This window comes from Oncorhynchus keta, chromosome 7 (genome assembly GCF_023373465.1).
Source record: "Oncorhynchus keta strain PuntledgeMale-10-30-2019 chromosome 7, Oket_V2, whole genome shotgun sequence".
Lineage (NCBI taxonomy): Eukaryota > Metazoa > Chordata > Actinopteri > Salmoniformes > Salmonidae > Oncorhynchus > Oncorhynchus keta.
Window position 1 is genome coordinate 44306782 of NC_068427.1, and position 211959 is coordinate 44518740.

At 44.2% G+C, this 211959-nt stretch overlaps 3 protein-coding genes and 4 long non-coding RNA genes across 80 annotated transcripts in view; 5 read left to right on the forward strand and 2 right to left on the reverse strand.

Annotated features, from left to right (window-relative positions):
- Positions 1-24633, forward strand: part of LOC118386390 (uncharacterized) — an 84782-nt gene extending 60149 nt beyond the window's left edge. Inside the window, exons 3-14 of one of the 50 annotated variants that reach the window (XR_008140137.1) lie at positions 9622-9722; positions 11295-11384; positions 15087-15207; positions 15400-15539; positions 16342-16544; positions 16818-16927; positions 17025-17166; positions 17290-19174; positions 19369-21552; positions 21607-21633; positions 21688-21741; positions 21850-24633. This is a non-coding gene — a long non-coding RNA (uncharacterized LOC118386390). Of the gene's footprint in view, positions 1-9621; positions 9723-11294; positions 11385-15086; positions 15208-15399; positions 15540-16341; positions 16545-16817; positions 16928-17024; positions 17167-17289; positions 19175-19368 lie in introns of all 50 variants that reach the window. The other 49 variants (XR_008140145.1, XR_008140150.1, XR_008140152.1 and 46 more) reach the window with 49 other exon arrangements.
- A 3812-nt stretch (positions 24634-28445) lies between these two features.
- LOC118372482 (aryl hydrocarbon receptor-like) lies at positions 28446-97062 on the forward strand. Of its 2 annotated transcripts, XM_052522954.1 has the most exons (12): positions 28446-29109; positions 30697-30884; positions 50757-50857; positions 76259-76348; positions 78526-78652; positions 80340-80470; positions 81076-81278; positions 81468-81577; positions 86114-86255; positions 89159-91217; positions 91304-91535; positions 94318-97062. In XM_052522954.1, the coding sequence occupies exons 1-11, from the start codon at positions 29069-29071 to the stop codon at positions 91505-91507; spliced, it is 3396 nt and encodes a 1131-aa protein (XP_052378914.1). In that variant the 5' UTR covers positions 28446-29068; the 3' UTR covers positions 91508-91535; positions 94318-97062. The 2 variants fall into 2 exon arrangements, with proteins under 2 accessions (XP_052378914.1, XP_052378913.1); XM_052522953.1 differs by having other exon boundaries at positions 89159-91535.
- Positions 58735-68976, forward strand: LOC127931171 (uncharacterized). Its single transcript, XR_008140157.1, has 4 exons — positions 58735-58776; positions 61187-61320; positions 64114-64247; positions 68464-68976. It is a non-coding gene; the product is annotated as an uncharacterized LOC127931171 (long non-coding RNA).
- A 12012-nt stretch (positions 97063-109074) lies between the features above and the next one.
- Positions 109075-150962, reverse strand: LOC118372485 (1-acyl-sn-glycerol-3-phosphate acyltransferase gamma-like). 19 transcript variants are annotated; one of them, XM_052522956.1, is made up of 13 exons: positions 150771-150961; positions 135652-135738; positions 135492-135505; positions 134784-134909; positions 134326-134388; positions 126314-126542; positions 125678-125847; positions 125315-125476; positions 122518-122671; positions 122043-122145; positions 114375-114450; positions 113991-114189; positions 109075-113731 (listed from the first exon to the last, which is right to left on the reverse strand). In XM_052522956.1, exons 6-13 carry the CDS (start codon positions 126489-126491, stop codon positions 113640-113642), a joined length of 1134 nt encoding a protein of 377 aa, XP_052378916.1. In that variant the 5' UTR covers positions 126492-126542; positions 134326-134388; positions 134784-134909; positions 135492-135505; positions 135652-135738; positions 150771-150961; the 3' UTR covers positions 109075-113639. The 19 variants fall into 19 exon arrangements, 7 of the variants coding, with proteins under 7 accessions (XP_052378916.1, XP_035614296.1, XP_052378917.1 ...); XM_035758403.2 differs by having other exon boundaries at positions 134326-134909; XR_008140170.1 differs by having other exon boundaries at positions 109075-111197; positions 111868-113731; positions 134326-135738.
- On the forward strand, positions 117242-118596 carry LOC127931172 (uncharacterized). Its single transcript, XR_008140171.1, has 3 exons — positions 117242-117485; positions 117670-117714; positions 118277-118596. It is a non-coding gene; the product is annotated as an uncharacterized LOC127931172 (long non-coding RNA).
- On the forward strand, positions 127820-130351 carry LOC127931173 (uncharacterized). Of its 4 annotated transcripts, none has more exons than XR_008140172.1 (3): positions 127820-127844; positions 129124-129167; positions 130158-130351. It is a non-coding gene; the product is annotated as an uncharacterized LOC127931173 (long non-coding RNA). The 4 variants fall into 4 exon arrangements; XR_008140174.1 differs by lacking the exon at positions 129124-129167 and adding an exon at positions 130070-130113; XR_008140175.1 differs by lacking the exon at positions 127820-127844 and adding an exon at positions 129055-129079.
- A 6661-nt stretch (positions 150963-157623) lies between the features above and the next one.
- LOC118372484 (pyridoxal kinase-like) lies at positions 157624-186665 on the reverse strand. Of its 3 annotated transcripts, none has more exons than XM_052522959.1 (11): positions 186193-186665; positions 185446-185500; positions 168776-168880; positions 166919-167002; positions 166762-166796; positions 166557-166642; positions 164870-164915; positions 164673-164784; positions 164450-164586; positions 163349-163415; positions 157624-158299 (listed from the first exon to the last, which is right to left on the reverse strand). In XM_052522959.1, exons 1-11 carry the CDS (start codon positions 186271-186273, stop codon positions 158286-158288), a joined length of 822 nt encoding a protein of 273 aa, XP_052378919.1. In that variant the 5' UTR covers positions 186274-186665; the 3' UTR covers positions 157624-158285. The 3 variants fall into 3 exon arrangements, with proteins under 3 accessions (XP_052378919.1, XP_035614291.1, XP_052378918.1); XM_035758398.2 differs by lacking the exon at positions 157624-158299 and adding an exon at positions 160317-161589 and having other exon boundaries at positions 186193-186663; XM_052522958.1 differs by lacking the exon at positions 157624-158299 and adding an exon at positions 161596-162853.
- Between the last annotated feature and the right edge of the window lie 25294 nt (positions 186666-211959).

A 211959-nucleotide genomic window follows, 5' to 3' on the forward strand; every position in this document is an offset into this window, starting at 1 on the left:
TAGATTTTGGAATGTCTGTGTGACAGGTTGGGGGTGGTTTTTGCTGTTGGGATGTTTATAATGGGATACAGGTATTCGAGTAAGGAGAAAGAAAAATGTGTTTTGTTGAATTTTCTGTTTGCTCAGGCAAAGTTAGCTATTTGGCTAACAAGGAGGAACAGGGTCAAAGGTGGGGGATAACAGACCCTTTACTACTGTTTAATGGGATGGTCTCTGCGCGCCTTAGGGTTGAGTTTGAGTTCTATAAAATGATCAAATGTGTGGAGATGTTTGAGGAGATATAGTGTGTTGGGGGGGGCTGTCTGTATTGCTGGGGAAGATGTTTTGGATATACGGTTGTAGGAGTATGGTACATGTATGCAGTATAGGATATAATTTTATTTATTTTTTAATTTTATTTTAGGAGTGGGAGGGGGGGGTGATTTTTAAATGAATTAAGAATGTTTCAATAAAGAAAGACCAAAAGTCAAAAGTCTCTCTCTCTCTCTCTCATCTCCATAAATGCCAGTAGTCGAGCCTGGTAAAGACTGTCTCTCTCTCTTTCTTCTCCATAAATGCCAGTAGTCGAGCCTGGTAAAGACTGTCTCTCTCTCTCTCTTTCTTCTCCATAAATGCCAGTAGTCGAGCCTGGTAAAGACTGTCTCTCTCTCTCTCTTTCTTCTCCATAAATGCCAGGCGCTGTGCAGTAATAAAATACTTACACACTCCCTGCTGCTTCTCGCCCGAGGCGTTATGTGTACCATTAGCAACATAAGCAGTGTGATCTCAGCCTTCCTTTTACAACTGGGGCTGTGCCAAAACCCTTCTTTTCTAATCCCTTCAATGGATGTGGTTGTCTAAACAGGCTTTGTAGCTCTTCGGCGATGACACACAGTGTTCCAGGTACAGACCAGTGGCATCACTCCCATTTCACATCACCTGTCAATCAACCTCATTGGTTGTGTAAATGAAGAGTGATTACAGTTTCAAGAGGGGTACATTCTGTCTGAATAATCCCCTAGAATGTTAGTCAATGTGTACCCACAGATAAACACTGCTACAGTCTGACTCCTCAAATAATGATGTGAAAAAGATGGCATAGAATGTCATAGACAGCTTTCATAAAAGCGATCTGAGACATTTGTCTATAAAAGTTTTAATTCTACACAATTAAAAAATACATTTAAGGTTTATTTGTCAAATATTTGACTTGGATTATACGATACTACCCAATATCCACAGGTACAATAGCTTTTGATTTTCCCATTGCTAGAAGTGCTTCCAACATTTCACACCAATACAAAGCTTTTCCTTTCAGGATTAAATGTAAAACTGCAGCCAGATTAGTGATCTTGTCATGAAACCCTTCATGTATTTTCTAACCATATGAATGGCATATTTGGGCTGTTTAGTTCTCGTTCTTCTGAAAGTCTGTCCAGGTAGGGTAGGGTACGGTAGGGTAAGGTAGGGTAGGGAAAGGTAGGGTAAGGTAAGGTGGGGTAAGGTAGGGAAGGGTAAGGTAGGGAAGGTATGGTAGGGGGGGAAGGTAGGGTAGGGTAAGGTAGGGCGGGGTAAGGTAGGGTAAGGTTGGGTAGAGTAGGGCAAGGTAGGGTAAGGTAGGGTAAGGTGGGGTAGGGTAAGGTAGGGTGAGGTAGGGTAGGTAGGGAAGGGTAGGGTAAGGTGGGGTAAGGTAAGGTAGGGTAGAGTAGGGTGAGGTAAGGTAGGGTGGGGTGGGGTAAGGTAGGGTAGGGTAAGGTAAGGTTGGGTAGGGTAGGGTAAGGTAGGGTAAGATAAGGTAAGGTAGGGTAAGGTAGGGTAAGGTAAGGTAGGGTAAGGTAAGGTAAGGTAGGGTAAGGTAGGGCAAGGGAAGGTAAGGTAGGGTAAGGTAGGGCAAGGTAGGGTAAGGGAAGGTAAGGTAATGTAGGGTAAGGTAAGGTAAGGTAGGGTAAGGTAGGGTAAGGGAAGGTAGGGTAGGGTAAGGTAAGGTAAGGTAAGGTAGGGTAGGGTAAGGTAAGGTAAGGTAGGGTAAGGTAAGGTAGGGTAAAGTAAGGTAAGGTAGGGTAAGGTAGGGCAAGGTAGGGTAAGGGAAGGTAAGGTAGGGTAAGGTAAGGTAGGGTAAGGAAAGGTAAGGTAGGGCAAGGTAGGGTAAGGAAAGGTAAGGTAGGGCAAGGTAGGGTAAGGGAAGGTAAGGTAAGGTAGGGTAAGGTAAGGTACGGTAGGGCAAGGTAGGGTAGGGTAGGGTAAGGTAAGGTAGGGTAGGGTAGGTAAGGTAAGGTAGGGTAGGGTAAGTTAGGGTAGGGTAAGGTAAGGTAGGGTAAGGTAAGGTAGGGTAGGGTAAGGTAAGGTAAGGTAAGGTAGGGTAGGGTAAGGTAGGGTAAGGTAGGGTAAGGTAGGGTAGGGTAAGGTAAGGTAAGGTAAGGTAGGGTAAGGTAGGGTAAGGTAGGGTAGGGTAAGGTAAAGTAGGGTAAGGTAAGGTAGGGTAAGGTAGGGTAGGGTAAACCCAGGGAATGTTCATCCGAGAGCCTAAAAGCCATTTGCCGCATACAGTCAGTCAACACCCATCATACCATTCTCATTGTCATGTAAATAAATACACATACTATATTTTTTTAACGCATATTTAACCCCTTTCAAACACTGATATACAGTTTAATGTGTTAGTATTTTTCCTGTTGGGAATCTGCTGCTTTGTTTTTGTGAACGATTCTTCTCTGAGAAGAAAGCCCGGTTCGACTGGTTGTGTTTCATGTTGTCTAAAGAAGAACCCTTTCACACAGAGAGAGTATCCACAACTGTCATCATTATAACTGCTAGCCTCTATGTAAACATGCCCTATCTGTTTGGCGATCTTGGGAATACCCTCTCTACAGTTTATTACTGTATGTTCTCTTTCATTTTAATTGCGTAGAATAAAAGTCGTTTGTAGAGGGTTACATGTTTTGCCAGAAGCAAGTCAACATATCTGTGAAGCCCCAGAAATATGAGGAGTTGTTTTGTAGCAACAGCAGGTGCTTCACAGTTCCATTTATTTAATGGAAAAGGATTTTCATAGAAATCAACTAGAGTTTTACAGTGATGAATTATGCTCTGATCTGATATGGAGTATTAAACTCTTCAGTCTGGCCTTGTCTTTCTTATGGGATGCTATACCTATAATGTCCACAAGCATGCTGCAATAAAATCGTGAGCGCTTTTGTCTTGCATCAATATTACACAGTTCATAAAGCCTGTTACAAAATATTCATAATTAATAATGTAAAGAGAGGCATTCTCCTTAAAGCTGGTGCCCATCTGTTTTTCAGTGAAAACCTGGCGAGTTGACTTGTTCAACCTTTTGATCAAGGTATTTTTAACAAGGAGTTAAAGACTGAACATAAATAGCCCATGTTTTTGGTACGAACTGGCAGCCAATATTGTAATTTAGAGGAGAGCAGAAAAAGTAGATTTAGTCAGTGGCAAGGCTTCAATGGGATAGGAACAGGGACTGGCACAGGAATGGGACAGGGAAGGGACGGGGACTGGCACAGGAATGGGACAGGGACTGGCACAGGAATGGGACAGGGATGGGACGGGGACTGGCACAGGGATGGGACAGGGATGGGACGGGGACTGGCACAGGGATGGGATGGGAACAGGGACTGGCACAGGAATGGGACAGGGAAGGGATGGGACGGGGATGGGACGGGGACTGGCACAGGGATGGGAACAGGGACTGGCACAGGGATCAGACGGGGACAGGGATCCGACAGGGACAGGGGTGGCACAGGGATGGGGATGGGACAGGGATAGGATAGGCACAGGGATCCGATGGGGACAGGGATGGGACAGGGATAGGAATGGGATAGGCACAGGGATCAGACGGGGACAGGGATAGGACAGGGACAGGGACAGGGATAGGGATGGGAATGGGAAGACATGAAGAAATACACTGCAGCGACAGAAGAGCAATACGAGACAGGAATTATTGCGTCCTGTAGAATCACGTAAAGCCTCGTTTTAGAGACCAACTCTGTGTTTCTGTCCAGTAGAGGACAGGACATAGATAGGGGTGTGTGGTGGCTCAATGAGTAATGACAGAGTAGAGAATTGCAAAAAGAGAAGGACATGAGAGAGAGAGAGATGATTGGCTGATGAGTGAAGCAGGCATGACAGGGGGAAGGAACCGGTAGAATAGTTGAGCGGAGTTTCTTTTAAATGTTTTATTTCACCTTTATTTAACCAGGTAGGCTAGTTGAGAACAAGTTCTCATTTACAACTGCGACCTGGCCAAGATAAAGCATAGCAGTGTGAACAGACAACACAGAGTTACACATGGAGTAAACAATTAACAAGTCAATAACACAGTAGAAAAAAAGGGGAGTCTATATACAATGTGTGCAAAAGGCATGAGGTAGGCGAATAATTACAATTTTGCAGATTAGCACTGGAGTGATATATGATCAGATGGTAATGTACAGGTAGAGATATTGGTGTGCAAAAGAGCAGAAAAGTAAATAAATAAAAACAGTATAAAAACAGTATGGGAATGAGGTAGGTGAAAATGGGTGGGCTATTTACCAATAGACTATGTACAGCAGCAGCGATCGGTTAGCTGCTCAGATAGCTGATGTTTGAAGTTGGTGAGGGAGATAAAAGTCTCCAACTTCAGCGATTTTTGCAATTCGTTCCAGTCACAGGCAGCAGAGTACTGGAACGAAAGGCGGCCAAATGAGGTGTTGGCTTTAGGGATGATCAGTGAGATACACCTGCTGGAGCGCGTGCTACGGGTGGGTGTTGCCATCGTGACCAGTGAACTGAGATAAGGCGGAGCTTTACCTAGCATGGACTTGTAGATGACCTGAGCCAGTGGGTCTGGCGACGAATATGTAGCGAGGGCCAGCCGACTAGAGCATACAAGTCGCAGTGGTGGGTGGTATAAGGTGCTTTAGTGACAAAACGGATGGCACTGTGATAGACTGCATCCAGTTTGCTGAGTAGAGTGTTGGAAGCCATTTTGTAGATGACATCGCCGAAGTCGAGGATCGGTAGGATAGTCAGTTTTTACTAGGTAAGCTTGGCGGCGTGAGTGAAGGAGGCTTTGTTGTGGAATAGAAAGCCGATTCTTGATTTGATTTTCGATTGGAGATGTTTGATATGAGTCTGGAAGGAGAGTTTGCAGTCGAGCCAGACACCTAGGTACTTATAGATGTCCACATATTCAAGGTCGGAACCATCCAGGGTGGTGATGCTAGTCGGGCATGCGGGTGCAGGCAGCGATCGGTTGAAAAGCATGCATTTGGTTTTACTAGCGTTTAAGAGCAGTTGGAGGCCACGGAAGGAGTGTTGTATGGCATTGAAGCTCGTTTGAGGTTAGATAGCACAGTGTCCAATGACGGGCCGAAAGTATATAGAATGGTGTCGTCTGCGTAGAGGTGGATCAGGGAATCGCCCGCAGCAAGAGCAACATCATTGATATATACAGAGAAAAGAGTCGGCCCCAGAATTGAACCCTGTGGCACCCCCATAGAGACTGCCAGAGGACCGGACAGCATGCCCTCCGATTTGACACACTGAACTCTGTCTGCAAAGTAATTGGTGAACCAGGCAAGGCAGTGATCCGAAAAACCGAGGCTACTGAGTCTGCCGATAAGAATATGGTGATCGACAGAGTCGAAGGCCTTGGCAAGGTCGATGAAGACGGCTGCACAGTACTGTCTTTTATCGATGGCGGTTATGATATCGTTTAATACCTTGAGTGTGGCTGAGGTGCACCCGTGACCGGCTCGGAAACCAGATTGCACAGCGGAGAAGGTACGGTGGGATTCGAGATGGTCAGTGACCTGTTTGTTGACTTGGCTTTCGAAGACCTTAGATAGGCAGGGCAGGATGGATATAGGTCTGTAACAGTTTGGGTCCAGGGTGTCTCCCCTTTGAAGAGGGGGATGACTGCGGCAGCTTTCCAATCCTCAGACGATATGAAAGAGAGGTTGAACAGGCTGGTAATAGGGGTTGCGACAATGGCGGCGGATAGTTTCAGAAATAGAGGGTCCAGATTGTCAAGCCCAGCTGATTTGTACGGGTCCAGGTTTTGCAGCTCTTTCAGAACATCTGCTATCTGGATTTGGGTAAAGGAGAACCTGGAGAGGCTTGGGCGAGGAGCTGTGGGGGGTGGCGGAGCTGTTGGCCGAGGTTGGAGTAGCCAGGCGGAAGGCATGGCCAGCCGTTGAGAAATGCTTGTTGAAGTTCTCGATAATCATGGATTTATCGGTGGTGACCGTGTTACCTAGCCTCAGTGCAGTGGGCAGCTGGGAGGAGGTGCTCTTGTTCTCCATGAACTTCACAGTGTCCCAGAACTTTTTGGAGTTGGAGCTACAGAATGCAAACTTCTGCCTGAAGTAGCTGGCCTTAGCTTTCCTGACTGACTGCGTGTATTGGTTCCTGACTTCCCTGAACAGTTGCATATCGCGGGGACTGTTCGATGCCATTGCAGTCCGCCACAGGATATTTTTGTGCTGGTCGAGGGCAGTCAGGTCTGGAGTGAACCAAGGGCTGTACCTGTTCTTGGTTCTGCATTTTTTGAACGGAGCATGCTTCGGGTGGCCGTGTTTACGGCTTTGGGGTGGTACCTGGTAGGTTCATTGATCATTTGTGTGAGATTGAGGGCATCAAGCTTAGATTGTAGGATGGCTGTGGTGTTAAGCATGTTCCAGTTTAGGTCGTCTAGCAGCACGAGCTCTGAAGATAGATGGGGGGCAATTAGTTCACATATGTTGTCCAAAGCACAGCTGGGGGCAGAGGGTGGTCTATAGCAGGCGGCAACGGTGAAAGACTTGTTTTTAGAGAGGTGGATTTTTAAGAGTAGAAGTACAAATTGTTTGGGTACAGACCTCTGTAGGGCAGAACTCTGCAGGCTATATTTGCAAGATTGTAACACCATCCCCTTTGGCCGTTCTATCTTGTCTGAAAATGTTGTAGTAAGGGAAGGAGATTTCATAATTTTTGGTGGTCTTCCTAAACCAGGATTCAGACACGGCTAGAACATCCGGGTTGGCAGAGTGTGCTAAAGCAGTGAATAAAACAAACTTAGGGAGGAGGCTTCTAATGTTAACATGCATGAAACCAAGTCTAATACGGTTACAGACGTCATCAAAAGAGAGCGCCCGGGGAATAGGAGTGGAGCTAGGCACTGCAGGGCCTGGATTCACCTCTACATCACCAGAGGAACAGAGGAGGAGTAGGATAAGGGTACGGCTAAAAGCTATGAGAATTGGTTGTCTCGGACGTCCGGAACAGAGAGTAAAAGGAGGTTTCTGGGGGCGCTAAAATAGCATCAAGGTATAATGTTCAGATAAAGTTATGGTAGGATGTGAATACAGTGGAGGTAAACCTAGGCATTGAGTGATGATGATAAAGATATTGTCTCTAGAAACATCATTGAAACCAGGTGATGTCATCGCATGTGTGGGTGGTGGAACTGAAAGGTTGGATAAGGTATAATGAGCAGGGCTAGAGGCTCTACAGTGAAATAAGCCAATAAACACTAACCAGAACAGCAATGGACAAGGCATATTGACATTAAGGAGAGGCATGCTTAGTCGAGTGATCATAAGGGTCCAGTGAGTAGTGAGGTGTGTTGGGGTAACGGCTATTCAGACAGCTAGCCGGGCCACCGGTAGCAAGCTAGCATAGGATGGAGGTCTGTTTTTAGCCCCTCGTGCGTTTCCGTCGGTAGATTAGTGGGGTTCCGTGTGGTAGAGGGGATCAATCCAATTGGCAAAATAGATATAGTTATACTGACCCAAGAAAAAATTGTCCGATAGACCTATTCAGATAGCAGCCGATAAGACAGCAAACGATGGGCGTTCAGGTAACGTCACGACGGAGGGGCCAGTTGGATAACTCCCTCAGGCATATAACGTTGGTAGTCCAGTTGTGAAGGCCCGGTGGGGCTCCGCGTCGGCAGTAAAACGGGTCCGGATAGGTGATTGTAGCCCAGGAGTGGCTGATGGAACTCTTCAGCTGGATAGCTCCTGAATAATTGATGTTTGCTCCGGGATCGACGTAAGCCAATAGTCACACGGATAGCAGCTAGCTAGCTGCGAGATCCGGGTGTAAATGTACAGAGCTTGCGGTTGAAATCCGGAGATATGGAGAGAAAAATAGGTCCGGTATGTTCTGGTCTGAGTCGTGTTGTACAAAACTAGCGATAGCTTTTCGAGGTAAAGGATAGCTGATGACCACAAACCGTGGTTAGCTGAATACTAACGTTAGCCAGTAAACTGGCTAGCTTCTGGCTAGCTTCTGGTTAGCTTCTGGCTAGCTTCTGGTTAGCTTCTGGCTAGCTTCTGGCTAGCTTCTGGTTAGCTTCTGGCTAGCTTCTGGCTAGCTTCTATTGTGGGTTTCAGATTTATTACGACCAGGTCCACCCACCACAACCAATCAACACCCCCAAGTCAACCATGCCCACACCCCATTTAGGCCTCCTCAGATCAGTCCTATGCCCCTCCTGCCCACCCATGTCCCCTACTCCCGCAAAGAGTGCCTCAACATGAAAGTTACACATACTCCCAGGCCGTGAGCGGGCAAACAGGCCCTACTCTTACACCAGCCCAAGCTAATGGAATATACCAGATGCTCATCAGGCTCTGCTCACACTTACTGGCATGAGGCCAAACCACCCAACCACCAATATTGGACACTTTATGAAACACAAAGCCTTCACTATCTCATCCTGGAATATCCAAAGCCTGAAGTAATCTGCCTTTGGCCTAAAGAGCAGGAACCTGGACTTCATCAAATAAATCAGAAATACAGACATTGTCATCCTACACGAAACATGGTATAGAAGAGACGGACCCACCGGTTGCCCTCTAGGTTGCAGAGAGCTGGTAGTCCCATCCACAAAAACGACCAGGTGTGAAACAAGGAAGGGACTCAGCGGGTATGCTAATTTCGTATGGTATAGAGCAGACCTAACTCACTCTATTAAATTAATCAAAACAGGAACATTTTACATTTATCTTGAAATTCAAAAGGAAGTGATCTAAACAGAAAAATGTCCTCCTGTGTGCTACCTACAGTGGGGAGAACAAGTATTTGATACCCTGCCAATTTTGCAGGTTTTCCTACTTACAAAGCATGTAGAGGTCTGTAATTTTTATTGTAGGTACACTTCAACTGTGAGAGACGGAATCCAAAACAAAAATCCAGAAAATCTAATTGTATGATTTTTAAGTAATTAATTAGCATTTTATTGCATGACATAAGTATTTAACACATCAGAAAAGCATAACTTAATATTTGGTACAGAAACCTTTGTTTGCAATTACAGAGATCATACGTTTCCTGTAGTTCTTGACCAGGTTTTCACACACTGCAAGTAGGGATTTTGGCCCACTCCTCCATACAGACCTTCTCCAGATCCTTCAGGTTTCGGGGCTGTCGCTGGGCAATACGGACTTTCAGCTCCCTCCAAAGATGTTCTATTGGGTTCATGTCTGGTGACTGGCTAGGCCACTAGATGGGAACATCAACTCAGAAGAGTTGGCTGAGGGCAGATGAAAGTTCCAAATATCCAGACCCCAGAAACCCCAGATTCCTGTGTGCATTGCTTTCAGGATAGCGTGCTGATGTGAGCTTGTTGTTCTCCCTCTCTGTCTGCAGCAACCATGAAGAAAAGCAGTGTCCTGTTTCCTGGGAGGGATGGCCTGAACATGAATGGGATGACCGCCCCAACCTTCTCCGAGGGGGACCTACTTCTCCAGGTACAACATGGCACAGTACAGTACAGTACAGTACAGTACAGTACAGTACAGTACAGTACAGTACAGTACAGTCAGACAGACAGACAGACAGACAGACAGACAGACAGACAGACAGCAGTTTGGGATGGGCCCATAGTGTCTAAATGTCTTGATTGACTGACAGACATTTCAGCACCCAGAACCAAATCTTCTGTGGGCGCTGGCCAGTTTTGAATGTTAAAAGTCATGAGAGACTACTGGCTGGCAGACAAGAAGGTAAAGACCCAGACATTGTTCATGCGTTTGTTAATCCAGGTGGATTGAGTTATAATCCAGGACCATCCATTTAGCAGGAAGTTTTGACAGGTGAAATAGGTTGTCCTGGTACTTCATGCCAAAGCTTGGTCACGGTTTACTACGCTTAACAAAGCGAACACTCCCCCAGTGCTCTAGCACGCTGTTTGCTCATTCTCAGATGTCAGGTACATTTTCACACCAAGCGATGACTGGCATGTTTGGGATTCCTCTCTCAAGATGGAGGCTGGTGTAATCATCAGTCAATGTGTAGGGAACTGTGATAGACAGTAAACAGGTTGCCAGATTATAATATCCCCTTTGTAAGGACCAATGCCGGAGTTTGAAGCAGGTACGAGAAGTTGAACATTTTAATGAGGAACAGCGTCAGCAAGGACATATGACAGGGGACAGGGGACAGAGCGGGGAACCAGACAGATATAGGGGAGGTAATGAGAGAGGTGATTGAGTCCAATAATCATTGATGTGCGTGATGGGGAGAAGGCAGGTGTGTGTAATGATGATGGCAGGAGGGCACAATGCCTGGTGCCCTCATGTGCCGGGGAGCTGGAGCAGGCATGACAGTAAACAGTTACCAGGTTATACCAGGTATAATAGCCCCATAGTAAACAGGGTGCCAGATTATAATTGTTTTATTTTATTTTTTATCTTTAACTAGGCAAGTCAGTTAAGAACAAATTCAAATTCTTATTTTCAATGACGGCCTAGGAACAGTGGGTTAACTGCCTGTTCAGGGGCAGAACGACAGATTTGTACCTTTTCAGCTCGGGGGTTTGAACTTGCAACCTTCCGGTTACTAGTCCAACGCTCTAACCACTAGGCTACCCTGCCGCCCCAATACCCCCATAGTATACAGGTTGCCAGATTGTAATAACCCCATAGTGAACAGGTTGCCAGATTACAATACCCATGTAGTAAACAGGTTGCCAGATTATAATACCCCCAAAGTAATCAGGTTGCCAGATTATAATACCCCCAAAGTAATCAGGTTGCCAAATTATAATACCCCCAAAGTAATCAGGTTGCCAGATTATAATACCCCCAAAGTAATCAGGTTGCCAGATTATAATACCCCCATAGTAATCAGGTTGCCAGATTATAAAACCCCCATAGGAAACAGGTTGCCAGATGATAATACCCCCAGATGAACAAAATGTCATGTTTAATGCAACCCTGTGATTCATGCGTTCGTTTTTGAAGCTCGTCTGGAGCAGTGAAATGAAATGTTATATAGTGAGAGTGTGCATTACTGTATTAACACTGTATCTGGTCTTGCAGGCTCTGAATGGCTTTGTGCTGGTGGTCACAGCTGAGGGACATGTGTTCTATTCCTCTCCTACTATCCAAGACTACCTGGGTTTCCATCAGGTAACTACAATATCGTCTGTAACATAACTGTAACTACGTTTACATTTGACATTTTAGTCATGTAGCAGACACTCTTATCCAGAGCGATTTATAGTAGTGAGTGCATACGCCAGGGTTGTGGGAATCGAACCCACAACCATGCTCTACCAACTCCAACACCATGCTCTACCAACTCCAACACCATGCTCTACCAACACCAACACCATGCTCTACCAACTCCAACACCATGCTCTACCAACTCCAACACCATGCTCTACCAAATCCAACACCATGCTCTACCAACTCCAACACCATGCTCTACCAACACCAACACCATGCTCTACCAACTCCAACACCATGCTCTACCAACTCCAACACCATGCTCTACCAACTCCAACACCATGCTCTACCAAATCCAACACCATGCTCTACCAACTCCAACACCATGCTCTACCAACACCAACACCATGCTCTACCAACTCCAACACCATGCTCTACCAACTCCAACACCATGCTCTACCAACTCCAACACCATGCTCTACCAACTCCAACACCATGCTCTACCAACACCAACACCATGCTCTACCAACTCCAACACCATGCTCTACCAACTCCAACACCATGCTCTACCAACTCCAACACCATGCTCTACCAACTCCAACACCATGCTCTACCAACTCCAACACCATGCTCTACCAACACCAACACCATGCTCTACCAACTCCAACACCATGCTCTACCAACTCCAACACCATGCTCTACCAACTCCAACACCATGCTCTACCAACACCAACACCATGCTCTACCAACTCCAACACCATGCTCTACCAACACCATGCTCTACCAACTCCAACACCATGCTCTACCAACTGAGCCACAAGGGACATCACATCACATCTGTAACACAACTGTAACAACATCACATATGTAACATAACACAACATCACATCACATATGTAACATACAGTGGTTTGCAAAAGTATTCACCCCCTTGGCATTTTTCCTATTTTGTTGCCTTGTACCCTGGAATTAAAATCAATTTTTGGGGGTTTTGTATCATTTGATTTACACAACATGCCTACCACTTTGAAGATGCAAAACATGTTTTTTGGTGAAACAAACAAGAAATAAGACAAAGAAACAGAACTTGTGATGGCCACTCCAATACTTTGACTTTGTTGTCCTAAAGCCGTTTTGCCACAACTTTGGAAGTATGCTTGAGGTCATTGTCCATTTGGAAGACCCATTTGCGACCAAGCTTTAACTTCCTGACTGATGTCTTGAGCTGTTGCTTCAATATATCCACAAGTTTCCTTCCTCATGAAGACATCTATTTTGTGAAGTGCAACAGTCACTCCTGCAGCAAAGCCCCCCCAGAACATGATGCTGCCAGTCCCGTGCCTCACGGTTGGGTGTTCTTCGGCTTGCAAGCCTCCCCCTTTTTCCTCCAAACAAAACGATAGTCATTATAGCCAAACAGTTATTTTTGTTTCATCAGAACAAAGGACATTTCTCCAAAAAGTACGATCTTTGTCCCCATGTGCAGTTGCAAACCATAGTCTGGCTTTTTCCGTGCGGTTTTGGATTAGTGGCTTCTTCCTTGCTGAGTGGCCTTTCAGGTTATGTCGACATAGTACTCGTTTTACTGTGGATATTGATACTTTTGTACCTGTTTCCTCCAGCATCTTTGCAAGGTCCTTCGCGTCTCCTTCCTGAGCGGTAGGAAGGCTGCGTGGTCCCATGGTGTTTATACTTGTATACTATTGTTTGTACAGATGAATTTGGTACCTTCAGGCGTTTGGAAATTGCTCCCAAGGATGAACCAGACTTGTGGAAGTCTACAAAAAAATTTCTGAGGTCTTGGCTGATTTCTTTTGATTTTCCCATGATATCAAGCAAAGAGGCACTGAATTTTAAGGTAGGCCTTTAAATACATCCACAGGTACACCTCCAATTGACTCAAATAATGTCAATTAGCCTAATCTTCTAAAGCATTACATAATTTTCTGGAATTTTACAAGCTGTTTAAAGGCACAGTCAACTTAGTGTATGTAAACTTCTGACCCACTGGAATTGTGATACAGTGAGTTAGTTATAAGTGAAATAATCTGTCTGTAAACAATTGTTGAAAAAATTACTTGTGTGATGCACAAAGTAGATGTCCTAACCGACTTTCCAAAACTATCGTTTGTTAAGAACAATACATTTGTGGAGTGGTTGAATAACGAGTTAAGTGTATGTAAACTTGTAAACTTCCGACTTCAACTGTACACTGAGATCATGTGACAGATCATGTGACACTTAGATTGCACACATTGACTTTATTTAACTAATTATATGACTTCTAAAGGTAATTGGTTGCACCAGATCTTATTTAGGGGCTTCATAGCAAAGGGGGTGAATACATATACACTCACCACTTTTCACTTTTTATTTTATTTTACATTCTTTGAAACAAGTAATTTTTTTCATTTCACTTCACCAATTTAGAGTATTTTGTGTATGTCCATTACATAAAACCCAAATAAAAATATATTTTAATTCCAGGTTGTAATGCAACAAAATAGGAAAAATGCCAAGGGGGGTGAATTCTTTTGCAAGGCACTGTAGCATCACATCACATCTGTAACATAACACAACGTCACATCTGTAACATCACAACTGTAACATAACACAACATCACATCTGTAACATAACACAACATCACACAACATCACATCTGTAACATAACACAACATCACATCTGTGAGTTGAAAACAGCAGGTCTGGGACAGGTAGCACGTCCGGTGAACAGGTCAGGGTTCCATAGACGCAGGCAGAATAGTTTAAACTGGAGCAGCAGCACGGCCAGGTGGACTGGGGACAGCAAGGAGTCATCATGCCAGGTAGACGCCATATAGTTCTGGGTTGTCCCCTTCATTACAGTTATACACTATAGGGTATTTTCAGTGCTAACAGGTAACTATGTGTCTTTCATACCCTGCTTTGTAGTTTACTTTGACCCTTTATGAGTTGTCACTCATGGACTGTCTCCACGGGGTCATCAGCACAACAGACACACCCAGAGCTTACTGTGTTTCCCACTTAGGCCATAAATCACAAGGCAAACAGTGTTTATAGTTGTTAGGGTTATGGTTCGCTCAAAGCCTTTCACATTCGTTTCTCAGTAGAAATGCATTGTTTCAGTTCATTCAGTTTGACCGAGGCAAAACGTATGAGTGCCGTCTGACTGATGGGCTATGTGGCAATGTGATGTTACTCTGTCGGGTTTCAACTTCCAAGAGTCCGCTTTGGCTTTGACCACAAACCTCATAGTTCCTTTTGTTCTGAGAGAAACTTCTAAGTAACAAGTGAATCACATGAAACCAGGAACAAACAGTGTCCAGGGCCCACTTCAGACTTGTGGCTTCAGGGTTTGTTTGCTTAGTTACACACACATGCTTTTGTAAGACTTCATAAGCTCCGGTCCATTACATTGTCGTTATAGTTTTTCAGGGGTGGGCAACACAGTTGCAAGTCCTACTAAAGTCATATTCGTTGTCCTATTAGTTGTCCATTCCAGTGGAGACTACAAGTGAAGTACCCATGTCATTAAGAAGCCCTGATACGGCTTGTAGACACCACTATTATCATGCCTCTACAATAACAATGGAGGCTACAGCCATAGTCATGAACTCGATTTAACTTTGGTTGACTTTGCCCTGTCTCTTTGTCTGTCTGTAGTCAGACGTGGTCCACCAGAGTGTGTTTGAGCTGATCCACACAGACGACAGAGCCACGTTCAGACGACAGCTTCACTTTGCCCTCAACCCCAACCCCTTTGACCCAGAGCAGGGAGGAGATGGTGAGTGACCTGGAGGGAATGGGTTGTGGACAGTTTGGGTCATTTTTTTCAGTGGATTTTAGTGGAAGTCATCGATTCATGTCAATGGGAGCATGCTCGAGCTAGGTGTGTTTATTTCAATTTATGATTTGGGCCATGTTTTTTGATGATAAGCTCTCATTTTACGATCTTTCACCACATTTCTATGTTCAGGCATGGCGAGCAGCAGTGACATCACCAGGAACATCGTGACCTATAACCCTGAGCAGCTCCCACCAGAGAACTCCTCCTTCCTGGAGAGGAACTTTGTGTGCCGCTTCCGCTGCCTCCTGGACAACTCCTCTGGCTTCCTGGTGAGTCTCTCAGCTTCCTGGTGAGTCTCTCAGCTTCCTGGTGAGTCTCTCAGCTTCCTGGTGAGTCTCTCAGCATCCTGGTGAGTCTCTCAGCATCCTGGTGAGTCTCTCAGCTTCCTGGTGAGTCTCTCAGCTTCCTGGTGACTCTCTCAGCTTCCTGGTGAGTCTCTCAGCTTCCTGGTGAGTCTCTCAGCTTCCTGGTGAGTCTCTCAGCATCCTGGTGAGTCTCTCAGCTTCCTGGTGAGTCTCTCAGCTTCCTGGTGAGTCTCTCAGCATCCTGGTGAGTCTCTCAGCTTCCTGGTGAGTCTCTCAGCATCCTGGTGAGTCTCTCAGCTTCCTGGTGAGTCTCTCAGCTTCCTGGTGAGTCTCTCAGCTTCCTGGTTAGTCTCTCAGCTTCCTGGTGAGTCTCTCAGCTTCCTGGTTAGTCTATCAGCTTCCTGGTGAGTCTCTCAGCTTCCTGGTGAGTCTCTCAGCTTCCTGGTGAGTCTCTCAGCTTCCTGGTGAGTCTCTCATCTATAGGGCTGTATAGAAAACATCCACTTTGTATTGTCACCAGAAAGTACTTCATACACTGTATTGTCTCAAAAGAACACACAGCAGCACTGTTGATTAATTTGACAGTACGATGTGAGTGGTGGATCTTGGCAAAGTTTGGCAAAACATTTTATACAATCAGTCACTAGGCACGTTTCAGATCAATCACTTGCTAAGTTTGAGATTAACCACTATCACTAGCTACATTTCAGATCAATCACTAGCTAAGTTTAAGAGTCTAACATACCTTTGTTCTCCTCATATCCAGGCTCTGAACTTCCAGGGGCGTTTGAAGTTCCTCCATTGCCAGAGCATGCTGGGGGATGACGGGACGCACAGCCAGCCCAGGTTGGGCCTGTTCACCATCGCCACCCCTGTCCACACCCCGTCCATATTGGAGATCAGAAACAAGACGATCTTCTTCCAGACCAAACACAAGCTTGACTTCACCCCCACGGGTGTCGATGCCAGGTGACTCTAAAGGCCTGAAACTAATTCTCATTGGGTCCAAAAAAAAGAGTGAGGCTTACATTTAGGAAGGAAATATGCTACCATTTAATCTAAGTGCCTTGATCAAATGTAAGACTTGATTAAAATGGAACTGTTTTTAAAATGTCACTATTTCACTTTTCTATTCAACATGTTATGTTTGAGGGATGACTTCACAAGTGAACATGATGTGTAATGTGCTGTACTTTCCACTAACGCTAACATGGTGTGGCCTGCCCTGTTGTCTCTCTACAGGGGGAAGGTTGTCCTGGGATACTCAGAGATTGAGTTGTGTATGAGAGGCTCTGGGTATCAGTTCATCCACGCAGCTGATATGATGTACTGTGCAGATAGCCATGTCAGAAGTATGTTTACAATGGGTTCATAATAACTCTCTAGCAATTATTTGTTTGATCATTATCTTTGTATGATTATCTAATAATATGAATATTTTCCCCTCAGTGATTAAGACAGGAGAGAGTGGTCTGACCACGTTCAGACTGCTGCAGAAGACTGGGTGCTGGGTCTGGGTCCAGGCCAATGCCAGGCTTGTCTACAAAGGAGGAAGGCCCGACTTCATCATCGCACGCCAGAGAGCTTTACTGTGAGTAATTAATATCTGAAAGTACAATCTGTCTGCATCATCATTGACTGTCATTTAATTGCGTCTCAAAATATATGATTGTATCATTCATTCATATGATTTTCTCTCTCTGTATCCCTTTAGTAATTCTGAGGGAGAGGAGAATCTACGCCAGAGGAAGATGCTACTGCCCTTCAGCTTCACCACCGGGGAGGCCCTGCTGTACGAGACCGGCCCCACCCTGGATGCCACGGAGTTCCAAAACAACCCCCCAAAAATCTGCAAGGTGGAGTCTCTGGACCCCCAGTCTCTACTGGGCTCTTTACTAAAGCAGGACAAATCCGTCTACACCCAGCCCCAGGAGCCTCAGCTACCCATAGACCAGGTATTCATGGACAGCCGAGCGCTCACCAACGTGGCCTGTAACTCCTGGCAGAGTAGCATGGAGCCCCAGGGGCCCGACGGGGTTGATGATGGTGATAGCCCCAGGGAGGTCAAGCACGAGGGGGCGTTGGTAGCCATGATCGATGCCCTGGAGAGGATGGCGCAGGATGGGGACCTGTGTGCGGCTCTGCAGGGGATGGACGTGGGTACGGCGGAGCTGATGGAGTGGGAGAGCACCCTCCTCAGGCTGAGCCAGAACTCCAATGGGACCGGGAGCGGGGACACCTCCCTAGAGCTGGATGACATCATGACCAACGACATCTTCTCTTACGTGGAGGAAGCCTTGTTCAAGGAGAGCAGCGAGGGGAGCGGTAACCAGCCCAACTGCTCCACCATGGTCAACAACGACCCTAAACTTTTCACAGGGGTGCTCGACAACAACAACCAGGGTGGACCATTTCCAGGAGTGGTCAGCCCTACTACAGGTGCCGGACAGTGCAAGCCCGGGTTGCTTGACAAATTCGGCTTTGTCCAAAATGGCTCCCCAGTGAACGATCTAAATGGTATCAGCCACAGTCAGGTAACAGGCAACAGAGTAGTTGGTTTGGCAGGACAGAACCAGGGTGGACAGAACCAGTGTGGACAGAACCAGGGTGGACAGAACCAGGCAGGACCACAGCAGGTGTTCAAGAGCACCCAGAGGCTCTCCCACTTCGGCCCCCAGATTCCTCAGACGGGCCTGAATATCCCCATCCTGCAGCAGCTACAGCTCAACGACATCTTCACCTCCTCTCTGGAGCTCCCCGAGCTCAGTAACCCACATAGCTCAGGCCAGAATGAGTCTGTCACGTTAAGCACTAGCATGGCTGGATCCTGTGCTCAGGCACCAAACAACCACATGGGAAGCCCTCAGATCATCACTGGCCAGGTCCAATCTAACCAGCCACCTCCACAGGGTTTCCCTCATAATGGCTTGCCAGCTGCAATGGCACCAAACGAACCAGAGGAGATCTCTGTTCCACAGTCCAACCATCTACCACCTATTCTGGTGGATGCTTGGGCATCTTTGATTCCCAGTAATGGCTTTGTTTCACCCCAGATTGCCTGCAGTGCACCATTTCAGTCACTAAAAACCCAGAAAGTGCAGCAGTGGCCCCAGAACCAGCAGCATCAGCTACCACCATCCGCCAGCACAATGGAAAATGGACACCAATTCATCCCAGACTGTCACAGTCAAGCCACAGAGACCCAAAGATTCCCTCTCACAGGCCTTTGGCCACAGAACACCAACGGATTGTACCACCAACCCCAGCAGGGGCGATTGGCCAACGGCCAGCCTGCTCCATCCGGCAGCTGTATGTTTGAGAACGTCTCACCCCCCCTCCCCAACAGAAACAGCCACGTGGATGGCACCATTCTGCCTCCCCCCTTGTCTGCATGCCAGAGGAAGATGGTGGACCCCCAGGACCAGAGCTACTTGCAGTGGGGCCCCAGTGAGCCGGTGGTGGACACGTCAGCCATCATCCAGGACAACACCGGAATCAGCTTCCCGGCTCGCCCGCTTGTGGCCAACATCACCACCCCTGAGAGCCTACTGGCCATGCAGCAGTACCTTTCTGGACGCAACAGAGTCGGACAGACACAGGTAACTATGTTCCCTCTCTCTGTTGTGGATGGAGCACTGACTTTTTCCTTACCACATAACCTGGTTCTACTGGTCAAGTCACGTGGTTAGGAAAACTCAGGGCCCTAACTAATTATGAAGTAATTTATTGATATTATTAATTGTTACTTTATGAAACAAGCCAGGCTCTATTTGTCATACTTTTCCCCCAACAGATCCCAAGCCTCTGTGTAGTAGACAGCAATGGAACATTCTCCTCATCCCCACTTGTCAATGGAACATTCTCCTCATCCCCACTTGTCAATGGAACATTCTCCTCATCCCCACTTGTCAATGGAACATTCTCCTCATCCCCACTTGTCAATGGAACATTCTCCTCAGCCCCACTTGTCAATGGAACCATGTGCTTTACAGACCACAACCAAACCAACTATTGCGACTTCTAAACACGAGTCACATGTTACTCTGTAAACATTATGGACAAAAAGAGGAGGAAGCCATTCATGGATCTGTTCATCCATCCGTACACATTCAAAGACAACACACTGCCGTAAGAGCTGCCTCAGGGAGGGTGTCGTGATGACAAGCCATCCCCTAGTCAGACACACCATTCATCTCCCCATATCAGTGTTTACAGGAAATACAAGGACTCTTTTGATTAAGCACTTGTCACTTCTGTCAGCAATGGAACAAAAAGCAGCAACTTTACATGGAACTGGTTTTATTTCTTTTTTTGTTGTTGTCTTCTGTTTTGTTTGTTGTTGCCTTGTCTTTGGTTTTATTACTGTGGAAAAACAGTATCTGTCACAACTTCAATGATATGAATGAAGTTTGAATCCTCACTGGTGAATTTGGCTTGTGTTATAATGGCTTTTTAGGGTCATGCCCAATTCCCCAAATGATTTATATATATTAATGGAGCAGGCCATATTCATTTCTTGTTACGTTTGTTTCTTCTTACATTATAGTTGGATGGTGACAGGACACCATTCAAGTTTTCACTCGTGGAGAAACATACAAAAAAACTGATATTGTACTCAGAGATTAAAAATAAAGGCACAACATCCTCAATTTATATATGGAGTGTAGGGTTGCAAAATTCTGTGAACTTTAGATACATTTCCTAATTTGTACAAAATCCCAGTTGGAGAATTCCTTGAATCAGGAATCAGGGAAAAAGCAGGAAATCCAGAATCCTCCAACCAGGGAATGTATTAAATGTTCCTGTCATTTTTCAACCCTAATGAAGTGTAAATACAGAAATGGCCTCTATATTATTATAAAGATATGAATGTTTTTATTGTGTGAGTGTGTTATGGCTGTGATGAATATGACTGTGTGTACATGGGGTGTGTTCCTGTTTGTGTTTGCTTGTTCTGAAGAATGAATGAAGCAGTGTACAAATAGAATTTCTGAGGAAAAAGCAACGTATTTCATTGAAATGTCTGCATTGGTTGCAGAGTAGGCTATAAAAAAACAAATTATGTGCTTTCAGATTGTACTCCTTGTAATGCTATTGGTATCCAAATTTCATTACAATTTAACAATAGTCTGATATAGTACGTTGATAATGCTATATCAATAGTATTCAATCCATTTATAGTTGTTTCTTTGTTTTATCTAAACTTCACTGAGCCATATGCTAACTTGTGGTAATTTGTTTACTTTAGTTTTTTGTTCATAATATCATCTGCGGAGGAAGGTGTAGTGCATGTTAAGGAGACTCAGGAGACATACAGTTGCTAGTGAATAGTCGACACACCACTTGCACAGTCTTCACATTTTGCTACATTAAAATCTGAAAAGGGATTTTTTTCCTACCGATCTAAACAATCTACTCCACATTTTCAAAGTGAAAGAAAAATGTATAAAAAAGAAATACGAAACAAAGATGTTTTGATTGCGTATGTCTTCGCATCCGAGGGGTTGATTGAAGACCCCTTTTTGTTGTCATTTTTCTCTCCCCAATTTCGTGGTATCCAATGTGTAGTTAGAATCTTGTCTCATTGCTGCAACTCCCCTATGGACTCGGGAGAGGTAAAGGTTGACAGCCATGCGTCCTCCAAAACATGACCCTGCCAGGCCGCACTGCTTCTTGACACACTGCTCGCTTAACCCGGAAGCCAGCCGCACCAATGTGTCGGAGGAAACACCGTACAACTGACGACCGATGTCACAAGGAGGTCAGTAGAGCACGATGAGACAAGGAGGTCAGTAGGGCACGATGAGACAAGGAGGTCAGTAGGGCACGATGAGACAAGGAGGTCAGTAGAGCACGATGAGACAAGGAGGTCAGTAGAGCACGATGAGACAAGGAGGTCAGTAGAGCACGATGAGACAAGGAGGTCAGTAGAGCACGATGAGACAAGGAGGTCAGTAGAGCACGATGAGACAAGGAGGTCAGTAGGGCACGATGAGACAAGGAGGTCAGTAGGGCACGATGAGACAAGGAGGTCAGTAGAGCACGATGAGACAAGGAGGTCAGTAGAGCACGATGAGACAAGGAGGTCAGTAGGGCACGATGAGACAAGGAGGTCAGTAGAGCACGATGAGACAAGGAGGTCAGTAGAGCACGATGAGACAAGGAGGTCAGTAGAGCACGATGTCACAAGGAGGTCAGTAGAGCACGATGTCACAAGGAGGTCAGTAGAGCACGATGTCACAAGGAGGTCAGTAGAGCACGATGTCACAAGGAGGTCAGTAGAGCACGATGAGACAAGGAGGTCAGTAGAGCACGATGTCACAAGGAGGTCAGTAGAGCACGATGAGACAAGGAAATCCCAGCCGGCCAAACCTTCCCCGAACCCGGACGACACTGGACCAAACCCTCCCCTAATCCGGATGACGCTAGGCAAATTGTGCGCTGCTTCATGGGTCTCCCGGTCACGGCTGGCTGTGGCACAGCCTGGGATCAAAAACCGAGGCTGTAGTGACGCTTCAGCACTGCAATGCTGTTCCTTAGACCACTCCACCACTTGGAAGTCTCCGGTGGAAGCACCTTTGATAGTCATTACAGCTGTGAATTATTTTGATTAAGATTATTATTTAGAGAAACATATTTTCATTGTTTATGTCAAAATTGCTTAAGGTCAGTAAATTTGTTCAGGAGTCATTGATCGGCAGCCATATTCAAACCTTGTCTCTGATTGTCAAGCAAATTTAAGTCAAGGCTAAGAAACACTCAAGAACACTCAACACCTATTGGTAAGCCATTCTGGTGTCTATGGCATTAACATTTTTGTAACTGTGCCGCTGAAAATAAAACTCTATTCCAGGGTTTTCCTCAACTTTTTACCTAGGCTTTGCTCTTTTCATGTTTCTTTTGATCCTGACAAACTCCTCAGTCCCTACTAGTGACAGGCATACCCATAACATGATGCTTCCACCACAATACTTGAAAATACAGACGATTTATATTGGATTTGACAAAAGCCTGTAGTTTTTTCTATTTAGGCCAAAAAGTGATTTATTTGTCGTGTTGTTTTGCAGTATTACTTTAGAGCCTCTTGTTGCAACCAGAACAGGCTTCCTTCTCTTCACCTTATCATACAGGCCAGTAATGTGGAGTGAATGTAATGTTGTTGATTTTCAAGTATTGTGGTGGCAGCATCATGTTATGGGTATGCTTGTGGCAGTGGCTGGGGAGTTTGTCAGGATCAAAATGAATATAAAAGGAGCAAAGCCCAGGTAAAAAACTAGAGGAAAACCAGCATCAGTCTTCTGAATAACTAACCCTGAGATAGATTTTTACATTTCTGCTGGACAATTTCACAAAGTCAAATGCCAAAGACACACCAGTATGCCTTTCCAATAGGTGTTGAGTGGTCCTGAATGGTCCAGTCACAGTCCTGACTTAAACCTGCTCAAATCAGAAACAATATTTGAATATTGCTGTGCATCAATGATTCCCAACTTAATGTACTGTGCTTGAGCAATTTTGACAAAAACAATGGATATGCAGTATGTTGCCCTAAGAGTAGTAGAATCTTATTCAAAATGATTCACAGCTTTAATGGCTGGCAAAGGTGCTTCCACCAATGATCAACTCTGTGGTGTGAAGACATACGCAATCAAGACATTTTTATTTTATTTGTAATTAATTAGGAACATTTTCTATATATATTTTTTTCAATTTGAAAACGTGGCGTAGGTTGTGTACATGAATAGGAAAAAAATGTGTAATGCAATTTTTAGATAACATTTTAATGTGAAGGAGTGTGCAGACTTTCACTATGCACTGTAGGTCCTAGAAGTCTAGTGTAGTAACCATGGTTACTATAGACATGGGACTGGAAGTAGAACTTCCCACGAGTCCACATGTTGATCAGCATATTCGACAAATGGCACTTCCCATTTAGTCCCATGTCAGTTGATGATTGACAGTAACATGGCAGGTCCTCCCGTTGTTAAGGCCCCCGGACACTGAAGTCTCCCGGCATCACTCTGACTCCTCCCTCAAAGGCATCTGAGGCTAAATCAATATGGCTGCCCACCTTTTATTTCCCTTGACCCATTTCCTCATTCTGCTCATATGAAAAGACAAGGCAGGTTTCCGCCATATTCCCCTATATGGCGGAAACTAAACCCGGCCAACTAGAGGGCTTCTCCTACCAAACTGTTCTCACTGACAGGTCTCTCAGCTCAATAAGGCAGAGGAAGTTACACATAGCAAAGGGAGCTGTTATATGTATTGGGTGTATTCACATTTAGCTTTGCTTTTCAATTATATTTAGCAACTTTTCTCATGCTTTTTGCTTCACCGAGCTGATTTATAATATATAATATATATATATATAGCTGATATATAATAATATAATTTTCAAAGCGCCTGCCTTGAAATGTTGATAAAGTTCCTTGTATCAAAGTTGATATGAAAGAAAGGGAAGGGTATACATTATATATCACCTCTAGGGTTGCAAAACTCCAGGAACTTTCAATACATTTCCTGGTTTTCCAGAAATCGTGGTTGGAGAATTCCAGATTTCCTGCTTATTCCTTCCTGATTCCGGGAATCCTCCAACTGTGGAATTCAGGGAAAAACATGGGAATTTATTGAAAGTTCCCAGAATTTTGCCACCCTAATCCACCCCCTGCTATATATCTATTCGTTAAACTTACTCTTCAACGGTCTCCGACATCAGGCAGTTGCAGAGTTCAGCATCAATATATTATGAATATTTCCATTTTTGCATTTGTTTGTCGTATGTTTTGGTTATTTCATGTTGTTATTATGTCTCGTGGCCTTACAACATCTGTTAGACATTTGTTCTCCTTGGAAATATTTGTCTCCACATAAATATTTAATTTAGTGTAGTTCACTTGTATTTAGGCAAGTATAGCATATGCATTGTATTGATATTTACCACCTTGTGTTTGTTACCTTATATTCTCAATTGTAAAATTAATTCTCATATAAAAAAAAATTATAATAACTTACTAATGTGTTACTTGGTCATTATTAAAGTGCAATACTTCTGTTGGACACTGGAGGGCACATATTTTTTTACTGCTGACTGAATAATATAATCTCAATTACCTATGTAAACAAATATCACCCCACACTGCCCATCCAAAACCCCTCTTTATGGATCTGCGTGAGTTGAATTTACAGCGAAAGGACTTCTATCATCAATCAGTGAATTAGTGCAGGTATGGTTTTATAATGAAGGGATAAGGGCTTCTGTGCTGTGGCAGAGACATAAGAAACAGAGATAGCCGGTTTTGATGAGATTTCCATGGCACTGCAGCCACAGGTTGGCACACAGCCAATGTCAATAAAATGGGCTATAAAATGTAATTTAGAGAGAGTTTATTTCACTTTTGTTTAATATCTACATCACTTGCTTTGGCAATTTTAACACGTTTCCCATGCCAATAAAGCCATTGAATTGAATTGAATTGAGAGAGAGGGTATTGCTACTTTTGATACATAAGCATGTTTTAGCAATTACATTTACTTTTGATACTTCAGCATATTTAAAACCAAATACGTGTAGACTTTAACTCAAGTAGTATTTTACTGGGTGACTTTCACTTTTACTTGAATAACTTTCTATTAACGTACCTATACTTTTACTCAAGTATGACAATTGGGTACTTTTTCCACCACAGGATATAGGCCCTGCTCCCTCCCAGCACCGGATATAGGCCCTGCTTCCTCCCAGCTCAGGATATAGGCCCTGCTCCCTCCCAGCACAGGATATAGGCCCTGCTCCCTCCCAGCACAGGATATAGGCCCTGCTCCCTCCCAGCACCGGATATAGGCCCTGCTCCCTCCCAGCACCGGATATAGGCCCTGCTCCCTCCCAGCATAGGATATAGGCCCTGCTCCCTCCCAGCATAGGATATAGGCCCTGCTCCCTCCCAGCACAGGATATAGAGCCCTATGGGCTCAACAGTCACACGACTTCATGTATGCATTATCATAGTTGTATACATTTCCCTTTGTCTACTGTGTGAGAGCATTCACTTGAGCCTACCTGTATATGTTTTGTATATATTGTGAGAGTCAACTGACTTTCAGCAGTAACAGTGTTTTAAAAGGGCCTATTCGGACACAGTTCCTGGCAAATTATTACAAACGTGTACAATAGAAAAACAGAAAAGTAATCACTTGGGCTGTGCCGTGGCGGAGATCTTTGTGGGCTATACTCAGCCTTGTCTCAGGATGGTAAGTTGGTGGTTGAAGATATCCCTCTAGTGGTGTGGGGGCTGTGCTTTGGCAAAGTGGGTGGGGTTATATCCTTCCTGTTTGGCCCTGTCCGGGGGTGTCCTCGGATGGGGCCACAGTGTCTCCTGTCCCCTCCTGTCTCAGCCTCCAGTATTTATGCTGCAGTAGTTTGTGTCGGGGGGCTAGGGTCAGTTTGTTATATCTGGAGTACTTCTCCTGTCCTAATTCGGTGTCCTGTGTGAATCTAAGTGTGCGTTCTCTAATTCTCTCCTTCTTTCTTTCTCTCTCTCGGAGGACCTGAGCCCTAGGACCATGCCCCAGGACTACCTGACATGATGACTCCTTGCTGTCCCCAGTCCACCTGGCCATGCTGCTGCTCCAGTTTCAACTGACCTGAGCCCTAGGACCATGCCCCAGGACTACCTGACATGATGACTCCTTGCTGTCCCCAGTCCACCTGGCCATGCTGCTGCTCCAGTTTCAACTGTTCTGCCTTACTATTATTTGACCATGCTGGTCATTTATGAACATTTGCACATCTTGGCCATGTTCTGTTATAATCTCCACCCGGCACAGCCAGAAGAGGACGGGCCACCCCACATATGCTCTCTTTAATTCTCTCTTTCTTTCTTTCTCTCTCTCGGAGGACCTGAGCCCTAGGACCGTGCCCCAGGACTACCTGACATGATGACTCCTTGCTGTCCCCGGTCCACTTGACTGTGCTGCTGCTCCAGTTTCAACTGTTCTGCCTTGTTATTATTCGACCATGCTGGTCATTTATGAACATTTGAACATCTTGGCCATGTTCTGTTATAATCTCCACCCGGCACAGCCAGAAGAGGACTGGCCACCCCACATAGCCTGGTTCCTCTCTAGGTTTCTTCCTAGGTTTTGGCCTTTCTAGGGAGTTTTTCCTAGCCACCGTGCTTCTACACCTGCATTGCTTGCTGTTTGGGGTTTTAGGCTGGGTTTCTGTACAGCACTTTGAGATATCAGCTGATGTACGAAGGGCTATATAAATAAATTTGATTTGATTTAGATGAATCATGAATATGTGTAACGGTTTAATTAAACTGTTAAATTCCTGCATAAAACAGATATTATGCCACCTCCTGGTAGATTCATGTGTTTACATTGTCTAATACATTCAGTGGTAAAGGTATGGGATTTTGGATAATCCGCAGTAGATTTATGGAGAAAAGCTTTGGGTGAGTTGAAAATGGAATGGTCCCAGGATAGAAATGTATAAAGTGGACATTACATCATAAAATCCACATTTTACATTGTGCATTATCCGTTTATGTTATTAGTAACTACCGTTGTTGGTTTAACGTCTGGGTAGCCACTTTTTATGTGTTGTTTGCCGAATCTCAGTTTTTCATGTGGGTTTTATGTTAGCTAAAATTCTCTCTTTGAAGTTGGTAACAGTTAGCTAACTGAAAAATGCATCTTCTTTAGAAGTGCTATTTATGTCCCGTCGAGTACTGATCATTCATCCCATACTGTGTGTGTCCCATCATTGCAGGTAATTTATGACAAATGTATAAAGTATATGTTTTTTTTAATCTCATGAGCACAAACCAGCGCATTAGCCTGGTTTTGTTAGTTTAGGAAAATATGCGGTGCGTTGTAGATGTATTATATTTATTTGCCACAAGAGTGTGACATTGAGTAATGTTTTAGGTTAATTCGATATATTTTGAATCCTAAAATGGGTGATAGTTTATTCTGATGTTGTAAATATGAGATTACACATGGAAACAATTGTATTTTTATTACTAGTAAATTATTAATTATTAGAAATGGTTAAATCGACTATACGATCACAATGACTTGATAGACATTTTTATGGTTTTTTTTGTTAGTATATTATACACCAGAATTATGGAAAATTGCTGTGGGAGTGCTATTTATATCCTGTCGACTACTGATCATTTATCCATACTGTGTGTGTCCCATGATTGCAGCTTTGGAAATAATATATATGCAAAGAGGTAGGCCTATGTTTAGGTTTTGTCATGTATCAGCAGGTCTGTATCAATTTCCGTAGCCTATTCTAATTGTATTTGTCACATGCGCGGAATACAACGGGTGTAGTAGACTTTACAGTGAAACGCTTACTTAAAAACCCCTTAACCAACAACGCTTAAAGAAATTAAGAAAAATAGGTGTAAAGTAAAAAAATGAAAATTAAAGTAACAAATAATTAAACAGCAGCAGTAAAATAACAATAGCATTGTGTACAAGTAGGTAGAGTTAAAGTGACTATGCGTAGATAATAAACAGAGAATAGCTGCAGCGTTAAAGAGGGGTCTGGGTAGCCCTCCTAATCAAATGTAGGCTATAGAGCAAACGTGTATGGCCGAAAAAACGATTAAAAAGCCATTTCAACACCAGGGTATGCTAAACCATTAATATAGAACAGAATGGTTTCATTATTTAAAATTCTAACCTCTGACCCACATACAGCAGAGGACAGCAAGGCTCAACAAAAACCGCTCTCATTTCCACTCTGATTGGACGAAACGGGCCGCTCGGGAACGCGCAAACATTGCCGCGCTCCCATGTGTTTCCAGGAGATTTTCGTTTCCCCGTTGACCTCTAGTGCGCGTGCCCGCCCAAATCTGGACTCAAGCAGGGAGATGCGCGTGGCCGAATTTGACGAGATAATTGGGAATAGAGGACGTTAAGCATAGGACTAATACAGTAGATACAATAATTGTCCAAACGTTTGTCACATTATTGTCAGGGTAAAATATGAAAAAATAGCCTGGGAAGAATTGGAAAGGTGCAAACTACCATGGAAGGGGACTGCGGTTTGCAAAGCGCACCGGCACTACACATCTAGATCACCATTCCGCTAGACGATGAGATTAATTACGTGGGTTTTATATTGGGTTGAAGCATTGTTTTGCAGACTAATTTAGCATCTCGATGGACTGTAAACAGTATTGCAAATTGTATGCATTTCAACGGATGATATTCTGAGTACGCAACAATGCCATTAATTTATATAAATTATATTTCTTAACCCATCTCTGGATCTGCGCACAGTTGAAGGATAAAATATAAACTAAAAGTGCGACTATTTTTTGTTTTTGTCGTTGTCCTCTCGCTAATGTGTTTACGTGTTTCATCTGATGGATTAGTTTAACTGTCGACTGTAGCCTATGTAGCTCGAAGGGAACTGTATCCTTCACCAATATTTTGGGGGAGATTCATCGGACTTGCAATACAGCCAAATCATGTATGCTGGACGTAAAAGGAGAAAACCAGTCCAGAGAGCGTAAGTACACTTTATTTATATGAATTGAAAGGCCTTTTCGCAAACAGAAATAGCCAAATGTTCAAAGCCCTGCATCCATACCAGCTCGCCCCTTTTAGCGCTCAATCACTCATCTTATATTTGTGCAAATTTAAATAGCATATTTCACCTGAATTAAATTGATAATCTCGATGACACACGATAGGACACATATTCAGGTGGGCCACCTCCAGTCGTCAGGGGCCTGTTTGGTATCACACTTGCCCCAGCCAGGCTAATACACCTGACTTTCAAAAATCAACTAATCATGATATGCAGTTTAGTATGCAATTAGTTTAATCAGCCATGTTAGCTAGGGATGGAGAAAAAGTGTGACACCACTCCGGCCCAGGAGCCCCGGAGGACTTCATCTGTGGATGAACTAGTTCATTCGCGCCCTGTTTGACAGGCAGAAAGGCCTCGACCGGGCACTCGCATTGTAAAACAGTTTATTTGACTATAAGACTATTAATTTGTGAAATAATATATATATATTATTTCACAAATTAATAGTATATATATTATATAGGCTACCTTAAATCAATAGTACAACTATTGTGTGATCGTGTTTTAAAAAATGATTCCGCAGTAAGCTAAAAGTTGCGTGCGCTCCAAAGTTGCACTTTGTCGTCAAAAATAGTTGCTGCGTTTGTTATTTCGTTATCACGCGAAGCCATAATTTACTGTTAACGTCGTTGCATTATTTTTATTCAATTTAAACCAACGTAAACATTTGTATTTTGAAGTCATGTTTATACATCCAATTGGTTGATAATGCAATTCTACCACATAGCCGCAAATATGCTGCGCCATTTTAGGTTAGTCAACACGCCCTTTTATTGACTGTGTAACATTAAACAAATGGCTGGAATGTCCAATGTTAGGTGGGTCGCAGGTGCATAAGGCTAACACTTTCAGATATTTGAGAGCAATCACCTTGCACCTGCTGAAAGGACACTGGAAGGATGTAAATCCATTCAAATTTTCACAACAAATGGCTTTGAAGTATTATTATGTAATAATTATAGTATTATTATTATTATTACATTTTCATTTTTAGCCTGTGTATTATTATTTTGAAATAAGCCTATTTTATAATTTACTAATTCACTAGTAAAAATGTACCTAACATGTGTTTACATAAATACATCTTTGTCAGTGGAGAATGTGTATGTTTATGACATAATGCCAGAAGTGCATTCAGTGCTCTGGGGCATTTATTGACATGATTTGTTAACTCATGAGTGGATTGTTGAAGGAGTTCTATAAATTATGACTCAAAACATATTTACAATTTAAAATAAAATAAAAACATGGTGTTATTCACATGACGCAAATCAGGTTTTAAATTTAGCATTTATCTTTTGGCTGTTTTAATCATTTCAATTTTACTCTACTCGTTGAAGTATTTTATTAATGATTAATTTACCTATATTACAGGTATCATTACAAATTATACTTTTGTATTAATAATGCTAATAATGAATGAGAACTATAATCAACCCGAAGACCTTTGAGTTTTATGTAAAAATGTCAAGTTAAAAATAATGATTTCTTCTCTCCTTGCAGCGTAAAACCGCCACATTCAGAAGGGGCCAAGTCGAACCCCTCGAAGCGCCACCGGGACCGTCTGAATGGAGAGCTGGAGAGGCTGGCCAGCCTCCTCCCCTTCCCTGAGGAGGTCACCACCAGCCTGGACAAACTCTCCATCCTCCGCCTTAGTGTCAGCTACCTCCGGGCCAAGAACTTCTTCACCGGTAAGAAGTGGTCCACAAAGAACCCTATTATTGCTCTGGAACTATTGCTTGAATAGGGCCCTTAGTTTGAGGTCCTCAATAGAGTGCTTCCTGAAATGTTGTGCTTCCTGTGTAGACATAAGGTCCTTGTTTTGTAAACAGAGGTCCAATGATCCCTCACTGTGTACAGCACAAGAGTGTGTTAGCATAGCACACGGCCACTACAGTATGTAGCTGAAGCCTATCCTAAAAATATGCTCTACTTAAAGAGCATCAGAGCAGGGAGCTATCAAAGCAGCTAGCTTGATCCCCTTCTAGCATCCCTGTGCTGACTTGTCTGTACAGTTAGTAGATGGAACAGAGCAGTATGGTAGTTGCTATGCATAGTAATGGGAAGCACTGTGAGGAGCCACTGGGACTTTATAAGCCAAGCTTCCATCCCTAGAACTCTTATGAAGATGTCAAAACAGTAGAGAACCTGGGTATTTCATGGCCTGTATTTCCTGACACCTTCAAAGTACATTTAATCAGCTGTGAAAGCCAGCCTCACTCAACCAGACTGCTTCACTCAGCCAGCCAGCCAACTTCACTCAGCCAGCCAGCCTCAGTCAGCCAGACCATTATTTCATCCTGGAGAAGAAGGGGCCTCAATTTTTCATAGAGGCTGTGACTCTGCATTCATTTGTAGTTAAGGATGGAAGAGAAAGCAAGGGCTCAGTTAAAAACAGAGGGGTGTGTGTTTGGGAACAACATAATTGCATGCAAAGAGGACGGATTTGTATTTTTTCTCTCCTATGTTGTGGGGAAAAGACGCTATTTTAGGCAGTGCTCTTTAAAAGAGAATGCTGCAATGCGGGCGATGGATACTCTCGAAGCATTAATAATTAAGAGAAACCCCAGAGTTTAAAGAATTTATGAAATGGAGGGAGGACAGTGTTTGTTTAAAACTGTGGCTTCTTGAAATGGCTGTTTGGGGTGTGACAACTGTATCTCAATCCGGGGCCTGTGATACCAGTGTGTTGGGGGGGAGATATTGCAAATGCGTGGCTTTTTTTGGTGTGAAGAGAGAGGACATGTACAAATACTCTGTGGGGAGGAATGGAGACGCTGGAAAGGGGTGGGGGGAGAATCCAGTCTTTAGTTCTATGGGACTAAATAGTCTGTAGCTTTAATCATTTGAAAAAGCCATATTATTTGTATTATATATATATAATATAATAAAATATTATATATATATATATATATATATATACACTTTGTTTTTCCCTTTGAACCTTGATTAAATGTAGTAATTTCTTGGGTCGTCGAAGGGTTGATTCGTCTCTGAAATTGTGTGACTTTGCTTGATTGGATGCACGATTGGCACTATGAATATAACTGATTGTTGTGTTATGGGTCTAACAAATCTCGTCACCCTGTCAAAATACATTGTTTATATTGTATTGCAACGTCACAGGTCAAAGTGTCCTGCCAAGCCCTCGTGTCCTTGTTGTGTTACTGCATTAGCCTAGTTCCTTCCCTGACTGCACAAACAGTGAGTAATTAACAGGCCTCACGTTCAGGAAGGACATGATGAGAGAGTGAGCCTTAACCTGCAGCCTTATCAACACCCCTATCAGCCCATCATGTATGCCTGCCTGCCTGTCTGACTGCCTGAGGGCGGGCCCATGGCCTCCGTCTCTGTGTCTCCCATCATCATTTGTTGTATGTAAACAGAGCTGCTGCTCAGTGCGCTGGGATTAGGCCCTGGTACAGTGTTGGACGGGTGATTTATGAAGAGGTGGCTCAGCTCTGCCTAACCGCCCAGGTCTCTGTCTCTATGGTGGCTAGTAGGCCATTTAGCCACCACCATCATTACCCAACCACTTGATGTTAATTAGCTGAGTTTGCCTACCGAATGCTGTGTAGTGTTGGTTTAACAACCACAGTGAACTAGCATTGTGCTCTGGTAGGGACACTATGTTCTGTATTTTTGAAGAATACCTCAGATGCCCTCTATTGTAATATGTCTCTTTATTTATCTGGGTGTGTTGTACCATAGGCCAGTGTTGTTGCTGTGTGTGGAATTAAATGTCTTGTACAAGTTGAACAAAGCCTATCAGAGCCTGTTTAATCCGTCTGACAATATTATCCATCCCAGCTGCCTCCTCTTCAGGCCTACTGGCATCCGTCCTCTGCCAACCTGAAGGAATGAGAGCAGGAGTGCCTAAAACCTAAAGCACAGTAAATACCAGATAATTGTACAGTATGCATAGGCATTTCTCCCCGATAGGCAAAGCCACATTAAACAGTATTTGGTTTGTTCCATGCTAATGCCTCAGACAAGGACATCACTCAATGTTCTGGTCCAAATGTCCTGGGTGCTTAAGGAGGAGATTCTATCCTGCACCATGCCCCCTGTACTTAGCCGGTTACATGTACAACAATTCACTCTCAGGATTATCAGTAACCCGGTAACCCGGGAATGAGCACGATACAACCACCAGGATCTCATCACAGGGAATCATGGGAGGCTATAACATTCTGGTCTCTGATGGGAGGCAGCTACCCACTGGGCACAGACATCAATTCAATGTCTATTCCACATTGGTTCAACGTAATTTCATTGAAATGATGTGGAAACAACGTTGATTCAACCATGTGTGTGTCCAGTGGGTAGGCTGTACTGTGTCCAACAAGGCACCCTATTCCCTATGTAGTGCACTACTTTTGACCAGAGCCCTATGGGCCTTGTAGTGGACTATGTGGGGAATAGGGTGCCATTTGGGATGCTACCTGTGTGAGCTCTGTGACCCTGGGGTCCATGTGACACACCATGGTGGCCTCACGCGCTAATGTTGGGTGCGGGAACGTTGCAAAATAAATGTTGTTAAATTATTTCAGCCATTCGCTCGTCTGCGTCAACGAGCGTCTGCGTAGCCAGGCGCTAAAATATAACTGGGTTCTGTTTGAGCCGTTCTGCAAGTCCTCTATTGGATATCAGGAAGATACAGACTCACGTGGATACTTGAAAGACTGACGAGGTGAGAATAATTAAAGATAACTGACTAGGTTTCTCTTTTTATCTGTGGATTAATCTTCGGAGTAGATCAACACAACATTTTGTATGACTCTGGGTCAACATTCTACAAAGAACCAGATTAAAAAAAGGACCATATGCATGTCAAGTAAAAGAACAACCCAATGTTCATCTCCTAGCAACAGCAAGCTAGCAACAGCAAGCTAGCTAAATGTGTGTTTCGACCTGCTCCCAAATTAGTATAGTTGTTTCACAGTTGGTTTTGATAGTTTAACCTGCGTGTGATGATCGCGTCTGATGGGGATAGACAAAATCAACATGCGTGCGTGCGTGACCAGTGTGGTCAGTGTGTTCGCTAATCAGGATTTTGTTTGAATGTCAGTGTCCACAGAATGTGTTTCTGTGTAATGTGTCACTTCTGTTGATGGCATTGTCTTGTGCTAGATATTTACTGCAGAGTAATGTAACGCTCAATGAGTGAATGGGTGTGGAGTCAGGCGCAGAGAGCAAAGGATGCAGGAAAAAACACGTTTTAATGTCCAAAATCAAAGGAACAAAATAGTATTTACCCAACACAGGCGTAACTATAAAAACAATATAGTACCCTTAGGTAAAATACCAGGACAGCGAGAAAACCCAACAAAACACTAACATCTCTCACAGATACAGAAGAACAAGCCCGCACAAACAGAAGCGAGCTAAACGGACTTAAATAACACCACCCTAACAACCAAACAATGAACAGGTGAAACCAATTAGACAAAACCAAACGAACACGGAACAAAGGATCGGTGGCAGCTAGTAGACCGGCGACGACGACCACCGGGTGCCACCCGAACAAAAAGGGGAGCCACCTTCGGTAATAATCGTGGCACGTAAACGCTTTACTCTCATACTGTCATAGTTTTGCTGGTGGCTTTGGAACTTTTCTTTTCAGTGAGGTCAAATCTCTATTCGAGCTGGAAACTTTGCGTCTGTGTTTTATTGTCATGGATAATTCACCCTGGAGAATCAATGATATGCTTATTAGTCAGCTATTGTGCAATCTTTTCCCCCTGTGTGTGTGTGTGTGTGTGTGTGTGTGTGTGTGTGTGTGTGTGTGTGTGTGTGTGTGTGTGTGTGTGTGTGTGTGTGTGTGTGTGTGTGTGTGTGTGTGTGTGTGTGTGTGTAATGTACTTAAACAAAATTACTTTAAAGTACTAAAGATTTTTGGGTTTCTGTACTTTACTTCAATAGATTCCTAAGGAAAATAATGTACTTTTTACTCTGACACCCAAAACTACTGGTAGATTTTAATGCTTAGCAGGACAGGAAAATGGTCCATTTATCAAGAGATGGTCATCCCTACTGTCTCTGATCTGGCGGACTCACTGAACACACATGTTTTGTTTGTAAATGATATTGGAATGTGCTCTTGGCTATCCATAAATTAATAAAATGAGAAAATGGTGCCCGTCTGGTTTGCTTAATGTAAGGAATTTGAAATGATTTCTACTTTTGATACTTAAGTATATTTAAAACCAAATACTTTTAGACTTTTATTCTAGTATTATTTTACTGGGTGACTTTTACTTGAGTCATTTGCTATTAAAATCAAAATTTTACAAAAAAATTACAATTGCATACTTTTTCCACGTGTGTGGGGGAGAGAATCATTGTGACACACAGTAACATAAAAACACACTATGGCTTTCCACAGCTGCTGTAAGAATGCAGCGATAAGAAGTGTGTATATATCTGTTCTGAAAGAAGCCCTCTAAGAGCTCTGGCTCTGGTCTCTAATGTTGCCAGTGTTTCCTCTGTTAAGGGGCCACTCCCTCTGTGATGGAGGTCCCCACACTAACAACCACAGACAAGCTCCAAATGTGTTTCCCTCTGGCTGGCAGGCAGTCAGATTATAAACATAGAACAAATCCAATGCACTCATAATATTTTGTGCAATGTAAAAGTGTAAGCCCTTCATTTAGATGGGACAATAAGAAGGCTGAACTGTATAGAAGGCTGATTAACTCTGTTGACATTACACAACCACCCCGTGTATCAACCCCCAGCATTAGAAACCACCCTCCACATTTTGTATGACACTATTTAACGACACAATGCCCTACATTTGCTTCCACCACAGTTTTGTTCATTCCGTCATTCAATTCTTTTCTTTTTTTTTCCGCTTCATTTTTACAAAGAGGTTTAGGGGCCCCCTGGGAGCGAGGAATGGCCCTTCCAATGTGAGTTCTTCTGTTGTAAAGACGGAAGGGTGAAAGGTGCCACCTTTATGTTGAATTTATTATGGATTTATTATGGATAAATGAATAAACAATATCCCCATTTTAAATAGAATTGTGTCTAGATAAACTTATACTCTGTATGTTTAAATAGACAATATGAGTTCATAGGAAGAAATTGTGTGACAGGAGAAAGGAGTAATAAAACCATTCCAACTGGGCAGGAACAAATGGGTTGTGGACTGTGTAAACACATAAGGTCGTTAATCTATGGTTGACCCAACCTGAAACTTAGCTCTGGGGTTTTTAGATTAAGTAGTGAGTGCATTCCTACGGTTTCTGTTAATTAAACCTGTCAGTTCAGTGGTGATCGATAATGTTGAGGGGTCAAAAGTTATCTGGGAGTGTGTTAGTAAGTTAGAATGAACTCTTCACCTTACTTTTGTCCTGTCGAGAGGGGGCGGGGGGTTCGTTTAAGACAGTGAAATGACGTCATGATCTGTATTTAAACTGATGCATTTGTTTTGAGTGGGAGCGCGCTCCGAGAATAAATTCTATTACCTATTATTTAAAGACTGGTCTGCGTCTATTTTATGCAAACAAGAAATCTTGCAAATTCTCATAAAATAGACGAAGGGCTTTCAATTGATGAAAGCACATCGGCATAATTAAATTATACTAACACTTTATCACCATGTTTCTCCTGTGAGGTGGAAAATGCCAATAACTAAGCTAATAAGAGCGCTCCTGGGATTCCTGGAAGAGCTGTCTTTACCAGCAACCAACCAGGAAGCCCTCTTCCTTTTCTTCCTACCGCTTGCTCTCTGTTGCGCAACTTCCTGGTCCATAGCTAGCTAATGACCCGGTCCCTTTTTAAATGGAGTCATGTGCCTTTTGCTGTGAAGCTAAGTAATATCAAATGTTATTGGTCACATACACGTGATTAGCAGATGTTATTGCAGGTGTAGCGAAATGCTTGTGCTTCTAGCTCCGACAGTGCAGTAATATCTAACAAGTAATATCTAACAAATTACACAACATATACCCAATACACATAAATCTAATTAGGAATGAATTAAGACTATGTACATATAGATGAGCGATGTCAGAGCGGAATGGACTAAGATACAGTATATACATATGAAATGAGTAATGCAAGATTTGTAAACCTTAAGTGACTAAGATACCGTAGAATAGTATTAAATACAGGATATACATATGAGATGAGTAATGCCAGATATGTAAACATAATTAAAGTGACTAGTGTTCCATTCCTTAAAGTGGCCAGTGATTTCTAGTCTATGCCTATAGGCAGCAGCCTCTGATGTGCTAGTGATGGCTATTTAACAGTCTGATGGCCTTGAGATATAATCTGTTTTTCAGTCTCTCAGTCCCAGCTTTGATGCACCTGTACTGACCTCGCCTTCTGGAAGATAGTGGGGTGAACAGGCAGTGGCTCGGGTGGTTGATGTCCTTGATGATCTTTTTGGCCTTCCTGTGACATCGGTTGCTGTAGGTGTCCTGGAGGGCGGGTAGTTTGCTCCCGGTAATGCGTTGGGCAGACCACACCACCCTCTGGAGAGCCTTATGTGCAGTGTAGTCATTTGACATCATGGCCAACATTCATAAATCTAAAATGGAATGTGCAATTTACACATCTCAACACTTAGCTGTTTCTTATCAAAATCTGCTTAAAAGAGACTGTGTTGGGTATGCAGGTTCAGGATAACCGATGCAATCCAATTACAATATCATAGGGATATGTATGGTTGTTGTGATTGAGGGTATGATTGCACTTTGACCTTTGGCCTATAATTGCTGTATATATAGATTTGAGATTAGAATGAATAATCTCTGTGAATTCTGAAAGGGTTCTGTTTGCTCTGGAGGGTTGTTCGCCAGCTTGTTCAAACTAATACTGGATTAGCAAGTTACTTCTGCTCCATGCATCGCTTCTCAATCACTACTTTTAAAATGTTGTTTCATTATCTCAACTTTCAACACAGAGAAAAGGCGGGGGGGTTTAGTAAGAATATCTTGAGGGTCTCTCTTGAACGGCCGCAATTCTTTTCTTTTTTTCTTATTGAGGTCATTCCTGTGTTCACCACAGCGAAAGGTTCTGATTGATGTCAAAGGCCTTACTCCTTAATATCCTCTCAGTTCTATAAATAAAACTATTCACCTCTGGTTCAACATAGTAGTGTGAAGGAAAGAGATGTCAAGTACTATTGAGTAGGATAGGTTTGAATCCTGGTCTGTTGCTTAGTGGATCACGCCGGAAAATAATGTCATGTGTTCAGTTCTCCCTCTTTTTGGAGCAAAAATACAGGAGTTTACATTCAGTATGTAGATAGGGGCGGCAGGGAGCCTAGTGCTTAGAGCGTTGGGCCAGTAACCAAAAGGTTGCTGGATCGAATCCCCGAGCTGACAAGGTAAAAATCTGTCGTTCTGCCCCTGAGCAAGGCAGTTAACCCACTGTTCCCCGGGCGCCGAAGACTTGGATGCCGATTATGGCAGCCCCCCTCACCTCTTTGATTCAGAAGGGTTGGGATGAATGCAGAAGACACATTTCAGTTGAATGCATTCAGTTGTACAACTGACTAGGTATCCCCCTTTTCCCCTTCCCTAGATAGGTAAGCCATGAGAAAACAATAAATGGATGGCTGAGAGGATATAAAAATACATGTCCATGTAGGTGGCCCATTCTATCCAAAGACAAGCTTAGAGTGGCTTTAGTATAGAAATAGACACAGGCAGCAATACTAATGGACATGTAGAACTAGGAGGACGTTATGCGACTCTCCATGGATCAGGACAGAGATCCAGATCATAGCCATATCCTCCAATGGGATAGCCGTGTTGTATGCATTCTCATTGAAAAGAGTAGTTCGTAGAATTCTATGCTGCTGTATGTAAACAGTTGAAATGAGTTCAATATGGATTAGGTCAGCGCTTTTGCTTCACGTGTTGCTATAGGCTACATCTGTACTGAAATGTTTTTGATTTAAAATCAAATCAAATGTTATTTGTCACATGCGCAGAATACAACAGGTGTAGTTGAGTTTACAGTGAAATGCTTACTTACAAGCCCTTAACCAACAATGCAGTTTTAAGAAAATGGAGTTAAGAAAATATTTACTAAATAAACGAAAGTAAACATTGAAAATAAGTAACACAATAAAATAAAAAACAAGGCTATATACAGGGAGTACCAGTACTGAGTCAATGTGCGGGGGTACAGGTTCGTTTTTGGTAATTTGTACATGTAGGTAGGGGTAAAGTGACTATGCATAGATAATAAACTATGCATAGTAAATTGTAATGCAAATAGTCTGTTTAGCCATTTGATTTGTTGTTCAGCAGTCTTATGGCTTGGGTTGTAAACTGCCTGTTATTCAGGCCGAGAAGCTAGGATATGCATAGATTGGTAGATTTGTGTAGAAAACACTCTATAGTTTCTAAAACTGTTAAAATAATGTCTGTGAGTATAACAGAACTGATATGGCAGGCGAAAACCTAAGGAAAATCCATCCAGGAAGTGCCATTATTTTTAAATGGTTGTTTTTCCATTGAAAGCCTATACACCCTATAAAGGGATATGACCCAGATTGCATTCCCTATGGCTTCCACTAGATTTGAACAGTCTTTAGACATTGTTTCAGGCTTTTATTCTGAAAAATGAGGGAGAATGACCACTTTGAATGAGTGGACAATGGAAAGTCCCAGAGCTGTTTGGTGCACACGACCAAGAGCGCTCCTTTAGTTGTTTTTCCTTTATATTGACAACGCTTTTGTCCGGTTTAAATATTATTGATTATTTAGACAAAAAACATCCTGACGATTGATTATAAACATCGTTTCACATGTTTCTACGAACTTTACTGGTACTATTTGGATTTCTCGTCTGCCTGTTGTGACCGCCTTTGAGCCAATGGATTACTGAACAAAACGCACCAACAAAACGTAGGTTTTTGGACATAAAGCGGGACTTTATCGAACAAAACAAACATTTATTTTGTAACATGGAGTCTTGTCAGTGCAACCATATGAAGATCATCAAAGGTAAGTGATTTGTTTTATTGCTATTTCTGACTTTCGTGACTCATCTACTTGGCTGGAAAATGTTTATATGGTTTTGTGTGCTGGGCGTTGTCCCCAGATAATCGCATGGTTTGCTTTCGCCGTAAAGCCTTTTTGAAATCTGACACAGCACCTGGATTAACAAGAAGTTAAGCTTTATTTTGAAGTATTAAACTTGTGATTTTATGAAAGTTAAATATTTATAATACTGTAATTTGAATTTGGCGCTCTGCAATTTCACCGGATGTTGTCGAGGTGTCCCACTAGCCTTTCCCAAACAGGTTTTAAGAATACATTTTCTTTCCCACAAATTAACATTTAAAAGGCACACCTGTTAATTTCAATGCATTCTCATGAGAGAATGCCAAGAGTGTGCAAAGCTGTCATCAAGGCAAAGGGTGTTTTTTTGAAGAATCTAAAATATCAAATATATTTAGATTTGTTTAACACTTTTTTGCTTACTACCTGATTCCATATGTGTTAGTTCATAGTTCTGATGTCTTCACTATTTAGAAAATAGTACAAAAAAAATAAATACACTTTTGACTGGTACTGTATATCATGCATATCCCGTATATACGACGTCCCTATCATCCACTTGTAAATAGCTCATAAAAAAATTGTCAAACACTTGCTAAATATTGTTGGTGTTTTGAAATGGGTTCCTACGGTTTTGCTGCAAGCAAGCCTGCCTCTCTGTCGGACAAATCCCAAACAACATAGCTGGATCAGGTCATGAGCTGTTCTCCCACAGAAAGTGTCTGTAAGCAATGTGATGCCTCCATGCGGATGGCTTGGATCGCTCCCAATATGGCTTCTACCCATCAGTCCAGAGAGGGGATGGGGGAGGGCATGTTTGATGCCCATAGTTGGAGCTCGTCTCTCAGTCCCAAGTACCTCAGCAGTATAGAACCATATTTCTACCTCGCTGCTCTCACCACGACTTCAACCCCCCCCCCCCTTCTCCTACCACACAAGTTAGAGTCCATTGCCCTTTCACATGCTGTCAGATTTTCAGGGTCACTGCTTATTTGTCAGGTTTGCTTCATCAAATTCTCAGCCTGCCTCAGCCTCACACATGAGGAGAGGGTGGCGATAGAAGGCCGGTTCTGTCTAGTATTGCTGTAGCCTATAGGCTTTAAAAATTAGAACTTCCCCAGAGACAGTTTTATAAAAGAAGGCTGCAGGGTTGTGCAGTTTGGCTCAGCAGCGGTTTACCGTTCCAAAGGAGCATTTCTATTCAGTGGTAGTGTTGTAAGTGCTGCATCATTATCGCTAGTTCCTCCGAAGCACATTGGTGGAGCCATAAGTCTGACAGCCAATCAATAATTCATATTCTGATTTAAGCTTAAAATAATGTATTTTGACTTAAGTGAAATGTTCCATTTATTTGGGGCGGCAGGTTTGCCTAGTGGTTAGAGCGTTGGACTAGTAACCGAAAGGTTGCAAGTTCGAATCCCCGAGCTGACAAGGTCGTTCTGTCGTTCTGCCCCTGAACAGGCAGTTAACCCACTGTTCCTAGGCAGTCATTGAAAATAAGAATTTGTTCTTAACTGACTTGCCCAGTTAAATAAAGGTAAAATTAAAAATGAATTCATAAGGCAAGGAAATATCTAGTGGTAGGACGAGGCAGTGGTAGGAATGGATAGTGGTAGGACTGTGTAATGGTAGGATGAGGCAGTGGCAGGACTGGGTAGAGGTAGGACGAGGCAGTGGTAGGAATGGATAGTGGTAGGACAAGGCAGTGGCAGGACTGGGTAGTGGTAGGACGAGGAAGTGGTAGGAATGGATAGTGGTAGGACAAGGCAGTGGTAGGACTGTGTAGTGGTAGGACGAGGCAGTGGTAGGACTGGGTAGTGGTAGGACGAGGCAGTGGTAGGACTGGGTAGTGGTAGGATGAGGCAGTGGTAGGACTGGGTAGTGGTAGGACGAGGCAGTGGTAGGAATGGATAGTGGTAGGACGAGGCAGTGGCAGGACTGGGTAGAGGTAGGACGAGGAAGTGGTAGGACTGGGTAGTGGTAGGATGAGGCAGTGGTAGGACTGGGTAGTGGTAGGACGAGGCAGTGGTAGGACTGGGTAGTGGTAGGACGAGGCAGTGGTAGGACTGGGTAGTGGTAGGATGAGGCAGTGGTAGGACTGGGTAGTGGTAGGACGAGGCAGTGGTAGGAATGGATAGTGGTAGGACGAGGCAGTGGCAGGACTGGGTAGAGGTAGGACGAGGAAGTGGTAGGACGAGGCAGCGGTAGGACGGGGCAGTGGTAGGACGTGGCAGCCTGTGAAATATGAAGCATGTATTTTTATGTTTTCATTGCTTGTTTCCTTGTCTTATCAATAAATAGAACATTTCACTTATGTCTAAATACACTTAACTGAGCATAATGGAGAAATAATGTATTTGGCCAAGCTGAGCTGTTAAATTCAGCTTCAGCTAAATTCATGCCCTCAGGTATTGCTGGAGCACTATACAAATGTCAATCTATTGAGTTGATCTATAATTTCTTACAGTTCATCAGTGACAACAAAGCCCAGGCAACACCAGTAGGGCTTCAGTAATCAGTTTGGAGGCGTACCTTTTTCCTCATGGATGCGTTGGATGGACCACGTGACCGACCAGTACCAGAAAGCGCAGTGACCTACGACAATGGGATCAATAACAACAAAGCTTACCCTAGCAGACTGGCTGGCAAAATATCGCTCAGGCCAAAGGACACGACACTGACCTGGGGTAATACCACTGGCCACATACTGAGACGCTCCATTACGCAATGGATGTCAACAGACCATGAAAGGCTACTATTGCTCAAGGTCTGAATATCAATGTATGGTTACGTATTATGGAAGGAGATGCTTTCTACTTTCTGCAAGCAAGTTTGTAGCGTTGATGTGACAGTGGACTTAGACTATTTGTCTTTAGGGTAAATGGATGCTCGTTTGAGTTGGTACAGTAACGCAACAAAATCTAGGGCGTGGACATTGGCCAGAACTACTGAGACGAGATATACTGTCGCTGACATATTTTAAACTCACAAATACTCACAGTCCCGATAATATGTCTGATGTGATATGTCAAACCCCTGATAGAGAGATTGGTATGGGAATTAGGTCAGGGTGTCCACTCAACGCCCTCCACCCAAGCTGTTCAATTATAGCTGTCCTGACCTGTTCATCTGTAGCTGTCCTGACCTGTTCAACTATAGCTGTCCTGACCTGTTCAACTATAGCTGTCCTGACCTGTTCAACTATAGCTGTCCTGACCTGTTCAACTATAGCTGTCCTGACCTGTTCATCTGTAGCTGTCCTGACCTGTTCATCTGTAGCTGTCCTGACCTGTTCAACTATAGCTGTCCTGACCTGTTCATCTATAGCTGTCCTGACCTGTTCACCTGTAGCTGTCCTGACCTGTTCAACTATAGCTGTCCTGACCTGTTCATCTGTAGCTGTCCTGACCTGTTCATCTATAGCTGTCCTGACCTGTTCATCTGTAGCTGTCCTGACCTGTTCAACTACAGCTGTCCTGACCTGTTCATCTATAGCTGTCCTGACCTGTTCACCTGTAGCTGTCCTGACCTGTTCATCTGTAGCTGTCTAGACCTGTTCATCTATAGCTGTCCTGACCTGTTCAACTATAGCTGTCCTGACCTGTTCATCTGTAGCTGTCCTGACCTGTTCAACTATAGCTGTCCTGACCTGTTCATCTATAGCTGTCCTGACCTGTTCAACTATAGCTGTCCTGACCTGTTCATCTGTAGCTGTCCTGACCTGTTCAACTATAGCTGTCCTGACCTGTTCATCTGTAGCTGTCTAGACCTGTTCATCTATAGCTGTCCTGACCTGTTCATCTATAGCTGTCCTGACCTGTTCAACTATAGCTGTCCTGACCTGTTCATCTGTAGCTGTCCTGACCTGTTCAACTATAGCTGTCCTGACCTGTTCATCTATAGCTGTCCTGACCTGTTCATCTGTAGCTGTCTAGACCTGTTCATCTATAGCTGTCCTGACCTGTTCATCTATAGCTGTCCTGACCTGTTCAACTATAGCTGTCCTGACCTGTTCATCTGTAGCTGTCCTGACCTGTTCAACTATAGCTGTCCTGACCTGTTCATCTATAGCTGTCCTGACCTGTTCAACTATAGCTGTCCTGACCTGTTCATCTGTAGCTGTCCTGACCTGTTCAACTATAGCTGTCCTGACCTGTTCATCTGTAGCTGTCTAGACCTGTTCATCTATAGCTGTCCTGACCTGTTCATCTATAGCTGTCCTGACCTGTTCAACTATAGCTGTCCTGACCTGTTCATCTGTAGCTGTCCTGACCTGTTCAACTATAGCTGTCCTGACCTGTTCATCTGTAGCTGTCCTGACCTGTTCAACTATAGCTGTCCTGACCTGTTCATCTGTAGCTGTCTAGACCTGTTCATCTATAGCTGTCCTGACCTGTTCATCTATAGCTGTCCTGACCTGTTCAACTATAGCTGTCCTGACCTGTTCATCTGTAGCTGTCCTGACCTGTTCAACTATAGCTGTCCTGACCTGTTCATCTGTAGCTGTCCTGACCTGTTCATCTGTAGCTGTCCTGACCTGTTCATCTGTAGCTGTCCTGACCTGTTCATCTGTAGCTGTCCTGACCTGTTCATCTGTAGCTGTCCTGACCTGTTCATCTGTAGCTGTCCTGACCTGTTCAACTATAGCTGTCCTGACCTGTTCAACTATAGCTGTCCTGACCTGTTCATCTGTAGCTGTCCTGACCTGTTCATCTGTAGCTGTCCTGACTTGTTCATCTGTAGCTGTACTTTAAATGAAAAGGAAACTCTGCATAATACTTGCTCCGATGCAATTATGTATTTTCCAACGTTTCGACAGCAAGTTGTCTTCATCAGAGTTTCAATACACTGCAGGTCACCAGTATAGATTTTGATAGGTGTTCATAATCATGGCCGGCTATGGCCTGATATCATTGGTCAATATACAGATAATATAGAGAACAAAATGCACGAATGGATATACAATGATCACAGATGGCCTACAATTTCATCATAAATAGCCTAGTATACACATTGATTTAGAAAAGATAACAGAAATGGTTTCAGATTAAACTCAACATTCAGACTATAGGGAGCGAATGTCTTTAAATTAAACATCCATGCGGTCTCTTGTTTTAGCAATACATTGTTACGGTCACCCCCTGTCCTCGGGAGGTGGACGTGTTCGATGCCAATATAGCGAAGGGGCGATATAAGGTGGATCGCTTCGGGAAAAAAAAGTGGGCAGCATCTTTGTATGTCAAGTTTTTACACCTAAAGGTGCTACGGTGCTCAGAGAATCTGACTTTTCGTTTTACCTTACTGTAGCCGCAACCACACACCCAGCAGTCTAAAATGTACTCAGTGTCTCAGCTCTCTGCATAAGCTCTCTGCATGGTTCTTCAGTTTAATGTGACCGTGCAGTTGAGACAAGTGTTTGGCGAGCTATTGCAATGGATCATATTGCGCTTAATGCTTTTTCTGCCCCTCCAGATCGGTTCTGGAACCACTAAGCTGCTGGAGCCAATGAGGATAGATGAACCGAGAGAGAGTGTGGGTGAGGGGAAGTGGCAAGGAGGAGCACGGGAGTGGGAAGAAGGGAGAGAGGGATTAGCCTGGCGAGCAGTGAAGTGCAAAGGAGTTGTCACCTCATTTCACTCTGATGCAGCGTTAATGCGAACCTGTCTCTCTCTGTGTGTTGCTTCTCCTGCAATGCTGTTTTCTGTCTCTCAGTCTCTCTCTGTTTATTTCTCACTCTCTCTCTCTCTTGTGTGTGTGTGTTTTCTCTGAATTCTGCTACAGTATTCACAATAAATTAGGTGTCAGTGTGTTTGTTGAATATCATTGCGTGTCGAAGATGTTTCAATTTGCATTTAATGTCACTCCCCGCTTTTGGACGACTTAGAATTTTCCAAAGACTTTTGTTGTGTGCTGCAACTGAAAGACTACTTTTAGAACAGTTACAGATCAGTGACTGAATATGTTTGTAACACCACATAAAGGGTGTTACAACTTGCAGACTTGTTTTCGAGTTGCTGTGCGTTTTGTTACCAACCTATTTTGCTACCTGACAACTTTACGGTTTTTACTTTTTTTAATTACCGTTTATATATATATATATTTTTTTTTTCCTCAACTTTTTCACTCCGGACGCTTTATCTGGACACGATTCGTCAGGACCTCCAACAGCCGAAGCTAAGTAGTAACATTAACATGATGCCTTCTAATTGCAGTCACTGTACTCGCCTTACGGCGAGGATAGCTGTGCTACAAACCCAGCTTCAGACGCAATCGTTAGGCAAGGTTAATTTCAGTGTAGGAAAGGACGAAACAGCGTCTGTGCCACCATATATATGCCATTTAGCAGACGCTTTTATCCAAAGCGACTTACCACCAGTAAGTACAGATAGTAGTATAAATCCACCGGCACAGTCCCCGCAGCCGGACAACTTTCTCACGGTTTCTGGAAGGAAATGCTGTAGGAACGCTCAACCGGTGTCGCTCATTCAGCCGACAGAAACTTTCAACCCTTTTTCCCCATTAAGCAGCGAGTCGGGAGTCAGAGGCCAAGTCTTCTCTGGTCTCTACTCCTCTCGTTCCTGGGTCTGAGACGCCGAAGCTTCCCACCAAATTGAAAACTCTAGTCATTGGCGACTCCATAACCCGCAGTGTTAGACTTAAAACTAATCATCCAGCGATCATAGACTGTTTACCAGGGGGCAGGGCTACCGACGTTAAGGCTAATCTGAAGATGGTGCTGGCTAAAGCTAAAACTTATAGAGATATTGTTATCCACGTCGGCACCAACAATGTTAGGATGAAACAGTCAGAGATCACCAAGCGCAACATAGCTTCTGCGTGTAAATCAGCTAGAAAGATGTGTCGGCATCAAGTAATTGTCTCTGGCCCCCTCCCAGTTAGGGGGAGTGATGAGCTCTACAGCAGTCTCTCAACTCAATTGCTGGTTGAAAACTGTTTTCTGCCCCTCCCAAAAGATAGAATTTGTAGATAATTGGCCCTCTTTCTGGGACTCACCCACAAACAGGACCAAGCCTGACCGGCTGAGGAGTGACGGACTCCATCCTAGCTGGAGGGGTGCTCTCATCTTATCTTCCAACATAGAGCCCTGTCTAACTGTCTAGCTCCACAATGAAATAGGGTGCAGGCCAGGCAGCAGGCTGTTCGCCAGCCTGCCAGCATAGTGGAGTCTGCCACTAGCACAGTCAGTGTAGTCAGCTCAGCTATCACCATTGAGACCGTGTCTGTGCCTCGACCTAGGTTGGGCAAAACTAAACATGGCGGTGTTCGCCTTAGCAATCTCACTAGGATAAAGACCAACTCCATTCCTGTCATTATTTAAAGATACCTCACATCTCAAAATAGGGCTACTTAATGTTAGATCCCTTACTTCAAAGACAATTATAGTCAATGAACTAATCACTGATCATAATCTTGATGTGATTGGCCTGACTGAAACATGGCTTAAGCCTGATGAATTTTCTGTGTTAAATGAGGCCTCACCTCCTGGCTACACTAGTGACCATATCCCCCGTGCAACCCGCAAAGGCGGAGGTGTTGCTAACATTTACGATAGCAAATGTCAATTTACAACAAAAAAAATGACGTTTTCGTCTTTTGAGCTTCTGGTCATGAAATCTATGCAGCCTACTCAATCACTTTTTATATCTACTGTTTACAGGCCTCCTGGGCCATATACAGTGTTCCTCACTGAGTTCCCTGAATTCCTATCAGACCTTGTAGTCAGCAGATAATATTCTAATCTTTGGTGACTTTAATATTCACATGGAAAAGTCCACAGACCCACTCCAAAAGGCTTTCGGAGCCATCATCGACTCAGTGGGTTTTGTCCAACATGTCTCTGGACCCACTCACTGTCACAGTCATACGCTGGACCTAGTTTTGTCCCATGGAATAAATGTTGTGGATCTTAATGTTTTTCCTCATAATCCTGGACTATCGGACCACTATTTTATTACGTTTGCAATTGCAACAAATAATCTGCTCAGACCCCAACCAAGGAACATCAAAAGTCGTGCTATAAATTCACAGACAACACAAAGATTCCTTGATGTCCTTCCAGATTCCCTCTGTCTACCCAAGGACGCCAGAGGACAAAAATCAGTTAACCACCTAACTGAGGAACTCAATTTAACCTTGCGCAATACCCTAGATGCAGTTGCACCCCTAAAAACTAAAAACATTTCTCATACGAAACTAGCTCCCTGGTACACAGAAAATACCCAAGCTCTGAAGCAAGCTTCCAGAAAATTGGAACAGAAATGGCGCCACACCAAACTGGAAGTCTTCCGACTAGCTTGGAAAGACAGTACCGTGCTGTACCGAAGAGCCCTTACTGCTGCTCGATCATCCTATTTTTCTAACTTAATTGAGGAAAATAAGAACTATCCGAAATTCCTTTTTGATACTGTCGCAAAGCTAACTAAAAAGCAGCATTCCCCAAGAGAGGATGACTTTCACTTTAGCAGTGATAAATTCATGAACTTCTTTGAGGAAAAGATTATGATTATTAAAAAGCAAATTACGGACTCCTCTTTAAATCTGCATATTCCTTCAAAGCTCAGTTGTCCTGATTCTGCACAACTCTCCCAGGACCTAGGATCAAGAGAGACGCTCAAGTGTTTTAGTACTATATCTCTTCACACAATGATGAAAATAATCATGGCCTCTAAACCTTCAAGCTGCATACTGGACCCTATTCCAACTAAACTACTGAAAGAGCTGCTTCCTGTGCTTGGCCCTCCTATGTTGAACATAATAAACGGCTCTCTATCCACCGGATGTGTACCAAACTCACTAAAAGTGGCAGTAATAAAGCCTCTCTTGAAAAAGCCAAACCTTGACCCAGAAAATATAAAGAACTATCGGCCTATATCTAATCTTCCATTCCTCTCAAAAATTTTAGAAAAGGCTGTTGCGCAGCAACTTACTGCCTTCCTGAAGACAAACAATGTATACGAAATGCTTCAGTCTGGTTTTAGACCCCATCATAGCACTGAGATGGCACTTGTGAAGGTGGTAAATTACATTTTAATGGCATCGGACCGAGGCTCTGCATCTGTCCTAATGCTCCTAGACCTTAGTGCTGCTTTTGATACCATCGATCACCACATTCTTTTGGAGAGATTGGAAACCCAAATTGATCTACACGGACAGTTTCAACTGACCTGAGCCCTAGGACCAAGCCCCAGGACTACCTGACATGATGACTCCTTGCTGTCCCCAGTCCACCTGGCCGTGCTGCTGCTCCAGTTTCAACTGTTCTGCCTTATTATTATTCGACCATGCTGGTCATTTATGAACATTTTAACATCTTGGCCATGTTCTGTTATAATCTCCACCCAGCACAGCCAGAAGAGGACTGGCCACCCCACATATGCTCTCTCTAATTCTTTCTTTCTCTCTCTCGGAGGACTTGAGCCCTAGGACCATGCCCCAGGACTACCTGACATGATGACTCCTTGCTGTCCCCAGTCCACCTGACCATGCTGCTGCTCCAGTTTCAACTGTTCTGCCTTATTATTATTGGAACATGCTGGTCATTTATGAACATTTGAACATCTTGGCCATGTTCTGTTATAATCTCCACCCGGCACAGCCAGAAGAGGACTGGCCACCTCTCATAGCCTGGTTCCTCTCTAGGTTTCTTCCTAGGTTTTGGCCTTTCTAGGGAGTTTTTCCTAGCCACCGTGCTTCTACACCTGCATTGCTTGCTGTTTGGGGTTTTAGGCTGGGTTTCTGTACAGCACTTTGAGATATCAGCTGATGTACGAAGGGCTATATAAATACATTTGATTTGATTTGATTTGAAACCTAGTCATGCAACTGAATGCATTCAACTGAAATTAGCCTTGAGGTGAAAGACCACGTAGGAGTATACCATGAGTCTTGAGGTGACAGACCCCACGTAGGGGCATACCATAAGTCTTGAGGTGACAGACCACGTAGGGGCATTACCATTAGTCTTGAGGTGACAGACCACGTAGGGGCATACCATGAGTCTTGAGGTGAAAGACCACGTAGGAGCATACCGTGAGTCTTGAGGTGACAGACCACAAAACATATGGGTGAAACATCACACTGTGAAGAATAGGCGATAAGCTCCATGCATCCTGTTATAGGAGGTCCCATCTCGCAGAACAGAGTCTGTTTTAGAACGCTGAGCATGATGACCTCACATTCTTATTTTAGACCATGACCTTGCTGACGTGTTGGTTCCCAAGCCATTATGACGTAACCAGGTTAGGCAAAGATAAAAGGCCTGGATGTGGATCGGAATTTTTAAGATGCTATTTGATGAAACTTTAATGAGCTGCAATCCTGTCCTGCATACAGTGCACTGAACATAAAGCTTTCTGACATTCACAGCAGTGCTTTGTAAACATTATTACAAGACTAAAGCGTCTGTCTCTCTATCCCTCCCTCCCCTCTTTCCTCTCCTCTCTCTCTTCCTCACTCTTGCCTCTCTCTCCCTCCCTCTTCTCTTTTTCTCTCTCTGTGTCTCTCTGTCTGCAGTTGCCCTGAAGAACTGTACTTGCAGTGGTGGCAGCGCTGACAACAGCAAAGCCACAGGATTGGAGGACAGTTGGCTGCCCGAAGGAGAACTGTTGCTGAAGGTCAGTGCTAAAAGGCATGTGGAATCTTTAAAGATAAAAACAACTGTCTTTGCTTTTGGTAATTAATTACAAGGCTTACTATCCAGTGATGAAGTGTTGGATATACCCCATAACTCACTGGCCTCACGTTCCAAAAATGTAACAGCTTGTTTGTATCTCCGGTTATAAATTCCCATAATACACCGCAATACTCCCATCATTTTGTCATACATTATCATTTCATTTAGTTTACGATTCTATCACAATTTCTAGGGGGCTATTTTCATTTTGTTTCTCTGTATGTGTGATTGAGTGGAGAGTGATCTAGTTGGCTGCCAGATCTCTTTTGGATAAGCCAGAGTCATTGATTTTCCAGTCCAGTTCCCCTGTTGTATGTGCAGCACAGTGGAATTCCAGAGCAGAACAGAGGAAACAGTCTGCCAGACATCCCTGCCCTATGAGCGAAGTTTCATTGTTATGATAAACCTACATCTCTCCAATGTGTTAGTAATGAAGCATGAAAGCTTATTCCGGGGAACAGCCACGGGACATTTTAAAAGACAGGGAGGCGGGACTAAAAGGCGAGGTTATGGGAAGAAGCGGAGAAGGGGAGCGGTGAAGATTTCTCTCTTTGTGGTTCGACATCAGAGACTTAGTAGTGAATTGTAGAGGAGCTGTGAGGTCATCCATTATTTACATCAGGAGAGAAGGGGGAAAATAGAGTTCACCTCTCACTGTCATTGTTGAAAATAGACTCAGACCACCTCTTATACTCAAAGTAGTCCCACAGAAGCCTGACACCCTCCACCATGTAGGAAAGTAGCCTGACACCCTCCACCGTGTGGGAAAGTAGCCTGACACCCTCCACCATGTGGAAAAGTAGCCTGACCCCCTCCGCCATGTGGGAAAGTAGCCTGACACCCTCCACCGTGTGGGAAAGTAGCCTGACACCCTCCACCGTGTGGGAAAGTAGCCTGACACCCTCCACCGTGTGGGAAAGTAGCCTGACACCCTCCACCGTGTGGGAAAGTAGCCTGACACGCTCCTCCATGTGGGAAAGTAGCCTGACACCCTCCACCATGTGGGAAAGTAGCCTGACACCCTCCACCGTGTGGGAAAGTAGCCTGACACCCTCCACCATGTGGGAAAGTAGCCTGACACGCTCCACAATGTGGGAAAGTAGCCTGACACCCTCCACAATGTGGGAAAGTAGCCTGACACCCTCCACAATGTGGGAAAGTAGCCTGACACCCTCCACAATGTGGGAAAGTAGCCTGACACCCTCCACAATGTGGGAAAGTAACCTGACACCCTCCACAATGTGGGAAAGTAGCCTGACACCCTCCACCGTGTGGGAAAGTAGCCTGACACCCTCCACCATGTGGGAAAGTAGCCTGACACCCTCCACCATGTGGGAAAGTAACCTGACACCCTCCACCATGTGGGAAAGTAGCCTGACACCCTCCACCATGTGGGAAAGTAGCCTGACACCCTCCACCATGTGGGAAAGTAGCCTGACACCCTCCACCATGTGGGAAAGTAGCCTGACACCCTCCACCGTGTGGGAAAGTAGCCTGACACCCTCCACCGTGTGGGAAAGTAGCCTGACACCCTCCACCATGTGGAAAAGTAGCCTGACCCCCTCCACCATGTGGGAAAGTAGCCTGACACCCTCCACCGTGTGGGAAAGTAGCCTGACGCGCTCCTCCATGTGGGAAAGTAGCCTGACACGCTCCTCCATGTGGGAAAGTAGCCTGACACCCTCCACAATGTGGGAAAGTAGCCTGACACCCTCCACCATGTGGGAAAGTAGCCTGACACCTTCCACCATGTGGGAAAGTAGCCTGACACCCTCCACCATGTGGGAAAGTAGTTCTGCAGAATGCAGACAGATCCTGTAGGTTTTGGTACTGTACCAGCATGCAAAAATGCAAAGCGATTGGGATTCTGGTCTCTTTTCTGTTCAACCAGGAAGTCTATAACCTAGTTTGCACACATTGTGGTTCTATGATTTCAAGAGTTCAACTGGGGCTTGTTACATTTATTTCACTTCAACAATGTGTAGTTGCTGAATGCCTGGTACATTAGACCCTGGAAGTTGGCTATTTACTTACAAGATGGTGTACAAACCATCCAAGCTGACATGGTAATGTTTATGTTTCACTGGACTGCTTACACACAGAGAGGATGTGCTGTAGATAATTGGGGTGAATCATTGATTATTAGTAAAAGAGCAACATGACGTGCCTTAGTCATGGTTCAGCCCTTGGGAAGACTGGGGCTACTTTCTGTGGATGCACCCATTGCACTGTGTGTGTGTGTGTGTGATGGATGAACATGCTAATGTCTGTTTTGTTTGAGTATGGTAGATGTGGTTGTATGCCTGTTTGTGCATTTGTTTACAAAATGTTCCTGTGTACGAGGGAGTGGGAGTGTGTTTAGTGGGGTGGAAACATGGGACCAGCTGTTCCTGTTTGGGATAAAACAAATGAGTGACTAATCCATCTATCTTTTATTCCTGACATTATTTGTTTATCTCTCCAGTTCAGAACAAACCCTTCTTGCATGTAGCACACTGACAACCCCTCATCCACTCCAGGGTGCAGAGTCCACCAATATCCCTGTAGGACACCTCACAACCACTACCATCACATGTTGCTTAAGTAATCAAAAAATGTCTCGTTAAGCTAAATTCGGTAAATATAAAACATATCTAAGTCTGTTTGAGATGCATGTTGGAACAGAACCCGGAGATTTTTGAAAAACTCAGGAAGAACCAGACAAGGCACTAGGATAAAGGGACTAAGGGGGCAGTTGAAATCGGTTCTTGCATTGGAAATGTACTGAATTCTGCTCATTTCACAATAAACATAAAGTTCAAATGCCCAGACTCTGAGACCATTGGTTAAGTGTTTTTTAAGTGACAGGATAGAGCGAAATCTGCAGCAGCACAATGGACTGCGGCCTACACACCACACGCCGTTTTGGTAATGAATATGGGCTACAGGATAGATAGGCACTTTGTAATATGTGAATTACCCTATGTGAATACAGCCGTACACACAGCTGTCTTACCAAAATAATGCAAACTAAATGGTGAAAGTAATAGCCTAGTTATTTTTATTTTATTTATTTCACCTTTATTTAACCAGGTAGGCAAGTTGAGAACAAGTTCTCATTTACAATTGCGACCTGGCCAAGATAAAGCAAAGCAGTTCGACAGATACAATGACACAGAGTTACACATGGAGTAAAACAAACATACAGTCAATAATACAGTATAAACAAGTCTATATACAATGTGAGCAAATTAGGTGAGAAGGGAGGTAAAGGCAAAAAAGGCCATGGTGGCAAAGTAAATACAATATAGCAAGTAAAACACTGGAATGGTAGTTTTGCAATGGAAGAATGTGCAAAGTAGAAATAAAAATAATGGGGTGCAAAGGAGCAAAATAAATAAATTAATTAAATACAGTTGGGAAAGAGGTAGTTGTTTGGGCTAAATTATAGGTGGGCTATGTACAGGTGCAGTAATCTGTAAGATGCTCTGACAGTTGGTGCTTAAAGCTAGTGAGGGAGATAAGTGTTTCCAGTTTCATGCATTGAAACAAACATAGTGAGTAGCAGTTTGGCTTAGAATACTGACACAACTGTGATGCAAACAAATGAATGAGAACAGAATGAAGCAGCGGTACTAAGTAGAAGGCCTAGTAAATAACACATCAGATTTAAGACATGACAATCTACATTTAGGCTAGTTCCATTATTAACAGTAAACAAAAGATGGAAGGAGATCCAGATAACCAGAACATAGCCTACAGTGAGATGTAGCCTGCTACAGTGAGATGCAGTCTACTACAGTGAGATGCAGCCTACAGTCTACTACAGTGAGATGCAGTCTACTACAGTGAGATGCAGCCTACAGTCTACTACAGTGAGATGCAGCCTACTACTGTGAGATGCAGCCTACAGCCTGCAACCGTGAGATGCAGTCTACTACAGTGAGATGCAGCCCACAGTCTACTACAGTGAGATGCAGCCCACAGTCTACTACAGTGAGATGCAGCCTACAGCCTGCAACAGTGAGATGCAGTCTACTACAGCGAGATGCAGCCTACTACAGTGAGATGCAGCCTACTACAGTGAGATGCAGTCTACTACAGTGAGATGCAGTCTACTACAGTGAGATGCAGTCTACTACAGTGAGATGCAGCCTACAGTCTACTACAGTGAGATGCAGCTTACAGTATACTACAGTGAGATGCAGCCTACGACAGTGAGATGCAGTCTACGACAGTGTGATGCAGCCTACAGTCTACTACAGTGAGATGCAGCCTACAGTCTACTACAGTGAGATGCAGCCTACAGGCTGCAACAGTGAGATGCAGTCTACTACAGCGAGATGCAGCCTACTACAGTGAGATGCAGCCCACAGTCTACTACAGTGAGATGCAGCCTACAGCCTGCAACAGTGAGATGCAGTCTACTACAGCGAAATGCAGCCTACTACAGTGAGATGCAGCCTACTACAGTGAGATGCAGTCTACTACAGTGAGATGCAGCCTACAGTCTACTACAGTGAGATGCAGCCTACTACTGTGAGATGCAGCCTACAGCCTGCAACCGTGAGATGCAGTCTACTACAGTGAGATGCAGCCCACAGTCTACTACAGTGAGATGCAGCCCACAGTCTACTACAGTGAGATGCAGCCTACAGCCTGCAACAGTGAGATGCAGTCTACTACAGCGAGATGCAGCCTACTACAGTGAGATGCAGCCTACTACAGTGAGATGCAGTCTACTACAGTGAGATGCAGTCTACTACAGTGAGATGCAGCCTACAGTCTACTACAGTGAGATGCAGCTTACAGTATACTACAGTGAGATGCAGCCTACGACAGTGAGATGCAGTCTACGACAGTGTGATGCAGCCTACAGTCTACTACAGTGAGATGCAGCCTACAGTCTACTACAGTGAGATGCAGCCTACAGGCTGCAACAGTGAGATGCAGTCTACTACAGCGAGATGCAGCCTACTACAGTGAGATGCAGCCCACAGTCTACTACAGTGAGATGCAGCCTACAGCCTGCAACAGTGAGATGCAGTCTACTACAGCGAAATGCAGCCTACTACAGTGAGATGCAGCCTACTACAGTGAGATGCAGCCTACTACAGTGAGATGCAGCCTACAGTCTACTACAGTGAGATGCAGCTTACAGTATACTACAGTGAGATGCAGCCTACGACAGTGAGATGCAGTCTACGACAGTGTGATGCAGCCTGCAGTCTACTACAGTGAGATGCAGCCTACAGTCTACTACAGTGAGATGCAGCCTACTACAGTGAGATGCAGTCTACTACAGTGAGATGCAGTCTACTACAGCGAGATGCAGTCTACGACAGTGAGATGCAGCCTACAGTCTACTACAGTGAGATGCAGCCTACAGCCTGCAACAGTGAGATGCAGTCTACTACAGCGAGATGCAGCCTACTACAGTGAGATGCAGCCTACAGCCTACTGCAGTGAGATGCAGCCTACTACAGTGAGATGCAGCTTACAGTATACTACAGTGTGATGCAGCATACAGCTTACTGCTGTGAGATGCAGTCTACTACAGTGAGATACAGCCTACTACAGTGAGATGCAGCCTACTACAGTGAGATGCAGCCTACTACAGTGAGATGCAGCCTACTACAGTGAGGTACACCTGTCACTCAATCCCCCTTTACCCCGTTGTGGAACTGGATCTGCTAAGAAAGGAAGGACTATGCCTAATGGAAGGACTAAGCCTAATGGAAAGACTAAGCCTAATGGAAAGACTAAGCCTAATGGAAAGACTAAGCCTAATGGAAAGACTAAGCCTAATGGAAAGACTAAGCCCAATGGAAAGACTATGCCTAATGGAAGGACTATGCCTAATGGAAGGACTAAGCCTAATGGAAGGACTATGCGTAATGGAAGGACTAAGCCTAATGGAAAGACTATGCGTAATGGAAGGACTAAGCCTAATGGAAAGACAAAGCCTAATGTGAGATGCAGCCTACTACAGTGAGATGCAGCCCACAGTCTACTACAGTGAGATGCAGTCTACTACAGTGAGATGCAGTCTACTTCAGTGAAATGCAGTCTACTTCAGTGAGATACAGCCTACTACAGTGAGATGCAGCCTTCAGCCTACTACAGTGAGATACAGCCTACTACAGCGAGATGCAGCCTACTACAGTGAGATGCAGCCTACTACAGTGAGATGCAGCCTACTACAGTGAGATGCAGCCTACTACAGTGAGATGCAGCCTACTACAGTGAGATGCAGCCTACTACAGTGAGATACAGCCTACTACAGTGAGATACAGCCTACAGTGAGATGCAGCCTACTACAGTGAGATGTAGTCTACTACAGTGAGATGCAGTCTACTACAGTGAGATGCAGTCTACTACAGTGAGATGCAGTCTACTACAGTGAGATGCAGCCTACTACAGTGAGATGCAGCCTACTACAGTGAGATGCAGCCTACTACAGTGAGATACAGCCTACTACAGTGAGATGCAGCCTTCAGCCTACTACAGTGATACAGGCTACTACAGTGAGATGCAGCCTACTACAGTGAGATGCAGCCTACTACAGTGAGATACAGCCTACTACAGTGAGATGCAGCCTACTACAGTGAGATGCAGCCTACTACAGTGAGGTACAGCCTACTACAGTGAGGTACAGCCTACTACAGTGAGATATAGCCTACTACAGTGAGATGCAGCCTACTACAGTGAGATGCAGCCTTCAGCCTACTACAGTGAGATACAGCCTACTACAGTGAGATACAGCCTACTACAGTGAGATGCAGCCTACTACAGTGAGATGCAGCCTTCAGCCTACTACAGTGAGGTACAGCCTACTACAGTGAGATACAGCCTACTACAGTGAGATGCAGCCTACTACAGTGAGATGCAGCCTACTACAGTGAGATGCAGCCTACAGGCTGCAACAGTGAGATGCAGTCTACTACAGCGAGATGCAGTCTACGACAGTGAAATGCAGCCTACTACAGTGAGATGCAGCCTACAGTCTACTACAGTGAGATGCAGCCTACAGCCTGCAACAGTGAGATGTAGTCTACTTCAGCGAGATGCAGCCTACTACAGTGAGATGCAGCCTACAGCCTACTGCAGTGAGATGCAGCCTACTACAGTGAGATGCAGCCTACTACAGTGAGATGCAGTCTACTACAGTGAGATGCAGCCTACAGTCTACTACAGTGAGATGCAGCCTACAGGCTGCAACAGTGAGATGCAGTCTACTACAGCGAGATGCAGTCTACGACAGTGAGATGCAGCCTACGACAGTGAGATGCAGCCTACTACAGTGAGATGCAGCCTACAGTCTACTACAGTGAGATGCAGCCTACAGCCTGCAACAGTGAGATGCAGCCTACTACAGTGAGATACAGCCTACTACAGCGAGATGCAGCCTACTACAGTGAGATGCAGCCTACTACAGTGAGATGCAGCCTACTACAGTGAGATGCAGTCTACTACAGTGAGATGCAGTCTACTACAGTGAGATGCAGTCTACTACAGTGAGATGCAGTCTACTACAGTGAGATGCAGCCTACTACAGTGAGATGAAGCCTACTACAGTGAGATGCAGCCTTCAGCCTACTACAGTGATACAGCCTACTACAGTGAGATGCAGCCTACTACAGTGAGAAGCAGCCTACTACAGTGAGATGCAGCCTACTACAGTGAGATACAGCCTACTACAGTGAGATGCAGCCTACTACAGTGAGATGCAGCCTACTACAGTGAGGTACAGCCTACTACAGTGAGATATAGCCTACTACAGTGAGATACAGCCTACTACAGTGAGATGCAGCCTTCAGCCTACTACAGTGAGATACACCCTACTACAGTGAGATGCAGCCTTCAGCCTACTACAGTAAGGTACAGCCTACTACAGTGAGGTACAGCCTACTACAATGAGATACAGCCTACTACAGTGAGATACAGCCTACTACAGTGAGATATAGCCTACTACAGTGAGATACAGCCTACTACAGTGAGATGCAGCCTTCAGCCTACTACAGTGAGATACAGCCTACTACAGTGAGATGCAGCATTCAGCCTACTACAGTAAGGTACAGCCTACTACAGTGAGGTACAGCCTACTACAGTGAGATACAGCCTACTACAGTGAGATACAGCCTACTGCAGTGAGATACAGCCTACTACAGTGAGATGCAGCCTACTACAGTGAGATGCAGCCTACTACAGTGAGATGCAGCCTACTACAGTGAGATGCAGTCTACTACAGTGAGATGCAGTCTACTACAGTGAGATGCAGCCTACAGTCTACTACAGTGAGATGCAGCCTACAGGCTGCAACAGTGAGATGCAGTCTACTACAGCGAGATGCAGTATACGACAGTGAGATGCAGCCTACTACAGTGAGATGCAGCCTACAGCCTGCAACAGTGAGATGCAGTCTACTACAGCGAGATGCAGCCTACTACAGTGAGATGCAGCCTACAGCCTACTGCAGTGAGATGCAGCCTACTACAGTGAGATGCAGTCTACTACAGTGAGATGCAGCCTACAGTCTACTACAGTGTGATGCAGCTTACAGTATACTACAGTGAGATGCAGCCTACTGCAGTGAGATGCAGCCTACTACAGCGAGATGCAGTCTACTACAGTGAGATGCAGCCTACAGTCTACTACAGTGAGATGCAGCTTACAGTGAGATGCAGTCTACTACAGTGAGATGCAGCCTACAGTCTACTACAGTGAGATGCAGCTTACAGTATACTACAGTGAGATGCAGCCTACTACAGTGAGATGCAGCCTACTTCAGTGAGATACAGCCTACTACAGTGAGATACAGCCTACTACAGTGAGATGCAGCCTTCAGCCTACTACAGTGATACAGCCTACTACAGTGAGATGCAGCCTACTACAGTGAGATGCAGCCTACTACAGTGAGGTACAGCCTACTACAGTGAGGTGCAGCCTTCAGCCTACGACAGTGATACAGCCTACTACAGTGAGATGCAGCCTACTACAGTGAGATGCAGCCTTCAGCCTACTACAGTGATACAGCCTACTACAGTGAGATGCAGCCTACTACAGTGAGATGCAGCCTACTACAGTGAGATGCAGCCTACTACAGTGAGGTACAGCCTACTACAGTGAGGTACAGCCTACTACAGTGAGGTACAGCCTACTACAGTGAGATGCAGCCTTCAGCCTACTACAGTGAGATGCAGCCTACTACAGTGAGATGCAGCCTACTACAGTGAGATACAGCCTACTACAGTGAGATACAGCCTACTACAGTGAGATGCAGCCTTCAGCCTACTACAGTGAGATACAGCCTACTACAGTGAGGTACAGCCTACTACAATGAGATACAGCCTACTACAGTGAGATACAGCCTACTACAGTGAGATATAGCCTACTACAGTGAGATACAGCCTACTACAGTGAGATACAGCCTACTACAGTGAGATGCAGCCTTCAGCCTACTACAGTGAGATACAGCCTACTACAGTGAGATACAGCCTACTACAGTGAGATGCAGCATTCAGCCTACTACAGTAAGGTACAGCCTACTACAGTGAGGTACAGCCTACTACAGTGAGATACAGCCTACTACAGTGAGATACAGCCTACTGCAGTGAGATACAGCCTACTACAGTGAGATGCAGCCTACTACAGTGAGATGCAGCCTACTACAGTGAGATGCAGCCTACTACAGTGAGATGCAGTCTACTACAGTGAGATGCAGTCTACTACAGTGAGATGCAGCCTACAGTCTACTACAGTGAGATGCAGCCTACAGGCTGCAACAGTGAGATGCAGTCTACTACAGCGAGATGCAGTCTACGACAGTGAGATGCAGCCTACGACAGTGAGATGCAGCCTACTACAGTGAGATGCAGCCTACAGTCTACTACAGTGAGATGCAGCCTACAGCCTGCAACAGTGAGATGCAGCCTACTACAGTGAGATACAGCCTACTACAGCGAGATGCAGCCTACTACAGTGAGATGCAGCCTACTACAGTGAGATGCAGCCTACTACAGTGAGATGCAGTCTACTACAGTGAGATGCAGTCTACTACAGTGAGATGCAGTCTACTACAGTGAGATGCAGTCTACTACAGTGAGATGCAGCCTACTACAGTGAGATGAAGCCTACTACAGTGAGATGCAGCCTTCAGCCTACTACAGTGATACAGCCTACTACAGTGAGATGCAGCCTACTACAGTGAGATGCAGCCTACTACAGTGAGATACAGCCTACTACAGTGAGATGCAGCCTACTACAGTGAGATGCAGCCTACTACAGTGAGGTACAGCCTACTACAGTGAGATATAGCCTACTACAGTGAGATACAGCCTACTACAGTGAGATGCAGCCTTCAGCCTACTACAGTGAGATACACCCTACTACAGTGAGATGCAGCCTTCAGCCTACTACAGTAAGGTACAGCCTACTACAGTGAGGTACAGCCTACTACAATGAGATACAGCCTACTACAGTGAGATACAGCCTACTACAGTGAGATATAGCCTACTACAGTGAGATACAGCCTACTACAGTGAGATGCAGCCTTCAGCCTACTACAGTGAGATACAGCCTACTACAGTGAGATACAGCCTACTACAGTGAGATGCAGCATTCAGCCTACTACAGTAAGGTACAGCCTACTACAGTGAGGTACAGCCTACTACAGTGAGATACAGCCTACTACAGTGAGATACAGCCTACTGCAGTGAGATACAGCCTACTACAGTGAGATGCAGCCTACTACAGTGAGATGCAGCCTACTACAGTGAGATGCAGCCTACTACAGTGAGATGCAGTCTACTACAGTGAGATGCAGTCTACTACAGTGAGATGCAGCCTACAGTCTACTACAGTGAGATGCAGCCTACAGGCTGCAACAGTGAGATGCAGTCTACTACAGCGAGATGCAGTATACGACAGTGAGATGCAGCCTACTACAGTGAGATGCAGCCTACAGCCTGCAACAGTGAGATGCAGTCTACTACAGCGCGATGCAGCCTACTACAGTGAGATGCAGCCTACAGCCTACTGCAGTGAGATGCAGCCTACTACAGTGAAATGCAGTCTACTACAGTGAGATGCAGCCTACAGTCTACTACAGTGTGATGCAGCTTACAGTATACTACAGTGAGATGCAGCCTACTGCAGTGAGATGCAGCCTACTACAGCGAGATGCAGTCTACTACAGTGAGATGCAGCCTACAGTCTACTACAGTGAGATGCAGCTTACAGTGAGATGCAGTCTACTACAGTGAGATGCAGCCTACAGTCTACTACAGTGAGATGCAGCTTACAGTATACTACAGTAAGATGCAGCCTACTACAGTGAGATGCAGCCTACTTCAGTGAGATACAGCCTACTACAGTGAGATACAGCCTACTACAGTGAGATGCAGCCTTCAGCCTACTACAGTGATACAGCCTACTACAGTGAGATGCAGCCTACTACAGTGAGATGCAGCCTACTACAGTGAGGTACAGCCTACTACAGTGAGGTACAGCCTACTACAGTGAGATGCAGCCTACTGCAGTGAGATGCAGCCTACTACAGCGAGATGCAGTCTACTACAGTGAGATGCAGCCTACAGTCTACTACAGTGAGATGCAGCTTACAGTGAGATGCAGTCTACTACAGTGAGATGCAGCCTACAGTCTACTACAGTGAGATGCAGCTTACAGTATACTACAGTAAGATGCAGCCTACTACAGTGAGATGCAGCCTACTTCAGTGAGATACAGCCTACTACAGTGAGATACAGCCTACTACAGTGAGATGCAGCCTTCAGCCTACTACAGTGATACAGCCTACTACAGTGAGATGCAGCCTACTACAGTGAGATGCAGCCTACTACAGTGAGGTACAGCCTACTATAGTGAGGTACAGCCTACTACAGTGAGATGCAGCCTTCAGCCTACGACAGTGATACAGCCTACTACAGTGAGATGCAGCCTACTACAGTGATATGCAGCCTTCAGCCTACTACAGTGATACAGCCTACTACAGTGAGATGCAGCCTACTACAGTGAGATGCAGCCTACTACAGTGAGATGCAGCCTACTACAGTGAGGTACAGCCTACTACAGTGAGGTACAGCCTACTACAGTGAGATGCAGCCTTCAGCCTACTACAGTGAGATGCAGCCTACTACAGTGAGATGCAGCCTACTACAGTGAGATACAGCCTACTACAGTGAGATACAGCCTACTACAGTGAGATGCAGCCTTCAGCCTACTACAGTGAGATACAGCCTACTACAGTGAGGTACAGCCTACTACAATGAGATACAGCCTACTACAGTGAGATACAGCCTACTACAGTGAGATATAGCCTACTACAGTGAGATACAGCCTACTACAGTGAGATGCAGCCTTCAGCCTACTACAGTGAGATACAGCCTACTACAGTGAGATACAGCCTACTACAGTGAGATGCAGCATTCAGCCTACTACAGTAAGGTACAGCCTACTACAGTGAGGTACAGCCTACTACAGTGAGATACAGCCTACTACAGTGAGATACAGCCTACTGCAGTGAGATACAGCCTACTACAGTGAGATGCAGCCTACTACAGTGAGATGCAGCCTACTACAGTGAGATGCAGCCTACTACAGTGAGATGCAGTCTACTACAGTGAGATGCAGTCTACTACAGTGAGATGCAGCCTACAGTCTACTAAAGTGAGATGCAGCCTACAGGCTGCAACAGTGAGATGCAGTCTACTACAGCGAGATGCAGTCTACGACAGTGAGATGCAGCCTACGACAGTGAGATGCAGCCTACTACAGTGAGATGCAGCCTACAGTCTACTACAGTGAGATGCAGCCTACAGCCTGCAACAGTGAGATGCAGCCTACTACAGTGAGATACAGCCTACTACAGCGAGATGCAGCCTACTACAGTGAGATGCAGCCTACTACAGTGAGATGCAGCCTACTACAGTGAGATGCAGTCTACTACAGTGAGATGCAGTCTACTACAGTGAGATGCAGTCTACTACAGTGAGATGCAGTCTACTACAGTGAGATGCAGCCTACTACAGTGAGATGAAGCCTACTACAGTGAGATGCAGCCTTCAGCCTACTACAGTGATACAGCCTACTACAGTGAGATGCAGCCTACTACAGTGAGATGCAGCCTACTACAGTGAGATACAGCCTACTACAGTGAGATGCAGCCTACTACAGTGAGATGCAGCCTACTACAGTGAGGTACAGCCTACTACAGTGAGATATAGCCTACTACAGTGAGATACAGCCTACTACAGTGAGATGCAGCCTTCAGCCTACTACAGTGAGATACACCCTACTACAGTGAGATGCAGCCTTCAGCCTACTACAGTAAGGTACAGCCTACTACAGTGAGGTACAGCCTACTACAATGAGATACAGCCTACTACAGTGAGATACAGCCTACTACAGTGAGATATAGCCTACTACAGTGAGATACAGCCTACTACAGTGAGATGCAGCCTTCAGCCTACTACAGTGAGATACAGCCTACTACAGTGAGATACAGCCTACTACAGTGAGATGCAGCATTCAGCCTACTACAGTAAGGTACAGCCTACTACAGTGAGGTACAGCCTACTACAGTGAGATACAGCCTACTACAGTGAGATACAGCCTACTGCAGTGAGATACAGCCTACTACAGTGAGATGCAGCCTACTACAGTGAGATGCAGCCTACTACAGTGAGATGCAGCCTACTACAGTGAGATGCAGTCTACTACAGTGAGATGCAGCCTACAGTCTACTACAGTGAGATGCAGCCTACAGGCTGCAACAGTGAGATGCAGTCTACTACAGCGAGATGCAGTATACGACAGTGAGATGCAGCCTACTACAGTGAGATGCAGCCTACAGCCTGCAACAGTGAGATGCAGTCTACTACAGCGAGATGCAGCCTACTACAGTGAGATGCAGCCTACAGCCTACTGCAGTGAGATGCAGCCTACTACAGTGAGATGCAGTCTACTACAGTGAGATGCAGCCTACAGTCTACTACAGTGTGATGCAGCTTACAGTATACTACAGTGAGATGCAGCCTACTGCAGTGAGATGCAGCCTACTACAGCGAGATGCAGTCTACTACAGTGAGATGCAGCCTACAGTCTACTACAGTGAGATGCAGCTTACAGTGAGATGCAGTCTACTACAGTGAGATGCAGCCTACAGTCTACTACAGTGAGATGCAGCTTACAGTATACTACAGTAAGATGCAGCCTACTACAGTGAGATGCAGCCTACTTCAGTGAGATACAGCCTACTACAGTGAGATACAGCCTACTACAGTGAGATGCAGCCTTCAGCCTACTACAGTGATACAGCCTACTACAGTGAGATGCAGCCTACTACAGTGAGATGCAGCCTACTACAGTGAGGTACAGCCTACTACAGTGAGGTACAGCCTACTACAGTGAGATGCAGCCTTCAGCCTACGACAGTGATACAGCCTACTACAGTGAGATGCAGCCTACTACAGTGAGATGCAGCCTTCAGCCTACTACAGTGATACAGCCTACTACAGTGAGATGCAGCCTACTACAGTGAGATGCAGCCTACTACAGTGAGATGCAGCCTACTACAGTGAGGTACAGCCTACTACAGTGAGGTACAGCCTACTACAGTGAGATGCAGCCTTCAGCCTACTACAGTGAGATGCAGCCTACTACAGTGAGATGCAGCCTACTACAGTGAGATACAGCCTACTACAGTGAGATACAGCCTACTACAGTGAGATGCAGCCTTCAGCCTACTACAGTGAGATACAGCCTACTACAGTGAGGTACAGCCTACTACAATGAGATACAGCCTACTACAGTGAGATACAGCCTACTACAGTGAGATATAGCCTACTACAGTGAGATACAGCCTACTACAGTGAGATGCAGCCTTCAGCCTACTACAGTGAGATACAGCCTACTACAGTGAGATACAGCCTACTACAGTGAGATGCAGCATTCAGCCTACTACAGTAAGGTACAGCCTACTACAGTGAGGTACAGCCTACTACAGTGAGATACAGCCTACTGCAGTGAGATACAGCCTACTGCAGTGAGATACAGCCTACTACAGTGAGATGCAGCCTACTACAGTGAGATGCAGCCTACTACAGTGAGATGCAGCCTACTACAGTGAGATGCAGTCTACTACAGTGAGATGCAGTCTACTACAGTGAGATGCAGCCTACAGTCTACTACAGTGAGATGCAGCCTACAGGCTGCAACAGTGAGATGCAGTCTACTACAGCGAGATGCAGTATACGACAGTGAGATGCAGCCTACTACAGTGAGATGCAGCCTACAGCCTGCAACAGTGAGATGCAGTCTACTACAGCGCGATGCAGCCTACTACAGTGAGATGCAGCCTACAGCCTACTGCAGTGAGATGCAGCCTACTACAGTGAAATGCAGTCTACTACAGTGAGATGCAGCCTACAGTCTACTACAGTGTGATGCAGCTTACAGTATACTACAGTGAGATGCAGCCTACTGCAGTGAGATGCAGCCTACTACAGCGAGATGCAGTCTACTACAGTGAGATGCAGCCTACAGTCTACTACAGTGAGATGCAGCTTACAGTGAGATGCAGTCTACTACAGTGAGATGCAGCCTACAGTCTACTACAGTGAGATGCAGCTTACAGTATACTACAGTAAGATGCAGCCTACTACAGTGAGATGCAGCCTACTTCAGTGAGATACAGCCTACTACAGTGAGATACAGCCTACTACAGTGAGATGCAGCCTTCAGCCTACTACAGTGATACAGCCTACTACAGTGAGATGCAGCCTACTACAGTGAGATGCAGCCTACTACAGTGAGGTACAGCCTACTACAGTGAGGTACAGCCTACTACAGTGAGATGCAGCCTACTGCAGTGAGATGCAGCCTACTACAGCGAGATGCAGTCTACTACAGTGAGATGCAGCCTACAGTCTACTACAGTGAGATGCAGCTTACAGTGAGATGCAGTCTACTACAGTGAGATGCAGCCTACAGTCTACTACAGTGAGATGCAGCTTACAGTATACTACAGTAAGATGCAGCCTACTACAGTGAGATGCAGCCTACTTCAGTGAGATACAGCCTACTACAGTGAGATACAGCCTACTACAGTGAGATGCAGCCTTCAGCCTACTACAGTGATACAGCCTACTACAGTGAGATGCAGCCTACTACAGTGAGATGCAGCCTACTACAGTGAGGTACAGCCTACTATAGTGAGGTACAGCCTACTACAGTGAGATGCAGCCTTCAGCCTACGACAGTGATACAGCCTACTACAGTGAGATGCAGCCTACTACAGTGATATGCAGCCTTCAGCCTACTACAGTGATACAGCCTACTACAGTGAGATGCAGCCTACTACAGTGAGATGCAGCCTACTACAGTGAGATGCAGCCTACTACAGTGAGGTACAGCCTACTACAGTGAGGTACAGCCTACTACAGTGAGATGCAGCCTTCAGCCTACTACAGTGAGATGCAGCCTACTACAGTGAGATGCAGCCTACTACAGTGAGATACAGCCTACTACAGTGAGATACAGCCTACTACAGTGAGATGCAGCCTTCAGCCTACTACAGTGAGATACAGCCTACTACAGTGAGGTACAGCCTACTACAATGAGATACAGCCTACTACAGTGAGATACAGCCTACTACAGTGAGATATAGCCTACTACAGTGAGATACAGCCTACTACAGTGAGATGCAGCCTTCAGCCTACTACAGTGAGATACAGCCTACTACAGTGAGATACAGCCTACTACAGTGAGATGCAGCATTCAGCCTACTACAGTAAGGTACAGCCTACTACAGTGAGGTACAGCCTACTACAGTGAGATACAGCCTACTACAGTGAGATACAGCCTACTGCAGTGAGATACAGCCTACTACAGTGAGATGCAGCCTACTACAGTGAGATGCAGCCTACTACAGTGAGATGCAGCCTACTACAGTGAGATGCAGTCTACTACAGTGAGATGCAGTCTACTACAGTGAGATGCAGCCTACAGTCTACTAAAGTGAGATGCAGCCTACAGGCTGCAACAGTGAGATGCAGTCTACTACAGCGAGATGCAGTCTACGACAGTGAGATGCAGCCTACGACAGTGAGATGCAGCCTACTACAGTGAGATGCAGCCTACAGTCTACTACAGTGAGATGCAGCCTACAGCCTGCAACAGTGAGATGCAGCCTACTACAGTGAGATACAGCCTACTACAGCGAGATGCAGCCTACTACAGTGAGATGCAGCCTACTACAGTGAGATGCAGCCTACTACAGTGAGATGCAGTCTACTACAGTGAGATGCAGTCTACTACAGTGAGATGCAGTCTACTACAGTGAGATGCAGTCTACTACAGTGAGATGCAGCCTACTACAGTGAGATGAAGCCTACTACAGTGAGATGCAGCCTTCAGCCTACTACAGTGATACAGCCTACTACAGTGAGATGCAGCCTACTACAGTGAGATGCAGCCTACTACAGTGAGATACAGCCTACTACAGTGAGATGCAGCCTACTACAGTGAGATGCAGCCTACTACAGTGAGGTACAGCCTACTACAGTGAGATATAGCCTACTACAGTGAGATACAGCCTACTACAGTGAGATGCAGCCTTCAGCCTACTACAGTGAGATACACCCTACTACAGTGAGATGCAGCCTTCAGCCTACTACAGTAAGGTACAGCCTACTACAGTGAGGTACAGCCTACTACAATGAGATACAGCCTACTACAGTGAGATACAGCCTACTACAGTGAGATATAGCCTACTACAGTGAGATACAGCCTACTACAGTGAGATGCAGCCTTCAGCCTACTACAGTGAGATACAGCCTACTACAGTGAGATACAGCCTACTACAGTGAGATGCAGCATTCAGCCTACTACAGTAAGGTACAGCCTACTACAGTGAGGTACAGCCTACTACAGTGAGATACAGCCTACTACAGTGAGATACAGCCTACTGCAGTGAGATACAGCCTACTACAGTGAGATGCAGCCTACTACAGTGAGATGCAGCCTACTACAGTGAGATGCAGTCTACTACAGTGAGATGCAGTCTACTACAGTGAGATGCAGCCTACAGTCTACTACAGTGAGATGCAGCCTACAGGCTGCAACAGTGAGATGCAGTCTACTACAGCGAGATGCAGTCTACGACAGTGAGATGCAGCCTACTACAGTGAGATGCAGCCTACAGCCTGCAACAGTGAGATGCAGTCTACTACAGCGAGATGCAGCCTACTACAGTGAGATGCAGCCTACAGCCTACTGCAGTGAGATGCAGCCTACTACAGTGAGATGCAGTCTACTACAGTGAGATGCAGCCTACAGTCTACTACAGTGTGATGCAGCTTACAGTATACTACAGTGAGATGCAGCCTACTGCAGTGAGATGCAGCCTACTACAGCGAGATGCAGTCTACTACAGTGAGATGCAGCCTACAGTCTACTACAGTGAGATGCAGCTTACAGTGAGATGCAGTCTACTACAGTGAGATGCAGCCTACAGTCTACTACAGTGAGATGCAGCTGACAGTATACTACAGTAAGATGCAGCCTACTACAGTGAGATGCAGCCTACTTCAGTGAGATACAGCCTACTACAGTGAGATACAGCCTACTACAGTGAGATGCAGCCTTCAGCCTACTACAGTGATACAGCCTACTACAGTGAGATGCAGCCTACTACAGTGAGATGCAGCCTACTACAGTGAGGTACAGCCTACTACAGTGAGGTACAGCCTACTACAGTGAGATGCAGCCTTCAGCCTACGACAGTGATACAGCCTACTACAGTGAGATGCAGCCTACTACAGTGAGATGCAGCCTTCAGCCTACTACAGTGATACAGCCTACTACAGTGAGATGCAGCCTACTACAGTGAGATGCAGCCTACTACAGTGAGATGCAGCCTACTACAGTGAGGTACAGCCTACTACAGTGAGGTACAGCCTACTACAGTGAGATGCAGCCTTCAGCCTACTACAGTGAGATGCAGCCTACTACAGTGAGATGCAGCCTACTACAGTGAGATACAGCCTACTACAGTGAGATACAGCCTACTACAGTGAGATGCAGCCTTCAGCCTACTACAGTGAGATACAGCCTACTACAGTGAGGTACAGCCTACTACAATGAGATACAGCCTACTACAGTGAGATACAGCCTACTACAGTGAGATATAGCCTACTACAGTGAGATACAGCCTACTACAGTGAGATGCAGCCTTCAGCCTACTACAGTGAGATACAGCCTACTACAGTGAGATACAGCCTACTACAGTGAGATGCAGCATTCAGCCTACTACAGTAAGGTACAGCCTACTACAGTGAGGTACAGCCTACTACAGTGAGATACAGCCTACTGCAGTGAGATACAGCCTACTGCAGTGAGATACAGCCTACTACAGTGAGATGCAGCCTACTACAGTGAGATGCAGCCTACTACAGTGAGATGCAGCCTACTACAGTGAGATGCAGTCTACTACAGTGAGATGCAGTCTACTACAGTGAGATGCAGCCTACAGTCTACTACAGTGAGATGCAGCCTACAGGCTGCAACAGTGAGATGCAGTCTACTACAGCGAGATGCAGTATACGACAGTGAGATGCAGCCTACTACAGTGAGATGCAGCCTACAGCCTGCAACAGTGAGATGCAGTCTACTACAGCGAGATGCAGCCTACTACAGCGAGATGCAGCCTACTACAGTGAGATGCAGCCTACAGCCTACTGCAGTGAGATGCAGCCTACTACAGTGAGATGCAGTCTACTACAGTGAGATGCAGCCTACAGTCTACTACAGTGTGATGCAGCTTACAGTATACTACAGTGAGATGCAGCCTACTGCAGTGAGATGCAGCCTACTACAGCGAGATGCAGTCTACTACAGTGAGATGCAGCCTACAGTCTACTACAGTGAGATGCAGCTTACAGTGAGATGCAGTCTACTACAGTGAGATGCAGCTTACAGTATACTACAGTAAGATGCAGCCTACTACAGTGAGATGCAGCCTACTTCAGTGAGATACAGCCTACTACAGTGAGATACAGCCTACTACAGTGAGATGCAGCCTTCAGCCTACTACAGTGATACAGCCTACTACAGTGAGATGCAGCCTACTACAGTGAGATGCAGCTTACTACAGTGAGATACAGCCTACTACAGTGAGATGCAGCCTACTACAGTGAGGTACAGCCTACTACAGTGAGATGCAGCCTTCAGCCTACGACAGTGATACAGCCTACTACAGTGAGATGCAGCCTACTACAGTGAGATGCAGCCTACTACAGTGAGATACAGCCTACTACAGTGAGATACAGCCTACTACAGTGAGATGCAGCCTTCAGCCTACTACAGTGATACAGCCTACTACAGTGAGATGCAGCCTACTACAGTGAGATGCAGCCTTCAGCCTACTACAGTGATACAGCCTACTACAGTGAGATGCAGCCTACTACAGTGAGATGCAGCCTACTACAGTGAGATGCAGCCTACTACAGTGAGATGCAGCCTACTACAGTGAGGTACAGCCTACTACAGTGAGGTACAGCCTACTACAGTGAGATGCAGCCTTCAGCCTACTACAGTGAGATGCAGCCTACTACAGTGAGATGCAGCCTACTACAGTGAGATACAGCCTACTACAGTGAGATACAGCCTACTACAGTGAGATGCAGCCTTCAGCCTACTACAGTGATACAGCCTACTACAGTGAGATGCAGCCTACTACAGTGAGATGCAGCCTACTTCAGTGAGATACAGCCTACTACAGTGAGATACAGCCTACTACAGTGAGATGCAGCCTTCAGCCTACTACAGTGATACAGCCTACTACAGTGAGATGCAGCCTACTACAGTGAGATATAGCCTACTACAGTGAGATGCAGCCTTCAGCCTACTACAGTGAGATACAGCCTACTACAGTGAGATGCAGCCTACTACAGTGAGATGCAGCCTTCAGCCTACTACAGTGAGGTACAGCCTACTACAGTGAGATACAGCCTACTACAGTGAGATACAGCCTACTACAGTGAGATGCAGCCTACTACAGTGAGATGCAGCCTACAGGCTGCAACAGTGAGATGCAGTCTACTACAGCGAGATGCAGTCTACGACAGTGAGATGCAGCCTACTACAGTGAGATGCAGCCTACAGTCTACTACAGTGAGATGCAGCCTACAGCCTGCAACAGTGAGATGCAGTCTACTACAGCGAGATGCAGCCTACTACAGTGAGATGCAGCCTACAGCCTACTGCAGTGAGATGCAGCCTACTACAGTGAGATGCAGTCTACTACAGTGAGATGCAGCCTACAGTCTACTACAGTGAGATGCAGCCTACAGGCTGCAACAGTGAGATGCAGTCTACTACAGCGAGATGCAGTCTACGACAGTGAGATGCAGCCTACTACAGTGAGATGCAGCCTACAGCCTGCAACAGTGAGATGCAGTCTACTACAGCGAGATGCAGCCTACTACAGTGAGATGCAGCCTACAGCCTACTGCAGTGAGATGCAGCCTACTACAGTGAGATGCAGTCTACTACAGTGAGATGCAGCCTACAGTCTACTACAGTGAGATGCAGCTTACAGTATACTACAGTGAGATGCAGCCTACTGCAGTGAGATGCAGTCTACTACAGTGAGATACAGCCTACTACAGTGAGATGCAGCCTACTACAGTGAGATGCAGCCTACTACAGTGAGATGCAGCCTACTACAGTGAGGTACACCTGTCACTCAATCCCCCTTTACTCCGTTGTGGAACTGGATCTGCTAAGAAAGGAAGGACTATGCCTAATGGAAGGACTAAGCCTAATGGAAAGACTAAGCCTAATGGAAAGACTATGCCTAATGGAAAGACTAAGCCCAATGGAAAGACTATGCCTAATGGAAGAACTATGCCTAATGGAAGGACTAAGCCTAATGGAAGGACTATGCGTAATGGAAGGACTAAGCCTAATGGAAAGACTATGCGTAATGGAAGGACTAAGCCTAATGGAAAGACAAAGCCTAATGTGAGATGCAGCCTACTACAGTGAGATGCAGCCCACCGTCTACTACAGTGAGATGCAGTCTACTACAGTGAGATGCAGTCTACTACAGTGAGATGCAGTCTACTTCAGTGAGATGCAGTCTACTTCAGTGAGATGCAGTCTACTTCAGTGAGATGCAGTCTACTTCAGTGAGATGCAGTCTACTACAGTGAGATACAGCCTACTACAGTGAGATACAGCCTACTACAGTGAGATGCAGCCTTCAGCCTACTACAGTGAGATGCAGCCTACTACAGTGAGATGGAGCCTACTACAGTGAGATACAGCCTACTACAGTGAGATGCAGCCAACTACAGTGAGATGCAGTCTACTACAGTGAGATGCCGCCAACTACAGTGAGATGCAGCCTACTTCAGTGAGATGCAGGCTACTTCAGTGAGATACAGCCTACTACAGTGAGATGCAGCCTTCAGCCTACTACAGTGATACAGCCTACTACAGTGAGATGCAGCCTACTACAGTGAGATGCAGCCTACTACAGTGAGATGCAGCCTACTACAGTGAGATGCAGCCTACTACAGTGAGATGCAGCCTACTACAGTGAGGTACAGCCTACTACAGTGAGGTACAGCCTACTACAGTGAGGTACAGCCTACTACAGTGAGATATAGCCTACTACAGTGAGATACAGCCTACTACAGTGAGATGCAGCCTTCAGCCTACTACAGTGAGATACAGCCTACTACAGTGAGATACAGCCTACTACAGTGAGATGCAGTCTACTACAGTGAGATGCAGCCTACTACAGTGAGGTACAGCCTACTACAGTGAGATACAGCCTACTACAGTGAGATGCAGCCTACTACAGTGAGATGCAGCCTACTACAGTGATATACAGCCTACTACAGTGATGTACAGCCTACTACAGTGAGGTACAGCCTACTACAGTGAGGTATAGCCTACTACAGTGAGATACAGCCTACTACAGTGAGGTTCAGCCTACGACAGTGAGGTACAGCCTACTACAGTGAGGTGCAGCCTACTACAGTGAGATACAGCCTATTACAGTGAGGTACAGCCTACTACAGTGAGATACAGCCTACTACAGTGAGATGCAGCCTTCAGCCTACTACAGTGAGGTACAGCCTACTACAGTGAGATACAGCCTACTACAGTGAGATACAGCCTACTACAGTGAGATACAACCTACTACAGTGAGATACAGCCTACTACAGTGAGGTACAGCCTACTACAGTGAGATACAGCCTACTTCAGTGAGATGCAGCCTTCAGCCTACTACAGTGAGGTACAGCCTACTACAGTGAGATACAGCCTACTACAGTGAGATACAGCCTACTACAGTGAGATACAGTCTACTACAGTGATATGCAGCCTACTACAGTGAGATGCAGCCTACTACAGTGAGATGCAGCCTACTACAGTGAGATACAGCCTACTACAGTGAGATACAGCCTACTACAGTGATATACAGCCTACTACAGTGAGGTACAGCCTACTACAGTGAGGTACAGCCTACTACAGTGAGAAGCAGCCTACTACAGTGAGGTACAGCCTACTACAGTGAGATACAGCCTATTACAGTGAGGTGCAGCCTACTACAGTGAGATGCAGCCTACTACAGTGAGATGCAACCTACTACAGTGAGATGCAGCCTACTACAGTGAGATGCAGCCTTCAGCCTACTACAGTGAGGTACAGCCTACTACAGTGAGATACAGCCTACTACAGTGAGATACAGCCTACTACAGTGAGATACAGCCTACTACAGTGAGATACAGCCTACTACAGTGAGATACAGCCTACTACAGTGAGATACAGCCTACTACAGTGAGGTGCAGCCTACTACAGTGAGATACAGCCTATTACAGTGAGGTACAGCCTACTACAGTGAGATACAGCCTACTACAGTGAGATGCAGCCTTCAGCCTACTACAGTGAGGTACAGCCTACTACAGTGAGATACAGCCTACTACAGTGAGATACAGCCTACTACAGTGAGATACAGCCTACTACAGTGAGGTACAGCCTACTACAGTGAGATACAGCCTACTTCAGTGAGATGCAGCCTTCAGCCTACTACAGTGAGGTACAGCCTACTACAGTGAGATACAGCCTACTACAGTGAGATACAGCCTACTACAGTGAGATACAGCCTACTACAGTGATATGCAGCCTACTACAGTGAGATGCAGCCTACTACAGTGAGATACAGCCTACTACAGTGAGATACAGCCTACTACAGTGATATACAGCCTACTACAGTGAGGTACAGCCTACTACAGTGAGGTACAGCCTACTACAGTGAGAAGCAGCCTACTACAGTGAGGTACAGCCTACTACAGTGAGGTGCAGCCTACTACAGTGAGATACAGCCTATTACAGTGAGGTGCAGCCTACTACAGTGAGATGCAGCCTACTACAGTGAGATGCAGCCTACTACAGTGAGATGCAACCTACTACAGTGAGATGCAGCCTACTACAGTGAGATGCAGCCTTCAGCCTACTACAGTGAGGTACAGCCTACTACAGTGAGATACAGCCTACTACAGTGAGATACAGCCTACTACAGTAAGATACAGCCTACTACAGTGAGATACAGCCTACTACAGTGAGATACAGCCTACTAGTGTATTTTTCCCCCTGCTTTATTTTGAGAGGGAGTCATGCTGAGACCAAGGTCTCTTTTACCGTTGAGCCCTGGATACACATCAGTATACACATCAATATACACATCAGTATACACATCAATATACACATCAATATACACATCAGTATACACATCAGTATACACATCAATATACACATCAATATACACATCGATATACACATCCGTATACACATCAATATACACATCAATATACACATCCGTATACACATCAATATACACATCAATATATACATCAGTATACACATATCAGTATACACATCAGTACACATCAATATACACATCAATACACACATCAGTACACATCAATATATACATCAGTACACATCAATATATACATCAGTACACATCAGTATACACATCACTATACACATCAATATACACATCAGTACACATCAATATACACATCAGTACACATCAATATACATCAATATACACATCAGTACACGAAAAGCAAAACACAATCATAGAAAACAAACACATTCTTCAGTAAAAAGGTCCTCAGTCTGCCATTTGAATTGCCATAGGGGCGCCACCATCCAATTTTAGAGAGCAAACAAACTAAAAGCTGCTTTTTCCTGACTCTGTGTTATCAGTGAGTTGCATTGTGTTGTATAACAATCTTTTGTTATCTTGTGCATGTTTGACATACAGGCTCTGAATGGCTTCGTCCTGGTGGTCACTAATGATGGGACCATTTTCTACTCCTCTCACACCATTCAGGATTACCTGGGCTTCCACCAGGTACCGTACAGATTGTCCCTCCGCCCTTTCCGTACCCCCAGTGAAGGTTCTATTCCTAAAGCATGACCAGGGTGTTCTGTGCCTCAGCTCATTCATAATAGACAAGCAGGCATCTGGTGAGGCAGCTGGATCGTCTCTGGGTTCCTGGCTGACTAATAGCATTAATTCTACTGCTGGGTCAGCCTGGTGCAGCATTCACATGCATGTTTGCAAACATTAAAGCATAATCCTCCATCGACACATGGTCATCTCTGCTTGAGGTTTTTATCATTAATTGCATGCAATACAAACATAGAATGATCCCCTGTAGAGACAGATGCCTATAGATGCTATGGCATCAAATAATTGGTTAGATTTGATCTCAATGAGACTAATCTGAATCAACCTGATTTAAATTAAAATAATATTCATTGGAGTTATGGTTGGGTTTGAGGGTTGCGTGCGGTGTCTGCTGCGAACTGTCAGGGCCGTTGTCTGGGCCCTACCTGCTTGGTGAGGAGTCTGATTCTGCTCAGCAGGTCCACAGAGAGAGACTGGGTGAGACCAGTCTATTAATAGCTTGGCCTTTAGTGGAAAGAGACCACCAGCCGTGGTAGTGGGCAGTGGGCAGCAGCCCTGACCAGCACCACAGCATCACAGACCCTGCAAAGATGGATGGGAATATGGCGGGGGATGGGGGAGATAGTGAAGAGGCACAAAGGATTGAAGCACTTCTCACACATTATGCAGTCTGCTGTATGACATTCAGGCTCTGGAGAAGTTCAGCACACACTGAGACACTGGTAATTCAACACACTCTTGGAGAGATATCACAGACTACTTCAGCATAGCGATGTTCCCATAACGTCACTCCTTCAGTATAGCGATGTTCCCATAACGTCATTCCTTCAGTATAGCGATGTTCCTGTAACGTCACTCCTTCAGTATAGCGATGTTCCCATAACGTCACTCCTTCAGTATAGCGATGTTCCCATAACGTCACTCCTTCAGTATAGCGATGTTCCCATAACGTCACACCTTCAGTATAGCGATGTTCCCATAACGTCACTCCTTCAGTATAGCGATGTTCCCATAACGTCACTCCTTCAGTACAGCGATGTTCCCAAAACGTCACTCCTTCAGTATAGCGATGTTCCCATAACGTCAATCCTTCAGTATAGCGATGTTCCCATAACGTCACTCCTTCAGCATAGCGATGTTCCCATAATGTCACTCCTTCAGTAAACAGTGCATTCAGAGTATTCAGACCCCTTGACTTTTTCCACATTTTGTTTCGTTTTTTGGACATTTTTGCGAATTTATTAAAAGACAAACCAATGTGATCATTTACATAAGTAATCAGACCCTTTACTCAGTCCCTTGTTGAAATAACTTTGGCAGCGATTAAAGCCTTGAGTCTTCTTGGGTATGACGCTACAAGCTTGGCACACCTGCATTTGGGGAGTTTCCCCCCATTCTTCTTCTTTGCAGATGCTCGCAAGCTCTTGTCAGATTGGATTGGATTGGGGGGGGGGTCTCTGTCTTCAGGTCTCTCCAGAGATGTTCAATTGCGTTCAAGTCCGGGCTCTGGCTGGGCCACCCAAGGACATTCAGAGACTTGTTCTGAACCTTCGCCCCAGTTTGAGGTCCCGCTTTGGAGCAGGTTTTTGCATTTACCACAGGTGGACTCCATTCAAGTTGTAGAAACATCTCAAGGATGATCAATGGAAACAGGATGCACCTGAGCTCAATTTTGAGTCTCATACAAAGGGTCTGAATACCTCTGTAAATAAGGTATTTTTGTTTTATTTATGTTTTCTAAAAACCTGTTTTCCCTTTGTCATTATGCGGTATTGTGTGTAGTAGATTGATGAGTATTTTTTTAATCCATTTCAGAATAAGGCTGTAACATTTAAAAAATGTGGAAAAAGTGAAGGGGCCTGAATACTTTCCGAATGCACTGTAGCAGTATAGTGTCTGAAGTTCCCATTATGTAAATTACATAAGGATCTATCGTTTAGACATTGTGTGTGTCTGTGTTGTGCATGCTTCCCATCTTTATTTTAACTGCCTCCATGTGATGGATATGTCTCTATAATCCCTCCTTCCTTTCGTACCCCCTCGCTCTCCCTACACCCTCTCTCTCCCCTCTTCCTCGCTCTCCCCCCCCCCTCTTCCTCTCCCTCTCTTTCCTTCAGACTGATATTATGCATCAGAGTGTGTATGAGTTGGTCCACACTGAGGACCAGCAGGAGCTGAGGAGGAACCTCCACTGGGCCCTCAACCCACCTGCCATCATGGACACACTGGGAAAGTCCTCCTCAGGTGACTTCCTACCTCCGTGTTAGACCCTGAAACACCACCTCCGTGTTAGACCCTGAAACACCACCTCCGTGTTAGACCCTGAAACACCACCTCCGTGTTAGACCCTGAAACACCACCTCCGTGTTAGACCCTGAAACACCACCTCCGTGTTAGACCCTGAAACACCACCTCCGTGTTAGACCCTGAAACACCGCCTCCGTGTTAGACCCTGAAACACCACCTCCGTGTTAGACCCTGAAACACCACCTCCGTGTTAGACCCTGAAACACCACCTCCGTGTTAGACCCTGAAACACCACCTCCGTGTTAGACCCTGAAACACCACCTCCGTGTTAGACCCTGAATCGCCACCTTCGCGTTAGACCCGGAAACACCACCTCTGCGTTAGACCCTGAAACACCACCTTTGCGTTAGACCCTGAATCGCCACCTTCGCGTTAGATCCGGAAACACCACCTTCGTGTTAGACCCTGAATCGCCACCTTCGCGTTAGACCCTGAAACACCACCTCCGTGTTAGACCCTGAAACACCACCTCCGTGATAGACCCTGAAACACCACCTCTCTGTTAGACCCTGAAACACCACCTCTGTTAGACCCTGAAACACCACCTCTCTGTTAGACCCTGAAAAACCACCTCCGTGTTAGACCCTGAAACACCACCTCTCTGTTAGACCCTGAAACACCACCTCTGTTAGACCCTGAAACACCACCTCTCTGTTAGACCCTGAAAAACCACCTCCGTGTTAGACCCTGAAACACCACCTCTCTGTTAGACCCTGAAACACCACCTCTCTGTTAGACCCTGAAATACCACCTCTGTTAGACCCTGAAATACCACCTCTGTCAATGAAAAACCATTAAGAGATTCAATCATAGAAATTAATGCAGATCTTTCAATAGCATTTCCTATAAATACCCTCTGCATAATGCATTCCAAATGCAGTTATAACACCTTATGAAGTATGCATTACATAAGTATATAATTACTCATTATTATGCATTATATAAAACATCTATAATTAATAAATGCTCATAAACATTCAAGAAAGGCTCGGGCCTCTGCACTGACTTAAACTCTCCACTAGTGGGTGGTGTTGCACATTTGTTCTTCCCCTGCAAGAGAGGAAGCCGTCACATGTCGAGCTAAGACGACATTAGCCTCTGGTGCTAATTACAGAAGTGTATTTTCAACAGAGCCAGGAGACCACGCCCATTGAGGACAGGGCACACAGTCAGGTCAAAACAGAATACAGAGAAGAACAGAAGCAGAACAGTTAGCATTTAGAATGTGCTGAGGGATATTGAATAAGGCTTTGTTTAAAGTGTCATGACACATCTCTCAGCAGACACCCAAGCCAGACACCTCACGTCAGCTTTTCTTTCAAGCCCAAACATTCATGTCAACACACAGTCAACAATATTGTTATTCATTTAGCTTTTTGTGTTGATGAATTCCTGTACTATCATAAAAATAATTATTATTTCATGAGATTACATAATCAGGTTGTCACTGATTACCCGTTTGTATGACCATCTTAGAGAAGTTGCACACATTGTGTTCTGTTTCTACATGACTGACCTGTATGCTGTAAGCTTGAGGATCGTTTCCAAATATAGTACAATAGGTGGTTAGATGATTTTGATGATAAAAGCCTGGTCTGAACATGTCATATCTTCTGATCCATAGATGTGGAGCCGGAGAGCAGCACCACTGTGACCTATAACCCTGAGCAGCTCCCACCAGAGAACTCCTCCTTCCTGGAGAGGAACTTCGTGTGCCGCTTCCGCTGCCTCCTGGACAACTCCTCTGGCTTCCTGGTGAGTCTCTCAGCTTCCTGGTGACTCTCTCAGCTTCCTGGTGAGTCTCTCAGCTTCCTGGTGAGTCTCTCAGCTTCCTGGTGAGTCTCTCAGCTTCCTGGTGAGTCTCTCAGCATCCTGGTGAGTCTCTCAGCATCCTGGTGAGTCTCTCAGCTTCCTGGTTAGTCTCTCAGCTTCCTGGTTAGTCTCTCAGCTTCCTGGTTAGTCTCTCAGCTTCCTGGTGAGTCTCTCAGCATCCTGGTGACTCTCTCAGCTTCCTGGTGAGTCTCTCAGCTTCCTGGTGAGTCTCTCAGCTTCCTGGTGAGTCTCTCAGCTTCCTGGTGACTCTCTCAGCTTCCTGGTAGGTGTTATTGACACCTCACCCCGACCGAATGCCTACAACCTCCCAATAGTGTTGGTCTATTAGTATTTTAAGCTCACTCAGAGGAAAGCTCACACATTGACATAGGGTGATGTGATATACACGTTGAAATACAATTTTGATGGATGTAAATCAGATTGTTGTTGGATAGACTTTGGACAGATATTCAAACACATGGACAATCGAAGACGAAAAGATACATGTCTAAGGCTAAATGTTTGCGTTTCCCCCCTCCCCCTGCCAGGCCCTGAGTCTGCAGGGCAGGCTGAAGTTCCTGCGTGGTCAGAACCAGCGGCAGGAAAACAGGGTCAAGGCGCCGCCCCAGCTGGCCCTGTTTGCCATCGCTACGCCTCTCCAGCCCCCCTCCATCCTGGAGATCAGGACCAAGAACATGACCTTCAGAACCAAACACAAGCTGGACTTCACCCCCATGGCCTGCGACGCAAAGTACGCTCACTTTGACTTCCTTGTTATTATGATAATGTTGTGGTGACAGTTGCAATCATCAAAATAAATAGACTACTATTACAATAGTATTGAATAGACTGTCATTTGTCAGTCATACTGCTATTGTTATGTAGTACTGGTTATTATGTGATGTCAAATGATTGTTTATTGACATCATCCCTTTTGCAGGGGGAAAATTGTGCTTGGGTATACTGAAGCTGAACTTCGGGTGCGAGGCTCTGGGTATCAGTTTATCCATGCGGCGGATATGTTGTACTGCGCTGAGAACCATGTCCGAAGTAAGCCTCATCTCCATTATGTCTACCTAAAAATACAAAGATGGGAGTTTTTATTTTGGATTGGGTTGAATTGGTTCTGTCCTCAAAACATTGGTGAGGCCGGGTCTGACCAGGTCAAAGATGGTGGTCACAGAGTTCGGACAGCTTTCCCAAGTAATCCCAGTGGATTACGGCGCAGATTGAGCAAAGCCGCAGAGCTGCTAGAGGATAGGATAGGCCACAGATACACTACATGATCAGCAGCAATAATCCATATACACTACAACAAATAGTATGTGGACACCTGCTCGTCGAATATCTCATTCCAAAATCATGGGCATTAATATGGAGTTGGTCCCCCTTTTGCTGCGATAACAATCTCCACTCTTCTGGGAAGGCTTTCCACTAGATGTTGGAACATTGCTACAGGGACTTGCATCCATTCAACCACAAGCGTTTGTGAGGTCGGGCACTGATGTTGGGCGTTTAGGCCTGGCTCGCAGTCGGCGTTCCAATTCATCCCAAAGGTGTTCGATGGGGTTATCATGCTGTAACAGGAAAGCGCCTTTCCCAAACTGTTGCCACAAAGTTGGATGCACAGAATCATCTAGAATGTCATTGTATGCTACAGAGTTAAGGAGCCTGAACCATGAAAACAGCCTCGCACCATTATTCCTCCTCCACCAAACTTTACAGTTGGCACTATGCATTGGGGCAGGTAGCGTTCTCCTGACATCCGCCAAACCCAGATTCTTCCGTCAGACTGCCAGATGGTGAAGCGTGATTCATCACTCCAGAGAACGCGTTTCTACTGCGCCAGAGTCCAATGGCAGTGAGCTTTACACCACTCTAGCCGATTCTTGGCATGGCTCATGGTGATCTTAGGCTTGTGTGCGGCTGCTCGGCCACAGAAACCCATTTCATGAAGCTCCCGACGAACAGTTCTTGTGCTGACGTTGCTTCCAGAGGCAGTTTGAAACTTGGTAGTGAGTGTTGCAACCGAGGACAGATTATTATTTTACGCGCTTCGTGCTTCGTCACTCCGCTGTCCCGTTCTGTTATCTTGTGTATTTGTATTTATTATGGATCCCCATTCGCTGCTTCCTGAGGACCAAACACATTAAAGCACTTACATTACATATAATACAAAATATAAAAACAGTACATCATATAAAATTATTACACCACTACTTATCTACAATACAAAATGGAAAATACTGTCATACTACAATATTACAATGTATGCGTGTGTGTGTACCTTTGTGTGTGTCTCTTCACAGTCAACGTTGTTCCACAAGGTGTATTTTAACCTGTTTTTTTATTTTTTTTATCTGATCCTACTGCTGCATCAGTTACTTGATGTGGAATAGAGTTCCATGTAGTCATGGCTCTATGTAGTACTGTGCGCCTCCCATGGTCCGTTCTGGACTTGGGGACTGTGAAGTGACCTCTGGTGGCATGTCTTGTGGGGTATGCATGGGTGTCCGAGCTGTGTGCTTGTATTTCAAACAGACAGCTCAGTACATTCAGCTTGTCAACACCTCTTACAAAAACAAGTCATGAGGAAGTCAATCTCTCTTCCACTTTGAGCCATGAGAGACTGACATGCATGTCATTAATGTTAACTCTCCGTGTACTTGTAAGGCCCAGCCGTGCTGCCCTGTTCTGAGCCAACTGCAACTTTCCCGAGTCCCTCTTTGTGGCACCTGACCACATGACTGAACAGTAGACCAGGTGCGACAAAACCAGGGCCTGTAGGACCTGCCTTGATGATAGTGTTGTTAAGAATGCAGAGCAGCGCTTTATTATGGACAGACTTCTCCCCATCTTAGCTTCTCCCCACTTTTGGGCTCCCTAATGGTGCAGAGGACTAAGGCACTGCATCTCAGTGCTGGAGGCGTCCCTACAGACACCCTGGTTCAAAGGAGAGTCAACCAGTTATTAAATCCAAGGGTTTGCGTAATTTTCCCACCCTGCACTGTGAATGTTTACACGATGTGTTCAATAAAGACATGAAAACGTATAATTGTTTGTGTGTTATTAGTTTAAGCAGACTGTGTCTATTGTTGTGAATTAGATGAAGATCAGATCCAATTGTATGACCAATTTATGCAGAAACCCAGGTAATTCCAAAGGGTCCAAATACCTTTTTCTTGCAGTAACACATACATTTTTCCAGTAGCAGATTATGATCAATAATGTCAAAAGCTGCACTGAAGTCCAACAAAGCAGCCCCAACAATATTTTTTATCATCAACTTCTCTCAGCCAATCATCAGCCATTTGTGTAAGTGCTGTGCTTGTTGAATGTCCTTCCCTATAAGCATGCTGAAAGTCTGTTGTCAATTGGTTTACTGTAAAATAGCATTTTATCTGGTCAAATGTTTTCCAAAAGTTTACTAAGGGTTGGTAACAGGCTGGTTGGTCGGCTATTTGAGTCAGTTAAGGGGGCTTGGTTAGCGGAAGGACTTTTGATTTCCTTTAGGCCTGAGGGCACACACTTTCTAGTAGGCTTAAATCGAAGATATGACAAATAGGAGTGGCAATATCGTCCACCATCATCCTCAGTAATTTTCCATCCAGATTGTCAGACCCCGGTGGCTTGTCATTGTTGATAGACAACAATTTTTCACCTCTTCCACACTCACTTAACAGAATTCAAAAGTACAGTGCTTGTCTTTCATAATTTGGTCAGATATACTTGGATGTGTGGTGTCAGCTTTTGTTGCTGGCATGTCATGCCTAACTTATCTTGCCAATGAAAAAGTAATTAAAGTGGTTGGCAAAATCAGTGGTGTTTTGTGATGAACGAGCCACCTGATTCAATCAATGATGGAGCCGAGTTTGCCGTTTTCCCAAAATGTTATTTAAGGTGCTCCAAAGCTTTTTACTATCATTCTTTATGTAATTTATTTTTGTTTCATAGTGTAGTTTCTTTCTATTTAGTTTAGTCACATAATTTGTCAAGTGCCGCATCTGGTTGCTCCTAATTACACACCACAGACCAACACATTTGATTTACATAATCAACATAAGAATCACTACAAAGCTTATTATATGACCTCTCCCAGAAAATATACCTCTCTGTTGATATCACATACATTATCAAGCATTTCACACATGTTATCCATGTGTGGTCTAGCACTTGGTGGTCTATAGCAGCTTCCCACAAGAACAGGCTTTAGGTGAGGCCGAGTAACCTGTAGCCATATTACTTCAACAGTATTTAACATTAGATCATCTCTAAGCTTTACAGGAATATGGTTCTGAATATAGACTGCAACACCTCCCCCGTTGGCAATTCTGTCTTTTCTGTAGATGTTATAACCATGTGTTGCTACCACTGTATCATCAAAGGTATTATCTAAGTGAGTTTCAGAGATAGTCAGAATATGGATGTAATCTGTTACAAATAAGTTAACTTCACAAACCTTGCTTCTTAGGCTGCATATGTTAATATGGGTTATTTTTAGCACTTTTATGTGTTGCTTGATTTCTTTTTAATGGTTTACTGAGAAGCTTATCAGAAGTAGACTTGTTCATTTTATTTATATTGGAGCTGATAGTGCACAGTGAGCTGCAAACGGAACTTCCTACTACAGCAACCGCCTCAGTGCTAACAGTGTAACTCTGATTCATAGGCACATGATTCATGCCTTCAATAGCTGTAGGATAAACAAGTATTCAGGGCAATTAGGAGGACATACATTAAGTTACTTACATTGTGTCTGCCAACGCCCCTGGGATAATGTACATTTGCTGCAGCATTATGACGACTCATTGTCACAATGGTAGGGATTAACTGAGCTGGTCTTGGGTCATTGATAAGTCATTGTCTCAACACAGCCTTGAAATATGTGGACAGAGTCCAGCAACCAAGATGATTTGGATGGACTCCGTCATTCCCGTCTTCTGTTTCCAGAAGGTGTCAAATGTATCTATAAAAGTGATTCCAACAGAGCTACAGTAATCTTTTAGCCAGATGTATGGCCTACTGCTTCGCGGCTGAGCCGTTGTTGCTCTTAGACATTTCCACTTCAAAATAACAGCACTTACAGTTGACCGGGGCTGCTCTAGCAGGGCAGAAATTTGACGAACTGACTTGTTGGAAAGGTGGCATCCTATGACGGTGCCACGTTGAAAGTCACTGAGCTCTTCAGGAAGGCCATTCTGTGTGCTCGAGTTTTGTACATCTGTCAGCAACGGGTGTGGCTGAAACAGCCGAATCCACTCATTTGAAGGGATGATTACATACTTTTGAATATATAGTGCAGTTACCAACACAATATTACAGGGTACATCTAGTTACCCCCTCTGCCTTATTTGCTTATTTGCTCTAGATTCTAGATTTCTAGCTACCATTGCCTTATACTCCCTGCCAGAGTACAGAGTAAATATAACAGGCAATGGTACCTAGCTAGGTATCTTCAGAGTTGAACCATGAACCTGATTCCTAATCTACTGTACCCGTTGCCACATCTGCCTACTAGTGCTGTAGCTTGAATTGAATGTGAATGTGTACCCGCCCATCCTAAACAACTGTGTCCTGTGGTTCCAGTGATGAAGACAGGGGAGAGCGGTCTGACCGTGTTCAGGCTCCTCACCAAGGACAACCTCTGGAAGTGGGTCCAGGCCAACGCCAGGCTGGTGTACAAGAACGGAAAACCAGACTACATCATCGCCACACAGAGGCCTCTGATGTACGTGCACTCCCCTGGGCCCTGTCACTGTCTAGGAACAGTCGTTTTCCTTGTCAGGTCACCTGGCCAGAAAATACTCAGTCCTCATAGACGTAGGGACACAGTTATGACATCAGACAACACAGATGGAGGAAGGGATTATGTGGTCCTCTGTAGCTCAGTTAGTAGAACATGGTCCTCTGTAGCTCAGTTAGTAGAACATGGTCCTCTGTAGCTGTTCTAGTAGAGCATGGTCCTCTGTAGTTCAGTTAGTAGAACATGGTCCTCTGTAGCTGTTCTAGTAGAACATGGTCCTCTGTAGTTCAGTTAGTAGAACATGGTTCTCTGTAGTGTAGTTAGTAGGTATGGTTCTCTGTAGTTCAGTTAGTAGAACATGGTCCTCTGTAGCTCAGTTAGTAGAACATGGTCCTCTGTAGCTCAGTTAGTAGAACATGGTCCTCTGTAGCTCAGTTAGTAGAACATGGTCCTCTGTAGTTCAGTTAGTAGAACATGGTCCTCTGTAGCTCAGTTTGTAGAACATGGTCCTCTGTAGCTCAGTTAGTAAAACATGGTTCTCTGTATTTCAGTTAGTAGAACATGGTTCTCTGTATTTCAGTTAGTAGGCATGGTGCTCTGTAGTTTAGTTAGTAGAACATGGTCCTCTGTTGCTCAGTTTGTAGAACATGGTCCTCTGTAGCTCAGTTAGTAAAACATGGTTCTCTGTATTTCAGTTAGTAGGACATGGTTCTCTGTAGTTCAGTTACTAGAACATGTTCCTCTGTATTTCAGTTAGTAAGACGTGGTCCTCTGTATTTCAGTTAGTAGGCATGGTGCTATGTAGTTCAGTTAGTAGAACACGGTTGTCTGTAGTGTAGTTAGTAGGTATGGTTCTCTGTAGTTTAGTTAGTAGAACATGGTCCTCTGTAGCTCAGTTTGTAGAACATGGTTCTCTGTAGTTTAGTTAGTAGGCATGGTTCTGTTAGTAGAACATGGTCCTCTGTAGTTCAGTTAGTAGGCATGGTGATCTGTAGTTTAGTTAGTAGAACATGGTTCTCTGTATTTCAGTTAGTAGAACATGGTTCTCTGTATTTCAGCTAGTAGAACATGTTCCTCTGTATTTCAGTTAGTAGGACATGGTCCTCTGTATTTCAGTTAGTAGGCATGGTGCTATGTAGTTCAGTTAGTAGAACACGGTCCTCTGTAGCTCAGTTAGTAGAACATGGTCCTCTGTAGCTCAGTTAGTAGAACATGGTCCTCTGTAGTTCAGTTAGTAGAACATGGTCCTCTGTAGCTCAGTTTGTAGAACATGGTCCTCTGTAGCTCAGTTAGTAAAACATGGTTCTCTGTATTTCAGTTAGTAGAACATGGTTCTCTGTATTTCAGTTAGTAGGCATGGTGCTCTGTAGTTTAGTTAGTAGAACATGGTCCTCTGTTGCTCAGTTTGTAGAACATGGTCCTCTGTAGCTCAGTTAGTAAAACATGGTTCTCTGTATTTCAGTTAGTAGAACATGGTTCTCTGTATTTCAGTTAGTAGAACATGTTCCTCTGTATTTCAGTTAGTAGGACATGGTCCTCTGTATTTCAGTTAGTAGGCATGGTGCTATGTAGTTCAGTTAGTAGAACACGGTTCTCTGTAGTGTAGTTAGTAGGTATGGTTCTCTGTAGTTTAGTTCGTAGAACATGGTCCTCTGTAGCTCAGTTTGTAGAACACGGTTCTCTGTAGTTTAGTTAATAGGCATGGTTCAGTTAGTAGAACATGGTGCTCTGTAGTGTAGTTATAGGTATGGTTCTCTGTAGTTTAGTTCGTAGAACATGGTCCTCTGTAGCTCAGTTTGTAGAACACGGTCCTCTGTAGTTTAGTTAGTAGGCATGGTTCAGTTAGTAGAACATGGTCCTCTGTAGTTCAGTTAGTAGGCATGGTGATCTGTAGTTTAGTTAGTAGAACATGGTTCTCTGTATTTCAGTTAGTAGAACATGGTTCTCTGTATTTCAGTTAGTAGAACATGGTCCTCTGTAGCTCAGTTAGTAAAACATGCTTCTCTGTATTTCAGTTAGTAGAACATGGTTCTCTGTATTTCAGTTAGTAGGACATGGTTCTTTGTATTTCAGTTAGTAGAACATGGTCCTCTGTATTTCAGTTAGTAGGCATGGTGCTCTGTAGTTTAGTTAGTAGAACATGGTCCTCTGTAGCTCAGTTAGTAAAACATGGTTCTCTGTATTTCAGTTAGTAGAACATGGTTCTCTGTATTTCAGTTAGTAGGACATGGTTCTCTGTAGTTCAGTTACTAGAACATGTTCCTCTGTATTTCAGTTAGTAAGACGTGGTCCTCTGTATTTCAGTTAGTAGGCATGGTTCTCTGTAGTTTAGTTAGTAGAACATGGTCCTCTGTAGCTCAGTTTGTAGAACATGGTTCTCTGTAGTTTAGTTAGTAGGCATGGTTCTGTTAGTAGAACATGGTCCTCTGTAGTTCAGTTAGTAGGCATGGTGATCTGTAGTTTAGTTAGTAGAACATGGTTCTCTGTATTTCAGTTAGTAGAACATGGTCCTCTGTAGCTCAGTTAGTAAAACATGGTTCTCTGTATTTCAGTTAGTTGAACATGGTTCTCTGTATTTCAGTTAGTAGGACATGGTTCTCTGTATTTCAGTTAGTAGAACATGGTGCTATGTAGTTCAGTTACTAGACATGGTTCTCTGTATTTCAGTTAGTAAAACATGGTCCTCTGTAGCTCAGTTAGTAAAACATGGTTCTCTGTATTTCAGTTAGTTGAACATGGTTCTCTGTATTTCAGTTTGTAGGCATGGTGCTATGTAGTTCAGTTAGTAGAACATGGTGCTCTGTAGTTCAGTTAGGCATGGTACTTGAAATGCCAGGGTAGTGGGTTCGAGAAAGAGTCTGAGAACTGTCTGTTTTCTATCCTTTTAGGGAGGAGGAAGGAGGCGAACACCTACGTAAACGTTCCATGCACCTCCCCTTTACCTTCGCCACAGGAGAGGCCCTGCTCTACCAGTCCAGCCATCCAATTGGACGCTTCAACCACAGCACCCAGGGCACCGAGAAGAACGGCAACAAGTCCAAGAAGGGCCGGATTGACAGGGTGTCCAGGGATGGCCTGGACCCGGGCTCCCTCTTGGGGGCGCTGATGAGTCAGGCTGAGTCTGTATATGTCTGCCAGCCGGCCTTGGAGCCCCAGCTGTCCTTCCACAGCAGTCTGTTCGGAGACCGGGTCGGTTTCTCTGACTCCGACCCCACCGCCCTGCTCCAGGGCTGGGATGAGTCGTCCAACGGAGTGGTAGGTCCGGGCCTTCCAGAACCGGCGTCGAGCTTCGACCCTATGCTGGCGACCCTGGACTCCCTGTCCCTGGGGGGTCCGGGGGGTGGGGTGGACCGGGATGGGGATGGAGGAAATGGGGAGAACTGTTCCAACGGGGAACTGTTTGGGGCTTTGGAGGGCCTGGGACTGAGCGCTGAGGACCTGGAGCTGCTGCTGCTGGACGAGAGGATGATCAGGGTGGAGATGGACCCTGAGCGGGTTCCCACCCTGGATGACCTGCTGACCAACGATGAAATCCTGTCCTACATCCACGACTCCCTGGAGGCAAAGACAGATGGGGCAGAGGACGGGGACCAGGTACCCTCCACTATCCCAGGAACAAATGCCCCAGAAACAACCACAAAAACAGCAAAAGCTCCTGTTGAAAGTAATCCCACTTCTGCCACCAATGTGTACCCTCAGTACATTCCCCATAATTCCCCCATAGTTCAGCAGATGCAGAAGCACCTCAACATGCAGCCAGGGAGGGCGGTCCAAGACTGGGTCCAGCATAGCAACCACTTGCCCCATCCAGTGGTGAATGGACTGCAGGGGCAGAGTCAGCCAATACACAACGGAGAATGGACATCCCTACACATTCTAGCCAATACAGGGGTACCGGTTGACGACTGTCACACCCCCCAGACTCTGTTAAATGGAAAGGCGTCAGAGCCGGATGGGGACCATCACTGGCGGCAAGCCCACCAACGTCAACACCACCTCCAGCAGCAGCAGGCCCTGGTCCAGAGACCGCTCCCTCACAGCCATGCCAAACATCCAGGCGCTAATCTCAACGGAGTGTGTGGCATTCCAAACACACACACAGAGCATCTCCCAGCTGGCAAAAAGCAATGGCAGGACAATAGCTACTGCCCCCCTGGGCAAACCACCCTGAACAGCAACCCCCCTGGGCAAACCACCCTGAACAGCAACCCCTCTGGGCAAACCACCCTGTACAGCAATGCCTCTGGGCAAACCACCCTGAACAGCAACCCCCCTGGGGAAACCACCCTGAACAGCAACCCCTCTGGGCAAACCACCCTGAACAGCAACCCCTCTGGGGAAACCACCCTGAACAGCAACCCCTCTGGGCAAACCACCCTGAACAGCAACCCCCCTGGGGAAACCACCCTGAACAGCAACCCCCCTGGGGAAACCACCCTGAACAGCAACCCCTCTGGGCAAACCACACTGAACAGCAACCCCTCTGGGCAAACCACACTGAACAGCAACCCCCTGGAAACCACCCTGAACAGCAACCCCTCTGGGAAAACCACCCTGAACAGCAACCCCTCTGGGAAAACCACCCTGAACAGCAACCCCTCTGGGAAAACCACCCTGAACAGCAACCCCTCTGGGAAAACCACCCTGAACAGCAACCCCTCTGGGAAAACCACCCTGAACAGCAACCCCTCTGGGAAAACCACCCTGAACAGCAACCCCTCTGGGAAAACCACCCTGAACAGCAACCCCTCTGGGAAAACCACCCTGAACAGCAACCCCTCTGGGAAAACCACCCTGAACAGCAACCCCTCTGGGCAAACCATCCTGACCAGCAACCCCTCTGGGCAAACCATCCTGACCAGCAACCCCTCTCGGGAAACCATCCTGAACAGCAACCCCTCTGGGAAAACCATCCTGAACAGCAACCCCTGCCTTAACGATGGCCAGGTACCTCTCCTCACACACACCACTGTAGACACTTGTATGAATTACACTATGGCTGATGTTCCCACCATGGACTATACCATCAACAGATGTACATATGGGGGGAACGGGCGGCACCACGGGACCGGGGCTGCCATTTTGTCCTACCAGAGGATGAACCACAAGCAGCTGCAGCAGGAGAAGCTTCCCCCTCCCTTGGCTCAGGTGCAGTGCCCTCCTCCCTCTGCTACAGTAGAGCAGATCCTTGTGGTTGGACACTCTTCACTGGAGGCCAATGGCATGGTGACCTCTGACATCCCACACCTCCCCAACCACAGTAAGGTGAGACCACAGGGATTATACATTCATCCATTGAGTATACAAAACATTAAGAACACCTGCTTTTTCCATGACAGACTGACCAGGTGAATCCAGGTGAAAGCTATGATCCCTTATTGATGTCACTTGTTAAATCTACTTCAATCAGTGTAGATGAAGTGGAGGAGACAGGTTAAATAAGGAATGTTAAGCCTTGAGACAATTGAGACATTGTGTGTGTGCCATTCAGAGGGTGAATGAGCAACACAAAATATTTAAGTGCGTTTGAATGGGGGTATGGTAGCAGGTGCCAGGTGCACCAGTTTGTGTCAAGAACTGCAACGGTGCTGTGTTTTTCACGCTCTACAGTTTCCCATGTGTATCAAGAATGGAGAGATCCTGACAGTGGCATTAGGGATAGGATTAGAAATTGGTTAAGGTTCTGGCTGGTTTACGATTAATGGTAGGGTTAAGGTTAGGGCGGAGGTTACGGTAAGGGTTAAGGTTAGGGGTCTGCTAGTTGAATATGCACTGCCTAAGATCTAGATTATTTGCATAAGGGTTCATCAGCTTTTATACATGTAGCATCTTAATTTGAGCCAGTTTGCTACAGTAGGAATTGTTTATTCTTATGTGGATTATAATTAATGGACATTTTTGTAGGGGTTGATACATTTTTTGTAAGGGAAAATCAGAAGCCTTTTTAAACCTCATACACTACACATTTTAAATGTCCTGCATTGCAGGAAAGTTATCTTGCAACTGGGTGATCAAATTAAGATTCTACATCTGTACACCTCTTCCTAAAATCTTCATATTGACTGAGGAACAGTGGCAGATACAACAAAGCTGGGACAATGGTCCCTAACAGAGAGCCTCAGAGGCCTTGCAAGCTGGACAGTGTCTGCAGTGAACATAATGGAGTTTATATAAAGGGCCACTCATACAGTAAGACACAACACACAGTAGAAGCCCTGTAACTTCGACACTGACATCTGGTGCCAAATGTTCCTTGACTGATTCCTACTTTCACTCCTCCACCTGTCAACAATAACATAATTATTCCTCCCCTCATGATTATTCAACAATAAAAAATGTATAATGTAATTTTTGCACCCCTTTTGTGGCACTTGTTCTGTCTGTTCAGGGTCAGTACTCTCTTAGAAAAAAGTTGCTATCTAGAACCTTTAAAGGGTTCTTCGGCTGTCCCCATATGGATAACCCTTTGAAGAACCATTTTTGGTTCCAGGTAGAACCTTTTGGGGTTCCATGGAACTCAAAAGGGTTCTACCTCGAACCAAAAAGGGTTCTACCTGGAATCAAAAAGAGTGGTCCTATGGAGACAGCTGAAGAACCCTTTTGGAACCCTTTTTTTCTAAGAGTAGCATGTAATTAATGGCCACTATTTAAAGGGAACTGACAAGCATTTGATTGTAAATTTAAGAAAACGGCTTCTGTAGAGACAGTAAGGTTCCATAGTTCACACCAGGACGGGAGGTGCTATTCAGGGCCATAATGTGTTTAGATAAATTACAATCACCATTCATTCACAAATAACTTCCATAATTAATACTGCAAATCACAAAATGAATAAGCGTAAGTTTAAATTATTTTTTTAGATTGATGATGTTTAATATTGAGAATGTATCTTTCAACAGCTCTTTATTGACTTCTCTGGGATATGTGGGCTAGCGTCCCACCTGGCCAAAAGCCAGGGAAAATGCAGAGCGCCAAATTCAAATAAATTACTATAAAATCTAACTTTCATTAAATCACACATGCAAGATACCAAATTAAAGCTACACTTGATGTGAATCCATCCAACATGTCAGATTTCAAAAAGGCATTTCGGTGAAAGCAAACAATGCTGTTATCTGATGATAGCACAACAGTAAACAAAGAGAGAAACCATATTTCAACCCTGCAGGCGCGACGCAAAACGCAAAATAAAAATATAATTAATCCCTTAACTTTGACGAGCTTCTGTTGTTGGCACTCCAATATGTCCCATAAACATCACAAATGGTCCTTTTGTTCGATTAATTCCGTCGATATATATCCAAAATGTCCATTTATTTGGCGTGTTTGATCCTGAAAAACACTGGTTCCAACTTGCGCAACGTGACAACAAAATATCTCAAAAGTTACCTGTAAACTTTGCCAAAACATTTCAAATGACTTTTGTAATACAACTTTAGGTATTTTTTAACGTAAATAATCGATACAATTGAAGATGGGATGATCTGTGCTCAATACAGGAAGAAAACAAACTGAAGCTTTCTGGTCACGCACCTCTATCTAACAGTACACTACAAGTGACCCTAATTCAAGATGGCTGTACTTCTTCATTACACAAAGGAATAACCTCAACCAATTTCTAAAGACTGTTGACATCCAGTGGAAGCGATAGGAACTGCAAGAAGGTCCCTTAAAGCTGGATTCCCAATGAAAACTCATTGAATAGAGTGACCTCAAAACAAAACAAAATCTGAATGGTTTGTCCTCGGGGTTTCACGTGCTAAATAAGTTCTGTTATTCTCACAGACATGATTCAAAAAGTTTTAGAAACTTCAGAGTGTTTTCTATCCAAATCTACAGGCAGTTGAATTTGGCATGCATTTCATCCGGACATGAAAATACTGCACCCTGTCACCAAGACGTTACATTGCCAACATTGCTGACAATGCAGTCATTGGTATTTCAGGTGTCAATCTGCTGCTGGTAGTCAACCATCAACGTCATACCATTCACAAGCTGAAAGGCAGGTTCCCTTCATTGTCTCCATGTCTTCTTCCTCTTTTCTCAGATTGAAAATGGCTGCATTCTTAACGGGACCTACTCAGGAGGCTGTGTTCTGCCCAATAGGAGTGGTGCCCTCTAACGGCCAACTTCCCTGCCCTGACACTCTCCAGACCCCCAGACCTCAGGCTTTTACCTCTGACTGGGGACCTCTAGGGGACACTAACTGACTGGAGGGTCCCATCCACCCTACCACTGGACCAGCTTGTTACAGTAGTTGACATCAAAAGCAACACTTAGGCCTAAATATTTTTGGTACATTTGTTTGGTTGGGTTTGATGTTTCATAACATAATTATCATTTGAGTCCTTTGTTTACAATATGACGTCAGAGTGCGAAAGTTGAGTTTTATTCTGTTTTTAATAATCTTAGTCTTAGAATTGTTGTTTCTGTTTTTAAATGTAAAAAATATATATATTTTTAGTCCTGGTGGAAGTACAACATGGTCATTGGTAGTCATGGAGACACCACCTAACCCTGCATGTATAGATGCTTACGGCACCATCACATTTATGATTTGTTGTGACACATGACATCATGATCGGTGTCATGAGTTGTCATACAACAGGAATGGAACCTTCAAATGCAACGTCCAGTGCTCATGAGTTTCCTCTATTGGGGAACGTTAATTAATTGTTTTTAGAACATTAATGTAAAGGAAAAAACAGGTCTAGAATATCCTGCACTTTATTTCAAGCACCCAGTATGCAGATACGGTAGTCGGTCAGGGAAACTAAGGTTATTTACGTCCCCAAAAAATGATAGAGATGGACCTTCTTTTACGTTTTAATATTTGAGGTTGGGAAATCTGTAACAATTGTCTTTTTGCTCTATTTTTGCGGTATTATATTTCAGGTGATCGGTTGATGTCCTCACACTTCTGTACAATTGTCATATTTTTGTTCACTTGAATTATCATTTTGTTGTTGTCGTTGACATCTTGTACCTCTGTGAGAGTTTGTCCAATACTAAGGTCAACTGACTCTGAACTAGCTGAAGGCTGCTTTGAATTCAGTATTTATTCATTTGTGATTCATTCCTCTAACATACATTACAAGATACCATCTTGATGAGATGGGAAGTACTGTATATCGTTAGAATCTAAACGTTGCCAGCAACTATTCCAGTCTTATGATGTTGATCTAATGACAGTTCACTGACAAATTTGAAAACCAAATGATCTCTTCTGGAAGGATACCATTTTGAATGTTTTATGTAAATACTAAATCATTTGGGCAGTAGTGCTAAATATAATTATTTCATCATGGAGATGCTGAAAAGAGATTTCCTTGTAGTTGTTACAATAATTATCGTCATTATTTTTGTTATTATTACCATTATTGTCATTTATTGTGTTTTAAGTTGAAATGTGATACACATGTGGTTTCAGAATCAACTTGGTTTATTTCCCCTTTCTTTTTTTACTATTAAAATGTTTGATATATTTAATATGATTGATGTGGCCTATTAACAATATGATTTTTTAAAAAGTGTAAACAAACAGCAATGGTTTTGAGAAATACAGGTATGTAAAGTTCTGCGTCATTTCACTTGTTTTAAAACACTGCTGCTTATCGAACTCTTGTGTTGACTACAGTGCATTCGGAAAGTCTACAGACCCCTTGGCTTTTTCCACATTTTGTTATGTTACAGCCTTATTGTAAAATGAATTACATTTTCTCCCCCCTCATCAATCTACACACAATACCCCATAATGACAAAGTGAAAACAGGTTTTTAGAAATGTTTGCAAAAAAATACTTATTTACATAAGTATTCAGACCCTTTGCTGTGAGACTGGAAATTGAGCTCAGTTGCATCCTGTTTCCATTGATCATCCTTGAGATGTTTCTACAACTTGATTGGAGTCCACCTGTGGCAAATTCAATTGATTGGACATGATTTGGAAAAGCACACACCTGTCTATATAAGGCCCCACAGTTGACAGTGCATGTCAGAGCAAAAACCAAGCCATGAGGACAAAGGAATTGTCCGTAGAGCTCGGAGAAAGGATTGTGTCGAGGCACAGATCTGGGGAAGGGTACCAAACATTTCTGCAGCATTGGAGGTTCCCAAGAACACAGTGGCCTCCACCATTCTTAAATGGATGATGAGTGTGCAAAGCTGTCATCAAGGCAACGAACGAGTGGCTACTTTGAAGAATCTCAAATATAAAATATATTTTAATTTGTTTAATACTTTTTTGGTTACTACATGCTTCCATATGTGTTATTTCATCGTTTTGATGTCTTCACTATTATTCTACATGGTAGAAAATAGTCAACATAAAGAAAAACCCGAGACTGAGTAGGTGTGTCCACATTTTTGGACGGGTACTGTATGTAAAGGTGATTTTTCAAACCTGTTTATGCTGTGTCATGGGGTATAGTGAGTAGATTGATGAGGAAAGTTAACATTTTAATCCATTTTAGAATAAGGCTGTACAGTATGTGGAAAAAGTGAAGGCGTCTGAATACTTTCCAAATGCACTGTACATGTACTCTCACATGTCACAAAAAAATGTTGGACTCTTCTTGATATTCCAAAATGGTGCCATACTACTGAAACTCAATTCATTTAACATATTGAGAACTTTATTTTGAGTCTTTTACTCAGTCACATTGAATTGATTTTAACATGTGAACAGGAACAGATGTAGTTGTTATGAGATACATTTAGACCCAAGTCCTTTGACTGCTTGTTTCAAATTATTATTTTGGTCCTTTGAAATAAAGGATTTTTGCAATCACATTGATACAGGAAATGTTCATTATTGTGGATTAGAATTCATTAGAATTAATGCAGATTTTTGTAGGGGTTGATAAAAAAAATTATTAGGCCAAATCAAGTCTGACATTTTAAGTTTGAATACAAGTTTGCATGGTAGGCATTTTGGGTCCATGAAAACACTATATAAATCCCATGTATTATTATTATTATTATGATATTCACTGAGTCATCTGAAAAATAACTACTATGTCCAATGGAGACAAATATGCATGAATCACATGAGAGGCAGCTCTTTATGATGGTTTACAAGTATTCAGACAGGCTTTTAAAGGCATGGCCTGTTCACTGTACTCTCCCCTCCGTACTCATACTGCTATTTGGCCAGGCCGCTCTCTCTCTCTGCTTCTTAATAAGATTTCAGAGTTGGCCAGGGCTGCTTTTTCCCCCATCATATCCCCGCCTAAAACCAGACATGGTAAGTTTGAGTAGACCCCTTATTACAAAAGGATGCCTCTAGTCCTCTTTAATTATTTTGGTAAAATAAGAGTTTTTACTAGATGTCACTGACAGAGTGGAGGGAAAAAGCTGACTACAGTATTTGAGCATGTTGTGTTTTTGTTGCATATTTCTGTGTCCAGTAGCCTATACAGACCTTGGCTTGTTCGGGGCTTTTCAAAAGACAAAATATACATTTCGGTTCGCTGACGAGGCTTCTTTTATCGTTGTTGTTGTTTCAGCTTTAATAGTGGAATGACCCAGACTGAGGAGCCTCGTCTCGGCCCACAGTACTCACCATGATGCTTTGTGATCAGTGAGAGGTCCGCCAGAGGGGAACAAACACCATGTGGGTGGAGTGGGAAGGAGTTTTAGTTCAGAGTTTATTAGTTACATGCACAGGGTCACAGATGTAATTGCAGGGTACTGTGAAATTCTTAAGCTCCGAGCTCCAACTGTGCAGGTCAAGGGAAGTGAATGGGACAATAATAAAATAATAATATATACATATTTACAACTGGAACAATGATAAATGTTCATTGGGGGGTGGGAGCAGGGTAAATGTCTGTTGAGGGGGAGGGGAGTAAAATGTTCATTGGGGGAGCAGCGGGGGGGTAGCTAGTTTAGCCGTTTTAAATTATGTATATTATTGTATATTATGAAATAAAATAAGCATGTTCCTTTCAATTACCTTGTTGATTGATGACCAACCAAGAACACTATGGATGACTGCAACAGAAGAACCATATCTCCACCTTAAAACAATCCTTGACTGCAACAGAAGAACCATATCTCCACCTTAAAACAACCCATGACTGCAACAGAAGAACCATATCTCCACCTTAAAACAACCCATGACTGCAACAGAAGAACCATATCTCCACCTTAAAACAATCCTCGCTGCTTTGTTCTGTGCATTCCGCAGCCTCCTAACTTCACTTGATGATGCATTTCCCCAGACCACCGAACAGTAGTTCACCTGACTCTCAATTAATGCTTGTGTTATTTGCTGAAGAATTGTTCCTGGTAAATATTTATCTATCCTTCTGATTATGCATGCTGTTTTTTTTTTATACATAGATTAGTTATTTGAGACGACCATGATAAATAGTTGTCTAGCTCCATTCCCAATAGTTTAGTTTCTGCCACTTCAATTTGTACTCCTCCCATACTTAATTATATCCCATGCTGTTTTGGCCTTTTCCTCGTGGAACAGACCAACATAACTATGGTTTTCTTGGTGTTTAAAACAAGTTTGTTTCGGCAAACCCACTCCCTAATATTCTCCAAATCTCCTTGTAAAGCTTGCTGTACCTGTTGAACAGATTGTCTTGCTGCATAAATTGTAGTATCAGCAGCAAATATGGTAGCTTGAGTTTCAGCTAAGGCATAGGGAAGGTCGTTGGTATATATTAAATAGAGAAGTGGCCCAATGCAGCTGCCCTGCGGTATTCCACAGTTTAACACGAGGGGAAGAAAATGAACCATTGATATAGGTGGACTGTTTCCTGTCAGTTAGATATGACTGTACCCAATTCAATGCTACCTCCTTAAAACCATAATGCATTAATTTTGTCAAAATTATTTCATGATCCACTAAATCAAATGCTGCACTGAAATCTAAAAATAGTACACCAACAAATCTGTCATTATCCATAGCATTGAGCCACTGATCAGTCATGTCAACCAATGCAGTGGTAGTGGTAGTCTTTTCCATGTGCTCCCATATTTGTCTACTCACAATACCCTCCAATATCTTACTGAGTGTAGGGAGTAGACTAATTGGTTGACTATTGGCAGGAGTAATGGGTTCTTTGCAGTCTTTCGGAATAGGACACAGTTTCACATGCTTCCATACATTTGCAAACATCCCCTTTTCCAGTGACCAATTAAATATGTATCTCAGTGGAACTGCAATCTGGGGAGCAGCACAGTGAAGCAAAAAATTGTCCATAAGACCATAACCTGTAGATTTACCATCAGGTAATGACTTCAGTAGGTTTAACACCTCCTCCACTGATCATAATATGATCATACATCCATTGGACAATTGCTTGTTTGGAAGAATGTATGTTTACATTGTTGCTCAGTAAATTAATTTTCTTTGTAAAAAAATCAGCAAAATGATTGGCAATACCGACTGGTTTTATTATTCTCCCGTCAACCTCCACACTAGATGGGCATGATGAGATAGATGTACCAAGTAAGCCCTTAACTGTGATACCTTTTTAGAATAATTTTTAGAATCAATAAAAGCATTGTTGTAAAATAACTTTTTTCCTTTCGATTCAATTTAACTGCATAATTAAGTAATGTTCTATAATTCTGTTAATCAATTTCTAATTTTGACTTGGCTGCTAAGACTTTTGCCATATTTCTTTGAGAAAAAGCCTCACCCAGTTCATCATCAATCCATGGAGATGGACGGGCACCAACTGTACTCTTTCTTATAGGGGCATGATGGTCCATTACCTCAGTGAGCAAATCAATGAAACATTCTGCAGGGTGATTTAAATCATCCTCTAGATAAATCAGCTCCCAGGGTACAGCAGCCAAATCATTTAGAAATAACTCATGATTAAATGTTTTTCAATTTCTCTTAACCACAATCCTATGGGGTTTCTTTGGAATCTTAGTGTTTATGGTTATGTCCACAATATTATGGTCTGTCCAGCCCACTGGCATTGATCTGGCTTTTTAGCATTGCAATGGTATATTACAGAAAATCAGATCAATGCACGTGTCTGAACGGTGACCCAACTTAATTGAAGATCTAGTAGTATCATTAACCATTTGTTTCAAACCACAGTTCTTGGCATATCTCACCAATTTTTCTATTCAAATGATTGTGATCCTTCCAATTTATATTAAAATCATCCAAGATAAATACATATTTGTTGCTATCTGTGGCCTGGTCAAACACAGTGCATAAGTCATCCAGATAGGACACCTTAGAGCTAGGAGGTCTATACACACATCCTACCAATATGGCTGCCTGGTGAGGCAGATGTACCTGAGCCCATAGTGCCTCTACTTGACATACATTAAGGTCATCTTAAAAGGTATATGATTCTGAATAGTATGAGGATTCTGTGTTATGCACTATAGCCCGTTACCATATATGTGATTGAATATTATCTGCTGTTGGCTTGTGTGGATGTATGTATGTGTTATGCAACATAGCTGACTTGAAACATTGTTAACAGTTTCAAGGCCATGGGCCTTTCTCATGATGGAAAAATACAGAAGACAGGTACTGTTCAATGAGTTGGGGGGGAGCACATTCAGAGTGGGGTGTCGCGAGAACAAGCGGTCTTTTGTAAGATAACAGGAGCCAGGTGCGAGATAACGGTATCGAGCATGAGCGCATGGATGTTCTTCACAGCAACAGTTACATCTATCAACAGAAGCGCCAACAGGCGGGGACCCGCCTGAGCGCCTGCAATAAGCTGAGCAAGTTTAAACCACGCCCAGTCTCTACTCTGACAGGCCGGCTCGGAAGCCGGAACTACTACTGTCATCAGGGTATATTATAATATCTTTGTCAGGAACAAGTCAGTTCTCTGTTTGCCCTGCGAGGTGGGACAGAGCCCGTATATACGAAAATTGCATTTACCACTTATTGCTTAGCTAATAAAAAATACATAGTATAAAATCGGTGACTCATTGTCATATTTATCCTGATACCAGATTCGAAGTTTGCGGACGACACAGTGGCAGGTTTGATTACCAACAACGACGAGACGGCCTACAGGGAGGAGGTGAGGGCCCTCGGAGTGTGGTGTCAGGAAAATAACCTCACACTCAACGTCAACAAAACTAAGGAGATGATTGGTCCTTCTGTAGCTCAGTTGGTAGAGCATGGCGCTTGTAACGCCAGGGTAGTGGGTTCGATTCCCGGGACCACCCATACGTAGAATGTATGCACACATGACTGTAAGTCGCTTTGGATAAAAGCGTCTGCTAAATGGCATATATATTGTGGACTTCAGGAAACAGCAGAGGGAACACCCCCCTATCCACATCGATGGAACAGTAGTGGAGAGGGTAGCAAGTTTTAAGTTCCTCGGCATACACATCACAGACAAACTGAATTGGTCCACTCACACTGACAGCGTCGTGAAGAAGGCGCAGCAGCGCCTCTTCAACCTCAGGAGGCTGAAGAAATTCGGCTTGTCACCAAAAGCACTCACAAACTTCTACAGATGCACAATTGAGAGCATCCTGGCGGGATGTATCACCGCCTGGTACGGCAACTGCTCCGCCCTAAACTGTAAGGCTCTCCAGAGGGTAGTGAGGTCTGCACAACGCATCACCGGGGGCAAACTACCTGCCCTCCAGGACACCTACACCACCTGATGTTACAGGAAGGCCATAAAGATCATCAAGGACATCAACCACCCGAGCCACTGCCTGTTCACCCTGCTATCATCCAGAAGGCGAGGTCAGTACAGGTGCATCAAAGCTGGGACCGAGAGACTGAAAAACAGCTTCTATCTCAAGGCCATCAGACTGTTAAACAGCCACCACTAACATTGAGTGGCTGCTGCCAACACACTGTCATTGACACTGACCCAACTCCAGCCACTTTAATAATGGGAATTGATGGGAAATTATGTAAATATATCACTAGCCACTTTAAACAATACTACCTTATATAATGTTACTTACCCTACATTATTTATCTCATATGCATACGTATATACTGTACTCTACATCATCTACTGCATCCTTATGTAATACATGTATCACTAGCCACTTTAACTATGCCACTTTGTTTACTTTTTCTACATACTCATCTCATATGTATATACTGTACTCGATACCATCTACTGTATGCTGCCCTGTACCATCACTCATTCATATATCCTTATGTACATATTCTTTATCCCCTTACACTGTGTATAAGACAGTAGTTTTGGAATTGTTAGTTAGATTACTTGTTGGTTATCACTGCATTGTCGGAACTAGAAGCACAAGCATTTCGCTACACTCGCATTAACATCTGCTAACCATGTGTATGTGACAAATAACATTTGATTTGATTTGAATTGACGCAAATCTAACAATATACAGTGCTACACCCCCACCATTCCTATTCCTGTCTCTTCTCAGTAAACTATATGCATGAATGTTCATTTGCCCATCATTTACAGATGTATCTAAATGTGTTTCGGTCAAAGCCAAAATATGAATATTATTTATGTTGACCAAGTTAAAAACCTCATGTATTTTGTTAGGAAGGCTACATACATTAACCTGAGCCATATGCAACCATATCCTTAACAAGTGAGGATCAATAGAGCATATATTCGTTATAGTTGAAGTTGTACACTACAACACACAAAGTCAAATTTGAACATTCAATTAAAATAGCCAGGGAGTTACTCCAGAGTCCCGATACAAAAAAGAAGACAGCACTCCAACTGCAGTCGACCTAGACTAAAAACATAGGAAAGAGAATATACTATCAGCACTATTAGCAGATATGTTATTAAAGCAGATGTGTAATTAAAAAATATTAAAACTATTCAAGAACATACAGCAAATAAGATGTTAAACAGATCCCAACTTACGTTTCTTGACAAGAGGAGTTCTAGGGGGAAAGCATAGATAAAAAAAATGTTTTTTTAATGAAATCAGAGAACAAAGCACAGCACTTCGAAAGTTATATCCATGTACAAAATCAATGCACAAGTTCATCTGTCACACAGGATTCAAAACATTTACTTTACATGCTGATTTTATTCAATAAAAGGATCACAATATAATGGACGTAGAGTCTCCAGAGTCATCAGAACCGCCAGAAGAGCTTGAGGAAATTGTTCTGCTTCTGTCGGATCCTTAAATATGAAAACATTCATCCTGAACAAAATTCACCTTAAAACAGTGGAAGATTAATTACTTCAATGGATTGCACTACAATATTAGTTGGATATTTTTCATAGCATGTAAACAGCATATCCTGTTAATGAATATAATCTATTGACAAAATTCACAGTATTGTGTGCATTTGAGTAAGATCCCCCCCCACAAGCTATCTGATTTTTATCTCCCTCACCCTCCATGATTATGCTTCACATTTTAGTCCTTTAGCAGACACTCTTATCCAGATCGACTAACAGTAGTGACTGCATTCATTTTCATAATTTCTTCCTACTACTCCCCCGTGGGAATCAAACCCACAACCCTGGCATTGCAACCGCCATGCACAAGCAACTAACATGCCCCAGGGCAGTGATTGGGGACACTGCCCTGTGTAGGGTGCCGTATTTCGGATGGGACGTTTAACGGGTGTCCTGACTCTGAGGTCATTAAAGATGCCATGGCACTTATCGTAAGAGTAGGGGTGTTAACCCCGGTGTCCTGGATAAATTCCATCACAGTCACCTAATCATCCCCATCTTACAATTGGCTCATTCATCCCCCTCCTCTCCCCTGTAACTATTCCCCAGGTCATTGCTGTAAATGAGAACGTGTTCTCAGTCAACTTACCTGGTAAAACAACGGTAAAATAAAAATAAATAAATAACAGAGCTACATTTGTACATGTGATGTGTGGATAAATAAACAACAAACTGAAAATAATTCATGGCGGGAGGCCACCATCCAGACTTGGGTTTATTTTTAAGAACCTATAAGAGGTCTGGAGGGTTTATTTTTAAGAACCTATAAGAGGTCTGGATGACTAATAAACTCAAAACTCTACAGTGTCTTCAGGTCCACAAAATACCTTGAAGCGGAGTCTGCATCAAGCCATTGGTGCATTTAAAGTGACATTTAGATTTCTTTGCATTCATTGACTGGTTTCAGATTGTTCATTGAAGAACCCGTTTTCAACTCCAACTATGAAGCTATACAAATACAGGAATAAATATTCTTACCTGTCGTATCTTGAGTCGGGCACTGGAGAGTATCAGCTGAATGGCTCACTGAAAAGCAGCATATTTCTTATTTTAACATGTCAACATTAAACTGTGAAAATCATATAGGTTTCTACTTTCCCTACTGACACCGGGGACATTTAAACAAGAATGCATTAATGGGAAGACTTAATGATAGGACATCAACAGAATAGTTGGGTGACTTATGAAGTCTCTCCACCACAGACCATCTAGGCTCCTCACCGTGTATGGTGATGTCATATTGCTGAGTCTGTATTTCCCTGCTTCATTCTCCCAGGTTTCAGTACGGAAAGTACATTGAAGACATACAAGTGAGTGGGGGGGGGGGGCACTTATCAATATAAAATGTATTATCACTGACAATAACTCTGCCTGGCAGTACTCACATTTTGATTTCTCCATTTCAGCAGGTTTTGCAAGGGGGAAATAAATGTTTTTTTTTATTTCAATCAGTATTGGAGGAAATGCCTTCATGGATTATTCACATACATTTTGCAAAACTCTTTAATGTCCAACTCCTCAAATTATACTCTTAATGAAAAGGGAAACAACTACCAGACTGAATTTCTTAACTGCCGGAAAGGTCATATTTGAGTAAAATAGAAATCTGAATACTCACAATTGTTGAGCAGAAGAACATTCTTCTCCAGGGGACTTACTGAGAATTGGGAAAAACAAACATTTCACAATAACTTCCACCTCACCTTTTCAGTAAGGAAAGTTGAGTATAGTTGAGTAGGTTACTGACTGATATGAAATCCTTCGTAAAGGATTCACTCCTCTATTGCATACAGCACAACACAGGTCAGTACTCACTTGGACATTGTTTTTCCTTTCCAGCTGTTGGTTCTAGAAGGATAGTGGAAAGATTAACACTATTATAGCTTCAGAATTTCAAAACTGACTAACCTTTCCCTGTGTAAGACTGAAAATTAATGTTATTCCAATAAACTAAGAGTTAAATGTCAGAATATTTGTTAAATTCAATATAATGATCACTGTATTGTTTAGTAGACACTGCAGCAATTGAGTAAAGTAGTTTCAAACCGCTCATTTTGTACTATTATCAACAGGGACATAGTGCTTAAAAAGAATAGGTGGGAACTTACCTACTATCCTACCGATCCTTGACTTTGGCAATGTCATCTACAAAATAGCTTCCAATACTCTACTCAGCAAAATGGATGCAGTCTATCATAGTGCCATCCGTTTTGTTACCAAAGCACCTTATACCACCCACCACTGCGACCTGTATGCTCTAGTCGGCTGGCCCTCGCTACATATTCGTCACCAGACCCACTCACTCCAGGTCATCTGTAAGTCTATGCTAGGTAAAGCTCCGCCTTATCTCAGCTCACTGGTCACGATAACACCCACCCGTAGCACACGTTCCAGCAGGTATATCTCACTGGTCACCCCCAAAGCCAACACCTAATTTGGCCGCCTTTCCTTCCAGTTCTCTGCTGCCAGTGACTGCAACGAATTGCAAAAATCGCTGATGCTGGAGACTTATATTTCCCTCACTAACTTTAACATCAGCTATCTGATCAGCTAACCGATCGCTGCAGCTGTACATAGTCCATCTGTAAATAGCCCACCCATTTTACCTACCTCATCCCCATACGGTTTTTATTTAGTTTTCTGCTCTTTTGCACACCAGTATTTCTACTTGCACATCATCTGCTCATTTATCACTCCAGTGTTAATATGCTAAATTGTAGTTCTTCACTACTATGACCTATTTGTTGCCTACCTCCTCACGCCATTTGCACACACTGTATATAGACTTTATTTTTTTCTACTGTGTTATTGTTTATTCTTTATTCCATGTTATTCCATGTGTAATCCTGTGTTGTTGTTTGTGTCGCACTGCTTTGCTTTATCTTGGCTAGGTTGCAGTTGTAAATGAGAACTTGTTAACTGGCCTACCTGGTTAAATAAAGGTGAAAAAAAATAAAAATACAAATACATAACATTTCAGAACTACCTAGCCCCTACCTCGGGCTTCCAGAGGGGAGACGTGAGGTCAACCTCCCCGCTACCCCTACCTCGGGCTTCCAGAGGGGAGACGTGAGGTCAACCTCCCCGCTACCCCTACCTCGGGCTTCCAGAGGGGAGACGTGAGGTCAACCTCCCCGCTACCCCTACCTCGGGCTTCCAGAGGGGAGACGTGAGGTCAACCTCCCCGCTACCCCTACCTCGGGCTTCCAGAGGGGAGACGTGAGGTCAACCTCCCCGCTACCCCTACCTCGGGCTTCCAGAGGGGAAACGTGAGGTCAACCTCCCCCGCTACCCCTACCTCGGGCTTCCAGAGGGAGACGTGAGGTCAACCTCCCCGCTACCCCTACCTCGGGCTTCCAGAGGAAGACGTGAGGTCAACCTCCCCGCTACCCCTACCTCGGGCTTCCAGAGGGGAGACTTGAGGTCAACCTCCCCGCTACCCCTACCTCGGGCTTCCAGAGGGGAGACCTGAGGTCAACCTCCCCCCCGCTACCCCTACCTCGGGCTTCCAGAGGGGAGACGTGAGGTCAACCTCCCCGCTACCCCTACCTCGGGCTTCCAGAGGGGAGACGTGAGGTCAACCTCCCCGCTACCCCTACCTCGGGCTTCCAGAGGGGGAGACGTGAGGTCAACCTCCCCGCTACCCCTACCTCGGGCTTCCAGAGGGGAGACGTGAGGTCAACCTCCCCGCTACCCCTACCTCGGGCTTCCAGAGGAAGACGTGAGGTCAACCTCCCCCGCTACCCCTACCTCGGGCTTCCAGAGGGAAGACGTGAGGTCAACCTCCCCGCTACCCCTACCTCGGGCTTCCAGAGGGGAGACCTGAGGTTAACCTCCCCGCTACCCCTACCTCGGGCTTCCAGAGGGGAGACCTGAGGTCAACCTCCCCCGCTACCCCTACCTCGGGCTTCCAGAGGGGAGACGTGAGGTCAACCTCCCCGCTACCCCTACCTCGGGCTTCCAGAGGGGAGACGTGAGGTCAACCTCCCCGCTACCCCTACCTCGGGCTTCCAGAGGGGAGACGTGAGGTCAACCTCCCCGCTACCCCTACCTCGGGCTTCCAGAGGGGAGACGTGAGGTCAACCTCCCCGCTACCCCTACCTCGGGCTTCCAGAGGGGAGACGTGAGGTCAACCTCCCCGCTACCCCTACCTCGGGCTTCCAGAGGGGAGACGTGAGGTCAACCTCCCCGCTACCCCTACCTCGGGCTTCCAGAGGGGAGACGTGAGGTCAACCTCCCCGCTACCCCTACCTCGGGCTTCCAGAGGGGAGACGTGAGGTCAACCTCCCCGCTACCCCTACCTCGGGCTTCCAGAGGGGAGACGTGAGGTCAACCTCCCCGCTACCCCTACCTCGGGCTTCCAGAGGGGAGACGTGAGGTCAACCTCCCCGCTACCCCTACCTCGGGCTTCCAGAGGGGAGACCTGAGGTCAACCTCCCCCGCTACCCCTACCTCGGGCTTCCAGAGGGGAGACCTGAGGTCAACCTCCCCCCCGCTACCCCTACCTCGGGCTTCCAGAGGGGAGACCTGAGGTCAACCTACCCCCCGCTACCCCTACCTCGGGCTTCCAGAGGGGAGACCTGAGGTCAACCTCCCCGCTACCCCTACCTCGGGCTTCCAGAGGGGAGACCTGAGGTCAACCTACCCCCGCTACCCCTACCTCGGGCTTCCAGAGGGGAGACCTGAGGTCAACCTACCCCCCGCTACCCCTACCTCGGGCTTCCAGTGGGGAGACCTGAGGTCAACCTACCCCCGCCCCCTCCCGTACTTCTGAGTGGGAGACCTTCCCAGGCAGTAGCCTGCCTAGCTCACAAACTAGAATCAGGGCGTCCACTCCGACAAGGTTAATTGACCCACAGTCCCACATGGTGACATGATATCATTGACGTGACTTGCAAATGAGCAATAGAAAACCATTCGCGCAAATGTCACCATTCTGAATATTATAATATATATATATATTTTGGTGCGGGCGCCCTGTGCTGCCCCCGGCAAGATGCCGCCCTGGGCAGCTGCCCATGTTGCCTATATGGAGAAAACCCATGTTTCGCTATGTGCTCATCTAGTGACCTGCCCCTCAGTGTCATGTGCCTCCACACTGTGGTTTAGAAGCTCAAGGAGGCCCTCTACTGTCCACTCCCTGCCTTTGTGTGAGTTTACAGGGATGACCATGACAAAGGCATGGGGACCTGGTTGACACATTGACATCCTGGCTTCTATGCTGCAGTGGACAGTGGTGGAAAAAGTCAAGAAACCTTAATAGAACATGTGAAAAGTCACCCAGTAAAATACTACTTGAGTAAAAATGTAGAAGTATTTGATTTTAAATATACTTAAGTATCAAAAGTAAATGTATAAATAATTTCAAATTCCTTATATTAAGCAAACCAGAAGGCACAATATATATATGTTTTGGTTGGACAGATAGCCAGGGGCACACGCCAAAACTCAGACATAATTTACAAACAAAACATTTGTGTTTGATGAGTCTGCCAGATCAGAGGCAGAAATGGTTCTGCCATTAACTATCAGCTGACCTAAGACAATGACACCGCGGTCTCATTAGAACGACGTCATCGGTCTGAAGACAGTGTGGTTCTGCTGCATAATTCAAACAAACTGAAAGAATAACAATTGCCTGATTAAATCCTTTAATATTCTTAATTGTTTACTTAAAGAAACAACAGATACAAATAGACTTAGAAAAAATACAAATGTAAGTTGAGTCGAGATGCAACTTTAACAACTTTCATGCCAAAAAAGGTTCAAATTTCAGTGTTGAACGTTACTTGTTTCTTTAGTTTCGAGAACTTTAACAAAAATAAGAAAATCAGAAATTAGTGGGATTTTTTGCAGTACAAACCTCCAGTGTTAGAAAATGTCATAGTGTTAACTTCTCTGCATTTGTCCTGTTGCTCTGGAATAGATACACCATAGGCTGCGTTTACACAGGCAGCCCAATTTGGGTCGTTTCTCCACTAATTGGCCTTTTCACATCAAATCTGTTTCAGAGCTGATCCGATTGGTCAAAAGACCGACTAGTGAAAAAAATATCAGAATTGGGCTGCCTGTGTAAACACAGCTGACTGATAGATACCTGAGGGAGTGGTGGGACTGCACCAGTGCCTGATGGGTACTGTAGTTTGGAATTACAGTATGGGAAGGACACTGAAGATAAAACTTATGCCCCACAACGTAGAACAGGGCTCGTACCCACAAAGCCTCTCAGAGCCAGAGGGCTGATATAGGATCAGTTTAGCCTTTTAGATCAGAATTAATAAGAATATATGGAAAGATCCTAGATCAGCACTCCTACTGTTAGACTCTGTGGATATGGGCCCAGATCTCTCTTAAGCTCCTGAAGCAGTTGTATTGACAGTTGAGAGAATTAACAGGAGTTGTAACAGAGGTATCGAACACAGAAGCATCATGGGACACGGAGTCTATTACTAAAAATGGGGCCCTCTTAACTATTACTGTAACAATAAGCAGATTCTCATGGAACCCCCAGCTCTTCAGCCTTAACACTAACTATGCCTTATCAACTAACCCCTCTCAAAAAATACTTGTTTCCAGGACTCTATATTGACAAATAAACAGGAGTTATTTTTCTTTTTTTAACAGAGGGCAGATGTATGTGAACCTCACTAATTCAGTCTCCCACACCACTTGCCAATCCAAATGTACTATAAGGGGGCTGAGGAAGCGTGGTCTGCCTAAGTTCACACAATATAATGAAGCTGCACTCTGTTAAGGCTTGCATGAATCTGTCCTGGTTAAAAAAAAAAACATTTAAACGACACAATAAAATAAAAGAAGAACAAAGGACATGAACAACATACGGTGAAAAGCTGGTGATGTTGTAACAGACTGGGTGTCTTCTCCAGACAAGGGATGATGACGACGACGTGTTGCTGCTATGTTTGCATGTTGCACTCAGGAAATACCAGTCACCTGTAATCTGACACCTGCTTTCATGCCAATCCCAGTTTGTAAAGGAAAGTCAGCACCCTCCCATTTACACTCATCAGAGTGTAAATAGACAAACAATGTGCGATGTGTTCAAAGCAAGTGCAGGAGTGTTGGAAAGCAAATGCAGTTGCAGTGCCTGAGCTCAGGGTGGTGCTGTAACATGCAGGGAATAGCAGCAAGAAATAAACAGCAGGGCAAAAACCTCCTTCCTGGAAGCAGCTTTTAGTAACATATCGCTGGCTACTGAGATGTAGAACAGTACTGTTAGGGACGGTATTGTAAATTGCTCTGGATTAGAGCTTCTGTTAAATGACAAATGTAATTGCAATTCAATAAAATCATTTTGCTCCTGCACCATGTCAACATACACCAGGGCCTAATAAACATGCCAGAACTAACATGGAGAATATTCAACTACCCACAGTGCACCAAGACTTTAGTAGAGGAAGAGATGAGGTAGGAATGGAATTTAGTAACCAATCAAATCACCCTTGCTTAAGAGATGAGGTAGGACGGGAACTTAGTAACCAATCAAGTCACCCTAGCCTAAGAGATAGGAACGGTGTAACCGATCAAACAATCACCTTAGCCGATGAGAACTTAGTAACCAATCAAACAGTCACCCTTGCAGAGGCAAACATTACTAGAGTCTACAGCTGGAGAGAATCAGTAGCTAGTGCATTTCAACTATAAAAGGGTAGGTGGGGTTATAGTCTGTTTTGACTGGAATTGGTTATTATAAGAGTCACACTGACATGGAGGGTGGTTGAGTTGTGTATAGACACCTGGAGTGGTTGAGTTGTGTAAAGACACCGGGAGTGGTTGAGTTGTGTATAGACACCTGGAGTGGTTGAGTTGTGTAAAGACACCGGGAGTGGTTGAGTTGTGTATAGACACCGGGGGTGGTTGAGCTGTGTATAGACACCGGGGGTGGTTGAGCTGTGTATAGACACCGGGGGTGGTTGAGCTGTGTAAAGACACCGGGGGTGGTTGAGCTGTGTAAAGACACCGGGGGTGGTTGAGCTGTGTAAAGACACCGGGGTGGTTGAGCTGTGTAAAGACACCGGGGGTGGTTGAGCTGTGTATAGACACCGGGGGTGGTTGAGCTGTGTAAAGACACCGGGGGTGGTTGAGCTGTGTATAAACACCGGGGGTGGTTGAGCTGTGTAAAGACACCAGGGGTGGTTGAGCTGTGTAAAGACACCGGGGGTGGTTGAGCTGTGTATAAACACCGGGGGTGGTTGAGCTGTGTAAAGACACCAGGGGTGGTTGAGCTGTGTAAAGACACCGGGGGTGGTTGAGCTGTGTAAAGACACCGGGGGTGGTTGAGCTGTGTAAAGACACCGGGGGTGGTTGAGCTGTGTAAAGACACCGGGGTGGTTGAGCTGTGTAAAGACACCGGGGGTGGTTGAGCTGTGTAAAGACACCGGGGGTGGTTGAGTTGTGTAAAGACACCAGGGGTGGTTGAGCTGTGTAAAGACACCAGGGGTGGTTGAGCTGTGTAAAGACACCGGGGGTGGTTGAGCTGTGTAAAGACACCGGGGGTGGTTGAGCTGTGTAAAGACACCAGGGGTGGTTGAGTTGTGTAAAACAGAGCGGAGACAACAGAAGAAGAGAAGTTCACTCAGGAACTGGCGAGTCATAAAATGGCATGTTAATGTGTGTGCAGACATCTACAAGCATGGGAGAATGCGGAAGAAAACCTACATAAAATAATCATTAGTCAGAACTTGAGGGCGTTGGAACAGTCAAAGATAACAAAATGTTAGTAAGTAGTTAATTAGTGTGTAGTTAATGAATACAGAGCCCTTACTGTAGTCTTAACACACAGAAACCTGCCTCAGTATTTAAAACACTGGAAGTCCCATCTCTGCTGTTGTACATAGCCCAGATGAAAATAGTTGCCGTGGTAATATTCAACAGTAACCAGAATGCATAGACTTGTAGAATCATGGAAACGCCGCATTATATTTGATTTTGAATCTGGACAACAAATATAAAAGGTGGCGGGCTCCCACAGCAGAGATAGGAAGCACAGTGAAAAAATAAACACATTTTTCTTAGAGGTTAAAAGCAAAGTGGAAACCAGGCTGAGCCTCAAGAAACGGGTTCCCATTTGAAGTCCAGTCATTTGGTAGAACGAGGGGGAGATGTACTGTATGTTGTTACAAGAGGTGAACACGAGTAAAAAAAGGACCAGAGCATGTGACAGGAAAAGGAAGTGGTTAGCTCAGAACAGGAAGTGGGCTTGTTTCTGTGTGGTGAGCTGACTAGTTGTCCGGTGGTGAGAACCCGAGTGGTCAGGAGGTGAAGAGTGGGCGTGGCCGGGGACATCCGAGAGAGTTGTTAAGGGTGGCAAAGAGAGCCTGGTCATAGCCTCTCCTTCTGCCCTCTCCTACTCCACAGAGAGCTGGCTCCAGACAGTCTTCCTGTCTCTCTCTCCACACTCCTTCCATGGTCATAACGCTCTCTCTCTTTCTTTCTCCAGATCTCTCTGTTTTATCTCTAGGTGTAATGTTTTGGTCCCCTACAGATCTGTTTTATCTATCTGTAATGGTTTGGCCCCCTCTAGATCTATCCATTTTATTTCTAGGTGTAATGGTTTGGCTCCCTCCAGATCTATATGTGGTATCTCTAGGTGTAACGGTTTGGCACCCTACAGATCTATCTGTTTTATCTCTAGGTGTAATGGTTTGGCCCCCTCCAGATCTATACGTTTTATCTCTAGGTGTAATGGTTTGGTCTCATCCAGATCTGTTTTATCTCTAGGTGTAATGGTTTGGTCTCATCCAGATCTATCTGTTTTATCTCTATGTGTAATGGTTTGGCCCCCTCCAGATCTGTTTTATCTCTAGGTGTAATGGTTTGGTCTCATCCAGATCTATCTGTTTTATCTCTATGTGTAATGGTTTGGCCCCCTCCAGATCTGTTTTATCTCTAGGTGTAATGGTTTGGTCTCATCCAGATCTATCTGTTTTATCTCTATGTGTAATGGTTTGGCCCCCTCCAGATCTGTTTTATCTCTAGGTGTAATGGTTTGGTCTCATCCAGATCTATCTGTTTTATCTCTATGTGTAATGGTTTGGCCCCCTCCAGATCTGTTTTATCTCTAGGTGTAATGGTTTGGCCCCCTCCCCGGCGTGCTGACTGCACCTGCAGGACAACAGAATAGAGGGAGGGGAACCGCAGGAGGACTGTACAGCAACCAACAGGGGGGAGGTAGAGGTCTAGTTCTGTTTCTTGGACCCCTCGTCGCCGTAACTGGAGCCTGTCTTCTTTACCTCGGTGACACCGATCAGGCGCCGGATGGCTATGGAGGCTGAAGAGGACCAAAAAGAAAAAAAACAGATGGACCAAATCTCAAGAGGCAAAAAAAAAAAACAACTCACAAAATTATAATATTTACTTACATGTAACTTTGTTGTCAGGAACTATACACATTAGTCAACATTTCAGTTACCTTCATGTGTATGTTGGAGTTAGCTACTGCATAAAGCTCATTGTTATTGGATCAAGGTCCCAGGCCAAGGTAACAGTGGACAGGAAGTGCTTGCGGCTGTTGTGTACCCTCTACTCACCTACAATGAGGAAGAGGCTGAAGCCGAGGATGAGGAGGGGGGAGCCACTGACCACCACCCCGCAGGCGAAGTTGATGAGGGGTGAGAGCAGCAGGGCCGCCCAGAACAGGAAGTTGAGTAGCGTCCACAACCGGCGAGGAGGGGTGATTGTTGGACCCGGGAAAGTGCCCTCTTTATGGTAGTGCTCCTGCAAAGCATCCTGGAGAGAGACAATGTCAAGGTACAGTAAGTGGCTACTACCAGACCTGGTAAAACATTGTGCTGTTACTTCAAAATAAAGGTAGGTGTAACTCATCTGATATGAGTTTATATGTCTGATTTCTACAGGAGAGAAAGCATCTCTACATTTAACACGATTCAGTTAAACCACCAAAAGAGCCTTACCTTCTCCTGGTAGAGTTTATGAAGCCAGTTGGCACACTCCTTCTCATCTTCTGGGATCTCCTCTACAGGGAACCGCCTGCAGGCCAGAGAAGAGGAGACAGGCAGTCAACACAATGCAGGAGATAGCGGGGGGGTCTGCTGTGGCAACATAATGCAGGAGAATGAGCGTCTGCTGTAGCAACAGAATGCAGGACAATGAGCGTCTGCTGTAGCAACAGAATGCAGGACAATGAGCGTCTGCTGTAGCAACAGAATGCAGGACAATGAGCGTCTGCTGTAGCAACAGAATGCAGGACAATGAGCGTCTGCTGTAGCAACAGAATGCAGGACAATGAGCGTCTGCTGTGGCAACAGAATGCAGGACAATGAGCGTCTACTGTGGCAACAGAATGCAGGACAATGAGCGTCTGCTGTAGCAACAGAATGCAGGACAATGAGCGTCTGCTGTAGCAACAGAATGCAGGACAATGAGCGTCTGCTGTAGCAACAGAATGCAGGACAATGAGCGTCTGCTGTAGCAACAGAATGCAGGACAATGAGCGTCTGCTGTAGCAACAGAATGCAGGACAATGAGCGTCTGCTGTAGCAACAGAATGCAGGACAATGAGCGTCTGCTGTAGCAACAGAATGCAGGACAATGAGCGTCTGCTGTAGCAACAGAATGCAGGACAATGAGCGTCTGCTGTAGCAACAGAATGCAGGACAATGAGCGTCTGCTGTAGCAACAGAATGCAGGACAATGAGCGTCTGCTGTAGCAACAGAATGCAGGACAATGAGCGTCTGCTGTAGCAACAGAATGCAGGACAATGAGCGTCTGCTGTAGCAACAGAATGCAGGACAATGAGCGTCTGCTGTAGCAACAGAATGCAGGACAATGAGCGTCTGCTGTAGCAACAGAATGCAGGACAATGAGCGTCTGCTGTAGCAACAGAATGCAGGACAATGAGCGTCTGCTGTAGCAACAGAATGCAGGACAATGAGCGTCTGCTGTAGCAACAGAATGCAGGACAATGAGCGTCTGCTGTAGCAACAGAATGCAGGACAATGAGCGTCTGCTGTAGCAACAGAATGCAGGACAATGAGCGTCTGCTGTAGCAACAGAATGCAGGACAATGAGCGTCTGCTGTAGCAACATCTCACCACCAGGGAGCAAACTGACTCCAGGTTCAGATGGGGCTTCCTCATACAGTAAAAGTAGGACTGGGCCATAAAACAAGCATCTGTTTTTGCCACACAAGGATTTAACCTCACACAGGGCTCATTCATGCAGGCTACTTTTCCCGTTTAACCTCACACAGGGCTCATTCATGCAGGCTACTTTTCCCATTGAACCTCACACAGGGCTCATTCATGCAGGCTACTTTTCCCGTTTAACCTCACACAGGGCTCATTCATGCAGGCTACTTTTCCCATTGAACCTCACACAGGGCTCATTCATGCAGGCTACGTTTCCCATTGAACCTCACACAGGGCTCATTCATGCAGGCTACTTTTCCCATTGAACCTCACACAGGGCTCATTCATGCAGGCTACTTTTCCCGTTTAACCTCACACAGGGCTCATTCATGCAGGCTACTTTTCCCGTTTAACCTCACACAGGGCTCATTCATGCAGGCTACTTTTCCCGTTTAACCTCACACAGGGCTCATTCATGCAGGCTACTTTTCCCATTTAACCTCACACAGGGCTCATTCATGCAGGCTACTTTTCCCGTTTAACCTCACACAGGGCTCATTCATGCAGGGGAGGTGTCTTGATCTGCCATCTAATAAAAAAGGCAATGAAACAGAGCCTTTGAATGTCTCTCAATGTTGTTATTCAAACGGTTTGCTTTTACACGACGCAATTAGAGATCTGCAGGGCTGAAAGAAGAAAGGAAATCCCATGACTGACAACTTCTGTTGATCTCAGATCAATCGTCTGGGCTCAAGTTAATAACCTCCCCTTTCATGTCAGGAAGTCATGACCATCATGCATTTAGGCAAAGAGGATCATTTTGTGCATGTATCAAACTGAGTTTGGCCAATTCCCGTCCCTTGATCACGGGGTCTTCTCCAGGATCATTTTTATGAAGGATTGAGAAACTCTTTTTAAACGGGACATTATACTCCAAAATTAAATTTAAATTAAATCATGCTGACACCATCTCAAATATAATTTCCACCTCTAGAAATTGGCCTCAATATGCATGTCAGTTCAGTGCACACAGCATAACAGAGAAAACACAATATTTGAGAATACATTTATTCATCTCCAAACCAGTATTTTCATTGCAGATCCACACTGATCTCAAAACAACCTCTCCAGAACCCATATGATGGAAATACGTCACAGTGACGGGGAACTTTAACCCCTGCAAATGGCTCTCTGTAATCTTACAGTTTAGTCTATTTTATTTAACCTTTATTGAGCTGAGCAAGTCAGTTAAGAACAAATTCTTATTTACAATGACGACCTACCCCGGCCTATGAGAGTCCCAATCACGGCCGGTTGTGATACAGCCTGGAATCGAACCAGGGTCTGTAGCGACGCCTCTAGCACAGATGCAGTGCCTTAGACCGCTGCGCCACTCGGGAGCCCCCCAACTCCCTGTAAGAGTTGAGGTCTCTCTGTAATCTTACAGTATAGTGTCCCTGTAAGAGTTGAAGTCTATGTAATCTTACAGTATAGTGTCCTCCCTGTAAGAGTTGAGGTCTCTCTGTAATCTTACAGTATAGTGTCCCTGTAAGAGTTGAGGTCTCTCTGTAATCTTACAGTATAGTGTCCTCCCTGTAAGAGTTGAGGTCTCTCTCTGTAATCGTACAGTATAGTGTCCTCCCTGTAAGAGTTGAGGTCTCTCTGTAATCGTACAGTATAGTGTCCTCCCTGTAAGAGTTGAGGTCTCTCTAATCTTACAGTATAGTGTCCTCCCTGTAAGAGTTGAGGTCTCTCTGTAATCTTACAGTATAGTGTCCTCCCTGTAAGAGTTGAGGTCTCTCTGTAATCTTACAGTATAGTGTCCTCCCTGTAAGAGTTGAGGTCTCTCTGTAATCTTACAGTATAGTGTCCTCCCTGTAAGAGTTGAGGTCTATGTAATCTTACAGTATAGTCTCCTCCCTGTAAGAGTTGAGGTCTCTCTGTAATCTTACAGTATAGTGTCCTCCTGTAAGAGTTGAGGTCTCTCTGTAATCTTACAGTATAGTGTCCCTGTAAGAGTTGAGGTCTCTCTGTAATCTTACAGTATAGTGTCCTCCCTGTAAGAGTTGAGGTCTCTCTGTAATCTTACAGTATAGTGTCCTCCCTGTAAGAGTTGAGGTCTATGTAATCTTACAGTATAGTCTCCTCCCTGTAAGAGTTGAGGTCTCTCTGTAATCGTACAGTATAGTGTCCTCCCTGTAAGAGTTGAGGTCTCTCTGTAATCTTACAGTATAGTGTCCTCCCTGTAAGAGTTGAGGTCTCTCTGTAATCTTACAGTATAGTGTCCTCCCTGTAAGAGTTGAGGTCTCTCTGTAATCTTACAGTATAGTCTCCTCCCTGTAAGAGTTGAGGTCTCTCTGTAATCTTACAGTATAGTGTCCTCCCTGTAAGAGTTGAGGTCTCTCTGTAATCTTACAGTATAGTGTCCTCCCTGTAAGAGTTGAGGTCTCTCTAATCTTACAGTATAGTCTCCTCCCTGTAAGAGTTGAGGTCTCTCTGTAATCTTACAGTATAGTCTCCTCCCTGTAAGAGTTGAGGTCTCTCTGTAATCTTACAGTATAGTGTCCTCCCTGTAAGAGTTGAGGTCTCTCTGTAATCTTACAGTATAGTGTCCTCCCTGTAAGAGTTGAGGTCTCTCTGTAATCTTACAGTATAGTGTCCTCCCTGTAAGAGTTGAGGTCTCTCTGTAATCTTACAGTATAGTGTCCTCCCTGTAAGAGTTGAGGTCTATGTAATCTTACAGTATAGTGTCCTCCCTGTAAGAGTTGAGGTCTCTCTGTAATCTTACAGTATAGTCTCCTCCCTGTAAGAGTTGAGGTCTCTCTGTAATCTTACAGTATAGTGTCCTCCCTGTAAGAGTTGAGGTCTCTCTGTAATCTTACAGTATAGTGTCCTCCCTGTAAGAGTTGAGGTCTCTCTGTAATCTTACAGTATAGTGTCCTCCCTGTAAGAGTTGAAGTCTATGTAATCTTACAGTATAGTGTCCTCCCTGTAAGAGTTGAGGTCTCTCTGTAATCTTACAGTATAGTGTCCCTGTAAGAGTTGAGGTCTCTCTGTAATCTTACAGTATAGTGTCCTCCTGTAAGAGTTGAGGTCTCTCTGTAATCTTACAGTATAGTGTCCCTGTAAGAGTTGAGGTCTCTCTGTAATCTTACAGTATAGTGTCCCTGTAAGAGTTGAAGTCTATGTAATCTTACAGTATAGTGTCCTCCCTGTAAGAGTTGAGGTCTCTCTGTAATCTTACAGTATAGTGTCCCTGTAAGAGTTGAGGTCTCTCTGTAATCTTACAGTATAGTGTCCTCCCTGTAAGAGTTGAGGTCTATGTAATCTTACAGTATAGTGTCCTCCCTGTAAGAGTTGAGGTCTCTCTGTAATCTTACAGTATAGTGTCCTCCTGTAAGAGTTGAGGTCTCTCTAATCTTACAGTATAGTCTCCTCCCTGTAAGAGTTGAGGTCTCTCTGTAATCTTACAGTATAGTGTCCTCCCTGTAAGAGTTGAGGTCTCTCTAATCTTACAGTATAGTCTCCTCCCTGTAAGAGTTGAGGTCTCTCTGTAATCTTACAGTATAGTCTCCTCCCTGTAAGAGTTGAGGTCTCTCTGTAATCTTACAGTATAGTGTCCTCCCTGTAAGAGTTGAGGTCTCTCTGTAATCTTACAGTATAGTGTCCTCCCTGTAAGAGTTGAGGTCTCTCTGTAATCTTACAGTATAGTGTCCTCCCTGTAAGAGTTGAGGTCTCTCTGTAATCTTACAGTATAGTGTCCTCCCTGTAAGAGTTGAGGTCTCTCTGTAATCTTACAGTATAGTGTCCTCCCTGTAAGAGTTGAGGTCTCTCTGTAATCTTACAGTATAGTGTCCTCCCTGTAAGAGTTGAGGTCTATGTAATCTTACAGTATAGTGTCCTCCCTGTAAGAGTTGAGGTCTCTCTGTAATCTTACAGTATAGTGTCCTCCCTGTAAGAGTTGAGGTCTCTCTGTAATCTTACAGTATAGTGTCCCTGTAAGAGTTGAGGTCTCTCTGTAATCTTACAGTATAGTGTCCTCCCTGTAAGAGTTGAAGTCTCTCTGTAATCTTACAGTATAGTGTCCTCCCTGTAAGAGTTGTCTATGTAATCTTACAGTATAGTCTCCTCCCTGTAAGAGTTGAGGTCTCTCTGTAATCTTACAGTATAGTGTCCTCCCTGTAAGAGTTGAGGTCTCTCTGTAATCTTACAGTATAGTGTCCCTGTAAGAGTTGAGGTCTCTCTGTAATCTTACAGTATAGTGTCCCTGTAAGAGTTGAGGTCTCTCTGTAATCTTACAGTATAGTGTCCTCCCTGTAAGAGTTGAAGTCTCTCTGTAATCTTACAGTATAGTGTCCTCCCTGTAAGAGTTGAGGTCTCTCTGTAATCTTACAGTATAGTGTCCCTGTAAGAGTTGAGGTCTCTCTGTAATCTTACAGTATAGTGTCCCTGTAAGAGTTGAGGTCTCTCTGTAATCTTACAGTATAGTGTCCTCCCTGTAAGAGTTGAGGTCTCTCTGTAATCTTACAGTATAGTGTCCTCCCTGTAAGAGTTGAGGTCTCTCTGTAATCTTACAGTATAGTGTCCCTGTAAGAGTTGAGGTCTCTCTGTAATCTTACAGTATAGTGTCCCTGTAAGAGTTGAGGTCTCTCTGTAATCTTACAGTATAGTGTCCCTGTAAGAGTTGAGGTCTCTCTGTAATCTTACAGTATAGTCTCCTCCCTGTAAGAGTTGAGGTCTCTCTGTAATCTTACAGTATAGTGTCCCTGTAAGAGTTGAGGTCTCTCTGTAATCTTACAGTATAGTGTCCTCCCTGTAAGAGTTGAGGTCTCTCTGTAATCTTACAGTATAGTGTCCTCCCTGTAAGAGTTGAGGTCTCTCTAATCTTACAGTATAGTGTCCTCCCTGTAAGAGTTGAGGTCTCTCTGTAATCTTACAGTATAGTGTCCTCCCTGTAAGAGTTGAGGTCTATGTAATCTTACAGTATAGTGTCCTCCCTGTAAGAGTTGAGGTCTCTCTGTAATCTTACAGTATAGTGTCCTCCCTGTAAGAGTTGAGGTCTCTCTGTAATCTTACAGTGTAGCTGATGTTGTAACAGAAGCCTGATACTAACCCTGGTATTTAATGATGGTCTCCGGGATGAGTCAGAGTCATGCTGTTCACCGCAGCTTTTCTGTGACCTTACTGCCCTCTCTCCACCCTTTCTCTCCCTCTCACTCCTCCTGTCTCCACCCTTTCTCTCCCTCTCACTCCTCCTGTCTTCACCCATGTGTGTTGGTTAGGACAGAACATGACTACCCCAGCAGCATTACCCATGTGTGTTGGTTAGAACATGACTACCCCAGCAGCATTACCCATGTGTGTTGGTTAGGACAGAACATGACTACCCCAGCAGCATTACCCATGTGTGTTGGTTAGGACAGAACATGACTACCCCAGCAGCATTACCCATGTGTGTTGGTTAGGACATGACTACCCCAGCAGCATTACCCATGTGTGTTGGTTAGGACATGACTACCCCAGCAGCATTACCCATGTGTGTTGGTTAGGACAGAACATGACTACCCCAGCAGCATTACCCATGTGTGTTGGTTAGGACAGAACATGACTACCCCACAGCATTACCCATGTGTGTCGGTTAGGACAGAACATGACTACCCCAGCAGCATTACCCATGTGTGTCGGTTAGGACAGAACATGACTACCCCAGCAGCATTAGCCATGTGTGTCGGTTAGGACAGAACATGACTACCCCAGCAGCATTACCCATGTGTGTCGGTTAGGACAGAACATGACTACCCCAGCAGCATTAGCCATGTGTGTCGGTTAGGACAGAACATGACTACCCCAGCAGCATTAGCCATGTGTGTCGGTTAGGACAGAACATGACTACCCCAGCAGCATTAGCCATGTGTGTCGGTTAGGACAGAACATGACTACCCCAGCAGCATTACCCATGTGTGTCGGTTAGGACAGAACATGACTACCCCAGCAGCATTACCCATGTGTGTTGGTTAGGACAGAACATGACTACCCCAGCAGCATTACCCATGTGTGTCGGTTAGGACAGAACATGACTACCCCAGCAGCATTACCCATGTGTGTCGGTTAGGACAGAACATGACTACCCCAGCAGCATTACCCATGTGTGTTGGTTAGGACAGAACATGACTACCCCAGCAGCATTACCCATGTGTGTTGGTTAGGACAGAACATGACTACCCCAGCAGCATTACCCATGTGTGTTGGTTAGGACATGACTACCCCAGCAGCATTACCCATGTGTGTCGGTTAGGACAGAACATGACTACCCCAGTAGCATTACCCATGTGTGTTGGTTAGGACAGAACAGTTAAGCAGTCCATTGTCTCTCTCTGATAAACACCAATGTGCTTGGAACAGTGCCGACGGGGATAACAGAGCATCATGGGCTACCATTCTAAACAGTCCCAGTAATAATCACAGGGTCGTATCTATTGATCTGTTCCCACCTGATTCTCATATCTGCCATGTATTTCTTGCCGTTGATGATGCCCAGCAGAGTGGGGACTTGGTGGTCTTTAAAGTTCAGTGTGACGTCATACACAGCAGACACTAAAAACAGAAGATGACAGACACAAGAACAGAAAATCAGTGTGTGTGTGTGTGTGTGTGTGTGTAGGGTTCACCCCAGGATGTTTTTAAAATGTGGTGCTGCAAAGTAAAGTGTTTTTGAACAGCTGTAACTGACATTTTCTGCAATCAAGAGCAAAGAAAACAAACCTATTAGGGTATGGTGCCTGGCCTTAAATGATGCAAAATTAAAATATGTACAAGGGGGCGCGGCCAGACATCACAAGGGGGCGCGGCGCCCTTCTTCCATTCTTCGGGGAGAACCCTGGTGTGTGTGTGTGTGTGTGTGTGTGTGTGTGTGTGTGTGTGTGTGTGTGTGTGTGTGTGTGTGTGTGTTTTGAATGCATGCCACACCTGTGCCCTGGAGGCATTTGAGTGCAGTGGTGAAGCCTTTGGTTCTGGGCAGCAGGTGGTATTTGAGCTTGGGCAGGCCTTTACTCTCTGCCACTTCCATACTGATCTGGTGCTTCTTCTCTGTGAAGCGAGTGCCTTCACAGTACAGCAGGAACTACAGAGAGAGAGAGTAAGAAAGAGAGAGCGAGATACATTGAGCTTAAAAAAAACACTAAGACAAACAAAGTTTTAAAAATACAAACAGATAGACAAGACGCACACAACAGGTTTAGACAACACTCCCGTTAAGGTGGCCTCCTCTCATCTCTGTCCCTATCAAACTCCCCAGCAGGGCCAGGGTGAGTTACAGATCAAGTGCATCTCCATTAAAATCTACTCTAAATAAAGTCCTCATCTTATCTCAATCTCCATGGGGGCTGTGCTTTGGCAAAATGGGTGGGGTTATATTCTGTCTGTTTGGCCCTGTCCGGGGGTATCGTCGGACGGGGCCACAGTGTCTCCCGACCCCTCCAGTCTCAGCCTCCAGTATTAACGCTGCAATAGTTTGTGTGTCGGGGGGCAAGGGTCAGTTTGTTATATCTGGAGTATTTATCCTGTCTTATCCAGTGTCCTGTGTGAATTTAAGAATGCTTTCTTTAATTCTCTCTTTCTTTCTTTCTCTCTCGGGGACCTGAGAACCATGCCTCAGGACTACCTGACCTGATGACTCCTTGCGGTCCCCAGTCCACCTGGTCGTGCTGCTGCTCCAGTTTCAACTGTTCTGCCTGCGGCTATGGAACCCAGACCTTTTCACCGGACGTGCTACCTGTCCCAGACCTGCTGTTTTCAACTCTCTAGAGACAGCAGGTTCTGTAGAGATACTCTGAATGATCGGCTATGAAAAGCCAACTGCGCTGACCTGTTGCACCCTCTACAACCACTGTGATTATTATCATCTGACCCTGCTGGTCATCTAGGCCATGTTCTGTTATAATCTCCACCTGGCACAGCTAGAAGAGGACTGGCCACCCCTCAGTCTGGTTCCTCTCTAGGTTTCTTCCTTTCTATGGAGTTTTTCCTAGCCTCCGTGCTTCTACATTGCTTGCCATTTGGGGTTTTAGGCTGGGTTTCTGTACAGCACTTTGTGACATCAGCTCATGTAAGGGCTTTATAAATACATTTGAATTTAGAGTGGGCACAGCATTAACAGACCCAAGGTCTTCCATTTAGAGTGGGCACAGCATTAACAGACCCAAGGACTTCCATTTAGAGTGGGCACAGCATTAACAGACCCAAGGACTTCCATTTAGAGTGGGCACAGCATTAACAGACCCAAGGACTTCCATTTAGAGTGGGCACAGCATTAACAGACCCAAGGACTTCCATTTAGAGTGGGCACAGCATTAACAGGCACAAGGACTCCATTTGGGCACAGCATTAACAGACCCAAGGACTCCACTTGGGCACAGCATTAACAGACCCAAGGACTCCATTTGGGCACAGCATTAAAAGACTAGACATCCTCATTCAGACAGACAGTCATTGTGTCCCATTTCAAAGAAACAGTAAACACTCAACATGACCTGTCCCCGTGTCAGAGCTGACCTGTCCCCGTGTCAGAGCTGACCTGTCCCCGTGTCAGAGCTGACCTGTCCCCGTGTCAGAGCTGACCTGTCCCCGTGTCAGAGCTGACCTGTCCCCGTGTCAGAGCTGACCTGTCCCCGTGTCAGAGTTGACCTGTCCCCGTGTCAAAGTTGACCTGTCCCCGTGTCAAAGTTGACCTGTCCCCGTGTCAAAGTTGACCTGTCCCCGTGTCAAAGTTGACCTGTCCCCGTGTCAAAGTTGACCTGTCCCCGTGTCAAAGTTGACCTGTCCCCGTGTCAAAGTTGACCTGTCCCCGTGTCAGAGTCGAGTTGGTGGGGGGTTTGAGGGGTCACTAAAAATCAGATCAGACCACTTAATTAGCCGAAGCCCTCTGGCAGTTCCCGGTAACCGGTAACGAGCGTCAGATGTGGAATCTTGCAGCCCGAGCGACAGCACGTGTCTAAACCTCTCTAAAGAGAGCTACCAGAGATACAGTAACCAGACCTGATCGGGACAAGACTGAACTCCTGGACCTAGTCCAATGACTTGTTATAACAGACTGAAGCTAGGTGCTCAAGGATAAATCCTGTGTGTAGATTCACTGCCATCTGGGCCTAATGTACAATGTATTTTCAGTGTTTCAAATGGCTGTTAAGAGCCGACTGAATGACAAGAATTTGAACAATCTTGGCCAGGATAGAGACATGTAGCCCTATGACTAAGGAGCCTGAGTAATCTGGGCCAGGATAGAGAAATGTAGCCCTATGACTAAGGAGCCTGAGTAATCTGGGCCAGGATAGAGAAATGTAGCCCTATGACTAAGGAGCCTGAGTAATCTGGGCCAGGATAGAGACATGTAGCCCTATGACTAAGGAGCCTGAGTAATCTGGGCCAGGATAGAGACATGTAGCCCTATGACTAAGGAGCCTGAGTAATCTGGGCCAGGATAGAGAAATGTAGCCCTATGACTAAGGAGCCTGAGTAATCTGGGCCAGGATAGAGAAATGTAGCCCTATGACTCAGCCTGAGTAATCTGGGCCAGGATAGAGAAATGTAGCCCTATGACTAAGGAGCCTGAGTAATCTGGGCCAGGATAGAGACATGTAGCCCTATGACTAAGGAGCCTGAGTAATCTGGGCCAGGATAGAGAAATGTAGCCCTATGACTAAGGAGCCTGAGTAATCTGGGACCAGGATAGAGAAATGTAGCCCTATAACGAAGGAGCTATACTCACCCACATAAACTCAGGGTAGTCTCTGAGTCTTTCTAGCCCTCTGAACACGGTCTCTCGGTCCTCCTCCCACTTCCTCTTACAGAACACGATCTCCAGGAAATACCAGGTCCAGCCAATCAGAGGCACCTTCAGCAGCTCGTGTTTGGCCAGCACCTTGGAACTCTGGGTAAACAAACATGGATCATCAGGTCAGAAAAAAGGGAGAGATGTGAAGAACGCCGGTCCACCTCAACGGTCTACAGTGGCTCCCTCAACTACTGCCCTGTTGATCTGCACTGAAAACAAGGGACAAGTCAACAGGACAGGCCAATAGAGTGACAGAGAATTGGAGCGAGCCAGTGAGGGTTGGATATCATTACTGACCCCTAGGACTCCGTATCGCTCACAGATAGTCCAGCCGCACAGGAAGTCAATCTCATAGTTGTGGTTGAGGATGATGATGACGTGTTCCTTGCCGAACTTGTCCACCGTGGCCTGATCTGTGTAGAGGGTGCACTGTGTTCCCGACCACCACTCCAGCAGCATCACCAGCTCTGTACAGGACAACAGGGTCAACACAGTCACATCTATTCACAGCTCTCTGGTCAACCTTTACCCCACCAAGATCCTTGTTGCATCGAAACATTGTCCATAAAAAAAAAAAGGTGCTAGTTGGGAGGTTATTCAGTATGAACTCTGTCACCACTAAATCTACTCTGTCAACATCAGGACACAACTTGCTTTCTATTACACAGTCTCATACAAACAACTCCATGGCCACAAATAGAAATGATTGCCTCTACTAGTCAACTGAGTCACAGTTGTCAATATCACAAAATCCATTCTGTTACAAGTTCTCCCTTTGAGGTGTGACAAATAGACTTCATATTATACACACAACGCATTACATACTAACGAGGTCACACCAGGATCTCACAAATACCTAGTCAAACACACACCCACACACACACACATCAGGATCTTACACAGACAAGGGACAATTGCAGCGTGGTGACTCACGGCTCCAGAGGGAGTAGGAGAGCCTGGTGTTGATCCTGCGGTACAGCTGCTTGTCGATGGGCCACAGGACGCATGTCAACAACTGGATGAAGTTGATGAGGAGGCCGCTCACCACGAATACAAAACCCAGGAGGAGCTGCAGAACAAACTGGGTCTTCAGGTAAGCTACCAGGCCCATGGCTGCTGCTACTACTGAGGAGCACTCCTCTCCTCTGCACACTATGACAACCTGGGGGAGAGGAGAGGGTGGGTGCAGGAGGAAAGAGAGAGGCAGGGAGGAGAAGGTAGGTAAGATAAAAGGTGTCATGGAGAAAGACATTTAAAAAAGAACAGAAGAGGAGAAATTAGTCAAAAACTAAACAAAGCCCAGGTTGCTACATTAGATGTGGTTGTAAATGCAGAAACAAAGCCCAGGTGGCTACATTAGCTGTGGTTGTAAATGCAGAAATGAAGCCCAGGTTGCTACATTAGCTGTGGTTGTAAATGCAGAAATGAAGCCCAGGTTGCTACATTGGATGTGGTTGTAAATGCAGAAACAAAGCCCAGGTTGCTACATTAGATGTGGTTGTAAATGCAGAAACAAAGCCCAGGTTGCTAGATGTGGTTGTTTATGCAGAAACAAAGCCCAGGTGGCTACATTAGATGTGGTTGTAAATGCAGAAACAAAGCCCAGGTGGCTACATTAGCTGTGGTTGTAAATGCAGAAACGAAGCCCAGGTTGCTACATTGGATGTGGTTGTAATGTAGAAACAAAGCCCAGGTGGCTACATTAGATGTGGTTGTAAATGCAGAAACAAAGCCCAGGTTGCTACATTAGATGTGGTTGTAAATGCAGAAACAAAGCCCAGGTTGCTACATTAGATGTGGTTGTAAATGCAGAAACAAAGCCCAGGTTGCTAGATGTGGTTGTTTATGCAGAAACAAAGCCCAGGTGGCTACATTAGATGTGGTTGTTTATGCAGAAACAAAGCCCAGGTGGCTACATTAGATGTGGTTGTAAATGCAGAAACAAAGCCCAGGTTGCTAGATGTGGTTGTTTATGCAGAAACAAAGCCCAGGTGGCTACATTAGATGTGGTTGTTTATGCAGAAACAAAGCCCAGGTTGCTACATTAGATGTGGTTGTAAATGCAGAAACAAAGCCCAGGTTGCTAGATGTGGTTGTTTATGCAGAAACAAAGCCCAGGTGGCTACATTAGATGTGGTTGTTTATGCAGAAACAAAGCCCAGGTGGCTACATTAGATGTGGTTGTTTATGCAGAAACAAAGCCCAGGTGGCTACATTAGATGTGGTTGTTTATGCAGAAACAAAGCCCAGGTTGCTACATTAGATGTGGTTGTTTATGCAGAAACAAAGCCCAGGTGGCTACATTAGATGTGGTTGTTTATGCAGAAACAAAGCCCAGGTGGCTACATTAGATGTGGTTGTAAATGCAGAAACAAAGCCCAGGTTGCCACAGATGTGGTTGTAAATGCAGAAACAAAGCCCAGGTTGCCACAGATGTGGTTGTAACTGCAGAAACAAAGCCCAGGTTGCTACATTAGATGTGGTTGTTTATGCAGAAACAAAGCCCAGGTGGCTACATTGGATGTGGTTGTAAATGCAGAAATCAAGCCCAGGTTGCTAGATGTGGTTGTAAATGCAGAAATGAAGCCCAGGTTGCTTCATTAGCTGTGGTTGTAAATGCAGAAATTAAGCCCAGGTTGCTAGATGTGGTTGTAAATGCAGAAATGAAGCCCAGGTTGCTTCATTAGCTGTGGTTGTAAATGCAGAAATGAAGCCCAGGTTGCTAGATGTGGTTGTAAATGCAGAAATGAAGCCCAGGTTGCAAGATGTGGTTGTAAATGCAGAAATGAAGCCCAGGTTGCTTCATTAGCTGTGGTTGTAAATGCAGAAATGAAGCCCAGGTGGCTACATTAGCTGTGGTTGTAAATGCAGAAATGAAGCCCAGGTGGCTACATTAGCTGTGGTTGTAAATGCAGAAAGGAAGCCCAGGTTGCTACATTAGATGTGGTTGTAAATGCAGGAATTAAGCCCAAGTTGCTTCATTAGCTGTGGTTGTAAATGCAGAAATGAAGCCCAGGTGGCTATATTAGCTGTGGTTGTAAATGCAGAAATGAAGCCCAGGTTGCTTCATTAGCTGTGGTTGTAAATGCAGAAATGAAGCCCAGGTTGCTTCATTAGCTGTGGTTGTAAATGCAGAAATGAAGCCCAGGTTGCTTCATTAGCTGTGGTTGTAAATGCAGAAATGAAGCCCAGGTTGCTACATTAGATGTGGTTGTAAATGCAGAAATGAAGCCCAGGTTGCTTCATTAGCTGTGGTTGTAGATGCAGAAATGAAGCCCAGGTTGCTACATTAGATGTGGTTGTAAATGCAGAAATGAAGCCCAGGTTGCAAGATGTGGTTGTAAATGCAGAAATGAAGCCCAGGTTGCTTCATTAGCTGTGGTTGTAAATGCAGAAATGAAGCCCAGGTTGCTTCATTAGCTGTGGTTGTAAATGCAGAAATGAAGCCCAGGTGGCTACATTAGCTGTGGTTGTAAATGCAGAAATGAAGCCCAGGTTGCTAGATGTGGTTGTAAATGCAGAAATCAAGCCCAGGTTGCTAGATGTGGTTGTAAATGCAGAAATGAAGCCCAGGTTGCTTCATTAGCTGTGGTTGTAAATGCAGAAATGAAGCCCAGGTTGCCACAGATGTGGTTGTAAATGCAGAAACAAAGCCCAGGTTGCCACAGATGTGGTTGTAACTGCAGAAACAAAGCCCAGGTTGCTACATTAGATGTGGTTGTAAATGCAGAAACAAAGCCCAGGTTGCTACATTAGATGTGGTTGTAAATGCAGAAATGAAGCCCAGGTTGCTACATTAGATGTGGTTGTAAATGCAGAAATCAAGCCCAGGTTGCTACATTAGATGTGGTTGTAAATGCAGAAATCAAGCCCAGGTGGCTACATTGGATGTGGTTGTAAATGCAGAAATCAAGCCCAGGTTGCTAGATGTGGTTGTAAATGCAGAAATGAAGCCCAGGTTGCTTCATTAGCTGTGGTTGTAAATGCAGAAATGAAGCCCAGGTTGCTAGATGTGGTTGTAAATGCAGAAATGAAGCCCAGGTTGCTTCATTAGCTGTGGTTGTAAATGCAGAAATGAAGCCCAGGTTGCTAGATGTGGTTGTAAATGCAGAAATGAAGCCCAGTTGCAAGATGTGGTTGTAAATGCAGAAATGAAGCCCAGGTTGCTTCATTAGCTGTGGTTGTAAATGCAGAAATGAAGCCCAGGTGGCTACATTAGCTGTGGTTGTAAATGCAGAAATGAAGCCCAGGTGGCTACATTAGCTGTGGTTGTAAATGCAGAAATGAAGCCCAGGTTGCTACATTAGATGTGGTTGTAAATGCAGAAATGAAGCCCAAGTTGCTTCATTAGCTGTGGTTGTAAATGCAGAAATGAAGCCCAGGTGGCTACATTAGCTGTGGTTGTAATGCAGAAATGAAGCCCAGGTTGCTTCATTAGCTGTGGTTGTAAATGCAGAAATTAAGCACAGGTTGCTTCATTAGCGGAGGTTGTAAATGCAGAAATGAAGCCCAGGTGGCTACATTAGCTGTGGTTGTAAATGCAGAAATGAAGCCCAGGTTGCTTCATTAGCTGTGGTTGTAAATGCAGAAATTAAGCACAGGTTGCTTCATTAGCGGAGGTTGTAAATGCAGAAATGAAGCCCAGGTGGCTACATTAGCTGTGGTTGTAAATGCAGAAATGAAGCCCAGGTTGCTACATTAGATGTGGTTGTAAATGCAGAAATGAAGCCCAGGTTGCTTCATTAGCTGTGGTTGTAAATGCAGAAATGAAGCCCAGGTGGCTACATTAGATGTGGTTGTAAATGCAGAAATGAAGCCCAGGTTGCAAGATGTGGTTGTAAATGCAGAAATGAAGCCCAGGTTGCTTCATTAGCTGTGGTTGTAAATACAGAAATGAAGCCCAGGTTGCTTCATTAGCTGTGGTTGTAAATGCAGAAATGAAGCCCTGGTTGTAAATGCAGAAATGAAGCCCAGGTTGCTTCATTAGCTGTGGTTGTAAATGCAGAAATGAAGCCCAGGTTGCTTCATTAGCTGTGGTTGTAAATACAGAAATGAAGCCCAGGTTGCTTCATTAGCTGTGGTTGTAAATGCAGAAATGAAGCCCTGGTTGTAAATGCAGAAATGAAGCCCAGGTTGCTTCATTAGCTGTGGTTGTAAATGCAGAAAGGAAGCCCAGGTTGCTTCATTAGCTGTGGTTGTAAATGCAGAAATGAAGCCCAGGTGGCTACATTAGCTGTGGTTGTAAATGCAGAAATGAAGCCCAGGTGGCTACATTAGATGTGGTTGTAAATGCAGAAACAAAGCCCAGGTTGCCACCGATGTGGTTATAATGCAGAAATGAAGCCCAGGTTGCAAGATGTGGTTGTAAATGCAGAAATGAAGCCCAGGTTGCTTCATTAGCTGTGGTTGTAAATGCAGAAAGGAAGCCCAGGTTGCTACATTAGATGTGGTTGTAAATGCAGAAATGAAGCCCAGGTTGCTTCATTAGCTGTGGTTGTAAATGCAGAAATGAAGCCCAGGTTGCTTCATTAGCTGTGGTTGTAAATGCAGAAATGAAGCCCAGGTTGCTTCATTAGCTGTGGTTGTAAATGCAGAAATGAAGCCCAGGTTGCTACATTAGCTGTGGTTGTAAATGCAGAAATGAAGCCCAGGTTGCTTCATTAGCTGTGGTTGTAAATGCAGAAATGAAGCCCTGGTGGCTACATTAGATGTGGTTGTAAATGCAGAAAGGAAGCCCAGGTTGCTTCATTAGCTGTGGTTGTAAATGCAGAAATGAAGCCCAGGTGGCTACATTAGATGTGGTTGTAAATGCAGAAACAAAGCCCAGGTTGCCACCGATGTGGTAATAATGCAGAAATGAAGCCCAGGTTGCTTCATTAGCTGTGGTTGTAAATGCAGAAAGGAAGCCCAGGTTGCTACATTAGATGTGGTTGTAAATGCAGGAATGAAGCCCAGGTTGCTACATTAGCTGTGGTTGTAAATGCAGAAATGAAGCCCAGGTGGCTATATTAGCTGTGGTTGTAAATGCAGAAATGAAGCCCAGGTTGCTACATTAGATGTGGTTGTAAATGCAGAAATGAAGCCCAGGTTGCAAGATGTGGTTGTAAATGCAGGAATGAAGCCCAGGTTGCTTCATTAGCTGTGGTTGTAAATGCAGAAATGAAGCCCAGGTTGCTTCATTAGCTGTGGTTGTAAATGCAGAAATGAAGCCCTGGTGGCTACATTAGATGTGGTTGTAAATGCAGAAATGAAGCCCAGGTTGCAAGATGTGGTTGTAAATGCAGAAATGAAGCCCAGGTTGCAAGATGTGGTTGTAAATGCAGAAATGAAGCCCAGGTTGCTTCATTAGCTGTGGTTGTAAATGCAGAAATGAAGCCCAGGTTGCTAGATGTGGTTGTAAATGCAGAAATGAAGCCCAGGTTGCAAGATGTGGTTGTAAATGCAGAAATCAAGCCCAGGTTGCTAGATGTGGTTGTAAATGCAGAAATGAAGCCCAGGTTGCTTCATTAGCTGTGGTTGTAAATGCAGAAATGAAGCCCAGGTTGCTTCATTAGCTGTGGTTGTAAATGCAGAAATGAAGCCCAGGTTGCTACATTAGATGTGGTTGTAAATGCAGAAATGAAGCCCAGGTTGCAAGATGTGGTTGTAAATGCAGAAATGAAGCCCAGGTTGCTTCATTAGATGTGGTTGTAAATGCAGAAATGAAGCCCAGGTGGCTACATTAGATGTGGTTGTAAATGCAGAAAGGAAGCCCAGGTGGCTACATTAGCTGTGGTTGTAAATGCAGAAATGAAGCCCAGGTTGCTACATTAGATGTGGTTGTAAATGCAGAAACAAAGCCCAGGTTGCCACAGATGTGGTTGTAAATGCAGAAACAAAGCCCAGGTTGCCACAGATGTGGTTGTAAATGCAGAAACAAAGCCCAGGTTGCCACAGATGTGGTTGTAACTGCAGAAACAAAGCCCAGGTTGCTACATTAGATGTGGTTGTAAATGCAGAAATGAAGCCCAGGTTGCTACATTAGATGTGGTTGTAAATGCAGAAATGAAGCCCAGGTTGCAAGATGTGGTTGTAAATGCAGAAATGAAGCCCAGGTTGCAAGATGTGGTTGTAAATGCAGAAATGAAGCCCAGGTTGCTTCATTAGCTGTGGTTGTAAATGCAGAAATGAAGCCCAGGTGGCTACATTAGATGTGGTTGTAAATGCAGAAAGGAAGCCCAGGTGGCTACATTAGCTGTGGTTGTAAATGCAGAAATGAAGCCCAGGTTGCTAGATGTGGTTGTAAATGCAGAAACAAAGCCCAGGTTGCTACATTAGATGTGGTTGTAAATGCAGAAACAAAGCCCAGGTTGCTAGATGTGGTTGTTTATGCAGAAACGAAGCCCAGGTTGCAAGATGTGGTTGTAAATGCAGAAATGAAGCCCAGGTTGCTTCATTAGCTGTGGTTGTAAATGCAGAAATGAAGCCCAGGTTGCAAGATGTGGTTGTAAATGCAGAAATGAAGCCCAGGTTGCTTCATTAGCTGTGGTTGTAAATGCAGAAATGAAGCCCAGGTTGCTAGATGTGGTTGTAAATGCAGAAATGAAGCCCAGGTTGCAAGATGTGGTTGTAAATGCAGAAATGAAGCCCAGGTTGCTTCATTAGCTGTGGTTGTAAATGCAGAAATGAAGCCCAGGTTGCTACATTAGATGTGGTTGTAAATGCAGAAATGAAGCCCAGGTTGCAAGATGTGGTTGTAAATGCAGAAATGAAGCCCAGGTTGCTTCATTAGCTGTGGTTGTAAATGCAGAAATGAAGCCCAGGTGGCTACATTAGATGTGGTTGTAAATGCAGAAAGGAAGCCCAGGTGGCTACATTAGCTGTGGTTGTAAATGCAGAAATGAAGCCCAGGTGGCTACATTAGATGTGGTTGTAAATGCAGAAATGAAGCCCAGGTTGCTACATTAGATGTGGTTGTAAATGCAGAAATGAAGCCCAGGTTGCTTCATTAGCTGTGGTTGTAAATGCAGAAATGAAGCCCAGGTGGCTACATTAGATGTGGTTGTAAATGCAGAAAGGAAGCCCAGGTGGCTACATTAGCTGTGGTTGTAAATGCAGAAATGAAGCCCAGGTGGCTACATTAGCTGTGGTTGTAAATGCAGAAATGAAGCCCAGGTTGCTTCATTAGCTGTGGTTGTAAATGCAGAAATTAAGCCCAGGTGGCTATATTAGATGTGGTTGTAAATGCAGAAACAAAGCCCAGGTTGCCACAGATGTGGTTGTAAATGCAGAAATGAATCCCAGGTTGCAAGATGTGGTTGTAAATGCAGAAATGAAGCCCAGATTGCTTCATTAGCTGTGGTTGTAAATGCAGAAATGAAGCCCAGGTGGCTACATTAGCTGTGGTTGTAAATGCAGAAATGAAGCCAAGGTTGCTTCATTAGCTGTGGTTGTAAATGCAGAAATTAATCCCAGGTTGCAAGATATGGTTGTAAATGCAGAAATGAAGCCCAGATTGCTTCATTAGCTGTGGTTGTAAATGCAGAAATGAAGCCCAGGTTGCTAGATGTGGTTGTAAATGCAGAAATGAAGCCCAGGTTGCAAGATGTGGTTGTAAATGCAGAAATGAAGCCCAGGTTGCATCATTAGATGTGGTTGTAAATGCAGAAATCAAGCCCAGGTTGCTAGATGTGGTTGTAAATGCAGAAATCAAGCCCAGGTTGCTTCATTAGCTGTGGTTGTAAATGCAGAAATGAAGCCCAGGTGGCTACATTAGATGTGGTTGTAAATGCAGAAACAAAGCCCAGGTTGCCACAGATGTGGTTGTAACTGCAGAAACAAAGCCCAGGTTGCTAGATGTGGTTGCTCAGAGAGAAGATTACAGAAATCCATTTCAAAAAGGGAGGATGTGTGTGGTTGGTTCTGAGAGTGATTTGAGAAGACATCAAAGTTTCTTTCATTCTTACCAAGCAAGGTGGGTTCTCTTTTATAAGTCCCTCTCGCACGGCCCTTCACTCAGTATTACAGATCTGAGACAGAGAGTGTCAGAGGTTAATATAAGGAAAGTCTACTGTAAACCATACAGTACGGTTGCACAACAGGAAGAGGTAACCAGGAAGCTGGTGTAGCCAACCTCATTACCAACCAGAATCTACTGAACTGGAAGCTATCAGAGACCAGAGGGGAAACATACAGTTTCTCACTAAATCTTTCTGGCAGAGCATGAGAATGTGCTATATTGTGTGTGTGTGTGTGTGTGTCACAGAAGAGTATGAGTGTAGGTCCATCACAGACTGAAGTGACTGAGTGTTTGACAGACAAGGAGGATTACATTTTGTGTCACAGCAAATGCATGCGTTTCGGTGTGTGTGTGTGTGTGTGAGTGCAGTGACTATCAGTCTTTGTGATTTAGACCAACGCTCACTCAAACAGAGCACTGAGTCACAACATCACGCAGCCCTCCAGTCCACCGTGACCTCCCGTGCAGGCTAGCCTGGTCCCGGATCAGTTTGTACTCCCCTGTCATTGCCAAGACAATTCCATTATGCAGCTGAAATCAGAAACAGATCAGTCTTCATGCACTGAAGACAGGATCAACCCTGAATACCAAGAGCTTCCTCTGCACACTCCACCTCTGCTTGTCATTATATTACATCCCTCTATTCGACTAACTCCTTAACTCCTACTCATCCTCCCCTTCATCCCTCTAATCTCACATTCAACTTCCCATTACCTCTCCATCTCTTCACTTGTCTCTCATCTTTCCCTTCTGTTCTCCGAGGTGTTTAAGCTCTGGTTTGGGTTATAAGACCAGACAATGCCTGGAGGCTGCATGCTCTCATCTCATAGGGGATACAATGTGATGTAAAGGTGTGTATCAGTGAGTATATCAGTATATCTCAGAGAGGGAAAAGTATTTTGTTCCCTCACAGGACAGGACAACCATGTCGTCTCCATTTCTCAGGGACGATAAACACCAGCTGGCCAGAGAGGGAGGAAGAGAGGCAGAGATTGTGTGCAAGTGTGATGATATGATTGTCTGTTTGTGTGTAGAATCATTTGAACGAGTGGCAGAAATAGCAGACGGTCATTCCACCTCAAAAAGCACCAGAATGGGGACTTGGACACCCACCATCTCAGACTGTTCTGTTAGAAACAGAAAAGATAAAACATTCCTGCAACATTAATCTGTTTAAATATAATTAGATCTCTGAGAAATTAATCTGGCTGCACCCAAATTGGCCATTATATATGATAGGATTCATATATAAAAAAAAATATATATATAGTACCTTGCTTGTGCTGCGTAGTCTAGCTCTCCTCTTCACTGAGAGATATCATCATCACCTTCAGCTCCTGGCTTCAGCTAAATCAGACTTCTAAATACAGAAATTATTTCAGAACAATCTGAGATGGTGGGTTTGTCATGGCCTGCTGAAATGACCCCAGAGTCTGTAGATCACAAACACGGTTCCTTCATCAGTACAAATAAGTTCTAAGAATCGGTTGTCTTGCTCTGAGAAGGTCACGGGTAGTCTTCTCACAGCTCTGAGAAGGTCGCGGGTTGTCTTCTCACAGCTCTGAGAAGGTCGCGGGTTGTCTTCTCACAGCTCTGAGAAGGTCGCGGGTTGTCTTCTCACAGCTCTGAGAAGGTCGCGGGTCTACTTGCTGTATTGAACCACCGGCTCCCGGCGGAGCGGTTTAAGGCACTGCATCTCAGTGCTAGAGGCGTCACTGTAGACACCCTGGTTCGATGCCGGGCTGTATCACAACCGGCTGTGATCTGGAGTCACATAGGGCGGCGAACAATTGGCCCAGCGTCATCCGGGTTAGGCCGTCATTGTAAAATAAGAAGTTGTCCTTAACGGACTTGCCTAGTTAAATAAAAGGTTAAACAAACAGAAAAAACATCACTGACCGAGTGTGAAGCTCCATGTTGAGGTTTGTCCACTACACAGCAGGTCATGGTGCTATTTGGCCTGTAAACAAATTCAAACAACCAGGGAACTCAAGGCTAATTTTTGTGTGGCTTACAAAGGTCTGGGAGGGAACTTAAGTGTTACCCTCACAATTGGCTTAGATCACAGGGATAGGCCTAGATACCGTCGAATGTACAATACAGGAGGGGACTACTAACAGGTGGGCCGTCATTGGCACCGGAGGATTGGCAGCGGAGGAGATGGCTGCCGTTTTACAGTTTCCTAACCAATTGTGCTATTATTGTGTATGTTTTTTTTGCATTATTTGTACATAATGTTTCTGCCACCATCTCGTATGACCTCGTAATGGACAAAGTTTTTTTTCTTTAACGAGGCAGACAAAGGATTTCCTTCAGACAACCGACAAGGCCCAAATCCCAGAGATTCGCAGGAGAAAGAGACAGATATCGGGGACGTAGGTCAGGGTGCCTTCTAAGGATCTGACGGAAAGTGTGTAATCTGCCACTACCATCAGTCCTATTAGATTACACCACAATCAAAATAGACTAACTACGATCACAAATACCCTACCAACGGGACATTAATAAAAACTGTAATATTTTATTTTTCACCAAGTCGTGGCTGAACAACGACATACAGCTTGTGGGGTTTACGCTGCATCGGCAAGGTAGAACAGCCGCCTCCGGTAAGTCAATGGGTGGTGGTCTGCGTATATTTGTAAACAACAGCTAGTGCACGAAGTCTAATAGTAAGGAAGTCTCAAGGTTTTGCTTGCCTGAGGTAGAACACACTATTTACCAAGAGAGTTTATCTTTATCCAGACGAGCTAAATGACTTTATGCTCACGTCGTGGCAAGTAACACTGAGACATGCATGAGAGAATCAGCTGTTCCGGACGACTGTGTGAATACGCTCTCCACAGCCGATGTGAGTAAGACATTTAAACAAGTCAACATTCACAGGGCCGCAGGGTCAAACAGATTACCAGGACGTGTGCTCCGACCAACTGGCAAGTGTCTTCACTGACATTTTCAACCTCTCCCTGTCTGAGACTGTAATACCAACATGTTTCAAGTAGACCACCATAGACCCTGTGCCCAAAGACACCAAGGTAACCTGCATAAATGACTACCGGTCCGTAGCACTCACGTCTGTAGCCTGAAGTGCTTTGAAAGGCTGGTCATGGCTCACATCAACACCATTATCCCAGAAACCCTAGACCCACTCCAATTTCCATGCAGCCCCAACAGATGATGCAATCTCTATTGCACTCCACACTGCCTTTTCCCACCTGGGCAAAAGGAACACCTATGTGAGAATGCTATTCATTGACTACAGCTCAGCATTCAACAAGTGCCCTCACAGGTCACCCCCAGGTGGTAAGGGTAGGTAACAACACATCCGCCACGCTGATCCTCAACAGGGGGACCCACAGGCATGCGTGCGCAGTCCCCTCCTGTACTCCCTGTTCATCCATGACTGCACAGCCAGGCACGACTCCAACACCATCATTAAGTTTAGAGATGACACAACAGTGGTAGGCCTACAGGAAGGTCAGAGACCTGGCCGTGTGATGCCAGGACAACAATTTCCCCCTCAATGTGATCAAGACAAAGAAGATGATTGTGGACTACAGGAACAGGAGGACCAAGCACGCCCCCATTCTCATCTACAGGGCTGTAGTGGAGCAGGCTGAGAGCTTCAAGAACCTTGGTGTCCACATCACCAACAAACTAACATGGTCCAAGCACACCAAGACAGTCGTGAAGAGGGCACGACAAAGCCTATTCCCCCTCAGGAGACTGAAAAGATTTGGCATGGGTCCTCAGATCCTGACTGGTTGCATCACTGCCTGGTATGGCAACTGCTCGGCCTCAGACCAGAAGGCACTACAGAGGGTAGTGCGTACGGCCCAGTACATCACTAGGGCCAAGCTTCCTGCAATTCAGGACCTCTATACCAGGCGGTGTCAGAGGAAGGCCCTAAAAAAAATTGTCAGACTCCAGCCACCCGTCATAGACTACCGCACGGCAAGCGGTACCGGAGCGCCAAGTCTAGGTCTAAAAGGCTTAACAGCTTCTACCTCCAAGCCATAATACTCCTGAACAACTAATCAAAGGGCTACCCAGACCTCTCTTTTACGTTGCTGCTACTGTTTATTATCTATGCAAAGTCACTTTAACTCTACCTACATGTACATATTACCTCAATTACCTTCACTAACCGGTGCACATTGACTCTGTATTTTACTGCTGCCTTTTAATTATTTGTTACCTTGATTTTCTACTTAACACTTATTTTTCTTAAAACTTCTTAAAAACATTGTTGGTTAAGGGCTTGTAAGTAAGCATTTCACTGTAGGGTCTACACCGGTTGTATTCGGCGCATGTGACAAATAACTAACATTTGATTTAGTGTGTCTGCTCTATCCAGAAGTGCCTGCTCGTTATTTAAACCATGGCAATTAAATAACCCAACAGTAAATAGGGGTACTAGTTAAAATACTCCTTAGTGAGCAGCTCACATAGGCTACTGAGTGACTAGTCCACATACTCCATAGTGGATTGGCTTCTTCACTGATAGGATTCCTAAATACTTTAAATTCCTCATAATGAATTAATAGTAGGCTACATTCACATCAGTAGCCAGCTGGCCCTTTGCACTAGGAGGAATCTTGGTACTGGTTCCCTCTCTTCAGACACGAGGTAGCCGAGCCAACTCCTTAGGTGACTACCCCGACAGCTGCTGAGAAGGGCCGGGCCCATGCCAGTACCGCAGTATTCCTTAGCATCGTTGCAAGGAAACAAAACACATAGTATATTTAACTCCTTTAGGAAAACAGCCCTGACATTGTTGTCATCCAGAGTCAACATTGATTCATTTTCCAGACTATAGAACAAAATATTTGACATATAACAGGGTTTTAAAGAACCAAAAAAGAGTTGCTTTATATTTTATAATAATAATAATAATAATAATAATAAATGCCATTTAGCAGACGCTTTTATCCAAAGCGACTTACAGTCATGTGTGCATACATTCTACGTATGGGTGGTCCCGGGAATCGAACCCACTACCCTGGCGTTACAAGCGCCATGCTCTACCAACTGAGCTACAGAAGGACCATGGACCATGGAAAAAAACATCGCAATAATGGTATCGTTACATCCTATCTGAAGATTCAGTCTCGCTCTGGCTGGCCAGACACCATCTGGAACAAACAGGGTTACGACCATGACCCCAGAGGAAGGGAGAGTGGTGGGATACTGTTACAGAGACAGACTATTCTCTCACACAGTCTGAAATTAGCCCCAATCCTGAGACACTGCTAAACCATGTGCTATAGAGAATGTATTCAGAAAGCATGCACACCCATTGACTTTTTCCACATTCTGTGGGGTTACAAACTTGGTTAGGACTTCACTAAGGTCACCTCTTGTAGTCATGAAATGACCCTCTCCATCTTCAGAGGATGCAGCTTTCAAAGACTTGACCTCTCATGATGTATTGCTTAGTTTTTTTTGATGCTCGAGGCACTTTGAGATTCTATGAAAAGCTCTATATATATTTTTTTTTTTCTTTAATCATGCCATATTGGTTAGGACTACCCCCACCAATCATCTCAGATATAGGCCTACAGGAAAGGTCAAGCCCAGTGGTGTCCAAACATTAGGACTGTGTGGGCCAAATTGGAATCTCAGTGGTAAGGCCCAGATGGTCCAGGCAGATGTAGGGGTGGATTTTGGGCATCTGTGAGAAACTGCCAGTCAAACCAGCGGGATAAAGAAAGCACGTGGTTGGGAATAGACAAGACTGGGACCAGGTAGCCAAACAAGTCAATTCCTAGCCACTTTGAGAGAGAATCTCCCCACGTCCCACCAGGTGAAAAATAGAAGGGCATTGAAATGCTGTAATAAAAATCACCTACATTTAGGGCATTAACCAGAGAGTATCAGAATGAGAGCTGCCTGTGTATCCTTGTAGTCAAAGCTTCCAACTGAGACCAAAGGACAAGGCTGTGCTTTGAGGTAAGAGAAAGTAAAGAGCACGTTCTCTCTCTCTCTCTCACACACACACACACAATCTATTTATTTTCCAACTCACTGCAATAAATATTGGAATAAAATGCTTCCGGTGTGCACTTACAGTGAGAAAAATAAAATAATAATAATTGGATCACTTGAAAGAATCCACCTCCTTTGACATCCTCAAAAGGACCATATTATCACATAGTTGCCATGGTAACAGACCCCGGTGTAACACACTAGGGTTATGGGTATTATATGTGATCTTTCTGCATCTTTAGCTTCCAGTTTCTCTTTCCCTCTCTCCATCAGTCTGTCTTTCAAGTCAACCAGGGCTGAAAGGGAACCATGTAACACACCTTGTTCCAGGATCGGTTATCACTGCCTCAGGACTACCCTCAAAGCATCACATAGTAGGTCATCTCTATGCAAAGCAATACCAGTGGGATCCAACTCAAGTAAACAGCCAGCCTGAGCTCGGGCTCCACCCCAGCCTGAGCTCGGGCTCCACCCCAGCCTGAGCTCGGGCTCCACCCCAGCCTGAGCTCGGGCTCCACCCCAGCCTGAGCTCGGGCTCCACCCCAGCCTGAGCTCGGGCTCCACCCCAGCCTGAGCTCGGGCTCCACCCCAGCCTGAGCTCGGGCTCCACCCCAGCCTGAGCTCGGGCTCCACCCCAGCCTGAGCTCGGGCTCCACCCCAGCCTGAGCTCGGGCTCCACCCCAGCCTGAGCTCGGGCTCCACCCCAGCCCGAGCTCCACACCAGCCTGAGCATGAGCTCCACACCAGCCTGAGCACATTCCTGGGAGAGGATGACAGATACTGGGTTAAAGTTGCGTAGGAAAATAACTGCTGCCTGTCCTTGATCACCTGGCAGCAGGTTCACTGGGGGTTATGGTTATCTATTCTATTTAAAAATCAGTTTACATTTTTGCCTGATTCTGTTCATTTACCCCGCATTCCGTTTTTTCCTCTCCCAGGTGTCTGTTTTCCCCCCAGTTTTCAGGTTTCCGCTCTACAAAAAAAATGCTTAAACCACATCAGGACACCACTTCTGAAATGTTGACCAATGTAAGAAATTTAGATTTTTGTGTATAGTTACCCTTTAATTTAACTTTGCCAGAGACGGGCTGGTCTGGATAGCAATATTTCTGTAGCACTCATGTGATTGCAGAGTTTGCAAAACAAATGACCACTGGTTTTATGCAAATATTCATGACTCCGTTCTGCCAGGTAGGCATAGGCTTTTGGGAAGCATTTCCATCTACCAGAAGACTGTTTATGACATTAGCATCATCGCTAACGGCTACACAACGTGGTAGACACACACACCCACACCTCTTCAGAAAGTTACAGGAAAATACAGATCACTGATGCATTTAGTTCATGTCTTCAATACATTTACTTCAATTTAACTTCAATAAATCAGAAATTAAATAAAGTAATAGATTAACTTGGGAAAATGTATATATTTTCTAATACATTTAGTTGATTTCCTACTAAGCTATTCAAAGTAAAGGAGGCTCATCATATAGTCAGACTAAGCAGAGAGAGCAGAGCAACCCCTTGGGTTGAACATACAGTACACGTGTCAAATTATGATTCACACAAGCAGGAGACGAGAGACAGAAAAGCCTGTCAAAGTACCACTGATGTGATGCACACCTCAATAGGTGGTTCAGTTATCCTCATGACATGGGACACGTGGGGAGATGGGCACTGTCAGACAAACGCCTTAAAATGGCCCACTCCTTGAAGCTTGCTGTTGTGTCCAAAAACACTAATTTTGCTCGAAACATTTATCTACCCTAAAACTTTTATTTAACTAGGCAAGTCAGATAAGAACAAATTCTTACTTATAATGACGGCCTACAGGGGAACAGTGGGTTAACTGCCTTGTTCAGGGGCAGAACGACAGATTTTTACCTCGACAGCTCTGGGGTACGATTTAGCAACCTTTCGGTTACTGGCCCAATGCTCTAACCACTAGGCTACCTGTCGCCATGAAAGCTGAAATAAGTAATTTTTTGGGCGGCCCGATCAAATTCACATAGAAATGTGAGTGATAGATCAGTCACTCATTGAAGGAAAGTCTAAGAAGTGGTAAGTCTGTTCTGTGCTCTATTTCTGTTTCCCGTTCTTAAAATGTATTTTTTGCATGTTTTACTTTCAGATGTGTACACCAGCGTCAAAACAGCTGAAAATACAACATTTTTGGTTATGGAAAATATATGTCACAGCGGGTAAGATGCTGCAATGATTTTCTACACTATAGTTGCTTGTTTTGCAAAAACTGAAAATAGGCAAACTATTAAAATGGTAGCAACCGGGAAATAGCAGAGTGATTTCACCATAGTGCACATTACTGTAGTCATTAGTGAGATATTGTTTTACAAACAGGAAAAGTTCAGAAATAGCTGGAGTGTGTCTTTACCTTTATTGTCCATAACTGTTGGTTACGAGACGATAGGATTATTGTGCCCGCCCTGTGTTTGTGTGGCTGTCTTAGAGCGCAGTGAACAGGCGAGCTGTCGGTCTTGGCTCACCCTTTGTGTGCTTTCTAATTCACCACAAGGACATGCTTCGTAAACAACAGGTGTAGACTAACAGTGAAATAGTTACTTGCAGAGGAAAATAATGAGAAATAATAGATTAATAATGACGAGGAATAAATACACTATGAGTAAAGATAACTTGGCTATATACAGGGGGTATCAGTACTGAGTCAATGTGCAAGGTAATTGTACAAGGTAATTGTGGTAGATATGTACAGAAAGTGTCTGTTCTTCTGCCCATCTTAATTTTTAATTTGTTCTTCTGCCCATCTTAATTTTTAATTTTGACTGGACACTTTGACATATGGACTTTTCTTTGCAACTCTGCCTAGAAGGCCAGCATCCCAGAGTCGCCTCTTCACTGTTGATGTTGAGACTGGTGTTTTGCGGATACCATTTAATGAAGCTGACAGTTGAGGACTTGTGAGGCATCCGTTTCTCAAACTAGACACTAATGTACTTGTCCTCTTGCTCAGTTGTGCACCGGGGCCTCCCACTCCTCTTTCTATTCTGGTTAGAGCACGTTTGTGCTGTTCTGTGAAGGGAGTAGGATACAGCATTGTACGAGATTTTCAGGTTCTTGGCAATTTCTCGCATGGAATAGACTTCATTTCTCAGAACAAGAATAGACTGACAAGTTTCAGGAGAAAGTTATTTGCTTCTGGCCATTTTGAGCCTGTAATCGAGACCACAAATGCTGATGCTCCAGATACTCAACTAGTCTAAAGAAGGCCAGTTTATTGCTTCTTTAAATCAGAATTTTTCAGCTGTGCTAACATAATTGCAAAAGGGTTTTCTAATGCTAAATTAGCCTTTTAAAATGATAAACTTGGATTAGCTAACACAACGTGCCATTGGAACACAGGCGTGATGGTTGCTGATAATGGGCCTCTGTACGCCCATGTAGATATTCCATTAAATTAGGATTTTAATTATCTTTTTTTTATCTGCCGTTTCCATCTACAAGAGTCATTTACAACATTAACGATGTCTACACTGTATTTCTGATCAATTTGATGTTATTTTAAATGGACAAAAAAAAAGTGTTTCTCTTTCAAAAACAAGGACATTTCAAAGTGATCCCATTCCTTTGAACGGTAGTGTGGGTAGGGAAAAAGTGACTAGGCAACAGGATAGATAATAAGCAGAACCATCAGCGTATGTGATGAGTCAAAAGTGGGGCACTGCAAATGGTTAACTATTTAACTAAATAGCTACCCGGACTATTTAGCAGTCTCATTCCTTGGGGGTAGAAGCTGTTCAGGGTCCTGTTGGTTCCAGACTTGAGAGGGAAGAGGTGTTGTCGTGCCTTCTTCACAAATGTGTTGGTGTGTGTGGACCATGTTAATTCCTTAGTGATGTGGAGCCAGAGGAACTTGCAAGCTCTCGACCTGCTCCACTACAGTCAATGTGGATATGAGCGTGCTCGTCCCTCCATTTCCTGTAGTCCACAATCAGCTCCTTTGTCTTGCTGAAATTAAGGGAGAGGTTGTTGTCCTGGCACCACTGCCAGGTCACTGATCTCCTCCTTACAGGCTGTCTCATCGTCATCAGTGATTATGTCCCCGTTGTGTAGTCAGCAAACAATGGTGGTGTTGGAGTTGAGCGCGATCACGCAGTCGTGGGTGAACAGAGAGTACAGGAGGGGATCAAGAACACACCCCTGGGGTGTTGAGGGTCAGCGTGGCAGATGTGTTGTTGCCTACCCTCACCACCTGGGAGAAGCCCGTCAATAAGTCCACGATCCAGGTGCAGAGGGAGGTGTTCTGTCCCAGGGACCTGAGCTCAGTGATGAGCTTGGAGTTGCCTTGGTCTACCCCCAGTCACCATTCATTCACTTCTCAAGGGTAATGGGATTAAGCCTGGTCTTACTATCCCCCTCCAAGTCCTTCTCCGTAGGTCCGGCCACCTCTCCTGCAGTGACAATGCTAAAGTGGAAACGTTTGACTAATTAAACATTCCCTCAATGTTACTTTACTCCGTGCCAAGTCCTTTTCAGTGCTACCATGACATGTTCAGCGTGTAACACACCCGGCAATCCCAGAAATACAGCCTGAAGGTTGTAGCTTCAGTCAAAGGAGAAGCGTACCCAAAATCCAGAAACTACCAGGTGATTCCATACATTGAAACTAGTTCCGTGGAGTTTGCACTCTGACCTTTGCTGGATGCAAGCTTCGCTCTGCTCCGTTGCCACTGAACTCATGATTCAGAAATCTGTTAAGTGTGGACAAATTCATTGTTTTATTGAAAGCGTAAAGCCCAACGAGGTACTCTTGTCAAAAGTACTATCCGTTTTGAGTCAGGAAATAGGTACCTTTCCACCTAAAACGTTTGAGTATTTTTTAATCGTTGTTTTATTTCCCTGATTGCCATATGTGCCCCTGTGGGGGAGACTGCTGTGTCAAAAACATCACGATATGCCCGTAGATGATGCTTGATGTCTTTTGGGGGTGAGAAGGTACATATGAACAAGATATGTAATCTAAAATGATTGGGACAGAAAATCGAAGGTTGCTAAGATACCGCTGTTGCTACTGTACAGCTGTTGCTACATGTCCAAATGAAAAAGAATATGGCAACTACAGTCTAATAATAATAAAACAAAAACATACATGATTAACAAAAAAACATTGTTGTACAACAAATGGACTAAAGGAGTCTAACATTAGTCCTTATTGTCCAAGGACCTTATGTGTTCTGCTTAGAGGTGAATTGGCTCTGGATGCCAAAACATCAAATGCTCCATCTAAACATGAATCGATTCTGGTTCTAGAAACATAAAACCCTCTCCTTTCGTATCACATCAAAATAATTTCACAAGTGCAAAATAGACACTTGTGGAACAATGTCGTAACACAGTTTCAGCCAACAGTATTTTTCAGTGACAACACGTGTGTGGCGTCCGTCTTCTGTTTACACAGGTGTTTAGATAGCTAAATATCACAGGTAGTCCACTGTCTGCCGTCTGTTTTCCTTAAACATGTTGGCACATTTATCAGAACATTTTACCATATGCATTTTAACAAGTGATTTATTTTGCTCTTCACTCAGTCGCTTAGTAGCCTAGCCTACTCCCAAACAAAAGCCTGTGATTGTAGGTAACTCCAAAAGCCCTTGAAGGTTGTGAGAAATGAACACGAGAATCAAATGCTTTCGAAAAAAGAAATTAATAGCAATTCTATCAGTATTAAGATAAGACCCTTCCCTCGCAAAGTGAGAGGGTAGGAATGAAATTAAACATCCATCAAAAAAAGCATCAGCTTGGGCTCTGTTTTAGAATATCACTTTTTGATATGACAGCGATTCCACACGTTCCTGTGACAATTATATGGGAAAAAATATTATGTTAAATTTTATTCTGTTATATTCTTACTATAAAATAAATGTGTCTTGTCTGTTCAACAAAATAACTTAACTCAAAATATGCTAGGCCTGTTTTAAATGGGCTCGTGTCCACCGGTTCCCCACAAGGTTGTGTGCCCTCTCCTGTACATACTAATGACTGGCGTAGCAAATATGGGGGAGCATGGCCTGTGGTAGATGACTGTATCATGGGGGAGCATGGCCTGTGGTAGATGACTGTCTCATGGGGGAGCATGGCCTGTGGTAGATGACTGTATCATGGGGGAGCATGGCCTGTGGTAGATGACTGTGTCATGGGGGAGCATGGCCTGTGTCAGATGACTGTCATGGGGGAGCATGGCCTGTGGTAGATGACTGTATCATGGGGGAGCATGGCCTGTGGTAGATGACTGTATCATGGGGGAGCATGGCCTGTGGTAGATGACTGTGTCATGGGGGAGCATGGCCTGTGGTAGATGACTGTATCATGGGGGAGCATGGCCTGTGGTAGATGACTGTGTCATGGGGGAGCATGGCCTGTGGTAGATGACTGTGTCATGGGGGAGCATGGCCTGTGTCAGATGACTGTATCATGGGGGAGCATGGCCTGTGGTAGATGACTGTATCATGGGGGAGCATGGCCTGTGGTAGATGACTGTATCATGGGGGAGCATGGCCTGTGGTAGATGACTGTGTCATGGGGGAGCATGGCCTGTGGTAGATGACTGTGTCATGGGGGAGCATGGCCTGTGGTAGATGACTGTGTCATGGGGGAGCATGGCCTGTGGTAGATGACTGTGTCATGGGGGAGCATGGCCTGTGGTAGATGACTGTGTCATGGGGGAGCATGGCCTGTGGTAGATGACTGTGTCATGGGGGAGCATGGCCTGTGGTAGATGACTGTGTCATGGGGGAGCATGGCCTGTGGTAGATGACTGTGTCATGGGGGAGCATGGCCTGTGGTAGATGACTGTGTCATGGGGGAGCATGGCCTGTGGTAGATGACTGTGTCATGGGGGAGCATGGCCTGTGGTAGATGACTGTCATGGGGGAGCATGGCCTGTGGTAGATGACTGTGTCATGGGGGAGCATGGCCTGTGGTAGATGACTGTGTCATGGGGGATATGGCCTGTGGTAGATGACTGTCATGGGGGAGCATGGCCTGTGGTAGATGACTGTGTCATGGGGGAGCATGGCCTGTGGTAGATGACTGTCATGGGGGAGCATGGCCTGTGGTAGATGACTGTGTCATGGGGGAGCATGGCCTGTGGTAGATGACTGTGTCATGGGGGAGCATGGCCTGTGGTAGATGACTGTGTCATGGGGGAGCATGGCCTGTGGTAGATGACTGTGTCATGGGGAGCATGGCCTGTGGTAGATGACTGTATCATGGGGAGCATGGCTTGTGGTAGATGACTGTCATGGGGGAGCATGGCCTGTGGTAGATGACTGTGTCATGGGGGAGCATGGCCTGTGGTAGATGACTGTGTCATGGGGGAGCATGGCCTGTGGTAGATGACTGTGTCATGGGGGAGCATGGCCTGTGGTAGATGACTGTGTCATGGGGGAGCATGGCCTATGGTAGATGACTGTGTCAGGGGGGAGCATGGCCTATGGAAGATGACTGTGTCATGGGGGAGCATGGCCTGTGGTAGATGACTGTGTCATGGGGGAGCATGGCCTGTGGTAGATGACTGTGTCATGGGGGAGCATGGCCTGTGGTAGATTACTGTGTCATGGGGGAGCATGGCCTGTGGTAGATGACTGTGTCATGGGGGAGCATGGCCTGTGTCAGATGACTGTCATGGGGGAGCATGGCCTGTGGTAGATGACTGTGTCATGGGGGAGCATGGCCTGTGGTAGATGACTGTGTCATGGGGGAGCATGGCCTGTGGTAGATGACTGTGTCATGGGGGAGCATGGCCTGTGGTAGATGACTGTGTCATGGGGGAGCATGGCCTGTGGTAGATGACTGTGTCATGGTGGGAGCATGGCCTGTGGTAGATGACTGTGTCATGGGGGAGCATGGCCTGTGGTAGATGACTGTGTCATGGGGGAGCATGGCCTGTGGTAGATGACTGTGTCATGGGGGAGCATGGCCTGTGGTAGATGACTGTGTCATGGGGGAGCATGGCCTGTGGTAGATGACTGTGTCATGGGGGAGCATGGCCTGTGTCAGATGACTGTCATGGGGGAGCATGGCCTGTGGTAGATGACTGTATCATGGGGGAGCATGGCCTGTGGTAGATGACTGTATCATGGGGGAGCATGGCCTGTGGTAGATGACTGTATAATGGGGGAGCATGGCCTGTGGTAGATGACTGTGTCATGGGGGAGCATGGCCTGTGGTAGATGACTGTGTCATGGGGGAGCATGGCATGTGGTAGATGACTGTGTCATGGGGGAGCATGGACTGTGGTAGATGACTGTATGATGGGGGAGCATGGCCTGTGGTAGATGACTGTATCATGGGGGAGCATGGCCTGTGGTAGATGACTGTATCATGGGGGAGCATGGCTTGTGGTAGATGACTGTATGATGGGGGAGCATGACCTGTGGTAGATGACTGTATCATGGTGTGAGAACTGTCTCCTCCAAATTTAGAAGGCAGCCACTGAACCCCACACCCACTGCGGTTATGGGAAATGGCATTGAGCTGGTCAGTACCTACAAGTGCCTGGGAACAGTGTTGGACAACGTATTGACGCTTGAGGAGAACACAGATGCCACCTGTAAGGGACAGCAGCGGCTTTCTTTTTAAAAGATGAACTTGTCTTATGTCAGTAAGACAATGACTGCACTCTGTTACAGGAGTTTCATTGAATCCTTGATGTTCTCGATGGTGGCCTGGCAATCTTAATGTTTGCGACAGAAATAGGTTGGACGGTGTGGTTAAGGTGGCCGGCCAAGTCATCGGGTTGCAACAGACACAGCTCTCATTCAGAAAGCAAGTGGTGAGGAGAGCTAACAGTATCCTAGACTGTCCTGGTCACCCTCTCCGAGACCATTTTGCACTCTTCCCCTCGGGTCATCGGTTTAGACTTCCCAGAGTCAAGAGCAACAGATACAGGAACACGTTTATCCCACAGGCCATACATTTTCTGAATCTGTACATGAAATGCATATTTATTGCTGCAATTTTGCAGACTGATTAATCCTTTTTAATCGATCTCATTGTTTCATGTTATGTGTATATCGGTTGTATGGTTGTCACCCAATTGGGACAATCACGTAAGATAACAGAAGATGGTGCTGACAGAGAGGGCTGCCTCGCTTCTTCTAGTCCTTTGGAAAATGTTTTTTAACAAGCATTTCGCTACACTTGTAATAACATCTGCTAACCATGTGTATGTGATCAATAAAAATTATTAATTTAAACTTAAGTGCCTTGCTCAAGGGCAGAACGGAGGATTTTCCCACCTTGCTAACTAACTGAATTGTTTGAACATTTAAATCTCAATAAAAACGAAAATACATTTTATTAGTCTTAATGTTTATTTAACATTTATTTAACTAGGCAAGTCAGTTATGAACAAATTATTATATGCAATGATGGCCTACCTTCTTAGCAACCTAACAAACAACAAATGAATAATGTATTTATTTTTGATGGTGTATATTAAAAGGATTTACTCAAATAAAACACTCACCCACATCTGCACAACACTATTACCACTCAGCAGCACCTGCATGCTGGCATGGGCGGTACAAAAATGTGTATGCGGGCAAGAACGGGGTAAAAATGGGCCTATTTGAAAGGGTATCGTAAACAATGACCACATTTCTTTTAAAGCAAAATACCATAAATCCTATGTGAAAACAGTATGAGAGTCACGATCAAGGGCTACAACTACCAATAAAACGAAGTACCTTTAATATTTACATTCTTAGGAAGATATCCATCCACATGGTGATGTTTCTAATAGTTAAAACACAAACAGAATGTTCTTAGTTAAACATTTCAAAAAAGTGCATTCTTAAATTCACTCAAGGAGATTCCTTTTACTGGTGCAATAGCATAAAGGGGATTTTTACACCGTTCAGAACCGCAAAGGCACGCAGGAGAGTTTGCACTAAAGTAACCCCGAGGTGGTACGACAACGTACGCATGCCAAGTCAGCGCTACTGACACAGAAGAACACATGCCGTGTCACCTGAACCCAGAGAGTGTATCAGGAATGGCATATTATTTTAGGACGAAGATGTTTGTTATATTCAGTTTGCGAATTCTTCATCAATACACTTCGCACATAACAACCTTAGCTGCATAGCAAGCTTGAAACTCACCAGCTAGACGACTGGTCAGCAAACGTAACTACAAACATCAAATCATGATGCATGAGGAGACCAATCTAGTTAGCTAGTTATACGTCTAGGAAACTAATACGAGATTGTATTGCTGTAGCATGGAAGGTATACAACTTCACAATACATTTTTTTCTTCTAACTATATAGCGTTAGCTTGCTACTCAACAGCAAGACAACGCTAGCTAACGTTCATTTTAACTCTTGCTGTAATACGGGGTGAAACGTTAGCTGAAGTTGACGTTACCTGATTTCACCGTGGGTTGGATCTCCGGATTTGTTTCAGTTTTGCAGATGCTAGGATTTTCACTAGTGCTGCCACCTTGATTCCTATATAAATTATTCTCAGTAGCGAGCTAATTCACTCAGGATGGTTGCTATTGTTTAGTCGTTGAAGCTCCAGTAGTATGTGATTGCGGCCGCAATTCGGGGCGTTCAAGCATGTGGGCATTCCTGCATATGCAGGAACGCCCCCCCCTCGAGCATCCCATTGGTTCTTTCATGAACGCCCCCCACCTCGATCATCCGATTGGTTCCTGCATGAACATCCTCATCGAGCATCCCATTGGTTCCTGCATGAACGCCCCCCCCTCTCTTTAGCAAGACATCTTCATGCTTGTGTGACTCTTTTGAATGTGGGTCAAAAGGGAAACAAAACTATTATTACTACTATTATGTTTTTGTCCCTGCCTCTGGTATACTGGAGTCCTCCTAGCCGGTATAATACATGGAGACCGCATCCAAGGTGTTCAAATGTTGTTTTCAACGTAATCTACTCACGTTCACATACGCCAATTTCCGGACCTTCAAAATAAAATTGAATTTATCACATGCACCGAATACAACTAGTGTAGACTTTACAGTGGAATGCTTGCTTATGAGCCCATGCAGAATAGTAACTAACACACGAGGAATACAATTAAATACACAAGAATGGAGCTCTATGCAGGAAGTACCAGTACCAGATCAATGTGCAGAGGTACAAGGTACTTGAGGTAGATATGTACATGAAGACAGGGCAGATAATATGTACATATCTACCTCAAGTACCTTGTACCTCTGCACATTGATATGGTACTGGTACTTCATGTATTTCTGGTACTTCCTGTATTTGAGGTAGACATGTACATGAAGGCAGGGTAAAGTGACTAGACATCAGGATAGATACTAATAAGGTATTTGAGGTAGATATGTACATGAAGGCAGGGTAAAGTGACTAGGCATCAGGATAGATACTAATAAGGTATTTGAGGTAGATATGTACATGAAGGCAGGGTAAAGTGACTAGACATCAGGATAGATAATAATAAGGTATTTGAGGTAGATATGTACATAAAGGCAGGGTAAAGTGACTAGGCATCACGATAGATAATAATAAGGTATTTGAGGTAGATATGTACATGAAGGCAGGGTAAAGTGACTAGACATCAGGATAGATAATAATAAGGTATTTGAGGTAGATATGTACATGAAGGCAGGGTAAAGTGACTAGGCATCAGGATAGATACTAAGAAGTGTAAAATAAATAACAGAGTAGCAGCAATTGATGAGTGTAAAAGTATGTTTGTTTGTGTCAATATTCATTTTTTTTATTTTACCAGGGAAGTGAGTAAGTTTTAAGTTCCTCGACGTACACATCACAGACAAACTGAATTGGTCCACCCACACAGACAGCATCGTGAAGAAGGCGCAGCAGCGCCTCTTCAACCTCAGGAGGCTGAAGAAATTCGGCTTGTCACCAAAAGCACTCACAAACTTCTACAGATGCACAATCGAGAGCATCCTGTCGGGCTGTATCACCGCCTGGTACGGCAACTGCTCCGCCCACAACCGTAAGGCTCTCCAGAGGGCAGTGAGGTCTCCACAACGCATCACCGGGGGCAAACTACCTGCCCTCCAGGACACCTACACCACCCGATGTCACAGGAAGGCCACAAAGATCATCAAGGACAACAACCACCCGAGCCACTGCCTGTTCACCCCGCTATCATTCAGAAGGCGAGGTCAGTACAGGTGCATCAAAGCTGGGACCGAGAGACTGAAAAACAGCTTCTATCTCAAGGCCATCAGACTGTTAAACAGCCACCACTAACATTGAGTGGCTGCTGCCAACACACTGACTCAACTCCAGCCACTTTAATAATGGGAATTGATGGGAAATTATGTAAAATATATCACTAGCCACTTTAAACAATGCTACCTAATATAATGTTTACATACCCTACATTATTAATCTCATATGTATACGTATATACTGTACTCTATATCATCTACTGCATCCTTATGTAATACATGTATCACTAGCCACTTTAACTATGCCACTTTGTTTACATACTCACCTCATATGTATATACTGCACTCAATACCATCTACTGTGTCTTGCCTATGCCGCTCTGTACTCATTCATATATCTTTATGTACATATTCTTTATCCCCTTACACTTGTGTCTATAAGGTAGTAGTTTTGGAATTGTAGATTACTTGTTGGTTATTACTGCATTGTCGGAACTAGAAGCACAAGCATTTCGCTACACATTTACATTTACATTTAAGTCATTTAGCAGACGCTCTTATCCAGAGCGACTTACAAATTGGTGCATTCACCTTATGACATCCAGTGGAACAGCCACTTTACAATAGTGCATCTAAATCTTTTAAGGGGGGGGGTGAGAAGGATTACTTTATCCTATCCTAGGTATTCCTTAAAGAGGTGGGGTTTCAGGTGTCTCCGGAAGGTGGTGATTGACTCCGCTGTCCTGGCGTCGTGGGGGAGTTTGTTCCACCATTGGGGGGCCAGAGCAGCGAACAGTTTTGACTGGGCTGAGCGGGAACTGTACTTCCTCAGTGGTAGGGAGGCGAGCAGGCCAGAGGTGGATGAACGCAGTGCCCTTGTTTGGGTGTAGGGCCTGATCAGAGCCTGGAGGTACTGAGGTGCCGTTCCCCTCACAGCTCCGTAAGCAAGCACCATGGTCTTGTAGCGGATGCGAGCTTCAACTGGAAGCCAGTGGAGAGAGCGGAGGAGCAGGGTGACGTGAGAGATCTTGGGAAGGTTGAACACCAGACGGGCTGCAGCGTTCTGGATGAGTTGTAGGGGTTTAATGGCACAGGCAGGGAGCCCAGCCAACAGCGAGTTGCAGTAATCCAGACGGGAGATGACAAGTGCCTGGATTAGGACCTGCGCCGCTTCCTGTGTGAGGCAGGGTCGTACTCTGCGGATGTTGTAGAGCATGAACCTACAGGAACGGGCCACCGCCTTGATGTTAGTTGAGAACGAGAGGGTGTTGTCCAGGATCACGCCAAGGTTCTTAGCGCTCTGGGAGGAGGACACAATGGAGTTGTCAACCGTGATGGCGAGATCATGGAACGGGCAGTCCTTCCCGGGAGGAAGAGCAGCTCCGTCTTGCCAAGGTTCAGCTTGAGGTGGTGATCCGTCATCCACACTGATATGTCTGCCAGACATGCAGAGATGCGATTCGCCACCTGGTCATCATAAGGGGAAAGGAGAAGATTAATTGTGTGTCGTCTGCATAGCAATGATAGGAGAGACCATGTGAGGTTATGACAGAGCCAAGTGACTTGGTGTATAGCGAGAATAGGAGAGGGCCTAGAACAGAGCCCTGGGGGACACCAGTGGTGAGAGCGCGTGGTGAGGAGACAGATTCTCGCCACGCCACCTGGTAGGAGCGACCTGTCAGGTAGGACGCAATCCAAGCGTGGGCCGCGCCGGAGATGCCCAACTCGGAGAGGGTGGAGAGGAGGATCTGATGGTTCACAGTATCGAAGGCAGCCGATAGGTCTAGGAGGATGAGAGCAGAGGAGAGAGAGTTAGCTTTAGCAGTGCGGAGCGCCTCCGTGATACAGAGAAGAGCAGTCTCAGTTGAATGACTAGTCTTGAAACCTGACTGATTTGGATCAAGAAGGTCATTCTGAGAGAGATAGCGGGAGAGCTGGCCAAGGACGGCACGTTCAAGAGTTTTGGAGAGAAAAGAAAGAAGGGATACTGGTCTGTAATTGATGACATCGGAGGGATCGAGTGTAGGTTTTTTCAGAAGGGGTGCAACTCTCGCTCTCTTGAAGGTCGGAAGGGACGTAGCCAGCGGTCAGGGATGAGTTGATGAGCGAGGTGAGGTAAGAGAGAAGGTCTCCGGAAATGGTCTGGAGAAGAGAGGAGGGGATAGGGTCAAGCGGGCAGGTTGTTGGGCGGCCAGCAATCACAAGACGCGAGATTTCATCTGGAGAGAGAGGGGAGAAAGAGGTCAGAGCACAGGGTAGGGCAGTGTGAGCAGAACCAGCGGTGTCGTTTGACTTAGCAAACGAGGATCGGATGTCGTCGACCTTCTTTTCAAAATGGTTGACGAAGTCATCTGCAGAGAGGGAGGAGGGGGGGGGGAGGAGGATTCAAGAGGGAGGAGAAGGTGGCAAAGAGCTTCCTAGGGTTAGAGGCAGATGCTTGGAATTTAGAGTGGTAGAAAGTGGCTTTAGCAGCAGAGACAGAGGAGGAAAATGTAGAGAGGAGGGAGTGAAAGGATGCCAGGTCCGCAGGGACCTACACCTGATGGTTCACAGTATCATCTGCTAACCATGTGTATGTGACAAATAAAATTCGATTTGATTTGATTTGAGATTGGAGTCAGATCGGGGACCTGAGCCAACTTCTCGTGCTTACCGTGGGGAGCGTGTAACTGGTCAGGCACCGTGTTATGCAGAGATGCACACGGTGTCTCCAGTTTGCTATTCTAGCCTGGTGCGCTCTATTCCAGCTCCTCGCATTTGCCAGGCTAGAATGGGCATCCAAGCCAGCACTTATTGAGCCAGCTCTGTTCTGGATCTCCAATGCGTCTCCACGGTTAAGTGTATCCTATGCCCCCTCCCCGCACTCGCCCTGTGGTGCGTGCCACCAGCCCAGTACCACCATCTATATGGCCGAATATGGAAATTCTCCTTCTGGGCCGGGCATCATTTAAACTGCAGTACTGAAGCAAAACTGTAGGAGCAGTTGAACCCGTTATTCTAGACCAGAACCCTGGCCCCTTGGGCGATACCGGTAGACAGTAGTGATGGGGAAACTAAGCTTCCTGAAGCATTGAAGCTTTCCAGCCAATTGTGTCGAAAATGCAGTAGTTTCATTACTTGAGGCTTTGATCAACACAATGTACACTATTGGCACCTGCTGGTCAAAAGAATTTAGAGCAGCCAAATTATTATAGATGACTTCCCACATGCCGTAGCATGTGCACAGGGTAACAGTCTTCTCCCGAAACCAATACCAAACCAAGGCGGTGGTTGTTCGACGAAACAAAGCTTTGGATGTCATAAATCATGTGCTTCTGATAAAAGTGATACAGGCACACTTCTCCAAAGTAAACTGCTTAGCAATTTTGATGCATGCCTCAGACATAACATCGCTAGTAGAGAGTGTCCTTCGCTCCCGCCTGCCTGAATACCTGCTCTCACCTTCATTGACAGAGCTGCGGGAAAACAGTGCCCAGTACACAGCAGGTGGGAGGCGGGGGTGACATTGTGTGTTAGCGAACTGCTAGTTCGCTAACACATTGTGTCGCCCCCGCCTCCCGCATGCTGTGTACTGGAGTCCTCCTAGGGTTAGCCAGCTAGCACACAGTGTCCTTCGCTCACTGGTGTCAACCCCTATCCGCTAGCTACGTCGGTACACAGCAGGCGGGGGGTGACACCGTGTGCTAGCTAGCTAGCTAACTTGCTAGTTAGCGAACCGTGTCCTAGAAAACTAGCACACAATGTCGCCCCCGCCTCCCACCTGCTGTGTATCGGAGTCCTCCATAGAACTTGCTAGCTAGCACACAGTGTATTTCACTCCCGCCTGCTGAACACCTGCCCTCGCTGTTGTTAACAGAACTGCCGGGATGAAGGATACTGTCTACCATTGTTGCCCTCGCCTCTTCTTCTTCTGTGGGGTTTATCGGTGGTTGGCATCCAGCGTTATAGCGCCCCCACGTCCCGCCTGTCCTAATTTAAACGGAAATTTCACTGCTGCTCTTTCACTGTATATGTCCATTAATATGTTATTAACATGTAATATGTGTCAGAAAAATGTCCTAACTACATGCAAATACATGCGTTTCTGTATCTCCACGGTAGAAATGGGCAATCTACATTTCTTGGTTGTAAGCAAACCACAATATCCAGAATTCTTAGCGATTTTCAGGACGTAGTAACACCCTTGTCGAGGTGGATCCCTTTGAGAATGGGTGTCAACAGGTAGCTAGCATTACTCACTGGACCAGTAACTTGTTTATAAAACATCAGCTTGTGAACCACTATTTACTTTCTTTTGTGTAGACAACAGTAAAGTTTAGTCGTGGTGTGGTGCTCAGTTCTTGGATGTGCAAACTGCAAGCAAGCACAGGCTGCTGGGGCAACATTTAATCGGTTACCTTGCTAAGAACTCGAGCAGCGGTAAGGTAGCTAACTAGCTAGCGAGCTACATTTGTTTATCTAAACCAACATCTAGCTAGCTATCATAATACGCTGGCTAGACATTCCAAAGCAAATCAATGTATACTGAACAAAAATCTAAACGCAACATGTAAAGTGTTGGTCCCATGTTTGATGAGCTGAAATAAAAGATCCCAGAAATTGTCCATACACACAAAAAGCGTATTTATCTTACATTTTGTGCACACATTTGTTTGCATCCCTGTTAGTGAGCATTTCTGCAGAACAGAGAAGCTACGTCTGGTAAGACGAGGGATGGGGGTGTGTCTTTTTGTCAATAACAGCTGGTGCGCAATATATAATATGAAAGAAGTCTCGAGGTATTGCTCACCTGAGGTAGAGTACCTTAAGCTGTAGACCACACTATCTACCAAGTGAGTTCTCATCTATATTATTCGTAGCCATCTATTTACCACCACAGACCGATGCTGGCACTAAGACCGCACTCAACCAACGCTATAAGGTCATAAGCAAACAAGAAAATGCTAATCCAGAAGTGGCGCTCCTAGTGGCCGGGGACTTTAATGCAGGCAAACTGAAATCAGTTTTACCACATTTTTACCAGTCCCATGTGCAACCAGAGGGGAAAAAAACTAAAAACGAAACTACATGTATTTAATTATTATTATTTATTTTTTAGTAGGGGGGAAAGTAACAGAACTTTAAAAAATCATCTATTTTTATGTTTATCTCACATATAATTTAAAATGATGCTTTAAGGTGTCTGTAATAGAATAAAAGTTGCAAAATATACATGAATAGAAGCATTTCTACAGCTTACAAAATATTATTTTACAATGGCGGAGTGCCAAGATGGAGGCACGGTGGCTTAAAACAGTGCCACGTCAGTCATCTAGTGTAAATAAAAAGCAATAGTGACAAGCATCGACGACCCATCACTAGAGAGCACCATCAAATCAAATCAAATGTATTTATATAGCCCTTCGTACATCAGCTGATATCTCAAAGTGCTGTACAGAAACCCAGCCTAAAACCCCAAACAGCAAGCAATGCAGGTGTAGAAGCACGGTGGCTAGGAAAGACTCCATAGAAAGGCCAAAACCTAGGAAGAAACCTAGAGAGGAACCAGGCTATGTGGGGTGGCCAGTCCTCTTCTGGCTGTGCCGGGTGGAGATTATAACATAACATGGCCAAGATGTTCAAATGTTCATAAATGACCAGCATGGTCGAATAATAGTAAGGCAGAACAGTTGAAACTGGAGCAGCAGCATGGCCAGGTGGACTGGGGACAGCAAGGAGTCATCATGTCAGGTAGTCCTGGGGCATGGTCCTAGGGCTCAGGTCCTCCGAGAGAGAGAAAGAAAGAAGGAGAGAATTAGAGAACGCACACTTAGATTCACACAGGACACCGAATAGGACAGGAGAAGTACTCCAGATATAACAAACTGACCCTAGCCCCCGACACAAACTACTGCAGCATAAATACTGGAGGCTGAGACAGGAGGGGACAGGAGACACTGTGGCCCCATCCGAGGACACCCCGGACAGGGCCAAACAGGAAGGATATAACCCCACCCACTTTGCCAAAGCACAGCCCCCACACCACTAGAGGGATATCTTCAACCACCAACTTACCATCCTGAGACAAGGCTGAGTATAGCCCACAAAGATCTCCGCCACGGCACAGCCCAAGTGGGGGGGGAGCCAACCCAGACAGGATGACCACAACAGTGAATCAACCCACTCAGGTGACGCACCCCCTGCAGGGACGGCATGAGAGAGCCCCAGTAAGCCAGTGACTCAGCCCCTGTAATAGGGTTAGAGGCAGAGAATCCCAGTGGAAAGAGGGGAACCGGCCAGGCAGAGACAGCAAGGGCGGTTCGTTGCTCCAGAGCCTTTCCGTTCACCTTCCCACTTCTGGGCCAGACTACACTCAATCATATGACCCACTGAAGAGATGAGTCTTCAGTAAAGACTTAAAGGTTGAGACCGAGTTTGCTTCTCTGACATGGGTAGGCAGACCGTTCCATAAAAATGGAGCTCGATAGGAGAAAGCCCTGCCTCCAGCTGTTTGCTTAGAAATTCTAGGGACAATTAGGAGGCCTGCGTCTTGTGACCGTAGCGTACGTGTAGGTATGTACGGCAGGACCAAATCAGAGAGATAGGTAGGAGCAAGCCCATGTAATGCTTTGTAGGTTAGCAGTAAAACCTTAAAATCAGCCCTTGCTTTGACAGGAAGCCAGTGTAGAGAGGCTAGCACTGGAGTAATATGATCAAATTTTTTGGTTCTAGTCAGGATTCTAGCAGCCGTATTTAGCACTAACTGAAGTTTATTTAGTGCTTTATCCGGGTAGCCGGAAAGTAGAGCATTGCAGTAGTCTAACCTAGAAGTGACAAAAGCATGGATTCATTTTTCTGCATAATTTTTGGACAGAAAGTTTGATTTTTGCAATATTACATAGATGGAAAAAAATCCCTCCCTCAAAAGAAAAATCAGAGCAGAGAAGATATCAAACTTCCTGTCCGGTCCCTATCATTTAGCAGTTCCCATGAACTGAGACAGCAGTTCAGATACAGACAAATTGAGAGAGACTTTTTAAAAGACAATTCTGGGAATGTTGCATTGTATTGCTTCATTGTTAGCCACAGTCAAGAATATTCATGCTATCCCCTTATGATTATTGATGGTCCTCTGTACAGTCCAGGCCTGAGTAGCAAGGGATGGATCAGGGAAATAACTGTGTCTCAGAGGCCCTCTGCTGGTTACTGTAACTAACCAAACCTCTTCTACATCCAGTGGGGCTCAGGTGTTGGTGGTGTAACTACAGACAGTGTTGTTGCTAGGCAGACACCCCAAACAAAAAGCATTTTGTCATTTTGTTTGGAGTTCCCTTGACACAGCAGAGTGATCATCTTTACTTGGCGTGCCTGTTTATTTGGGTCGTTGCAGGCTATCCACATTGGGATTAGTGCAGCGAACTATGATGCTGTGAAACCTGACCCTATAATCTCACCAGAATACAGGCCCCCACCCAGACGGTAAAATTATTCTCTGTAATATTCCTCCAATTTATTGAATCTCCAACATTAACCTTTTGTGACATCGTCATTTCCATTAGTTCAAGCACAAACAAAATAATATAGAAAATAGAGATTCACTGGTGGCATAAATCATTAATTTCCAGGCACCAATAGCTGTGGGATCAATTAGTGCAAAACGAAGCTAAAGCCTGCCCCTATTCACACTCTCTTATAGGACTGTAGAACAGAACACTACTGATCTCACTGTAATCTCACTCAAGGGACACAGAGCAACAGGAACATGAGGCATAGAGGCCCAACTACAACAGAGACCGGTGGGTTTAATTAAAATATTTTATTATTCCTCATCATTTATCAGAGCTTCAGCTTTGGCACTTATCTTTCTAACATTGTATAATAAATATTTATTTCATTACCTTTGCAGGCATAGATACAAAACATTCAACGACGGTATTCCTCTAAATGATTCCTCTAAGGCCAAATTGTACTTTTTCATACCAACACAGGCCTGTGTTCTAGTAACGATATGAAAATAGTGAGACAATCAAGACCATGAAAAGCATTCAATGATTAACATTACTAATAAACATGTTTATCATGATTATCTGTGCAAATATTGTTACCTCAGTTAGAAATGTGTAAGACATTTAAGAATGACAAGCATTATTATTATTATTAGGACAAAGTACATTAATAGTCCAATACATGTATGAATCATTCACATCATAAAAAGTATGAAAACAATTGTCAATCTATGAAATATTATACTTTTTGCCGAAAATATATTTTTTTAAATGGACAATTGAAAATCTGATGATCAAACGTGCACGGATTAGTACTGCATAACATGCTTCATGGTAGCACAAATAGAATGCGTCACTGGATCTGATAAAAGCCTATGATGTATCACCAACCCATAACCGAAACGCAGATATTTTCCTGGTCAGCTCACATTGTCAGGGGAAATTCAGGGCCCATGCAAATACCTATGCTGTATTGAGGGCCAATCAGGTATCCATACAGTCACTTCACTATTCTGATGTATGGTAATATCCACAACCTGTGTGTGTTCCTCTAAGGTAGGATTTCTGAAACTATGGGTCGGGACCCAAAGTAGGCCCTGGGTAATGTGAGAGGTGGTTTGTGAGTTATGAGAATACATCTATAAAATCACACACTATTCTTAATTTGGGTCGTTAGAGGATTAATTGGGTCACGGAAGGACGGTCAATTTCTCAACTGGATCTCAAGCTGAGAAAAGTTAAAACAACCCTGCTCTAAGACCATCTATGTTTTCAAATGGGTGACAATGCTCAGGTCATAGTAAAGACACATGGCAGTGACTAAGTAAATGTGTGTGTGTGTGTGTGTGTGTGTGTGGTGTGCAGGTCAAATAGTCTGATGTCCATCATGAAAACAGTGCTCTCTACAAGATCCTATAAGGCAAGTCCTATATGTCTATTTATATGGGGTTGGGTGTTATAAGATGGTGGCCTCCACTACAATGTCCGGGTCCTCAATGTCTTTTTTGCTCTGGACCATCCTCAGCTCCAACTGAGCAGGGTTGGGTCTCTTACCAGGGCCGGCCATCTCTGATGGAGAGGGGGAGATGTTAGACTGGAATATACACTGAACAAAAATATAAAACGCAACATGTAAAAAGAGTTGGTCCCATGAAATGAACATTTTAAAAATTCCCGAAATGTTTCATACGCAAAAAAAGCTCTCAAATGTTGAGCACAAATTTGTTTACATTAGTGAGCATTTTTCCTTTGCCAAGATAATCCATCGAACCTGACAGATTACACAGGTGCTACTTGTGCTGGGGACAATAAAATGCCACTAAAATGTGTAGTTATGTCATAATACAATGTCAAAGATGTCTTAAGTTTTGGGGGAGTGTGCAATTGGCATGCTGACTGCAGGAATGTCCACCACAGCTGTTGCCAGAGAATGTCATTAATTTCTCTACCATAGGCCGCCTCCGTCGTTTTGGAGAATTTGGCAGTACGTCCAACCAGCCTCACAACTGCAGACCACGTGTAACCACGCCAGCTCAGGACCTCAACATCCAGCTTCTTCACCTGCGGGATCGTCTGAGACCAGCCACCAAGACAGCTGATGAAACTGGGTTTGCACAACCGAAGGATTTCTGCACAAACAGTCAGAAACCGTCTCAGGGAAGCTCATGTGCATGCTCGTCGTTCTTCCCAGGGTCTTGACCAGACTGTAGTTCAGCGTCATAACCGACTTCAGTGAGCAAATGCTCTCCTTCAATGGCCACGGGGGGTGGCAGGTATCCTGGCGGGTAGCAGCGTTGGGCCAGTAACCGAAAGGTTGCTGGATCAAGTCCCCGACCAGACAAGGTAAAAACATGTAATTCTGACCCTCAGCAAGGCAGTTACCCACAGTTCCCTGGGCACCGTTGACATGGGCACTGATGGCGTGGATGTCGTTTAAGGCAGCCCCCCACATCTCTCTGATTCAGAGGGTTACATGCGGAAGACACATTTCAGTTGAAGGCATTCAGTTGTACAACTGACGAGGTATCCCCCTTTCCCTTTTTACTGGAACGCTGGAGAAGTAAGATCTTTAAGGATGTATCCCGGTTTTAAATGTACCGGGCAGATGGCAGACAGCGTGTATGGCGTCGTGTGGGCGAGCGGTTTGCTGACATTGAGAACAGAGTGCCCCATGGTGGAGGTGGGGTTATGGTATGGGCAGGCATAAGCTATGGACCATGAACACAATTACATTTTATCAATGGCAATTGGAATGCACAGAGTTACCGTGACGAGATCCTGAGGCCCATTGTCGTGCCATTCGTCCGCCGCCATCACCTCATGTCGCAAGGATCTGTACACAATACCTGAAAGCTGTAAATGTCCCAGTTCTTCCGTGGCCTGCATACTCAGACATGTCACCTATTGAGCACGTTTGGGACGCTCTGGATTGACGTGTACAACAGTGTGTTCCAGTTCCTGCCAATATCCAGCAACTTTGCACAGTCATTGAAGAGAACTGGGACAACATTCCAGAGGCCACAATCAACAGCGTGAAGGATGTGTTGTGTTACATGAGGCAAATGGCGGTCACACCAGATACTGACTGGTTTTCTGATCCACGCCCCTAATATTTTTAATTTTTTAAGGTATTTGTGACCAACAGAAACATATCTGTATTCCCAGTCATGTGAAATCCATAGACCAGGGCCTAATTCATTTATTTCAATTGACTGATTTCCTTATGATCTGGAACTCAGTAAAATCTTCAAAATGTTGCATGTTGCGTTTGTTGTGTAGATTAGACAGTCATACAAACAGGCAAGTAGAGCCTTGTATATCATCTCACCGTTGGCATAGGTGATGGTCCTCTTGATAACATGGTGCAGGACTGAGACAGTCTTCTCACAGGCAGCCTAAGAGAGACATGTATGTTAGAAAATATAGGCTAGTCCAGGGATCAAACCACATGTATTACATCATTAAGGATTATGTAGCTTGGTTGTTATCTCTGCATTGATAACCTCCCCAGTCCCCTGTATTACTGACCTTCAGGTAGTTAAAGCAAAACCGAGAACACCATCGTGTTCGTGAGAGTCTCATCTTTCCGAAGAGAGGTCATAATATTTTCTATGCCAAGCCGTTCGGACACTACAGATGATTTTGTGAGAATACCGTTTTTTCGGGATGCCTTGTAGTCTGACCTATCCAGCTCTATCACCTTTCACCACAGATGCGGAAGGGTGACATAGGCGGATTGATACCCATCCAATGCAACAACAAACATCTCTATCTTAAAACTGACATTTTTATGTTGTGGAGTTTGATATGCTCATAGAGAATGTTAAGCTCCTCTGCCATCAACTAGCATAGCCTTGGAAACAAGAGAGGTTAAGGGTCAGAGGTGAGGGATCACCTTAAGACCTGAAGCATACTCAACTTTACTCAACAGATTGATAGGTCTGCCGATGCCTGCTATTATCCTGAATAAAAAGTTCCAACAACAAAGGGGGCTGTTGTTTATGGAGGGAGAGTGTGGGACTGGTAAGTTGGCAAGATGTTTTTTAAGGAATTCCAGAGGCAGATTTGGTTGCTGAGGTAATTATAGAAACACTGATCTCTCAGTCATCAATCAATATAGTCATCAGTTCTTCTTATGACCAGCAGGGGTCAACGTGAAGTAGAAGTCAGCTAGCAGTTACTCAGGGTTTGGATTTGGTACATTGTTGGGAGAGACAATCAAACATGCTGACAGAGGAAGACTGATTACAATCTCCATTGTTAGACATTCAGTTACGTGCAATCATTCACTAGCATCTCTCCCTTTGACATTGGGCTGAGCAGCTCATTGAAGAAAACAAGCCATTCACAACTGAGCAAGAAACAGGCCCAGCAACAAATCTAATCTCGAAACAATTCTAATAAACCCCCTGCTGGGGGTATTACTGACCTTCAGGTCATTGGGGTGGTGGTGGCTCCAGGCAAGGAGCATGGCAGTGAACAGGTCCCCCGTGCCCACAAACACGGCATCCACCTTGGGCATCTCAATACGAATCTTCTGGGTGGTCTTGCTCCCATCTGTCCTAACTGAGGAAAGGACACAGTAGGAGTCTGTTACCCTTTAACATGTTGGCAAGTTAAACTTTCACCCTCCCTCCCAGCCCTTGCCTTACCCATTTTCTGGCTCCCAAGGGCCACCAGGAACTGGTCCCCATGAGGAGAGGTCAGGTCTGTGCTGGTGAGGACCACCGTATCAGGACCCATCTGATGGAGCAGCTCCATCACCTGAGAGGGCAAGAAGCCTTCATTATAAGTCCAGATTAAAACCATCATCATGTGTAATAGCTCTACAATGGACAATGGAACCCACGTCAAGAGCGTCTTTTTCTGTGCTGATCGTCCTCCCCGTCAGCAGCCTAAGAGACACACGCAGAGAGGTTACAGTACAGGCACAGAGGTGCTAGACATACTTGCACACATGCCAATTGTAATTCCACATGAGTCCAGAGGGTGTATTTTGCAGGCAAATCAAGTCAAGCTATGTGTGATTCTGAATACATAAACCAGGACACAGTTCCCTTAAAGGGTTGGGGAAAGGTTTGGTCTGCTGCTTTATGAATAAAACATTAGGGAAGAAAGAGTTTGTGACCTATAAGAGTTATTAGAAACTGGGTGCTTTGAGCCCTGAATGCGGATTGGCTGAAAGTCGTGGTATATCAGACCACATACCATGGGCATGACATAAAAAAATGTCTACTTACGCTGGAAACCAGTTTTTAACAGCAATAAGGCCCCTCGTGGGACTTGTGGGATATGGGCAACATACCACGTCTGTGGTCAGCATTCCATACAAGGACTGTATCCAGGTACTCGACATTGAGTCGTGCATAAGAACAGCCCTTAGCCGTGGTATATCGGCCATACACCACGTCTGTGGTCAGCATTCCATACAAGGACTGTATCCAGGTACTCCACATTGAGTCGTGTATAAGAACAGCCCTTAGCCGTGGTATATCGGTCATATACCACACCCCTTCGGGCCTTACTACTTCACAAAGGGCTAAGGAACAGCAACCACGTTTTTCTCTGAGGTAGTACGACTGCAGTATGCATTGATGGTCCCATTACTGTAACAGCTACATTATGACATGTGTAGCACTTAGCAACTTAATGCATGTAACCCGATGTATCCTAGTAGCCACTGTACTCACACTGCCTCAAACTGGTTGGGTGTGAGGATATCAGTCACTGTACTCACACTGCCTCAAACTGGTTGGGTGTGAGGATATCAGCCACTGTACTCACTCAGCCTCAAACTGGTTGGGTGTGAGGATATCAGTCACTGTACTCACTCAGCCTCAAACTGGTTGGGTGTGAGGATATCAGCCACTGTACTCACTCAGCCTCAAACTGGTTGGGTGTGAGGATATCAGCCACTGTACTCACTCTGACTCAAACTGGTTGGGTGTGAGGATATCAGTCACTGTACTCACTCAGCCTCAAACTGGTTGGGTGTGAGGATATCAGTCACTGTACTCACTCTGCCTCAAACTGGTTGGGTGTGAGGATATCAGCCACTGTACTCACTCTGCCTCAAACTGGTTGGGTGTGAGGATATCAGCCACTGTACTCACTCTGCCTCAAACTGGTTGGGTGTGAGGATATCAGTCACTGTACTCACTCAGCCTCAAACTGGTTGGGTGTGAGGAGATCACCCACTATACTCACTCAGCCTCAAACTGGTCGGGTGTGAGGATATCAGCCACTGTACTCACTCTGCCTCAAACTGGTTGGGTGTGAGGATATCAGTCACTGTACTCACTCTGCCTCAAACTGGTTGGGTGTGAGGAGATCACCCACTATACTCACTCAGCCTCAAACTGGTTGGGTGTGAGGATATCAGCCACTGTACTCACTCAGCCTCAAACTGGTTGGGTGTGAGGAGATCACCCACTATACTCACTCAGCCTCAAACTGGTTGGGTGTGAGGATATCAGTCACTGTACTCACTCAGCCTCAAACTGGTTGGGTGTGAGGAGATCACCCACTATACTCACTCAGCCTCAAACTGGTTGGGTGTGAGGATATCAGCCACTGCTACGACTTGGTCTCTGTAAACAGGCAGTATATTCTCAGGGACATACTGGAAAAGAAGAGGGTAGAATGTTCATGGTTGGTTTGAACAGGACTAGAACAATACTAATGGACTATACGCATGGATACATCTATAATAAAAAGTGCTATAAAAGCATGGATACTAACCATAGAGCCTTGGTCTCCCATCACTGGATCACACACTGATAACACAAAGAAAGAAAATATGGAATACACTCACACCCAAGCTCTACATCCATCCACAACCTTGCTGAGCGTAGCTACAGTGTATGGGACACACATCTGTGTAGCAATAGTTACTCACCATATACCAGTTTGGGATTCAACCTCTTCAGCTCTTGAACAATGTCTACCACTGTCTCTAAGAAAGAGGTGTCCCTGGTGTACCCTTGGGGAAGAAGAGATCTGAGTTACGCAAAGGTCACAAACCTCATGTGTAAACTTAAAAAATAAATAAACGTATTCCAATCTTTACAGAGCATAGGTTAACCCGTAAGAGTCTAAGCTGGGCGATTTGGAATTTTAAGATCCCTTGAAGTAACAAGAAAATATTTAATCATGGTAATAATAATAATAATTATTATTATTATTTGATGACAAATTATATTTGTCCTTACTGCTACACTGCATCTCATTCCATAATCATGGGAATTAATACAGAGTTGGTCCCCCTTTGCTGCTATAACAGCCTTCACTCTTCTGGGAAGGCTTTCCACTAGATTTTGGAACATTGCTGTGGGGACTTGCTTCCATTGAGGCATGAGCATTAGTGAGGTTGGGCACTGATGTTTGGCGGTTAGGATCGGCTAACAGTCAGCATTCCAATTCATCCCTAAGGTGTTTGATGGGGTTGAGTTTAGGGCTCTGTGCAGACCAGTCAAGTTCTTCCCCATCAATCTCGACAAACTATTTCTGTATGGACCTCGCTTTGTGCACAGGGGCATTGTCATGATGAAACAGGAAAGGCACAAAATCATCTAGAATGTCACTGTATGCTGTAGCGTTAAGATTTCCCTTCACTGGAACTAAAGGGGCCTAGCATCTGCACGCACAGTGAGGCGAAGACTTTTGGAGGATGGCCTGGTGTCAAGAAGGGCAGCAAAGAAGCTACTAATCTCCAGGAAAAACATCAGGGACAGACTGATATTCTGCAAAAATTACAGGGATTGGACTGCTTAGGACTGAGGTAAAGTAATTTTCTCTGATGAATCCCCTTTCCGATTGCTTGTCCGGAGAAGACAAGGTGAGCGCTACCATCAGTCCTGTGTCATGCCAACAGTAAAGCATCCTGAGACCATTCATGTGTGGGGTTGCTTCTCAGCCAAGGGAGTGGGCTCACTCACAATTTTGCCTAAGAACAAGCCATGAATAAAGAATGGTACCAACACATCCTCCGAGAGCAACTTCTCCCAAACATCCCGGAACAGTTTGGTGACGAACAATGCCTTTCCAGCATGATGGAGCACCTTGCCATAAGGCAAAAGTGATAAGTGGCCAGGAAACTCCCCAGACCTTAATCCCATACTAAACAGTCTCCATTTATACTTCCATTTATGTTTTGAACTGGCATATGTTCACCATCAGACGAGTCTTGTGAGGCCTGTGGGCATACTAGAGCAAAACAATGTGTTCGTGAGTCTCACCTTTGCACCGAGGGGGTCATATTAATGTGTAGCCCAAACTGTTCGTACCTTACAGACAGAAGTTGGCAGATCGGCTGTACCGACTTCAGACGAGTCCCAAGACGCTTGTGGGCGTCAGAGCAAAACGGAGAACACCATCATGTTTGGGTTCATTATATTTTCTGGGCCAAACCATTAAGATGCTACAGATGACTTTGTGAGAAGACCGGTTTTCGGGATGGCTCATGGTCTGACAAACACTACTCTAGCTCTGTCACCTTTAACCGCAGATGCGGAAGGGCAACATAGGCAGATGTGGTGGATTGAGGCGCATCCAATGCAAAAAACAACAACATTTTTACTGGGATTTGTTTGTATTAAACTAATTTGATTTCCGCGGGGGTGCGGCCATCGACCTTAGGGGGTTGAATATCAACACAGCCATAACAATCATACATACTATCCTAGAAATTTTATTTGACAAAACTGCTTATAAATGGCAGAACCATATTGACAATAGAAACAGCTGCAAGTCTCACCCGTGAGGATGTAGTCATAATGGTTGACGTTGTTGAGTTTGATACCCTCATATAGAACGTTAAGCTCCTCTGCTGTCAGTACTTGCCCTTTCCAGTGAGCGTAACCTTGGAAACAAGAGAGGTTAAGTGTCAGAGGTGAGGGACCTTAAGACATAAAGCATACTCAACAGACTTAAGTTTGCCGATGCCTGCTATTTTCCTGAATAAAAAGTTCCAACAACAAAGGGGGCTGTTGTTTATGGAGGGAGAGTGTGGGACTGGTAAGTTGGCAAGATGTTTTTTAAGGAATTCCAGAGGCAGATTTGGTTGCTGAGGTAATTATAGAAACACTGATCTCTCAGTCATCAATCAATATATCGTCCATATGTGATCAGTTCTTCTTATGACCAGCAGCAGGCAACGTGAAGTAGAAGTAATGCAAGCAGAGATAAAGAGGCTGAGAGACAATCAAACATGCTGACAGAGGAAGACTCTAACAATAGAGATTGTAATCACATTCAGTTACCTGCATCAAGCATTCACTAGCATATCTCCCTTTGACATTGGGCTGAGGACATAGCAGCTCATTGAAGAAAACAAGCCAAGAAACAGGCCCAGCAACAAATCTAATCTCTAAACAATTCTAATAAACCCCCTGCTGGGGCAAAAATAATACAGTCTCGGGTTTCAAAGTTCAAACGTCTAAGGAATGTGTTTATTCACTTCTAACCTTGAACATGAGTTGAACACATTTAATGGAAATTATAGTTAATCATGAGCACCCCCTAGGACTTAAACAATTGGTCAGTCGTTTGTATTTATTAGGGATCCCCATTAAAATGCTGCCAAGGCAGCTACATCACATACAATAAAACATTACATCATATAATATTATTACACCACTATATATCTACAATACAACATGTACGTGTGTCGAGTGCCTGTGCTAGCGTTTGTGACAGGGAGGGGACAGAGTGGGGTGAAACTCCAAGAAAATGCTGCACTTACACCATTACCCAAATCACTTGTTGATGGCAATAAGTGATTTGCACACAAAGGAATCTAGGTTTGAGCACAGACCTTATTGAGGCCAAAGTGAAGTGTTTGGGCTACAAAATGCCTGTCTGTTTTTATCCCACAATATCGCTCTCCCTCTTTACAGTCACTCCTTCCTTGTCCTCCTCAAGATCTTTCTGTTAGTCCTCCCTGTAGGTAGTGAACTCACTGACACATTCAGGTTTCACTTCAGCCAGATAACTTCACCGGATTACTCTATAAAACATTAAACAGACAGGAGAGCAACTCACTGAACTATGAAATTAGATACTAACTACACTGTGCGCAAGATAACAAATATGGTGACCACAAGCAAGGCCTATTTTGTTGAATCATGAAGAGACATTCCAGCATTAAGAAAAATAAATGTTTCAACCATGAAACACACAGGCTTCCCACTGAGTTTAGTGGAGGCCCCCTTGGCCCAGACCCAAGAACAGAGAGATAAGGGGGACTACTGGGGTGAAAAGGAAAAGTAGAGGAACAACAGGGCTCCTATAGCTTGTTCCATTAAACAGATTGGGCTGAGGGCTGTAGGCCTAACTTGATATTGATCTTCTCACCATGAAGAGATTCATTGCAGAACATTTTGCCCTTTCATCAGCTACCAAGTCCCATATTGGGAGGTCAAGTCATTATTTAACATCGATAATGTAGCCTACTAATAGTTCAAATGCAACAATCCAGGATGTGATGGCGGACTGAAGATGGCGGTACAGAATGCCTCATGAGACATCTCAATATTCATTATCTCTAAAAACAGACTAAATAGTAGCACTACACCATTTACTCGTGGCAATAATATTCAAGGTGGATAACAACCCCCCAAAATGTATAAGGCTAGAGAAGTTAATTGATAAATATTACGGAAGCAGTAGAGGTCAAAACATGTCTGAGAGGAACCATGGAAAAAAACCAGAACCAAACTCCATATGAAAACTACGAAATTCCTCATCAGACACTGATGATTTATGCTTTTCACCACCTGGTACGGTAAGAGTGGAAACCCACCTGCTAAAGTCAATAAATGATCAACTTGCGTATACTTGAACGTGTCAGTAAAGACTTAAAGGAGAGCCTCGAAATGAGTACTTAAAAACATGTGACAATGGAGAAAAGAAACAAACAAGCTAAAAAAGTTACAGTCAATACTATTGAAACAGATGTTAATGAACTTAAAAAAGGACAACATGTTTCTGAGAAAAGCCTTACCTGGTATACAGACTAGATCCATGCGAGAAAATCTGGTACTTACTGGTATTAAATCAAATGAGGGGGAAGAGTCTGAAAGCGTGGTGAAAGAATTCCTCCTTAAAGCGCTACAGATCTCAGGCCAAACTGTCGACAAAATCACATTTCAACGTGTACACTGCTTCAGACACAGGACAGCGATACGAGCGCCCAATCGTTGCCAAAGTTGCATTCTTCAAAGATAAAATAATGGTTAAAACCCTGGGCAAAATAGTCGCTGGCACGAAAATAGGAATGAATGATCAGTTCCCAAAGGAAATTGCAGAACGGCACAAAGTTTGGACCCACTCTTCAAGGTTAATAGATTTAAAAGGGAAATGTGTAGCTCTTGTAGTTGATCAACTGTACATTGATAACCAACTGTTTCGAGACACCAAGACTATTCCATGGCTATTCTGAATAATGCAAAGTTTCCATAGAGTCGAAATAATGGAACACCGAATATTGTGCATGGTAGGGATGGAATAATGGAACACCGAATACTGTGCATGGTAGGGATGGAATAATGGAACACCGAATACTGTCCATGGTAGGGATGGAATAATGGAACACCGAATACTGTGCATGGTAGGGATGGAATAATGGAACACCGAATACTGTGCATTGTAGGGATGGAATAATGGAACACCGAATACTGTCCATGGTAGGGATGGAATAATGGAACACCGAATACTGTGCATGGTAGGGATGGAATAATGGAACACCGAATACTGTGCATTGTAGGGATGGAATAATGGAACACCGAATACTGTCCATGGTTGGGATGGAATAACGGAACACCGAATACTGTCCATGGTAGGGATGGAATAATGGAACACCGAATACTGTCCATGGTAGGGATGGAATAATGGAACACCGAATACTGTCCATGGTAGGGATGGAATAATGGAACACCGAATACTGTGCATTGTAGGGATGGAATAATGGAACACCGAATACTGTGCATGGTAGGGATGGAATAATGGAACACCGAATACTGTGCATTGTAGGGATGGAATAATGGAACACCGAATACTGTGCATTGTAGGGATGGAATAATGGAACACCGAATACTGTCCATGGTAGGGATGGAATAATGGAACACCGAATACTGTGCATTGTAGGGATGGAATAATGGAACACCGAATACTGTCCATGGTAGGGATGGAATAATGGAACACCGAATACTGTGCATGGTAGGGATGGAATAATGGAACACCGAATACTGTCCATGGTAGGGATGGAATAATGGAACACCGAATACTGTGCATGGTAGGGATGGAATAATGGAACACCGAATACTGTGCATTGTAGGGATGGAATAATGGAACACCGAATACTGTCCATGGTAGGGATGGAATAATGGAACACCGAATACTGTGCATGGTAGGGATGGAATAATGGAACACCGAATACTGTCCATGGTAGGGATGGAATAATGGAACACCGAATACTGTGCATTGTAGGGATGGAATAATGGAACACCGAATACTGTCCATGGTAGGGATGGAATAATGGAACACCGAATACTGTGCATGGTAGGGATGGAATAATGGAACACCGAATACTGTGCATTGTAGGGATGGAATAATGGAACACCGAATACTGTCCATGGTAGGGATGGAATAATGGAACACCGAATACTGTGCATTGTAGGGATGGAATAATGGAACACCGAATACTGTCCATGGTAGGGATTGTAATAAATAAAAAATACAGGAAAACAATAAAATACAGCAATTGATAAAGAAATAAACTACAAATGTGACATGTGGCTCGATTCAGTCTTATGTAGCAAAATTTGAAATTGTGTTTTTTTTTATACATTAGATAAAAGTAGAGACTCCGAGCAAGAAATTGGTAAATCATACACTAGGGTTGAGGAACAATGGTAAAGTAAATCTGCTTTGAAAGTTGATAAACTTGTAACCTCAATTTTGAGAAAATGGCGCTTGAATACATTTAGAAATCTGTGTGATTCAATTATTGCACCCACACAATGAGTGTCTGCTTTGCCATGGGATAAAATAGAAGTCAGTTCTATTTCTGACGCAGATCGCGGTGCAAGTCCTGCCTCTCCCATCTCCTCATTGGTTTATAGAAGCAGGTACCCACGTGCCATCTCCTCATTTGTTATACCCACGTAGGTGACTGAAAGACGATGAGGTCAGTGCCGGTAATGCACCTAATTTATTATAGTTGCCAATCCACAATATAAAGTCAAGAAAAGAAAAAGCCTGGAAGGAAGAGAGATGACTAGAAACTATTTGGTTGACTGTTTTATGTGTGGATTAATTGGCGGAGTAGAGGACCTTGTGCATTTCAGGTAAAATAACAATGTTTATATCCCAGGACAAATTAACTAGCAACAGCAAGCTAGGTAAATAGGACAAATTAGTTAGCTTGCACTTGCTAGCTAGCCATAAATGTTTAATGCTTTTCAACCTGTCCCCAAATTAAAATAATTGGTTCAGAGTTTGTTTTGATATTTTAACCTGCGTGTCGTGATCGCGTTTGGTGTGGGGGGACAAAATACATTTATTCACGATGGCACACGCGCGCAGCTGGTTTTTATTCTGTGTAAGGATTCACATGTGAGGCCATGTACTAAAAAAACTAAGATTTTAAGACTAAAGGCTGGTTTATACTACAGGTGTGTTAGTAAATTTAATTTGTAAATTCAGAGCGTTTCACTCTTGGAGTGTTCAGAGCGCACACTGGATGCTCTGGCTGAGGAGTAGGGTTGATCCGAGTGTTCTGACCTAACAGCAGCAGTCAAGCACCCAAGGTAACTGGCTAATGTTGGCTAGCTTGCCAGCTACTTCCAGACACAAATGAGAGAACAGCTCACTCTGACCATTTTACTCACCCTAGTAGAGCTGGTTAGGCTGCTTTTATGTTATCCATGGCATTTCTGACTGTAGCTGTGCTGTTGGCAATAATTTAATCACGCTTTTTCCCCCAACGTTTACCGACACCGACCATATTCAACGGGTGTTGAGCATTAGTAAATTCATCACGTTATTCTGTGCTCTGGCACACTCAGACGACCGAGAGTGCTCTGAAATCGGAGTAGAGCGAATTTACCAGCTAGGCCTATCTACAGTTGTCGCAGTGACATCATGAACATTCTATTGAAATGGATACTTGCATGTTCAATGTTAGCTAGCTAACATTAGGCTATAACTAGCAATGCAAATGGCTCTGAGATACAAATAATATTACTACACAGATGCTACACGTAACATTAGCTAGCTTGCTAACAGTACACTTTAACTTGAAATGAAAACAACTTTCTGACAAAATTAGAAACGTGTAATATCGGAAAATGTAGCTAGCTAGACTATCTTACCCATATACATGGGATGGACACTTCTCCCTCTCTTTCACGGATGCCATGGTTGCCCTTAGTTTGAAGATGTAATCTGGAGACAGGTGTTTTATACAAGAGCCTTCTATGTGTTCTCTTTTCGACTCCATCTGCATATTTGCAATCAAACACCAGAATCTCCTTAGCTGTCATACTCTAATTACACTAATTTCAAAACTCGGTCCTCCAGAAAGTGGAGAGCAACACTTATACAGTTCTACTACATGATATCTTTTTTTTTTTAAATCCGCGTTAGAAAGGATTACCTACCTACATGGCTACATGGCAGACCAATCCGAACTCATCTCTCAGCATGTCCAGCCCACTTATTTTGTCAACCATTGGTTAGCGGGAAGGTTGTGTCACTTTTTCTGTGGCTAGGCTTGTAATTTAACAATTTTTATTTGTATTTACATATGGCATACAAGTTTGTTATTAATAAGGCACATGAAAGTTCACATGTTCCAGAAGACATTTCTGCAACCCCCAAAAAAACGCATTTTGATAAAAGAAATTAAGTTTACATTCAAAAAGTAGTGACGGGCAACATACGCAGAGTTTCCTGAAACGAATCAAAAATACATTCCCTACCTTGAATGGTATAGTGTTGTCAAATAAATCATATTCGACTTTCTATTCATAGTATTTATAAAAAGCCTGAAATGAGGTAGGAATAAAAACAGCAAACAGAGGACAGAAGAAGTCACAGTATGTGGGTATATTGTCATGGAAAGTGGGGTGTGTGTTTTTGTGTTTGGAAAAGTCTGGAGTTAAGAGAGTGAAAAAAAAGAAAATGGTTGCAAATGCCAGAGAGCCCATGTGTGTCTGTGAGCAGGAGTTGTGACAGAGAGAGCTTTTAATGTTGTGCCGATATGGGATATACATTTAAAAATAGATTATAAATAAAACGTTTATTTATTTGTCTTATCATGATGGAGCGGTCCCCAGGCCTGTACCCTCGTCACCCACCTGAGCGACCCACACACGAAGGAGTAGGCCTACTGCAAGTATATGCATCCAAGACAGAAAGATTAACACTGTCAGAGACCCACTAAAGCAGTACTTACCCCTCAAGAGTCTGAGCCTGCCTGGCAGGGTTGGTACAACAAAGCCAAAGCCCCCTGATGGGTGAGCATAATAAGGAATTTCTCAAAGCTGCTAATGAGAACCTTGATGACCTTGTACCTAGCAGGTGGGGATTCCGGTGGGGTGCCCCCACCCTGGTAGTGTCAGTGCTGGCAACACTAGCTGCAGTAACCCATGGGGAGTGGGTCACACTCGGACAATCAGAGAAGGGGCAAATTGTGTCCCTAGTGGCACAAAATAATCATAAGGTCTGACTGCACAGAGAGGCTTGGGAAAATGGTCACTACAGGGGACCAGTGTGTGTGTGTGTGTGTGAGTGCCATCAGCTAAAACTTGAGATTGATTAATCAAATCTCACCTTTATAGCATGCCTTCTCAAACAACTACAACTGTATATGCATTCGCACATCAAGTCTTCTCTTGAATTGGGCTGTAACATCTGAGCTTGTGGTTGTTTTGAGGGGGAAGGGCAGGGAGTGTGTGTGTGTGTGTGCATCCCACATCTGTTGCTATGGGGTAATGATGTAGGAACAATACAGGATGAATCACAATAATTGTTTGCTGAAATAATATTTGCTTGCCAAATGTAATTTGTCATGCCAATCCTGAATATAGGTAACAATCTTGGTTATAGGTAACAATCCTGGTTATAGGTAACAATCCTGGTTATAGGTCTTTCGAATGAACTGCCAACATTATGATGCATATTATTAGTTAATTGTGGAAATAAAATAAGATATGCAAGATTTTTTTTATATATACACACAGTACCAGTCAAACGTCTGGATACAGCTACTCATTCAAGGGTTTTTCTTAAATTTGTATTCTTACTACTTTCTACATTGCAGAATAATAGTAAAGACATCAAAACTATGAAATAACACATATGTAGTAACCCCCCAAAAAAAAGAGTTGAGGGAAAAAAAAAAATGTATATATATATTAAGATGAGATTCTTCAATGTAGCCACCCTCCGCCTTGATAACAGCGTTGCACACTCTTGGCATTCTCACAACCATCTTCACCTAGAATGTTTTTCCAACAGTCTTGAAGGAGTTCCCACATATGCTGAGCACTTGTTGGTTGCTTTTCCTTCACTCTGCGGTCCAGGCTGGGTTATGAAACTACATCCGGTCTCTTTGTTCTGAGGAGAGAATCACCGAGGACAGGGGAGCATGAACATCTACCATCTACCTCCCGCATGATTTGTTATCTTTGAATAAACCTATTTTCCGCCCCCTGATTTGCTTTGGGGTCTGTGTTATTGAAGAGTAACATCAACTGCAAACACTACTTTGAAGAATCTAAAATATATTTAGATTTGTGTAACACTTTTTTTGGTTACTACATGATTCCAAATGTGTTATTTAATAGTTTTTGATGTCTTCACTATTATTCTACAATGTAGAAAATAGTAAAAATATAAATTAAGAAAAACCACTGATTGAGTAGGTGTGTCCAAACTTGACTGGTAGTGCATATACAATCAAGGTGACTGTGTTGGAAATGCTTTTGGCAGTTAATCTGATTCTGTTCTGTGGGTGACACGGTGTGCTCTTCATAAAGGATGGGTCCCAATCTCTCGAAGGCCCTGGGATCCAGGTGGACAAATGTGGTCTGCCAGTCACTGGGACGACAATCCAACTTGGGATGGGGGGAGGTTTTAGAGGTTGGAATAGTGGAGAACAATTGGTTTACTCAGGTAGTGCAGTGGCAGTGCGAATACCATGGTATAGCTATGGTAATATCATTATAGTACTTTTTATTAAAGTAAGTTTACAAAAAAAACTAATATTATGATAAATACAATTGAAACTTCTATATCATTATAGTAAATGGTGAAATAAATATAGACAGTTATAATTGTAATGGGTTGGCAGATAAGAAAAGACGATCAGAATTTACCTGGCTAAAAGAGAAGGAATATAATGTCTATTGTTTACAGGAAACTCATTCAACTATTTTAGATAAAGTTGTGGAGAAAGGACTGGGGAGTTGAAACATACCTCTCCCACGGGCAAAGAAACTCAAAACAGATGATGATATTAATTAACAATCATTTTGATCCGAATGTGCAAATTGTTCAAAACATTCTGCAAGATGAATAGATTATTTTAAATATGTTACTGGACCATAAACAGATTTGGCTCATTAATCTATACAGTTCAAATAATGATGATCCACACTTATTTGAAAATATATTTAATAATGTATAAAGCCTACAAGCAACACAAGACTATTATTATGGTGGGAGATTATAATACGGTTTTAAATACCCCAATGGACAGTAAAGGAAATCACACTTCAAACTATCACCCTTATGCACTTAAGGAAATCCTGAATATGATGGCTATAATGGAACTAGTGGATATATGGAGTCTTAAAAATCCTGATCTAGTGAGATATACAGTTGAAGTCAGAAGTTTACATACACTTAGGTTGGAGACATTAAAACTTGTTTTTCAACCACTCCACAAATGTATTGTTAAAAAACGATAGTTTTGGCAAGTCTGTTAGGACATCTACTTTGTGCATGAAAAGTCATTTTTCCAACAATTGTTTAAAGACAGATTATTTCACTGTATCACAATTCCAGTTGGTCAGACGTTTAATAACACTAAGTTGACTGTGCCTTTAAACAGCTTGGAACATTCCAGAAAATGATGTCATGGCTTTAGAAGCTTCTGATAGGCTAATTGACACAATTTGAGTCAATTGGAGGTGTACCTGTGGATGTATTTCAAGGCCTACCTTCAAACTCAGTGCATCTTTGCTTGACATCATGGAAAAATCAAAAGAAATCAGCCAAGACCTCAGAAAAAAAAGTCTGGTTCATCATTGGGAGCAATTTCCAAACGCCTGAAGGTACCATGTTCATCTGTACAAACAATAGTATGCAAGCATAAACACCATGGGACCACGTAGCCATCATAACGCTCAGGAAGGAGATGCGTTCTGTCTTCTAGAGATTAACGTACTTTGGTGCGAAAAGTGGAAATCAATCCCAGAACAACAGCAAAGGACCTTGTGAAGATGCTGGAGGAAACAGGTACAAAAGTATCTATATCCACAGTAAAACGAGTCCGATATCGACATAACCTGAAAGGCCACTTAGCAAGGAAGAAGCCACTGTTCCAAAACCGCCATAAAAAAGCCAGACTACAGTTTGCAACTGCACATGGGGAAAAAGATCGTACTTTTCTGATGAAACAAATATACAACTGTTTGGCCATAATGACCATCGTTATGTTTGGAGGAAAAAGGGGGAGACTTGCAAGCCGAAGAACATCATCCCAACCGTGAAGCACGGAGGTGGCAGCATCATGATGTGGGGGTGCTTTGCTGCAGAAGGGACTGGTGCACTTCACAAAATAGATGGTGTCATCATCAGTAAAATTAGGTGGATATATTGAAGCATTGATCATCCTTGAGATGTTTCTACAACGTTATTGGAGTCCACCTGTGGTGAATTCAACTGATGGGACATGATTTGGAAAGGCACACACACCTGTCTATATAAAGGTTCCACAGTTGACAGTGCATGTCAGAGCAAAAACCAAGCCAATGAGGTCGAAGGAATTGTCTGTAGAGCTCTGAGACAGGATTGTGTCAAGGCAGAGATCTGGGGAAGGGTACCAAAACATTTCTGCAGGATTGAAGGTCCCCAAGAACACAGTGGCCTCCATCATTCTTAAATGGAAGAAGTTTGGAACCACCAAGACTGCTAGATCTGGCCGCCCGGCCAAACTGAGAAATCGGGGGAGAAGGACCTTGGTCAGGGATGTGACCAAGAACCTGATGGTCACTCTGACAGAGCTCCAGAGTACCTCTTGAGATGAGAGAACCTTCCAGAAGTACAACCAACTCTGCAGCACTCCACTAATCATGCCTTTATGGTAGAGTGGCCAGACGGAAGCCAATCCCTCAGTAAAAGGCACATTACAGCCCGCTTGGATTTTGCCAAAAGGAACCTAAAGGACTCTCAGACCATGAGAAACAAGATTCTCTGGTCTGATGAAACAAAGATATAACTCTTTGGCCTGACTGCCAAGCGTCACGTCTGGAGGAAACCTGGCACCATCCCTACGGTGAAGCATGGTGGTGGCAGCATCATGCTGTGGTGATGTTTTTCAGCAGCAGGGACTAGCAGACTAGTCAGGATTGAGGGAAAGATGAACAGAGCAAAGTACAGAGAGATCCTTGGCAAAAACCTGCTCCAGAGCACTCAGGACCTCAGACTGGGTAGAAGGTTCACCTTCCAATAGGACAACAACCCTAAGCACACAGCCAAGACAATGCAGGAGGGGCTTTGGGACAAGTCCTTGAGTGGCTCAGCCAGATGCCGGATTTGAACCCGGTCGAACATCTCTGGATAGGCCTAAAAATAGCTGTTCAGTGACACTCCCCATCCAACCTGACAGAGCTTGAGAGAATCTGCAGAAAATAATGGGAGAAACTACCCAAGAATACCCAAGAAGACGAGGCTGTAATCGCTGCCAAAAGGTGCTTCAACAAAGTACTGAGTAAAGGGTCTGAATACTTACGTAAATGTGATATCAGTTTTTTAAATTCTTAATACATTTGCAAACATTTCTAAGGGGGGCTGTGGGGAGGAACAGTAGAGGAACAACAGGGCTCCTTTAGCTTTGCTCCATTAAACAGATTGGGCTGAGGGCTGTAGGTACCTAACTTGACATTGATCTTAACGTCTCACCATCAAAGGATTCATGGCAACAACAACAACTTTTCATCCACTACCAAGCCCCATATTGGGATGTCAAGTCATGATCTAAAATAAATCATGTAGCCAACTAGAAGATAAAATGCAAACATCCCAGGGTTCAATCTCTGAGTGAATGGCATGTACTCTATGAACCCATTACTTAACAGTTCAGTATCTCCCTTCTTTCTGTACAGTTTACAGATGATCAATCATTAACTGTAGGACTATCTCCAACACTTTACTGTACTTAATGTAAGTGCAATTGCTCAGATACAAAAGTACTTTTTCTGAGTTCATGTAATGCAAAGTCGAAAGAGGAATTGTTTACAGACTGCAGGGTAATGTACGAGTTCACTGCCTCATCATTTCACTCCAAACATGGTCTTTCATGACTTAACTTTAGAAAAATAGTTTGGGGAATTGCACTAGTTAGAGCCAAAAACACATTTTGAATAAGCACAAAAGGCTCAATTCTTCTCTCCGAGTGAACATTGTTGAACTTTACAACAGATGGGTGGAAACCCTCAAATTGAGGGATTAAAAAAATTGGGCTCACCAAAAATGAAGAGGGTGAGGCTAGTGCTACACACTGTGGTTACTAAATACAGTCATTGGAATCTTGAATGTGGGCCGAGATGATATTGGCTACTGATATGGGCCAAATAGAATCCCACAACCAGAGATACATTCCATAAGTGACTCGTTTAAGGAAACTACGCACGTCACTACCGCACAGGAGGCATTTGAACATATATGTTTTTTGGGGGAGGGGGGCAGAAATGCCTTCTGGAACATGTGAACTTTGCCAGTTACATTTTGTTAAAGGTCCCCAAAGCACACACATCCCTGGGTCGCTCGTCTTTTCAGTTCGCTGCAGCTAGCAACTGGAACGAGCTGCAACAAACACTCAAAATGGACAGTTTTATCTCAATCTCTTCATTCAAAAACTCAATCATGGACACTCTCACTGACAGTTGTGGTTACTTTACTTGATGGATTGCTGTCTCTACCTTCTTGCTATTGACTGTGCCCAATAATGTTTGTACCATGTTCTGTGCTGATGCCATGTTGTGTTGCTACCATGCTGTGTTGCTACCATGCTGTGTTGTCATGTGTTGCTGCCTTGCTATGTTGCTGTCTTAGGTCTCTCTGTATGTATCATCCCTGCAGGAGGCCTTTTGCCTTTTGGTAGGCCATCATTGTAAATAAGAATTTATTCTTAACTGACTTTATATTATATATTTTAACTGACTTTATTATATTATTATATTAAATTATAATGTGCCTTAATAACAAACTTGTATGCCATATGAAAATACAAATAAAACAAATTAAATGCCAATTTTACTTGGTTTAGCCACGGAAAAGACAGGAATCTTCCCGCTAGCCATGATTGGCTGAAATGAGTGGGCTGGACATGCCAAGAGATGCGTTTGGATTGGTCTGCCATGTAGCATGCTTCTGTCTATAACACTGCGCTGTATGTGTAAGTAATCCTTTGTAATGCTGCTTTTTTGAGAGATATCACAAAGAACTGCAAAAGTGTTTTTTAATGCTCTCCACTTTCTGGAGGACAGAGTTTTGAAATCAGAGGAATGCCCAGTGGAAGCAGTGTATAAAGGGATGGAGAATTCATGCTTTTGTTTGCAAATATGCAGAAGGAGTCGAAAAGAGAATTGCATTATGCAAGTAACCATTTCAAAAGAATGTTTATGATGTCACTGTACTGTTTACACCTTCTGTATCATGTTCATGTGAGAAATAAACTTAGATTTTATTTGATATAGTGTGCGTTTACCAGAGACAGTAATGTGAAGAATAACATGATCGTCACCAAAGTGAAATTAGGATATAACTTTTGGCCAACGAGACAATGCCCTGCTTTTATTTTGTCACACTCATAAACCGTAACTATTTTCTGGAATTAGCTCGCCATTAACTTGGAAATAATGACCTTGTTGTGAGTTTATTTGTGTGTAATAATGAATACAAATTATCTAAAGTTAAAGGCATTGTCAGCTATACAGTATGGTCATTATTGGACCTGGCTAGCTAACTTAACATGCTAGAAACTAACCAAAACATTGTTTAGAAAGATGCTTTTAATTGCCTGGTTTGCTAGATTGACATTTACTAAATTCATTTTTAAACTGATTGGTTTATTGGTGTTAAAAAACACCAGATATGCTATTTTGGACCACCAGACTGCTGATGTCATGCAGCCTATCATTTGAGTGTTTATACTTTTCTACTGTTGTCCAACAATGATCATGATGTCACTGTGACAACTGTATACAGACATAGTCATAGTATTAAATCAGTCTTTAGTCTTGAAATCTTTGGTTGTTCACTACACTACTTTACTCACTCTGTTTATCACATGGCCTCACATGTGAATCTGTAACTTCTTATGGCTGCAGGGGCACTATTGAGTAGCTTGGATGAAAGGTGCCCAGAGTAAACGGCCTGCTCCTCAGTCTCAGTTGCTAAAATATGCATATTATCATTATTATTGGATAGAAAACACTGAAGTTTCTAAAACTGTTTGAATGATGTCTGTGAGTATAACAGAACTCATATGGCAGGCAAAAACCTGAGAAGAAATCCAAACAGGAAGTGAGAAACCTGAGGTTGGTCGATTTTTAACCCAGCCCATATTGAATTCACAGTGGGATATGGATGAAGTTGCACTTCCTAGGGCTTCCACGAGATGTAAACAGTCTTTAGAAACTTGAATGAGGCTTCTACTGTGTTGTGGGCCTGAATAAGAGCTGATTGAGTCAGGTTACTGGCAGAGAGCCATTTCCTGGTCACGCACATTCCACATCGACCTGCGTTCCATTGCTTTTCTACACACAAAGGAATTTTCCGGTTGGAACTTCATTGAAGATTTATGATAAAAACATCCTAAAGATTGATTCCATACTTAGTTTGAAATGTTTCTAAGACCTGTAATATAACTTTTGTAAGTTTTTGTCCGAAGTTACGCACGAGCATTTGGATTTGTATACCTAAGCCCTAACAAAAGTATCTACTTTGACCTAAATAATGGACATTATTGAACAAATCAAGCATTTATTGTGGAACTAGGATTCCTGGGAGTGCATTCTGATGAAGATCATCAAAGGTCAGGGAATATCTATAATGTTATTTCTGGTTTCTGTTGACTTCAACATCGTGCATAATCTGAGCGCCGTCTCATATTATTGCATGGTTTGCTTTTTCCATAAAGTTTTTCGAATCTGACACAGCGGTTGCATTAAGAAGAGGTAGATCTATAATTTCATGTATGTGTATTGTCATCTACATTTATGATGAGCATTTCTGTTGAATTGATGTGGCTATGCAAAATCCCTGGATGTTTTTAGAAGTAGTGAATGTAACGTGCCAATATAAACTCAGATTTTTTTATATAAATATGAACTTTATCAAACAAAACATACATGTATTGTGTAACATGAAGTCCTATGATTGTCATCTGATGAAGATCATCAAAGGTTAGTGATTAATTTTCTCTCTATTTGTGCTTTTTGTGACTCCTCTCTTTGGCTGGAAAAATGGCTGTGTTTTTCTGTGGCTTGGTGGTGACCTAACTTTACAGCGAAAGCACCACAAACGAGTATTTGAAATCGGACACTGTGGTGGGATTAACAACAAGATTACCTTTAAAACGGTATAAAATACATGTATGTTTGAGGAATTTTAATTATGAGATTTCTGTTGTTTTGAATTTGGCGCCCTGCACTTTCACTGGCTGTTGTCATATCGAACCCGTTAACGGGATTGCAGCCCTAAGAAGATATGGGTGGGGCTAAGGCTTAACCTGTTACTCCTACCCCCTACTTTTTCGAACATTCTGTTAAAAATCACGCAACATTTCAGCGCCCTGCTACTCAGGCCAGGAATATAGTATATGCATATGATTAGTATGCGTGGATAGAAAACACTCAGACGTTTATAAAACTGGTTAAATCACGGCTGTGACTATAACAGAATGTGCGTTTCATCGAAAAGTGCAGGAATATCTGATCACTGAAAATGGAAAAAAATATCCATCCGCGACTTCAAGGAATTGTTCAAAGTGAATCGAATTAAATGAGGCCGAGGTTGCAGCGCCTACAGCTTCCACACGTTGTCTAGAGTCTTGTCATTTGATTCGCAATTGATTCTTGGTCTAACCGAATCAAGGGAATCGATTCCCTCCGGTCTCCGACCGGATGTTTTGGTCGAGCTCTCTCCAAGACATTTTTTCGAAACAGACACCTATAGAATTGACATCGCCTCCTGATGAATTTTATCACTTATTAACGTGTACTAATACCTAAAGTTGCATTACAAAAGTATTTAGAAGTGTTTTGTGAAAGTTTATCGTCGACTTTTTGAATTTGAAAAAATGACGTTACGTTATGAAACGCAATTTTTTTCCGTTTATCACACAGTCTTCATAGATCGATATCTAGGCTATATATGGACCGATTTAATCGAAAAAAAGACCCAATAGTGATTATGGGACATCTAGGAGTGCCAACAAAGAAGATGGTCAAAGGTAATGAATGTTTTATATTTTATTTGTGCGGTTTGTGTAGCGACGACTATGCTAATTATTTCGTTTACGTCTCCTGCGGGTCTTTTGGGGTGTTACATGCTATCAGATAATAGCTTCTCATGCTTTCGCCAAAAAGCATTTTAAAAATCTGACTTGTTGCCTGGATTCACAACGAGTGTGGATTTAATTCAATACCCTGCATGTGTATTTTAATGAACGTTTGAGTTTTAACTAATACTATTAGCATTTAGCGTAGTGCATTTGCATTTCCAGAGCTCTAGATGGGACGCCTGCGTGCCAGGTAGGACCAAGAGGTTGTGAACGATGCTGAACGAGTGTAGACAAAGAAGAGCTCTCCAGTAGGTATACCAAAACATTCAAGGGCCATTTTCTCAAAAAGTGGGATTTTTCAGCTTTCAAAGTAGAATTTCTTTCCCGTTGTTCCTCAACTGTAGTCTATGATGTACCATTTTCTACCCCTGAGTCTTTACTTTTATCCAATATAAAAACAACACCATTTCTAATGTTCCTACATAAGACCAAATTGTGTTGTGATAGGATTTCATGCTTGATAACATTTTCTTCTAGTGTACTTCTTATAAATAGCCTATTGTTGGCTCAGCTGTTTCTGTCAAATGTTATATTGAAAAACGAGCACGGAGTTACTGCACTGCACACACCTGTGTGATTGGAGAATTGCACTGAGTTGATGGAGTCCACTTCGAACCCAAGCACCTGTGAGGGGAGACAAGCAAATCATAACAATGCTTGCAAATATTGCATCACTTTTGTGGGTTTATGACGTATCTCTTTCTTCATGAACACACACAATCATGTGAGTACAACAACATAAACCCCATTGCATTGATTCATTATGTCTGCATGGTTTGGTTGAGGCACTATGTATGAGCAGTCTGTGGAATAGATGTGGCACGTCATTCATTATAAGAGCCTTGTGACACACTGTATCCTGTATTTTTCTATTGTTGTTACTGACTGTACGTTTGTTTATACCCAGTGTAACTCTGTGTTGTTTTTGTCGCACTGCTTTGCCTTATCTTGACCAGGTCGCAAATGTAAATGAGAACCTGTTCTCAACTGGCCTCTCTCTACCTGGTTAAATAAAGGTGAAATAAAATAAATAAATAAAATCCTCCGGCAAGTATAGGGTGCACTATTGTTATTCTGAACGACTAACGTTATTCAGAGCTTCTCCAATCTCTTCTATTCGCTAAATACACTACAGGTTACTTACTGTACACCCATGTAATTGAGCTAATTCTGCTAATCTAACCAGTTTTACGAATCTCTCATAACCCTTGGATACTGTATCTCCTCTTTCTCAGCATGTAGCCAGGCTAGTCGATCAGAGTTGTCGAACGTGTATGTATACACATTGAAGTAACGTAAACATATTAATTTCTTACCTGCAATGGAAATGTTGCCGATTTATTCCCGACGTATCCCCTGACAACATGACTCTGAATAGATAACACACGACACTCCATTTCAAGGATGAAGTTAAAAATGAAGCTACGAGGGCTGTGGAATAAGATGTGTTCCGTGCACGAGCTAACGACGCTCACTCACTAAGCAAACAATCCTGTCGGCAACACGAACGTATGCGAAAACTCCACTGTATTCAACTGGAGGCTACAATAAGGACACGACGATTCAAGAAGACTGACTAGCTGAAATATCGCAGGCAACTATATGGACACCTAAGAAAAGTCACCGGCGCCTTAAAGTGGATAATGATTTAAGTTTCTAGTACAAATAAATGATTCACACAAACTATTCCAATGTAAACTGACATCCAACCTGATTCAATGGCTACATAGGGTCGGAGTCAAACACTTGATAATAGAAAGGCAGGGATACAGAAGTGTTGTCCTTTGAACTAGAAAATCGTTTATATTGCAAGCTGTTGCTACTGCCACTGGCTGTCAGCAGGGGTCAGGCTAACATACACTGCACATTCAGTATTGCTACTTCTCTGATTATAACATAACATGATGTTTATCATCAGCAATTATAGCAGCTAATATTTAAAATGAAAAGAATGATCACAGTGGGTTTAAAAAAAAATTATCAATCAACAATTCACTTGTCAGAATGATATGATTTCTCGTCAGATGTTGTTGTCTGTTTAAGAACACAGCTCACACACATATGTCAGTCTCATAAAGATGAAGACAAGAGGGTCCAATAGTTTTCTCTTGTTTTATCTCAATGATCAGTCTCACTTTTTACAGACTGAGGGTCTACTCAAGAAACGTCCTGTATCACCACCAGTCTTGAATCTAGTCGTAGAGATTAAAATAGCAGCCTAAATGCACTGAATCACACTCTCTGTGTGTCTCTGACTGCAGGCCAGTTTAGACCAGTGGTTATGCCTGATATTCAATCTCAGTGATACTGATACTGTAGTGTACAGTAAGTAGGCTTACGCATGTCTGGTGGGCAGAGTGATATAACATGTCTGCTGGGCAGAGTGATATAACATGTCTGCTGGGCAGAGTGATATAACATGTCTGGTGGGCAGAGTGATATAACATGTCTGGTGGGCAGAGTGATATAACATGTCTGGTGGGCAGAGTGGTATAACATGTCTGGTGGGCAGAGTGGTATAACATGTCTGGTGGGCAGAGTGGTATAACATGTCTGGTGGGCAGAGTGGTATAACATGTCTGGTGGGCAGAGTGGTATAACATGTCTGGTGGGCAGAGTGATATAACATGTCTGGTGGGCAGAGTGATATAACATGTCTGGTGGGCAGAGTGATATAACATGTCTGCTGGGCAGAGTGGTATAACATGTCTGGTGGGCAGAGTGGTATAACATGTCTGGTGGGCAGAGTGGTATAACATGTCTGGTGGGCAGAGTGGTATAACATGTCTGGTGGGCAGAGTGGAATAACATGTCTGGTGGGCAGAGTGGTATAACATGTCTGGTGGGCAGAGTGGTATAACATGTCTGGTGGGCAGAGTGGTATAACATGTCTGGTGGGCAGAGTGGTATAACATGTCTGGTGGGCAGAGTGATATAACATGTCTGGTGGCCAGAGTGATATAACATGTCTGGTGGGCAGAGTGATATAACATGTCTGGTGGGCAGAGTGGTATAACATGTCTGGTGGGCAGAGTGGTATAACATGTCTGGTGGGCAGAGTGATATAACATGTCTGGTGGGCAGAGTGGTATAACATGTCTGGTGGGCAGAGTGGAATAACATGTCTGGTGGGCAGAGTGGTATAACATGTCTGGTGGGCAGAGTGGTATAACATGTCTGGTGGGCAGAGTGGCATAACATGTCTGGTGGGCAGAGTGGTATAACATGTCTGGTGGGCAGAGTGGTATAACATGTCTGGTGGGCAGAGAATGATGATGAGTGATATAACCCACCTTTGTATTCTTTTGATCTGATAAACCATTAATCTTCCCCGTCAGAGGCAATATTGTAGTTTATTATGTAGATACAGTGGCTTGCGAAAGTATTCACCTCCTTGGCACTTTTCCTATTTTGTTGCCTTACAACCTGGAATTAAAATGGATTTTTGGGGGGGTTTGTATCATTTGATTTACACAACCACTTTGAAGATAACATTTTTTAAATGTATTTTCAATTACAGCTGCAAGTTTCTTGGGGTATGTCTCTATAAGCTTGGCACATCTAGCCACTGGGAATTTTGCCCATTCTTTAAGGCAAAACTTTTCCAGCTCCGTCAAGTTGGATGGGTTACGCTGGTATACAGCAATCCACCCCCCACACACACAAACCCACTGGCTCCAGGTCATCTATAAGTCTATGCTCAGTAAAGCCCTGCCTTATCTCAGCTCACTGGTCACCATAGCAATACCCACCCATAGCACGCGCTCAGGTATATTTCACTGGTCACTCCCAAACCCAACACTTCCTTTGGCTGCCTTTCCTTCCAGTTCTATGCTGCCAATGTCTGGAACGAATTGCAAAAATCACTAAAGCTGGAGTCTTACATCTCCCTCTCTAACTTTAAGCATCAGCTGTCAGAGCAGCTTACCGATCACTGTACCTGTACACAGCCAATCTGTAAATAGCACACCCAACTACCTCATCCCCATATTGTTACTTATCCTCTTGCTTTTTTGCACCCCAGTATCTCTACTTGAACATCATCATCTACATCTATCACTCCAGTGTTAATGCTAAATTGTAATTATTTCGCCTTCATGGCCTATTTATTGTCTTACCTCCCTACTCTTCTACATTTGCACACACTGTACATAGATTTTTCTATTGTGTCATTGACTGTACGTATGTTTCTGTGTAACTCTGTGTTGTTGTTTTTGTTGCACTGCTTTGCTTAATCTTGGCCAGTTCGCAGTTGTAAATGAGAACCATCATTCCTTCAATTCTGATCAGTTTCCCAGTCCCTGCCGATGACAAACATCCCCACAGCATGATGCTGCCACCATCATGTCTCATTCCATGTTGGATTGTGTTCTTGGGGTAATGAAAGGTGTTGGCTTTGCGCCAGACATAACATTTGCCTAACTTCACTGTCCCTGAGTTGGGTTTTGCAGTCAACATGGCAAAATGGAACTGGTGCCCATTGAAATGTATCTAATGATGCTCACCAGCTGTGCCCCGCCTGATGATGATGTTACTGGCTATGTTTATACTGTGTTTATACTGGCTGTGTGTATACTGGCTGTGTGTATACTGGCTGTGTGTACACTGGCTGTGTGTGTACGTACACTGGCTGTGTGTATACTGGCTGTGTGTATGGATTATCACTGTGCAGATACAAACAAGGACCAGGGCAGATAAGGACTCAAAGCAGATAACCAAAGGTGAGAAAAGCATGGGATGAAATATCAAGAATCTTGTGCCTTCTTGCAAGAGGCCAATGTTATTACCAGGTCAAGAGTTTTTCCTGTAAACTCTTGGCCCTAGAAACTGTAAGTTAATGATCTCCCTACCCGCGGCAGATGATTCTTAGATGTTTGTTCAGTAGGAAGTTTAAAGGTTGAACAATCAATCACCTGCTGTGAAATTTCTCTGCCAGACAGCTTTTAACTGCTGTGACTGAGGTCACTTTGTTAAGATAAATATCTGTATATTATGTAACTGTGTCTGGGCCAGGCTGCCATGATCAGATATTAAAATACATTAACCTTGGTTTTGCGGTCACCTTGAGAGATCGGGCCTTCCCTACCTAGTACTCTTACTGTACAGCAAACTTAAACAAAAGAGGAGGAAAACAGAACTATAGATCCACTGATGAGATGAGTGTGTCCACCATTTTAACATCCCCGCTGTCTTTAATGGTAGGTAAGGGACCCTGCTGTCTTTAATGGTAGGTAAGGGACCCGCTGTCTTTAATGGTAGGTAAGGGACCCCGCTGTCTTTAATGGTAGTTAAGGGACCCCGCTGTCTTTAATGGTAGTTAAGGGAGCCCGCTGTCTTTAATGGTAGGTAAGGGACCCGCTGTCTTTAATGGTAGGTAAGGGACCCCGCTGTCTTTAATGGTAGGTAAGGGACCCCGCTGTCTTTAATGGTAGTTAAGGGACCCGCTGTCTTTAATGGTAGGTAAGGGACCCCGCTGTCTTTAATGGTAGGTAAGGGACCCCGCTGTCTTTAATGGTAGGTAAGGGACCCCGCTGTCTTTAATGGTAGTTAAGGGAGCCCGCTGTCTTTAATGGTAGTTAAGGGACCCCGCTGTCTTTAATGGTAGTTAAGGGAGCCTGCTGTCTTTAATGGTAGTTAAGGGAGCCCGCTGTCTTTAATGGTAGGGAAGGGACCCGCTGTCTTTAATGGTAGGTAAGGGACCCCGCTGTCTTTAATAGTAGGTAAGGGACCCGCTGTCTTTAATGGTAGTTAAGGGACCCGCTGTCTTTAATGGTAGTTAAGGGACCCGCTGTCTTTAATGGTAGTTAAGGGACCCCGCTGTCTTTAATGGTAGGTAAGGGACCCCGCTGTCTTTAATGGTAGTTAAGGGACCCGCTGTCTTTAATGGTAGTTAAGGGACCCCGCTGTCTTTAATGGTAGTTAAGGGACCCCGCTGTCTTTAATGGTAGTTAAGGGAGCCCGCTGTCTTTAATGGTAGTTAAGGGAGCCCGCTGTCTTTAATGGTAGGTAAGGGACCCGCTGTCTTTAATGGTAGGTAAGGGACCCCGCTGTCTTTAGACATACTCTCTGATCTCTCTCCATGTGTCTTTATGAAGGGATGGAGGCTTTGTTTCTGTATCAACCTTCCCTCCAACCCTGGTTTTCTCCCACACTGCCCACTCTTTATTTTAAACTGACACACCCCCTTTTCTCTCTGGTCACTTGTCTGTCTCTCAGGGTCCCCTGGGCTCTCAGGGTCTGATTGGCTTGAAGGGCATTCTAGAGTGTGCATTTCTTCCCTACAGCGCACTGTATTTTTGCATGGTAGAATTCAATGGCAACAGTTCATTTTTACATGTTTTGTTTGAGTTGCTTTTTGAAAGCAAAAGTTGAATTGAACAAATTGAATTCGTTTTTACATAATAGCAAGCTATGTTTGATGGTTCGGTTAGCTAAACTAGCAAGCCTGTTTGGTTGGTTACCACGGTAACTACTGTAGCTATCTAGTAAACTTGCTAGCTACTTCAGTGGGTGTTGAACACATTTATATTGGCAAATGAACACAATTCTAGTGGCAAATGTGTTAAATTATAACCATGGTATAAAAGGGATAATCAACTCTGGGATCTATAGCCCCTCGTTGATCATCCCTTACATAAAAGCTGATATGTTTTTATAGCTGTTAAAATATTAGCATGCGGGTGTCTTTTCCGGTTATCTGTTCTCCTGTGTAGCTGTTTGTTGTTGTGTCTGTGAGGGCCTTGGGTTTTACTGTTGTGTTTATGGTCCCCAGGGGAACAGCAGGGGCCCTCTGGCCTGTGAGAACTCATCAGTATGGAAGCTGGTAGAGGCCATTAGCTGGGGTCAGGGCCGTGTTGACAGGAACAAGCCTGGGGTGTACACTCGCGTCACCCCAGTCCCTCAAGTGGATCCACCAACAGATGGAGGTTAGGAAGGGGAGCAGGGGTTGGGGATTGGAGCTGGCAGGGTTTAGTGAGCATAGGTATTTTAGGGTTTATGAGAAGGGCGGGAGTTTTGTCATGACCAAGACCTCTAATTAGGGGACCCATTTATTAGGGGTTATAGTGAGGAGAGAGCCAGAGAGTTGGAATTAAATAATTAATTAATGAAGGAGCAAATAACTGAGGAATTTAGGTGTTCAACAAAGCACAGACTACTTGAAACAGTGAACCAGAAAGACTTAAACCATAGGCAATGCAGCGGTTGAGGGAGAGAAAGGGTGCAATGCTTGAGCCTCCCCTGCTTGTCTTTCAAATTCCGTTTCACGAGCCCAGTTGATCTCCTGTCCATATATTCAATGAACTAAGATGGACAGCTGTGTTTTATTCAAACATTGTGCCTTCCATCCCCCAAGTCCAGCAGCTGGCTGTACAGTAAAGTACAAGGCTAGATATTAAATGACACATGAAGGAATAAATCATTTCAGCTCTATTCATTACAATTGTATCTAAGTCCAGTGTGTTGCACATTGGTTTAACCTAGATCTGATTTTGACATCGGCACTGAGCTCTCCAGCTCGTTCAGAACTATTTCCATTTGAACGAGGTAGGCTGTGTTCTCTCCCGCCCTCCCCCTTTTAAATATATCAAACTCACTCAATGGACATTGTAACCTCTGAAAAGGTACTATACTCATAACAATATCGGTCACATACAGTGTAAACAATGTCTTTGCTTGCTAGCAGGCTAATGTTAGCGCCTCGCTAGCGTTCTGTGGCTAGCTACTGTATGATTTGTTCATTTTCATCTTCTGGCAGCGGAGGCACAGCAAATATATAGACTGCACGACATCCAATCCTGATGTCCCCTTTCCTTGCTTTTGAACTGTGATCATCATATGGAGATACTGTATGAAATATGTCTGTTTTTTTTCTAATCATGAATCAGTTCTGTGTCAGATTAAATAGCCATTTGGCTCCTTCATTGAACTATGTTACAAGGTTTTTCATTGAACATACTTTTTAACATAGGATTTTAATATGCTATTTGTAACAGTATAACTTTAGACCGTCCCCTCGCGCGAACCAGGGACCCTCTGCACACATCAACAACAGTCACTCACGAAGCATCGTTACCCATCGCCCCACAAAAGCCGCGGCCCTTGCAGAGCAAGGGGAACCACTACTTCAAGGTCTCAGAGCAAGTGACGTCACCGATTGAAACGCTATTTAGTGTGCACCGCTAACGAAGCTAGCCGTTTCACATCCGTTGTACTCACCCCCCTTTTGACCTCCTCCTTTTCCGCAGCAACCAGTGATCCGGGTCAACAGCATCAATGTAACAGTATAACTTTAGACCGTCCCCTCGCCCATACACGGGCGCGAACCAGTCACCCTAGAAGCATCGTTACCCATCGCTCCACAAAAGCCACGGCCCTTGCAGAGCAAGGGGAACCACTACTTCAAGGTCTCAGAGCAAGTGACGTCACCGATTGAAACGCTATTTAGCGCGTACCACCGCTAACTAGCTAGCTATTTCACATCCGTTACATATTGATGGTATTAATTAAGAACATGGTTCATATTTGTACAGTACATGTGATTTCATAGCTCTTTTTAGGGTTAAAGACATATAAAGGTTTTCAAGACCTTAAAAAATGGACAATCCAAAATGGCAGCGGAGTAGGATGTGTATATCTGTCTTTGTCTTATCCCTTGTAAATAGCCGGTCTTTATCTCACTTTCTATCTACGAACTAAATGTACTTTCCTGCAACCCGCCTCACTCAATGTGGTACGGATCTGCTATTTTTATTCCTTATAACTGAAACTTCCCCCCAGCATCAGCCAGCCTTAGCTTGGACAACACCTGCCAGTCTTGCAAGGCGCAAAATAAACCCAGAGCATATCTGACTGCTTTTCTCTACCATATCACCGGATTCCTGCCGCTCTGGATCATTACACCGGATCATTACTCTGGATCATTGCAGCTAGCTAGCTGCAAACGAGTGGCTACTGTTAGCTAACGCCTCTGTCCCGAAGCAAGCACCAGCTAGCCTCGAGCTAGGCCCATATACCAGCTAATTCTAGGGCTACAATACCTCCTTTGACAATTGGCCTGGACAGTTTATTGTCGACACGGAGAACCGCCAATCCATCACGACTGGACTGGACTGTTACAGACCCCCCTCAGCCCCCAGCGGTGCGCTGGACACCATATGTGAATTAATTGCCCCTCATTTATCTTCAGAGTTTGTACTGTTAGGTGACCTAAACTGGGATATGCTTAACACCCCGGCCGGCCTACAAAGGCTTCTCAACAATTTTTTTTACCCCCAAGCCATAAGACTCCTGAATAGGTAATCAAATGGTTACCTGGACTATTTGCATTGTGTGCCCCTCCCCACCCCTCTTTTACTCTGATGCTACTCTCTGTTTATCATATATGCATAGTCACTTTAACTATACATTCAAGTACAGTGCCTTGCGAAAGTATTCAAACATAAAGATATAAAACTGTATTTTTTGTGAAGAATCAACAGCAAGTGGGACACAATCATGAAGTGGAACGACATTTATTGGATATTTCAAACTTTTTTAACAAACCAAAAACTGAAAAATTGGGTGTGCAAAATGATTCAGCCCCCTTAAGTTAATACTTTGTAGCGCCACCTTTTGCTGCGATTACAGCTGTAAGTCGCTTGGGGTATGTCTCTATCAGTTTTGCACATCGAGAGACTGAAATATTTTCCCATTCCTCCTTGCAAAACAGCTCGAGCTCAGTGAGGTTGGATGGAGAGCATTTGTGAACAGCAGTTTTCAGTTCTTTCCACAGATTCTCGATTGGATTCAGGTCTGGACTTTGACTTGGCCATTCTAACACCTGGATATGCTTATTTTTGAACCATTCCATTGTAGATTTTGCTTTATGTTTTGGATCATTGTCTTGTTGGAAGACAAATCTCCGTCCCAGTCTCAGGTCTTTTGCAGACTCCATCAGGTTTTCTTCCAGAATGATCCTGTATTTGGCTCCATCCATCTTCCCTGTCCCTGCTGAAGAAAAGCAGGCCCAAACCATGATGCTGCCACCACCATGTTTGACAGTGGGAATGGTGTGTTCAGGGTGATGAGCTGTGTTGCTTTTACGCCAAACATAACGTTTTGCATTGTTGCCAAAAAGTTCAATTTTGGTTTCATCTGACCAGAGCACCTTCTTCCACATGTTTGGTGTGTCTCCCAGGTGGCTTGTGGCAAACTTTAAACGACACTTTTTATGGATATCTTTAAGAAATGGCTTTCTTCTTGCCACTCTTCCATAAAGGCCAGATCATTTTAACAGCAATTCCAATTCCCTAAAAGGCTTTTTTTTATGTTCATTGGAGTGTCACCTATCCATTTATATGAGTTATATTCAAGAATAAAGCCAATAATTAATTTTTTATTGTAATTCATATGAATGTAACCAAGTAAAATGTAATTCAGTATAACACTACTATAACAAGTGTTTAAAAAAAAAAAAAAAAAAGTTTTATGCCCAACTCAGCAAAAAACTGAAATGTCCTCTTACTGTCATTTGCGTTTATTTCAGTAAACTTAACCTGTGTAAATATTTGTATGAACATAACAAGATTCAACTACTGAGACAAAAACTGAACAAGTTCCACAGACATGTGACTAACATAAATGGAATAACGTGTCTCTGAACAAAGGGGGGATCAAAATCAAAAGTAATTGGTTTTGCAGCTGGTGGCCACCAGCTGCATTAAGTACTGCAGTGCATCCCCTCCTCATGGACTGCACCAGATTTGCCAGTTCTTGCTGTGAGATGTTACCCCACTCTTCCACCAAGGCGCCTGCAAGTTCCTGGACATTTCTGGGGTAAATGGCCCTAGCCCTCACCCTCCGATCCAACAGGTCCAACAGCTTGGGGCGGCAGCGTAGCCTAGTGGTTAGAGCGTTGGACTAGTAACCGGAAGGTTGCGAGTTCAAACCCCCGAGCTGACAAGGTACAAATCTGTCGTTCTGCCCCTGAACAGGCAGTTAACCCACCAGGCCGTCATTGAAAATAAGAATGTGTTCTTAACTGACTTGCCTGGTTAAATAAAGGTAAAATAAAATAAAAACAGGTACCAGATGTGCTCAATGGGATTGAGATCCGGGCTCTTCGCTGGCCATGGCAGAATACTGACATTCCGGTCTTGCAGGAAATCACGCACAGAACGAGCAGTGACTGGTGTCATTGTCATGCTGGAGGGTCATGTCAGGATGAGCCTGCAGGAAGGGTACCACATGAGGGAGGAGGATGTCTTCCTTGTAACGCACAGCGTTGAGATTGCCTGCAATGACAACAAGCTCAGTTCCGATGATGCTGTGACACACCGCCCCATACCATGACGAACCCTCCACCTCCCTCCACCCTCCACCTCCGAACCCTCCACCCGCTCCAGGGTACACGCCTCGGTGTAACACTCATTCCTTCGACGATAAACGTGAACCCGACCATCACCCCTGGTGAGACAAAACTGTGACTCTTCAGTGAAGAGCACTTTTTGCCAGTCCAGTCCTATGCCCATGGGCGACGTTGTTGCCGGTGAGGTCTGGTGAGGCCCTGCCTTACAACAGGCCTACAAGCCCACAGTCCAGCCTCTCTCAGCCTTTCGCAGACAGTCTGAGCACTGATGGAAGGATTGTGTGTTCCTGGTGTAACTCGGGCAGTAGTTGTATCCATCCTGTACCTGTCCCGCAGGTTTGATGTTCGGATGTACTGATCCTGTGCAGGTGTTGTTATATGTGATCTGACACTGTGAGGATGATCAGTTATCCATCCTGTCTCCCTGTAGCTCTGTCTTAGGCATCTCAAAGTATGGACATTTCAATTTAATGCCCTGGCCACATCTGCAGTCCACATTCCTCCTTTCAGCATGCCTAAGGTACATTCACGCAGATGAGCAGGGACCCTGGGCATCTTTCTTTTGGTGTTTTTCAGAGTCAGTAGAAAGGTTTCTTTAATGTCCTAAGTTTTCATAACTGTGACCTGAATTGCCTACCATCTGAAAGTGTATGTTGTGTATGGTGTATGTTCATTAATTGTTCATGGGAAACAGTGTTTAAACCCTTTACAATGAAGATCTGTGAAGTTATTTGGATTTTTACAAATTATCTTTGAAAGACAGGGTCCTGAAAAAGGGACGTTTATTTTTTTGCTGTGTTTATATCCATGCCTAGACTGCCAAAAATATAACTACTACTTGTTTTGAATATCACATATTTGATATGCATGGGTACAACTCAAAATGTGTGAAAATATCTTTCACTTCCTTTGAGGTCTGTTTTTGTCTTTCTGAGCCAACAAAACAAACGTATTGTATTATAATATAAAATACTGGTGTTATACTGTATGACAATATTTTGTTACCCTGAAGGACACATCACTACTGCCCACAAATATTGATTAAATGTGATTCCTTCAGCAATAACAATCATTTCGGCAGCCAGTTAAAGTGGTGCCTCACAAGAGCCTCCCTTTTCTCGTTGAAGTTTAAACAGATCGAGCCACGTGCCCCTCTGTTTTTTTTTCACAAAATTTGTTAAGGACCTTTCTCCGTTGCTTGATTTCTCCCAACATCGGTGTTGCCATGAAAATCGGTGCATTCTCTTCAGGTAGGGCCAGCTCTATTTCCTCATAGCAACACTTTGCAAAAACACGGTACATGCATTGCTTGTTCTTGAGATCACAGACAATGGAAGACAGTGACTCGAAAACGCTTGAGGCTTTTAGCAACCTGCTTTGGCTCAACCTGTCATCTAGAGGTTTCACATTCTCGTAAGCGAGACACGCGTTCACATTCTCGTAATCGAGACACGCACAGGTGTTGCGGTCAGAAGAAAGGACTTAGTTTCTGTCCATTTTGAGCCTGTAATCGAAACCACAAATGCTGATGCTCCAGATACTCAACTCGTCTAAAGAAGGCCAGTTTATTGCTTCTTTAATCAGAACAACAGTTTTCAGCTGTGCTAACATAATTGCAAAAGGGTTTTCTAATGCTCAATTAGTCTTTTAAAATGATAAACTTGGATTAGCTAACACAACGTGCCATTGGAACACAGGAGTGATGGTTGCTGATAATGGGCCTCTGTACGCCTATTCCATAAAAGAATCTGCAGTTTCTGATCAATCAAATCAAATCAAAATCAAATCAAATTTATTTATATAGCCCTTCGTACATCAGCTGATATCTCAAAGTGCTGTACAGAAACCCAGCCTAAAACCCCAAACAGCAAACAATGCAGGTGTAAAAGCACGGTGGCTAGGAAAAACTCCCTAGAAAGGCCAAAACCTAGGAAGAAACCTAGAGAGGAACCGGGCTATGTGGGGTGGCCAGTCCTCTTCTGGCTGTGCCGGGTAGAGATTATAACAGAACATGACCAAGATGTTCAAATGTTCATAAATGACCAGCATGGTCGAATAATAATAAGGCAGAACAGTTGAAACTGGAGCAGCAGCACAGTCAGGTGGACTGGGGACAGCAAGGAGCCTTCATGTCAGGTAGTCCTGGGGCACGGTCCTAGGGCTCAGGTCAGTTGAAACTGGAGCAGGAGCATGGCCAGGTGGACTGGGGACAGCAAGGAGTCCTCATGTCAGGTAGTCCTGGGACATGGTCCTAGGTCTCAGGTCCTCCGAGAGAGAGAAAGAAAGAGAGAAGGAGAGAATTAGAGAACGCACACTTAGATTCACACAGGACACCGAATAGGACAGGAGAAGTACTCCAGATATAACAAACTGACCCTAGCCCCCCGACACATAAACTACTGCAGCATAAATACTGGAGGCTGAGACAGGAGGGGTCAGGAGACACTGTGGCCCCATCCGAGGACACCCCCGGACAGGGCCAAACAGGAAGGATATAACCCCACCCACTTTGCCAAAGCACATCCCCCACACCACTAGAGGGATATCTTCAACCACCAACTTACCATCCTGAGACAAGGCCGAGTATAGCCCACAAAGATCTCCGCCACGGTACAACCCAAGGGGGGGGGGGGGGGGGCAACCCAGACAGGCCGACCACAACAGTGAATCAACCCACCCAGGTGACGCACCCCCCCAGGGACGGCACGAGAGAGCCCCAGCAAGCCAGTGACTCAGCCCCCGTAACAGGGTTAGAGGCAGAGAATCCCAGTGGAAAGAGGGGAACCGGCCAGGCAGAGACAGCAAGGGCGGTTCGTTGCTCCAGAGCCTTTCCGTTCACCTTCCCACTCCTGGGCCAGACTACACTCAATCATATGACCCACTGAAGAGATGAGTCTTCAGTAAAGACTTAAAGGTTGAGACCGAGTTTGCGTCTCTGACATGGGTAGGCAGACCGTTCCATAAAAATGGAGCTCTATAGGAGAAAGCCCTGCCTCCAGCTGTTTGCTTAGAAATTCTAGGGACAATTAGGAGGCCTGCGTCTTGTGACCGTAGCGTACGTGTAGGTATGTACGGCAGGACCAAATCAGAGAGGTAGGTAGGAGCAAGCCCATGTAATGCTTTGTAGGTTAGCAGTAAAACCTTGAAATCAGCCCTTGCTTTGACAGGAAGCCAGTGTAGAGAGGCTAGCACTGGAGTAATATGATCAAATTTTTGGTTCTAGTCAGGATTCTAGCAGCCGTATTTAGCACTAACTGAAGTTTATTTAGTGCTTTATCCGGGTAGCCGGAAAATAGAGCATTGCAGTAGTCTAACCTAGAAGTGACAAAAGCATGGATTAATTTTTCTGCATCATTTTTGGACAGAAAGTTTCTGATTTTTGCAATGTTACGTAGATGGAAAAAAGCTGTCCTCGAAATGGTCTTGATATGTTCTTCAAAAGAGAGATCAGGGTCCAGAGTAACGCCGAGGTCCTTCACAGTTTTATTTGAGACGACTGTACAACCATTAAGATTAATTGTCAGATTCAACAGAAGATCTCTTTGTTTCTTGGGACCTAGAACAAGCATCTCTGTTTTGTCCGAGTTTAATAGTAGAAAGTTTGCAGCCATCCACTTCCTTATGTCTGAAACACATGCTTCTAGCGAGGGCAATTTTGGGGCTTCACCATGTTTCATTGAAATGTACAGCTGTGTGTCATCCGCATAGCAGTGAAAGTTTACATTATGTTTTCGAATAACATCCCCAAGAGGTAAAATATATAGTGAAAACAATAGTGGTCCTAAAACAGAACCTTGAGGAACACCGAAATGTACAGTTGATTTGTCAGAGGACAAACCATTCACAGAGACAAACTGATATCTTTCCGACAGATAAGATCTAAACCAGGCCAGAACTTGTCCGTGTAGACCAATTTGGGTTTCCAATCTCTCCAAAAGAATGTGGTGATCGATGGTATCAAAAGCAGCACTAAGGTCTAGGAGCACGAGGACAGATGCAGAGCCTCGGTCCGATGCCATTAAAATGTCATTTACCACCTTCACAAGTGCCGTCTCAGTGCTATGATGGGGTCTAAAACCAGACTGAAGCATTTCGTATACATTGTTTGTCTTCAGGAAGGCAGTGAGTTGCTGCGCAACAGCCTTCTCTAAAATCTTTGAGAGGAATGGAAGATTCGATATAGGCCGATAGTTTTTATATTTTCTGGATCAATGTGATGTTATTTTAATGGACAAAAAAAACGTTGTTCTTTCAAAAACAAGGACATTTCTAAGTGACCCCAAACTTTTGAATGTTAGTGTATATAAAAAAAAAACATTTGTCATCTTCAATATTTAGGAAACTTAAATCGGACCCTGGAAAACAAAGCTGTTAGCTTGAATAACAAACATTTTATACATAAATATTCCATTCAAAACAAGAGACCACAAAAAAACACATACTGCTTATGTTTGTATATAAAAATAAGCTTCTCTTTTTTTGTCCCACAGGGCCCGAGCCTGGGAGTCAGTCATTTTCAGAGTGCGCACATCTACTCAGACACTGGCATGCAAAGTGAACAAAGCGACTACTGATACAACTTCAAAGTGTTGGCATTGAAAAAGAGATGACAGTTTTTCTCATACACATACAAGCATTTTTTTTACTAATGTGTCGATTTTCAAAGGTGTTATCAAGACAGCTATCAACAGTAAATGCATTTTTCTAAATGTAGTTTGTTCTCAAAATACATTAATTAAAACTACAGTAAAAAGTTTGTACACACCTACTTTATTTTTTAAAACTATTTTCTACATTGATGAATCAACACTATAAAATAACACTTATGGAATCATGTAGTAATCAAAAAAGTTTTTAACTAATCAAAATATATTTTATATTTGAGATTCTTCAAAGTAGCCACAGTTGCCTTGATGACAACTTTGCACACTCTTGGCATTCTCTCAACCAGCTTGGAAAATTGCTCACCTTTCATGCATATTTCACAAAACAATTTCATACACATCAAATTCAGTATTATTTCATATAAAAAAGGAAAATCAGCACATTGTGTGCAGGAATCATTCATGTGTCTGTGTTCAATACTGTGCAAAGGCTTAGACTTTACATCGGCAAGCAGCAACTGGAAATCATTCATCAGCATCCTCACAATCCAATTCAATGTTTTCAATACTGTACAAAGGCTTAGACTTTATTCACTTTAAAGTGAATTTTGTATTCATTGATGACAATTGTATTTACAGTTTTGCAGAAGTGGGTTTAAGACATGCAATCCAGGTACAAAGGCGAGAAAATGATCAGTCCGCAAATGTATTTAATCATTTGACAATGGCTGTTCTGCTATTGGTATGTTAAACTACAGTTCCAAAAAACACGAATGAGAAAAACTGTAAATGAAAAAAAAGAAGAAATCAATTCACTATTTATTAACGGAGAGTACAAACTTGCTTCAAGTGTAAATTTTTAACACTTCGTGTTTTGTTTTTGCTTCCATTCTTTTTGTCTTTTGGAACTTTCAATAATATTATACAAAAACAACGTAATAAACATGTTTTTTTAAATGAAACTGTTCAGTAGAGGAACATCAGAAGTGATCCCTGATCCTGTATGTCTTGTGGTAAACCGTTTAACGTGCGTGTATGTGTGACTTAAGCATTAAATAACCATATTAACTACATGTAAAGTAAAATAATGATCCTGTTACCAGCAGCATCCTCATTGCCAGCAAGTTGATCCATCTGACCTAACACTGACATAAGATGTGTGTGTAGGCTACAATATTTCCTATCTATAATTATCATGTTTACTGAGTGGACTGAATTACCATAGGCCTGTAATGACATAGACCTATCTTTTCAATTGATTTTGATGCAGTTACTTCTAACTACAAGCAGCATAGTGCCATGTAAAATTTGCACCTGAGCCATGGGTTGTGTGTTTGTGGTGTCTGTTGAACCATTTACTGAATATTGCATAACCTGTAGCATTTATCATGTCAAGAGGCTAAATGTATTTTTTGGATGTGAATCAGAGAAGGGCAGAATAGAGGAGATGATTGTGGACTACAGGAAAAGGAGGACTGAGCACGCCCCCATTCACATGGACAGGGCTGTATTGGAGCAGGTTGAGAGCTTCAAGTTCCTCGGTTTTCACATCACCAACCAACTAGAATGGTCTTAAAACACCAAGACAGTTGTGAAGAGGGCACGACAAAGCTGATTCCCCCTCAGGAAACTAAAAGGATTTGGCATTGGTCCTCAGAACCTCAAACGTTTCTACAGCTGGAACATCGAGAGCAACCAGTACAGCAATTGCTCGGCCTCTGACCGCAAGGCACTACAGAGGGTAGTGCGTGCGGCCCAGTACATCACTGGGGCTAAGCCGCCTGCCATCCAGGACCTCTATACCAGGCGGTGTCAGAGGAAGGCCCTAAAAATGGTCAAAGACCCCAGCCACCCGTCCTAGACTGTTCTCTCTTCTACCGCATGGCAAGCGGTACCAGAGTGACAAGTCTAGGACAAAAAGGCTTCTCAACAGTTTTTACCCCCAAGCCATAAGGCTCCTGAACAGATAACAAAATGGCTACCTGGACTATTTGCATTGTGTGCCCGCCCACCCCTCTTTTACGCTGCTGCTTCTCTCTGTTTATCATATATGATAGTCACTTTAACTATACATTCATGTACATACTACCTCAGTTGGCCCGATCAACCACGGCCCCCGCACATTGGCTAACCGGGCTATCTGCATTGTGTCCCGCCACCCGCCAACACCTCTTTTACGCTGCTGCTACTCTCTGTGTATCATATATGCAACGTCAGTTTAACTATACATACATGTACATACTACCTCAATCAGCCCTACTAACCGGTGCCTGTATGTAGCCTCGCTACTTTTATAGCCTTGCTACTGTATATATCCTCTCTACTGTATATAGCCTCTCTACTGTATATAGCCTCGCTACTTTTATTTTTCACTGTCTTTTTACTGTAGTTTTTATTTCTTTACTTACCTATTGTTCACCTAATACCATTTTTTGCCCTGTTGGTTAGAGCCTGTAAGTAAGCATTTCACTGTAAGGTCTACCTACACCTGTTGTATTTGGTGCACGTGACAAATAAACTTTGATTTGATTTGATTTGGAGTTTGACATGGAATGCATAGTTATGATGTAGTTATAGTTGTATCCAGCAGAGGGAAGCACATGAATAGTTATGATGTAGTTATAGTTGTATCCAGCAGAGGGAAGCACATGAATAGTGATGATGTAGTTATAGTTGTATCCAGCAGAGGGAAGCACATGAATAGTGATGATGTAGTTATAGTTGTATCCAGCAGAGGGAAGCACATGAATAGTGATGATGTAGTTATAGTTGTATCCAGCAGAGGGAAGCACATGAATAGTGATGATGTAGTTATAGTTGTATCCAGCAGAGGGAAGCACATGAATAGTGATGATGTAGTTATAGTTGTATCCAGCAGAGGGAAGCACATTGAATAGTGATGATGTAGTTATAGTTGTATCCAGCAGAGGGAAGCACATGAATGGTGATGATGTAGTTATAGTTGTATCCAGCAGAGGGAAGCACATACATAGTTAAAATGTAATTCACAGTTTAAAGAGATGTTTCAAGAAAACCTCAAACGGCTATGAGCCTGTGCTTCGTTCTGACCATTCAAAATGTATTACATAAAGATATCATACATTTTGTGATAGGTCTACTCCTCCATAAGGAAAGTGGCTAAACTGATCTAATTCATGTTCTTTGGTGTATTTACTCAACCGGATTTGTTTGAAATCAGTATTTTTTAATTAATTTCCTTGAACTGCACATTTCTGGGCACATTGTTTGAATCCATGCACTGTCTTATCGCTGAGGCTACAGTGTTTGTGTGTGATTCTGTACATATTCCATTTGCATTTAGGCTAATCAAAAACATTTTTTTGTCACTTTTTCATTTGTTTTGCTATTGTGGTTGGCTGATTGAGAATGAGGACTGGCAGCACTCATACATGGTCATATAGGCTACTGTATCATACAGCTTGAGGAGAGACTGGTATTAAAAAATAACCCGTATTTCAAATTTTCTGCTGTGACGCAATACCTACCAACTCTTTTTTTCCCACAATTCTTGATGCCCGTCTCAGTTTAGTCATCTCGTTATTTTATTGGTGCCTTTGAACGTTTCTGTGGTGACACAGCTGACCTGTTTACTGGGGTTCTGACCTCTCCCAATGCTGACCTTTATCAGACAGCCAAGATAAATGAGAAGCGTCCAGACAAAGCATTTCTGCTTGTCAGACGATGCTGATTACTCTTACAACCTCTATTTACTGTGATGTCAACAAAACGTAATGGCCACGTTGTGGATGCATGTCATACAATGCTGAGGGACATAAAGCTGTCCCCAAAATGTTTTGCTCTTGTAATATTTTTCTCAGAGTGAAATATGTTCAAGTCAGTCCCCCCCTGTTTCTTCCCCATTTGCTGCATGTGGAATATGTTGTTTCAATGAGTCAGTCAGTCATTTAGTCAGTCAGTCAAATCAAATCAAATGTATTTATTATGCCTTTTTTACATCAGCAGATGTCAAAGTGTTTATACAGAAACCCAGCCAAAACCCCAATAGAATGCAGATGTAAAAGCACGTGGCTAGGAAAAACTCACTAGAAAGGCAGGAACCTAGGAAGAAACCTAGAGAGGAACGAGACTCTGAGTCAGTCAGTCAGTCACTTAGTCAGTCAGTCAGTCACTCAGTCAGTCAGTCATTCACTCACTCAGTCAGTCACTTAGTCTGGCAGTCAGTCACTTAGTCAGTCAGTCACTCAGTCAGTCACTTAGTCAGTCACTCAATCACATAGTCAGTCAGTCAGTAAGTCAGTCACTTAGCCAGTCAGTTAGTTAGTCAGGTAGTTAGTCAGTCAGTCAGTCAGTCAATAAAGGGAAATTGCAGTGAATTGATGAAAACCATTCATGTCATGCTCATAGAAGTCTAAACTTGAACTGTGTTGCTTTGGAAAATATCATAATATTTTGGAGAGAACAAAAGGACATCTGATCATTAAAACTATTAGCCATGGCTTTGGGAAATGAATGCCTGTCTCTTTGCAGATGCCAGACAGCCTTTCTCAAGTCATTCAAAGGCACAATTAAGACTTGTCTCTTACAGTACAATGGAGGCATGTCTCTAGTGAGGCATTGGTGCTTTCTGCTCTGCAGCTGATTGTGTTCTCTACCCGACAGACCTATTCCTCCCTTATCTGTATTCACTGAAGCCCCATCCGCACTCTCTCCATAAATAGGTTTATCACCTTGAAAGGCGATTGTTGTAACATAGCAGAACTCACTAATTCAACTAATTCAATCAGAACTGTTGTGTAATAACATAACACAACCCTAACAGAACTGTTGAGTAATAACATAACACAACTCTAACAGAACTGTTGAGTAATAACATAATAACTAACAGACAATTTGTAAGTCGCTCTGGATAAGAGCGTCTGCTAAATGACTTAAATGTAAATGTAAATTGTTGAGTAATAACATAATAACTAACAGAACTGTTGTGTAATAACATAACACAACTCTAACAGAACTGTTGTGTAATAACATAACACAACTCTAACAGAACTGTTGAGTAATAACATAATAACTAACAGACAATTTGTAAGTCGCTCTGGATAAGAGCGTCTGCTAAATGACTTAAATGTAAATGTAAACTGTTGAGTAATAACATAATAACTAACAGAACTGTTGTGTAATAACATAACACAACTCTAACAGAACTGTTGAGTAATAACATAATAACTAACAGACAATTTGTAAGTCGCTCTGGATAAGAGCGTCTGCTAAATGACTTAAATGTAAATGTAAACTGTTGAGTAATAACATAATAACTAACAGAACTGTTGTGTAATAACATAACACAACTCTAACAGAACTGTTGAGTAATAACACAATCCTAACAGAACTGTTGAGTAATAACATAATAACTAACAGAACTGTTGAGTAATAACACAACTCTAACAGAACTGTTGTGTACTAACATAACACAACTCTAACAGAACTGTTGAGTAATAACATAACACAACTCTAACAGAACTGTTGAGTAATAACATAACAACTAACAGAACTGTTGAGTAATAACAAAACACAACTCTAACAGAACTGTTGTGTACTAACATAACACAACTCTAACAGAACTGTTGTGTACTAACATAACACAACTCTAACAGAACTGTTGAGTAATAACATAACACAACTCTAACAGAACTGTTGAGTAATAACATAACAACTAACAGAACTGTTGAGTAATAACATAACAACTAACAGAACTGTTGAGTAATAACATAACACAACTCGAACAGAACTGTTGAGTAATAACATGACACAACTCGAACAGAACTGTTGAATAATAACATAACAACTAACAGAACTGTTGTGTAATAACATAACACAACTCGAACAGAACTGTTGAGTAATAACACAACTCTAACAGAACTGTTGAGTAATAACACAACTCGAACAGAACTGTTGAGTAATAACACAACCCTAACAGAACTGTTGAGTTATAACACAACTCCAATAGAACTGTTGAGTAATAACACAACTCTAATAGAACTGTTGAGTAATAACACAACCCTAACAGAACTGTTGAGTTATAACACAACTCCAATAGAACTGTTAAAAAAAATAATTTTTTGTCTTTTGAGCTTCTACTCATGAAATCTATGCAGCCTACTCAATCACTTGTTATAGCTACTGTTTACAGGCCTCCTGGGCCATATACAGTGTTCCTCACTGAGTTCCCTCAATTCCTATCGGACCTTGTAGTCATAGCAGATAATATTCACATTTTTGGTGACTTTAATATTCACATGGAAAAGTCCACAGACCCACTCCAAAAGGCTTTCAGAGCCATCATCGACTCAGTGGGTTTTGTCCAACATGTCTCTGGACCTACTCACTGTCACAGTCGTACTCTGGACCTAGTTTTGTCCCATGGAATGAATGTTGTGGATCTTAATGTTTTTCCTCATCATCCTGGACTATCGGACCACCATTTTATTACGTTTGCAATTGCAACAAATAATCTGCTCAGACCCCAACCAAGTAGCATCAAAAGTCGTGCTATAAATTCACAGACAACACAAAGATTCCTTGATGCCCTTGCAGACTCCCTCTACCTATCCAAGGACATCAGAGGACAAAAATCAGTTAACCACCTAACTGAGGAACTCAATTTAACCTTGCGCAATACCCTAGATGCAGTTGCACCCATAAAAACGAAAAATATTTGTCATTAGAAACGAGCTCCCTGGTATACAGAAAATACCCGAGCTCTGAAGCAAGCTACCAGAAAATTGGAACGGAAATGGTGCCACACCAAACTGGAAGTCTTCCGACTAGCTTGGAAAGACAGTACCGTGCAGTATTGAAGAGCCCTCACTGCTGCTTGATCATCCTATTTTCCCAACTTAATTGAGGAAAATAAGAACATTCCAAAATTAATTTTTGATACTGTCGCAAAGCTAACTAAAAAGCAGCATTCCCCAGGTGAGGATGGCTTTCACTTCAGCAGTAATAAATTCATGAACTTCTTTGAGGAAAAGATCATGATCATTAGATAGCAAATTACAGACTCCTCTTTAAATCTGTGTATTCCTTCAAAGCTCAGTTGTCCTGAGTCTGCACAACTCTGCCGGGACCTAGGATCAAGAGAGACACTCAAGTGTTTTAGCACTATATCTCCTGACACAATTATGAAAATAATCATGGCCTCTAAACCTTCAAGCTGCATACTGGACCATATTCCAACTAAACTACTGAAAGAGCTGTTTCCTGTGCTTGGCCCTCCTATGTTGAACATAGTAAACGGCTCTCTATCCACCGAATGTGTACCAAACTCATTAAAAGTGGCAGTAATAAAGCCTCTCTTGAAAAAGCCAAACCTTGACCCAGAAAATATTTAAAAAACTATCGGCCTATATGGAATCTCCAATTCCTCTCAATTTTTTTTTGAAAAAGCTGTTGCGCAGCAACTCACTGCCTTGCTGAAGACAAACAATGTATACGAAATGCTTCAGTCTGGTTTTAGACCCCATCATAATACTGAGACTGCACATGTGAAGGTGGTAAATTACCTTTTAATGGCATCAGACCGAGGCTCTGCATCTGTCCTCATGCTCCTAGACCTTAGTGCTGCTTTTGTCACGCCCTGGTCGTAGTATTTTGTGTTTTTCTTCATGTATTTGGTCAGACCAGGGTGTGACATGGGTTTTTGTATGTGGTGTGTAGATAGTGGGATTGTAGCTTAGTGGGGTGTTCTAGGTTAGTCTATGGCTGTCTGAAGTGGTTCTCAATCAGAGGCAGGTGTTTATCGTTGTCTCTGATTGGGAACCATATTTAGGCAGCCATATTCTTTGGTTGTATTGTGGGTGATTGTCCTGAGTGTCTTGATGTCCTTGTGCTGTGTTAGTTGACAAAAGTATAGGCTGTTTTCGGTTTTCGTTTCGTTTATTGCTTTGGTAGTGTTTGTGTTTATTCGTGTTTACGTTGTGTGATTAAACATGGATCGCAATATACACACTGCAGTTTGGTCCGACTCTCCTTCACCATATGAAAACCGTGACAGAATCACCCACCGTAAACGGACCAAGCAGCGTGTCAACAGGCAGGAGCAGCCCAAAGAGGAGATGCGTATTAAGGATTTCTGGACATGGGAGGAAATCCTCGACGGGAGAGGACCCTGGGCTAAACCAGGGGAGTGTAGCTGCCCAAAGGTGGAACAGGTGGAGGCAGCGAGGAGAGCAGAGGCAGCCGGAGAGAGGAGCCGGCGATATGAGGAGGGAGCACGGCAGTGCGATAGGTACGAGAGGCAGCCCCAAAACATTTTTTGGGGGGGGCAGACAAGGTGTGGTACTAAGCCAGGTAGCAGACCTGAGCTCACGCCTCGTGCTTATTATAAGCAGCGCATTACTGGTCAGGCACCGTGTTATGCGGTTAAGCGCACGGTGTCGCCAGTGTGTGCCCATAGCCCGGTGCGCTATAGGGCAGCCCCCCGAAAGTGCCATGCGAGTGTTGGCATTGAGCCAGGGCGTATGGTGCCTGCTGAGTGGGTCTGGTCGCCGGTACTCTGTTTTGGTCCAGGTTAACCTGCGCCGGCTCTGCGTGCTGTGTCTCCGGGGCGCTGGGAGGGTGCAGTGAGTCCTCTGCCTGCACTCCGCTCGTGCCGGGCAAATGTGGGAGTGGAGCCTAAGGGAGAGGTGCGTGTAGTAAGCACTAGATCTCCCGTGCTTACCCACAGCCCGGTTCAACCTGTGCCTGCACTCTGGATGGTCCGGGCTAGAGTAGTTGTCCAGCCTGGAGAAGTGGTGCCAAGGTTGCGCACCAGAGCTCCAGTGCTCCCCCACAGCCCGGTCCTTCAGGCTCCTCCTAACACCAAGCCTCCTGAAGGTCTCCCCAGCCTGGTGGTTCCTGTGGCAGCCCCACGCACCAGGCTGTCTCTCTGTCTCCTCCCTGCAGGTGGTCCCGCCTGTCCGGCGCTGCTGCCGGAGTCTCCCGCCTGTCCGGCGCTGCTGCCGGTGTCTCCCGCCTGTCCGGCGCTGCTGCCGGAGTCTCCCGCCTGTCCGGCGCTGCTGCCGGTGTCTCCCGCCTGTCCGGCGCTGCTGCCGGAGTCTCCCGCCTGGCCGGCGCTGCTGCCGGAGTCTCCCGCCTGTCCGGCGCTGCTGCCGGAGTCTCCCGCCTGTCCGGCGCCAGAGCCCCTCAGCCCAGAAGCGCCAGAGCCCCTCAGCCCAGAGGTGCCAGAGCCCCTCAGCCCAGAGGCGCCAGAGCCCCTCAGCCCAGAGGCGCCAGAGCCCCTCTGTCCCGAGCTTCTGCCCCTCTGTCCCGAGCTTCTGCCCCTCTGTCCAGTGGGGTCATTGATAAGGGTGGCCATGGTGAGAAAGCCATGGAGGCGGACAATAAGGCGGACTAAGACAATTGTGAAGTGGGGTCCACGTCCCGCGCTGGAGCCGCCACCATGGACAGACGCCCACCCGGACCCTCCCTATTGATTTGAGGTGTGTTCGGGAGTCCGCACCTTAGGGGGGGAGGTTCTGTCACGCCCTGGTCATAGTATTTTGTGTTTTTCTTCATGTATTTGGTCAGGCCAGGGTGTGACATGGGTTTTTGTATGTGGTGTGTAGATAGTGGGATTGTAGCTTAGTGGGGTGTTCTAGGTTAGTCTATGGCTGTCTGAAGTGGTTCTCAATCAGAGGCAGGTGTTTATCGTTGTCTCTGATTGGGAACCATATTTAGGCAGCCATATTCTTTGGTTGTATTGTGGGTGATTGTCCTGAGTGTCTTGATGTGCTTGTGCTGTGTTAGTTGACACAAGTATAGGCTGTTTTCGGGTTTCGTTTCGTTTATTGTTTTGGTCGTGTTTGTGTTTATTCGTGTTTACGTTGTGTGATTAAACATGGATCGCAATATACACGCTGCAGTTTGGTCCGACTCTCCTTCACCATATGAAAACCGTGACAGCTTTTGATACCATCGATCACCACATTCTTTTGGAGAGATTGGAAACCCAAATTGGTCTACATGGACAAGTTCTGGCCTGGTTAAGATCTTATCTGTCGGAAAGATATCAATTTGTCTCTGTGAATGGTTTGTCCTCTGACAAATCAACTGTAAATTTTGGTGTTCCTCAAGGTTCCGTTTTAGGACCACTATTGTTTTCACTATATATTTTACCTCTTGGGGAAGTCATTTGAAAACATAATGTTAACTTTCACTGCTATGCGGATGACACAGCTGTACATTTCAATGAAACATGGTGAAGCCCCAAAATTGCCCTCGCTAGAAGCCTGGGTTTCAGATATAAGGAAGTAGGTGGCTGCAAACTTTCTACTTTTAAACTCGGACAAAACAGAGATGCTTGTTCTAGGTCCCAAGAAACAAAGAGATCTTCTGTTGAATCTGACAATTAATCTTGATGGTTGTACAGTCGTCTCAAATAAAACTATGAAGGACCTCGGCGTTACTCTGGACCCTGATCTCTCTTTTGATGAACATGTCAAGCCTGTTTCAAGGATAGCTTTTTTCTATCCACGTAACATTGCAAAAATCAGAAACTTTCTGTCCAAAAATGATGCAGAAAAATTAATTCATGCTTTTTGTTACTTCTAGGTTAGACTACTGCAGTGCTCTACTTTCCGGCTTCCCGGTTAAAGCACTAAATAAACTTCAGTTAGTGCTAAACACGGCTGCTAGAATCCTGACAAGAACCAAAAAAATGTATCATATTGCTCCAGTGCTAGCCTCCCTACACTGGCTTCCTGTTAAGACAAGGGCTGATTTCAAGGTTTTACTGCTAACCTACAAAGCATTACATGGGCTTGCTCCTACCTATCTTTCTGATTTGGTTCTGCCGTACATACCTAAACGTACGCTACGGTCAAAAGACGCAGGCCTCCTAATTGTCCCTAGAATTTCTAAGCAAACAGCTGGAGGCAGGGCTTTCTCCTATATAGCTCAATTTTTATGGAATGGTCTGCCATCCCATGTGAGAGACGCAGACTCGGTCTCAACCTTTAAGTCTTTACTGAAGACTCATCTCTTCAGTGGGTCATATGATTGAGTGTGGTCTGGCCCAGGAGTGTGAAGGTGAACGGAAAGGCTCTGGAGCAACAAACCGCCCTTGCTGTCTCTGCCTGGCCGGTTCCCATCTCTCCACTGGGATTCTCTGCCTC

Bases quoted from the DNA above. Each gene is read 5' to 3' on its own strand.
- LOC118372482 (XM_052522953.1), top strand. From the start codon at position 29,069: ATGTATGCTGGACGTAAAAGGAGAAAACCAGTCCAGAGAGC. The intron at 78,653-80,339 runs GTGACTTCCTAC...TCTGATCCATAG, and splicing joins ACTGGGAAAGTCCTCCTCAG to ATGTGGAGCCGGAGAGCAGC. The intron at 91,536-94,317 runs GTGAGACCACAG...CTCTTTTCTCAG, and splicing joins ACCTCCCCAACCACAGTAAG to ATTGAAAATGGCTGCATTCT.
- LOC118372485 (XM_035758405.2), bottom strand. From the start codon at position 126,491: ATGGGCCTGGTAGCTTACCTGAAGACCCAGTTTGTTCTGCAGCTCCTC. The intron at 125,477-125,677 runs GTCAGTAATGAT...TTGTTTACCCAG, and splicing joins AGCGATACGGAGTCCTAGGG to AGTTCCAAGGTGCTGGCCAA. The intron at 114,190-114,374 runs GTAAGGCTCTTT...GTCTCTCTCCAG, and splicing joins ATAAACTCTACCAGGAGAAG to GATGCTTTGCAGGAGCACTA.
- LOC118372484 (XM_035758398.2), bottom strand. From the start codon at position 186,273: ATGGAGTGTCGTGTGTTATCTATTCAGAGTCATGTTGTCAGGGGATAC. The intron at 164,916-166,556 runs GTGAGTATAGTG...TGTGTCTCTTAG, and splicing joins CCCAACCAGTTTGAGGCTGA to GCTGCTGACGGGGAGGACGA. The intron at 163,416-164,449 runs GTCAGTAATACC...TGTCTCTCTTAG, and splicing joins ACCACCCCAATGACCTGAAG to GCTGCCTGTGAGAAGACTGT.